At 35.9% G+C, this 288,358-nt stretch overlaps 6 protein-coding genes and 1 non-coding gene across 8 annotated transcripts in view; all 7 read right to left on the bottom strand.

Moving 5' to 3' along the window:
• UBA6 (ubiquitin like modifier activating enzyme 6) overlaps positions 1 to 20,822 on the bottom strand; it is an 81,384-nt gene extending 60,562 nt beyond the window's left edge. The window contains exons 1-2 of the mRNA XM_077750012.1: positions 20,725 to 20,822; positions 17,291 to 17,353 (exon numbers count right to left, since the gene is read on the bottom strand). Coding sequence (XP_077606138.1) covers positions 17,291 to 17,353; positions 20,725 to 20,795 — 134 coding nt within the window. The 5' untranslated portion in view covers positions 20,796 to 20,822. The remainder of the gene's footprint in view (positions 1 to 17,290; positions 17,354 to 20,724) is intronic.
• Positions 20,823 to 37,860: 17,038 nt separating this feature from the next.
• Positions 37,861 to 55,616, bottom strand: GNRHR (gonadotropin releasing hormone receptor). 2 transcript variants are annotated; one of them, XM_077750922.1, is made up of 3 exons: positions 55,098 to 55,616; positions 40,584 to 40,803; positions 37,861 to 38,105 (listed from the first exon to the last, which is right to left on the bottom strand). In XM_077750922.1, the coding sequence occupies exons 1-3, from the start codon at positions 55,614 to 55,616 to the stop codon at positions 37,861 to 37,863; spliced, it is 984 nt and encodes a 327-aa protein (XP_077607048.1). The 2 variants fall into 2 exon arrangements, with proteins under 2 accessions (XP_077607048.1, XP_077607053.1); XM_077750927.1 differs by having other exon boundaries at positions 38,084 to 38,105; positions 40,584 to 40,675.
• A 1,644-nt stretch (positions 55,617 to 57,260) lies between these two features.
• LOC144221082 (U6 spliceosomal RNA) lies at positions 57,261 to 57,367 on the bottom strand. Its single transcript, XR_013331956.1, has one exon. It is a non-coding gene; the product is annotated as a U6 spliceosomal RNA (small nuclear RNA).
• Positions 57,368 to 68,385: 11,018 nt separating this feature from the next.
• LOC144220424 (transmembrane protease serine 11C-like) lies at positions 68,386 to 121,457 on the bottom strand. The gene is made up of 10 exons (XM_077750641.1): positions 121,402 to 121,457; positions 115,541 to 115,659; positions 108,425 to 108,543; positions 99,869 to 99,936; positions 96,258 to 96,421; positions 80,365 to 80,403; positions 76,874 to 77,045; positions 75,689 to 75,948; positions 74,156 to 74,298; positions 68,386 to 68,547 (listed from the first exon to the last, which is right to left on the bottom strand). Exons 1-10 carry the CDS (start codon positions 121,455 to 121,457, stop codon positions 68,386 to 68,388), a joined length of 1,302 nt encoding a protein of 433 aa, XP_077606767.1.
• A 13,444-nt stretch (positions 121,458 to 134,901) lies between these two features.
• On the bottom strand, positions 134,902 to 167,030 carry LOC144220435 (transmembrane protease serine 11D-like; the record flags this gene model as incomplete). Its single annotated transcript, XM_077750651.1, has 9 exons — positions 134,902 to 135,063; positions 138,442 to 138,584; positions 139,695 to 139,954; positions 144,664 to 144,841; positions 147,274 to 147,312; positions 150,530 to 150,687; positions 157,656 to 157,723; positions 164,906 to 165,024; positions 166,904 to 167,030. Coding segments are annotated over 9 exons (1,254 nt in total), but the record flags the coding sequence as incomplete, so codon positions are not given.
• Positions 167,031 to 199,389: 32,359 nt separating this feature from the next.
• TMPRSS11A (transmembrane serine protease 11A) lies at positions 199,390 to 249,327 on the bottom strand. Its single transcript, XM_077750933.1, has 10 exons — positions 249,243 to 249,327; positions 235,680 to 235,801; positions 233,065 to 233,183; positions 218,940 to 219,007; positions 216,833 to 216,993; positions 213,715 to 213,753; positions 211,183 to 211,354; positions 203,116 to 203,375; positions 200,026 to 200,168; positions 199,390 to 199,551 (listed from the first exon to the last, which is right to left on the bottom strand). The coding sequence occupies exons 1-10, from the start codon at positions 249,251 to 249,253 to the stop codon at positions 199,390 to 199,392; spliced, it is 1,257 nt and encodes a 418-aa protein (XP_077607059.1). The 5' UTR covers positions 249,254 to 249,327.
• A 15,517-nt stretch (positions 249,328 to 264,844) lies between these two features.
• LOC144220443 (transmembrane protease serine 11G-like) overlaps positions 264,845 to 288,358 on the bottom strand; it is a 31,771-nt gene continuing 8,257 nt past the window's right edge. The window contains exons 5-11 of the mRNA XM_077750665.1: positions 287,268 to 287,335; positions 286,465 to 286,625; positions 274,143 to 274,181; positions 272,766 to 272,937; positions 271,514 to 271,773; positions 267,775 to 267,917; positions 264,845 to 265,003 (exon numbers count right to left, since the gene is read on the bottom strand). Of these exons, the coding sequence (XP_077606791.1) occupies positions 264,845 to 265,003; positions 267,775 to 267,917; positions 271,514 to 271,773; positions 272,766 to 272,937; positions 274,143 to 274,181; positions 286,465 to 286,625; positions 287,268 to 287,335 (1,002 nt within the window). The remainder of the gene's footprint in view (positions 265,004 to 267,774; positions 267,918 to 271,513; positions 271,774 to 272,765; positions 272,938 to 274,142; positions 274,182 to 286,464; positions 286,626 to 287,267; positions 287,336 to 288,358) is intronic.

Consider the following 288,358-nt stretch of genomic DNA (forward strand, 5'->3'; position numbering starts at 1 on the left):
TAAAAATAATATCTATACCCATTGTAGGGTTCGAACTCCTGACCCCGAGATCAAGAGTCACATGCTTTATCAGCTGAGCCAGCCAGGTGCCCCAGAACAGTATTTTAAGTATAAATGCTGATAAAGTATGCAAGCGATCTTGTTAATCCATCCATCCTAATAGCCACAAGGCAGCATTACAATGGGAATTTCAAAAAATACACATTGCCTATTTAAAAAAATCAGATACAGTAATAAAGCCAACAGAAAGTTTATCTGAAAAACAGTGATAAACTTGATGCTATATCAAGTTTTTGAAGATAATGGACATTCTAGCAGATTTTGACAAAAATATTTGAAAGATGAGTTCAGTATAAATAACTGAACCCCTTGGTTTACAAATACTTTTTTTGGGGCGCCTGGGTGGCTCAGTCGGTTAAGCGTCTGACTTCGGCTCAGGTCATGATCTCACAGTTCATGGGTTTGAGCCCCGCATCGGGCTCTGTGCTGACAGCTAGCTCAGAGCCTGGAGCCTGTTTCAGATTCTGTACCTCCCTCTCTCTAACCCTTTCCTGCTCAAGCTGTCTCTCTCTCTCTCAAAAATTAAAAAAAAAAAAAAATACAAATACTTCTTTTGGAATTCACAACACACACGCTGGTTTAATGTATGTTTATTAGGCATATAAATGTTTAATTAATTTTCATATGTCAGCTATTTATATTCAATATATAAGCCTGAAAAGGGGTTTCTTGTCTAGTAGGAAGAAACTTTATAAACACAAGCTGTCATTTCCTTCTGTATTCCTACAAAATATAATAAAACCTAGACTTTTCTTTTTAAATCAGTACTTACCATTTCTGTTTCAAAGATCAAAACTATCCATTTATCCATCAAATATTCGCTAAACACCTACTATAGTATGTAAGTAATAGTGTATTATACAGTCTTGCCACCCTTATTTGTGTACCCCCAAACAATATACTTAAGTTTTGTCTGTTTTGGAAATTCACATAAATGGGACCATTTTGAATTGTCTCTTCTGTGTCATCCCTCTTTTGAATGAAATTGTATTTATGAGATTTATTTATTTTCAATGCATGTAGCTATTCATGCTATTCATTAATTTTCAGTTGTTTTATTCTATTGTATTATACTATTCTACTGTAATAAATTTATTTTATAGCTTTGCAGCATGACTTTTATTTTTTTAGTAATCTCCACACCTAACGTGGGGCTCAAACTCACAAGCCCAAGATCAAGAGTTGCATGCTCTTCTGACTGAGCCACCCAAGCACCCCTGCTATTCTACAGTTTTGGACAGTTATAGTGAGCTACGAGCAATCTTTTTTTTTCCCCCAGTTTATTTATTTATTTATTTTTGAGAGAGATGGACAGAGCAAGTGGCAGAAGGGTGGGGGAGTGGATCAGAATGGGCTCTGCACTGACAACAGAGAGCCCAATGTGGGGCTCAAACTCATGAATCGTCAGATCATGACCTCAGCCAAAGCTGGATGCTTAATTGACGAAGCCACCCAGGTGCCCAAGACTATGAAAATTCTTAGATATGTCTCATGAAACACATATGTATATAGCAGCTTCTATAGATATATACAGCTAAATAAACCTAGGAGAGGAAATGCAGGGATAACTTTATTATCTAATGCCAAACTTTTTCCAAAGTTTACCAAACAACTGTCCTGTAGTATTTCAAAGGTCCTGTAGGTTCACATCCTTAATGTGTAGGAAAAAGTTAACATGAATAGGGCTAGCGCTTGGCTGGTGTCTTCTATTTTCTTTTTTCCTAATTTCGTGCAATAATAACTCATCCGTTTTCAAGTTTTCTTTTCTAAAATACACATGTAAAACTTTACCCAATCTTAAACAGCATTCCAAGTTTTAATACATAGTACTTCATTATTATTTTCAGTTTTAATTATGATTCTTTTTTTGACTTACAGGTTAATCTGAAGTATATTTTAACATTTCTAGTTACATGGGGAATATTCTAGTTATCTCTTATTGTTAACTTCAAGCCTGACTGCATTGTGAATAGAAATCACAATCTATATGATTTCATTTTTTAATATTTGAGAATTTCTTTGTCACTTACATACAACATCCAAGTTCTTATCACAAGTGCTCTCCTTAATACCCATCACCCATCTAGCCTATCTCCCACCCACTTCCCTTCATCAACTTTGTTTGTTCTCTATTGTTGAGTCTCTTGTGGTTTGTTACCTTGGAAATGACTCTGGTTGTTGTTTTACAGTCGGCTAGACACAACATTCTTTACATGTGCATTATAGTAATTTTAATAACCATGTTGAAGACCTCTATACTCATTCTGATTTTTTGTCTGATTTGTCTGCTTGTTCTCTTGATAAGTAAAAGCAACATTTAAATCCCTCCACCAATATGATAGTAAATTTCTCTATTCTTGTATATCAGTAACTGAACAGTGCTGACATGTAATAAAAACTGCTAACATTGAGTGTTTACTATGCACCACACATTGCTTTAATGTTTTACTTGTATTAACTAATTTAATCCTCGCAAAAATTCTGTAAGTTCTATTATTATTCCCATTTTTACAGAGAGGAAAAGTTAAGCACAGAGAAATTAAGTAATTTAATTTAAGCAATTTAAAAATAGTGGCGGTAAGATACAGTCTGGCCTTGGCATTCATACTTTTTTTAAATGTTCATTTATTTTTGAGAGAGATCGCAAGTAGGAGAGGGGTAGAGTGAGGAGGACAGACTATATGAAGTGCGTTCTGGGAGCCCAATGTGGGGCCTGAACTCATGAACCATGAGATCATGACTTGAGCCAAAGTCAGACGCTCAACCTACTGAGCTACCCAGGCACGCAAGCATTTATACTCTTAACCGCTATGCCACACTGCATGCTGATTAAGAAAGTCAAATGTTTCTGGGAGACCTGGGTGGCTCAGTTTGTTAAGTGTTCAACTTTGGCTCAGGTCATGATCTTGCGATATGTGAGTTCAAGCCTGGTGTCTGACTCTGTGCTGACAGCTCAGAGCCTCTATAGAGCCTGCTTAGGAGTCTAGGTCTCCCTTTCTCTCTGCCAGTCCCCCACTCACACTCTTTCTCAAAAAAAAAAAAAAAAAAAATTCAGTTCCCTGACCTAACTCTTCCTTATGCATAATTCTATACACCTAAGGCAATCACTCTCAATTTTTTTTCTTCTAATGTTTACTCTCCTTTAAAAAAAAATAACGTTTATGATACTCTACATAGAAAACCCGACAGACTCCTATGAGAACTGATCCATGAACTCAGCAAAGTTGCAGGGTATAAAATCAATGTACAGAAATCGGTTGCATTTTTATACACTAATAATGAAGCAACAGAAAGAGAAATCAAGAAAATAATCCTATTCACAACTGCAAAAAAAACATAAAATACCTAGGAATAAACCTAACCAAAGATATAGGAGATCTGTATGATGAAAACTATAGAAAACTTATGAAGGAAATTGAAGAAGACACAAAGAAATGGAAAAACATTCCATGCTCATGGGTCGGAAAAATACTGTTAAAATGTCATTACTACCCAAAGCAATCTACACATTCAATGCAATCGCAATCAAAATTGCACCAGCATTCTTCTCAAAGCTACAATAAACTATCCTAAAATTTGTATGGAACCACAAAAGACCCCAAATAGCCAAAGTAATACTGAAGAAGAAAACCAAAACGGGAGGCATCACCATCCCAGACTTTAGCCTCTACTACAAAGCTGTCAACATCAAGACAGTACGGGCACAAAAACAGACACATATACCAATGGAATAGAAGAAAGAACTCAGAATTGGACCCACAAATATATGGCCAACTAACCTTTGACAAAGTGGGAAAGAGTATTGAATGGACAAAAGACAGCCTCTTTAACAGATGGTGCTGGGAAAACTGTATGGCAAGGTGCAGAAGAATGAAACTAGACCATTTTCTCACACCATACACAAAAATAAACTCAAAATGGATAAAGGACCTGCATGTGAGACAGGAAACCATCAAAACCCTTGAGGAGAAAGCAGTGAAAAACCTCCTTGGTCAACTGCAGCAATTTCTTACTTGACACATCCCCAAAGGCAAGGGCATCAAGAGCAAAAATGAACTATTGGGACCTCATCAAGATAAAAAGCTTCTGCACAGCAAAGGAAACAATCAGTAAAACTAGTGGGCAACTGAAGGAATGGGAAAAGATAATTGCAAATGACATATCAGATAAAGGGCTAGTATCCAAAATCTATNAAGATCAAAAATCACACTGATATACCACCCAAAGCCAGTCAGAGTGGCTAAAATGAGCAAATCAGAGAACACGAGATGCTCGCGAGGATGTGGAGAAACGAGCATCCTCCTACACTGCTGGTGGGCATGTAAACTGGTACAGCCCCTCTGGGAAACAGTGTGGAGGTTCCTCAAAAAACTAACACTAGAACTCCCCTATGACCTAGCAATAGCACTGCTGGGAATTTACCCAAGGGATACAGAAATGCTGATGCATAGGGGCACAAGTACCCCAATGTACACAGCAGCACTCTCAACAAGAGCCTACACATGGAAAGAACCTAAGTGCCCATCAACTGATGAATGGATCAAGAAGATGTGGTTTATCTATACAATGGAATACTACATGGCAATGAGAAAGAATGAAATCTGGCCATGTGTAGCAACATGGATGGACCTTGAGGGTGTTATGCTGAACGAAATTAGTCAGGCAGAGAAGGACAGATACCATATGCTTGCATGTATAGGTGGATTAGGAGGAACTTAACAGAGGACCATGGGGGAGGAGAAGGGGAAAAATGGTTGGGGAGAGGGAGGGAGGCAAACCATGAAAGACTCTTGAATACTGAGAATAAACTGAGGGCTGAATGGGGTGGGGGAGAGGAGAAGGGGGGTGATGGGCATGGAGGAGGGCACTTGTGGGGATGAGCACTGGGTGTTATATGGAAACCAACTTGACAATAAACTAAGGAAAATAATTAAAAAAAATAAAAATAATGTGTTTATACTTTCTTATTTTTTCAGTTTTACATATAACCTATTAACTTCCTACTAACATGAATAATTTTTCTGAAATACAAATCTGATCAAATCGTTCCTCTGATTTAAAAACTCCAATGGTTTCCTACTTCCCTATGATTAAGACAAGACATTAATGTTAGTCACAAGGCCATTCATAATCTAGTCTCTGCTTGGCTCTCTAGTCTTATCTTTTGTTACTCCTCCATCAAACTCCATGTGGAACTTTTCAGTTTCACAAATGTGGTATGCTGTCTTTGGCCATTAGACATTTTTCTGGAGTATATCTCTTCCTCAAAATTTTATGCCTGAAAAACTACTACTCATCCTCCGGTCTCAGCTTATACATTATTTTCCACTATGTGTCCCACAACACTGTTAAACTTCCTCTAGACGGTGTTGGGTCATCTTTTATGTGCATCCATGACATCCTACATTCAATCTATTACAACATTTATCACAATCTATTTTCACTACTATTTTTCCCTGGAGACTGCAGATTCCTTAAGGCAGGGACTTTGCTTTATTTACTATTGTTATCTTCAGTGATCAACAGGGTCTGACATACTACAGAAACAAAAAGCAACTTGCTAACTTAAATGATAAATTGGCACATCAGAACAAGAACAACACATTTATGCTCTACCTAACAGAGGACCTGAATTCTTTTTTCTATATTCAGAGTCACAGGGACTACATTTAAAAATGTTTTTCATCTCAGACTTGTTCTCATGAACTATTTTTAAAATTACCTAATGAATAGCCATGACACCAATGTGGTTATAAATGACAAAGAACTTACAGACAAAAGGATAAAACAAAGATATATAAACTAGGGTTTTCCAAAGAATCATAAATTCTCAGACAGATTCTCAGCAGTCACCTAAATCACCTACCTTTTCAATGTTTGGCCACTATTAGGAAGGGTACTAATAAAATACCTATTTTGTGCTAGGCAATGCCAGGTACTCTGTAACTGACAGTTAAATCCTATGAAGTTCATATTGTTAGTAAGTGTACTGATGGGATTTAAAGAGCCTAGAGTGTAACCTCAAATCCAGCACTGTTAAATTACAGCTTACTCTAGTAAGTGGATACCTAACATATCAGTGAAAGTATCCAGTAGAAAGAAATTACCAAGGCTATCTACTCTACTTTTCGAAAGCTTTATTCATTAAAGATGCTACTTTTTAGAAGGTATGATATCTTCCTACAGTTTTCACCCACTAGTCCTAATTTTACCTCCTTTAGAACTACTCTAATCCTTCCTCAATGTGACAGCCCTCCAAACATTTCAAGATGGTATTCAGGTTCCACAGTCTTCTTTCTCTAGGCTAAACATCTCCAGTTCCTTAAACAATTCCAAACATGACATCATTTTGACTACCCCCTCAACACTCTAATCAATTTCTTCTGGATGTTATTTCAATTATCTTTGTCATGCATTCATAAATTTATTAAAACATCTATCTCAAGCCAGGCACTGGCACTGTGTAGGGACCATAATAATAACAACCTCATATGGATACTATGAGGGTTAAATTAAGTAAGATAAAATATATGAAATAGTTATCAGAATGCTTGTGACATGTTATTGAGGGAGAAAGGTAAGTAATCAAATAATTCATTACTAAGCACTATATACAGAAGTGCCAGAAACTAAGGGAACCTGAAATATGGAAGAGGAAGTAATTATTTCTATCAACCTAAGTCTTGGAAATCTTCCCAAATGGGTTGAATCCACAGAATTCTGAAGACTTAACAGGAGTTAAAAAATAATTAAAATAGGAAAAGCATTCTATAACAAGAAAAAGAAAAGCATGAAAAAGAATGGCATGAGATACAGAATAAATACATTAAGACTTTCACTTCTAGCCATGAAGTAACAGGACCAGTTTATCCTCTGCTTGCCTCAAACAACTGAAAACCAGACAATATCAGTGAAACAACAGATTTCAGACACTAAACAGACAACTCGGGACAATAATCTCAGAGGAAAAAAACAAATAAGGTGAGCTTTATGAATGTCCTATCTACTACCCCGAGAGTTTCCCAGCTGCAGTGCGGGGAAGAGGAACCCAAGCTGAGCTTGGCAATCTCCCTGAATTGAAGAGACAGGACTGTGAATTCAAGAACGGTAAAATTTGAAAGCACAGAGATGCACAAAGAGAACAAGAGAGATCTGTAGAGATCTTGAGTCTTCAGCTGAACAAGATCAGCAAATGTATATGAGAAACAGCCTCAAACTAAAGAAATAACCACCTGAAAAGAGTTGCTGAAACACTGACGGTTTTTAAACAGGCCCAGAAATAGTTTGTGTTCTCCAGCCAAGTGGAAAATTTGGACAGAATGCTCAGAAGGACATTATATTAACCGGGGGGAAAATTAGCCTCAGCAGTAAGTCTCCTCATCTCACCTGACAAGGCTTAAAAGGAAGCTTTGGAAAAATAAAACTGTTTTCAAGTAATTTAACTACGTCTCTCAACAAAGCTCAAGAATATTTAAAGGAATTCAAAATAATGCAGCACCCAAAAAGGTAAAATTCAGTATGTCTGGCATTCATTAGAAAATTACCAGGTAATTCAAGAACTAGAGAAATAAAACTCATAATGAATAGAAAAACTGACAATAAAACAGACTTAGGAATGACATAGATGATAGATTTTAGAGACAAATACATTGAAATAATTATAAATATAATCCATATGCTCAATTAAAAGACAAAGATTGGCAGACTGAATAAAAACAAAAACCCAACTATATTCTATCTACAAGGAGCCAAATTTAAATACATAAACAAGAGTAAAAGAGTGTAAAAAGACAGCCCATGCTACCTATAATCAAAAGAAAACCAGATCAGCTGTACTGACAAATACATTTTGGAGCAAAAAAACTAACAGGATAAACAAGGCCATTTCAAAATGATAAAAGGGTCAAGACATTAAGAGGAGATAACAATTCTAAGGTTTATGCACTAATAATAAAGGTTCAAACTATTCAAAGCAAAAACTGAAATGAGAAATGTTCAAACACAAAATGACAAGACCACACCCCTTTCTCAATAATTGGTATAAAGACTAGACAGATAATCAGTAATGATATAGAATACTTGAAAAACACTATCATTTGGGGCGTCTGGGCGGCTCAGTCGGTTAAGCCTCTGACTTCGGCTCAAGTCATGATTTCATGGTTCGTGGGTTCGAGCCCTGAGTCAGGCTCTGTGCTGACTGCCAGCTCAGAGCCTTGAGCCTGTTTCAGATTCTGTATCTCCCTCTCTTTCTGACCCTCCCCTGCTCACGCTGTCTATCTGTCTGTCTGTCTCTCTCTCTCTCAAAAATAAATAAAACATTTAAAAAGAAATTAACAAAAAGCACTATCAGTCAATTTAATTGACATGGATAAAATAATCCAACCATAACAGAACACACTTTCTTTTCAAATGCACATAGAACAATGACAAGATAGATCAATCTTTGTAGCAAAACACTAAAGTAAATGAAGTAAAGTCATAAAAAGTTTTATCCACTGATACCAATGGAACTAAATTAGATATCAACAACAGAAAGATCTCTGAAAAATCTCTCAGTATCTGGAAGCCAAATAATACACTTCTAAATGACCTATGAGTCAAAAAAAAATTGGAAAAAAAGTCATAAAGTTTTTTGAACTGAATGTAAATGAAGACATATCTGTGAGATACATAAACTGTAGTGTTTAGAAGGGCATTTTAAGCCTGAAACAGACATATTACTAAAGAATAAAGGTCTCAAAAATCAATGATCTCAACTTCTACTCTAAGAAAAAGAACATCCCATCAACAATAGACACGATAACAAAACACATGATCATTTCAATAGATGCAGAAAAAGCATTTAACAAAGTACAACACCCATTCATGATAAAACAAAGTACATTTGGAAGCAACTTACTTAACATATTAAACATACCGGACTTATCATACTAAAGGCCTTATATGCAAAACCCACAGTGTTTGATGGCGGGGGAGAGGGACTCAGTTTTTCTCCTAAGGTCAGGAATAAGATAAGGATATCCACTCGGACCACTTTTATTCAAAAAGTGTACTAAAAGTCCTAGCACAGTAATCAGATAACAAAAAGAAATAAAAGGCATTCAAGCTGGTAAGAAGTAAAACTTTCATTATTTGCAGATGACACGACACTATACATAGAAAACCCTAAAGACTCCACCAAAAAACTACTAGAACTCATAAAATGAGTTCTATAAAATCTCAGGATGCAAAAGTGTCGTACAAAAATCTGTTGCATTTCTATACACCAATCATGAAGCACTAGAAAGAAAAATTAAGAAAAATAATCCATTTACATCTGCACCAAAAATAAAATACCTAGGAATAAACTTTACCAAAGAGATAAGAGACCTGTACTCTGACAAGTGTAAAATACTGATGAAAGAAATTAAAATTAATAAAAGACATCCCATACTCATAGATTGAAAGAACAAATATTGTTAAAATGTCTATACTCCCAAAAGCAATCTACAAATTTAGATTTCCTACAAAATACCAATAGCATTTTTTACAGAACTAGAACAATCAATCATAAAATTTGTATGGAACCACAAAAGACCCTGAAAAGCCAAAGCAATCCTGAAATAGGAAAAAAAAAAAAAAAAAAACTTATATATATATCCAGACTTCAAGTTGTTTTACAAAGCTACAGTACTCAAACTGTATGGTACCGGCACAAAAATAAACACACAGATTAAAGGACCAGAATAGAAAACCCAGAAATGAACTTACAATTATTTTGACAGTTAATCTTCAACAAAAGAGGAAAGAATATGCAATGGGAAAAAGATAGTCTCTTCAATAAAATGTGTTGGGAAAACGGGACAGCAACATGCAAAAGAATGAAACTGGACCGCTTTCTTATACCATACACAGAAATAAATTAAAAATGGATTAAAGAACTAAATGTGAGACCTGAAACCATAAAAATCCTACAAGAGAGTACAGGCAGTAATGTTTCAGACATCAGCTGTAGGAACATTTTTCTAGATCTGTCTCCTGAGGCAAGGGAAATAAAAGCAAATATAAACTACCAGAACTACAACAAAATAAAAAGTTTTTGGACAGTAAAAGAAATAATCAACAAAACTAAAAAGCAACCTACTGAGTGGGACAAGATATGCAAATGACATCTATGACAAAGGGCTAATATCCAAAATATATGAATAACTGATACAACCCAACACTCAAAAAACAATCCAACTAAAAAATGGGCAGAGGGCATGAACAGACATTTCTCCAAAGACAACATACAGATGGTTAATAGACACATGAAAAGATGCTCAACATCACTTATCATCAGCAAAATGCAAATCAAAACCACAATGAGATATCACCTCACACATCAGCTAAAATCAACAACACAAAAAATAAAAAGGGTTGGTGAGGATGTGGAGATAAAGAAACCCTTGTGCACTGTTTGTGTGAATGTAAACTGGTGCAACTATTATGGAAAACAGTATGGTGATTCCTCAAAAAGTAAAAGATACAACTACCCTATGATCCAGTAATCACATTACCAGATATTTACCCATAAAATACAAAAACACTAATTCAAAGGGATTCATGCACCTCTATGTTTCTTGCAGCATTATTTACAATAGCCAAATTACAGAAGCACCCCAAATGTCCACGGATAGATGAATGGATAAAGAAGATGTGGTACATATACAATGTATCCCTATACAATGGGATATTATTCAACTATGAAGAATGAAATCATGCCATTTCCTACAACATGGAGAGTATAGATGGATGGAGCTAGGGAGCATAATGTGAAGCAGAATAAGATGGTCAGAGAAAGACAAATACCATATACTTTCACTCATGTGGAATTTAGGAAACAAAACAAAGGAGAAAAGGAAAAAAAGAGACAAACCAAGAAACAGACTATGGAGAACAAACTGATGGTTACCAGAGGGCAGGCAGGATGGGAAGATGGGTAAAATAAGTGATAGTGATTAAAGAATACACTTATCCTGATGAGCACTGAGTAATGTATAAAATTGTTGACTACTACACTGTACACTTGAAACTAATATAACACTGTATGTTAACTGTACTGGAATTTAAATAAAAAATTCAATAAAAAAAGAAATTAGAAAAAGAAAAGCAAATTAATATCAAAGTAAGCAGAAGAAAAATCCCAAAAAGAACAGAAATCACTGAGATACAAAACAGAAAACATAATATGGAAAATCAATTAAACTAAAAGCTGATTCTTTGAGAATTTAATAAAATCGATAAACCTCTAGCCAGAATGATCAGGAAAACAGGAAAGATAGAAAAATTACCAATAAGAGTAATGGGTGAAGGAATATCATTTCAGATTCTATGGACATTAGGGAAGGTATTCAGGGAAATTACAAACAATTTTATGCAACTAAATTAAACCATTAGGTTAGAAACATATATTTCAAAAGAGACAAACTATCAAAGCTCAATCAAAAAGAAATGCAGTTGACCCTTAAGAAATGTTAGGTTAGGGGCACTAACTTTCTACACAGTAAAAAAATATGTGTATAACTTTGGCTCAAAAGAAAAAAAAAACAAACCCTCAACTAATAATAGCCTACTCTTGATCGGAAGCATTACCAATAACATAAACAGTCATTTAACATGTTTTGTATGTTCTATGTATTATATACTGTATTCTTACAATAAAGTGAGATACAGAAAATATTAAGAAAATCACAAGGAAAATACATTTACAGTACTGCACTGTATTTGATTCTGTAAACTGCCATCAGCTGTTTACAAGATGAATCATCTGTCAGTATCTATATCAATATTGTCTAACACGATACAAAACACTGTAGATGTTATATGTATTACCAACACTATACATTAAAAATGAAAAGAAAATGTGAAAAAGAATCCGTATTTATCTGTAGGTTTAACAGTCCATGTACTGAAAACAAAGCAGCAGCAACAGGATTTTGGTAGCCTAGGGTACCTGATTCAATTGCTTCTTGGTAGCCTAGATTATACATTAATGAATAAATCTTTACAAAATTTTTATGGCATACATTACTATAGTCATGCACCTATACAGTATTGGAAACATTGTTATATTTTCTAAAAAACCCATTTACTGGTAATGAGAAGCTGATAAACAGTTTCTCCAATGATGGGGGGGCATACTGTACAGTAATGCATTTCTTTGAAGGCAAAAATATATACAACAGTAAGAAAACACATTGATTTTACATTACATATTCACATCATACCTATGTAAGGATAGGCTATCCACTTCCATGAATCTTGCACATGATGTTCTACACAATCAGTACAATGAGTATAAGACGACAAATGATGACTATGATGACAAAAAATGTCTCATACAGTTCTTGCTGTACACTCATTTTTCATAGGAAGACACATTCATATACAACAAATCATTTTATTACCTATACAGTATGATGATCATTTACTATTTTTTAAATGGAAGCAGATCATAAGGGTCTTCATCACTGTCATCTTCACAATGAATAAGAAAGAGAGGAGGAGGAAGAGGGGTGGTCTTAGTGCAGCAGAGGTGGAGGAGGGGAAAGGGTATGCAAGAGATAAAACCACACTCAATGTAACTTTATGGAAATACATCATGGTTTGTCTGAATTTTTTGCTTTTTCATTTCTCTAAATACGTTTTTACATGACACCAATCCTTCCACAATTTACTTTAATTTCAGTGCCCACATCACAGAAGGGTCCATTTCATAAAAGAAGTCAAAAGCAGTCCTGAATAATCAGATCCTTTCTGCCAGATTGCCTAATGTCAAATTTATCTTCTGTCTGTGCTTCTTCTACATATTCTTCCACATCATCTTGCACTGCTCTGGAAGCACTCACCTCCATCAAATCATTTTCTGTTAATTCCTCTTGTGTAGTGTCTATTACCTCTTGAATTTCTCCAAAATCTGTACCCTGAAACTTATTTACACTCCTCCACCCCTGTCTTTTTCAACCATATCTACAATCACTTTCTTTTTTTAAAAAAATATTTATTTTGAGAGAGAGAGCACATGTGTGTGTGAGTACACAAGTGGGGGAAGGGGCAGAGAGAGACAGGGAGAGAGTCCCAAGCAGGCTCTGTGCTGTCAGCGTAGAGCCCCAACCTGGGCTTGATCTCACAGACCGTGAGACCATGACCCAAGCTGAAATCAAGAGTCACATACTTAAGTAACTGAGACCCCCAGGTGCCCTTACAATCACTTTCTTAATTTCCTTTATTGGCTCCGTCATAAATCCTGTGAAGTCATGTACTATATCTACACACACTTTTCTCCAGTAGGAATTTACTGTGTAGGTTTGATGGCTTTCATGGCTGTTTCTATAACAACAATATCTTCACCTATAAACCTTCCAGACTTTCATGATGTTCTATCAAGGTTCTCTTCCACAGGATTAATAATCCTTTCATTAGAGTACCAAGTGTAATGAGCCTTAAGGTCCTTGTGACCCCCTCATCTAGAGGCTGAATTAGAGATGTTGTGGAGCACCTGGGTGGCTCAGTCGGTTGGGCATCCAACTTTGGCTCAGATCATGATCTCATGGCTTGTGGGTTTGAGCCCTGTATCAGGCTCTGTGCTGACAGCTCAGAGCCTGGAGCTTGATTCAGATTCTGTGTCTCCCTCTCTCTGCCCCTTCCCCAGCTAACACTCTGTCTTTGCCTCTCTCAAAAATAAATAAGCATTACAAAAAAATCTTGACATAATAGAGATGTCGTGTTCGGGGGCAAGCAGCCCACTTTGATGCCTTTCCTACTGAATTCATAGGGCTCTGGGTAGCCAAGGACATTGTCCAATATCAAAAGAACTTTAAAAGATAGTCCCTTACTGGCAAGGTACTTCCTGACTTCAGAGACAAAGCATCAATGAAACCATTCCAGAGTAAGGGGTTTCACTGTCCAGGCCTTCTTGTTTTACAACCAAAAGATTAGCAGCTGATGCTTTATTTTCTCCCATCAAGGCTCAAAGGGCTTAGTAGCTTCATAGGTAAGGGCAGTCCTGATCATTAACCCAGTTGCCTTTGCACAAAACAGTAGAGTTAGCCTATTTCTTCCTGGTGCCTGTTTCTCTTCCTTGCTAATAAATGTTCTTTGTGGCACTTTTCTTCCAGAATAGGACATTTTAATCTGCACTGGAATCCTGTTCAGGTAGATATTCTTTCTCCACAATGATCTTCTTAATTAAAGGCATCTGGGAACTCAACTGCTACCTCTTCTTCAGCAAGTGCTTCTCCTGTTATCTTGACATTTTTTAAGCCAAGTCTCTTTCTAAATTATGAAACTACTCCTTGCTGCATTAAATTCTCCAGCTTTATATCCTTTAACTTCGTTTTGCTTTAAGTTGTCTTTATAATGACTTTGCTTTTTCTTGAATCACATTAGAGTACACAGGCATGCTTTTCTTAGAGCAACTCCTACCCACATAGAAGTTGCATTTTCAGTATGAGATAAAAAAGTACTTTGCAAAAAGTGCAAGGTTTTTGTGTCTGCTGGTATAGCTGCAACTTCAAAAATTTCCTCCTTTTTTTTTTTTACAGTGGTCCTTCTGCTGCATTTATGTATCTTGAAATAGCAGGCAGCCACAGTTGCAGACCTCAATTTACGGTATATATCAAGTAATTCAACTTTCAACAATTCATCAAGTATTGTCATGACTTTTCTATACTTCTAGGGAGCACTTCCCACATCATTAGTGGCACTCTGTAGGAGTCCCATAGTGTTACTCAAGGTTTACAGTATTCCACGAAACATGCTGAAAAATACGTGAGAACCTCAAGATCATTTTTTTTTTTCTGAGAGAGAGAGACGCAGCGTGAGCAGGAGAGGGTTAGAGAGAGAGGGAGACACAGAATCTGAAGCAGGCTCCAGGCTCCGAGCTAGCTGTCAGCACAGAGCCCGATGTGGGGCCCAATCCCACAAACCGTGTGATCATGACCTGAGACGAAGTCGGACGCTTAACCGACTGAGCCACCCAGGTGCCCCTCAAGATAAGAGGTTAATATCCAAATTATATATGGAACTATAATTCAATAGCAAAAAAACTCTCAAGGAATCTGATTTAAAAATGAGCAAGAATTAGAACAGACACTTCTCTAAAGATACACAAATGGCCAACAGGATGTGAAAAGGTGTCAACATCACTAATTGTCAAGGAAATGCAAAACCATAATGAGATATCACCTCACACCTGTTTGGATGGCCATTGCACAAGAACAAAATGCCAGGAAATAACAAGTGTCGGTTAGAATGTGGACAAATTGGAATCCTTGTGCACTATTGGTAGAAATGTAAAATGGTCTAGCTGCTATAAAAAACAGTATGGAAGTTCCCCACAAAATTAAAATTGAACTATTTTATGATCCAAAAATACCTGATCATAAATAAACTGCTATATTCTGTCATTTTCAGTCAAGCAAACTGTAGCCTCCTTATACAATGCTGCAAATGGAAAATTTAATTTCTGGTTTACCAAAAATTATGTTCATTAATCAGCCATTACAGGGTTGGAGGGATATAAAAAAGTTTCACAAGGTTGTAGCTAAATAATGGATAAAATTAACCATTGCTTTCTTAAGAAGCTGCCATTTGTTATCCCAAGAATGTGATCAAAAGGACATTAAGAATATCATAACTACAGATTAAGATTATAAACGTAAGGTGATTTCTAAACTACTGTATATTTATATTCAGGAAACTGTATGGTAAAATAATTTTCACATAAGCAAAATTAAGTTTTGTCTTCTCTCATTTTCCAATTCCAAAATATTAATTGAAATTAACATACTACGATGTACACATCAGCTCCTCCCAAAATGCTCAAAACTGACTCAGCATCCCATATAAAAACAATATAAAAAAAGAATTCAAAATATACAACAGCTTTATTGTACCAAATTCTACCTATAAAAAATCTTTTTTTCATAATTATACACAGAAGAAATCTAAAACCTTTTAAATTACCTTCCATATAAGGGGATTATACTATCTGCCATTCAAACAACTTGAAGTATTATTTTAAAAAAAGTCTTAGAAGTGATAGTAATGTAGGGGCATCTGGCTGGTGCAGTCAGAAGACCATGTGACTCTTCATCTCTGGATCCAGAGTTCAAGTCCTAGGTTAGGTGTAGATATTACTTAAATAAGTAAATAAAAAACTTTAAAAAAAAAAAGTGATAGCAATGTATATAAATTTTCTCTTTAATTCTGATAAAAGTATTTTGATTTCATGAAAAGGAATAGTAAAAAAGAATCTCACTAAATTCCATTCAAATCATAGTTCTTCAGCCACATAGTACTTCTTTGCTGTCTATATAGTGCAAACATACAATGTTGTTAATGAGATTACACTGAAGTAAAAATAATCTCTAGATATACCGGATAATTTACGCAGAATGGATTGTTTTTCATGAGACTCCTGCACTACCAAAAAACATAATATGTACTACTGTCCAAAAACAAGAAGTATATTTTATAGTGGATAACAAAATCTTTTTCTTTTTTTTTTTTTTAATATGTATTTTTGAGACAGAGAGAGCCAGAATGTGAGTAGGGTAGGGGCAGAGAGAGAGGGAGAATCTGAAGCAGGCTCCAGGCTATCAGCACAGAGCCCAATGCCGGGTTCCAACCCACAGATGGTGAGATCTTGACCTAACCTGAAGTCAGGCCCTTAACTGACTGAGCTACCCAGGCAACCCTCTTTTTTTCTTTTTTTTTAAAATGTTTATTTTTGAGAGAGACATAAAGCATGAGCAGGGGAAGGGCAGAGAGAGAGAGAGAGAAGAGAGAGAGAGAGAGAGACAGAGAGAGAGAGGGACAGAGAGAGAGAGAGGCGCACAGGCAGAATCTGAAGTAGGCTCCAGGCTCTGAGCTGTCAGCACAGAGCCCAATGCAGGGCTCAAACTCACAGACCGCAAGATCGTGACCTGAGCTGAAGTTCAGAGACTTAACAGACTGAATCACCTAGGGGTATCCAATATCATTCTTAGTCGTATCACCTAAACCTAAAGCAACTGAGATTTAAATATTATTCAAGCTTTCAGACTACAGAAAAGAAAAATCAGACAAAACCCTAATTTTAACTTCAAGAACTCTTAGGATATTTATAAAACTCTGCATAGGTCTAATGGTATTTTCAAATAGAGTATTCCATTACTTTAGAACAATAAATGAGGAAAATAAGTTTTAGTTTCCATAAAGCTCTCACCTGTACAATGCATCATCAATCTCCACAGATTCTGCTGACATGATGGGCAAATTTGTATTGGTACTGAAAAAATAAAACACAACTTATAAGAGCAAGTATGGCTATTTAATATTCACGTTCTGTAATTTAACAGTCAATTATACATGGCAGTTACTAAAGAGGATTTTACAAACCAGATATATATTTTATTTCCATTCCTTTATTTCCATTTTAAAAATAGGTCAAAATTCAATTCACTCACTGTCTATTCTGTGTATTTTAAAATTATGGCCTATAGGTTTATTCTCAGGTGTTCAGATATTGATTTACATATATTCTGATGAATCCGTATTTTCACAAGTTTGTTGGGAGTGCCCCATAAACCTTGTCTAACATACACACTCTCTTTAGATAATCTCATTCATTCCATATATAGAATTTACCAGATACTGAGGATATCTAAACTCAATTCTCCACGTTTGATCTCTCATCTGTCGTGTACATTTTCCACACCTGCTAGAACAATCTCTCTTCAGATGTTTAACTGGTTTCATGAACATAACAAGCCCCAAACAGAATTCAATTTCCCTGCTTAACCTATTTTTCCCCAATTTCTGCCAATTCAGTGTCTGGTATCACCATTTACTCATTTGCTCAGGCCCAGACTCTAGAGATCTTCTTAACTTGTTCCCTCATTTTCTCCATCTGTGTCCTAGTATAATCTCAGGCCAAACCATCATCATATTTCATCTGAACGACTTCAAAGGCCTCCTAACTAGTCTCTCGAGTGATACCACTGCCATCCCACTTCAGTTTATTCTCCATATAACAACCTAAATTTTTTAGAATGTAGTCAGATGTTACTCCTTGACTTAGAACTATTCTTAAGTAACTCTCTTTTACTTTTTGAATAAAACTGAAACACCTTACCATGTTCAAAAGGGTTTGGTGTTCTGCCTCCCAATTACCTCTTCAATTACAACTCCCACTACTTTCCCACATTGGTCAACTTGCTGTTCCTCAAAAAGCCAAGCATGCTAACACTTCAGAGTTTTTATACTGCTTATCCCTCTGCTTGGATATTCCCCCTTTAGATCTCTGAATGGCTGACTCTTATCAAGTAAGCCTCAACTAAAATAATGTCTCACAAATATTACATAGACCAGTCCTGATCACCCTTTCAATGAGATGCCTCTCCTCCTCCTTAGGTCACTCCCTAACTCACTAACCTGCTGTACGTCCTTCAAATTACTAATTGTTCACTGTCTGCCTTCCCCAAGAAAGTGTATGATCTGTTAAGAATTCACTAATGTATTCCAAATACCTAAAACTGTACCTGGCATGTAATAATAATTCAAGAGGAAACACTGTGCCACACATCATTTTAAGTGCTGTAGATGTACTCAGTTAACCCTTACAACAACTTTTTAAGATAGGCACTATTACCACCTCCACTGAACAGAGGAAAAAAACTGAGGCTCACAGAAGTTTATTTAACCAACTTGAGGTTCCAGAGCAGGTAAAGGACAGACCCAGAATCTTAACCTACACTGTCTAGCTCTTGACCACCATGCTATACTGCCTATTGCATCTCAAAGTAGGCATTAAGAAAGCACTCAAATCTATCTGTTGAATGAACTTTAAAAATTAAAAAAAAGGGGGCGCCTGGTTGGCTCAGTTGGTAGAGCTTGCAACTCTTGATCTCAGAGTTGTGAATTCAGGTCCCACGCTGGGTGTAGAGATTACTTAAGGAAATTTAAAAACAAAAAAATTTTTAAGCATACTATCATGATAAGCCATACTTATGCATCATTTACTGCAGCTCATCCCAATTTTTCACAGCATGGCATACCAAGAAAGATGAAAACAGGATGAACACTGGGAAATAGGAATGGCTCCCAAGCAAGGAAACCAGCCTGTGGCATTTTGGCCTGAGCCACAGTGACAGATAAGATCAATATCATCTTGGCAAAAAGTGAATCCTCTCCAGGTTCTGGGAAACTCTATCAATTACAGGATTCTAAAAATAATGTGAAAACCCAAAATTAAGGTTTTGGAATCCAATTTCCTAAGCCTGGTACTGATATATAGGCCAAAGGATTTTTAAATATAGTTAATCAAAATGTTATTATTTATCTTATCAAACACTGATTGGTATTATCAAATGATATCAGCCTCTAGCTAAGTTATACATGAGTAACTATTAGAAATTTTCCTGATTGCAATTATGCACACAGACCAGGAGACAGCTGTGTTTAAGAGATCACCTATCTAATAAAAACACAACACATACACAATATGTTCTTCTGGCATAGTGATAAAATAAGAAAATAAACAAAATTTCTTACTTCAGTTTTCTTATCCCTAGCTGCCTTCCCTGCCTGGAGGACAATGGTCTAGTGGGTACAACTCTTAAGTAAACATGAACTCCATTCTAACCAGCTTTGTCACTTAATGATATGACTGGCACTGATTTTTCAGAAAATTCTGTCTTACTGGAATGTTTCAAAAATCATTTTTGAAATAAGATCTATATGGCAATCAAAACTCCTTTTAAATAAGGGGAGGCTTTGATTGTATTACATAATTTCCCTCAAGTAAATGTGGCAATGTTGGCAACGGCAGGTAATATCATGGAACCGAAAATATCCCTTCAATGTGAACTGGCGAAAAAGCTACAGGTTTATAGACAGGTTCATATCAGCTCAAAGTCACATATCCATCACTTCTCTCTTTGGAATATTGTATTCTAGTAGTAGGCAGTATGTAAGTAACGGCTTTATTAATTATGAGATGACTGATAACAGGAACTACACGAACACTTCCCCCAATTTTGCAGGAATGAAAAAGAAGTTGAAAAAAAAAACCCCACCAAACCCAACACCAACTAGGGAATAAGTAACTCGTAGGTTTTTCCCTGGATTTTTTTTTAAACTGTAGTCAACAGAGGCCGCAGGATGTCCTGATTGGCACGGATTCATCATTACCAAGTTCCCTCTGGTAACAGTTTTCAAAGGAGGGTCTCAGTGCAGGATCGCTCACAGGGGGCTCTTAGCTTTCATTTCACCGAAAGGAGGTGGAAAGGTGTTTGGCACCAGGACTGGGAAGCTCACACCAAGCGACCGGGACCAGAACTCTCCGCGGGGCCTTCTCCACCCCCGCTACACCCCCCGCCCCACGTCCGGTGCCTGGGAGGACGGCAGACCCCAACTGGACCTGAGGGCCGAAAGGACCGAGAGGTGGCCTTTCTCTTCAGAGGAGCTGGGAGCCGCAGAGGTCTAAACCCAAGGCGCCACACCCACTCCGCGCGCTCCCCTCGCCTCCCAGGGCCGGTTCTGCCCGGCTCCGCGGCCTCGCGCGCGCTCCCTGGCCGCCCGAGCGGGAGCAGCAGAAAGCCGGCGCCCGGGTCCCGCCTGCCATCCCTCGCTGCTTCGCGCTCTCACTCATCTTCTCACCTGCCGGCCCCCCAGGAAGAGCAGGACGCCTCTTCCCCCTGAGCTGCGGCTACCGGCTGGGACACCTCCATCTCCTCCAAGAGTCGCCGCCGCGGCTGGCTATGGGTAGGCAGGGAAGGGGGCGGGACCGCGAGGTCAAGGGGCGGACGGTGACATCACCGGAGGGGGCGGGGCTGGGAAGCGTGCCGCCGGGCTGAGCCTTCCCGTCAACCCCAGGGACGTCCTGGTTTCCGGTTTGGGTGTGGCCGCCAGGGGAGGGGGATAGCCTTGCCGCCGGGCAGGTGGGAGTTGTGAATGGATCCGCTGCGAGCAAGGATCCTGCCGCTCTAAATGAGCTAAAACACTGAATTTACGCGGAACCTTTGGCTCTCTAGCAAGGCGGAGAGGTTCCAGTTGCTAGCTAAGTAATGGAATTGCGCAGCAAAAATCCTTGAGTTTTATACCAGGAATAGGAAGCCACTTAATTTAATAAATAAAAAATCGAAACTTTGTAGTAATAAGTAGTTCCAGATTTTCAGGATTTCCGGGATTCCATTTTGAGATGTTATACTTTTAACAAATAATTTTGGGCGTCTACTACAAGCCAGGCACTGTCACTGATTTAATAGAGTCGTGATTTTTAGAGCTATGAATGACATTGTCATCCAGTTTGCCTCCACTTTATGGGTGAGGGAAAGGAACTTGCAAACAGCATGAGTGATTTGGTCAAGGTCACAGACTGTCAAGATTAAGTACTAAAACACACGCCTAAGGACTTCTAATTCTTTTTCATTTGGTTCCCCTTTCACCTTTCTTAAGAAACAAAAATTAATAGTACTCAACATTAGGTAGGATTTGTCTTTCATTCTAAATAAACGGAATATTTGAAGAAATGGCTGCAGAATTTAAAAACTTAATATATAGTTTGACTATGTTATATCAGTTCTGTGATGTATGATATTTTTACTTCATTAGAATTTCTTCCTCTCTGGTGTGGGCAGAGGCACACACAATCCAGGCAAAACTACATTATCCTTCGTGCCTCTTCAGTCTCATTTCAAAATTGAACATTTCCTGATTTCTGGAAACTTCATACTGCTGACCTGTGGCATCACTCGTTTCTTAATCCAGTTGTGTACCTATTCTACATAATCATTAAAAGGAACTTAGAAGTTCTAACTCTCATTCTTTCAAGGTTCTACTCTAGTACTAAGTTTAGTACCATGTTTATGGTAAATTGTTATACAGCAATAGAAAATGAATAGCCAGAGTTTCATCTGCAACCACATTTCTTTACATTTTAATATCCCTTAAAATTAGAATGTTGGATATCAAATAGCTATGTCCTGGTTAAGGAGATTATAGGGAATGCATTACACTGCTTTCTGGCCCTCCTGAAACAGTGGGCCAATATCTAGTTAATGCATATTTAGGGGTTGGGTCCTGCCTGTGCTCAAGAATTCCTTAGATCTTGTTAATTATGGAATAGCTTGTCATGTTCTCCACCTGCTTTCAGCATCTGCTCTTTTGTAGTCTTGGGAACACCTTTTGTTTTTTGTTTTTTGTTTTTTGGGGTTTTTTTTTGCATGCTTTCTATAGTTCTTAATGACATGTAGCCACTGGCATATTGCACGATGTTTGCCCTAAAATGTATGCCTAATAAATACAGGAGTTTGAGAGCAGCTCGGGGAGACTTTCCTTAGCCTCCCTCTCATCTCTCTTGAATTGCATGGAGTCTCGAGCAATCCTTTCTGCCACCTTTGGCTTTGCTGGACAAAGCCAAAAGCTGAAACCACAGTGGAATGTAATTTTTCCTTTTTCATCAATACAGAAAATTATGGTATTCAAATTTGAGATCATCTTAGATTTGGCAAAATATAGTGTGAATTGTTTCAAACATATAACAAATACACTATTTAACAGAATTTAATATATTGTTACATTTGCAAAATAGGAGAAACTGGAATATTACTAGATTTTTGACAGTGAACCTTCTTGCCAAAAGAAAGTGGAACAATGTATTTTGGATACTCAAGGGGAAAATATAGGCTAAAGATTTTATATCCAGCAAAAGCAACTCTCATGTACAAAGTGTATAAATGATCATATCAAGTGTTGATATCGTATCAATATTTGATGAGACCTATCATTGTCATAAGCCCTTCCTTCCTGAAGAATTACTAGAAAATGAGCATCAGACAACTAAAATTAGTAGGGAAACATCAACTTAAGAATTGGCTCATGTTCGTTATGGGGCATAATAATCTGTTATATGCCTTAGTTTTTGTGTTCCTTCTAGTTTATTCTGTTTTTCTTTTATAATGTTAATACACTATTACTGACTATATTCGATATGCTGTACTTTTCATCTCTGTGACAAATTTATTTTATAACCGGAAGTTTGTACCTCTTAATCCCTTCACCTATTCTGTGCATTCCACCCACCACACTTCTAGTTTAATCTTTATTATTTCTCCTGAGGTCTGTCACCCCATTTGTGATTTTTTTTTCCGATTTTTGTTGAGGTAATTGACAAAAGTGTAAGATACTTAAAGTGTCCAATGTGATGATTTGATATAAATAAAAATTGTGACAGAATGCCTGCCAGGGAGTTGAGGTTTTCTAATTCTGAATCATATTGTTCTTTACTACTTTGTATCTTTGTTGTTTAGCTAGTTTAAAAATAGTAACTTACAGGGGCATCTGCAGGTCATGGTCTCAAAGTCACAATCCCAGGGTCATGAGATGGAGCCCCATAGGGGCTATGTGCTGGGCGTGGAACCTGCTTGGGATATTCTCCCTCTCCCTTACCTCTCCCTCAAAAACATTAAAAATAGTAACTTACAAGTTTTGATCTATTTTTGTGGCACACCTTTCACGTATGTTTTTCATTATATATAATGAAACAGTTCTTAAAAAATTACTCCTTTTCCCTTTCAGAGGAATTGAAAATGTACTAGGCTGATGAAAAGTGGAATTTCCACACAGAGTGGTTATACAGATGGGGGCTCAGCACTGCTTTATTAAAATGACAGTTTTTTTATCATTGTCATTAATTTTTTTATTAAATTTGCATCCAAGTTAGTTAGCATACAATGTAATAATGATTTCAGAAATAGAATCCAGTGATTCACTCCCTACATATAACACTCAGTGCTCATCCCAAAAAGTATCCTCCTTAATGCTCCTTGCCCATTTAGCCGATCCCTCCCACCCACAGTGCCCTCAGTTTTCTCTATACTGAAGAGTCTCTTATGTTTTGACCCCTCCATGTTTTTATATATATTTTTGCTTCCCTTCCCTTATGTTTATCTGTTTTGTATCTTAAATTCCACACGAGTGAAATCATATGATATTTGTCTTTCTCTGACTGATTTATTTCGCGTAGCATAATACCCTCTAGTTCCATCCACATTGTTGCAAATGGCAAGATTTCATTCTTTTTGATCACTGAGTAATACTCCATTGTATAAATATACCACATCTTCTTTATCCATTCATCTGTCGATGAACATTTGAGCTTTTTACATACTTTGGCTATTGTCAATAGCACTGCTATAAACATTGGGGTGCATGTGCCCTTTCGAAACAGCACACCTGCATCCTTTGGATAAATACCTAGTAGTGCAATTGCTGGGCCATAGGGTAGTTCTATTTTTAATTTTTTTGAGGAACCTCAATACTGGTTTCCAGAGTGGCTGCACCAGTTTGCATTCCCATCTGCAGTGCAAAAGGGATCCTCTTTCTTTGCATCCCTGTCAACATCTGTTGTTGCCTGAGTTGTGGGGTGTTTTTTTTTTGTTGTTATTTTTTTTTGTTATTTTTTTTGTTATTTTTTTTTAGCCAGTCTGACTGGTATGAGGTGGTATCTTATTGTGGTTTTGATTACTATTTCCCTGATGATGAGTGATGTTGAGCATTTCTTCATATGTCTATTAGCCATCTGGATGTCTTCTTTAAAAAAGATTTTTTTTAATGTTTTATTTATTTCTGGGGGGGGGGAGGCAGCGTGAGCAAGGGAGGGTGAGAGAGAGAGAGAGAGAGAGAGAGGGAGATACAGATTCTGAAGTAGGCTCCAGGCTCTAAGCTGGCTGTCAGCACAGAGCCCAATGCAGGGCTGGAACCGACGAACCGTGGAATCATGACCTGAGCCGAAGTCAGACGCTTAACCGACTGAGCCACCCAGGTGCCCAGATCTGGATGTCTTCTTTGGAAAAGTGTCTATTTATGTCTTTTGCCCATTTCTTCACTGGAGTAATCATTTTTTTTTTGGTTGTTAAGTTTGATAAGTTCCTTATAAATTGTGTTACTAACCTTTTATCTGATATGTCATTGCAAATATCTTCTCCCATTCTGTTGGCTGCCTTTTAGTTTTCCTGATTGTTTTCTTTGCCATGCAGAAGCTTTTTATCTTATTGAGGTCACAGTAATTCATTTTTGCTTTTGTTTCCCTTGCCTCCAGAGACATGTTGAGTAAGAAGTTGCTGTGGCCAAGGTCAAAGAGGTTTTTGCCTGCTTTCTCCTCTAGGATTTTGATGGCTTCCTGTCTTAGGAAGGCCTTTCATTCATTTTGAGTTTATTTTTGTGTATAGTGTAAGAAAGTGGTCCAAGTTCATTTTTCTGCATGTCGCTGGCCAGTTTTCCCAGCACTATTTGCTGAAGAGACTGTCTTTATTCCATTGGATATTCTTTCCTGCTTTGTCAGAGATTAGTTGGCCATATGTTTGTGGGTCTGTCCTGGGTTCTCTATTCTGTTCCATTGATATGTCTGTTTTTGTGCCAGTACCATACTGTCTTGAGGATTACAGCTTTGTAATACAGCTTGAAGTCCAGAATTGTGATGCCTTCAGCTTTGGTTTTCTTTTTCAGAATTGCTTCGGATATTTGGGGTCTTTTGTGGTTCCATGCACATTTTATGATTGTAGTAGCTCTGTGAAGAATGCTGGTTTTATTTTGATAGGGATTGCATTAATTATGTAGATTGCTTTGTTAGTATCGACATTTTAACATTATTTGTTCTTCCAGTCCATGAGCATAGGGTATTTTTCCATTTTTTGTGTCTTCTTCAATTTCTTCCATAAGCTTTCTATAGTTTCCAGTGTATAGATTTTTCACCTCTCTGGTTAAGTTTATTTGTAGATATTTGATGGGATCGAGTCTTTGATTTCTCTTTCTGCTGCTTCATTATAGGTATATAGAAATGCAACTGATTTCTGTGCATTGATTTTATATCCCGAGACTTTGCTGAATTCCTGGATCAGTTCTAGCAGTTTTTTGGTGGATTCTTTTGGGTTTTCCATAAGAGTATCATGTCGCCTGTGAAGAGTAAAAATTTGACTTCCTCCTTGCCAATTTGGATACGTTTTATTACTTTGTGTTGTCTGCTGAGGCTAGGACTTCCAATACTATGTTGAATAACAGTGGTGAGAGCGGACATCCCTGTCTTGTTCCTGACCTTAGGGAGAAAGCTCTCAGTTCTTCCCCATTGAAGATGATATTAGAGGCGGATCTTTCATATATGGCTTTTATGACCTTGAGGTATGATCCTTCTATCCTTACTTTCCTGAGGGTTTTTATCAAGAAAGGATGCTGTATTTTGTCAAATGCTTTTTCTGCATCTATTAAGAGGATCATGTGGTTCTTGTCCTTTCTTTTATTAATGTGGTTTATGACATTGATTGATTTGTGGATATTGAACAAGCCCTGCATCCCAGGTATGATTCCCAGTTGGTCATGGTGAATAATTCTTTTAATGTATTGTTGGACCCAGTTGGTTAGTATCTTGTTGAGAAGTTTTGTATCCATGTCCATCAGGTAAATTGGTCTACAATTCTCCTTTTTAGTGGAATCTTTTGTTTTGGAATCAAGGTAATGCTGGCCTCATAGAATGAGTTTGGAAGTTTTCCTTCCATTTCTATTTTTTTGGAACAGCTTCAAATGAACAGGTGTTAACTCTTCTTTAAATGTTTGGTAGAATTTCCCTGAAATTTCCCTGGCCCTGGGGTCCTATTTTTTGTGAGATTTTTTATTACTAATTCAATTTCTCTATTGATTATGGGTCTGTTCAAATTATCCACTTCTTGTTTCATTTCGGTTGTTTATATGTTTCTAGAAATTTGTCCATTTCTTCCAGATTCTCCAATTTTTTAGCATATAATTGTTTATAATACTCTCATTATTGTGTATTTTTGTAGTGTTGGTTTTGATCTCTCCTCTTTCATTCTTGATTTTATTTATTTGGGTCCTTTCCTTTCCTTTTTGATTAAACTGGCTAGTTTGATCAATTTTGTTAATTATTTCAAAGAACCAGCTCCTGGTTTCATTGATACTATTTTTCTATTTCTATAACATTGATTTCTGCTTTAATCTTTATTATTTCCTGTCTTATGCTGATTTTATCTTCCCTTTCTCATCTCGCTTACAGTCTTTATTTTAAAATCTATATTGTCCGATAGAAATATGGCCACTCCAGTTTTCTTTTGGTGACCATTAGCAATGGATCGTTATCCATCCCCTTACTTTCAATCTGAAGGTGTCTTTGGGTCTAAAATGGGTCTCTTATAAAGAGCATATAGATTGATCTCAGTTTTTTTATCCACTCTGATACCCTATGTCTTTTGATTGGAGTGTTTAGTCCACTGACATTTAGAGTGACTACTGGAAGATATGAATTTAGTGCTATTGTGTTGCCTGTAGAGTTGGAGTTTCTTGCGGTGTTCTCTGGTCCTTCCTAGTCTTTCTTGCCTTTGTCTTGTTTGTTTTTTTTTCATCTTTTCTTCCCTCTGAGAGTCCCCCTTAAAATTTCTTGCAGGGCTGGCTTAGTGGTCATGAACTCCTTTAGCTTTGGCTTGTCTGGGAAGCCCTTTATCTCTCCTTCTATTTTGAATGACAGCCCTGCTGGTTAAAGAGTTCTTGGCTGCATGTTTTTCCAATTTAGCACGTTGAATATATCCTGTCACTCCTTTCTGGCTTGCCAAGTTTCGGTGAATAGGTCTGCTGCAAACCTAATTTGTGTTCCTGACAGGTTAAGGAACTCACTGCTTTCATAATTTTTTCTTTGTCTGTGTATTTTATGAATTTGACTATGATATGCCTTGTTGATCGTCGAGTTTTGTTGAATCTAATGGGAGTTCTCTGTGCTCCTTGGATTTTGATGTCTGTGTCTTTCTCCAGGTTAGGAAAGTTTTATGCTATGATTTCCTTACATAAACGTTCTACCCCTTTCTCTCTTTCTTTATATTCCAAGACCCCTATGATTCAGAGGCTACTCCTTTTTTAATGAGTCACTGAGTTCTCCAATTCTTATATCATGCTCTTTTGCCTTAATTTTCCTCCTTTTTTCTGCTTCATTATTCTCTATAAGTTTGTCCTCTATATCACTGATTCACTGTTCTCCTTCACACATTCTTGCCGCCATGGTATCCATTTGAGAATGCAGTTCAGTTATAGCATTTTTAATTTCGTCCTGACTAGATTTTACTTCTTTTATCTCTGAAGAAAGGGATTCAATGTTTCTTTCAGCCACAGCTAGTGTTCTTATTATTCTTATTATCATGATTGTTAATTCTAGTTCAGACATCTTGCTTATATCTGTGTTGATTAGGTCCCTGGCTGTCATTTCTTCCTGTTCTTTCTTTTGGGGGGAATGCCTTCATTTTGTCATTTTGGAGGAAGAAAAATAATAAAATAAAAAACTAAAATTAAAAAATTAAAAACAACACAAAAAAATCAAGTAAAGAAAGCTAGATTCTAGGTGCGTTTTGGTCTGATTGTTGAAAGAAACTTGATATAATAGAAATAAAAAAGGGAAAGAAAAGAAAAAAAGTAAGAGAATGCTTAAAAGTTAAAGCAAATGATAAAATAAAATAGAATAAAATAAAATGAAGAAAATAAAACAGAATAAAAAATTACAAAAAAAGGGCCAATATAGTAAAAGAAGTTAAAATCTTTTTTTTGTTTTGTTTCTGTTTTTTTAGCTTTATTTTTTAATTTTTATTTTTTTACAAATAGTTTATTGTCAGATTGGTTTCCATATAACACCCAGTGCTCATCCCCACAAGTGCCCTCCTCCATGTCTATCTCCCTCCTCCCCCCCAGAAGTTAAAATCTTTTTATATAAAAATGGAAAATAAAAATAATTTTTTTCTCTTTCTGTATTCAAGATTAAGAAAATAAAAGGGGGGAAACCCCTGAATAGATGGATCAGTGAACAGATCAAAATCCGAATGAAACTACATCCAGTTTCCCCTAGAAGTCAAACCATGAAGCACTTTATAGTCTGTGTACTAAGCAGGTGGAGAGTCTTGTGGTGGTTCTCTAGGGCTTGGTTGGCACAGTCGGATGGGTCTTGGTGTAATGGCTCTGTTCACCACTAGGCAGCACTGCTTAGCTTCTGGGGGTAGAAAAGTGTGGCACTCATGCACATAAGCGTGTATTAGCATGCTTAGGAGACGTGAAAATGGCTTCACCCAGCTTCCCAGTCTCTGGCATAGGAACACTGCACTCTCACGGGCTGGCAATCAAGCACCCCTCCTTTGTCTCCAGCTTCTGTCCACTTCCTGCTTATACACTGTCCATGTCCAAGTCATCAGCCTGCCTCCCTCCTGAATTTTATCTTAGATGACTCTGTGTTTTCAAACCCCTACTTCTGAAGCTTGGACCTGCTCTGACACTCTTGGGGAAGATTGTGCCAAGCAATGCAAGCTGGAAGGTTGCCCCTGGGGAATGTTCGTGAGATGGCACTGCTGCAAAAGCTCAAATATTGTGTCTGGGTGCTGGCTTGCCCCAGATAAATTTTGTGCAACCACACAGCAGCAGATGTTCAGGGATTATGGTAAATCATAACACAAAACTGACACCAGGTTTCACGTCACCCTACCATCTTTGTTCCAATACCAGCAAACACCGCTGTGTCTGCTGGAACCTTTGCCTGTGAGGTGGCTTAAATCCTCTACCAAATGCTCTTCTAGTAGGGGAACTGCTTCTCCCCATGTTACCCGTGGACCCTCTTGGATGTTGCTGCCTGCTCCTGGGGATTCGCCCTTCCCACCAGAGAACCACCAGGTATTAAGCTATGTACTCAGTACTGACTACTCTCCCCTGTTTATAGAATCTGAATTGAAACCCTCTCCTTTCTCCTTCCTCCTTTCTCCTTTTCTTGTTCAGTCACTTGTGAGTGTTTCCACTATTTCTCTTTCTCTCCAGTTACTTTCAGGGGGAGTACTTTTCCTGTATTCACCCCTCTTTCTCTGACCTCTCGCCACAAAAACATCTACCTACCCTCCGTGGCTTCTATCTCCCCCAGTTCACCTCTCTTCACTGCATACCTGTCAAGTTCCATGGCTCAAGTTATGCAGATTGTTGTGTTAGTCCTCAGATCAGTTTTCTAGGTGTGCAAAATTGTTGGTGCTAATCTAGTTGAATTTCAGGGATGAGAGAAGCAGAGAATGTACATGCTACTCTGCCATCTTGGCCACTCCAGTGACAGTTTTCATGAATGACCAAGGGATGATGTGCAGCCATCCAGATATGGAAGGACACCACTTGATAATAATAAGAAAAATGGGGGCACCTGGGTGGCTCAATCGGTTGAGTGTCTGACTTTGGCTCAGGTCATGATCTCACAGTTTGTGCATTTGAGCCCCCACATTAGGCTCTGTTTTGACATTTTGTGGCCTGGAGCCTGCTTCACATTCTCTGTCTCTCTCTCTCTTTGCCCCTCATTCTCTCTCTCTCAAAAATAAATAAACATTAGAAAAATGATAAGAAAAACATCCATAGGTTTCCTCCATGAGGGCAATATGATGTACTGGGTAGGAGGACGAAGGATGTCCTTCAGACATCAATTTAGCTTTAAAGAGTAATCTCTTGTCATGTGGTCTCTCTCAAGTGAAGCCTCTTTTTCCATCTTTTCCTACTCCAGTATTTTACCAGATATGGTGAAGTCCTCCTCTACCTAAGCTCCTTACAGAGAGAGTAGACAATTGTTTGAATATTGATGAGCATTACAGCAAGAAGAGTGAAATCACTATTAGCTTTGATAGTAGGGTGATCTTTGGTGACCTTGACAAGAGTTTCAATGGAGTAGAACGAGCAGAATCCAACTTAATGTATTGAGGATTAATAGAGAAAAGAAGAAGAATGATCTGGTGTGGAAAACTCTTGAGTAATTTTGTGTGAATAATAGAAAAATAGATTGTGGGTGGTGAAGCTTAAAACAAATATATAGGGACTTTAAGAATGGTTAGTGGTTATTCTGGGGGACATGCCAAGTGGGAGAGGGCCTGGGGAACCAACTCGGTAGCTGGAGGGGTCCGGAGCCTCTTGATGTGGTAGGTGGTTCCACAGATGAATGCACATATACAGATTTCATTGAGCTATTTTACGATACATGTGGAAATTAAATTGTGTATTTTATAAACTCAATTAAAATATTTTAAAACAATTTTGATAAGAAGGAAGAGTACTTAAAAGTAAGTGTATCTAGCAGTGATGGTTGTAGAACCTTAGGAATATACTAAAATCCACCTTGATAAATTTCGTGGTGTGCAAATATCTTTTTCTTTTCTTTTTTAAAAACTTTTACCTGAAGTGTAAAATATCTACATAAAAGTGCTCAATGAATTATCCCACGTGTGTAAATACCTTAATTAAAATATTCACCCCAGGGTTTGCCTCCCTCCCTCTCCCCCACTATTTCCCTCTCCCCCACGGTTCTCTAAGTTCCTCCTAATCCTCCTATACGTGCAAACATATGGTAGCTGTCCTTCTCTGCCTGACTTATTTTGCTCAGCATAACACCCTCAAGTTCCATCNCCAATTCAGATGCCTTTTATTTCCTTTTGCTGTCTGATGGCTGATGGTAGGACTTCCAGCACTATGTTAAACAATAGTGGAGAGAGTGGACATCCCTGTCGTGTTCCTGATCTCTGGGGGAAATGTCTCAGTTTTTCCCCATTGAGGAGAATGTTAGATGAGGGCTTCTCATAGATGGCTTTTATGATGTTTAAGTACATTCCTTCTATCCTGACTTTCTCGAGGGTCTTTATTAAGAAAGGATGCTGTATCTTGTCAAACGCTTTTTCTGCATCTATCGACAGGATCATACGGCTTTTATCTCCTCTTTTGTTAATATGATGTATCACCTTGANGTGTTCATCAAGGATATTGGCCTGTAGTTCTCTTTTTTTTGCTGGGTCTCTGTCTGGCTTGAGAATCAAAGTGATGCTGGTTTCATAAAATGAGTCCGGAAGTTTTCCTTCGCTTTCTATTTTTTTGGAATAGTTTGAATAGAATCAGTATTAATTCTGTTTTAAATGTCTGGTAGAGTTCCCCAGGGAAGCCATGTGGCCCAGGGCTCTTATTTGCTGGGAGATTTTTGATAACTGATTCGATTTCCTCACAAATTATGGGTCTGTTCAGATTTTCTATCTCTTCCTATGTGAATTTTGGTGGTGTGTGTTTAGGAATTTGTCCATTTCTTCTATGTTGTCTTGTTTGTTGGCATTTAGTTTTTCATAGTATTTCCTGGTGATTGCTTGTATTTCTGAGGGGTTGGTTGCAATCAGTCCATTTTCATTCATGATTTTGTCTATTTGAGCGCTCCCTATTTTCTTTTTGAGAAGCCTGGCTAGAGGTTTGTCAATTTTGTTTATTTTTTCAAAAAACCAACTGTTGATTTCATTGATCTGTTCAACTGTTGTGGTTTTTGTTTTTGGTTTCTATATTGTTTATTTCTGTCCTGATTTTTATTATTTCTCTTCTCCTACTGGGTTTGAGGTGCTCTTGTTGCTCTCCCTCTAGTTCCTTTAGGTGAGCTGTTAGATTTTGTACTTGCGCTTTTTCTAATTTCTTGACTTAGGCCTGGTGTGCAATGTACTTTCCTCTTAGGACTCTCTTTGCTGTATCCCATAGAGTTTGGATTGTTGTATTTTCATTTTCATTTGTTTCCATGTATTTTTTTAATTTCTTCTCTAATTGCCTGATTGTCCCATTCATTCTTTAGTAGGGTGTTATTTAACCTCCATGTTTTTGGAGGTTTTCCAGACTTCTTCCTGTGGTTGATTTCAAGTTTCATACCACTGTGATCTGAAAGTGAACATGGCATGATCTCAATTCTTTTATATTTATTGAGGGCTGCATTATATCCCAGTGTGTGATCTATCTTGGAGAATGTGCCATGCGCACTTGAGAAGAAAGTGAATTCCATGGCCTCAGGATATAGAGATCTAAGTATATCTGTCAAATCCATCAGATCCAATGTGTCATTCAAGTCCATTGTTTCTTTAGTGATTTTCTGTTTAGTTGATCTATCCATTGCTGTAAGTGGAATATTAAAGTCCCCTGCTATTAGTATTAGATTGTTTCTGTTTGTGATTAATTGTTTTATGTATTTGGGTGCTTCTGAATTTGGTGCATAGACATTTATAATTGTTAGCTATCCCTGATGAATAGACCCTGTAATTAATATATAATGTCCTTCTTCATAACTTGTTACTGCCTTTACTTTAAAGTCCAGTTTGTCTGATAGAAGTATGGCTACTCTGGCTTTCTTTTGACTTCCAGTAGCATATAGATATTTCTCCATCCCCTTACTTTCAATCTGAAAGTGTCCTCAAGTTTAAAACGAGTCTTTGGTCAGGGAGCCTGGGTGGCTCAGTCAGTTAAACGTCCAACTTCAGCTCAGGTCATGATCTGATGGTCTGTGGGTTTGAGCCCTGCATCAGGCTCTGTGTTGACAGCTAGCTCAGAGCCTGGAGCCTGCTTCAGATTCTGTGTCTCCTTCTCTGTCTGAACCCTCCCCCCCACTGCCACTGGCTCACGCTCTCTCTCTCTCTCTCTCTCTCAGAAATAAATAAAACATTAAACAAAATTTTAATGAGTCTCTTGTAGACAGCAAATAGATGGATTTTTTTTTTTTATCCATTCTGATACCCTATGTCTTTTGATTGGAGCATTCAGTCCATTTACATTCAGTGTTATTATTGAAAAATATGAGTTTAGAGTCGTTGTATTCTATGTAGGAGTCTTGCTTTTAGTGGTGTCTCTGGTACCTTGTGTCCTTGCAACATTTCCTTCATAGATTCCCCTTTAGGATATTTTTGTTTTTTATTTTTACTTTTTAAATATTTATTCACATGTGCAAGAGGGGCAGAGAGAGGGGGAAAGAAGATCTGAAGCCACTTGGCACTGATAGCAGGGAGCCCAGTGTGGGACTCAAACTCACAAACCATGAAATCATGACCTGAGCTGAAGTCGGATGCTTTAATCAACTGAGCCTTCCAGGCACCCCTAAATAAATTAATTTTAATTAAAGATTAAAGTCAACTTTTTTCTATTATTTAGTTTTCTATGGACACAATTTATACTAATTAGACAAGCTCAAGGAATTGGTTCAACATTTGAAAGTAGGCTAAAGGTAAAAAAGATGAAATTCTAAATATATTTTAACTGCCCATAAATATTATCTCTTTGTGACTATAAAGTAAGTTCTGAGACCAGGTCACTTTAAGGAAATTCCTAACTCATTTACACTGATATATGCTCCTTGGAAGGTAATAATTGTGTACCCACTCCTCTCCTAGTATTTTTTTTCTTTCTTAGCTGTTGTAGCTCTGTTTCTTAGGCTGAAATTGAATTGGAGCAGTCTTTTTTTTTTTCCAATTCATTGTCATTCATTTATATCATTTCTTTACTAAATTGAATTACAATAGGAAACCCAAGTTGTAGCCAGGAAGAGACAACCAAGATAAAATCTTAATTATCTGGTATGGTGGATTTAGTCTACGGAATATATCCTGTTTTTATAAGGACTCCTCATCTTTTATTATGATTGGAGATAGAGTAAATAACTAAAATATCAAATATTGTATATTCTCTGTTGAATAGTGTGTCTTTAATTTAACATCCCATTTACCTTTTGAACTATAATTTTTCTTTAATGTTTGTTAATTTTAGAGAGAGAGTGTGTGGACAGGGGAGGGACAGAGAGAGAGGGAGACACAGAATCTGAAGCAGTCTCCAGGCTCTGAGCTGTCAGCACAGAGCCGGACGTGGGGCGTGGACCCATAAACCACAAGATCATGACCTGAGCCAAAGTTGGACATTTAAATGACTAAGCTACCGAGGCACCTGGTGCTATAAATTTTAATTTAAATCCATATCCATATAATAATTTATGGGCCACAAATTTATATAATATACTTATTTCTGCATAGTTTCTCATTACAAATTGAGCCTTGAGAGAATTTCTAAGTCTTAAGTGATGAGTAACCAAACTGAAACAATCCAGTTCACTATTAATATTATTATGAATGCAGATAAACAAAGGAATATGTTCTTTTTTAAAAAAATTTTAACGTTTATATATATTTGAGAGACAGAGACAGAGCATGAACAGGGAAGGGGCAGAGAGACAGGGAGACACAGAATCCAAAGCAGGCCCCAGGCTCTGAGCTGTCAGCACAGAGCCCGAAGAAGGACTCTATCCCACCGACTGTGAGATCATGACCTGAGCCAAAGTTGGATGCTCAGCTGACTGAGCCACCCAGGCGCCCCACAAATGAATGTGTTCTGATACACTTTTATCATAAATTTTCTTATACAAAATCGATGAGGGATTCTTAATCTTTTTGTCACATGAACTCCTTTGGCAGTCTGGTTTGGCTTACATAGCCCTTTCGGGATAATGTTTTTAAATTCATAAAATATAAGCAGAAATAAAAGAAAAGCAGTTGCACTGAAATACAGTTCTGTGCATGTACCATAGGTTAAAGACCCCTGCACCAAATTTTGAATAGCCCTTTAGCTAATGTATCAAAAAGTGCCAGAGAACATATCTAACTAGAACAGTTTTTTTTTTTAAATGTTTTATTTATTTCTAGGAGAGAGAGAGAGAGAGAGACAGCGTGACAGGGGAGGGTCAGAGAGAGAGGGAGTCACAGACTGAAACAGGCCCCAGGCTCTGAGCTGGCAGTCAGCACAGATCCCGACGCGGGGCTCGAACCCACGAACCGCGAGATCATGACCTAAGCGAAAGTCGGACGCTTAACCGACTAAGCCACTCAGGCGCCCCTAACTAGAACAGTTTCTTAAACATCTAAGGTCAAAGCTGACATATGTGTTCATTAAGCACATATCTAATAAAGCCCTTAAATTATATCGTGTATATGTGTTGTTTTTGCCTTTAAATCTGGAAGTAAGAATGGTTATCAATTTAGGAATAAGTATATGATAAAAATTAAAGGAGAAGGTTGGTTTTATTGTAACATATAGATATTATTGTGTCATTTGGTAGAACCATAAAATCTTAGTATCAACATACATGCCTTAAAAGTTAACTTTGAGCACTTTAGCACGTTACAAATTTTGAGCCTTGCCCAGTTCCACTGTGGAGTTGGTGCATGGATTGATTAATTAAAGGTATGGGCTTAGTAAAACAGAAGATATGAATGGAAGAATAAGAGGATGGTAACAAACAGGATCAGTTGAAGTGGAATTAGAAAATAATGTGGGATGTGGAAACACACACACACACACACATAACAACAACAACAACTACACTGCAAAGTATGTATGAGAAGAGAAAAATAAGGAAAGACTATCATTAGCCTAATTAGTAATTTACTTTTCACACTTCCACATGCCCTGGGAATTTTGAAATTACGTTTCATCTTTGAGTGGCACTACGTATCTCATATTAAAATAATGATATTTTATCTATTTTCTTTAAAAGTATCTATTTTGACAGAGAGAGAGAAAGTTAGAGAGAGAGCATTAACCAGGGAAAGTTAAGAGAGAGGGGGAGAGAATCCCAAATAGTCTCTGTACTGTTTGTGTGAAGCCCGCTGTGGGGCTTCAGCCCACAAACCATGAGATAATAACCTGAGCCAAGATCAAGAGTTGGGTGTTTAACCAACCGAGCAACCCAGGTGCCCCTATTTTACCTATTTTTTAAAAAGGAGTTAAATGATGACTGAATTACATTAAAGTCCCTTGTAAGCTTTTCTCATAATGTATATTATAGCCTCATAAATTTTATCCTTTTCCTTTTTCAATGGAACAGTATAAACAGGCCTGAATTAAAGAGGTATTGTGCCCACATGTTTTGAAAACAATACCACTTAATGTGAATATCAGTAGGTGTTAGTTACACATTTATAGTTTTTCTCAATTTGTTTTCAATACTTTGTTGGCTTCTTTGACTTGTATATTTTTGTAACTACTTTTCAGTGTTCCTCTTAGGTATCAAATATCTTCACTTGTGCATTTGTTTGATTTATTATTTTTTCTCAGTGACTTGTGGATTATGGATTCAGTAAAATCAGAAGATAGAAAAAAACTCTCCTATTAAAACAGAGGCCATAATATGTATAAAACATAATCAGTATAGGACTTTTCTTGATTGTATTTAAAAACAATGTTATGTTAGTACAATTAATTACCACAAACACCACTGACTATACAGCCTACAATAATGTTCTAACCCCTGTCCAAATGTGAATCCGTCTACATTTCCCGTTTCTATCAAGGAACTTCACGCTGTCCCAAGTAAAGCCTGGGATGAAGGAAAGCTACGTGTAAATCTTGTCAGGTGAGTGGAATGGATGGTGGGTTGGTTGCTGAATACTTCAAACTTCGGAATGCTTTTGGAATCAAAGAAAAAATTAGATGCATTTCTNAATACTCTCTGTGCTTTACATATTATTGTAGCATAAGATATAATTGGTGCTAAGCCCTTGGAAAAAAACTCTCAAAAGCATGGCTAGGTTAAGACTGTGTTATGGTTTCTCAGTCTTACTTTTTGGAATCTCTTTGCCTTAGGCCATGGCTATGTTAAGTATTTATACATTACTAGACATGGAGAAAGTGGTGAGAAACCTATATAATATATTATAGGATCTCAGAAAGGGCAGAAATTAGTTCAGTTTATGATTATGAGTGATATTTTGTTATTTTTCTTGAATTTTCTTCTTTGTATTTTTTCTTTATATTTGAATTTCTGACAGTGTGATTTCTCAAAGAATAAGAATGTTAACATAACATTAAACTCTGCTTTGTTTACATATAAAAATGCTGTAGCCTTTGTGTTTATTATTCTCATTTGATGAAATTCACTACCTTGCTCTTCTTTACATGATTTCCTACATATTCTACTGATTACAGAGAGAAATATCCATATATAAGTGGATCAAAGCATGGATTTAAAAGAGCAAAAAGAAAGAAGAAGTGATTTACTGGCTCAGACACCCTATTTAACATTTCAGGATCAAACCAGTACCAAATTCCCAGGACATAGTAGGGAGTCCAGCAGACAGTAAAGGAGGTAGCAAATGCAACTGTCATCTTTAGGGTCCTCAGCCGAGCTCTTGGTATATTGTTCTTAGACTGATTCAGTTGTAATTCTGTTAGATAGAGAAAAAAGTAGGTGTTTAAAGGCCAATTTTATTACAAAACTAAAATGGACAATAAAGGAAGAGAGAATTACTAATTCAAACTAATTATTGGAATAAGAACAATTTCCCAATATTTTTAATAATGATAATTTGTTTGAAAGGGATGTTAATGCTCCAGGTTTTCCACTGTGTTATGTCACATAATGAAGAGAAACGGTTAAAGATGACAGTGCTTTTAAAGATAAGTTTCCACCAAACTAATTTGGATTTGAAATGTGGAGGTACTCAAACTCTTAAAATATAAATTAACAAAAAAACTATAGTAAAGTTGAGCTGAATTGAATTATCTGTTAACACAGAACGATACTTACTGAGTTTCTCTGACGGTAAGGATGCTGAGGATCATGCATGGGTGAAAGAGTATTGTCCAAAATTGTCTTTCTCAACCATGCTCTATGATATTCAGAATAGTTTCACTTTTCATACCAATAGATTGCTTAAAGTTCACAGATGTGTGTGTGTCTGTGTGTCTGTGTCTGTGTCTGTGTGCGTGCATAGTGTATGTGTGGTGTGCATGTGTGTGTGTGGTGTGTATGGTGTCTGTGTGTGTGGTATACGTGTGCTTACTGTGTGGCGTATGTGTGGTGTGTGTATGTTTTGTGTGGTGTGTGTGTGATGTGTGTGGTGTCTGTCTGTGTATGTGTATCATGTGTGTAGTGTACGTGTGGAGTTTGAGTGTGGAAATTCACTAGAGTTTAAGGGAAGTGCTGACTCTAACAGGCTGCTCGCATGAATTTTAGCACTTAACTAACTGCAGTTGTAAAGTACTCAAAATCTTTTCTTCTACTTCATAATCCAGAACTGCTATTTTAAAGTAAAAATTACCCTCTAGGTGCTATGTTATTTTTAGAGAAATAGATCATACTATTAAGCAGTAGCCATTTTGCAACTTCTTGTTCATTAATCACAAAACAGTGGAAATTGGAAGAAAACATTTATATGTGTGATGTTTTAATTATAAAATCAATTTTTAACTAGAAATGTTAAAATCAGGAATTTATTGAGTACAGATTGGTTATAGATTTTTGTCATACAAATGTAATTACCATTTACTCTGTACCTTGCTATGGACCTTGTTCTTTCATACATTATTTCACTTAGTCTTCAATATATGTAAACTTAATGCCATTAAGTCCTAAAGCAATCAATAGGAATAAACACTTTTAAAAAAGCATCTTGGCTTAGCACAGGGGCTGAATTTGAAAAAAAATATTGAACCTCCTATAACATACTGTATTTCTACCTCTTTTGAAATACCATCGCATTTCATTATTGGTTTACTGTTTTACTGTCTTTTCTGCTAGACGGTAGCCTCCAGGAAAGTGGAATTGTTTACTGGGCTGTTTTATTCATCATGGTATCCACATCTATCACCATTTCTAGCAATATTAAGTAGTTAAGACATATTGGTTGAATAAATAAAAGATTAAATAGCTAAATCTATGTTATAATATTTAACTATTATTCTTTGCCTCTGCTGTTGTGTTTTTCTGCTTCTGCCTAGCTCACATTGCTTCAGATTCAGCCTTATTTAGGATTTATCTTCTTAGTCCCCATGTGCCCTTCTTAGATATCCTGTATAGAACTTAATTTCTCTAGGATAAGATTTTGAGGGCAAATTGCTTTTGCAGTATACTTTTTAAGAAGTATCAGATACAATTTTTTGATGGGAACTGTCCAAGTTTCTATTACAGAGCATCACCATAATTATTTCCCTTAGAAAACACCTGCTGAGAGTAATCACGCTACAGTAACTAAGATGATTTTCCAGTTAAGTTGTACCAGGTATAACTTATTTATCTTGATACTGATAACATGTCTTTTGGATGTTATGATGACATAGCCATGTTTACTTTGCAAATTCATAAATTTTAGTTTTTGTGAATGCACCAGATTACTGAAGCAAAAAAGGCACAACCACAGCTGTGATGATTCCGATAAAAGAGTCAATTACAACAGTATTTCACACACCAACACACGCACACATGCATATAAGCCCAGTTATGCTGTGTGGAATAGAGGATTTGAGTATGAAACAGAACAGCTGAATTTTAACGAGTCTCCTGGCTACCATTTAACGAGGTATACTTTGCAATATTCTAGAAATCAGGTGTTTGGTACAGTGTTGTAACGGCCCAGCAGGAGCAATTTGCCAATGCTTATACTGGTAAAATGAAGTAATTGTTCTTTCGTTCTTAATTTCATGGTACAAATTTAGAGCTTTGGGAGATACCAAATTACCTCATCTGTAAATTAAGAATAGTAACAGTATAATAAAAGTATTACCTCAGTGTGAATAGTAACTGAGTTAATGTATGCAAACTGCTTAGAATAGTGTCTGGCACATAGTGCATGTCACTCTGCTTTGAATATGGCTGTTTGAAACCTGATTGCCCACAATTAACACCAAGTCTAAGGAATACATACTGTGGGGATCTTGATGAAGGACCTGTGTCAGAGTGAAGATGATTTTTGCATTGCAGATTAACATGATGAGAAGAGGGATGATGAAGAGGCAGCTGAAGGTGAAAAAGTTATAAAAGGCCTGATGCCACCATTGTAGAAAACTGCAGTGTGTTACACATTGAGAAAAACCCTCTGTCTGTCCAGAGCTGTCTGCTAAGTGGATCATCCGGAAGATATATAACTGTGTGAGAAAAAGAAAACAATTAAAAGATGGTGTTACTTTCTTTCAAACAGTATTTGCATGTTTTCTTGAAAGTTTCTTCCTTCTGTATTCTCCAGGTCTTCTAACATGTTGTTGCCCAAAGCAATGGCTAATATTATCCCTGATATTATCCTTTTGGTGCTTCAGTGAGAAGTTGTATGTGGATCTTTACCTAAAAAATGTTTGGGTAATGTGAATAGATCTATAGGATTTTGGATTTTTTGGAAACTCTTTCAACCTAGCAGAATGATCACCAACCAAGGATTTAAACATTGTTTGTATTTCAATTTCAGATACAATTATACTGAGTAAACTTTTTGCAAGTGATTTTGTCTATCATAATTGAAGCACCTAAAACTGTATCTAACAGTTAGAATGTGCTCCCAAAATACGTATTTAAATTTCAGTTTTGAAACAGAAAACCCCATTCAAATGGTCAAAGACACGAATAGACCACTCTCAAAAGATAAAACAGTGGCCCTTAAGCATGTGAAAAGATGTTCAACCTCACTTGTGGTAAGAAAAATGACTATTAAGGCTAGAGTGAAACGGCATTTTTCACTATCAAGATTGGCAAAAATTAAAAATAGCAACATAGTCTCATGGCTAAGTTGTAAGAAAATAGAGAATCTCTCACATTGCTAGTAGGAATGCAAATTGGCACAACCACTAGGGAGAAGGATTTGGCAATAGCTAGCATAACTACTTCTGCATTTACCTTTGACCCAGCAATTTGACATCCAAGAATTTATCCTGAAGATACACTCCCACCTCTTTTATATGAAAATACTTAGGCAGAAAATTATTCACTGATGCATTGTTTGTAATTGAAAAAACACCAAAAATAATGGAAATACCAATTCATGGAACAGTAGCTGAAGGAACTGTGGTGGACCACACAACAGAGTACTATACAGCTGCCAAAAAAAAGTAAGGAAAATCTCTATGTATATTTATATGCATGTGCATGTGCATTTATCTTCTAGCTCTGTCTTCAGGGAGCCTAGGAACAATGAAATCCCAGAGGCAATAAGCACATCCCACACTCTCGTACCCAGAACTTGTTTTCTAAATACCATTCTCTACCAAAGGGAACCAGAGGTCATTGGAGAGGTGGGTGAGCCCATGGCTGACAGGCAAACTGCAATATACGCTTGGAACAGTTTGGGCTAAAAAGCCAGGAACTACTAGAGGAATAGCAAAGCATGTCAAAAGGAGCTCTGGAGCCAGCTTTAAAGTACTCCCATTAGTCAAATATGGGACAGTTGAAGCATTGAAAACCAAAACCAAAAATTAAGGGAAAAAAACCCAGTTAAAGGAATAATTAGCTATTGAACAAAGGAAGAATCCATGACTTCAGGCTGATAGAAATTACAAAAGAATGACATCAAATAAATGGGGAGGTGACAAAAGCTCTTTGTTACTGTAGAGAGCCAACTAATAAATGTGTAAAGAATAATGAGAGTAGTGATTACCAAATGGTAATAATAAGTGATTCAGGCAAGAATCATCAATGGATAGGAAAAACATGAATGAAGTTTGAAGAAAGCAAAATATTAACATCATCTTGAAGTATCTACCTGTAAGATAGTTTTTCACCATAAAGAGTGAAAAAACTTTACAGTAGATAATAACCAAATAATTAAATTAACAGTGCCAATAATAGGACCAGTTGATAGCATCTGCTTCCTTATATAATGCATTGAGAGGTACTCACCATCAGTTCTTTGCTATCTTGGATTATAACCTTGGATTTTCTTTTGTTTTTTAATTAGCAATACTTGCACCCCTGATAAACCTCATTGGCTACGATACTGCCGCTGTGCAAAGCTGGATTTTCTTTTGTTAAGAAGAACATTTTGGGACAGTTGCTGAGATATGAATAAGTTATATAGATTAAAATAGCATTTTGTCAGTGTTAATTTCATGATTTTTGATACTTGTACTGTGGGTATGTGCCAGAAAAAAAAGTATTAAAAGAGACATCATATCTGAATTTACTTTTAAATGATTTAGAATAAATGGTTATAGGAGACAAAGCAGATAAGCAAATCTAGTAAAATGTTAATATTTGGAGAAGCTGAGGGAAAGGTATTCCAGAAATCTTTGTATCATTCTTGCAATCTTTCTCTAAGTGTGAAGCTTTTGTTGTTGTTTTTGTTTTTTAAACACAAATTGAATCAACTATTAAAGAAATGTTGCAAAGATAACAGAGCAGTAGGGGGACCCTATGCTTGCCTCATCCATTAAACACAGCCAGATAAGGGGTGCCTGGGTGGCTAAGTTGGTTAAGTGTCTGACTTTGGCTCAGGTCATGATCTCGCAGTTTGTGAGTTCGAGCCCCACATCAGGCTCAGCACTGATGGCTGAGAGCCTGGAGCCTGCTTCGGAATATGTCTCCCTCTCTGTCTGCCCCTACCCCGTTCACACTGTCTCTATCTCTCAAATATAGATAAATATTTAAAAATTAAAAAAAAAACACAGCCAGATAAATATCAAATCATTCTGAACACCCAGGAAATTGGTCTGAGGATTGAAAGACAAGCTGCACATCTGGAGGGAGGAAAATGACCACATAGTGGAAGGTAGGAGCTGCAGAGAGTTGATTTGGGGGAGAAATGAATTATAGGTGCTGTGGAAGGGAGAGAGCCCTGATCACAGAGGGAGGAGAGAGAGAGAAAGCAGCACACAGGGGATCACGCATGCGTGCACACACATACACATACCCACCACTTCCCCCAAACCATTCACTGTGAAAAGGACAGTGGCTGATTATCATAAGATTTTACAAGCAGCGGAGCTCAAAGTCTGAAGTTTTAGAGTCTACACCATTGCTGAGATCATGCCTGGCAGGCTTAGCAATGCTCTTGTGCAGAAGAAGGGTAGGGCTTGGGAGCAGACAGTGTGTTCTGAGGATCCTTTGGGGTGCACTGGGAAAGACATTTCCCCTTATTGGAGTGCATTTGGGAGAGGTGACCTGCCTCTCAGGGCACAAAAGAAACAGTGGGCACCATTGAGAGGTCCCATTAATTAGCATAGCAGCAAGAGGCACCTGCTGAGAGCAGCTAACCTGGAAGCCAGCTTTTGGCTGTGTTTTACCATAAACTCTGAGCCCCTGTGTGGTTGTGTGACTGCTTTTCTGGGACAAACCAGCACCAGCTACAGTGCAATGAGAACTTCCCCTAGAAGATCAGTGCAGGTCCCTAAAATTTGGAGTTTGGAAACCCAGCCGCATTCCTGAGCTAAAACGCAGGAGCACTGTACCAGATAGCTCAGACATAGACAACATAAAGGCAAGATTCTGATGGAAGCCTGGGATACAAGAGTGGAGACTGTCACTCTTCTGTGAGGGCAGAAATGAGGGCAGTTCTTCAGTGAGGAACACAGCACCCCCCAGGGGAGGCTGGAGCTGCTTACATCAAGCACTGCCCCACTGTGCTCTGCAGGTGCATCTCTACTAGGGCAAGTCAGCCTGAGAACCAGTGCAGCAGGCCCCTCTCCCAGAAGAATGGCACAAGCCCCTCACCGCAACTCCCCCCACTGTATGCACCAAGTCTACCGATCATAGGGAAACAGGATCTTGGCTTTTCTAACAAGTAGACCAAAACCAACTAGTTAAAAGTTGCCACAACAGGATAAGTTCCAAACACTCCCCACTGAGGGCAAGAAGAAACTCTGCAAAGGACTGATCTGAGGGAAAGAGCAGACAAAACACCACAGCAGAGTGCACACAGCATACACCAAAAAACTTTCTGAAGCACCAGGCCCTGGACAGTATATGACCTCTTCTTAATATTGCCATTATACCCAGAAGCAGGAAACATAGCAGTGTTTCCTAACAACAGAAGACAGAGAATTAGGCAAATGCCAAAATGGAAAAATTCATCCCAAAAGAAAGAACAAGAAGGGGTCACAGCCAGGGATCTAACCAAAACAGGCTTGAAAAAAGCATAGAAGACCCGAGGGATTCCCCTATTGCAGAGATAAAAGAATTAAAAATCAGTCAAGCCAAAATAAAAGATGTTATGCAGAACTGAGTGGTGTGATGACGACAAGGATGGAAGAAGCTAAGGAAACAATAAGTGCTCATAGAAGATAAAATTATGGAAAATAATGACGTTGAAAAGAAGCAGGGAAAGAAAAATATTGGATTACAAATATAGACTTAAGGAACTCAGTAACTCCAGAAAGCATAATAACATTTGTATCATAGGAGTTCTAGAAGAAGAGAGGGAAAAAGGGGGCAGAAGTTTATTTAGTACATTATAGCTGAAAATTTCCCTAATCTGGGGAAGGAAACAGACGTTGAAATCCAGGAGGCATAGAGGACCCCCATCAAAATCAGCAAAAGGAGGCCAACACTGAAACATACTAGTACACTTTGCAAAATATACAGAAAAGCAAAGAATCCTGAAAGCAGGAAGGGAATAAAGTCCTTAACCTACAAAGGAAAACAAATAAGTTTTACAGCAGATCTTTCCACAGAAACTTGCCAGGCCAGAAGGGAATGGTATGATATCTTCAATGTGCTGAATGGGAAAAATATTTAGCCATGAATGCTTTATCCTACAATACTGTCATTCAGAATAGGAGTGATAAAGAATTCCCCAGATAAACAAAAAATAAGAGTTTGTGACCACTACACCAGCCCTGCGAGAAATATTAAAGGGGACTTTTAAAGTGGGAAAGAAATACCAAAAGCAACAAACATTAGAAAGGAACAGAGAAAATCTCCAGAAACAGTGAATTTACAGGTTACTAAATTCATATCTATCAATGATTACTCTGTAAAATTGACTAAATGCTCCAAAGACATATGGTAACAGAATGGATTAAAAATAAGACCCATCTCTGTGCTGCCTACAAGAGATTCATTTTAGACCTAAAGACACCTGCAGGTTGAAAGTGAATGGATGGAGAACAATTTATCATGCTAATGGACATCAAAAGAAAGCCGGAGTAGCCATACTTATATCAGACAAACTAAATTTTAGAACAAAGAGTGTAACAAGTGATGAATAAGGACACTGTATCATAAGTAAAGAATCTATTCAACAAGATCTAAGAATAAGATCTAAGAATAGATCTATTAAGATCTAAATATTTATGCCCCCAATTTGAAAGCACCAAAAGATATAAATCAATTAATAACAAACATAAAGAAATTCATTGATAATAATACAATAATAGTAGGGGAATTAAACACCCACTGACAGCATGGACAGATCATCTAAGCAGATCAACAAAGAACATTGGCTTTGAATGACATGCTGGACTGTAGGATTACATAGACTTAACAGATATATTCAGAACATTTCACCCTAATGCAGCAGAATATACATCCTTTTGAGTTACATGGAATATTTTACAGAAGAGATCACATACTGGGTCACAAATCAGGTCTTAACAAGTACAAAAAGATGGAGATCACACCAAGCACATTTTAAGACCACAACGCTATGAAACTTGAAGTCAACCACAAGAAAAAATCTGGAAAGACCACAAATACATGGAGATTAAAGAACATCCTACTAAAGAATGAATCGATTAACTAGGAAATTAAAGAAGAAATAAAATAAATATATGGAGAAAAATGAAAATGAAAATATGACAGTCTGAAATTTTTGGGATATAAGTAAAGGTCGTCAAAAGAAAGAAGTATATACCAATACAGGCCTACCTTAAGAAGCAAGAAGAGTCTCAAATACATAAGCTAACCTTACATCTAAAGGAACTAGAAAAGGAACAGCAAATAAAGTCTAAAGCTAGCAGAGGGAGGGACATAATAAAGGTTAGAGCAGAAATAAATGATATGGAAACAAACAAAACAGCAGAACAGATCAATGAAACTAAGAGCTGGTTCTTGGAATAAATTAATAAAATTGATACACCTTCAGCTAGACTTATCAAAAAGAAAAGAGAAAGGACCTAAATAAATAAAATCACAAATGAAAGAGAAAAAAATCACAACCAACACTACAAAAATCAAACAATTATAAGAGAATATTAGGAAAAATGATATGTCAATGAACTGGGCAATCTGAAGAAATGGATAAATTCCCAGAAATATGCAAACTACCAAAACTGAAACAGGAAGGAGGAATAAAAAAATTGAAAAGATTCATAACCAATAAGGAAATTAAATCAGTAATCAAAAAATCTCCCAACAAACAAAAATCCAGGGCCAGAATTCCTAGGAGAAGTCTACAAAAACATTTAAAGAAGAGTTAATACCTATTCTTCTCAAACTGTTCCAAAAAGAGAAGAAGAAATAGAAAGAAACTTACAAGCTCATTCTACAAGGCAAGTATTACATTAATTCCAAAATCAAAGACCCCACCAAACGCCGGTATCTCTGATGAACATGGATGCAAAATTTCTCAACAAGATACTAGCAAATCAAATCCAACAGTACATTAAAGGAATTATTCACTACAATCAAGTGGGATTCATTCCTGAGCTGCAGACGTGATTTAATATTTGCACATCAATCAATGTGATACACACCACATTAATAAAAGAAAGGACAAGAACCATATGATCCTCTCAATAGATGCAGAAAAAGCATTTGACAAAAGACAGCATCCATTCTTCATGAAAACCCTCAACAAAGTAGGAATAAATGAACATATGTCAACATCATAAAAGCCATGTATGAAAAACCCATAGCTATTTTTCCCATCCTCAATGGGAAAAAACAGTGCTTTTCCCTCTACAGATTAATAAGACAGAGATGTCTACTCTCACCAATGTTATTTACGATAGTGCTGTTGTCCTAGCCTCATCAATCAGAAAGAAAAAGACAGTAAAATGAAATAAAAGGTATTCAAATTGGCAAGGAAGAAACCAAACTTTTACTATTCATAGACAACATGCTACTCTATGTAGAAAAACCAGTTTCAGGTATTTTTTTCAAGGCCAAAATAGTATTTTCAAATTAATCCACTAGAGGGCGCACAATGATCATATCATCAAATTTAAAGCTCAGAAACTCAATTCAGCTAATTCTATTTTATAATCCAGATCTTTTTCCACATCACAAAGTAACCATTTAAGTTTTCCATACTTATTTGCAGTTTGACTTTTAAATTTAAAGTTTAGTTTTGAATTTGACCGAACAGATGTTGTGAATCTTTGGAAGGGTTACTTTACAAACAATTTGAGAATCTAGTATTTCCTTAAAGCCTTGGGTACTTCTCTCTTCTCTTCCCAATTATACTTGGACCCACTTGACCTGAGTTTGACTTTCTCTTCTGCACTAGGCGACATTTTCACTGTAATATTTAATCTTTTTTAAGTTAATACGATAAAGCTTTCAATAAAATGACTTTTTTTTTTCTGGTACAAAAAGGTGATTTTATTAAGGCACTGGAACAGGACCTGTGGGCAGAAGAGCTGCTCTGGACCCTGAGGAGAGACTGATTATGACCTTGGGAGTTGGGGGAGGTAAAGTCAAAGGGAAGTTTCCCAAGTGATTTTCATAGGCTAAAGAAGATTCACAGGATCCTGGGGGTCTAGCCACTGTCAGGCTAAGGTTGTTTTTCTCTCTAGCAAAACATTAACTTTAAGACAGTAGGGAGTTCCTGGAGAAAATGTATACTATGCCTGCCTCAAGTATTTGTCAATGGGATGCAGGTTTTACGGAAATTTAATTTGACTTTGAAATAAAGTACTATGATTTGAGCTTCTGGTTATCATCTTCATTTAATAAGTGCTTATTTTTAAAGCAACTCCGTGTTCAAAAACTACACTAGGTGATCTCTGACATAAAAGATGAACCAGATATATCCTGTTATCAGAGAATTTAAAATTTGATAGGGGAGATATAGCATGGTTGTGACACCTGTTATACACACTAGGTAGACCGTGATAAGTGATTAAAGAGTGATATGGTAAAGTTTATGGCAATTCAGAACCTTACTTGCCCATTAATAGTTTAGGCTAAATTCAGTTTATTTTGTGCTCCAAGGTCATGTTCATCTGAATGATTAATATAGGGATCAACTTTACTTTGTGGGTCTTTTTTATTTTTGGGGGGTCTTTGGATTATATTTCTTTAATTTCTTTGTTTCTCCTTTCTTATCCCTGACCTCAGTTCTCACCAGTGTTTGCTTTTTGCCATAACTAAGAGAAGTATGTTTTCCTTCTTTACAGTCATTTGCAGATGCTTCTTGGAGTATTATTTTTAACCCTGAATATACCCCAGACTAATTTCATTATTGCCTAATCTTTTCCAGAGGTAATTATCTTTAATATTATTTTTAAATGTTTATGTATTTTGAGAGAAAAAGAGCATGAGCAAGCAAAGGAGGTGCAGAGAGATGGAGAGAGAGAGAATCCTAAGTAGGCTCCACTGTGTCAGTATAGAGCGCGATGCCAGGCTTGAACCCATGAACAGTGAGATCATGACCTGAGCCAAAACCAAGTGTCAGACACTTAGCCAACTGAGCCATCCAGACATCCCTAAGAGGGAATTATCTTTAGGTGATGTACTTCAGTTTCCTCATCTATAAAAGGGACATGTTAATAGTTTTTACCTCTAGGAGCTGTGAAGACAATTAAATGAGTTAATACTTGCAAAGTATTTCTAATAATGCTCGGCACACAGCACTGTATGAGTTATGNAAATTCAAGGCATACAATTTATAAATGAATATTCATATATATATATTTATTTATATATTTGTAAATGTATACCATATGTTTTTTTCCTTACAGCTCTTAGCATACATTCTGAACTTAAGACTTTCCTACCATTTCTTTCTACATCATCCTACAAGAAAAAACGAAATCAACAACATTGCATAGTGTGATATAGTGTAGTATTTAAAAGCTGTGGGTGTGGAGTTAACTGGATGTAATGACACCCACACTTACTAGAAAGTAATCTTGGGCATTTTATATAACATTCTTAACCTTAGTTTCTTTATGAATAAAAAAAAGATAATAATTGTGTCCAATACATAGGGTTGTTGGGAGCCTTACATGAAATAACGCATGCAAAAGGATTTAGCATATTTCCCCAGCACATATTTTTATGTCTTCAATAACTAACATTTATAATCATCATCGTTACTGTTGTTATTTATGTATTTAGTATGCTATTACTATGTTCCAGTATAGTTCTTGGCATATTGTACATGTGTGATAAGTATTTATTGAACTTAAGCTGCTTGTCAAGTTCAGAAACACATTCCAGACTGTCAAGTGCATTCTGTGTGTCAAGGCAAGCCTCTGCACATCTTCAGGACACATACCTTTTTTTTGTTTTAATGTTTATTTTTGAAGACTCTTTTTTTAATGTTTTATTTATTTCTGAGAGAGAGGGAGACAGCGTGAGCAGGGGAGGGTCAGAGAGAGAGGGAGACACAGAATCTGAAGTAGGCTCCAGGCTCTGAGCTAGCTGTCAGCAGCACAGAGCCCGACTAGGGGCTCAAACCCACAAACCATGATATCATGACCTGAGCCGAAGTCAGATGCTTAACCAACTGAGCCACCCAGGCACCCCTTAAGTGTTTGTTTATTTTTGAGAGAGTGCAGACAGGTGAGGTACAGAGAGGGGAGAACAGAGGATCTTTAGCGGTTCTGTCCCCCCAATGTGGGGCCCACACTCAATGAACTACAAGATCATGACCTGAACTGAACCAGATGCTTAAGGGACTGAGCCCCTCGGGTGCCCCCAGGCCACATATATTTACACCAAAGACTGAAAGGATATCTCATGTATCATGCCTTCTGACCTGAGTTAATGATAGAATTTAAAAGATGTCAGAATGTAATGCTCCATATTAACACAAATAAGCTAGAGTTATGAACTTCTGCAAACAGTCTGCTACTCTAGAGCTCTTGTGGTGGTAGATGGCTGTCATTGGAAACCATGTGATTTGTATTAGATATGGACACATCTAATCCAGGAAATATTTTCTCCTCAACACGCACTTACCAGCCTCACAACACATAGTCTTAAAGCAGATTGCCTTTCAGGTCATGTTTATTCCTTCTCTTTCTTTCCCCTTCCCTTCTTTTTTCTTTTCTCCTTCTTCCCTCCTTGCCTCCCTCATTGTCTTCCTCCTTCCCTCCTTGCCTCCCTCTTCCTTCCTTCCTTCGTTCCTTCGTTCCTTCCTTATTTTACTGTTACAAACGATATATTTAAGACTAGAATTATATGCATTAGCATATGAGCAGGATAACCTGGTGACTAGGGGGTAGATTGGCTGAACTTACTTATTAGTCAGAATGAATGTTATAATTTTGAAAAATAGGAAATAATCTTTATATAAGCAATTCTCTTTACTGTCTCTTAAAGCATCATTTAATTTTCATACTCATATTTCCCTACTATTTTATCTCCTGACTTTTTAAAAATTTTTTATTTAAAAAATTATTTTAAAAAACTTTTAAATTTATTTCAGAGAGACAGAGAGACAGCATGAGCAGGGGAGGGTCAGAGAGAGAGGAAGGTACAGAATCTGAAACAGGCTCCAGGCTCTGAGGTAGCTGTCAGCACAGAGCCCAATGTGGGGCTTGAACCCATGAACCGTGAGATCACGACCTGAGCTGAAGTCGGACGCTTAACCAACTGAGCCATCCAGGAGCCCCTCTCCTGACTTCAAAAATGTTATTATGAACAAGGGAATGAAAACAGGAGGAGAGGGAAAAATGAACATTAACAGTGTCTAAAACACTGCTTATGTTCTCTCTCTCTCAAAATAAATAAACTTAAAAAAATGAAGTGGAATGGAATTGAATATTTTATGAAAAATTTTCCCAGTTATTGGTGTGTGAGGAACAGACAAAGTCCCAATGTAGTATGCATTTCTTTTTTTTTTAATGTTTATTTATTTTTGAGAGAGAGAAAGACAGCGTGAGCAGGTGAGGGACAGAGGGAGAAAGAGAGAGAGAGAGAGAGAGAGAATTGGAAGCAGGCTCCAGGCTCTGAGCTGTCTGTCAGCAGATGTGGGGCTTGAACTCCTGAACTGTAAGATCATGACCTGAGCTGAAGTCAGACACTTAACTGAGCCACCCAGGTGCCCCTGTAGTATCCATTTCTTACTGCCAGAAAGGTTGGCATTACTTTCAAAGGTTTTCTTTGTATGTTCTCTGATACGCAGGGTGGGGGTAGTAACATGGCTGTTACATGCTACACAGAGTAAGGTTTTTCAGGAAACTTTGGCAAAGTGTTTTACAAATGTAATCTGCTACTGAAAGTAAGGATGAATCATGTGTTTTACCAAATAAAATAATACCATCATTTTCTGTGGCCCATATTGACATAAATCTCTTAGGAAGAGTGATGTATTTGAGGTCAGGCTATTGCATCAAAATCCTAAACAATTCAAATTTGATTTCATAATTTCTTTTTACTACATCAAGATAGATAATTATTTGACACTATCTTTCTATTATTGCTGTGACATACTTAGATGATGATAATTGAATTAATAAATCAATATTTTTATTATAGCCTCTGGGACTGTGCTTTAGAGAAGACTGAAGTTGTTCATTTGCATTCAGTTATTATCACAAATTGACCTATTTCTACTTCTTCAGACTTTCATCAGTATCCTAACTTACCAACTACTTTCCAAATGACTATACTTATACAAAGACCTTATATTGGTATTATTATGGCCTAAAGCAAATGTTATCAGCTCTTTTCACAGCCTGCCTTCCCTCCCCATTCAAACAGAGAAACAAACAGCCACTCTTTTTCTCAACCTACCTGTCTATTTCAGTGGTTTTACTGTTAAAACTCCTTGGCTAAAAACATTAGAGCTTTAGTTTATACCTCTCTCTTTATCAACTCCCTAAATCCAATTTGTTGCCAAGCTTTGTTTTTTGTTTGAAATGTCCCTCTTAAAATCAGTGCTCTCTGTGGCGCCTGGGTAGCTCAGTTGGTTAAGCATCCAACTTCGACCCAGGTCACGATCTCACAGATCAGAGCCCAGAGCCTGCTTCAGATTCTGTGTGTATCTCTCTCTCCCTCTGCCCCTCCCCTGCTTCCACTCTGTCTCTGTCTCTCTCAAACATAAATAAAACATTAAAAAAAAAATCAGTGCTCTCTGAGGCCACCATAGCCACCAATGTAATCATTTCATTGCCAGAAAATCCTGAAAAGGTTTCTCTGTTTCTTGCAATTATTTGGCTCTATGGAAATTTTCTTAAAATATTTTTGTTAAAAAATCATTTTATTTCTTGCATTGGACTCACAAAGGATGGATGGCTCCCACATTAATTTCAGAATTCCCCCTCGCTCTCTATGTCTTCTATAATATAGGTCCATTATAGCCTTCACTCATTGATTTATTTAGCCAAATTTTTTTTTTAAGGAAAAGGTGAAAGATTTCTTTGCTCTGAAGAGAAATTAGATCATCTGAACACTTACAATCTATGTTTTTGCTAGTTGTCCTATTATGTACAGTGAATGTTAGTGAAAGTTGAACACAACATAGTCTCCACCATTTAAGAGTGTATTCCTTAATGACAAAGACAAGCAAATGCATAATCGTGATGTTTTATGACAGAGTGCACTGGGCAGTGGAAGACAAGGGAGCAACCACCAAATGTGAGATCCTGGTGGTGTCACCTCTCAATCTGTCACTTCAGCTAGACAAGTCTTCTCTGAAAATTAATCACACATTTCAACCTTTGCTGAAAAATACATGTGATCCCTGACTGATTTTTCCCTCCAAATACCATTCACTTGAAAAAACTCAGCTTATCCTACTTTTTTCTTAAATACTTCCTTCACCATTTCAACTCTTACTCATCTCTGCTCCCTATAATTGTACTAGGTTTTTAAAAATGCTTAGTATATAGTTGTATTAGTTTTATAAAAGTTTTGTCACCACAACCGAATTGTATTTTATTGGAGAGCTGTTTCTTTCAAACCATCAGTATCATGCTCCGTGTGAAGAATCTAACTTGTTTATTTTTCCCAAGAAAAACAGTAAATAGGCAACATAATCTTACTTTAAAGAAACAAAATGGAAAACTTCAGCCATAAGACTTAGCTAAATAATCTCATTTCGGGAGGCATATCTACTAAACCTATTCTTGTGTATTCAGTCACTGTGAGAATTGTCATATGCTTTTCTCCAGCAAAGTCAAAGCATTGTAATTTTTCCCATTTCTCCTGCCATAAAACACACCCTAATTAAATTGATCTAATATCCAAGAAATATTAGTTAAGTGAGGAATTGGTGAGAACATTTGGTGACCCAACTTTCTAGTGGTTTACTGTATTTAGTGAGTTCTGCATGGCAGGATTTCTCTTGTTGTTGTTGTTGTTTGTCTCTTCTTTTTGTTTTTTAAATCACCTGGCCTGTTTAGAATGTCTAGATAAATTCCCTTTGGAGTAGCAAAGTTTTGGAACATCCTGGTTAACCTTGATGCCACTTCTTAACACATCCTTGTACCCTGGGTTCGTCATCATACGATACATTTACAGCATAGAGACAACTTATTCATCTGTTATTAGAGGATCTTTGCTATTTGTAAGACTGGGTCCTTTTCTTCAGAGATATGACTGCTGAAAAAAGGCAGATTCCACAGGCCACTTAACCAGTTTGCTTCTGATGAGGGCAATCTGGTGCGATATCTGCCTGTACTTCATTTTGCTAACAGCCTCTTATAGTCTAAACTTCTAGAAAAGCTCAAGTCAATCTCAGAGAAATAATTCAAATTTCAGAAGTTCGGGTTTTCCCACTTTTCCTCTTTTTTCAGTGCCACCCAGCTGCAAACTCCAGAACGACATACTAGTTGAGAATAGTTTTAAGTTGCGACAGAAACAGATTAGTTTCCACTTAAGAAATCCCAAGTAAGACCATTATAAATACTTTCTACCTATGTAAATGTCATAGTTCCTAAATATTCTCTCCATTTACCGTATCAACCAGAGCAAAAAGAGAACTAGAGGAAAGAATAAGATGGGGACGAGGTCAAATTGGACAATAGCCACATTTTTTGAGGAGCATTTACCATGTACCAGAGATGATGCTAGACACCTTAATACATTGTTCTTTTTATTTTCACAAAAGTTCCATAACACAGGCATTACCTCCACTTTATAAATGAAGGAACTGAACCCCAGAGAAGCTACAAAAAATTGCCCAAGGTAACAGAGCCAGGATTAAACTGCACTCTCAAAATTCCAGAGTCCAAACTCCTAAAGATAATACAATATTGCTTTTGACATACAATCATACATTACCCAAGGTTAGACAGGAAATCTGTGATTGCCATATCCTAACAGGTTCATGATAATGGTTTACCTGTGGTCCAGCAAGGATGCTACTGAGGAGCCAGGCCAAGCCAATCATGGACTGCCCGAGCTTGCCATTGGTCTTCACAGCTAGAGGCCTCGTGATGGCCAGGAAGCGGTCCAGGCTGATCACTACCATCATGAAGGCTGGGGCATACATGGAGAAAAGCTTCAGATAGCTGAGGACTTTGCAGAGGAGCTCTCCAGCGTACCACTGGACTGTAATGTTCCACATCCCATCTAGTGGCATGACAATCAGAGTCTCCAACAGGTTGGCTAAGGTGAGATGTTTTAAAAGCATCTTCATTCTTGAGAGCTTTTTTCCTTTCTCTTTCTTCTGAGTCCACTTCTGAAGTTTCAACAAGAAAGAAGCATTAAAAGTTGTAGATAGTAGAAAAAGGAAGAAGGTAACTGTCACTCGGATCTTTCCAGATAAGGTCAGGGTGGGGAGGTTGCCCTGCATCAGTGGGATACTGTTGTTTATGGCTGAGCAGTGATTCTGATTCTGTTCAGGAGAGGCACTTGCCATACCTCCTGACTGATAGAGCTTCAAGCCCTGTGTTTCTGGCACTTCTGACGTTTTATCGTAACCTAGTCCAAAGCCCCGTTTTATTTCTGCCTCCTTTAGATGGAAATGTCACAGGTGTAGATTTATGTCAAATTTTGTCCCTGAGCTGCCTTATATTGAATGTAAAAGATCAAGGTGAACTTGTTTTGTGGGCTAGTAATCCAACAGAGTGCTAAAACAGAACATGTCAAACACATTGTGAGGGCCAAATGTAACCGTAGTACCTCAGCAGATGGCCTGGTTTTCACAACATTTTTCCTAAGTAGAGAAGGACACTTGAAGCTTAATTTTGAATTTAAAATCCACTCATGCTATTATGCACACAACTTTAATAAGGAGATTCCCTTAAAACTATTAAGTGTTATTATTCTGTCCAAGAGATATAAAATTAAAATGAAAAATACTCCAAAAGAACTAGGCCCAGTTGAAATCTGTTGTTTTAAGAAATTAATTCATTTCTCAAAAGCATTGGTTTTCTTTTCAATCACATGCTGCTGTACATTGAAACACTAGACAACATATTTATGTTCATTTAAAACCATCCTCCACAAAATGTCAACTTAATATGTTAACAGAATTAATTTGATCTAATAGAAATTAGCCTGCATTCAAATTTATCTATCAGTCTTAATGGTCAGACTGTCCATACTTAGGTTGGAGTAAAAGTGATTAATTTTTAAAATTATTGCCTTGATTTTATTATTGTTTAAATACTATACTTTCCATTATTGCATATTATTCATAGGGTAGCTAATATTGGAGAGAGTACTATATAAATGCTGTAATCACATTTATATATTTATATACAATATGAATATTCACTTAAATTCCTTTATATGTTATCTGATCATTTCAAATTGGGGCCACTTCAAAACTTTCTCTGTGTTGCTGCTTTACCTTTCATGGTGAGTGCTTGATGATGTTATTTACCAATACTGATATAACTTACACTAGAATTATTAAATCACTAGGTTGATTCAACTTATATCAACCAGTTTGCTTTTGTGGCAGCTAAAGCAGGAATGTTAAGCGTGCAGGTGAGTCTTTTGACTTAGACGGTCCATTCTTGTAGGTTCATTTATTTGTTTTTTTCTGTCTTATATTTGTTTATTTAATAAGTAGTAGCTATATATGCTCTTAGCCTTTGCTGGTGATAAAACATGCACGTGGCAGCATCCGGGCCCTGAAGGAGCATGTTTGCTACTACAGAAGAATAGATAAGAGTATTGGATATGTCTTAGGTGCCTCCTCCAACTCCCTTTGCGCTGTCTGCCTTCAGGATCTGGACGGACTTCAAACAGTTGTGTACCTGGGCTCCCTCTTGGCTGTCACCACATGGCCAAATTACTGGCTTTCTCTCACTATTTCTAACCTTAAATGAAATATTATAGTGCAGGGCATGGAATCTGGCTTCCTAAGTGGTTTTCTGAAGGGACTGGAAATATTTTCTGATGGAGTATTTTGGTTCTGAAATGGACCCTTTCAGAATAATTAGTGAGAGTAATAGATGAGTCAGGAGTTATGAGAAGTACACCTTTTAGAAAAACATGCCACATGTATTTTTTTTTTTAATAGTTTATTGTCAAATTAGTTTCCACATAACACAAAAATATGGAACGCTTCACGAATTTGCGTGTCATCCTTGCGCAGGGGCCATGCTAATCTTCTCTGTATCGTTCCAATTTTAGTATATGTGCTGCCGAAGCGAGCACCACATGTATTTTTAAACACAAAAGGAGCATAAATATAGACTTGACTCTCATTGTCTGTGGTAGTTCTATCAAGTTGCCACAAGAACGGTCATACCCGCAAGGTTAACGCTTTTCACACCAGGTAGCCTTTTGAACTGTGCAAGTCAGTTACCGTAAGTTTTTTGGCTTTCACTGTCACAGCAATGCTGTCTCGCATATTTTTAATGCCTTTTTAAAGTTTATTTATTTTGAAAAAGAGAGAGCATGAGTGGAGTAGGTGCAGAGAGAGAGGGAGAAAGAATTCTAAGCAGGCTCTGCATTGTCAGTGCAGAGCCTGACATAGGGCTTGAACTCAAGAACAGTGATTTGTGATTGCCTATAAATAAAAATCAATAAATAAAACCAAAAAGTTAAAGAAAAACAAAAATTCCCACTAGAACTTCCAAACGAATTAAACTGTACTACAAACATAAATGTATATAACATTAAAAGAATAGTATTTTAACCCAGAACTTCACAATAGATTGAAAGAAATACTATTTGTTGAGTCTTGAGCTGTTGAGAGTTTAAGGGAGATACTGAAATTATATTTATATAGAATATTAAAGAAAAGGATTTTTTTTACACCTGAGATTTATGACCATAAAGGTTGTACCTATTATATTAGCTATATTAGGTTCATTATAAGAGTTTAGTTACCTGAAGAACTCAAAAGGCTTTGCATATACATCATGTCAGTTAATCTGAGCAGGGTCATATGTTTGAAACAAAACAAAACAAGGTAATCACTGGACAGATTTTACAAACCGGAAAAGCTATTATATGTGGGCCAGAAACAAAAAGAAGAAAGGAAAAATGTTCATGGTAAAAGCTGATTACACTGACGCATATCTTGCCCTTTGTGTCTCATTTAGGGAAAGAAAAACTGGAGCATGAATGCTTTATTATTAATTTCTTCCTTTCCTTTCCTTTCCTTTCCTTTCCTTTCCTTTCCTTTCCTGTCTCTTTCTTTTCCCACATTCATCTTGGTTGTAACTTCTTCCAAACTGTATCTATTCATTAAAGTAAGAAAGAGAGCAAAGAAAAACAACAAAGGATAGGAGTAAGGAAGGGAAAGGGAATTTAAGAGACAGGCAAAAAAGTGATTGTGGGATGGGGAGGACGTTCTCGGCAGCTGGAGCAGTCAGGCTTAAATACAACGTTAGAAGCATCACTGTGCCTGCACAAGTGTGTGTGAGTGTGACGAAAGATGAGGCAGCTGTCAGATCAGGACAGTAGTTTCTCTTATCTACAAGGAATATGTTCTAAGACCCCCCCAGGGACCTCCTGAAACTGAGGATAGTACCAAACCCTCTATATTACTCTGTTGTACCTATACACACATACTTATGATAAAGTATAATTTATAAATTAGGCACAGTAAGAAATTCACAACAATAACTAGTAAAATAGGGCAACTATAATAATATACTGTATTAAAAGTTATGTGAAGGTGGTCTATCAAAATACCTTATTGTACTGTACTCAGCTTTCTTCTAGTGATGATATGAGATGATAAAATGCTTATGTTATGAGATGAAATGAGTGAATGACTAGGGATCATGACGTCGTGTTAGGCTACAATTGACCTTCTGTTATCTGTGTCCAGACTATATTTGATCTGGGGTAACTGGAGCCATGGAAAGTAAAATTACGGATAAGGGGGCACTACCATACATGCTAAAGACTTTGGGCTTTCCCTATAAATAGTGCCTTGAACGATGGAGTGGTATGGTATAGATATGGCAGATTCATACTTAGAAAAGTCATTGTGTCACATACAGATAGTGCTTTGAAGGCATTTGGGAATTGTGGGTGGATCAAATTTGAGGCAGTTCATCTATTTAGAAAGTCTTTGTTACCAACACAACATGCAAAATATGGTGTTAGCATAAAATGGAGAGAGATAAATTTTAAATTTTATGTGTATAGAAAGTACAGTTAATAGGACTTGATTGGTTAGTTCTTATTTTTGAGAGACTGGATGGAATAAAGAATTAGTCCTTAATTTCCAACTTTGAAAAAATGAGTTGAATGGGCTGTTTATTAAAACTAGGAATAGTGGAAGGAGAGCAGTTTTAGATGTATGGAGTTTGAGATGCCTGTAAATTAGCCCAAAGGAAATTTTTAGTAGGGTACTTGGCTATTCAGGTGGGAAGCTCAAGACATACATCCTGGCTAAAGATATAAATTAGCAGGATATATTTGTATGTTGCTTATGGATGAAGCCATGGGAATGAATGAGATTACCTAGAGAGAGTGTGAACAATGAGAAGTGCCAGGAGAGAACTCTGTGAACACAGTCATTTAAGGAGCACACAGGAGGTTGGGAACATTGTAAAATAATGAGGAGACCAGAAGAGAGTAATGTAATTGAAGTAATAGGAGGAGAGAATTCCAGGAGAGAGGGAGTGACCCATACATTAAATATCTCAGTGATAGGATAAGCCCCGAAGGGAATTAGTGGGATGAAGTAATTAGGAAGTCACTGATGACTTGCATAGAGTAGCTTTGGTGTTTTGGTGAGAATGGTCATTATAAAGCACATGAAATTTGAGGAAGTGGACATAAAGAAAAAAAGATTTAAAAAAACAGATATGTGAGACTTGAGGATGTTTAGAGATTTAGAGATGGAACTAGTAGAAAGAACAGGTCAAGGGACTAGGGCAGATGTAGGAGAAAGACAAGGGAGCAGATCCCTTAGGGGAGCTGATTATGTAGTAAGGCACTAAAGCGTTAGGCTTGATAGGGAACGAAGTGGATCTATGAATGGGGTAGAGTTAGGGTAGACTCAAATAAAAGAGAGGGCTTAAGTAAAGAGGATCCTGGTGGAAAGAAAATAAATGATAATGGAGTAAGGGGGTCTTACACAAAGGAGGATGTAGAAATTTGAATTTAAGATTCTAGATATGAAGTTGTTCTGATTAACCAGAAAGTTCAGGGTGTGGCCATGAAAGCAGATAGGTGAAGTGGAGGGTCAATGGATTTTGATGTCATGTTAATTAGGTCCTTTTGGTTGCAATAATAGAGGCCTCTTTCATAATACACAAGGCCTAGAGAACCAATAGTAACCCAGGCAGTTCCAAGGATGAGCAAATCTGTTTCATGACCTCAGCTGGTCCTCAAGCAAGATATCTTTGTTTCTCTTTGTATTATCTTCATCATCTTCCTGTACCTAACGGCTACGCTCTTTTTCAGAAATGATAGTTTGGAAGTGACCCAAAGGAACAAGGAATAAATTTTTAACACCTCTTTACCAAGAAGACTGACAGAATAGAAGAAGGCAGGTCTTTTAAAGGGGAAGTGTGTAAATGAAAAGTATTTGGGAGAAGATTTTGCTAGAAAAGTTAGAGGCAGCACACTATCAGAGAAGAGAAATATAAAATTTTTTCCTCTGTTTTTCAAAACATGGTTTACTTCATTTAGCCAAGAATGATAATGACTGTGACAACTATGATGGGAAAAAAAGGGGAGATTTTTATTCAAGTTTAAATTGGGAGGATTTGAGGAAAGAATATGTATTATTAATTATGAGGAAGTGTTTCCACAAAGTTGCTATGGAAATGAGGAACAAATTATAAAAGCTATTAATTTTTTAGTAAGTCATAGTAAATTACTTGTAGCATTTAAACTGGATCTTATTTAGGGAATCATGCCGCAAGACGTTATTATAGTTCTCATTTCAGTATAGCTGAGTCAGAGGTAAATGGTAGGATTAGGGTTGAAAATCTATGTAAGATACTGGAGATCAGATTAACAAAAAATATATAACAAATCATTGATATTATGAAATGAATGAAAAAGGAGAAGCATAATGATCATGTTTATTTGTCAAAATTGATATATTCACTAAATATTGAAAGTATTATTATTAAAAATATTTTATTTTTGTTTTAATTATGATTATAATATGTAACTAAATATAACTAATAAAACAAGAATATTTTATTATTTCAATAATTCAGTTAATTGAATATTTATTGAACATTATGTCCTAGGCACTGTACTTGTAGTTACTAAAGAAAGGCTAGCCAAAGCTCATTATACCTGGTATTTCCAAACATTTAATAATTATATTATGTTGAGATATTTTTATTCATCTAAACTTCATGTGGGCTGCTGGATATTGAAAATAGCATAGTTTTAATTTTATTTTTTTGCTGCTAATCTTCTGTTGACCCCATTACATATCCATTTCATAAAGAATGTTTTTCCATTTCTTTGTATCTTCTTCAAATACAATATATCTTAATCTCATCTTTTTCAGAATTGAATATTTGAAAGCTACATCTCCAATAATCAAGTTGAGAATTTGTTAAAAATTTTAAAGTTTATTTATTTATATATTCAGAGAGAGCAAGCAGGGGAGGGGCAGAGAGAGGGGAGAGAATCCTAAGCAGGCTCCACGCTATCAGCACAGAGCCTGATGTGGGGATTGAACTCCTGAACTGCAGATCGCTCTCTGAGGTCCCACCTTGGTGGTTGTCGGGAGCAAAATGGCGGCGCCTCAGTCCCTGCTGGAACCAAGCACCGCAAATTGCTCCCTTGGGTCTGATCTCCCTGTGCCATGGGTGCAGTCAAGTTGGGCCATGCTCTAGAGAGCTGGATTATGAAAACTATAGAAAACTTATGAAGGAAATTGAAGAAGACACAAAGAAATGGAAAAACATTCCATGCTCATGGGTCGGAAGAATAAATATTGTTAAAATGTTATTACTACCCAAAGCAATCTACACATTCAATGCAATCCCAATCAAAATTGTACCAGCATTCTTCTCAAAGCTAGAAAAAAATTATCCTAAAATTTGTATGGAACCACAAAAGACTCTGAATAGCCAAAGTAATACTGAACAAGAAAACCAAAATGAGAGGCATCACCATCCCAGACTTTAGCCTCTACTACAAAGCTGTCATCATCAAGACAGTATGGTATTGGCACAAAAACAGACACATAGACCAGTGGAACAGAATGGAGAACTCAGAATTGGACCCGCAAATGTATGGCCAACTAATCTTTGACAAAGCAGGAAAGAATATCCAATGGAAAAAAGACAGCCTTTTTAACAGATGGTGTTGCATGGGCAGCAACATGCAGAAGAATGAAACTGGATCATTGTCTCACACCATACACAAAAATAAATTCAAAATGGATAAAGGATCTGAATGTGAGATGGGAAACTATCAAAACCCTAGAGGAGAAAGTAAGAAACAACCTCTTTGACCTCAACCGCAGAAATTTCTTACTTGACACATCCCCAAAGGCAAGAGTTTCAAGAGCAAAAATGAACTATTGGGACCTCATCAAGATAAAAAGCTTCTGCACAGCAAAGGAAACAATAACAAAACTAATAGGCAACCAACGGAATGGGGTAAGATAGTTGCCAATGACATATCAGATAAAGGGCTAATATCCAAAATCTATAAGGAATTCACCAAACTCCACACTCGAAAAACAAATAATCCAGTAAAGAAATGGACAAAAATTGGACATGAACAGAAAAAATGGACAAGAACAGAAATTTCTCCAAAGAGGACATTCAGATGGCCAACAGACACATGAAATGATGCTCAACATCACTTATCATCAAGGAAATAAAGATCAAAACCACACTGAGATACCACCTCACGCCAGTCAGAATGGCTAAAATGAACAAATCAGGAGACTCTAGATGCTGGCGAGGATGTGGAGAAATGGGCACCCTACTGCACTGTTGGTGGGAATGTAAACTGGTGCAGCCCCTGTGGAAAACAGTGTGGCGGTTCCTCAAAAGATTATCTACAGAACTCCCCTATGACCCAGCAATAGTACTGCTAGGAATTTACCCAAGAGATACAGGAGTGCTGATGCAAAGGGGCACATGTACCCCAATGTTCATAGCAGCACTCTCAACAATAGCCAAAACATGGAAACAGCCTAAGTGTCCATCAACTGACAAATGGATCAAGAAGATATGATTCATATATACAATGGAATGCTACGTGGCAATGAGAAAGAATGAAATCTGGCCATTTGTAGCAACATGGATGGGTGTTATGATGAGTGAAATAAGTCACGCAGAGAAGAACAGATACCACATGTTTGCATGTATGTGATTAGGAGGAACCTAATGGAGTACCATGAGGGTAAGGAATGGGAAAAATAGTTAGGGAGAGGGAGGGAGGCAAACCATGAGAGACTTGAATACTGAGAACAAACAGAGGGCTGATGGGGGTCGGGAAGAAGGGAAGGGGGTGATGGGCATGGAGGAGGGCACTTGGGATGAGCACTGGGTGTTATATAGAATCCACCTTGACAATAAACTATGAAAGAAAAAAAAAACCAAAAAAAACCCCCACAAAGTTTTCAAAGGATATACTTGACAATAGTGCAGTAACCTAGAACCAGATTGAAACCATGTGAACTGGAAAACATGACTTATTGTTGACTGTTCCCCAGATCTTCCGTAACTCTTCTCCTTCAGTCATGTGCTTTAATTGCCAATTCTCTTCTCTGTTTCTCTCTCCTTCTACCTCTTTCTCTTCTTGTCTGTGTCTCTCCCATACACCTGCTCATACATACAGATATCTATTAGACATTAGCTATTTAATAGACTTTATTTCTATTCTCAATTTAATGGTTTATCTTACTAATGAATCTGCTTGTGTTAAAGGCTATTGGGACATTGATATTAAAGCAGCATTATTTGAGCCAAAAAAAAAAGAATTTATGATGCAAATGTGTAAGAACAAGTTAAATTAAAAAATACAAGTATATGTGGTTGTTGGCATTATCTATTAAAATTGTTTTTAAATGTTTATTTATTTTTGAGAGAAAGAGAGAGCATGAGCATGGGAGGAGCAGAGAGAGAGAGGGAGACACAGAATCTGAAGCAGGATCCAGGCCCTGAGCTGTCAACACAGCGCTTGACTCAGAGCTCAAACGCATGAACTGCGAGATCATGACCTGAGCTGAAGTCGGAGGCTCAACCGACTGAGCCACCCAAGCGCCCCTATTAAAATTTTTTTTAATGTTTAGTTATTTATTTTGAGAGAAAAAGAGAACATGAGCGTGGGGGGGGGGGCAGGAAGAGAGGGAAAGAGAGAGAGTCCCGCACAGGTGCTGTGTTGTCAGCAGAACCCAATGTGGGGCTGAACTCATGAACAGTGAGATTATGACCTCATCCAAAATCAAGAGTCTGATGCTTAACCAACCAGGCAACCCTGGTATTATCCATTTTTATTCAAATTACATTTTAGTAAGACTGAGTTCCCATAAAATTGATTGACATTCTATTAATTCCTATATAACATACTCATTATTATTTTATTCAAATTCCTTCACTTTTAAAAAAGGCTTCTATAAAGTTTCTGATGTTTCTAAGAGTGGTTTATTCACTTTTATAATTCCTTGATGCTCCTTTCATTAGGCATTTATAAAAAGCATCAGTATTGCTTGCTTTTAATTTTGTTATGTGCCCAATACAGTTGAGTATGCTAAAATTTAGTAATTTTCTTAGCTGAATTAAATACATTTCCAACCTTTAATTCCATACTATATCAGAGGGAGGTATAACAACACGGCAGAAGTACCTTTGAGTGTCACTAAAGTTAGTTTAGAAACGATTAGTATAATGTGATTTTTAAATACATAGTATATTTTTCTGGGAAAATAGTAAAGAAATGCTTTTAAAACTTATTTTACTACCTATGCTACTTCTAGAGAGAGCATAGGAAATTTCTCTGTATTTATAAGACTGAACTATTGCCTAATTCATAAATTAGACTAAAATAGTGAGAATAATATCACAAATCTATATGTAATATTCCATCAGAATAAGAATATACTGACTTAAACAATTCTCATCTTACCTCAGTAAGCAAATATATGCTAGGGATAGGTGTCTTAGTTCATACAGAAGGCTATTTTTAAAAAAAGAATTTCGCAGTCATTTGTGGTCCTCAGTCTAGCTTTTCTAGTTTCCATTCATTATATTCCCATTGTCTTACTCACCTAGTCATTATATCTTAAAGTTAATTTTGACCCTTCTTTTCCATTATCTAATCATTCACCACTATTTTATTTTATGTTTTAGAGAGAGAGTGCATGTGTGAATGGGGAATAGGGACAGAGGGAGAGAGAGACAGAGAGAGACAGAGAGAGATTGAGAGAGAGAACCTTAAGCAGGCTCCATGCTCAGTGCAGACCTGATGTGGTGCTCAATCCCATGATCCTGGGGTCATGACCTGAGCCAAAATCAATAGTGCGTTGCTCAACCAACTGAGCCACTCAGGCACCCCAATCATCTTGCCTTTAAAAACTAAGATACTAGAATATACATAGCGTGACATTGCTTTATGCAAAATCTGTAGTTAAGACAATAAACACGTGAAAATATAGAAAATAAAGAATGAGATGATATAATTTGAAATAACATTGTATTGATTCAGAAAATAGCACATTTTGCACTGGGTAATAGATAACCATTATTTTTTTTGTCTGCCAGAATTCTTTTCTTCCTTGAAATACCCCCCCTATCCTGCTTGGGGGTGGAGGTGTGTGTGTGGCTATCAATCAAGTCCCCTCCCACCTTCACCTAAACCCATTATAAGAATCCTCAGGATTTTTAAAAATTGGAGCCAGAGGGCAGGAGGCTCTATTTTTGTGGCACTGTTAGCACTAAAAGAAACCTAATTGTAGAGCCAGTGAACAGGTCGTTACTTACCTCAGTGGGCAGTATCTGACTATGAATGAAGACAGAGGAAAGAAAAGTTAAGATGTGGCTAGAGATCAAAACACTGTTGAGGCCCTGGATACAGCTTCGGCTCTATCAGATTCATGTAGATCTCTAGATTTTTAGTTAGATGAGTTGAAAATTTCTTCTTCTCACTTCAGGTAGTGTTAATTGAGTTTCCCTCACTTGTGACCAATGAATCCTGACCAATATCCATATAGTTTTTTGTAAATAATTTCTAAAAAATTGAAAAGTAGAAATATCAACTTTTGTAAATGTGTAACTTGAGATCTGTCAAAATATTTTTTTAAATGTTTACTTATTTTGAAAGAGAGAGAGGGAGTTCATGGGAACGTGGCAGGGACAGAGAGAGAGAGGAAGAGAGAATCCCAAGAAGACTCCACACTGTCAGTGCAGAGCCCAATTTGGGGCTTGGTCTCATGAGCCATGAGATCATGACCTGAGCCAAAATCAAGAGTTGGACACTTAACAGACTGAGCTACACACAAGCCCCGAGAGATGTCACAATATTTTAAAAATCCATCAAATAATAAGGCTACTGTATTAACTAATCTATAAAATTTATGACAAATATTACATTTTAGAATACTATGCTAGGTAGACCCTTTGTTATAATCATATCACATAACAGGGCATAGTTGTTTCCAGTGTGGGCTCTGAAATCCAATCGTCTGATTTTGAATCCCAGCTCAGCCAATTATAAACTTTCTGAGCTCCACTTCTCTCTCAGTTTCCTTACCTATAAAATTAAGATTACAAGGGAACCATCCTTACAAGGTTGTTGAGAGGATTCAGTGTAATAATACACATAAAGTGTACCTGGCTCATAATAAGTAGTCTATAAATGTTAGCTACTATTATTAATGCAATTATTTTTTCGGCCCATGAACAAAATTTATATCATAATGAATGCTATTAGTGGTAGCTGTAGGGATGTCAGTGATGACAAAAGACAAAGGTAAACTGCTTTAGAGACACTGGTGGACTGCAGTCTGGAAAAGCACCGTCATGAGATCATATTCATCATAAAATCCAACTGATCTGTTTATGTGGCAAGTGGGCATGAGCTCTAACAGCGCATTCACAGACATCTGTACCCTCAGCTAGAATGTTTCTGTATGGGCAAAAGGAAAGTATGTGAAAGCAAAATTTCCATATTATTTAATCTGGCTGATAATTTATATTGTTGAGGAATTTTAAGAGATTGGAGATATGTAATACAGTGTTATCTGTTCAAGCTTATGTAGTGAAACATAGCCCATGTGTCTGAGGATAATTTTACTGTTATGTGTGTACATGTGAGAAACGTCTTCTGGCCTCACTTACATATGAAAGAGAAATAGGGACAGATCAAAAAGCATTGGGATCTATCTATTCAATGCACCCCATGGCATTATCATGCTGTTTTGTGTCAGTCCAAGTGAAGAAGCCATAAATGGAGACGAGATTAGCATTGGTACAAAGACTAGAAAGAAAACAGGTAGACTGTTTTTCTTTGGAATTTTTTATAGGTGATATTACTGTAATTCATTAGGCTACAACCTATGACTATATAGATTTTGTAGCAGTGATGTGATTCAGCTGGGGATTATTTATATCCTAAGAAAGGAGTTTATTGCTAACATCTATTCTATGATTTCCTAAGGGACCTAGATCTACAAATCAGCAGAAAAGAACTTATTAGCACGTCGTAATCTATATTTACTCATATAATTACCTTCAGTCTAGAGAGAAGTATAGGGGAGATAATATGTTCTGGTTCATTACTGTCACTAACCTCTTTTCTTTTTTTTTTTTTAATAGTTTATTGTCAAATTAGTTTCCACATAACACTCAGTGCTCATCCCCACAAGTGTCCTCCTCCATGCCCATCCCCCCCTCCCCCCACNCACTAACCTCTTTTCAAAGTCTAATATACAAAAAATTTTCAGTTTTAGAATTTTATATCTTTATGTTTGCAACATTAAATGTGCATAAAGAGAAGTGGTTCTAAGTTAAGTGTAGCTACAAATATTTAACAGGGGATCATTTTCAAGCTTCTTTTTTTTTTTAGATGTTTATTTTTGAGAGACAGTGAGCACAAGCAGAGTAAAGGCAGACAGAGAGGGACACAGAGGATCTGAAGTGGGCTCTGCACTGATAGCAGAGAGCCCAATGTGAGGCTTGAACCCATGAACTGTGAGATCATGAGCTGAGCTGGAGTTGGATGCTCAGGCAACTGAGCCACCCGGGTGCCCTTCAAGGTTTAATCTATAAAGAACTTCTGCACTAGAGACCAGTTTTGGACAAGATCCAGTCTCGGTAATATGTTACGCGAGTGTAGACACCAGGCTTGTTTGGAAGAGCACATTCATCTCCCCAGCTTACAATACCAGCAAGGAACCAAGTGCCTTTATAATCTGCACCAACCAGAGGTCCACCAGAGTCACCCTAGAGAGAAGGATACATACAATTACTATAGTTTAAAGGTACATACTGCTTATTTTTCTCTTTGTAATAAAGACAGGGAGACACAGAAAAAGGAAAATAAAACCCTAGATATTTCAATATTAAAATGATTCTAGTATAGAATATTTTTGTTATCATTTATTTAAATCAAAGATGTCAGTATATGTCTCTGGATATAACACTACCATAATAGAAAATATATATGAAAAATTTCAATTCAATTATCACCCAAAAGAGATATTGAAGGTATTGTTGCTTATGAACTCAACAGTGTGCTGAAGAATTTTCTTATTATCTTTCCAAACTTCCTTATTTTCAGGCAGATATTGAGAAAAAAACAAGATTTATATTTACCCATTTACAGTACTGTACTGTATTTATTGAAAAAAATTTGTGTAAAAGTGGGCCCCTGCAGGTTAAGCCTGTATTGTTCAAGGGTCAACTGTATTTATTAAGCATTTCTATGTCACTTTTTATCATCACTGGAATTTTTCCACGTGTATAATATTATTCAGCACTGTGATTGCCTGTACCTATTCCTTCAGTTTTCTCACTTCACTACCTTCCCATCTACATCTGTAATTCTTCAACCTCATGAAGAATGCCAGTTCTTGACTCCTCCCTTTTTTTGTACTGTATTAGCTTACTTCTTACTTCCCATCTTTCTTTATGTGACTTTATTTCATAATATTCCCATACCACTATGCTTTCGCTAGGGCTCTTTACCTTTTTTTCCAAATGTAATTTTATTTTATTTTATTATTATTTTTTATCATAGTTTATCATCAAGTTGGTTTCCGTATAACATCCAGTGCTCATCCTAGCAAGTGTCCTCCTCCATGCCCATCACCCATTTTCCCCTCTCCCCCAACCTCCATCAACCCTCAGTTCTCAGTATTTAAGAATCTCATGGTTTGCCTTTCTCCCTCTCCTTAACTATTTTTTTCCCCTTTCCTTCCCCTATGGTCCTCTGTTAAATTTCGCCTGTTCCACATATAAGTGAAAACATATGGTACTTGTCTTTCTCTGCCTGACTTATTTCACCTAGCATAATACCCTCAAGTTCCATCCACGTTGCTACAAATGGCCAGATTTCATTCTTTCTCATTGCCATGTAGCATTCCATTGTATATATAAACCACATCTTCTTGATCCATTTGTCAGTTGTGGACATTTAGGCTCTTTCCATGACTTGGCAATTGTTGAGAGTGCTGCTATGAACATTGGGGTACCTGTGCCCCTATGCATCAGCACTCCTGTATCCCTTGGGTAAATTCCTAGCAGTACTATTGCTGGGTCATAGGGGAGTTCTATTGATAATCTTTTGACGAACTTCCACACTGTTTTCCAGAGGAGCTTCACCAGTTTACATTCCCACCAACAGTGTACGAGGGTGTAGGGCTTTCTACTTCTTACTTTCCACCCCATCATAACCTGGTCCAAACCATACTGTGAAAGAAAACCATGTTATAAATTTACATCCTCAAACTAACACTCCTCCCCTATGTGTCTTCCACCATATTCCTTTCTCATGTGTAAGAGCAGCCAATCCAAACTTTTCTCATTTCACATTAAAAAATCATTATTTATTTTTAAATTGTATAAAATATATATAACATAAATTTACCTTTTTAACCATTTTAAATATATACCTCAATGGCATTAACTACATTCATATTGTTGTGCAATCAACACCATCCACTTCCACACCTTTTTTCATTCTGCAGAACTAATACTTTATACCGATTAAATAATAAGTCCCAATTGCCCTGTTCTCCCAGCTCCTGGCAACCACCATTTTATTTTCTGTCTCTATGAGCTTGACGACTCTAAGTACCTCATAGGAATGGAGTCATATAGTATTTATCCTTTTGTGACTGGCTCATTTCACTTAACACAGTGTCTTCAAGTTTTGTTCATGTTGTAGCATATGTCAGCATTCACTTCCTTTTTAAGACTGAGTAATACTCTATTTTATATATATGCTACATTTTGTTTATCCACTTTTCCAACAATGAGCACTTGGGTTGCTTCCATCTTTTGGCTATTGTAAATAATGCTGCTAGGAATTAAATGTACAAATCTCTATGTCCTTGCTTTCAATTCTTTTGAGTATATACACAGAAATGGAATTAATGGATCATATAGTAATCTATTTTTAATTTTTTGAGGACCTACCATGTTGTTTTCCATAGAGGCTGCACCATTCTACATTCCTACCAACAGTACATAAGGCTTATTTTACAATTTTTAAAAATCAGGTTCCCGCACTCTGAACCTAATCTGTTGGTTTCAAATTCATAAAGTGGAGAATAATAGATTGCAATCTCTCCATTTCTTGTCCTTGTCTCTTTTGACTTCCTAGCTCACCTGCAGCAGTCCACATCTGTATTTACTATCATTGTGTGATAAATGGGGATATTTAGTTCTTTCTCAGGCTAATCCCTCCATCTGTTCTCTGGATCAAGGACACTGTTCTATCAATAATCTTCTCTTTTCTTGTTTGTTTTTCCTAATAACATCTTCCTTTCCTCCAGTCTTTCCCCACCAGGTATATACACTTTATTTTTTCAGTTTTGCCCAACTGAAAAAAATGACAGCCTTTCTGGATCTTAAGATCTCTTCCATTGCCCTAATTATCTTCCTTTCATAGCTAAGTGGCTTGAAGTAGTAGTCTATACGGAAATTTCCATTTTCTTGTCTTATTTTCAACTTTCCTTTAAATGGTTTTTCTTTCCACAAATGAACCTTCTAAATTTTGCCAATAAACAACTGTTAAAGTTGATACACTATTTCCAGCATTTATCTTACTCTATGGAACTTGTCACTATTGACTATTCCCTTTTGTTCTGTTCCCTGGACTCCTGTGACACCAATTTTTATTGTTTTTGTTTTTCCCCTGGTTTTCCTTATCTCTTACTGTTAGCTTCTTAGGAGCATTTATGCCTAAATTCTAAATCTTAGGTGCTTCTTATTTTATATACATTACTTGAGCAATTGTATCTGTGCTCATGAATTTAATTGCCACCATGATGACAATAACTTTCAGGTATATATGTACAGCCAGAACTCTTTCTTGAGCCCAGGGTTTTTATTTCTAATGGCACATTGGACATATATGTCTGGTTATTCCACAGGCACCTCAAATTTAGCATTCCCCAAATTCTCATCCTCCACAAACCTGCTTTTTCTCCTGTATCTTCTCTCCCTTTGCTCAAGGAGAAGTATGGAATTTAGTATGTATTCCTTCTTTTCCCTATTCTTCCCTGTTTTTTTTTTTTTTTTTACACACAAACAACAAACTTTTCATACAGAGCCTTTGTATAGCAGATTTTACAGAAAGTTCAGAGAAACTAAGAAATAGATGGGGTTGCACTGCTGACCCATAAGCAAATAGAATTGAATAGCAGTCATCCTGTAGTTTGTTTTTGTTGATGATGATGTTTTAAGTAGGCTCCATGCCCGGTGTGGAGCCCAATGCAGAATTCAAACTCACGATCCTGAGATCAGACCCGAACTGAGATCAAGAGTCAGACCCTTACCCGACTGAGCCACCCATGTTCCCTCATTCTTCCTCACTTCTAATCAGGCCCACAGTCTTGTCCATCTAACTGTCTTAGTGCCTCTTCATTCTTACTGTGTCTTAGTTGAAGCTCTCTTTACCTTTCTCAGGCAAAATATTTTAATAGATCATACTATCTCTTGGTCACTTGCTTCTAGCCCATCGTCCACTATGCATGCATTGAATGTAGCAATTAGACCATCATTAGTAATCTTGGCTACTGGACTGTTAAGTCAAAAGCCTGCAAGCAGTGGCTCCGAGAATGATTAAATTGAGAATATGGAACAATGATGGTAGACTATTCTTTAGAGGTTTGACCAAGAACAGAAAAAGAAAGAGTAGGATGTATTAAAGGAGAGATATGATAATATTTGTAGAATATTGTTGGAGTGGGATAGTTTGGAAAACATGGAAGAAAGTTCAAATTAATGTAAAGTATGAATACCTGTGTAGATAGAGAGTGGATGAAGAATATAGGCAAAAGATTAGCTTTGAAGAGTAGAAGAAATTTATTCATACTGAGCCTAGGAGGAGAGGATAGGAACAAATATAAATTTATCATATAGAAAAGAAATTAAAGGAGTTCTCATGATTTATTCTTTTTTTTTCTAGTTAGTATGAGGAAATGTCATATGTTAAGGAATACAAGAGCATATATGGACACATTCAAACAATGTAATAAAATATTGCTTATATAGGATATGTATATATATATATATATATATATATATGAAGGATGCATTCAATAGTTCTATAATGTGGTAAGGACTAAGCTGTGATTATATGACACCAGTTTACAAGGTTGCAAGATTTCTTCTAGTTGTGCTCAGGAGCTCACATATAGGAGCCAATAAAATAGTCATATTGCTCTGTGGCTGGAGATTATTAGCATGGGTGTGGGGAAGTAGGAGACGGTGAAGTCACTGAGGGTGGACAATGGAGAGGTTGAAATAATAAAACCTCTAGGCTGCATAAGATTATAAGAGAGTCATCGGTGATGGACTGAGAGAAAATGGAGAGAATCCAAGATTTAAGCTTGTCATAACTTTGAAGAATAGAGTTAATGTGAGAGTAGGAAATATGGGAATCTCTGTACTGAGAGATGACAATTATGTATTGCAAGTACTTGTTTGTATATCTTGTAGCTCCTAGAGTGCATGAATAATGCTTTATTCACATTTAACTATCTTGCACCTAGCACAGAGTATGGGACAGTGTAGTCCATAGAAATGAATGAATGAAATAAGGGTTTTCCTGGATTTACACCTGATTCTGCCCACCTAGATAACTAGAGTAGTACTTTTGTTAACTCTGGTACTATTGCTTATAAACAGCATTAGAGGTGTTTGAAGCATATTAAACATAAGGAAAGGCAGCTTAGTGTAGCATTCAGAATATAGGCTGTGTAGCCCAATCTCCTTTGTTTAAATCTGGGTTCTACCCCTTGATGCCTGTGTGAATTTAGACAAATTACTTGGTTTCTTTGTCTCAGTCCCTTCACCTGAGAAATAGAGCTTATAATAGCATAAGCATACACCACAGAATTGTCATAACTTGAAGAAATTTACATTTATAAAGAGCTTTAACCATTGTAAAGAGTGGCTAACACATGCAGATGCTATATAAACATTGTTAAATCAATAAAATATTTAGGGTGTTGGAGCCACCCTAAATTAAGAAAGCTCCATGATTATTAGGTTTGGTGTTGGACTCAGTTGAGTGTTTCCTCAGTGAAAGAGGGTCAATCCAGCTAAAGTTACCAATATTCCCTTCACCTCTTTCCTGCTTATTCCAAATTTAGTATCTTCCCCACACTTATTCCTAGCTTCTTATAACCATAAGAGAGACTTAACTCTTTAGTATTTTAATAAGGCCTGTCAGATGGCAATATAATTCTAATTAATTACTCCGGCTACAAAACAAACTTAAACCTTTAAAAATTGTCAATCTTTTGAGAAAATTGAACAAATCAATTGGAATTAAAATACACAGGAAAAAAAATCCTGAAAATGGAATAGGGAGATTTACCTGACAGGCATCCACTCTTCCTTCCAGGAACCCAGCACACAACATTCCAGGTGTGATCACACCACCATATACCTCTTCACTGTTGCAGGTTTTGTTATCTATGATCTTCACTAGTCCTTTTTGGAGTATATTAGGACTTGTTCCTAAAGGAAGAAAAGTGTATAATTTTTGCTAACCACAATATTAATGTCTCTGGCTAGATTTATTTATAACTACCACCATGTACAATTTCCAAATCAATGTAAAACATGTTTTAATTAAGCTTTTGTCTCTTTTCACAGTGTAATGCTATGAACATACCAAGCTATTGTTAAAAATGACCACATTTGGGGGGGCCTGGGTGGCTTAGTTGGTTGAGCATCTGACTTTAGCTCAGGTCATGATCTCATGGTTTGTTTATGGGTTTGAGCCCCGCGTGAGGCTCTGTGCTGACAACTTAGAGCCTAGAGCTTGCTTCGGATTCTGTGTCTCCCTCTTCTCTCTGCCCCACCCCTGCTTGCACTCTCTTTCTTTCTCTCTCAAAAATAAATAAACATTTAAAAAAGACCATGTTTAGAAATACTTGTGTATGGGATCCCACGTGTGATGGGATTTTTTCCCTTTGAATTGTTTTGGAATTTTATATTTATTATTTCTATGTCTCAGAAAACAAAATAAAACTTCATATTCCAAAAACTTATATTTTATAATCATTTTAAGATTTTCTGCTGTTACTGTAATTCTGAGCCTCAGAATTATTATTTTTTTCTTCTTTCCAATGCATTTATGAACATTAATAGCCACTAAATCTTTACATAACTAAGGTCATGGGGATGCATATATTTAAATGATTTTTGCTCAAGTATTGCCCTGTCACATAGGGCTATTCATTTCTCCCATGAAAAATGCCTAAACCTCTGTAGTCTTGTTTGTTTGTTTGTTTGTTTTGCTTTGGTACTTACCTGTATAAAACATGCTGTGTAATCTACTTATTTTTTGTATTTTGTGATTATTGTCTTCTTTTACTAAAAATGTAAGCCTTATGAGGGCAGAAATATTTGTCTATTTTATAGGTTAATATTTCCAAACCACTTAGACAGTATTTGCCATAAAGGTGGTAATCAAGATAAATATTTATTGAATGAATGAATGAATGAATAAAATGGAAGAAAATGAATTACTTATTCAATAATGCATTTCTGTATTGTTAAGGGAAATTATGGCAAAAGCTCTAGGAAATTGTAGTTTCTATATGAATGTGGTTGACGATAATTTTCAAGCATATTAAGTCTAAAGAAAGGTAGCTTAGTGTAGCATTCGGAATATAGGCTGTGCAGCCCAATCTCCTCTGTTTAAATCTGAGTTCTACCACTTAATGCCTATGTGAGTTTAGACAAATTACTTGATTTCTTTAATCCTTTACATTATCCTTCTTTACATTATCCTCTTTAAAATGATCCAGAGAAAATATATCTCAGATTTAGTTGTGATTCAGAGTATTTTTTTTAATTCCTAAAACTTAAACCATGTAATGGAGGAAGGTTAGGAACTCACCATCAGACTTGAATGTTCCCCATCCAGTAACCACCACATCTGAATTGGGTGGGAATGTATAAGTAGCTTCTGGAAGACATGCTCTTCGGATGTTGCTTGTATATAATACTGGTGAGGACAGATGCACAACAGCAATGTCATTATCATGTGCGGGGTAATGGTAGTTTTCATGAATTATAATATCCTTGATACTTCGCTGTGTTTGTGGATCACTTAAAAGAAGACCAAAACTAACATTCCATTCTTTGGGATCCCTGGCCCTAAAAAAAAAACAGATTTATTTATTAAGTGTCCTGAATTTCAGAGTTGTGGGAATTAATATCTTACATGTTTTAAAACAATTAGATATGTATTGAATACCCATAATGCATATAAACATACAAAAGTAAAGCTATGTGTTGGAGAATCACAAAAATAATAACATGAATGACTTTGAGTAATTCAATAAACTTCTCAAGTTTGTTCAAATAAATTCAATAAAGTCTCAAGTTTAAGAGGGATTTTTATTTAAAAATAAAACCAATTAGTGCTACATAAAGCCAATAGAAATTAGTAAAATTAAACATCAAACAAAAGAGAAAAAACAAAGCAAATTTTTGGTGCGATAAAATATCCTTTAAAGAAATAATAATTTCAGATAGGCCTATAATATATATGGGAAGATGCAGGATGAATTCAAATACTTATGATTAAATAAATAAGACCAAAGGAAATAATGAAGAGAAATAAATATAAGAACAATGTTCGGTTTAGGATTTATAGTTTCTTTACAAAATTGATTAAGTGTAGCTTAGTCATTCTCAATCTAGGGCTATTTTGTCCTTCAGGAGACATTTAGTAATAACTGAAGACATTTTTGGTTTTCAATCCTGGGGTTATGCTACAGGCATTTGGTGCGTGGGAGCCAGGGATGCTGCTAAATATTCTACAATGCACAGGATAGCCCCCTCCCCAAAACTAAGAATCATTTGGACCAAATATAATAGTGCCACTCTTGACAATTCCTGCTTTAGCCTGAATATATCTTTTTTTAAAAACTGATAATTCATTGCGTAATTTTGAGAGCATACTTCACAATATTGAATAGCTGGAGGCATAATTGTGTGACCATATTCTTGAAAGATATGTATCTCAGACTTTCAGGTGCGTGAGGTGCTTTGAGCCTTTATGTCGTCCAGAACTTACTTTAAAAAACAGTGAGCAGCAGTGACAAGCCAGCTGTTACTAATCAGAGTGGCTCCACATCGGTGGACACTGTTCTGTTGAAGGCTAGCTTGCCAGGGCCATTCCCCTTCTTGGGCATCCTTGCCCCCTGCTATCTTGTTGCCAGAAGGAGTTATTGTTCGTTGTCCACAACCTGCTCAAAATGGAGTTAGTTAGCAAATAATGATACTGATATTGCTTTTGTATGCATTGCTATAGTAAACAAACTCTCATAATACATGTCACTATTAACTGTTAACTGAGGAAAAGCCCATAGTCTTGGAGAGGTTAGGACTAACTGCTGATATGAGATTTTCTGAGAATTCAGTCAAAATAGATTGACATCTTCCTCCCCCATCCTCATTACTCACACAACTCTCTGTGTGTCTGCATGACCTTGGTATGCTCTGTTACAAGAAGCAGGCAAAATGAAGTGTTTGAATTTGGAAGATAATAATAAAAAACCAGTTACTAAGTTGTATAGGAAATATGTGCCTTGTAATTTTGTGAGCAGTTGTTTAACGCAGTGATTGCTCCGAAACTTTATAAGAAAAGAGTGAATGGCTATGAATGCCAATGGGTGATTGACAAGAGACAGAGTAGACAGAAATGTGTTAGCATTCAAGTTACAATACACAATATCTGGCTTAAAGGAATAACACATGAAGATATCCAACTCCTTCTCAAAGCGATATGCTTCTCTGAAGCAGAACTATGCTCTAGTGTCAATTTAGATCCAGAGAAATAGCTAGACTCTTCAACTGTTTAAAGCAAATCTGCAGTAATAGTACAACTTCACTATTGTTCTGTCTCTCTCTCTGATTCTCTTGACTAAGTCATGTTACTCCCACTAAAGCACTGAGATTTTTCCTTAACAATTTATTGTATCTTTTACTAGAGATTGTCAGTCTTATTAACATATGTTTTAGAGGGCAGGAACCATATATTTAAANGTATATGGAAATGAAGTGTACGTCATGTAACCCATAGGACATCTTGAAATAAAAATATTTGACTGCAAAATCCTTTTTTGTAATGGGTGTGTTCCTAACACTTAGAGTGTGAGAAAAACTTGTCATAGTCAGTGCAGTGCGCATAGATGAAAGCAGTGGTTCTCAATCAGGGACACTTTTGCATTCCACTCCTAACGCCAGGAGAAATTTGGCAATATCTGGAGATATTTTTGGTTGTCTTAATTGGGGTGGGGGGTGCACTACTGGTATCTATCGGTAGAGGCTGCTAAGAATTCTAGAATGCACAGGGCTGTTCTTGAAAAAAAATTCTTGCCCAAAATGTTAATAGTGTTAAGATTCAGCAACTCTGAGTTAGAGAATGGTAATTTTATCAAGAATGAGAACATTTAAATTAATTGGAAAGGTTAGATGATCAATCGCTTCCTTAAATTTGTATATTGTTTCTGATTCTAGATTGTTTCCTTTGATGCAGTCGAAACCTCAAGTTGTTAAGGCATCCTCTTCATAAAAAACCACTTAGCTGAAGCAGAGCCTTTGTGTTTATTTTTTAATGAGCTCTCATGTTGACCCATTGACTGTAACTCCCTTTTCTTTTCCTTTCTTTCCACTCCCTTATCATGGAATCTACAGAGGACAAAACAAATAACCCAGAACTGAAAGGTATAATAGTTCTTCCCTATCCTCCCTTCTGTTTGGACAACTCCTAAAGGAAGTTGGCTTTTACTGAACTTCCTTCAGAGGAATATAAAAACAAAAATGCTCCTCTGTGGGGTTGGAGAACCTCCCCGGTGTGACTCTACTTTCCTGTTTGTGCATTTGTTCAGAATTGCAGTCTAATTGATAATTGTCCACTAATTTCTATTCTGAATTCCTATTTACTCATGGTTGTGTCTGTTAAGCTTCCGGCTGTCACCTCTGCAGCATTACCTTGTTATTACCTCTGCTGAAATCTTACATGGCACCTTGGAGCTTTTGTTATATCAAAAGGTCATAGGGTAAACTTCAAGAATTTAAAGAATATAATGAAGACTTGATGGCTGATACTTTCAGAAACATCAAAGAACCTACCCAGCTCTTACAGCCTCCCTACTTGCATCCCATTTGTTACTGTACTTTAATATACTTTGTCACGTACCAAACCATATTCTTTCTTCAACCCTGTTTTACTTTTCTCACCACCCTTTCCCCATCTCACTATTTATTTAAAATACAATTAAAACCTCAGATAGACCAAGTAAAATTCAGAATACTGATCTGGATCATTGCTTAATGTTCTGGCTAGAGGGAATACAAATTGGCCAATCTCTTGCCTACTACTGATTTTATTCCTGTCTTGTATACCTCTTTACTATCAACCCGACAACTTTTTCATTGTGGATTTTGATTGTATCAGTACTAAAATTTTTAACTGGAAATATTGACTTAAAAACGTCTTCAAAAAATTTTTTTTAGTTTAGAAATAGAGAGAGAGTGGGACTGGAGGCAGAGGAGAGAGGGAGAGGAGAGAAAGAGAGAATCTTAAACAGGCTCCATGCTTAGTGCAGAGCCCAACATGGGGTTTGATGTGGGGTTCAATCCTACAACCCTGAGATCACGACTTGAGCCAAAATTGAGTTGGGTGTTCAACTGAGCCACCCAGGGACTCCTAAAATGTTTTATTAAGTTCCTTGAGGGTTGTCCAGTTAAATATGTATCAGAAAGAAAAATAATCTAATAAAGTTTTATGTTTAAGTTTTGTCCAGGTTGCTCAGAAATAACTATGCTGTGACTGAAACGTAGTAAGGGCCAATGATGTTGGTGTTGCTTGGCTCCGGAAGGCAATTTGCAGGTGTCCAAATTCGTCTCAGTGCCCAGATAAGAGCAGTGCTCCTCTGACAGCCTGCTACTTGTTCCGGCAACCCTGAGGATTAGATTTCCCTGGGGAGTTGTTGGGAGAATGCCTTGGCGGGCAGGGAGCTGCTTGCTTGTACGTTTCAGCACACTAAATAAACTTGGCTTGTGTCATCAGAATTCCAGTGAGTTCCTAGGCCTACAGTTTTTATAGGCAGAATAAAAAAATACAGATAGCTGAAATCTACTGAGTGCTTATTATGAACTGTATACTTTTGTAAGTACTTGTGTTGCCTTCTTTTATCATTGCAACAACTTAGAACTGAAGGTTTGAGAAATTAAATAGTCTGTGTAAATTCCTCCAGCTGGGAAGTGTTAGATCTGGGGCTCAACACTGATGTGTAGCTGGTTTTAGGTCCTAAGTTCTTAATCATGACTGCTTGTCCCTAGATCCCCTCTGCCATTATGGCATGTAATAATGTCTTCCTCATTTAAAATCCATAATATCAGTCAATTTAAGGCCAACCACAGTCATCTTTTTACAAGTTTCTAAAAGCAGGCTTCCCATTACATCTTTATGGACACTGTATTGACCGTTAAATGGAGGTCTTTTTTGTCATCCATGGAATTAAATTTCACTAGAAAATAATTCTTTGTCAGTGAACTTACAGGTATTGAGAAGATTTTCTGCTGTTGGCATTGCAATGTCTAAAAGTCAAAGAAAAAGAAGAAATATTCATGTTTATGAACATTAAAAATGTTAATTAATACTAATTATGTTTGGGGGAACACATTCTGTAAACAATCATTTTATTCAGTTTTGACTATATAATTTCTGTGTTCATGGATTAGCATAGAGAGAAATAAAATCTTAGTATTCATTCTTCTGTTTCTAAAGACTCTCACTTCCCCATTATAAGTTGAAAAAGAGGTCTGGGTCCTAGAAAGTACTAAAAAATATTTTTAAAAATGGTGATCTTTCACTGTATCTTGAATCCAAATCACCAGATAACTGAATGTATTCGACATCAATCTTTGTATCACTTTAAATACTCTTGGCCATATCCAAAATGTGGTGACTGATTTCATACAGATTCGGATCTGCCTTACTCAGGAGTAATTTGGCACATGCCCCTCTCAAGTTAGCACCTTTGCTTCTCACTTTCTGCCAGAAGGGCTCCACTAGACATTCCCAGATGGACAGTAGGAAATGTAGGAGTTAACTCTGTAGGAGCTGGTATAAGATGGGAGTTGAGGGACAAATTCTTCCCCTGTTAATCATAGAGGAGCACAGCTCTGGTATATAATTCAGAAGAACCTATGGAATGGAGCTAGACTTGCCCTTAATCTTGGAAACTCTCCCTCCTTATTTTATGCTTTTTGCCCTTTGCTCTTTCTCAGATCGAATACCACAGGTGATTCTGTCTCAGACTCTGCTTTTTGGGAACCCAAAAGATACTGAAATAACTATATAGCATAACAAATAATGTTAATAACCAGAGACTGTACACATTATTATATGCACTGCATATTTTTTGGTGTTGAGTGCATTTTGGTATATTTTGATCGTTTTAAAATTAACACCCTTTGTGTGGTTTCGATTATTCAGAACACTCAATTAAGTATGCCATTCCATTTCCCATCTGTTTTGGATTAAAAAAATACGTTAGTAATAAAACAGACTTTAATATTGTCTACTCATTCCTAGATATCTAAGGAGTATTTTAGGATGAGATTTACAATAGATGATTTTGTTGCGGGGAACTGCAAACCTATTTAATTCATGATGAATGTGCACGGGGAGAGGGTGAACAAGTGAATTACAATTATGCCCCAAATTTCAGATGTAGAGAACTGTAAATATACTAGCCATTTCTACTCAAGAGTTTCTCTTCAAAAAAAAAAAAAGAATCATCAATTGCTTTATAGATTAAATAGTATAAATGCCAATGTAAGTTCATTTTTATTATGCTATTACATTTGTATAAATCCAGGAAGGAGTATCCATTTATATATGACAATTATAGTTACACACTCTTACATTAGATTGCACAACAAATCAAGGAGACAAAAGAATTCTTTACCAGAAAGTTAACTTGTTTGTACAAAAAGGAAGGACCAATTCAACTGTCAGATGGACTGAGTAGGTATGAGCCACACCCACTTAAATGGAAAGGTGGCTCATTTCCACCTAATCCTTAATAGCTGCCTTCCAGAGCTAATTTTTATTGGACATGATACTTTTAGAGTTTGATTCTGAGCTTTGTGTGGTTAGTAAAATATAAAAAAACATATTAAAAGTTTGGGAAATGATTAAACTCCAGTAACTCAACCGGAAAAATGTTAAATCCTACACCCTATGAACTGATTATTTAGAGAACTCAATTTCACAGAACTTTCTTTTTTTGAGGTTTCTTTATTGATGTATGTCCTGCTAAAGGGGAGAAATGTTTTTGACTTATATTTGCTTTTATGTATTATTCCAGAGCTTAATAGAATAACTATCGCTTGGGTAGGTGAAAGACAGACAGATAAAATAAATGGGGAAGTGATTTAAGCTGTCACTCCTTGGATTGAGTCAGTGCTGTGGCTATTTGTGTTTCCTTTCTTTTAAGTCCTTTGGCTCACACTCAAAGGCTGGAACTCCTATGGATTTATGCTTGAATCAAGGAGTCACCACTGTAATTTAAGGTACTCTGTTTACAATGTAACATTTAAAGGAAGTGACAAAAAACAATGGCACTGCCCCTGCCTAGAAGGAGATTCCATCAAAGGATAGATAGTAAGACAAAGCAGTTTTAAAAAGCAACTAAGGAACTGTGCACTGATCTTCTCCTATAGTCCAGGAATCAAAGACAATAGACATGGACCCTGTCCTCAATTAACTTGCAGTGTAGTGGAAGAGATGAACAACTAAGTACTTCCTAGCAGAGGAACTAGGAACATCTGATGACAAACATTTTTGGAAAGGAGTCAAACTATTAAAAATACCAGCATCAAACATAGCCATAATTCCCTTATTATTGAACATTAATTAGAAAAGATGCTTACATACTTTCTAAATGGGCTTTGGATCTATAATTATTTAATATTTGCTTGTCTTTCTGGAGTTAGAAAGAAAGAAATGAAAATTTGGATGTGCTAGTAAAAGTCTGATATCCAGTCAATATTTTCTTCCTTAAAAATCTCTGAAACTTAATAATAATGAAAACTAAGCTATATGATTCTAAAGTATAAGGAAGAATTTTACAGTAGCAGTAGATACATTTATAATATAAATTGTACATAGATCCTGGGCTTTGACTCTACTCAGGTGAGTTTATTACTTTACCTGAGTCCAAATGCTAAATACATTGACTAATCCTACTTTTAAGATAGTTTACCTAGGGTTCTAGCATTAAAGATTTAGAGATTAATTGAATTCTCTTATGGAATGTATTTTATGGGATGTTTAGAAATTTTCATGTGTTAGCTCTGTGAAAACTTTAAAATTATAAATGTGTATGGACTTGCTGAGCTAGGTAACTACTGGAATTGTTTTATTACAGGAATTATCATCTTCCACCTTGGAAGGCCATTCATAATATTTTCACCTCTTGACCCCTAGCCCCCCCTCCCCCAAAGGAGCATGAATACTACTGGTCTGAATTAAAAGGCAAAGGAACAAAGGGGAGTTGGAGTGTGGTTGAATAAAAGCTGAATTCTTCACTCACTGTAGGTTTTGATTAGTCACCTAGTTGCATATTTAACCTCAGTAAATGCTTTTCTTTGTGCTTCTGATTAGACTGAAAATTATCTCTGTGGTTAGACATTATATATTTGTCATTGCTCAGAGTGATGTGGATTAGTCTTTTTATAGTACCTGTCTTCAATATGTTTGCCATTTTGACTCTGAAGATAAAATTTGAAAAATATCTTATTAAGAGTTAATTATTTATAATAAATACATCTTTTAAAATCCTTTAATAAAATTAACAAACCTTTTAAAATTAATTAAATATTTAAAATTAATTAAGCCTAATAACTAATTATATATGCAGGTGGTAGTTTTTCTTTTTTTTCTTAATTATGAAAAATACAAACTTATTTGGATCTTATATTTCTTCTATACTTAGCCATTGTTGATTTTAAGTTTTGAAAGCTGTGCAAAAGACTACTGTAAAGAAGAGAGGACAAGACATATACTGGGGAGTATATTTAGACAGTTATGTTGATAGAATGAGCAATGGACAATGTGAGTGAGAACATCTATCTTATGCTTTTGACATGACATGCTTGTGTTTCTAAGGGACCCTTTTGAGGACATGCATTGGACAGAAAGTTAATATTTAGGATAGCACTTTCACTTTGACAAGTATCTAGCTTGGTTGTCCCTGGTACCGAGACATTTTATGAAGGTCTGCATTTTGATGGCTTAGCTCTGGTATAACACCAAGCAGAGAATACTTCATGGATTTCTTTTAGTTCATGCCCGTAGCTTTTTTGAAGACCTATCTTGAGACATGGCTTCTCCAAGAAGCTTTCCTTCTTTTTTCTTTGTTTACTTATTTATTTTTGAGAGCGGGTGAGAGAGAGAGAGAGAGAGAGAGGTCATGAGTGGGGGAGAGGCAGAGAGATGGAGTCAGAATCCCAAGCCAGCTCTGCACTGTCAGTACAGAGTTTGACTCGGGGAGCAATGTGAGATCATGACCTGAGGTGAAATCAAGAGTTGGACACTTAACCGACTGAGCCACCCAGATGTCCCAAGGAGTTTTCCTTTTTAACTCCTTCTTCTCAGATAATTTCTTAGCTTTTGCTCTTGCCAATTTGCATATATTACTTTTTGTTTCAAAATAACTGTCACCTAGTAATATTTTATTCATGCTGAAAGAATTAAATGTTTTTCTCTGGAATTTATTTAAGTTGCTTAAATTTTTTAAAATGTTTTATTTATTTTTGAGAAAGAGAAAGAAACAGAGACAGAGCATGAGTGGGGAAGAGCAGAGAAAGAGACACAGAATCTGAAACAGGCTCCAGGGTCTGAGCTGTCAGCACAGAGTTGGAGGGCGGGGTTTGAACTTGGGAACAATGAGGCTGAATTGGACGCTTTCTCAACTGAACCACCCAGATACCCCTTAAGTTGTTTGTTTTATGTGTATTTTTCTACAGCAAAATAAATTCTTCTGGGAAATATATATTTGAAAAAACCTAGAAAAATAAAAATATTCAGGCATTGGTTGGTTGACCCAATGACCACTTTAAGAGAATTTACAGACTTATTTTATGCAATACTGTTGAGTAAATCCATGACAATTATATGGTTTTTGAAGTTGCACAAATAACCTGTCATTAAGCACAAACCACAACTATTCTGTTCTTACTCAGAACATAAAGGATTCTTATGTGTTTCTTCAGAAATTCTATATAAGAGACAAGAACGTAGAAGGTACAAAGAATGGAAAAGCTGGTTAGGAAAATATTTCTGAAATCTTTAAGTTTAAATTTCTTTCTGATCTGAGTTGACAGACTAAGTAAAGACAGTTCTTTCTTTCTTTTTTTTTTTTAAAAAGAGGTATTCGTATTTTGAATGCCTTTTCTTGTACTTTATTGATATTATTCCACATCATGAGCTTTGCTAAAAGCTCTTGGATGTACAACTTATCAGTAATAGAAACCACTTTAAGGGGAAAAACATTAAAACTGGTATCTAGTATATGATACTTACAGCTATTTAATGTATATTGCACTAAGGGAAGCAGGAAAGAGTCATATGTAATTCATCAGTATATGAAAGAAGAATCAAAGTGGTTTGGCCTCATAGTTTTAGTACCTTTACAATTTTATATTAGGGTGAAGGTCAAAAGATTTCAACATCAAGAAAAAAATCTCAATTAACCTAATTTTGCATCTCAAGGGACTAGAAGAATAGTAAAGTTACCAGGAGGAAAGAAATAACAAATATCAGAGAAGAAATTAGTGAAATAGAGACTATAGAAAGAATATAGAAAAAATCGATAAGGTGCCTGGGTGGTGCCCAGGTGGTTAAGCATCCAAATTCAGCTCAGGTCATGAACTTACAGTTTGTGAGTTTGAGCCTTGCATTGGGCTCTGTGCTGACAGCTCAGAGCCTAGAGCCTGCTTCCGATTCTTTGTCTTCTCTCTCTGTTCCTCCCTGCTCCCATGGTGTCTCTCTCTCAAAAATAAATAAGATTAAAAAAATTTAGAAAAAATTGATGAATCTAAGAGCTAGTTCTTTGAAAAGATAAACAAAATTGACAAATCTTTAATTAAACTCACAAGAAAAAAAAGATAAGATTCAAATAAATAAAAGCAGAAATAAAAGAGGAGACATTACAACTGATACCCCAGAAATAGAGAATCATAAGAAGCTACTATGAATAATTATAATGCCAACAAATTTGACAACTTAGAAAGAATAGATAAATTCCTGGAAATGTACAACCTACCAAGACTGAACCATGAAGAAATAGAAAATCTGAACAGACTGATTACTGCTAAGGGGATTGAATCAGTAATCAAAAAGCTCTCCAAAAAGGCCAGGACCAGATGGTTTCACTGGTGAATTCTATCAAACATTCACAGAGGAATTAATACTAATTATTTTCAGACTTTTCAAAAAATAGAATAAGAGGGAACACTCCCAAACTCATGTCATGAAGCCAGTGTTACCCTGATACTAAAATCAAAGGTGTCATATTAAAAAAAAAACCTTATGAACAAAGATGCAAAAATCTTCACTAAAATATTAGCAAACTGAATTCACCAATGCATTAAAAGATCAAGTGGAATTTATTCCAAGAATGCAAGGATCTGCTATTTGATCACTGTGGGGTGTGGAGAGGTGAGCTAAATGGATGAAGAGAGTCAAAAAGGGATTATTTCCAGTTATAAAAAATAAATAAGTCATGGGGATATAATGTACACCCTGGTAACTATAGTTAAAAATACTGTATTGCATATTTGAAACTTGCTAAGAGAATAGAACTTAAAAGTTCTCATCACAAGAAATTTTTTTCTAAATATGTACAGTGATAGATGTTAACTAGACTTACTGTTGTGTTCATTTGGCAATATATATAAATATTAAATCATTCTGTTGTACACCTGAAATGAATGTAATATGTCAATTATACCTCAATAAGGAAAGATTTTAGGTTGCTAGAATAGAAGATAAAATATCATTATCATATTTTGATAGGAGTTAGTCCACAGTGCTAGTTTTTCAGAGTCTTAAAAGATTGCCAAACTTCTCAAAGATATTTGAAAACAGTCATGCTATGGCTCATCTAAATCATATCAAATTTGTTTCAATAGTGATGCAGAGATCTAGGCATATGAGAGATAAAGATCCAAAGTCATCAGATCATCTGAGGTCTTATCCCAAGAAATGTGTATGTTTTTTAAATGTAATTTTAAAAAATCCAACATTTTATTATGATATAATAGCAGATTTAGATACAGTAATAAATAATGTTTAAATACTCTTTCCCCAATTTCCCCCAATATCTTGCAAGATGTTGTAAAGACAATATCTTCAAAGCTTAGTACAGTATCGTAACCAGAATATTGACCTTGATGCTGTTGAAATACAGCACATTTCCACCAGCACAAGAATTTGTCATGTTGCCTTTTTATAGTCATATCTATTTACTTCCATCCTACTCCCTGCTTAATCCCTGGTAACTATTTAATCTGTTCCCTCCTTCTATAGTTTTATCATTTCAGGAATGTCCCATATATTCATATTAAACAATCATACAGCATGTACTTTTCTGGGTTGGCTTCTTTTACTCAATGTAACTGTCTAGAGATCCATCCAAGTTCTTACTGCTAAGTAGTATTCTATGGTATGATGTACCCAAGTTTGTTTAACCTTTAACTTCTTGAAGGATATCTGGATTGTTTTAAGTTTTTGGCATTTAGGAATAAAGCTATTATAAACATCATGTATAAGTTTTATGAGAACACAGTCATCATCTGTCTGGGATAATAATACCTAGGAGTGCCGTTAATGAGTTGTATGGCTGTTGTATGTTTAATTAAAAAAATACCAGATTATTTTCCAGAATGGATGTACATTTTACATTCCCATGAATGCTATATGAGTGATTCATTTTCTCCACATCCTTGCCAGCATTTGGTTTTGACATCATTTAAAAAAAATTAGTCATTTCACAAATGTGTAGTAATATTTCATTGTAATTTTAAAAAAAGTTTTATTTATTTTGAGAAAGAGAGAGAGAGAGCACGCACACACAAGCAGGGGAGCAGCAGAGAAAGAGGGAGAGAGAGAATCCCAAACAGGCTCTGTGCTGTCAGGGTTCCATGCTGGGCTCGAACCCACAAACTGTGATATCATGATCTGAGCCAAAATTAAGAGTCAAATGCTTAACTGTCTGAGCCACCCAGGAACCCTTCATTGTAGTTTTAAGTTGTATTTCTCTAATTGCTAATGATGGTGAACACCTATACATGTGCTTATTTCCCATGTGTATATTCTTTTTAGTTAAACATCTCTTTGCACTTTTTGCTAGTTTTCTAAATTGATTGTTTTTTCATTGAGTTTTAAGAGTTCTTTATATATTCTAGATACTAGTCCTTTGATAAGCGATTTGAATTTTTTTTCTGTCTGTAGCTTGATTTTTCATCCTCTTAATAGACTTCTGCAGATCAAAACTTTTAACTTTGATGAAGTTTACTAATTTTCCTTTTTTTGTATTATGCTTTTGATGTCAAGTCAATGAACTCTACCTAGCCCTAGATGCAAAAGATTTTTCCTACTTTTTAAAAAAAAAAAAAAATACTGTATATCAATTTGGGGACAATTGACATCTTTCAATTGTCAGTTCATCTTCAATTTCAATTTCGTCTTGACAATTGAGTCTTTCAATCCATGAAGATGATTTTTCTCTTCATTTATTTACATCTTTGATTTATTTCATTAAAATGCTGTGTAGCTTTCAGCATATAAATCCTATACATATTAATTAGAGCCCAGAAGTGGTAGAAATAGAGGATCACCACTTAGCTTTTGCTGCCATGCGTTGGGCTAAAGCCAGAGTTTTTCCTATGGTATTTTGGCTGCAGCAGAGCAGTTATTATTTAAAAACATTTTATCTTGCTATACTGATGCTTTCCTGGTCTTCTGATTAAAGAAAGCAAGCCTTTCCCCACCACCTCCCTGCATTCTTGAGCATTTTTGGATCACTGGCTTCTTCAGCTCCCATTTTAGAATATATGAAGTAAACTGGTGGGACTCATTAGCATGTTGCTGGGCACTGAGTCACCTCTCAGTTATTATGTTTGTTTTATATATAATATCCAGAAATCTTAGGTATATTTAGTGGGGGGAATAGGGAAAAGTACATCTATTCTATCTTCCTGGATGGTAAAGTCATGTATTCCTTATTGCATATTTATAAAACCTTTTCTCATACCTTTTTATCTATTTTTTTTATCATCTCAAATCCCTACTCCTCTTTTTTTCTTCTTAATAAATGAAAATATTCTCCAAAACTCTACCTTTGACTCTTCTTCTTCTCATCTTCTTGTAGTCTTTGAAATCTTATTCTTTTTTAGGACTTCATTATTATAGGAATGACCATCATATATATGGTTTTAGACCCAAGCTTCCTCCAGAGGACCAATCTTTTATTTCCAAATGCCTGATAAACAACTTTATCTGGAGATGTTTATTCTATCTAATACTCAAATGTAAGCTAATCACCTATATTCTACTCCTTCTCTATTGTCTGCTATTTCTATATGAAGTTACCATTCCACTAATTACTCAGACTTAAAAGTTGGATGTGGTATTCAATTTCTCTCACTGTTTTGCCTCACATCAGCTATGTCAATTCCATAAATATAATCTCTTTGATATATGTCCATTATTTCTAATGTTATTTTAACTATGACAGTTCTGGTTTTCAGTTCTTCACACTTACACCATTTTAATTATTTTCTAACCAATCTCTCTGCTTAACGACTCTCCCTTCTAGCTCATTTTACACAGTATTATCAAACAAAATTTTAGAAAGCAAAGCTTTGAGCCTATGTTTTTCATAAATTAATGTATCTTAATGGGCCCCACCAAAATTAAACTCTTTTTTTCTTTTTTTAAGTGGGCTTCACACCAAGTGTAGAGCCCAATGTGGGGCTTAAACTCATAACCCTGAGATTAAGACATGAGCTGAGATCAAGAGTCAGACGCTTAACCAATTGAGCCACCCTGGTGCCCCCCAAGTGGAACTCTATTTCTCTCTCTCTCTTTTTTTTCCAAAATGGAATTATTTAACCTAAAACTCATCACTCTTAATTGTGATTATGTTATAACTCACTCAAGCTGGGCGTGAGTGCAGTGACTTCAAAGGCTTAGGTTCTTGGGAAATGAAAGAAAGCTAAAACAAACTTGAAGGGAGACAAGGTCATTAGTCTAGCTATATGAACAATTGGCCTCTTGGGATTTTGTGAGGCAAGGAGGCTGTCTGAAAGCCCATTTCAAACTTGAGATTATTTGGGCTTGATGGTGATTGGCAGTGTATTCTGGGAAGTCATATTCGAGCTCTCTAGAGAAATAGAAGTATTTGTTCATTCATTCATTTATTCATGTATTAGGAGGAATTAGCTCCCAGGCAGTTATGGAGGCTGAGAAGTCCTGTGATCTTCCATCTGCAAAGATGGACACCCACAAAAGCAGTGGTGTAATTCCAGTTCAAAGAATGATTGGTTAGTTCAGTTCCTAAAATATAAAGGCCTGAGAAATAGACTGCCAATGGTGTAAATCCCAATACAAGGACAGGAGAAAACCTGTTCTAGCTCAACAGTCAGGCAGAGAGGGAGAATTTACCCTTTATCTTTTTCTCCTAGTCAGGCCTTTAATAGGTTGGATTATGCTCACTTACATTGGGGAAGGCAATAAGCTTTACTTAGTTCACTAATTCAAATGCTAATATTGTCCAGAAACATCCTCACAGATGTGCCCAGAAATACTGTATAACCAGATAACTAAGCATCTTGTGGCTCGGTAATCCTGCCACATAAAATTAATCATCACACACATCTATCCCAGCCTCAAATGGATGATGTTGGACATCAGTTAGGAAGTGTCTGTTTTCCAGGTGTGTCTAATACATAGTGGTGTTATTCAATATTGTGTATTTCAAACTCTAAGCTCAAGGTTACCTTTTAAAATTACTTAAAGAAATAGTATTTTAATTAAATATCTCAGTTTATTGGAAGAACTTTTGAAATACCCGCAGAAATAATGCACCACATTCCTCAGGAGACTTAGCAACATTTTCTCTGGAATAAAGTCAAGAATCAGGAAATGATGGTGTCTGAGGAGCCGAAAGTCACAGAAAAAGAATAACTCACAAGAGCTTATATAATTAATTAAGGAGGCCCCAAATACCCTCATTCAAAGGCTATTTGCTTTTCTTGGGTCATAATCTTACAGTACATGAGATGGAACCCTGTTCCGGGTTCCATGCTGACAGCGTAGAGACTGCTTGGGATTCTTTCTCTCCCTCTCTCTCTGCCCCTCCCCTGCTCTCTCTCAAAAAACACCAAACAAATAAACAAACAAAGGCTATTTGCTTTCCTAATTTTTGTGTATAAGTTACTGTGAAATATTTAAAATAAATTTGGAGAAGGTAGAAGAAAGAACATAGAGAACGCAGAAGTGATGGCAGGAACTCCGCTTGATATCGAAGTATGAAAAAGAAATGAAATATAAAGAACAAATATGAGAGCTGAAAACTTGGGATAATTTGTTGAAGGCATCAATAACCCTACATTTCCCTAAATGCTTTGAGGGCACTACAATATCTATAATATATACAATTAAAACTATATATATATGTATTTAATGTTTCTTTTTTTAACATTTAGTCATTTTTGAAAGAGAGAGAGAGAGAGCACAAGTGAGGAAGAGGCGAGGGAGAGGGAGACACAGAATCCCAGGTAGGTTCCAGGCTCTGAGCTGTCAGCATAGAGTCTGATGTGGGGCTTGAACCCACAAAATGTGAGATCATGACCTGAGCCACCCAGGTGCCCCAATATCCACTGTATACTAACGAATGTCCATAGTGATGTCAGAAAAGTAGGTGGAAAGTTTGAGAAAGATTTTTGAAAAAATTAATTTTAAGGATACTTTTTGTAATTTATTAAAAAGATAAAATATGAACTCTTCAGAAGGTTTGCCTTTTTAGAAGACTTACTTCCAAGGAATTTTGAATAGTAATCTTACACTAGTTAGAATCTTTTAAGGAACGTTTTGCTCATAAAGTATGTTTATAGAGCTTAAAATTGTCTCTTAGTTAAGAAAGGACATGCTGGGCAATAGTATGCTTTTAAAAAAGTTCTCTAGGATTCATCAAACAATGATTGGTTAGTTCAGTTCCTTAAAGCATGGTACGAATGAAGCTATTCATTGTCTCAGGATCAAGTCACATGAAAGAAGTGTGTTTTACGAACATCATCATCCATATCTCAGTGTTATCCAGCTGCTCACAGAGTGGTAGAGGCCAAAGCTTCGCTCCTCTTCTTGTAAAACTCCTAATAGTGAGCCAGGACTGTCATCCTATTATATGAAGTTCTGTTATTATTCTTTCTCTTACTTCCACATAATTTGAGTTCTTACTTTAGCCAATTATGATTTAGTATAAGTATTTAAAATATTTTTCATACTTATTCAATAGATAATTAAGGGTACCAGTATATACAGGGCATTTTTTGTAGAAATGATTATTATTTTTAAATATGCTCATTAAAGTTACGAGCATTTAACTTTATAAGGCATTTCATTTAAAATGCTTATGAGGCATCTCTTCACATTTATGAGGAATGACTTTGAATTTTTCCTTCTTGGGCTTTCAGGAGAGAGCCACCATGTGGTCATTCTTGCAATTATGTAGTTGGTACATCTAGTCTAGTGTTACATTTTTTTCTTAGCTCTTGGTGTGATAGTTTATGACAGTGATAGTCAAGTGCATCATAGTAAAATATCATTTGCATTGTTTTACTTGTTTTCTTTTTTCCATTTTTTGTGCATTAAAATTTAAATTATATAAACATTAAGTATCATGTGTACTTTTTTGATTTTTAAACTATAAAATAACAAAATCACGGAAGTAGTCTTATTATAAAATAAGTAATAAAAGAAAATTGGCTGTGTTAACCAATTTTAACTATTGAAGTTATCATCTCTATTTTAATAGTGTTTAAGCATAAGTGAATATAAATTCAGAGATTTGGGAATGCATATAAATTTTTCCCATTGAAGTCAATGGTATTAGGTCAAGGAATTTGCCTTATAATAGATTTTTTAAGGAATCTATTCTTTCATGGGCAGGGGAAAACTATGCCATTAATTGTTTTTCTAGGTTTTATACTAACCAATCAACTTGAAAATCTTTGACTCCTTGAGTTTAGAATTGATGGAGAAAACATTCTCTCTCACTGAAGAATATAGTCCATAAATACTGATTGTTAGTACCTTGGAAGGCAGTACAGTGTCTTTTTTCATGGAATTCAAGAATGACTGGAATATTAAATTAAACATAGTGTTCATGGATCTCAATAATTGAAGCATTTATTCCATCCTAAATCTGGGAGTGGCAGTGTCTACTGGTAGCCTACATGGGCCACAGTTGCTGTCAGCTCTCCTAAATTGGGATTCTAGAAGAGAATTAAACTTTAACACCATGGGGAGCTTTCATTTTTATGAAATGAATGAACTCCCCCTTTTATTACTGAAATATAATTAACATGCATTGTTATATTACTTTCAGATGTACAGTGTAATGATTCAACAATTCTATACATTACTCAGGGTCCATCAAGATAAGTGTACTCTTAATCCTCTTTATCTGAAATTCTCTTTTATGAATCTGGAAACATACTATGTATCATCCTTAAAAGAACTGAAAACAGGCACTCACATCATTTTTGTTAGGGCTTAACTCTTTGTGGGAACCTTAGATAAGGAAGGCTATATATATTCTCTCCTACTCTGGTTTTCAATTGCAGCTTTTATATTGCAGCTTTGTTCACCCAACAACCACTTGCTGCCATATGCCAGCCCCTGCATAGGCTTGAAGATGTGATGGTGAGCAAACAAGCACATGACCTCTTCTCTCGTGGAGATTATCTGTCGGAAGAGATGGTCAGTAATCAAATCATCATTTTAGTGAATACATAATCAGAACCTGGAAAGTGCTCTGAAGGAAAGGAATCGGCTTCTCTGAGACCTGTGTTAAAGGAATCTGTCCTCTGCTGGGATCGCTGCCCAAAAGTCATGATAAGGGTTTACAGACCAGTGAACTGAGAAACCTGGGGCCTGAAGCATATTGTCGACAAAACCAGTTTTCACCTGTTCTTATTTAGCAACTTGCAATCACTGATTTTACCAGCTGATGACAGCATTAGGTCAAGCCACATCACACTGTTTATACTGAACAAACTTAAAATATTTGTGTCATAACGATACCAATTATACCTTTCATGTACACGAGATCAGTGTGAGCTTAAATGTATATACCTGTATGTGTATTTATTTATTTTATGAGCATTTTGCTGAGAGGAACAATACTCTTTTCCTTTTTGAAGTTCCCACATTGCCTAGCAAAGTATTTGTACAAGTACTTCATAATTGTCTATTGGAACTAATATCTTATAATATTTGACGTTAGCCTCTCTCAGTGATTCTTTAAGTATGGACTTGCATGCTTTCTTTGTTGATGTTAAAACGGAGGGTAGAGGTTAAGAGGTTTTGATTTTAGGATAATTGACTTCAGACTTAGAAAAAGAAAGCCAGATTGCTTTTTCACTAAATTGCAGATCTGCTTTATTTCTCTTTGTTCTTTTGAGGTCACCACACATAAGATAAACTGTGTGAGAAGGAAGGTTCTAAGAGAAAGCATCTAATAACCCGAGGAGAGTCACATTTCAATCACACAATGACTTCTTATCCAGAAGAAGCATGTTTAGGTTTTGCTTTTTGATCCTTTTGATGTTCTATGCAAATGAACACTTGGCCTAGATTTATTGTTTCACAAACATTTCATCCTTTTAGTCCTTCCTGTAGGGGCAGGGATGTTTTTCTGCCCTTGGTCAAATTTGTTGTAGCTGAGATCTGATAGCTGAGCTTAACTGTGCTGAGCGTTGGTTGTCCTTTTATTAAGACCAGAGAGGCACCCATTATCCTGGGAATGAAGGGACATTTGCCCCTGCCCTTTAGAAGCTGTCTTTCACAGTACTGTTAGGTGACCAAGAATAAGAATTAGGTTGTGCAGTTGTACACCTGAAGCTAATATAACACTGTATGTTAACTACACTGGAATTAAAACAAATAAAAAATAGAATTAGATTGTATATAAGAGTGAGAGAGACAAACTCCATTAAAGGCCTATCAGGAAGTAGGCTTGATGTTAAAGAGATGCAAACTCATTTCTGGAATGTAGGAGTCTAGATTCTTGAGATATCCAGAAGAACTGAGGGAGAAATCACAACCCACAGAACAAGCCATTAAGAGTTTAAGGCTGCCTTGTTTTGTAAGGAAATGTTATTTGAGGCCCTGACTACTTTTTTTTTTTTTTAACTCTATCATTGTGGGGAATAGTTAGGATTTCCCTCAGCTTGCACTGATGGGTTAACAAGGCATAAAGAAATAGAATGCCACAGGATGAATGTATCCAAGATTAGGTAAACAAGATTAGGTAAACAGGGCAAAGGCCCCCAGTACAGGATAAAAGTATAGGAATAGGAAATCTCAGGGTGAAAACATCCAGGATTAGGTAAACAAGATTAGTTATTCAGGGCGGAAATGAGCCCCAATTTAGTACAATAGCAGAAAGCTGCTTTCGCAAGAAGGAAGGACCAAAATAGGTAAGCAGGTAAACAGGGCTATGGACTGCAGCAGGGTGAAGTTGTGCTGAGTGGAGCTAATTAGCAAAAGAACAGTGCCTTGTTAACCCTGAGGTAGCATGCTCTGTCTTTCTTGTCCCTTAGGTCAGTTTACGTAAACAGAAGTGGGCGTCCTGCTTGCTGTAAGCAAGCATCTGCCCAGTGCCAGGATTTTATTTTGTATTGACCCAAACCCCTAACACCACGTATCTTCAAAACCCCCTTTCCCTTAAGCCCATGAGTTAATGTTCACGTGTTCATTGTCTCTTTGTGCACATCCATCACGCAAGTAAGCCTTCTGATCCTAATATAAATGGAGCGAGAACCCTTTCTTGCGGCTCTTGTCTCCTCCTGGACATTAGCCTCTCTTTTATTTCAATCCTGTGTCCTGCTCTCTTGCTGGACAAGAGAGAACTCCAGATCCAGAGTCTACAACTTATCATCAAGTAAAGTTTAAGTCTAAGAGTACAAGAATGATATTATATCAAGAAATTGATTAACATGGACCCTGATTACTTTAACAGTGGTTAAAAGCAATAATCATTGTATATGAAATTATGTTTAAGGAGGGAAGTGTTGTTTTCATTTTTATAACAAAACACCATATTAAAATTAAAAGATGAAAATGATTCTATACCATATATAAAAAGGCTTACCTGAAAATTTAAATGAAGAAGAATCTATACATAAAGAGCCAGTTTTGCCCTTTAGCTTCTGATATAAAATGGTTTCAATCCTATCCCGAAATTTTGCTGCATTATTTTTAAAACAGGATTTAAATTTCAGCACAGCATGTATTATCACTTTCCCTTGGGCTCGGCTGCAGAACAGAAACAGACAAATAAATTATGCTTTTATTACTGAGTCTCAATCATTCTTAGAGGAGTCATTTTATAATTTTGTTAAGCAGAACTCCTGGAAGCTATTCCACTCTCAAGGGAGTAGAAATGGCACTTTATGGACATGGTGAACAGTAAAGAGAGTATAATTTAGACTCAGAGAACTGAGTTTGTATTCTAGATTCACCATCTGCCAATTCCAACTACAGCAAGCTATTGGCATTCTCTGCACTTACAAATTTCTTCATCTCTGTAATGGGGATAATAGTATTTACTGGGCTGTTGTATACACCATATAAATTAATGTATATGGAGGTATTTTTTAAAATCTCAGTACTGTGCAAAAGATATGTATTAATATAAATATATCTTTATATCAGAAATCCACCATGGACTTGGTATGTAGGGCTGTTAGCAAATAACGAAATGAAACATAATAGGCAGGATGAGAGAATCATTTATTATCTTGAGTGTTTTTTGTTTGTTCATTTGGTTTTTGGTGGAGGCACAATTTGCAAGGGTGGGCCAGGACTCTCTCATCTGTTCGAAATCATGACTGAGCAAACACCCATTAGACTGGATTTGTTTTATTTGTAATTCTGACTTGAAGATGCAAATGTGTAAATCAGAAGTTTTAAAAGAGGGGTGTTATTACTGACTTGATGGGATGTCTGTTCTGCTGTATTCTCTGTTTCTGTGCCTCCTCTCCTCTTCCCAGGCATTTCTCTATATTTATGTATTTCAAAATCCACAACTTTGAAATATGTGACTCAAGAGAGATCTTGAAAACATCCACTTGCAAACATTCATAATATCCATGAACAAAACAGAAACCATGACTAAGATCCAAGATATTCTGAGTAATTATAACGCTTTATTATTTCAATAATATTTTTGCAGCATAATTCTAAATAATAGATTTGCTAACTTCTATATCACTCCTTATTACTTTATGTTTTAGGATATAAGTATACCAAATACTCTTCCATTGAGCACTGTACATGTATTCTTTTAATTTCCTTTTGTACAGTATTAAGCATTTAATAGTTGTATGTTAATTTATTAAGTATTCTCAGTTCTTTTGCTTTTAATGCAGGTGCAATGCTAATTTTTCTTGTGTGATTTGTAGAGACAATCCCTTTATTTCTCATGGAATAGACAAGGACATATTATATTGCTTTGTTTATTTTAAAAATATTGTCAAACCATGCATGTCACTGTGAACTTTTCTCCTGGGTCAAATAATAATCTAAAACTAAACTAAATAGAGACATGGATTCTTAATCTGACATCATCAAGAGTCATATGATCCTATTTTCTACCAAAATCATGAACTAAAAGTTACTTTGATGTTACCTTCTCTTGACTAATAAAATAATCTTTAGTTTTATATGACAAATGCCTTTAATTCTTTGCCACAGTATTTTCCTTTCCATTCCTGAAGTTTCAGTTCATTCATTCATTCAACAAATGTATATTGTCCAAGCAATAGATCAGTTTTAGGGATCAGAGCTACATCAGCTTTGAACATATAAGGCCACAGGTGCCTGCTCTCATGCTACTGAGACAGATAAACAGGAAAATGAAGAAATAAAATAATCTTCAAAATGAGTTCTATGAAGGAGACAGAGCAATGACTTGAAGGTTAGAGATGAGAACATTTTGGACAACTTTAGGGAAGGCCTCTTTGAGATGAGAGTCTAATGACAAGAAGGAGTGAGTCATGAGACAAAAGGGGGAGGAATGTTCCAGAAAGAAGAAACATCAAGTACAAAGGCCCTGACCAAGAAAAACTTAATACTTCCCTCAGTTTTCTGAGGGAAGTCTTCTTTCTGACTCTGGACCCCAATAGCCATTTCCTTATAGAGCATTTACTTTAGAAAAGTCATAAATTCTTTCTCTGCCTCTTTGAACTGTATGCAAATCTTTTAAAAGCTTCTTGCAGTTTAACAGCCCCAGAAATGTCTTTCTCAAGGACCTGAAAGCCATCTCTTTGAAATGTAACCATCCAAAGAGATAGAGATTCTATCTCTCAGTTTCTGTGAGACAGGTGGAGGCCTAACTCTGGTAGGCCACTTTACTTACTGCAAGTTGTAAAACTATCTCCTGTCATGACAAATGAGAACTTTACTTTTCCTTGGGCAAAGCCAATTAGCAAACAGAGATGATCTAAGATATCCCCATCACCCCAGCCTTTAAAAATGTTATGGTCCTTTATTTCATGGGAGTTATGAAATGAAGTCAGAGAGAGGCAAGACCAGATCAGGGAGGATCATGTGGACTCTATAAGGAATTTGGAATTTATGAGAGGCTGTCAGAGAATATGAAGTAGGAGGATGTTGTGCCCTTCAAATTCACTTTGATTGCTGCATGGAGAATGGATTGTCATGGAGCAGGAATGAAAGGTGAAGTTGGTGCAGTAATCTAGATATGACTACTAGATATGACTACAGCTTTATTATTTATTAAATGTGTGACCTTGGCAAGTCACTTAAACTACCTTTGCTTCAGTATCCTTATCTATAAAATAAGAAACTAATCTGTACATATTAAATGATTTAATACCAAGAAAGTCTTGGGGAGCTACTGGTTAAGAGCATGGATTATTTAAAAATAACCTAGGAAAATTAAACAGAAAAAGTTCTCTCTAGGAAGAGGTAGATTCCAAAGCATATGAACTTTTTAATTTGCGCTTGTAGTCACTATTTTTTCATATCTATTGTAGATTATCTGTTCCTAGGTTATCTGTGCCTCACCAGTGTTTGGATAAACATCACTGCTAGACAACAGTTGTAGAATTGGATTTCTAGAGGGGTCAGTAGGTAAAGGAGAGGAGTGAAGCTGATTGGGTGCAAGTATATATGCACACATCATGGAAGCATTGGGAGTTGCCAGTGTGTGGTCTCAGTTTCAGTGCATGATTACCACATGGGGATGTGGGCCCTGTAATCTGAGATTACAGATTTTGTTTTTCCACACATTCCGAAAATTATGTCTTTTATATGATTTTTCTCAACTTTTATACTTAATCCATGACTCTAAACTAGATTTATCTCATATCTACTAGTTTCCCCCTCCTGGGTCAAATATTCTATGGCTCTCTTATCTTACCCATTCTTTTCCTCTGCTGAAATCATCTCCTGATGTTAGATTTGCTTTTTGACCTTGTGCCTTCAAATAAAAGACAAATCCATTCAGCCTTTACCTGAGACTCATAATCGGTTGGAATTCTTGGTTCTGGTTGACTAATTTTCCAACAGATCTTGAATACATTTTTCACATTTGAAAATGCTGGTAGTTTTGAAGCCTCAAACTAAAACATATTTCAACCTTCCAATTTATACCAAAAAGTTTATTCTGGTGAGTATGAGGCATGAAGGTAAAGGACAGAATTTTCTGCTCTGTGCCTCTTGGGCTATTTTACATACCTTACTTGGACAACGTGAGATTTGACATACTGTCTTCTCAGTTTAGATCCACGAAATGTTTCATTTATCTGTTAAAAAGTAAAATGAATAAAGACTCACTTTTTCTTTTTAAAAAAAATTTAAATTTTTTATTGTGGAGAACTCCAAACATCTATAATAGCAAATAAAAGAATGTAATGAACCCTGTGTACCCATCATTCAACTTCACCATTAAATGGCTAAATTTGTTTTATTTTATTACTACCTGCATGCCAATAATTAATAAATCCTTAATATATTGAATACATAATGTTAAAATTTCCCTAGACCATGACCCATGTAAGAAAAAGATGCAATGTATGCTAAACATATCTTTTTGAAAATTTTCTTTATATTAGCTAGGTTTATTCACAAATGTCTTCAAATCAATAAATTATGTGGTAAGGTAAGGCAAGAATATTTGTTTCCTAGCAGTAGCATGATAGGGCAGAATATAGTACTTTTTTTGAAGAGGTGAATTCAAAGAACCAACTGATAGAGACTGCTTTCCATGTTCAGATTTAAAAAATATTTTTAAAAATGTTTATTTTTGAGAGACAGAGAGAGACAGAGCATGAACAGGGGAAGGGCAGAGGGGGAGAAACAGAAAGCAGGCTCCAGGTTCTGAGTGGTCAGCACAGAGCCAGATGCAGGGCTCGAACCCACAAACTGCGAGATCATGACCTGAGCTGAAGTCGGATGCTTAACTGACTGAACCACACAGGCGCCCCCCATATTCAGCTTCTTATTGAACATCAATGCCATAAAACTTAACAGAGATGTCCTCAAAGATGAAATATTTCTTTTCTTTTTTTTTTTTTTTTTACTATGGGCCCCCTTTCATGGCTGGGCTACACATCATTTTCCTTGCTCTTTCAGGTATATGCCACTGATGGGTTTGAAGCAGGATATGTAAAAATGTCTCAAATTTTATGTAAGAATCATTTTCTTAATTGTTCCTGATTTTAACCTAATGAGTGATTTCCCACAGCAGGACCTTCACAAGGCACCCAACAACAAATTTCGCTGTTCGTGGCTTTTACTTTGGCAAGGACAGGCCTTCAATATCAGTGACTTATTATTGACATTGCAAAGATTTAATTTATACTTTTCCTTTTGTTCCAAAGCAATTGGAATGTATTCATTTATTCAATAGATATCTATTGAAATAAAACTATAAACAGAGTAGATTCATACTTGGAAATTCAGTGGAGAAAACAGATAATAAGTAGACTAAGAATAAATATATAAATATGATAATTTGAGATAGTGTTAGGTAATAAAAAGAATGTAAAATAAGGTAATGCAACAGAGTGATCCAGGGGACAATATTTGAATGATCCGATAAGTCCTTTCAGAAGAGGTGACATTTGGTTGAGACTTGGAAGATGAAAAGTTGAAAATCCAGGGGAGATGATTATTTTAGATGGAGAGAAAACCAGGTACTATAGTCCTAGTAAGAATGAGATTGGTATGTTTGAGGGGTAGAAAAAATTCTTGTGACTTAAGTAAAGTGAACAAAGGAGAGTGTATAAGTTGAGGTTGTTCAGGTAGGTGGGACAGCCTTGTTAGCCATGGTAAGGAGTTTAGATGTTATTTCTAAATATAATTAATGAAGGAATCCTGGCAAGATGGTAACTAAACAATACCACATTTCTCTTCTATTCCTAATTCCATTACATCTGTCTCTCCTGGACCAAATGGAGTGGGGTTTTATGGGGGACCTGGAAGCAGGGAGGTGATGAGGAACTTTCTCTTCCAGGGGTCAAGGAAGGACCTAGAAAGCAGTCTGAGAGCCCTGTGTAAGATGAGAATTGCAACAGCCCCTGGGAAGAGCGTGGCCAACAGAGGTTTATAGATAGCCAGGGATAAAGCTGACACTGGACCATGTGAGTAGATTTTCATGGCCCCACAGAGGCCAAGAAGGATTTATAAGCCTTATAGAATTTGTAGGACTGCCTGAAATAAAAAGACAGTGGCCCCAGTGGGCCAACAAAGAAAAATGATAATGCAAATAAAGGAGCCTAGCATTCAAAGAAGGGAAATAAAACAGATTAGATACTCATCAAAATAGAACTTCTGGAGGAAACAGCATCCTAAACAATGGTGGGGTGAAAAAAAGCCCGTGTAAGAGTAGAGTACACCCAAGCACAGCAAAAAAGACTATGTGGTACTAAAACATAATTTTCAAGTTAAAAAATTTAGTAGGTCAATTTAAAAAGATGTTTCAGGGTGCCTGGGTGGCTCAGGCGGTTAAGCATTTGACCATTGATTTTGGCTCAGGTCATGGTCTCATGGGTCAAGGCCCTCATTGGGCCACTTTACAAAACTCTTATTCCTTCCAGTAATTTTTCAATTGAGTCTCTTGAATATTTTAAGTATATAGTAATGTTATCTGTAAATAGTGACTTTTTCCCACCATTCTTTTCAATATACTAAATCACTTCTATTTCTTTTTTTCTAATTGAATTAGTATGGACTTCTAGCAGAATGCTCGATCCAGTCCTTTAATTAATTGACAGCATCTTATTCCCTTAAATTAATTAATTAATTACCCACTCAGCTTCCTTTTATAATCTTTACTATTTCTGATCTTAGATTAGTTCCAAGCTTTTGTTGGGAAGACATGCTTTTTGGAGGCCCATATTTTATCTCCAGGGGGTTGTGATTTGTCAACAACTATACTGCCGAACTTAGATTTTACTCTTAAAGAGAGCTCTAATTTTTATCTTCCAGAAACTTTTCACTCTTTCAGTGCATGATGGGACTATTCCTGCCATTGTAAGACACATTAGGATGTTTTCATTTTTCTTCTGTCATTCCAGTGAGATTTGAGGAGGGAATAAGGGATAAATACTTGTTTTTAATCAGTTGTCTTGGAAGTCAAGCCAGGCCACTTTAAAGGAATAATTAATAAAATGTGATGAGGGGAACCTGATTGATTCAGTTGGTTGGGCATCTGAATCTTGATTTTGACTCACATAATGATCCCAGGGGTATGGGATTAAGACTGTGTCTGGCTTCCTGCCAAGCGTGGAGTATGCTTAAGATTCTCTCTCTCTTTCTCTCTCCCTTGCTCTCTCACTCTTTCTCTCCATTTCTGCCCTTTTCCCCTCCTCATGCTCTCTCTCTCTAATAAAAAAATATAAAATAAAATAAAAAGTGGTGAATGATTAGATAATGGAAAAGAAGGGTTAAAATTGACTTTAGGATATAGTGACTAGGTGAGTTATAATGAAAGTAAAATAGGGAGACTAGATCGAAGACCACAGTTGATGACTGCTAAATTATTTTTTTTTAAATGTTTATTTATTTATTTTGAGAGAGAGACAAAGAGCAGAGGAAGGGCAGAGAGAGAGAGAGGGAGACACAGATCTGAAGAGGGCTCAAGGCTCTGAGCCGTCAACACAGAGACTGAGGAGGGGCTCTAACTCACAAACTGCGAGATCATGATCTGAGCCCACCTCGGACGCTTAACCGACTGAGCCACCCAGGAGCCTGACTGGTAAATTATTTTTTTTTTAAATATTTTTTTTATATATATTTCTGAGAGACAGAGACACAGCATGAGCAGGGGAGGGTCAGAGAGAGAGGGAGACACAGAATCCGAAACAAGCTCAAGGCTCTGAGCTGTCAGCACAGAGCCCGACACCGGGCTCGAACCCACGAACCGCGAGATCATGACCTGAGCCGAAGTCGGCCGCCCAACCGATTGAGCCACCCAGGCGCCCTTGGTAAATTATTTTTAAAATAAACTTTCAGTATGAACAGAGACACGTGGCCCTAGCATATATTTGCCTACTAAACTAAGATGGATAAGTGGACGATACAGAACCATTTTTTGATATGGCACTGTCTCCAAATCAAAATGTAACTGAACTTGCAATGCTTTTAGTTTTCGTTCTTTTTTCCAAAGACTGGCTATTCATAGTTTGTTCTAACATCCTTAATTCCTCATCCCTTTTCTAATTACATTCATCTTCCCAAAACTTACAATAGCTCAGAAGATCAACACATATCTTAACTAATACCAAAACATGTTTAGGGTGTTTTAAGAAGCTGTATGGTGAAGTTATGGAGATTTCTCCAGTAATATCCATGAAATTCCTATTTTTCAGAAGCCCAGTCTCTGTAGAAAAGAGTTATCAGATATTTAACTTGAAATTAAATGGAAAATTTCAGAAACTTGATTAGGGTTATTGGACAGGGCCTTGAGCAGGAATTGCTGAACTAATCTTCCCAGAAATAAGGAAAGACAAGACTGGAAATTCAAATGGAGCTTAAAAGACACACATACTAAAAACCCTAAATCTTTCTCTTTCATACCAGGTAAACTAACTTTTTACTTTTCTCAGATTCTTCATCTGTCCATCCCCCTCCCTCCCTTCTTCCTAAAGAAAAATGTACAAAATTCTTCCCAAGTCACCAGTTCGACAAGCACATGGAAGGAGATTCTGAACTATGTTGATACGAAGATCTTGACAATGATGGAGCCAAGGATGAGTTTATTAACTGCAAATCATGATCATTTATGATGTTCAAATCATCTTTACAGTTGAATTGGTCATCACAATACTTATCAAATACATGCAGCTTAAAAGTACCAATCAATACATGCTTTTAATAAATAGAGGAGCTAGATCAAAGTCTAACTGTATAGTTTACATATGGGATTGTCTATGAAAAATTTCAGCCCAAAGTTTTCTGAAGATCAACAAAAATAACTATATCACATGAGGGAGCAGAAAAAATTTCCAGAAAATAATTGGAGCCACTTTTCTGAAGAATTTCTGGTTTCTAACATCATATTTTAGTGTTGTAACAGTTTAGTATTGTTTAACATATTCATTTGCAATCAATTTTTATACAAACCATCTAGGTATTTAAAATTCTCTTTCATATAAGTTCACAAATATGTAGGAAAACATTTTGTTTATGATATTGTTATATTGTTAAATTTTACTGTTGAATGTTTGACAGGATTATAAGGTGATGCATTATTATAGAGGCAGGAAAATACAACTCCCACATGATACCCCCCAAAGTGGATGCAAGAGAGATTGTACATATTTGCTAATTAGGTGCTCTCAGATGTGGAGTGAAAGTTGGGTCTATGGTTCTTTCTGTATTTTTACAGTAATCACCCTCCCCCCATGTCTATAGACATCTTGAACATATAGTATTTATTTCTTCTATTCTTATTTTCCAACTGTAGAAAACTAGCACATTAGTAATTTTGTTAGTTATCTTTATATCATTTGAAATATGAAGAATAGCTCTGTAATGTGGTTATATTTTTTGATAAACCTTGGATCTTCTTTAATTCTTCAGGGCTGAAAACTTAATGTACAATGATTTCCATTTAATACATCAGATAAGTATTTTGCTTTAAAAATAGCCTAGATTAAGGAGTATAGTAATAAGAAATTTAGGACCACTTCTGGCACTTTAGATTTCTAATATGTTTTGAGGGGTGTAAAACTGAATGAACTAAAATGATTTTTACTCCAACTAAATATTGTTAACCATGTTAGATGGAATAGGAATCCTGAGTATTGTCCTTCATTTTATTACTTTAAAAAATTATGTATTTCGAATCCTGATGAATTCTATAGTGAATCCTGTCATTTGATAGGTTGCCCCTAAGAGAGGCATATGCATAAAGGTACATTTGCCCATGCCAGATTTACATTAACTCAGTGGAAAATACATTTGACAAATGCCCTGATTTATAGTGACCAAAGATGCCCCCTGATCTTGGACAAGTGGTTTGATATATGAACATGACTGCCCTGTTTTGTAGGGATAATTTTGGTACCTCACATATATCAGATATTTTGGTAATCTATAATCTGATTCATTATATATGAAAACCACATAGAATTTGTTTAAACATTTTTGAACATTTGACCGGCCGTGTGAAATAGATATAATCTGAAATTTGCTCAAGATTTTATATATGTATGCTCTTCAATTACAGCACAGAAAAATCATAAAGAAGGTGGGAAGCATACTTTCCCTGAGTATGTTAGCCTTTTAGTGCCTCAGTTTCCTCATATAGAAAATGGGAACGTATGAGGAGTAAAGAAATTAATGTGTAAAGTCCTGAGGCCCGTACTGATGGTTAATAAAGCTAATTATTATTGTTAAGGTACTACCTCACTCTAATTTTTAGAATTTCTATGTGCTGTAGTAGGGCATCATATCTGTTGGAGAGCTACAAAAAATAGGAAATGACATAGAGATTTTTTCTTGAGTTGTCTGCTAGAAAACGACATATTTAAAACATGAGAATATTCCCTATGGAGGCCTAGTCTCTGTAGGTAAAAGACTACCATTCATAGTAAAGCACCATCTCTCTTTATCAAATTTCTTCTTTTTACAGTCTATCATCACAAGAATTATTTAATGAAAATCACAAGAAGATGAACAGGTTGTAGGTATTATAATAAGGACTAAAAGGTGAGTTTGATGGATGATTCACAGCTCCATTTTGTGCTCTTATCACCAGTGTTGTGTTTATGAATGCCATGTACAGTAATAATTATAATACACAGAGCATCATTGTATTAAGTGAAAACAGAATGGTGTGAAAAAGCAGGCACTTTAACACATGTAGAAGAAAAAGTATGAGAACTATCTGGTGATTGTTTTATTTATTTATTTACTTACTTATTTTTAAAATAAAGTTTATTTATTTGTTTTGAGAAAGGGAGTGAGCAGAGGATGGGGAAAGGGCAGAAAGAGAGGGAGAGAGAGAATCCCAAGTAGGCTCTGCTCTGTCAGCACAGAGCTGGATGCGGGCTCGATTTCATGAACGGTGAGGTCATGAGCTAAACTGAAACCAAGAGTCAGAAGCTCAACTAACTGAGACACCGAGGAGCCCCTGATGATTGTTTTAACACAGATGAGTTGGGGTTCCTGGTTGACTCAGTTGGTTAAATGTCTGACTTCAGCTCAGGTCATGATCTCATGGTTCCTGGGTTTGAGACCCATGTCAGGCTCTGTGTTGACAGGTTGGAGACTGGAGCCTGTTTCAGATTCTGTGTCTCCCTCTCTCTCTGCTCTTCCCCTGCTTGTGTTCTTTGTCTCTCTCTCTCTCAAAAACAAATAAACATTTAAAAAAATACAAATGAGTTAAAAACTGAGAATGAGGATTGCTAAAGGGGTCTGAAGCAATGTGTCAGGATTGGTGGTTGATTGACTAACATGATATGATAATTAATTAAAACCAACAATTTTAGAATATTCATTTTGATATAAACACAGGTTAATTGATTTAAATGAATTGGTCTTCTAAATTTATAGCAGAAAAGATGATTTTCTTAGTTTGGGTATATTTGGAATTTTTTTAAGTTATATATTAACTTTGTTATGTTTATAACTTATTACAAATATTAACGATGCTCTGTTTTAGGTATATTTTTAGGTTATCTTTTTTAAAGGGCTTACAGAATAATAGGACTTTTGCTAAGATGATGATGTGTTTCATCTTATATGATGCCTACAACAATTCTATGATATAGGTATTTGTCTTATCATTTTTAGTTGAAGAAACTGAGATGTGAAGAGATTAAGTGATTTGTTTAAGTTTATGTAGCTGGTAAATGCCTAAATTTAGACTTGAATAAGACTCCGAGTCCCAGGCCTGTTCTTAACCATTTTATATCGCTCCTTTGTTATTTCCTTTTTATCATAAAGCTACAGTACAAGTGGGAATTTTCTTTCTCCATTTTCTATATACTAACTCATAGTATAATGGTAAAAACATACCAAGACTTTTAAAGACTGAATTTTTTAGAAACTTGGAGGTAGAGGGATGTTATGGAAAGACTGCAAGCTTCAGTCAGATCGAAGATGTCCTGCCAGGAACGCATGTGGAGAAATGGGAGGCGAATGATGCCACCACTGCTCTTGGCAATATTTGGTTTGTTTGGTAGAATTACTTGAGCTAATCAGAGTGTATATATGATAAAGGAAGCTTATGTCCAAGGAGTAGTCAAGAGTTTTCATTAGGTTTTTACTCAGCTAAAGGTTAACTTAGAGCACACTCTTAAGTAGGCATTTAAAATTTTTTACCACACTGAGGAGATATGAGATCTTTATTTTGGGCTATATGTTCGCTTCTACACTGGCCATTCTTCCTTGAAGGACTCCTTAGTTTAGGATCAGAAACAACAATTTTTTGTTCAGATATCTTGAAGATAGGATGTATTTTATTCATTTTTTAATACATTAGAAATGTTCATTGTCTCTCACATGTCAGGCATTTATTAAGTGTTCTCTAAATTTGTCCCTCTTACATTTTTCTTCCTGAACATGTTGTCTGATTCTCTTTCTAAAAGGACTATCTTAAAAAATAATAATAATAAAATAAAATAAAATAAAAGGACTATCTTAATCAGGAACTAAGATAGTGGTAAGAAATAATAAGAAATTATAAATCATTTCTAACTTGGAAGGTTATTATTAGGATTCTGGCACTTCTAGGAACATAACATTTAAAAGGGCAATAAACAGAAAAAAATGTCAACTTACCAAAGATACTATCTTTTTATTTAGGTCCATATATTCTTGTGAATATGGTTTTTCAAACTTGCTGTCATAATCAATATTATTGACTTTAAAGCTGATATGATAGTAGAAAGGTGTCTTTGCTGGAAAGGAGAGAGAAAAAAAGTAGTTCTCACTTCATTCATTGTGTAACTACTTTCATTCTTAAGAGAATCACGTGAAATTTAATATTCTGATTAAATTGCAGGTAACTCAACATTTAAATAGTTTTCATTCCTAATGATTGTTAAAATAACTTTGACAGAGCAATGTTTATTGACATTATCTAGCTCTATAACCTTACCCAAAGATGTATTCAGAATTTTTAATGTAAAATTTTAATGTACCAGCTTTCAAGTTTCAGTCATCTGAGAGAGATATGTTACTATGAGAAATGATATTTAAGCATAGACATTATCTTAGTTTTTGTGCTCTTCATGGATTACAATTTAGGAAGATCAACGGAGTCCTATGTTTTATCATTTGTGAAGCACCTAGAATATGAAAATGAATAAAGGAGAAAGTAAAATGAAGCATGACTTGTACGCACTGCAAATTAGGTAAATAGAAGAAAGAAGTCAAACTTAAAATTATAGAAAAGTAAAGCAAAGAGTTGAGTGTTAAACTGGACTATACTATTTTAATACATCAAATACAGTATAAATTAATTTTTTTCTTTCAGCTTTTCTCAGGCCCTGTTGTACCTCTCCATTCCATAGACTAGGAGTTCACANTCTTCCAAAAACTGAAGAAGAGGGAATACTTCCAAACTTATTTTATGAGGCCAACATTACTCCAATACTAAAGCCAGATAAGGACATACAAGAAAAGAAAACTACACACTAACATCCCTGATGAATATAAGTGCAAATATCCTCAACAAAATACTAGTTAACTGAATTTAACAACACATTTAGAATATCATACACCATAATCAAACGGGATTTATCCTTGGGATGCTAGGATGGTTTAATATACACAAATCAATAAATGTGATACAATACATTAATAGAAGAAAAATAAATATCATGATAATCTCAATAAGTGAGGAAAAATCATTTGACAAAATGTAGTATGACATTCTTTCACGTTGTAAAAACATTCACACATAGAGTCTAGAAGAAACATACCTCAACATAATAAAAGCCATATATGAAAAACCATAGTCAACATCATAACTAATGGTGAAAGGTTAAAAGCTTTTCCTGTAAGGTCAGGAATAAGGCAAGGATACTCACTCTCTTCGCTCTTATTCAACATAGTATTAGTAGTTATAGCCAGAGCAATCAGGCAAGAGAAAGAAATAAAAGGCATCCAAATTGGAAAGGAAAATGTAAAACTGTCATTATTTGCAGATGATGTGATATAGAAAATCCTATAGAGCCCAGAAAAAATTATTAGCACTAATTGAGTTTTGTAAATTTGCAAGATATAAAATCAACATACAGAAACCAGTTGTGTTTCTATACACTAACAATGAAACGTCTGAAATAATATATGTGTATGATGGTAATCATTTCAATTCAATATGGTATATCAAATCATTTCATTGTACACCTTCAGCTACACAATGTTATGTGTCAACTATATCTCAATAAATCTGGAAAAGAAAATTCCGAAGACCATGGCATTTTTATTGTTATATATTTTTATTCATAAATACTCTATGACTTCTTATTTCTCTATTAGAATATCAAGGTTGAGAATCTGTGGCATTGTGGCAATGTTAGGTTATATTAACTTCTTGAACTATGAGATAAATTTCAAACACTAAAGAGAAAAGCCATTGTCTAGTTCGGGTATCATGTAAGACACCAAACAATTAGAAGATAGAGTGGTAAACTGAGTGTTAAGTCTTGGCATTCAGAAGAACTAGCAGACTATCATAATAAAAAATTAGCTCTTCTCCTTCAAATGTAACCTAGAACTTGAGCAACAAGACATTTATGACCTAGAATATCTTCTAAGTGTTATTTTCTTGTTCTTTTCCTTCCTAGAAGAGTCATATTTTTCAAATAATCCAGGACACACTCTGAGCTAGGATTAAGGGCTCCAGGGAGGACTAGATCCTGACTGATTCACCTCTTTGTATTTTCATTAAAACATGTTTTAAATTTCCTAGTGATTTTTAAAAACTCAGATATAATTGACATATAACATTATATTAGTTTCAGGTATACAATGTAATGATTTGATATATGTATATCAATTATAAATATATACATGTATATAAAGATATATATATAATGTATATATGTATGTATTTATATCAGCACAGTAAGTCTGGTTAACATCCATTCAAGTGATTTTTATGCACTTTAAAGGTTGAGAAGCAAGGCTTGGGTGAGTGGCTCTCAGCCTGGGTTTCCAATGAGGATCACAGGTGGAGTTTTAAGAACTCTCATCACTTGTGCCCTCTCACAGTCTGTCTATTCTGGGTGGGAGCATCAATGTTGTAATTAAGTACTCCAGGTGATCTTAAGGTGAGGTCAGGGTTAAGCATGAGGGCTGTGGAGTGTATTTCTGAGAGTTGAGTAGCCTTTGGTTCAAGAGGAGGTAATAGGATCTCTTTTACCTGGATTTGGTGGGGGCAGGTCAGTGTAGCCTGTATTATCCATGCTGTAGGAGAATTTTGGAGCATCTGTGGGAAGGGAAGTTCCCATAAGATAGGCAAGGTGAGACTCCATGTAGGAACTTATTATTTCTGAAACTCTCCTGAGAGAAAAGACCCAAAAGAGGCCTTTCTTGTATTTCAAGGCCCTTCTGTCTGGCTGCAGTGGTAGCAGGTGAAGGGCCTGTGCTGAAGCCTTTAAAGGAATGGTCTCAAGATGCGATGTAACTTCTCTACATAATCTCACCTAAGGAAGAAACACAGTGAAGGAAGAGGAAAGGACAGAAATGGAAGGTTCTCAGGTAAGTGTTATTTCCTGGGTCAGGGCCTGTGTCTACTTTTCCTCCTGCAAGGCCATTGTTTTAGAACATGTAGACATTTACTTCTATACCTCTGGTGTTCCTGCCCAACAAGTTTGTTTCAACTACTTTTTTTCCTATGTCTTCCTATGACAGTCAAGTTTAGCTCCTTCTCCCCTATAGCCCAGAGCCCTCTCTCAATGTAGACTTCCCCTTTCTGCATTCAGACTTTTGATATTCCTTAAGCAATTCCTAACATGAATTAGTGACCTGCAACTACTGAAAATATTCCCTTTGTGATAAATCAACTTGGGAAGGTGTGGATATCCGTGAATCCTATGGGGGAGGAGGTAGGTCCTGGGATATCGGTGACAAAGGAGAGTAGTGTTTAGGTCTCCTCGGCATGTTCTGTCAGCTCTTTGTGGACCAGGATTAAGAAAATGCATATCTCATCAGGATGGTATTAATTGCTCAGGATAACTGAGAAATTTCTGATGAAGAGTAATTGGAAGATACATGCTCTCCAAAATGCTGAAGAAAGCTTACTTAACTACACTATTAGAGATTATAGAGAATGGATGCTTTATATGGCTTGATGTTTGAATAAAACTGATATCTTCATGAGTAGATCTAAATTATAACTTACTTGTTTTTCTGGCCAGTAAGTAAATAGCAGTTATTATGTGTCCTTTGGCAAATATTGGGCACCTGATATCAATTTGCCCCATTACAGCTGATGTTAACTTCATTCACTTGGTTCAATTGCTCTCTGCCAGATTCCTTCTAATATGATTCTTACATGCAGGCAGGGTTAAAATTCATTGTTCTGGATTAGGGGTCAGCAAACTAGCTGACTAGTTAGTCAGCTATGAAATCTAGCCTACTACCTGTTTCTGTAGAGCCTGTGACCAAAGAAAGGCTTTTACTTTTTTAAAAGTTGAAAAGTCAAAAGAATAATATTTTGTCATGTGAAAGTTATATGAAATTCAAATTTTAGTGTTTATGAATAAAGTTTTATTGAGAAACACTACAATTATTTATTTATGTATTGTCTACTCTAGCGCAGCAGAGACTCAAGTCATTGTAATAGAGACTATCATGGCTCATCAGAAGGAAAATATTTACCTTCTGGCCCTTTGTTAGACAATTGTGCTGACCCTGCTGAATGCTTTTAGTTCAAGACTAGTATGATGCTCTATCAGCTCTCTTTCATTACAGCGATTCCTCCATTATAGCACCTAGCTAGGGTTTGCCAGTAAGTACATAGTAGTCATCCAATGAATGCTTGTTGAATTGAATCTGGGTAGTTTCAGATGCCTTTTTTCTTTTCTCTTTTCTTTTCTTATCTATTTATCTCTTAAAAAGCTAACCAAATAGAAGACACAACATTATCATTATATAGAGTCATGGGAAGCAGAAAAAGATAGGTATCCTGGAGTGAACATTTGTGTGGGGCTTTGGTTTTTCCAGCCATCTTTCCAGTTTTTGTGAGGAGATGGCTCATCACTTTCAGGTTTGGAGTCTGGCGTAGTGAACTAGAAAATATTCAAATGGTACTGAAAGCTTCATCTAAAAGACGAGCATCGTAAGGCTGCCTCTGTATGATGCCATGACACAGCATCTGGGTATAAAGTATAAAATTTGGTTCATCAGATTGAGATTTGGTTTATTTAGTGACAAATATGTAGATTTCTTAAAAGGATCATTCTGATTCATTTAATGTTTTAGTTCATACAAGATATTGTGGCATCAGGTATGTAAACTTAAGGTGAAAAGCCAATGATTTTTAGAAAGATATGCCCTATCAAAGTATTTTACACAGTCTCAGGAGGTTCTCTTCTTGTTCCCACAGGTCTACTATGACTTGAGAAAACTTACATTGTTAACAAAACTTACCTATTCTGATGCAGAAGTATTTAATTAGGATTTTTTTTCCTTTTCAGAAGATTGTATAAGTCACTAAGGTTTATAATTTCTGGGAAATAGGTATCACTAACTCTAAGAGTGAGATCTTAAATATATTAGAACTCATATTCATTTTCACATGGGTAGTTTCTTCTAGGCCTACTGAACATATCTGTATAGAATATTGCTTTAAAATAAATTGCAAATCGTGTGTACACACACGCACACACACATACACACACACACAAATATATACACTGGCACTACAAACAAGTATAATTTGTAGTATGTAACCATAAAAACAATTTTGTTTTTAAACTCGTTAGTAACAAATAGTATTACGGTCACTATAAACCACAAAACATGGTCCCAATTCAGAAGTTAAAATACCCAGGTCTATTTTTTTCAAATTTTTAATGTTTTATTTATTTCTAAGAGAGAGAGAGACAGACAGACAGACAGTATGAGCAGGGGAGGGTCAGAGAGACAGGGAGATACAGAATCTGAAACAGGCTCCAGGCCCTGAGCTGTCAGCACAAAGCCAACCCGGGGCTTGAACTCATGAACCATGAGATCATAACCTTAGCTGAAGTTAAATGCTTAACCGACTGAGCCACCCAGGTGCCCCAACCCAGGTCTATTTTTAAATCAAAGTTTGAACTTGATTTAAAGTTGTTGTTTTTGTTTCCTCTCTTACCAAGAGCTTTACTTACCCAGTTCGGCTATTCCTTTCCCACTTCATTAACTGGATATGGACCCCTCTAGCTCCCTGAATGGTTAAGAATTTGTCATCTAGCTTTAATGCTCTAGGAACGTAGTATATACTTAAAACTAATTTCCTTTTAGGTTTTTCTGAACTTTTCTGAAATTGGTTTCTCTTTCAAAACTCAGCTTGACGTAAGGGGGAGAACATCTGTTATTCATATATTGGGGAGATTTTAGTAGTATAAAAACTTTATGGCATACCCCAAAGATAACCTCTTTAAATATCTTTTCTTCTTTCTAGTTTCTGGCACTTTTATACTTTTGATGAAAGGATTCAGGTTCTGTGTCCATCCCTTGAGTGAGCAACTCTTATTCAAGGATTTATGGGCATATGCCATGATTAAGACTCTTGGCCTGGAAGTGGTAGTCGCTTACAATCTATTAAGGATCGTGTTCACACAGTCTGTGTCTAGGAAGGGTGTGTGTGGAAGATGAAACATTGCAGTATAAACAGTTTTGGGAGAGATGGCCTCCTTACTCCACTGTATACAACTCTATTTATCTCTATGGAAATTATTTTCACCTTATAAACTGAAATGGTTGTTTACTTACCTAGACAGCTTTTTTCCTAAATGTGTTTTTTTCAGAAAATACTACTCTATTCTAAAGCAGTGGTACCCAATTTATGAGCCATGAATTAGATAGGATAGTGGCATGGGGGTAGCAGAAGATGATTCTAGGGAAAAATATTTATGTATACACCAGGCATTGTTCTAGACCTAAAAAATGATGATTCTTGTGCATATATATGTATTACGGATTTTCAGACATAAGTAGACGTAGTTAATTAAATACAAGTTAATTTTAAAAGAATTGCTAAATTTATAGTTGTCATTATTATCTTATTCAACAAAGTAATTATTCTCTTGTGGGAATGTAGAAAAAAATTATTTTCCTATAAAAGGGTCCTCATTCTTGAAGAGGTCAGGAAATAGTGGGTTAAAGAAAGTAATAAGAACAGCACAAGACAAATTTGGCACAAAGTGCTGTGTTTGAGAAAGATTGATCTTGAGGATCCCATAATTTTTTTTCTTATTTTATACAAAATATATAAAAATTTGTATTTGTATTGTCCTTTTAAAGTTTCATCCCTCAAAGGTAGGGAATGTTCTACTTTTTAGGAAGAATTTTATGGGAAGAAAATATTATAGGCTTTGAAACAAAATAGTTTACAATCCCATAGTGTAGGGCTTTTATGTTTGTTAACTCATTAATTATCTCTTCAGAAAGTCGTAAGTTCAACAGAGGTAGGAACTGTGGCTTATTCATCAACATATTACCAGAACCCAAATCTTTAACAGGAATTAAGAAAAGAGTACACCAAATCTCTGCATTTAGAATACCCTAAGCCAAAGGTCACTAAAGAACAGATTGTAGTAAATGCTATTAAACTTAAGAAATTCTCTGCTACATAATCTTGTCTGATTTCTTTGTTTCCTCCATTCTCAAAATTCATATTTTTCCCAACAAGGGAATCAATAATTCTGTGTGATTAGCCAGTTAGACACAGGGACTACTTACCATAAGTGACAAAGTAAATGATGAGTCCGATGATTACAGCAGCAATAACCAGCATTAAGATACCCAGGGAAATCTTTCCACACATTGTAAGTTTCATTTTTGTGTTTGGCTCTGTTCTTCTGAGCAGAAAGGTATGGGAAAAGCAAGTGTTAATATTAGCAAGATATAGGACACTCTCAGAAATTGTATGGATTTGATATTAAGAATAAAAATGGATTCTTTTACATTACCTATGGATTCAATGATCTGCTGAGCTTGAAAAATAACATGTAAAAGTAGTAAATATAATATTTGGCTTGCTTATTTTTCAGCACATATGAATAGTGTAATACTAAAATATTAATTTAGCAAATATTTATAGATGTTCTATAGACTATGCATGGTAGCAGGAATAAAGTTATCTTTCCTTATGGAGATTACATTTTACTGAGAGATAACAAAGAGTATGATTAATAAATAAGATATATAACTGGTAGAAAGATCTTAAGTGCTATAGGAAAAGTAGAGCTAGGTAAAGGTCAGAAATGTGGGAGTGTACGTGAGATGGTAGTGGCAGGATGTGGGATTAGGGTGGTCAGGTTAGGCCTACTGAGAAGGTAAAATCTGAGTAGACTTGAAACCTATGATGTTGTTGGCGATACAAGTTTCTGGAATGTCCCATGCAAATGGAACAACTCTGCAAAGGCTATGAGAAAAAGAGATGCCTGGCAGGGCATGTTAGGAGAACACTGTGGCCAACTCAGTGAATGAGGATAATAGTAGGAAGAGAATAATTTTGAAAAGTTCCAAGGCCCAGGTCATTTAGGGCTCTGTGGGTCATTGTAATAATTTTGGCTTTTTCTCTGAGTGAAATGTGAGCTTTGGGGGCTTTGGGCATAATAGTATAATGATCTGATTTAGTTTCTTTAAAAAATGTTTATTTATTTTTGAGAGAGAGAGCACACAAGTGGGGAAGGGACGGAGGGAGAGGGAGACGCAGAATCCGAAACAGGCTCCAGGCTCTGAACTGTCAGCTCAGAGCCTGGTGCGAGGCTCGTACCCATGAACTGTGTGATCATGATCTGAGCCAAAGTTGGATATTTAACCAACCAAGCCATTCAGGTGCCCCGATCTCATTTATTTTCTTAATGGGATCTCTCTGACTGCTTTTTAGAAAGTAAATTATAGAGGGCAAAGATGGTAGCAGAATGACAAGATAGGACATGATTATAATAATTCAAGCACAATTTGATGTTGGTTTGGACCAGAGTGGTACAGGTGGAGGAAATGAAAAGAGTTTGAACTTGGATATGTTTTGAGTATAGAGTTGGTAGGAGTTATGGTTGGATTGGTGTGGAGTATGAGTAGAAAAGAGATGTCAGATGGTTTTCAGTGTTTTAGCTTGATGAGGGAGTTATCCTCAACTAAGGTGGGAAGCCTGTTAATCTATCAAGTTTTGAGGGAATAACTATGAGTTCACTTTTGTTTTTTGTGTGTTTTAGATGTTCCCTAGTCAACCAAATGGAGATGTAGATTGGACATACAAGTCTGGAGTTTGAGATAGAGATTGGGGCTAGTAATATAAATGTAGAATTCTTTAACATATAGATTAGGATCTGAGGCTAGAAGAGATTACCAAGCGAGTAAGTATAGATAGAGAAGACCAAGACATGGTCACTTGAGCACTCTCATATTAAGAGATTAGGGAGAAGAGAAAGACCAAGCAAAGGAGACTGACTATAAGGGTAGGAGGAAAAGCAAGAGACAGTGGTGTCCTGGAAGCCAAAAGAAGTGTATCAGGGATAAGGAAGGAGATGAACTGTGTCAAATGTTTCTAACAGCTCAAGATGAGCAAATGAGCACTAAAAATGGACCATTGGATTAGCATTATAGAGGTAATTGATGACCCTGATGCAAGAAGTTTTAGAGGTGGAAGGGGAAGAGAATGGTTAGAGGTGGTTTCAAAGAGAACGGAAGTAGAGTGACTGGAGACAATGACCACTGACCATTCTTTAAAAGATCACTGAAGAAGGTAATAAACAAATGGGACTATAATGGTGAAGGTAATGGAATCAAGAGAAATTGTATTTTATCTTGGAAAACTTTGAATATGCCTAAAAACAGAACAGTGTGATAAACCTACATCTATCCCTCACATAGATTTAAGAGCTGTGAACATTTTACAGTATTTCATTTGTTTTTGAAAACATTTTAAAGTAGTTATAGAAAAATAATTACATCATCATGACATTTACTCTTAAATACTTTCTTTTCTTTATTTTGTTTTCTTTCTTTATTTTTTTCCTGGCTTAAACAGAAAAATTTATTTCCTCACAGTTCTAGAGGCCAGAAGGCTGAGATCAAGGTGTTGCAGAATTGGTTTCTCCTGAGGTTCCCCGCCTAGACTGGTAGATGGCCACGGTTTTCACATGGTCTTTTGTCTGCCTATGTCTGTGTCCAAATTTACTTTTCTTATAAGGACACCAGCCACATTGGATTGAGGCCCATCTTAATGACTTCCTTATAACTTAATTACCACTCCAGAGACCCTATCTCCAAATACAGTCAGATTCTGATCCTAGGGGTTAGGATTTTGAGACATGAAATTTGAGGGGACACAATTCAGTCAATAACATTTTGGTTTATATTATATACTTTATATATTTATATTGTGTATTTAATATTTTATATACTTTTTACCCTATGTACAGTATTCCATGTATACTTATGTTTGTGTGTATGTGTTTCATATATTTATGTCAACATACATTGAAATGATCATATTAATCCTGATTAATTTAAAATACCTACATTTATTTTATTTTTGTTTGAAAACAGAATCAAATACCTATCAAAAATTTATTTTTTTCAGTTAGTTAATATTCATTTCCGGAATAGGTAATACTTCCTGAAGAGATAATATTAGCTAGATATCCAATGCAGATGAAATTTCCAAGTCTCATGTTTCTAGAAGTTTCATCTTACTTAAAAATTACTTTGACCATTTAAATATATTCTGTCTAAATTAGGTTTTCACTTTGTACATAAAAATTAATATTTTAATATTTCTATGAAAGTATAATGCCCATGAATAGTTTTGGCTCATATTAAATAAAATAAAAATTCCTAAAAGACACTTAACTATGAAAAATGTTTTCCTCTAAATATCTACAATCCAACCAACTCACTGAAGCTAGAATAGTGTTTAAAATTTGGGGGAAATGTAAATGACTAAATTATATGGTAAAACCCTGGAAACTTAATTCCCATAGATGAGTATGTTATCTTAAAGCATCCTCCTTCATATCTGCATTTATGTCTGCATATCTTACTCAACACAGCCTGCCATGGAATAAGCCTCAATGAAAATGTATTAATTGTAGCATGAAATTGGTAGCAAAAACTTGAAGTATATTTTCTATTTATCTCAACTGTCCCCTTCTAATAGATTGAAGTATATAAAAACTGCTGCTTTTGTACATTAAAAAAATTGAATACTGGCAAATGTACAATAATTGAACCTATAGATACACAGATACACTTTATTTGTTGTTTCCTCTTATTAGTCTACAAGCTGATATAAAAAGTGATTCTTGTCAATAAGAATTTGTTTACTAGGGAGATTGACTTCAAATTTCTCTCCAGTGTAAAGTTCCTAAACTGAGAGACACATAGTCTTTTAGAACTGGAAGCGACTTTGGAAATCACCCATACTGGTTTCCTAATTTTAAAGAGGACATGTAGGGCAGTATTTTCTCTTCAGGACCCTTCAAACTTGGGGAAGATAAGCACTCCAGGTAGATATTTGTCCTTTGATTGTCAGCATATTTAGCATTAGAATTAAGACTAGGGTTCTTTTCTGATATCTAGAAGGAAAATTAAACTGTTTTTAGCCCACTCTAACATGAAACTCTCACTTCTCTTACACCTAAAATCTGAGATCACTACAGTAAGTTCACTGTCTTGATTTATAAATGTAAAATTTTGGTTAATGAATAAAAATTAATTTTAAAGGCAAATGAACTAAATTCATTCTTGAGTTTTCTTTAAGTTTATTAATTTTGAGAGAGAGAGTGTGTGAGAGAGATCATGAGAGTATGAGTAGGGGAGAGGCATTGAGAGGGAGAGAGAGAATCCCAAGTGGGCTCTGTGCTGTCATCATGGAACCCACTATGGGGCTCCATCCCAGGAACCATGAGATCAAGACCTAAGCTGATATTAGGAGTCGGACACTTAACTGACTGAACCACCCAGGCATCCCACTAACTGAGTTTTTTAAGATACAGACATTCTTCCTACTTGCAAAAGGTTTTATTGATTTAGAAGGTAGAGTCCCCTGTGTTTGTGTGTGCGTGTGTGTGTGTGCGCACACGCATGCATGTATGTGTGCATGTGCATGTATTCCTGAATTCAAAAGGAAAATTAAGCTTTATAAATATCCAATTATTTTAAGTATTCCTCTAGAAAACAATGCCAGACATATGAATTCCATTTTTTCTAAGTGTTATTATTATTTGGAATGTTGGTTGAAAATAGACTATTTGACAGAAATTAGATCTTGGGTAGAGTTGAAAACAATAGAAAAACTTGTTTTGATTTTAGCAACATGTGTTAAGTTTTTCAAAGTATTTTATTTATTCACCAAGTGTATCCTGAAGTTATTTAGGTGTAATGACAACATGGTAATGACACTGAGGATTATTTAATGATTTCAGAAAAAGTGGCTTTCTGGTGAGTTGTACTTTAAAAATTATTAATTCTTTGAATGGCTGAAACAAGAGTATATCTACACATTATTTCTCATGTACTGATAATGGAGCATAAAGAGTTGAGTGAGTTAACATGGACATAAGACACATTACAGCCAAGATTAAACATTTTTACTAGACTTTTTGTTAACTCGTGAGGATAAACAAAAACAATTTGGAAAACATTTCAGGGATTCTCTTATAGCTAATTAAGCTAAATATGAACGTGAATATGTAAGTGACTGATTACTAAAGCTGTTTATTGTGAAGTTACATCCTGCACAATCTTAAACTGCTCACCTAGAATCTAGATGTTGGCAAGATAGTGCAACCAGAAAATTTGCCCAAAGATTTTATCAAACATATGGGCAAGACTCAAGGGGTTTATCAAAGCCTTCGTTTTGTTAGAGGATAGACTAATGTGGATGTGAACATTTATCTTTGTGTTAATCTGATTAGCTTAAGAACCAAAACACAAAAACTGTTTGTTCATCTGTGTGTACTATGGAACCAGTCAGCCCATTTGTTTGATTTTCAGGCCAATTGCTATCTGAGCATATGGCATAGCTAATGGAAAAAACTGAAATTCCCTGTTCGTGTTTCCAGCTAAAATTTTAAATCACACCACCAAAAAATGTCTAGCCATGAAGCATTATGATGTTTCAATAATTAAAAATTAATACTTAGAACTTTTGTCTGCCACATCCTGAAAGTAAAATAGAATATTGTGAACATTAATATCGATGTCTCTATTATTGACACACATCATTAGAAATAGATACCTGTAACTATCTTGTATTCTTTCCATTTTCAAGATGAAATTCTTTTTAGAAGTAAAATGCCTCTATTTGACTTCATCAGTTTCAGCATACTTTTCATGAATGCTTTAATTTTGCTGGGAAGCTGTCTCACAAAAATTAACAAGCCAAACGGATTCTAATGATGAAAATTTATCCATCTTAGTCATTCTTATTTTTCTTTCATTTGGGGTATATATTGCTCCTATTGTTATAAAATGGTTATTTTTAAAAAGAATTTTAGGATACAAATGAAACTAACTAATTTGGCCCCTTCAGAGAATTTCCCTGAGGAGAAATGACAAACCATCCTGCCTCCCACCTGCCTTCAGCCTACCTGGGCTGCAGCGGTGTCCATGCCTGCTGTCTCTTAGGAGAGTGTTCCTGCAGCATCTCGTCCTCGAGTGCTGTGTGGCGCGGTCATTCTCTACTATTTAGCTTATGAAATCCCATGACTTTTATGTGTTTTATGATAATGATCATATTTAGCACTCCTACAAATGCCTCATCTTCAAAGCGCTTTCTGATTAATTTTATATTAGTAAAACATGAGCCCTGTATATGCTGCTCCATAAAAAATCCTATGACCCAACTGTAGGCAAAATTTAAAACTCATCTGTTGTGACTCAGGAACAATAGAGTCACCTGGTTTGAGGAGGACAGTGAGCCTTTACTCAGTGTTGCGTCTTGTGAATTTGGAGACAAGTGGCTGCTCTTCTCACTAGAATCCACTTCCAAAGGTTGTGGGAATTTCTTTATTGCTTTTTGGAGGAAGGTTAATAGCTCTTCAAGTTCTAACCCTCCATTAGGATCTGAATGCTCTCCAGTTTATAATTGTCTTGCCTCCTTCAACCCATATATCATCCTTTTGTGAATTCCTCCATGAAATTTTAGTGTTGTCCTAATACTAGCACATGTTAAAACACTTTCATTCCCTGAAAATCCAAAGGGTGTTGATTTTTTAAATTAAAAATAGATATGGATTTAACCAGTAATCTTCCCAGTTTTGGATAGCACTCTGGTTCTTAGCAGCCAATTTAGATCTTGGTGTGGAGACTAGCTAGGACACATCCTAATGTTCAGCCATTTGGAAGAGAAAGAATTTGCCAGAGGTCAGGGACCCACAGTAAGGGAGAATCTAGTTATTCTGGGGAAAATGTCTTCCTTGGGTTAACAGGTTTTTGTTAAAGAGACTTAACCTTATTCTATGATCAAGTAGAATCATTGTTCTACCTATGCTATCTCCTTTCTTCCCAAATATGTAAAGAGAAAGATAATCAGAAAAGTCATATTTGCATTAGAATGAAAAAGAACAATAATGGCATTTCTTGTTATCAGTTATTAATAGGAACTTGATCAGATATATTTACTTAAAAATTTTCCATTGTAATTGTATTTGAGTATTTCATACTCTGTGCCTTTGCCTACATCCTCAAAATTTCCACTATGTTCTTCTCATTCACATTTGTCTTTGTAAATCCTACTCATTCTTTAAGGTTAGCTCAAGCCATACTTTTTCCATGTGGACTTCTCAAAATACATGGCTTTATCATATGAAGCTCACAATCTGCTGAGATCTCACATCTGGCTGAGTTAACATGGTGGTCAGGCACTTAAGTAGGGAGATTTCACAGTGTATTGAGGCGGAGAGACCCTGAGATAGTTTTGCTGAGTTTGGTAGTGACTGAGAGTGGTGGCGGACAGTGGTCCACTTATTCTGCACCTCTAAGAAGTGTGCAGAAAATGTGTGCGAAACCTGGTTGACCCACCTTTTGGAAACTGTGTCAGCAGTTAGTAGCATGATTCGTTGAGTCTGACTCAGAGACAAAATGGGAACCCAGACCTCTGAGAGGACAGGTGTGGAGGGTTGATGATGCTCGCAGACCAGATGGGGGAAAGTGTCTCTGGAAAGGACAGTCGAGACAATGACTGTAAATCGGCCCCTCAGCCCCTGTTCTTTGACACTACATAAGCTAGGATACCTAAAACTTAGATAGAAAGAATATGGTAACTTGCCAGAGAAAACCCCAAGCTATCTAGGAAAACCATGGATTGATAAAATCTACTAAGAATAGAGCTTATAGTTACCACCATTAGGCAGAGATGTGATAAAGGAAATTACTTTTGGTGGGACACATACTTCAGTTTATTGCAAGAAAATATATCAGCTAGAGTAGCAAGTGTTAGTGTGAGCTTTAAAGTTGAGGCAACTTTTAAGCTATACAGAAAAGAAGTTTTTAGAAAAGTTTTAGTTTTTAAGCACTGGGATGTTTAGAAGTATCAAGGAGAGACAGGATATAGCTTTAAAAAATTAAATGGAACAAAGATGCCTTAGAAAGACATTATAGTGAAGTAGAGTATAGCTCTAAGTTTCTTTTTAAATTCCACAATTTTATGTGTTTGGAAGTATCTTCCCTATATACCTAACATTTGTGATCGTGTATTCTAGAACACTTAAAAAAAAACCTAAAAGTATTTTTTCTTGTTACAACTCTAAGTGTCCACTTTAAATATTTTTTAAAATGTTTTATTATTTTGAGAGGGAGAGAGAAAGCGAGAGGGTGAGGAAGAGAACGAGAGAGAGAGAGAGAGAGAGAGAGGGAATCCAAACCAGGCTTCACACTGTCAGCATAGAGTCCAATGCTCCATAACACAAACCTTGAGATCATGACCGGAGCCGAAATTGAAAGCCAGACGCTCAACCGGCTGAGCCACCCAGGCTAAGTGTCCACTTTAAACGCTATTGTTAAAAATTAACCAACTACAGGATTGAAATGAGAAAGGTTTAAAAACGAATTTTTTTCTTTATTTTTGAGAGACAACACTAGTGGGGGAGGGGCAGAGGGAAGAGAGAGAGAATCTTAATTAAGCAAGTTCCATGCCCAGCGCAGAGCCAGATTGGGGGTGTTTCCATCCCATGAACCTCGAGATCATGACTTGAGCTGATACCGAGATTAGATGCTTAATGAACTGAGCCACCCAGGTGCCCCTAAACACTAATTTTAAAACAAGCATTAACTGATACATTGATATATAAACTAAATGAAAATTTAGAATCTTTTGATAAGGTAAGCAGCACATAATGATGTTAAAGATAAACTGTAAGTGAATAAGGTAGGATACAAAGTAGTTTGATATTATTGTTAGAGGAGGTCATGGAAAGGACATGACTGCCACTTGACCTGGGAGAAGAGCAAGCAATCAGGGGCTCCTCACCCCTTCTGCATTCTTGGAATATAACTTCTGTCCACTGTTCCCACAGTTGGAGCAATTTTTGACACCATGGCCTTGAGAGAATAATGTGTTGAGAATTTCTGGACAGAATATGTGGCTGAAGCAGGCTAATGCATCTGTATAAACTGTTGCGATCTACTTATGGACCTGGCATTTTACACAAGCCTGGTATGTAAGTTCCCTTGCTTCTTAAAACTGCTATCGGGTCAGTCTCGAGTGGTCTGCCTCTTCCTTCCGTCTTTCCGTGACCTCTGTGTATAGGGGCCAGTTTGCAAATCAGTAATCATGATTACAAACCAAGTAAAATTATACATATGTTTAGAAGAAAACTAGAAGATGAGAAAGAGAAAATTGATATTATTGGCAGTGTCACTTATTTTAAGCTTTTAATTCCTTCACGTTATTATATCATCGCTTACATGGTAGCATTCTTTGGAAATGAAGGAATGTTTAAAATGTTTTTTTTGGCCTGTTCATTTATAACCACTTAACACTTCAGGTGACTTTTTTTTAAATGAATCTATTTAATTTAAAAAAATTTAATGTTTATTTTTGAGAAAGAGACAGAGATAGAGCATGAGCAGGGGGAGGGGCAGAGAAAGGAGACATAGAAACTGAAGCAGGCTTCAGGCTCTGAGCTGTCAGTACAGAGTCGGATGCAATGGGCTGCAATCCACAAACAAACCAGACCTGAGCCAAGGTCGGACACATAACGACTGAGCCACCCAGGTGGCCCTAAATGAAATGAAGGAAAAAAATAAGGTTACTTTCCTATCCAGTTTTCAGATGGAATACATTTAATGGAAGGAAGGTTGGGAAAACCACAAAGGATAAAGTTTACCATAAAGATACTTAAATGTTTAAAAGGCACTTAGGAAAGAGGAAATATTAGTGTTTAAACATAATAAACCACTTTAGAAGACATTGTTCTATGCAAATTTTCATTTACAATATGAAGAAAACCAGTTTAAGAGATAATACTGAAGTGCATGCAATTCCTAACTTGAGAATTAATATTTATGGTTTTTATTATATATTAATAATAATGTGCTAATTGGTAATTTATATTTTAAACTATTTTTGTAAAAATTGTCTAACTCTTAAAAACAAATATTAGTCAAATTCTCTATTCTTACCTCAAAATACTTTTGGGTATTTTTTTTTGTTAATGTGCATATGATTGTGTTTCTATAGATATATATAATTCCTTTAAGTTCTATAATTGTATATATTTGAAAGTGCTTATATCTGTGTCCATGTCTCTGTATGTACCTAGCTGATTCAGTAGCACTCGAGCCTTTTCTAACTCAACCTGTATACTAGGAAAATTTTCTGAATGAATTTTACTAAAGTTTGAAACAAGTGCATTTTTTTTTATAATGTATTTTGATTTTAGAAACCATAATAAAAAATAGCTGCATATAAGGTAAAATTTCCTGTGGCTACAATCTCCATCTCCTATGAGAGGAAATTTAATTTTCCTTTTAATGTCATTGAATTTTAACTTTCATTCATTCATTCCTTTGGCAAATATTTATTAAATATCTGTTATCTGTTATGCATCATGATGGGAATTCTGAGATCAAAGTCAAATACATTTAAATTTATTGAAAATTTAGGGGTACCTGGGTGGCTCAGCCAATGAAGCGTCTGACTTTGGCTTGGGTCATGGTCACATGGTTTGTGGGTTTGAGCCCCCGTGTCAGTCTCTGTGCTGACAGCTCAGAGCCTGGAGCCTGCTTCAGATACTATGTNTAAACCACATCTTCTTGATCCATTCGGCCATTGATGGACACGTAGGCTCTTTCCATGTTTTGGCTATTGTTGAGAGTGCTGCTATAAACATTGGGATACATGTGCCCCTATGCATCAGCACTCCTTTATCCCTTGGGTAAATTCCTAGCAGTGCTATTGCTGGGTCATAGGGGAGTTCTATTGTTAATATTTGGAGGAACCTCCACACTGTTTTCCAGAGGGGCTGCACCAGTTTCCATTCCCACCAACAGTGTAGAAGGGTGCCCATTTCTCCACATCCTCGCCAACATCTAGAGTTCTCTGATTTGCTCATTTTAGCCACTCTGACTGGCGTGAGGTGGTATCTCAGTGTGATTTTGATTTGTATTTCCCTGATGAGGAGGGAGGCTGAGCACCGTTTCATGTGTCTGTTGGCCATCTGGATGTCCTCTTTGGAGAAGTGTCTGTTCATATCTTCTGCCCATTTCTTTACTGGGTTGTTTGTTTTTTAGATGTGGTGTTTGGTGAGTTCCTTATAGATTTTGGATATTAACCCTTTATCTGATATGTCATTTGCAACTATCTTTTCCCATTCCATTGGTCTGAGCCTTAGTTTCTTACACATAGTTGTAGTAATAATACCTCTTTTGGGTTTATTATATGGAAGGCCTGCTGGTTAGCAGATGCAAGTAGCTACCAACCGCTATATCAGTAATGGAAGCAATATCATCTATTATAACTATCTTATTTCAGCCATTTTTTCAGTGAATAGAGTATCAGTCATTTTTGCTTCCAATGTCATACATTATTTTCCAAAATATTTGTGGGAAAAATAAATTTTTGCTCCTATGGTTTCTACTTATCACAGACGAATGCCCCTAATGAAATAGAACAGCTAATGAGAAATATGTTTAAATTCTAGAAGAAGATAAATTTTCTTAGCTGAAGTGTAACTTTGAAATTGGTCAAGTGAAGAGACTGTGACACTGTGAATAATGTGTTAAACTGGGGTAACCCAGCAAATCTGCTTATGTGGGAGTATCTTAAAAAAACTACTGCCAATAAAAACAGACATCCTTATAAAACTTTTGTCTGGAGCGAGTTTTAACAGAATTGAGGACCTTTGGGATCAACTGTGGTAGGGTAGGCCTAAAATATTATTGACCACATTTCCAATATATTTATGTTAGAATTCAGAGAAATTGTATTTATTTCAGGAATTCTACCCAAATGAGTATTGTAATCATGTAACAAAAACTCATTTCATAATATTGTAGGCTTTCTTTCTTTTTTTAAATGTTTTTTATTTATTTCTGAGAGAGAGAGAGAGGCAGCATGAGCAGGGGAGGGTCAGAGAGAGAGGGAGATACAGAATCTGAAGCAGGCTCCAGGCTCTGAGCTGACGGTCAGCACAGATCCTGATGCAGGGCTCAAACCCACAAACCATGAGATCATGACCTGAGCCAAAGTCAGCCGCTTAACCGACTGAGCCACTGAGGCACCCCTATTTCTTTCATAAAAGAAAGCAATCCAGAAGGTATTTTTATGAGAACTTAGTTTCTCCCACACTAACTTAAGGAAACCACTTTTCCTGATCTGTGTGTATCAAAGGAGAGGTTTAATGTTAATTTCACTTAATGGGAAAATGTACATGGTTGGTAACAATAGAGTGTGAACTTTGAAGCTTTCACACTTTAACTTTTCCTGATCAGGTTTTGTCTGGCATGAATTCTGAAAAGGAGCTCAGTGCAATCTGATTAAAAAAGAGATAGCCTTTATTTAATTACCCAGCTCTACTGGAGGGAACTGAAATCTTTCACCTAATAGGATTGGAAAATGCAACACTAAGAGGATTTTGCACTTTCTGCTAAAGATGGGCATTTTAAAAGTGTGATTAAATCTTTAGAAAAAGATGTTTTGCTTGAAATTAAAATCAAGGATTAATATAAAATAGGTTTTTAAAATGTATAGCTGGTTGTGAAATATATTACTTGATTGTATCACTTCAGAGCAAAAATTCCCACTTAAAAATTTCTTTTTGGCTCAGAGTTATTCTATTTTTTAATCTTTCTAATTAGTAAGTTTTATATGGTCTGTTTCATACAGTTTATTAAAATACTCACTTTACCCAAAGTAAAGCGCTATGAAGTAGGGAAAATTATTGTTGAAGCTTTACAGATAAGGAAGTGGAAACACTGCCTATGACCTACCATGGTCCTTCAATAGACCAATGTTGAGTAGAAGAATAGCGTAAGTGGCTGGTGAGAGGTGGTGCACCCAGATGGAGAGCTTTGGTCTGAGTCACAGAACCAGCATTTGAGCTGTCTTCTGCCATTTCCTACTGTGTGGCCATGGTCACTTCAATTAACTTCTAACATTTTATCTGGAGTTAGAACAACTTTTTTAAGGAACAGCTTTGCTTCTTCAACTTAATGTAACCATTAGATCATCTGATGGGTTGAATTTATTTTCTTTTATTTTTCTAAAAACAGCAAAAATGTCTGAAAATGTGAAAATACTATCCAATGCTCATCATAATACTTAGACCAATAGTATCACTGCTGTATATCAAATTTATCTTATATTGTTGTCATTTAAAAATGTATCTAAAAGGCTCTGACATAATAAAGCTTCTCTTTAGTTTGGATTCCTGCAATGAAAACTACTGTTAAAAATTATAAGTTTATGATAGTTTAGAAAGCTAGATAAAATAGGTTTTAGCAAAATTCTGACATTTTCCCTGCTATGAATCCAAACATCTAAATATCTAGTTATATCCAAGGGGCTTACTGAATTTATGTCTTCTGAGCATATACTAGTGTCTTAAAGTCATAGACTCTATTACTACATTTGATAGTTTTCTTTCCCTGTTGCAAATCAAGTAAAGAAATACCTGATAGGAAACCCTGACTAGTAGAACCAAAACAGAAAAATAAATTGATGTGGCCATTAAAATGGAAATGGTTACAATATGAAAGAATGCTTATCTCAAGACTTTTTCTATGAAAAAGCCCTGAAAATGATAAAGGCTGTAAAATGCTAGTTCTGATTTTGTAACGTTTTTTAGAGAAGCACTAAAAATGGTAAGGTAGAAAATTACGATCAAGGAAAACTTGGGGTCACTGAATCACTAAGTACTTTTCTAAGGACTTTTACAAGTATCCTATTTATAAACACATAGAAAAAAAATGCAGCCTTTTTTTAACTTAAAACATTTTTACTTTTTTAATTATTGCAAATGCAATTATTTAACAACCTCTGAATCATTTGAGCATGTCTCTTGTTAAAATATGAGATTATATATTAATATTATCCCCAAATTTATAGTTTAGGAAAATGCCTAGCATTAGAAATAGTACCATGCACACTAGAAATGTTTCTCAACAATGTTAACATTGATAGACAATCCTGCTAGATCTATAAAAATTCAAATGAAAACAATTATCAAAATATTAATGTGGATCATGAATAGGAAGAATGCTTTTTCTGCTATCTACAATAATACAAACTTTTTAAAAAGTTTCATATATTTCCTTCAGGGGCTCTTTTCTGAATGACCTGAGAATTATCGTTTTACCTTAATATGCTGATAATTGTTCTTTATCAGAGATGTGAAAAATAATAAAACATAAGTGTACATCTTAATGACTTACCATATCAAATATTCATAGAGGTTTGCTAACAAACCAGCAGCTCTCTGCTGTTCCTTTCTTAAGCATAGTTTTACCCTGTCCCCTAAAGGTAAATACTGTTTTATATTTGTTGGTAATAGATGCCTTGCTTTTTTGAAAAGTTTTTCATGAGTAAAATGAGTTCTTAAACAATACAGTTTAAAAACCTATACATGGAATAGTAAATGTTTTTTAATGGCTGGTTTCTTTTGTTTAACTTTGTGTTCTTAAGGTCCACATTGTTAAATGTGGCTATAGTTTATTCATATTTGTGGCTGCATGATAATCCATTTTATGAATATAACAGAATTTGCTTATCCATTCTACTGTTGATGGTCATTTTGTTGTCACTATTTTGGCCATTATGAATAATGCTGGTCTATATATTCCTGCTCATGTGTGTCCATTTCTAGTGTATTCACTTTGGAGTGGAATTGCTAGTTCCTCATGTTTATTATAGCAATTTACACCACTCGCTCATTGCCAGTTCTTGATATTGTCAGACTTTCAATTTTTATCTATTGGTGTGTAGTTGTGGTTTAATATACTGCTTTTATTTTTTATTTTCTTTGTTTCTAATGAGGTTGAGCCCCTTTTATTGCATTTATTAGCCATTCAGATTTCTTTATTCTGATATACCTGTTTTAATCTTTTGTCCATTTTTTTAACCAAATTACCTGTCTTTTCCTTATTGAGTTATAGCAATTCCCCATACATTTTAGGTATGGGCCACTTTAGTTACACATATGGTAAGTATCTTCCATCATTCTGTCATTTCCCCTTTTTATTTAATAGTATCTTTTTAATAATAAAAAGCTTTTAATTTAAAAAATCAAATTGAACACATTTTTTTCTTTAATTTTTTTGTGATACTAAAACAACCTTTTTCATCTTTGAGCATCAGTATATTTCTAGACGTCATCAAGACATTTCCTTATTTTCTAAAATTCTCTCTTCCAGTCATCCAAAAAGGCTTTTGTCCCCTACTTGCCTGAAAGTGTAATGCTATCAAATTCATATTTGCAGTTCTATCCCTTCTCTGAGCTGCAGATATGAATTTACAGTTGTTTACCTGACCTGATTGCTTGTACATTTCTAATGTAACAGATTCAGAAAGAAACTCTTAATTCCCCGCCCTCAAACTGGGTCCCCCTCCCAAATTTTCCTTTCAATTGTTCAGGCTCAAAATTTGAGTCAACCTTGATTACTTCCTTACCCTCAGTCCCCAAATCTGGTTTATCAGAAATTTCTGCTGTTTCTTTCTACAAATATTTCCTGAATTCAAGTACTTTTCACCAACTTCCCTGCTAGCTCCTCATTCCAAGTCAGTCCCATCATTTTCCGAGGTTTCTGCAGTAGTCTTCTGACTCATCTCCCTTCTACCTTTGTTCTATTGTAGCTGTTTCTCTTAGAGTGGTCATATTAATCTTTAGAAAATGGAGAATTGGTCACATAAGGCAGCAAGAAGTGCCAAGCCTTTAGAGTCTACTTAGCAGTTCTCTTGTGGAGAACCAATTACATAAACTGTTTTAGATTGTTTTTTTTTATGAATCATAATGTTAATAAATACTCATGCAGGGAAATTATTTTAAAAGAGTTTATTTGTTATAAGGTATACCAACAATCTGTGTACATATTTCACCAAGTTAGTTAAATTTGCCACTTCTTTTCCTTGAAGTAAATGACTTCAGTGTAGGTCGTTTCATAGTTTACATGAGGAGATACAAGATTTCATCACAATGCATGGAGCTGTCCTGATACCCAGGTGTTGTGATTCTCCTCCAAAATCTTGCCTTCAAATTGAGAATAAAATCAAAACTTCTTTGTATGGCCCATGTGGCTATTTCTTCAACGTCTTCTAACACTAGTTTCTCTTCAGTAGTTTTACTCCAACCACATTGACTTCTTACTGTTCCTCAAACTCACAAACTTGTCACCTCAGGACATTTATACTTGCTTATTTCTCTGCCTGGCCTGCTATTTCCTAGAAGATGGCTTGACTAGCTCAGAATAATGTTTGGCTCAAAAGCTACTGATAAATGGATGGGTGGAAGAATGAATGGACTGGTTAGATGGATGAATTTTGTAGGGAAAAACCCTTTTATTAATGTATTACCTGATTTTTATTGCATTAGTAATTTCAGTCTAATTTGTAAGATTGGAGGGTAAAGATAGAGGTTGCCCTGGAAAATGCCCTGTGAGTTTTGTTTGCTTTTTGAATTCCTCATTTTTTTCCCCTCCAAAATGGATTTCTAGTTTATTTGAATTTTGGTTGATTTTATTTCTTTACTCTAGAAGATTTATGTTTTATGGCTGCATACCAGCTTAAACAATGTCCAAATACTCTGAAATTTCTCTTTCTCTCAGAGATCTTATGCTCCTCCCAAACTATTTCCTTATCATGAGTAGAATCTTAGCCTGGAGGGGACCATGAAAATGATCTGCTTTTAAGCCTGACTTTTTGCAGAAGTCCTCTAAAACATTTTGCAGATGATCATCCAGCTTCTGCCTAAGGACTTCCCTTGATAAAGGACCTGTCCTTAAAAAGACAAGAAGTATGTGGGGGAAAGATCTATTTTCCCCATAGGAGATTAATTAACTGATTGATTAGAAAAGAAAAGGACTGTGTTTTGATATTTGGATTACATAAACATATGAAAAATATAAAGAAAAAACTCATTTTGGATCTATTTGAACCATTTAATATTTAACAAATTGGAAAATAGGAATTGAATTGTGTAAATTACATCCTGTGACAGATTTAGATAAACAATCTAAGAAGTTCTCTGTTCGATTCTCATATAAACTACAGAGTAATTATTATTCATGGCAAAGTGATGCTCTGAAAAACTCACTTTTGATATTATAAAATATTTCCCCTGAATCTTTTAGGACCTCCCATAAATATTAAAATTGCTTTCATGGAGTTACTTAGGTCTCAGGAAAATGGAGCCCTTCAGTATATTAAAAATAAATAAGGGGCTCCTGAGTGGCTCAGTTGGTTAAGCATCCAACATAGGCTCAGGTCATGATCTTGCGGTTCGTGAGTTCAAGCCCCACGTCAGGCTCTGTGCTGACAGCTCAGAGCCTGGAACTTGGTTTGGATTCTGTGTCTCCCTCTCATTCTGCCCCTCCCCTGTTTGCATTCTGTCTCCCTCTCTCAAAAATAAATAAACATTTAAAATAAATAAATGAAAGAAAGAATGAAAGATGGTCCTCAGATATCCCTTCTCTTCATAAAAATAAACGTATTTGTTAAATAATTTATCTTCAATAAGCTGAATTTGTTCTATTTTCTGTTAAATAAGTACTTTATATAGCTTTCAATACATAGGAATAAATAAAAATGTTTGTGACTATGTGAGGGCATGTACACACACACAAACACACACACGTAGACACCAACACATGTATACACAAAAACCCATTCAAATTTTTGAGGCTTACTTGAAATTACCAGTTTAATGTTGTCCTCACAGGGTGAAACCAGGGAGTGTCAAGTTGGATGCTTGCCTCAGTTATAGAGCTTGATTAAAAGGCAGCAGAAAGTACCAAGCCTTTAGAGTCTGCTTGGCAATTCTCTTGTTGGAGAACCAATTAAATAAATTGTTTTGGATTGTCTTTCATAAATCATAACTTCCATAAATTCTTAGGTGGGGGAATCATTTTAAAAGAGTTCATTTGAAATGAGGCGTACCAATAATTTGCACATTTCACCAAGTTGGTTAAATTTTCAACTTGTTTTCCTTAAAAGTAAATGACTTCACTGTAGGTGTCTTTACAATTTATGTGAGGAAATGCAAGTTTTCATCACAATGCATGTTGTAGTTCTGATACCCATGTGTTGTGAGTTAGCTTTTAGAAGGAGGAAGCACTGACACATAGGTGGTCAGGCATAACCAAGCTTTAATTAATGTCAGGATCCCATAAAAATTCAGTCACATTCATGATTCAGACTATATAAATTACCGTGCCATTAAATTTTAATGGATTTTATTTACATTCATTGGTAATGTGTAAGGGAGAGAAAGGGAGAAAAAAAGGAGAGAGAAACATTCCTTTCCTAAGAGTTTTATTGAAATTAAACAGTTTAACCTTTCTATTTGCAAAACAACTCTTCACATATGACTTAAAATTCATTACTTGGATTTAGCTATTGAGGGTCCTTACGTTCTCAAAAATAACTGCCACTGGGTGATCTTTAGTTCTTAAGATTACTCCTGTTTAGTTATTTAAAAGCACCGTATAGTTGGAAGTTACCTAAGAAGGTTGCATAGGTGCATTTCATCAGTTTATGAAAGAAGTAAATTCTCTCTTTCATATAGGTGAGAGATGTTTTATAAAGTTTATCTATTTTAAGAGAGAGAGCAAGTGGGGGAGGGGCAGAGAGAGCGAGAGCGAGAGAGAGAGAGAGAGAGAGAGAATACCAAGCAGGCTCCACACTGTCAGTTTAGAGCCTGACTCAAGGCTTGATCTCACGAAGTGTGAGATCATGACCTGAGCTGAAACCAAGAGTCAGATGCTTAACTGACTGAGCCACCCAGGTGCCCCAAGATATACTTAATAAAAGTCATCATAAAAATTATAATTCTTTGGGTCTCAGTTGAGGAGTGACTATTTTAGCTTTGATCTTAAATGTCTGAAATTCATCAGTTTCTATGGGAGTGTGCTCTTACAGGGTAATTAAGATTGTTGTACAGTGACTTCACATACTTAATTTTCAGAAATTTCAAATATTTTTATTTCTTCATGCTATTCTTTCTGTCTTGAATATTATTCTACCACTCCTTCCTTTGCAACTTTTTATGCTTTGCTAACTTGTCAGCTTCAGTGAGACGTTTCAGAGAAGGCAACTTTGACATTGCAGACTTGTCCAGATTCCTCTAGTATCAACTCTCAGGATACCCATTTTTCTAAATATGAGCTCTTATCACAACTGTAATAAAATTGTTACCTCTGTAACTCATTTCCATGTTTCCTCTGGCACACAGCCACAATACTATGCAACATTCATATAGCTTTCTTGAGAAAACAAAATCCATAGTTATAAAGAACAAATCGTGTTTATGAAATGATATTTATGTGACAGGATGTTAAAATAGGGCAACTTCAGTTTCTTTTGCAGCTGAAAGGCAAGGTTTTGGAATTTTAGACATACACCTGCATACAGACTTTGCCGCAGAGATGCCTTTATTGTTCTAGACCCCAGTTTTCTCGGTTATCCAATCACGGTAGGCTGTCACTCGCGTGTATACTCCTGGCTTATCTGGCAGACCACATTGATCCCCCCAGCTTACTATCCCCACAAGGAACCAAATCCGACGTGAGTCCTCTTGAACAAGTGGGCCACCAGAGTCACCCTAAAGGAAACACAATGATTGGTTATTTAACTGTGAGGCAACCCTGAAGTATTAAGGAGTTTATTTCTGTCAGTAGAAGTCACACCCTTTATGACAGTAGCTATAATCTGACATTTCCTGTTGAAATGTTACACCAAGTTGAAATATTATACCATTCTCATGTGAAAATTACCAAAACCCTTTAAGAACACACGTTGTTCCTTCCACAGGTGTGAGAAGATGAGGAGCATGTTTCCCAGACTGTCCTCAGTCACCTGGCTGACTGCTTCCCATCCCACACTTTGCCTCCTCCAGGAAGCCTTCCCTGGGCTGTGCCTTCTTCCCCACCATCACCCCTTCTAGCTTTGGGCTGGATCAGTTTTTCACTGCCTGTGTCCCCCATCTTGTGTGTATCTCTTTCACTGCTTCTATAGTATTTTATATAAACACATTGTATGCCTATTTAAACTTACTCCTTGAACCCTTTTCCCCTTGTGACAGCCTCACATTGCTGCAAAACTCACAGCATTTAGGATACTTTTTCAGTGTCTGTTTTTCTGGTTATTCTGTAAGGTCTACCAGGGAAGGCATACCTATTCTGGACACTGCTATATCCTAAGCTTCTAGCTCACAGGAGATGCTAAGAAAATATTTGTTGAATGGATGAATTTTCAGACATTTTGCTTATCTTCCTATTCATAGTACCCTGCATGGTGTCTGTTACATAACAACATCTTATCAAAAAGTATTCTTTGGTGAATAATCAAAAAGTTTATAAGGCAATGAGTAAAACCCTCCTTATGACATACTGGCCAATTATGATTAACCAATGAACAAATATTTGTACATGCAATAATCTAGTTGGGGAGACAAATTTAGTCCATTTTACATGCTGCATGTTAAATTGAGTCTGTGGGTTCTGAAGTTAGATAGCCTGGGTTGGAATCCTCCACTTTTCAGCCATATGACGTTCAGTAAACTGATAGCTTTCTGTGGTCTCAGGTTCCTCATCTGTGAATAATGTTTCTATATGTTTAAATGAGTTTTATATACGTAACACTTTCAGTACAGCCTGCCATATAGTCTGTACTACTAATAAAAGTCAGCTATTACCGAGGGTGCTTTTAGAATAGTTTGCTATTCATTTGACTACTCTTAGTAGCTAGCTCTTTTAATTACTGATCTAGATGGGGAAAAGGGCCAATGCGTGAATCACTGATTGCATGGCAAGCGCTGCTTGACCTGATTGGCACCTGCCTCCTTTGGGTTGTGTGTTTGTGCTCCATTTGCCCAGGTCTTTTCGTCATTGTGCTTTTGCTGCTATTCTTTCTAGTAAGAAATTTCTCTGCATAATGTCTTATTAAGAATGGGCAAGAAGATGTTGAACTAAGAGGGAGTTGTAACTTATCCTGTATCTGGACAGCTTCACTGCCTGTTGGGCAGGCATTTCAGCTTGTGTTTCCCCTTCTAGACTATAGCTTGGTTAAGTGCAGGGAACATGTTGCTGTGCTAGCACTGTATCTGGTACACAGAAAATAATTCATACAGTTTGTATGAATAAATGAACTGAAGCAAGTATGATCTCTAAAGCTCTTTTGTAAAGTGCTAGTTCTTTTTGATACACAAACTCTATGTATTGTAGTATTTCAGTTGAAAATTAGTGAGGTCTGGAGTGAAACACATAGGGGAAGATTCATGATGATTTATGGCTTGATCTGGGCTTGAGAGGAAGAGTAGAAATTGTGTATGCAGGAGGTAAGGGACATCTTGGGTAAAGCATGAGTAACGCCCTTTTATATTTCATATGTTTCCCTAAGTTGATTCTAATTAATGCTCTAGGTACAGCTAGCATTGTCAATGTAGATATGTATTACTTATTTGGTGTATTTTTTTGAAAACTATGAAGTTTAGAATTTGTTGTTACAGAACTAGCAATAAAATGAAATAGGAACAAGAAGTGTTCCCTGTCACAAAGATGTCTCCACTTAAAAGGAACAAAGGGCTAATGGCTAATTAATGGTTTCTTGAAAATTGATAAACAGTGCCTCTCCATTTACACACAACTGTAGTCAATAAAAAATGTTTCATTTTGGGTAAAAATGCCAAATAGTAAAAAAAAAAAAAAACTATGGAAGAGCTACTTCTTATCCACTTTTCAAGAATGCAAAAAACCTATAAAACTACAGTTATAAAACTATAAAAGTCAGTACTGTTTGCCAACCATAAGAAACTCTCAAAGATAGAGAACAAACTGAGGGTTGGTGGAGGGAGACGAGTATGGGGATGGGCCAGATGGGTGATGGGCATTAAGGGGAGCACTTGCTGTGATGAGTACTGGGTGTTGTATGTAAGTGATAAATCACTAAATTCTACACCTGAAACTAATTTTACCGTATATGTCAACTAGAATTTAAATAAAAAATTGAAATTAAAAAATGTCAGTTGTGTTTCAGGAAAGAATAAACCTGATTTTTCTGCAAACTATTTTCCCCTACCCCCAAAACAGCAGCAGATTCCACAAGAAAAGATTAATTTCTCTTAATTCCAGAAATGTAATTTCTAATACTAAGTAGTTATTGTTGTTACTATATGGGGTTGGATATCAGACATGGGATCAAAACCTATTAAAGGACACAACCACATTAATTGCTTAGATAATTTAATTAAAATGTTAGTATTAAAATCCTATTCTAATTACTTTAATATAAGAATTTCATAGTTATTTGCATTTTTATGTTTGGTTAAAAATGACAGACCTCATCTAAATAGTTCCCCCCTCCCTCATTTGTGCTGTTTTACAATTATAGAAACTGTTATGACTGAAATAACTAAGCTTTTGCATACATATATTTTTATCTTCAAGGTACTGATATTCAGGTGTTATTTATATTAAAAAATCAGTTGTTGTCTATGACTTTTAGATGAGCAATTATTTACACTTTTATAGTAATTAAAAGTTTGAGATTGAAGTTATTAATATCAGTGGTCGCAGTCTAGGTTAACAGCAAAAATAGCCAAGATACATAAGATTTCTTTGTTGCTTAGCATATATAAGACATATTTAAGATTCAGATAATCTTGAGTGTTATCTAAAAAGCTAGGTACTATTATTACCCTCTTTGTATAAATAAAAGGATTGGTTATAGAGGTTAGGGGGTTCAAACAGAGTTCTGAGTTGTTCTTGATCATAGATGGTTTACCGCTCAGGAATTAGGTTTCTCAACATTTATGTTGGATCAGCTTCCTAAGAGAATTTTAGCTGTAAAATCTAGGTAACAAATTTTTGGAGGATCAGGGATGTATATTATAATTATGTTATTTCTGTGCTTATCACAGTATCACGTGCCAGTAAGTGCTTATGAACTTGATGGTGACATGATAACCTTGTTTTGAACTTACTCGGCATGCATCCACTCCACCTTCCGGTAGTCCAGCACATAGCATTCCAGACGTGACAGCTCCATTATAACTTCTTGGTGCATTACATACGTCATTACTTATTATTCTGACCCTTGCTTGCTCTAGATCTGGAACTGTGCTACCTGTGAAGTATAAAGCAGAAATAAGATGGGTAAATTAATGATTCTATGTCAAATACGGAAGGAATAAATGTTCTCAAAAATGCTATATCTTATTTAGCAAAGCAGGCTATTGAAAGTGTACTGGGAGTTTCTTTTCTGCAGAATGCCCATAGTAGAGAAGAAAAACCCTTTTACACAGATCAATTTTATTTTTTTGCCTTACTTTGTGATGCAGTACCTCTTGGATCTTAAGAGCAAAACAAATCTGATTTTTTTTTTTTTTAGATTGACTAGTAGCATTTAAATTATTCACTGACTGACTTTGAATTGGACAATTACATATTGCATAACCTTTAATCTAACAATGAAAGAGAAACCAGTCTGGTTTCAAGAATAAAGAAATAATTTATTTTATTTATAGAGATGTTCCTTCAAAATGGCACTGCCATTTTTGTGATTGGCACATATTTCATCTATTACATCAAATTACTTCGGGTGGTGAAAACACAAGGAGATATTTTCTAGGACAATTAAGACTTCATACTATTTCCTGGAGACTAATCTATAGCATGAGTTGAAGCATGTGGAATTGTTAATACTATGTCCTTCCACACCCTGGTTGATATTCTCTTCACCAGGGCCCTATTCATTCTTTTACATTGCTCTCATTTTTATTTCTATTTTATTCATTAAATAAATAAGAGTGAGTAATGTTTATGTATGTGGAGTTTCTTGCTCTAGAGACAGAATTTGTTTCATCTCAGAATACCTTCATGATTGTTAATACTTTAAAGGGTGGTAAAACCCTTAGAGAATACCTATCCAAATCATTTCAAATTTTAAAATTTTCTTTACACGAGAGACATTGAGACCTATAATTTATTGAAGAACTCATGTTTCTTCATTACTTTTATTTTATGTTTCCCTATTACTATAGTATTCCCCATATTTTCTAGGGACACTGCTTTGCTTTGCTGAGGAAACTTCGTAGTAACTAGAGGTTGGGCTTCTTAGAATATGGGATAGTTCCTTCCATAGAACATGTCCTTCAGGTGTTCTCTAATTTAAAAAATTTACATAACAGCAAGTCCCAGGAGATTTTGTTGTTGTTATTTTCCCAGAGACACTTACCACCATATTCTCGAGATCCCCATCCTGTTACATAAGCAATAGAACCAGATGGAATATTCAGGGTAGCCTCTGGGAGACACACCTTATGGATATTTTTGGTAAAAGTGATGCCTCTGTCAAGTTGTATAGCTGCAATATCATTTTCATGAGTTGCAGAGTTATAATTGCTATGGATTATAATAGTCCTTACTCCTCTTCTCTGTTTAGGAAATGTTGTTGAAACACCAAAAGTGACAGTCCATTGACGAGGATTAGAGTAGCTAAAAAAAAATATGAAAATGTGTTTTGAATAGTGAATTTATGATCATTTCAAATATTTGAATTTTGTGTTTGCCATCCCTTCCCCAGCTAGCAACTATTTGTTTTGTGTTCCCCAGCTAGCAACTATTTGATCAATATCTCTTTGGTATATGTTTTCTGGATTACATAGCTAGTAAATGAATGATAATTTGTCTAAAGGGTCTGTGGATTGAAGAGTTGACTAACTCAGTGTGGCTCCTAAGCTTGAATAAAAATAAAATGTATCACACAACAATTTAAGAGTTTTGTGGAGTTTAGGTATAGATGATACAGAAATAAAAATTATATGTCCAGGAGACATAGGGCTCAAACTCATGAACCACGGGATCATGACCTGAACTGAAGCAGGATGCTTAACCAACTAAACCATCCAGGTACCCCAGGGCATTCCTATTTTTAACTTTTTGAAGAAACCAGAGTGGCTGTACCAGTTTGTATTCCCATCAACATTCAAGAAGGTTTCCCTTTCTCCATAGCCTCACCAACACCTGTTGTTTCTTGTGTTATTGATTTTAGCCATTCTAACAAGTGTGAGGTGATATCTTATTGTAATTTTGATTTGTATTTCTCTGATGATCAGTGATGTTGAACATCTTTTCACATGTCTGCTGGCCATCTGTATGTCTTCTTTGGAAAAGTGTTCATGTCTTCTGCTCAATTTTCAATTGGGTTATTTGTTTTTTGGGTGTTGACATTTATAAGTTCTTTATATGTTTTGGATACTAACCCTTTAGCGAATACATCATTTGCAGATGTCTTCTCCCATTATGAAGGTTGCCTTTTAGTTTTCATTCACTGTGCAGAAGCCTTTTATTTCAATGTAATCCCAATAGTTTATTTTTGCTTTTGTTTCCCTTGCGCTTCCCTTTTCTCATATCTAGAAAGAAGCTGCTATAGCTGATGTCAAAGAATTTTCCACCTGTGTTCTCGTCTAGGATGTTTATGGTTTCAGGTCTCACATTAAGGTCTTTCATCCATTTACAATTTATTTTTGTGCATGGTGTAAGAAATTGGTCCAGGTTCATTCTTCTGCATGTTGCTGTCCAGTTTTTCCAACAGCAACCATTGAAGAGATAGTCTTTTTCACATTGGGCATTCTTTCCTGCTTTGTTGAAGATTAGTTGGCCATACATTTGTGGGTCCAATTCTGGGTTCTCTCTTCTGTTCCATTGATCTAGATGTCTTGTTTTTGTTCCAGTACAATTCTGTCTTGATGATTCTAGCTTTGTAATACAGCTTGAAATCCAGAATTGTGATGCCTCCAGTTTTGTTTTTCATTTCCAACATTACTTTGGCTGTTTGGGGTCTTTCCTGGTTCCATAAAAATTTTAGAATTGCTTGTTCTAGCTCTGTGAAGAATGCTGGTATTATTTCAATAGAGAGAGAATTGAATACAGAGATTGCTTTGGGTAATATAGACACATTAACAATATTTGTTCTTCCAATACATGAGCATGGACTGTTTCTCCATTTCTTTCTGTCTTCTTCAATTTCTTTCATAAGCTTTCTATAGTTTTCAGTGTACAGATCTCTTACCTCTTTGGTTACGATTATTCCTAGGTATTTTACTATTTTTGGTGCAATTGGAAAAGAGATTGGTTCCTAATTTCTCTTTTTCCTGCTTCATTACTGGTGTACAGAAATGCAACAAATGTCTGTATGTTGATTTTGTATCTTGAGACTTTATTGAATTTGTTTATTACTTCCAGCAATTTTTTGTGGAGTCTTTAAGGTTTTTCTACATATAGTAAGTATCATGTCATCTGCAAATAGGGAAAGTTGTACTTCCTCCTTGCCAATCTGGATTGTTGTTTTATTCCTGTAGCACAGTTATTTATATTTTTATTCCCAGAGACTCATACTGATTCTTATACAAAGTAAACATTTAGTAATGACTTGTTCAATGATATCTAATGCAAATAATAGTTATTTCCATTGAGTGCTTACCTTGTATGCCAAGGTATGACACACTTGTTTCAATACTTAGAACTGTGTGAGAGCATATAATCAATTGCATTTTGTACAAAAACAAACTGAGAATTAGAGATATCAAATAAGTTGCCCTATATAATACAGTTAATATATGGCATAGCCAAGATTTAAATCTAATTATGACTGGTTCCAAAATCATTCTCTTATTCATTGCTGGAAGAAAGAAAAGGAAGAGAGGACTAAATGAAATAAGTCAATCAGAGAAAGACAAATACTATATGATTTCACTCATATGTGGAATTTAAGAAACAAAACAAATGAGCAAAGGGAGAAAGAGGAGAGAAAAAGAGGCAATCTTAGAAATGGACTCTTAACTCTAGAGAACAAATTGATGGCTACCAGAGGGGAAGGGGATGGGGGATGGGTTAAATAGATGATGAGGATTAAAGAGTGCACTTGTGTTGAGCACCGGGGGGTTGTATGGAAGTGTTGAATCACTGATACTAGAATTACACTGTATGCTAACTTACTGGGCTCTAAAAACCTAAAAAAATAGAAGTAACTATGATCTCTTTTTGTGAGCAGCTTCACATGCTAATGGAGACTACGAGAGACAATTAATTATCCTAAATCAGAGGGACTACTGCTAAAGAAAATTGAGCAGATTTCTGTGGGAGTACCATGGGGGAGAGAAGAAAGCATCAGGGAAGGCTTCATAGAGGAGGTGATAACAATCTTCTCTTGGACTCTTTGGAGGGCCTCATCACATCTATGTATCTTGGTGTAAGGTTGGCCATGTCCCCTAAAATCCTTGTTGACAGGCTCTCAGTAACAATCAGGCCTACTGGAAGGGTGCCAATATAAGGTTCACATAGTTTGTTAGTTCTCCTGGGTCAACTTAGTAGTGAATAGAAGGATTGGGGGAGGTAAAATTCAAAGATGTTCCAAGCATTTAAAATCATAAATTATGGAGTGCCTCAGTGGCTCAGTTGGGTAAATGTCTGGCTCTTGATCTTAGCTCAGGTCGTGATCTCACGGTCTGTGAGATCTGTGCTGACAGTGCAGAGCCTACTTTGGATTCTCTATTTCCCCTCTCTCTGCCCCTTCCCCACTCACTCTTTGTCTCAAAATAAACAAATTTAAAAAATAGTTAAAATCATGAATTACTTTGGTAATTGATGATTTTTACAATGGTGGTTTTCATTATAGTGATATCCTTTAGTTAGCTTTTGATAGTTGGGTTTGCATAGGGCTTAGAATCCAGACGTTTACCTATTACATCCTTGATTATGCTAAGTGCCTCCTAAGTCCAAGTATCTGCATTTCTGGTTCCCACTCTCAGAAGTGATTAAAATCAATTAGTTCCACAGTTGTTCTTTGGCCTTCAAGTGGTAATAAAGATTGAAACTTGAGCTCCAGCCAGATTGCTTTATTCTCTTCCTACTTTTTCAGGTTTAAGAACATTTTCTTAATCTGCTGCTTCTCCCTAAAATGTTAATATCTCTTCCTCTATTTCTTTTTATTGGAATTCTGAAAAATCTTCGCTATTTCTAAGAAGTTCTTTGCAGATTTGAGAGTACTGATGTATAATGTAGTGCCTGTTACAAAACTATTAAGAGGAAGTAAAGTTTGACAAGACAAGAGTGCGCAATGCTCTTAAACCTGAAAAAGTAGACAGAATCCAGGAGGAGAGAATAAAGCAGTCTAGGAGCTTAATGTTCATGCTTTGTGAAAGAAATATGGATTAATTGGATAGGAAGGCTCTGGGTGTATAGTAAGTTGGATTTTAGACTGTGAATATTGAGTCTGAGAAGAGAATAGATATGGTCAGAGGCACATTTGAGTTTAGACAGCTTCACTTTTCTGAGTGAATGTTTGAGATTAATTTCCAGCAACTGTTGAAGTCTAGGATGGTCCAGTAATAAGGTGTGTCAGAGCCTCACAGATTTTAGTCATCTAGGTCTAAAGTTCTTCTATCCTACTTTCCACTGGCGTTTATTACCCTCACGTTAACAATATCCTTTAGTGACATCTGTGAAGAATTTTCTAGAAGTTTAAATTTATTTTATTTATGTTACTGTTATTGATCATTATTTTTGTGCATGTCTATCTCCAACATTAGAGTGTAAGTTCCCTTAAAGTATAGGCAGTGTTTAATTAACTTCTGTGATAATACTATGCTCATAGTAGATACTCAATAATTGTTTTGAAAGAATTAATTAATGGCATAAGGGGGTCTCAGATCAGCCATGAGCCTGCTGATAAGCTTGTATGACGTATTGTGAAAATTTCCTACCTTAATTCATTTTGCTAACACCTAACTGTATGTTTGCATTAGTGTATTTAATCCTATCAATAACACTAAGGCACAGATAATAGTATTTCCCTAATTTTGAAAAAAAAAAAAAAAAAAAAAAGAGGCTTATAAAGGTTCAGTAAATTTCTCAAGTTTTCATGGCTAGGATTTAAATTAAACAATCTGACATATAAATCATTGTTTGTTTGTTTTTTTACCATGATGGCACACTATTATCTGAAAGAGAAAAATAGTATTAAATTAGCCAACTGAAGGAGGAAAAAAAAATGTTTTTGCAATCATGAATAGGAAGAAAAACTCATCAATTTTTTTTCACATGCAATTACATCTAGTACAATCCAATCATGTTCAGCCCAGGGTGGAGTCCTGTATCTGTCTCTGCTAGTTGTTCCCAGGTGGGTAGGTAAGCTGTGGCCTTACCTTCTGAAGCAGTGAGCTGCTGTCAGGATCCACACACTGCTGATCAGGACGCCTCCACAGTGGTGAACATTATTCGTCTGTAGACTGACTTGCCATGGCCAGCCTCCTTCCTCAGCCTTAGTGCCTCCTAGGATCCTCTCTGCAGACAGAGTTATTAGGTCTGGACGGGCCCCACATCCTAATAATAAAACAGCGTTAATGTGCTGGAAAGATCATGGTTCATTTACATTTGGGAGATGCTGCCAGAGTCTCTCCATCTTTTACAGCTTTTCTGTCTTTTGTGTATTCTTCCATAGAGCCAGCTAGTCTTTCCAAAGCTATGATTAATGTGTTGTTTTTTAGGGTACCTTTGTGACTACTGTTGCCTATAGTGTGCATTTTAGAGAATATTTCTGAACTTAATTGCCATAGAGACTTCAAATTCTGAAGCAACTTTAGAGTTCTTTGGAATTCCTCATGAATGGGGGTTAAGATAGGTTAGTTAGTGCTGGATGTACCAGCTCAGGCCACAATTTCACTAGGAAATTTCCATCAAAAGTCAAATTCCTAGAAAGTAGAAAGTAGTTTCCAGTGGCTGGAGGGTGGGGGAAATACAGATAATTTGGTAAAAGGGGACAAACATTCAGCTATAAGGTGAATAAGGTCTGAGGATCTAGTGCAAAACATGATGATTATAGTTGATAACACTGTTGTATAATTGAAATTTTCTAGGAGTGTGGAACTTAAATGTTCTCACCAAAAAAAAAAAAAAAAGGGTGGGGGTAAATATGTGAGGTGCTAAATATGTTAACTAGGTGAAGGAGTCTTTTCATAATCTAAATGTGTAACAAGTCATAATGTTGTATACCTCAAAGCTGGAAAAAAATGGACTCTAAGAACCAAACTAGGAAAAACAATCAGAAGCTGCATTCCCCTCCTCTCCAAGTTTATTGTGGAATAATTGACAAATATAATTCTATATATTTAGAGTGTATAGTGTGATGAGTTGATATCCATATACATTGTTGATTACCACCATCAAGACAACCAACACCTCCATCACATTACATAGTTAACTCTGTGTGTGTGTGTGTGTGTGTGTGTGTGGTGAAACTGCTTGAGGTCTACTCAGCAACTTTCAAGTATACAATACCATATTATTAGCCATAGTCACCATGCTGTATGTTAGAAGCTACATTCTTATGAGTGATTCATGTCTACATTGAAGTTGGAAGAAAACTGCTCCCATCAAGAAATCACCATAGTGGTAATCCAGCTCATCAAGGAAGTTCTAGTCTGCCTCCATAACTGACTCTATATTACCAAATGTGCCCTTTTTCAAAGGCATATTTCACAGAATATTCTTGAAGGTAACTGAGGGTTTCTAAGTATCTAGATGAAGTTTATCTAAATGTCTTAAGAGAGACAGCCCATGCACACTCCAATGGCCAAAGTTTGAAATGATCATTCAACTCCTCTTAATCCTCATTCCCATGATTTATTTTTTTTTTCATTTAGTCTATTACTTAGAAATTAGAAGTAAGTCACCACCACCAACTTCTATTGTTCTAAAATGGTGACACTACTTCAATAGGACATCCATCCAAAGGAAGTTTATTTTTTTTTTCTAACAGACCTCCAGACTTCCATTAAGAATATAAAAACAACAGGGGTGCCTGGCTGGTTCAGTCGATTAAGCGTCCAATTCTAGATTTTGGCTCAGGTCATGATCTCAGGGTTCTGAGGTCAAGCCCCAGGTCCAGCTGGGCACTGGCAGTGTGGAGCCTGCTTGGGATTCTCTCCCTCCCCTTTCTCTGTCCCTCCCCAGCTTGCACTCTCTCTCTCTCTCAAAGTAAATAAATAAGCTTAGGGAAAAAAAGAATATACATAGAACATAAGTTCCTCTGCTGTATCCTTCAACCAAATTCCCTAGTAAATTACTTAAGCACATTTTCATTAAAGAAGCATGAATTAAATATAAAATGAAGTTGAAAAAGGTACTATTACCTTGTAACATCACTTAAATATCTGAGATAGGTCAGCTATTGAGGCACATTGAACAACTTTCTAACTATGTTTCATCAGTCTGAGAAGTAAACAGCTGTTTTCTAAGGATTATATTTCTGGTATCCCAGCCTGAGAGTATACAGGATTATATTAAGATTTGAAACATAAAACTAACAGCATTTTTTATAATTATTTTTTACTGTACTTTTTGATTAACCTAAATCCACAACAAAGCAAGCTATTCTTGTGGTTAGGAGAAGCCATATAAATGGTGTTACCAAACAATTTATAAGTCTAAGGGAGTGCCACTATAGAACTAGGGCAGGAAAAGCTTCCCAAAGCTGCCAAAAAAATTCTCCTGAGGTCAAACTCGACACAGAATGCCATTGCTGGCAGCTCCTTCCTCTAAAAGGAGGGCAAAACCTAAACATCTCTCCACGGTCCAGTGGAATCAGCAATGTCTTAGCTCAACAACAGCCCACAGGTGTGAACTAAGAATAAAGACAATATCTCAATAGAAACTGCCTTAGCAAATAATGTAAATACTTGAATGTATTTATTATATATTTGGAATGTACTTTCCAAAAATGGAAACCATTTTTATAAGGCAGTTTTGAAACTTACCTTGAGTGAGCATAACCACTGTATCCTGGTCAGTAATTGCTGGTGTTAAAAAAAAGTGAGAGTAAGATCAATACAATAAGGATTTTATATTATTTCATCCTAATTTCTTAAATGCAATCTTCAGACAACCATCATCAGGATCACTTAGGGCCTGATAAGATACAGATTTCTAGGCTTCATCTCAGATCTGCTGAAAGAATCTCTGAGTCGTAAGTCCTAGATATCTCCATGTTTACAATCTTCCCCCAATTTATTGTTATCTATACTTAAGTTTGTGCTTTAATTTCTCATCAAACACTGAAAGATACTTAAAAGATATTTAAAAGATATTCTTGCTCTCAAGTCACTCAGTTTAGTTTGGAAAACAGAAACATAAGAAAGTTGTTGAGATATGGTGTGATAAGTCATATAAGAGAAGTTAAATTTTCATTTACCTGAATACATATGTAGGTATATATCGATATATCTGTATTACTCTACTGATACTATTCTTCGTTTCTGAAGATGTAGCAGTGAGAAAAATATAGGAGGTCAGCCCTCACATAACTGACAGCTTAGAAATTAATTAAAAAATCATTCAAATAAATTTAAGTATGAAGTAGAGAGGGGAAAGGAGAGGGTGGTCATGCTGAGATATTCACCAAGTTATTATGGTGAGAAAAACATTTGAGCTGTATTTTAAAGACTTAAAAGGGATTTTCTAGGCAGACAAGCAGTGAAAATGTATTCCAGCTGGAAAGTGTAGTGGGCACAGGTACATGGAGATGTGTGATGTTCGTGGAGCAATAAAGTCAGTAGAGCCAGGAGTGCAAGTGTGGCAAAAGAGGAGGATGGTGCAGACAGAAAACTATGTTGGTAACAGATAGCGAAGGCCCTCTCAAACTCCGTGCCACCAAATTTCACTCCAGATTTGCTACTTTTGTTATATTTCCTCTTTCAGGAAATGATTCCACTTCTACCAATGGCTAGTATTCTGAAACAGTCTCTAATTCCTCCCTTTCTGTCATCTTCACATTTTATTGGCTTTCAGATTTTATACCTTCTAGCCCCTAACTATCCTTTTTATTAGGCCCATCCTCCTTATCCCTTTGGCTACTACTTTAGTTCATGCTTTCATCATTTAACATCTGTACTATTACAATAACCTTTAGTCTGGGTTACCTGCCTCCAGGTTTGCACTTTTCAATGTGTCCATCTATACATTACCAGGCTTCTTTTCCCGCCTAAAAATGAATGTCAGATCATATTCTTCCTTGGTTGAAGGCTTTTAAAGAGAAACCAGTTTCTTATTTCCTATAAAAGATATCTAAATTTATCAGGTTTTCATGCTTTCTAAAACCAGTTTTTGCAAACTTACTTACTGCCAGAACTTTCACAGAGTTTGGTAAGTGTCAGAGCCCAAATATCCTTTTGGAGACAAAGAATAAAAAGATCTGACCACTCTTTTTCATTCTTTGAGTGAGAGAGACTTGATTTCAAATCCTGCCTCCCTACATGCAGATTGAATGACTCTGGGCAATTCTCCAACATTTCTGAGTGGGAACAATAAAAGTAGAGTCTATGGGTGTTTTGGGGATTAAGCAAACTATAATGGATGAGCATCAGCCAGTCATAGCCATGGAACTAGAGTGGTGTCTTGGAAGTCCCTAGGCATTAACTCCTCAGTTGCGAGGGGACAAGCCAGGAGTCCAGGGTAGGGATGGGAGGATTTTGAGAAGCCAAGGAGATACCTTTGTGGGCCTGGTGCAGTGGTAGTTTACCAATAGATAACAAAGCTTTTCAATGTCTTAACACTTAATACAGCTATAACAGGCATACACTGATCGTATACAAGTCCAGTGTGGGATCTACCAAAATCTTTTAATCTTGAGCTTATTATGAGGGAATCATGGTTTATTAATGGCAAATGACAAAGTTGGGGGAGTGTCCTTAAATTCTATGCACATATTAAGTCTTTTTAGTCATGCAAGAAATTATTTAATAGAGTATCTATTATGAACTAGATAGTGGGTAGTAGAAGGACACTGGGATGAACAAGACTGGTTCTTGCCTTTAGGAAGCTTACGGAGTAGGATGAAGACAAACAATAGAAATATCACACAAATAATTTTGTAGATTTGATTGTGATAAATGTTATGAAGGAAAATGGAGTCCATGACACAGGTAATAGAAGTTAGAAAAGGCTTAAATTAGAAAACAGTGACCCAGACGAGATGTGATGGGTGCAAAGGGATAATCTAGAGAGTATTATAAGAAACTGAAGCAATGTATGCAAAGGCCCTGAGGGAGGAGGAGAGGAGTTTGACAGGTGGAGGAAATGAAAGTATGACCGGATTATGGTGAATAAGGAAGAATGGATTAATAAGTAGCTGAAGGGGTAAGTTTGAACTAGATCATGCAGTGCTTTAAATGAGATGGTCATATCATTTATTGTCCAAACCAAGATACTTAAGGATCAATATTAATAATGGTTCTTGGACAATTGGCATGAACTGGGACTGTCCTGGGTAAGCCTGGGTATCCCAGTTACAGGTATTTGTTTGCTTGTTTTTTATTTTTGTGGAAAGTCATGGGAGGCTTTTAAATAATGTTCAAATTATGTTTTTAAAAATATTTCCTTGATCAGTATGTGGACAATAGTTTGGAAGGGGACAAGAGTATGTAAAAAGAGTAGTATGGAGGCTAGTGCAATAGTTCAAGACAGAAATGATGCTGACTTGGACCAAAGTGGTAGCAACTGGGATGGAAAAAAAAGTGGAAATAGATTCAAGACAAGCAGAGGTACAGATATTTTCAGAGATGAGTTAGGGGTACTGCTATATCTTCTAATTTTCTTCTTTATTCTGTAAGTATTAATCAGACACCTTCTGATTGCATGCTGTGTTCTGGGTGAGGTAGAGTGTTAATTCAATTGTCCTCTGACCTTGAGCAGCTATTTACCATTCCTACAGAATACCTGCAGACTGAAGATCTGACAATAACGTCTCTCCTGTTGAGATATATATAAGGAGTGTCCAGAGGGAAATTAATAAAGTGTTTTTAGCAAATAAAATTTCCTATCTCAATGCTAAATGATTCTTTAAACTTTAGAATGTTTTATATTAGAGAACTATGTATTATGTCTAGCTTTATAATATATTGTTTTCATGAAGTTTAATTCCAAGGAAAGAAAAGTCAGTTTCATTAAATTAAAATATGGATTTACACTGGTTTAGTTGATATATTGGGATAAATGATATATAAAAATGGTACTTGCGTGTTATTTCAGTCGAAGGGTTTATTTCCAAGTTTCCAGAGTTATTCAACATTTGGTGTAAAACAGACTCAATTCTTCTTTTTATTGATGCTCCATTGTTATTTCTAGTGAATTTAAATTTCATGACAACATCTGCTATCACACCATCACCCTCTTTCCTGAAAGCCATAAATATATTAAAAATAGATAATTATAGTTTTCTGTTTTCTGTTATATAGTTTTATTTATTAAACTTTAAAAAGCTTCATTTATGGAATTTAACTTTAGAACAGATTCACATAACAGTGTTTGCATACTTAATGATATATCACACAATGATGTTCCACAAATATTTGATTTCAATGAGTAGTCTGCTGTAACCACCATTTGGTATAGCTTGCTTTGAAGTCAGAATGCCAGAATTTGGATACTGTTTGCCATTTACTGTTTGACCTTGGTAAGTTATTTGTTTCTTATCTTTCTGTATCTAAGTCTCATCACATTAAAATAGGTTGTTCAGAAGATTATGTCAATTAATATATGCAAAACTTTTGGGAAAAGTAAATAGCATATAGTTAGTGCATTATATATATTAGCTTTTATTAGACCTCACAAATCTTAAAAAAAAAAAAAAAAAAAGCACCCTTATCTCATTAAACAAACTTGTAAGGAGAGAGGTTCCAAATTTATGTGACTTAAAGCCTCAGGTTAATTTTCTGTTACCTAAACCCTTTGATCTGGCTACAAAAGCAAATTTTAACTTTTGTAGTTATATATTAAAATTTTACCTCTATATCAGTTAACTACAGATATTTCTCACAGTACAGAACCTTAATAATTAGACTAAGGGCTATAATTATCAATATTGATATGATTTCCACTTCTTTCCATGTAAATTACCATGTAAATCATTTCTTCCATCTAACATTGGCCATCTTCTTTCCTGAAAATATGCTTTAGACAAATTTGTCTCTCGTATTCATTCCAGGCCTCCTCTTCTCCTCTCCATAGCCAGTTCTGCCATAATATTTATTCCAGATATTAATATTTACTTAGCAATATTAAATAGGCACCTTCTTGCGCTAGGCACTGTTTTTTATTTCAGAAATTAGTTGCAACCAGGATTCACATATGCTATTCTTATGGATTTTGCAGTTTAAATGGAGGAGCAGACACTGAATATAGTTTAGTGAATATGAATATAAAATAGGTATAGCTATTGAATATGAAATAGGTATAGCTTCCATTTCTATCATCTTGACTGCCTAAATGATTAAAAAAAACTTTTCTATAAAATAACCGGAAGGGCTTGATAAAATATAATACATTCATTTGGAATACAAAGCTAAAGTCATGTTAAAGGAAGGGAAATCTTGGTAAACCAAAAGTAAAGAACATGAGTGTTATGTGGTAAGCACTAGAATATTCAGCAGACTTGACTTTCAGCATTTACATAGGTTCTGGAGAGGATGCTTTGGACAGTGCTAAACAGATGAATATGAGTTTTCTAAATAAGACCAGGATTCTCAGAGAACTAAACCCTTAGTGAAAGCATGGGCTGTAAAGAAAAAAATGTGTTCATCATGTCATAAAAAAAAGGACTATGAGTCTTAGGATTCCAGATCTAGACAGAAAAAAGAAGATTCTCCTCATAATTCATGATCATGAGCTAAGCTACCTGAAAGTTTTGGATTTGTATTACTACTACCTGCATGGATCCAGAAATTTTAAGAAATTAACAAACAAACAAACAATGATCCATGTGCTGCTGATCCTCCTAGAGTGTCTGATAGAAGCAAATGCTCTGTAAGATTGAATGTTAAATCCAGGATACATAGTATCTCACTTAAGAAGTGGGATTAAATACAGGCATACAATCCCAATGGCAAACAACATATCATGAGCTAGAATCAGCAGAATAAGGAGAGCATCCTCAAAAACTTCACATAATAAAATTAACAGATAGATAACTATACTTGTAATGACTAGTGACGTAAAAGGAGGAATCATATATATGAGAAAAGTATAGGACTTTATCAAAACAGACCAGACAGGTTCACAAAAGAAACAAATAGAGCTTGCAGACAGGCGTACATAATCATAGCTTTTCATTGAAATTGAAAACTCAATGGGTGAGTTACAAAGAATATGACAGAGCTGAAGAGAAATTAGTGAACTGAAAGATAAACATAAAGAAATGTCACACAAAATGTAACAAAGAGATGAAGCATATCAAATAGAGGCTAAGAGACTAGAAAAGACTCAATGTTTACTTAATGAAAGCATAAGAAGAGCACTGAAAAACAAAGGAAAAGCAATATTGCAAGAGATGATGAGAATTATCCAGAATTGATGAAAACATGAAGCCTTAGATCACAATGAGTCTGAAGCATACTAAATAAAAGAAAATCCACACATACAAATACATCATTAAAAAATTCTGAGCTCCAAAGACAAATGAAAGATATTCAAACAATAGAGAAAAGATTCGCTACCAAAGAACATTTTGACTGAAGGACAGTTTCTTTAATAGCAATGAAAAAGGTGGTATATAATTGTATCTTCAAAGCAACCAGAGACCAGAGCTATTAATTTAGAATTTTATGTCCATACTAAAGTATTATTCAATTATGAAAATAAAAATAGGACATTTTTTAGACCAAAGCAAAATAAAAAAGGATACCTTATAGATCATTTACCCTTGTGAAAATTTACTTATTTTATTTTAAATGTTTATTTTTTAAATGTTTTGTTCATTTCTGAGAGAGAGAAGAGAGTCAGCATGGACAGGGGAGGATCAGAGAGAGAGGGAGATATAGAATCCAAAACAGGCTCCAGTCTCTGAGCTAGCTGTCAGCACAAAGCCCGACGTGGGGCTCAAACCCACAAACCTTGAGATCATGACCTGAGCCGAAGTCGGACGCTTAACCAACTGAGCCACCCAGGAACCCCTATTTATTTTATTTTAGAGCAAAATCATGAACAGGGGAGTGGGTCATAGGGAGAGAGAGAATCTTAAGAGGATTCCATGCTTGGCATGGAGTCCGAAGCAGGGCTCAGTCTCACAATGTGGGATCATGACATGAGCCACAATCAAGAGTTGTATGCTTAACCAACTGAGCCACCCAGATGCTCTGACTCTTGTGAAAATATATAAATAAAGTACTTGAGAAAGAAGGAGATTGAACCTTGAAGGAGAGTTGAGGTACAGTAAGAAACAGGGAACAAAGGAAGTGGCAAATTGGTAATCTATCATTACAATGACTGATTTGGTATTATTACAATAAGGTGGAGCTAAAATATCCTTCATAATAACATGGATAAGAGTTCCAAATAGAAGAAAAGTGGTGATTAAGCCAACTCTCCTTATTTAAATTTAAAAAATAATCACTAAAATAAGGCAAAGATGAGAATGTATTGAAAATATGATCTAGCTGTTTTTCTGTTTTAGGAGAAATGTCTAACGCATAAGAATATGTAAATAATGAAAATAAAAGGATAATAAATATACTGAAAAGTGATAGCCACAAGAAAGTCAATGTAGCCATAATAGTATCAGATACAAGAGATTTTAAGACTGGGGTGCCCCTGGGTGGCTCTGTTGGTTGAGTGTCCGAATTCAGCTCAGGTCACGATCTCATGGTTTGCAAGTTCGAGCCCCATGTTAGACTTGCTGCTGTCAGCACCAAATCTGCTTGGATCCCCTGTCCCTCTCTCTCTGCCCCTCCTCTCGTGCACAAACACTCTCTTATTCAAAAATAAATAAACATTAAAAAATTTAAGATTAAAAACCATTAATAAGGGATAAAAAAGATTAATATCTTGATAAAAATGAACAATTCCTGAGGAAGATATGCCATTTCTAAACATATAAGTATTTGACACTGTGTCCTCAAAATATATTGCATAAGGAGAAATAGATAAATGTATAGTGGTAGATTTTATTTGAATGACAAGTATTAAGCTTGATAGGAAGGAGCAGAATTAATGACCAGAAACTAATTCTTTGAAATATGTAAACAGTATATCACAGAAGTGGTATCACAAATCTGAAAGAAAAAGATGGAAAAATTTAAAGAAGATTTAATAAAATTTTAATTTAATGTAGTAAAATTTTTAAATTTAAAAAAATTAAAAAGAATTAATAAAATTAAATCTCTCATATCATATGCAAAGTACCTGAATATGAACAAAAAAATTTTAAGGCTTACAAGAAAATATGAGAGAATGTCTTTATATGCACGAATAGAAAGGATTTCTTAAAAAAGACTATTTGCAATTGACCTTTTACCATAAAAGATGCCATAAAGTTTGAAAATATGCTATGGACAAGGAGAATATATTTGCAACACAGAAAGTGACAAATGATTGCTACCTACTGTAAATACAGAATTCCCACAAATCAATAAGAAGAAGACTAACAAAAATAGAAGAACCAATTCAAAGAAGAGGGATCTTTAGTGAATGACAGACTTTGAATTAGATACTCAAACAGGACCATGTGTTTTACACTAATTTATTTGATCTTCATAACAACTCTACCAAAGAGGTATGTACCCTCCTCTTGGGAACATTGAGTTACAAACTATCTTAAGGGTAATCCTTTCCTGATTTTTTTGACTTACTGTACCTCAAGCTTTCTATTTACAAACTATATTTTATCTTTTTTTAAAATGTTTTATTTATTTCTGCAAGAGAGAGACAGCGTGAGCAGGGAAGAGTCAGAGAGAGAGGGAGACACAGAATCCTAAACAGGCTCCAGGCTCCAAACTGGCTGTCAGCACAGAGCCTGACCCGGGGATCGAACCCACGAATTGTGAGATCGTGACCTGAGCCGAAGTCGGAGGCTCAACCGACTGAGCCACCCAGGCGCCCCTACAAACTATATTTTAAAATTGAAGGGGAAGGGGTAAAGTACTGTGTGTACATTTCCAGCAGAGAAGCTTATATGATGGTCTTGAGGTTAGGGTTAGTGAGGAACTGAAAGAAATCTAGTTGGATGGTAGTGAAAGATAATTCCAGAGATGGAGATGGTAAAAGGAAGTCAGGTAAAGGAAGGTTTAGTATACTTTGTTACATATATATGTATAAAAATGTCTCTATATATCTCTATACACATGTATGTACACACAAATATATATATCAAGAATATATGTATCTTTGATATGCATATGTTATATTTATATATAATATATGTCATATTGCAAGGGTAAGGAGAGACCGATGGGAGGATTTTACCAGGGGAATAATATGTTTAGAATTTTGTTTCAAAAAGTCTTTCTGACTGCTTTGTAGATTGTGGAGTGGAACAAGACTGGAGGGAAGGAAACTCATTAGGAGACGCTCATAGTCCAGGAGAGAGATGGTTAAGAGCACTATTTGAAGAAAAGTTATGGATTTTAGGAATATTTAGGAAATAGGATTGAAAGATTAGACAATTGAATGTGTGGGTTGAGAGAGAGAAGTAATTAAAGATGACTTGCATATTTCTTGAGCAACGAGGTTAAAGGTGATGCCATTGATTGAGGTAGGCCACAGTAGAAGAGTGACATTCGGTGGGGGAGAGATGATAGGTTCAGGTCTGGATATGGTAAATTGAGTTGTCTGTGAGATACCTGTATGATTACATTAAGTAGAAGGCTGTGTACAGTCATGTCTAGAGGTGAGAAGAGGGAACTGGCCCAGAAATACAACCTTGAGAATAATGAACATATAGGGGGGCAATGAAGCCACTGAAAAGAGAGAATGTGAACTGAGAAGAGGAGAGGCTGATAGCACAGCCTAACATCCAACATTTGAAGGATGTGCAGAGAAGGAATAAGAGCTGGCAAAGATTGAGGAGTGAATGGAGAGGTAAAAGGAAAATAGGGGTGTGTTGGGTCATAGAAACTACAGAATGGTACTATTTCAAGAAGGATTGAAAATACAACAGTATCAAATATCATTAAGAGATCCAAACCGAAGATTGATATAATTTGCTTGGAGCTTGTGATTTGGTTGTCCTTGTTAAATCTGGCAAAGGCAATTAGCATTTTCTGCTGGTATCAGTAGCAAGATTACAGGGGATTGAGCAGGAAGTGGGAAGTGAACAAACACAGATGACTCATCTAATCCTACAAGTTTTGAGAGCCGGTGGCTAGAACAAAGATTTTCACAGGACAGTGCTAAGGCAAATGTGCACTGAACTGATTGAAATTCATTTTGGTCAATACTCTTCCCATGGATTCTTCCTTCCCTTCTCATTTCTCAACAAAACTTACCTGACCAGATGTTCATACTCTGGACTTACTAAGTGATTCTACAGAAAATAAGAACTATTAATTTTCTTGTGGTGGTGGTATTTGAGAAACATCTCCCTTCCAAAGGACTTTTGCATATTATTTGAAGGATCAGGTAATGTGGGCATTTGAGGCATTTGTGGGAAGGCCAGTATTTTAGCTGGGAGGGTCTGTCTCATCACATCACACAGATAGGTACATATTCAACTAAGGCAGGAATGTCAAATAACTAGAATGCTTGCTGCTATTTCCCTTATTATTCATTCATGCCAGACATGCTTGGATTTGGTCACAATGTACTTTGTGTTATAGCATTTCAGGTAGATACAAACAAAAAGCTTGATGTTGGTCATAGTGTGCTGATCTTGGCTGAATATACCCAGGACTACAGAAGTGCACAGCCCCAGGAGGCACTCTTTACATAGACTGTATTGTGAATGGTATCCACTGGGTTTATACAGTAGGATGGCCTTGTTACCGTACCCTCACCCAACTCTCTTTAACCTTTCTTCTTTTCCTACCATGCATTCCCATGATATACTTACTTACATTAGTAATAGATCAAAATGTGGCATGTGTTGGTTTTGTTTATTTGCATCGTTTTTTTAAGCTGCCCATGATACTACTTTCATAGCATTGCAACAAATTACGTGTATGTCTCATTATCTATGCTGTGAACAGAAGTCAAATGGGCCAAATTGCATCTAAGCTTATAANCAGGATCCAGGCTCTGAGTTGTCTACACAGAGCCCAATCTGGGGCTCAAACCCATGAACCATGAGATCATGACCCGAGCTGAAGTCTGACACTTAACCGACTGAGCCACCCAGGCACCCCTATGCTTATATATTTTATATAGTTCCACTTACCTCAGTTTGACAACATGAGCTCTGATGAATTGATTTTTTAAATTTGATTGTTGGAATGTTTTAGTAATCTGTAAAACAAAAGAGGAAAATCATTTTTTATACTTCCAGCTGTTCTTCTCCCTCCTCCCAAACTTGCAACATAGGACTTAAGTTAATGAGGAATAGTGACTAGTGTTTTCAGTTCAGTCCATTTTAGTTCAAGTTCATCTCAGAACACTTGGGATAGATTTAGACTGGGGAAATGGCCTTTTGGTGCAGTGCCTCTTTCTTCACTTATGATATAAACATGATAATGGACTGGATGCATCTTTACCAGAAGGCATCTAAACATCAGATGTGGTACTCAGTGTGATTTGGTGGCTCTTCCCAAGGGTGTTGGGCAAAAATCAAGTAAACAATGAAAAACAGTACTATTTTACATTTCTTTACTGGTTGAGGGTGTCAGTACTATCTTTGTATTCTAGAAAAGTCTAGAATCCTCATGCCTCAGTATGAGGATCAAGTTATTCATAGTTGATAAGAATTGAATTAAGATGTGGATTATTTAAAGTGTTACAAAGTGAATCATTAAATTTGTTAATATACCAGTCATTAAAGTGTAAAACATTACATATAGAATGTTTGCAATTATCACACATTTTCATTATTAGAGAAAAAAGATCCATGAAAATAAATCACCTTATTTTTAGTGTCTTCTTATTGGATAGGTATGGTTTTGTTCATATTATTCATGAGCCGAATAATAGAAATGATGTTGTTTTTGTGATTTCAACCACCCTCAAGTTACCACTTTCTTTTCTGTTTAACCAGATCTGGAACATTTAGTTTTCAAGAAAAAGAAAATATGTGGTAATATGATCTGTTATTACAGTGGTGTCCAAATGTTTTTGATTATGCATTTCTATGGATGAAATATTTTGGACATGAGGTAGCCAAAACATATATATTTATTTATAAATTATATATATGCAATAACACTGTACTGCTAACAACATATATTATAAAACATTGACAAATTTAGAAATTAAAGAGACTGAGTTAACAGCAAACATTTAGTCATTTTATTCCATTTATATTTAATAATACTATTTTCACTGATAATATGACTGGATAAAATTTGTAATTTTGGAAATACTTTGTGATAAAATGATTCAAAGTTACAATTTTAAATTTAATTTAAACACTTGGTTTGGAATGCTGAAGATGTTTCCATACAATTACGTGACTCCAAATGCATAAAATAAATCATTAGCAGAATTTAATAAATCATGACACAAAGTTGTTAGTTTGTCCCACCAATCGTGCAAAAGTTTTGTTGGAATTTAGCAAGTGGCTTTCCATCTTTCCTGATTTCAGTTGGTTATACTTGCAAAACAAATGGAATGTGTTTCATTTTATATGTTTGTTTTTTTTTAAAGAAGTATGTTTAGGGGCACCTGGCCACGTGGCTCAGTCGGTTAGGCATATGATTTCAGCTCAGGTCATGATCTCAGGGTTCGTGGGTTTGAGCTCACTTTGGGCTCTGTGCTCACAATGCAGAGCCATGTCAAATACTCGGTTCCTCCTCACTCCCCCTTTCCTGCTTGTGTTCTCTCTCTCAAAAATAAACATTGAAAAATTATTAAAAGAAATATGTTCAAAATGAACCAAACATGATGGTTAATCCTTCCCCCTACCCAGCTGTTATGTGTACATGTGTAAACACTTTTATAGATAAGATGCATCACTTTCAGTAAAACAGAAGAAAACCCAAGCACCTCATGATGGACCCATTGCTAAACATATTTTCAAGGTCTCCTCTCCATGGTATGAGTTTTATTTAAAAAGCATCTAATTTCTTTCTCACACCTTGAAGAGACAGGGGTTGTATATATGTTTGTATTTGTGTGTATTAAATATCTTCTAAGAAAGATATTGCTTCACCTGGTAACTTGCTTCAGTCAGAAGCAGTAAAGTGTCAGTTCTGCTATTACCTTACTATTCTTTTACTTGTTCATTACTGTCCTTGCATATTAGATTTATCTCCAAATTGCACATTTAAAATTTTCCAGGATTCTTTTCAGTTCCCTTATTGAGTTCAGTGAGGCTTGTTTAGTTTTAGAACTAGGTAATAAAATCTTTAAATCCAGTTGAAACTGCACATTGCTGAAATCTACTCAGAGCAGGTAAGATAGGCTGAAGACTAGTCAGTTCTGCTGTTTTACTGTCCTTCCCCTCTTCCCTCAAGATACTTTTACAAACATTGTGTGAGACCAGCTGACCTAAAACCAAACAAGGGTGCCAATCTACTTATTAAATAGTAACAAAACACTTCCCTCTAAAAAATATTCTTTATGAGAAGAATACATGTAGAGTGACATCTGAATATTTGAGTATTCATAATTAATTACTGTGAATCCATTCCTGGGAAGCACAACCCCATTTTGGAGACCACTGTGAGCCCCTGACTACAATGATACCTTTATTTTGTATCCCTAAGACTTGGTACAGGAACCAACAGGTAGAATGCATGATTTATTTATTCATTCAAAAAATATTTCATTGTCAGGCACATATCAAATTTTATTTTTGGCATTAAGTAACAATCAATGCTTTTAAAAAATGTTTATTTATTTTGAGAGCCCATGCATAAGCAGGGGAAAGGCAGAGAGAGACGGAGAGAGAATCACAAGCAGACTCTGTGCTGTTAGCATTGAGTCCATCTCAGGGCTCAATCTCATGAACTATGAGATCATGACCTGAGCTGAAATCAAGAGTCAGGTGCTGAACCAACTGAGCCACCCAGGCACCCCAATAATTAATGGTTGTTAAATGGAAATAACTGAAATGAATTTTATCCAGAAGCCCTGATGGTATAAGCGATTTGATAAAATTAATCTCAAATGGATACTGTTTTCTTTCTCTTCCTATGCACTAGTTTATTTACGGGACTATAATTAGGTATATTTTGGAAAAAGTGGCAATTGTTTGCAGAATTTGTTGCATTATCATACCTGATAACAAAGGGGAGTTCCAACAGTTCAGTTGATCCCAGGTATGAATCCTGACTGAAATCTTTTGTTTTATTGAGAAAGATCCATCATTCAGTCGGAATGCACTCATGATTTTGATACATATATTTTGCAAACTGGTGCTTTCAATATTTCTAGATGGCCTTGTTCATTTTTTCACTCATTCATCAACAGTTTTTGAGTAACTTTTTTGCTGCACACCCCTTCTATCAAGAACTGGGATGCAATGGTGAGAGAAATAAATAGTCCTTGCCATTATGGAGCTTACATTTAATGGTGGCAGACAAGCACTAATCAAGTTATCACCCACATTTAAGTAAAATTATAAGTGATAAGTACAGAAATATAGTAAAGGAATTGGATCCAATCAATATTAGAGAGGTTTCTCAGAGGAAATGCTTATGGAGTTGAGATTGTTAGGAGGAATCAAAGTTAGCTAGTTGAAGAGGAGGGAAAAAGCCTCACTGGTGAAGTGAAGGGCACATGCAAAGTCCTGAGGTAGGAACACACAGGTTGTGTTTCAGGAATGAAAGAAGGTCAGTGCAGCTCTAGCATAGAGAGCATGGAGGCTAGGTAGACAGAAAGGCCAGATCATGCAGGTCTTGTTAGTGGTCTTTATCATAAATAATGGAACATTATTATGAGCTGAAATGTTTTAAACAGAAGGATAATATAATTAGAGTTGCAATTTGAGAATTATTTCTTTTGCTGCATATGGATATTCAGATTTAGGGAAGAAATGCAAAGCAGTTAGTGCTGTTTTAGTAGTTCAGAGTAGAGGTGATGGCTTGGATGGACATGGTATTTGTAGGTATGAAGAGAAATGCATGGATTAGAGGGAAATAGAGAAGATAAAACCTGCAGAGATTGGTAATAGATTGCGTGTTTGGAATACTTTGAGGGCTACTAAGGGCAGTAGGTCAAAGATGTATTCTAGGGTTTGGGTTTGGACTTCCAGCACTATGTTAAACAACAGTGGTGAGAGTGGACATCCCTGTCGTGTTCCTGATCTCAGGGGGAAAGCTCTCAATTTTTCCCCATTGAGGATGATGTTAGCTGAGGGCTTGTCATAGATGGCTTTTATGATGTTTAAGTAGGTTCCTTCTATCCCGACTTTCTCGAGGGTCTTTATTAAGAAGGGATGTTGTATTTTGTCAAATGCTTAAAACTGAATAAATGATTTGTTTTTAATGGGGACAGGATTACTGGAAGGAAGCTGGGATGCTCTGAGGAAATCATGAGTTTGATTTGGGGACAGAATAAATTTAAGATAAAAAAAACCCCAGCCAAGTGGAGATACTGGGCTGGCAGCGGGGAGAAAAGATCTGAAGTACAGAAGAGAAGTCTGGACTGGAGACCGAATGAGTCATTAGTGTACAAGTATTGGTTGAACTAACTCTCATTGATGAGATCATCTACAGGTAGAAAACAGTGTGAGAAAAGAGGAGACCATAGGTCAAAGCCTTGGGGGAATTTTAACATTTAACGGCAGTGTAAAGTAGGGTAAGCCTGTAAAGACACAGGAGTGGCCAGAGAGGCAGGATAGGAAAAACAGACGAATAAATATATTGCATGGAAGTCATAAAATCATAGACTTTTTGAGTTAGAATGTACTGTAAAAATTATCTGGTCCAATAACTTTATTTCACTGATAAGTAAACTGAGAGCTAGAAAAGAGGGATGAATTAATTGCCAAATAGACATTTCTGGGACTATTCTTCTGCTAATGAAAGACAATAGTGTTGTCAGTGGGACAAGGATAATGATGACACTCATGTTACCATTGGGAAACGCTATGATACTTGGATTTGTTGTCAGGAGACCTTGGTTTGAATTCTGGTTCTACTACTCTCCAGTTGAAAGGCCTTTGACATGTTTCCCAATTTCACAACCTTTACTTTATGCATCTATAAAAGTGATTTATCAATTTATATGGCTGTTGGGAACTGAAGATTAGATAATACACGTGAAAGTGCTTTGTAAACTATAGATTAGCACCTTATTAGAATATCATTCATGCAATGTTTTAAATGTTCAAAGTGTTTTTATAGAAGGATACATAAATGAGATTATGGAAATCATACATCAGAAGAATTTCAAGGGAAATCTTTTTCTGCCCAGTGTTTAAATATATTATAAAACCATGGTACTCTCAATAGCTTGGCACTAAACACTGAAATTATAAAATTATAAAAAGAAAATGGTTAATATTTTAAAGGGTATTTAGAGTGAATAAAGCCATTTTTAAAATGACACAAAATGAGAAATCATAAAAAGGATTGATAATTTGGCTATACAAATATATAAAATATATGTGAAATATATAAAAATGAAATATTTAGCATTAAAAAAATCCCTACGTCATAAATAAGATTGAGAGTCAAATCACATTATTAGAGGAATATATGCAATGTGAATGACATGCAAACTTTAGTATGCTCATAGGAATAAGGTTTTTTTTTCAAATCCATATAAAATAGAAAAATGTTCCAGTAAGTAAATGGGCAAGCAATTGACAAATGAAGTTATAAAAAAAGACCTATTAATATACGAAGACAGATTAAATCTTAGTAATCAAAGAAATATAAATCAAATCAATAGTGAGATATTATTTCTCACCTACTGGATTAGCAACAATTAAAATGACTTACAACACTGAGTGTTAATGCTGTGAGGAAGTAAGCATACCTGTGCATACTTATGTGCTGCTGGTGAAAATTTAAACTGGAGCACTTCTGGCATCCAGTCCAAAAATTAATCTTAAAAATGCAGAGACCACTATATTGATATAAGCAAGCGGTTGAATAAATACGTTGGGAGAATAGACTGAAGATTTTAAACATTCTTCAAATATTCAAAGCTTAATGCTCTATGCCTCTACTCCTCATGTGTGGCTTGCACACAGTGTCTTTCTTCCAAAGAGAGGGAGTAACTTTACAACCTAGAAACCTGACAAACACTACTTCAGCTGGGTGATCAAGTTGACAGTGATAGGTCATTTTGACAATGTAATGAACCCTTTTCATGTGATGGAATGAAAATGATACTCTTACTCTATGGTCTTCCTCCCCTAAACCTGTAATTCCACCCTAAGCATGAGGAAATATTTTTAGAAAGCTCAGTTATGGCATTTTACAAACTGCCTGCTTAGTACTCTGCAAAACTCTCAAGGTTCTCAAACACAAGGAAAATCTTAGGATCTGTCATAGATTCTCCTCCCAAATCACGGATTCAGCTGCTTATTCTGATCTCATTAAACATTTAAATGATATACTTAACTTTTCTTGCTCTAATCCCATGCTAACAAAGCATTTGTCCCATAACTTGGCATCTAGTGAGGTTTGCCTCTGGGGAAACGTGTTAAACAAGCCAATGATTCAGTCCTCCAGCCGTGAGAGTCCTCATTTAGATTAACTTAGTGGTTCCTAACATGTAGTCCTTGGACCATTAGCATCAGCACCACTTGGGAACTTAGAAATGCAAATTCTTCAGTTCACCCCAGACCTATTGAATCAGGAACTTTCACATCAGGGCCCAGAAATCTGTGTTTTGAAAAGCCTGCCAGGTGATTCTGTTAATGTTTAAGTTTTAGAGCCACTGGATTAATTTATATTCTTAGGACTCTAAAAAGGTAAAGGTAAGTAAACAATCTTGATACTGGTCAACTCTGACTCTGTGGGCAAAAGGCCACACACTGGTCCATGGTCATAAATGAATGCAAAGGATCCACTTCTGAGGTTTCCTGGCAGTCCTCTTCAATTGAAAGCCTGAGCTTACTTTGCATAATTTCTACGTCTATCATTGAGCCAAAGTAGGGTGTTGTCTAACCTATATTATTATGGACATGTAAACATATCTTTTAACACCTTTTAACACCTACTTGTGTGTTTAGTTGGGTATGAAAAAGAAGGCAAAATGGAAAGGTTTTAGAAAGGCAATTACAAGGAGAGCAGTAATTAATGCTCAACTTGCACAAACAATAGACTTCTAGGCTTTGAAGTCATAATCATATAAAATTTTGATTAAGACTCTTCTGACGCTTTTCACTTAGGACTTAAAAAATGTAAAGAAGAACAGTGTACTAGCAAATTAACTTGGAAAAATCATAAACACATCTTTCAGTATTCAGAGAAGAAAATGATGTAGAGCATCTAGCAATTACAAATATATCACAAAATATTATTTATTATCAAATTTGTTTTATGATGGGATAAAGATCAAAGAGAAATATTAACTTACCATAGATTCAATTCTTCCACTTAAATCCCTATATTCCTGGGTAGCTGGTGAATTTAACTGATTACTATATTTGACATTTAGGATTTGAAAGCTGCTATGGTAAAAATAAGACTTTTGATCTGTAAAACAAAGAAAAGACAGAATCAGTCTCTCTGCTAGTATTTTAATCCTTAATTTATTTAGGATTATGGGAGGGTATATTATAAAATTAAAAAATTTGTTTCTCTTAAAATTCTAAACTTACTATAAATGTAATTTTTTTAAATTGACAAAGCTGAAATTGTTAAAGATGTAGGAAAATCAGAGCAGCATCATTTGTAAAATCAAACTGCCCAGAAGTATCATATTTTTATTTTTCCTATATTTTTGGGGGATTTGTGACTGCAGATTTATTAATTCAAGAAATATTAATGAATATCTATAATATGCTATCACAAAGGAATAACCCAAAGTAATTCTGAATCATTTTAAAAATTATTTCAAATAATAATCTTTTTAGAGGTATTAGTGACTTCTCATTAGTTTTTTAGACTAAACTAGAAAATAAGCCTTTGAACAGGATATCTAATTGGTTGTCCAGTGTGAATTGTTTTCATCAAAAATGTCTTCCAGAAGACACATTCAGCTATGTGAAGAAAATAAAGACCCCCAAAACACTGCATACATCTTAGAAACATTATGAACATGGACATAACCTAACCTGTCTCAGGAAAAATGCCTGCTTTCTTTTGATCATTCATATGTAATAACTAATGCAAAGAATACCTCAATCAGGTGAAAAAGTTGGAAATCCTGGTGGAAGGGATGTGTATTCCTTTGTACTGAAGGGACAAGTCTTTCAAGGGCTGTCAGTGGTCACTGGGACACATTCTGAAGGGGATTAACCAGGGCTCTGTTTGTGTGACAATATAGTACCATAAAGAGTGAAAACTCATTAATTTAACTGGAAACTTCAGGTTTCTTTTTCATGCCTCTGTAATTCACCTAAGACATAGTTGACTCTGAGTGATTTGATAGCAAAATGTAGCAACAACTTTATAATTAGATTGGCTGATAAAGATCATTCCTCAGTACTGTTTTTTCTCAATGTTGGTAATTTTATTGTGCCATTGGGAGTTTTTCAACTTTCACACAAATAAGCATTTTTGCCTATTTACAATAGAATATACAATAAGTTATGTACTCTTTCTCTCTACATTCATGGATACCCATATACCTACACCCACACATATGATTTAAATGATTTAACAGAATTATAGCTGAAATAAAATAACCTCAGAGTGGATTTTTTAAGTGATAAAATTAGATTATAGCCTATGTTATCTAGTGAAATTTGACATATTTTATTTATCTACATTAAAACATCTGAAGGAATGTCCACTGAAGTATTAAGGAGTGTTGTTTATGAATGAGTGAGGAATATGTGTTCTTTATACTGTTTCTTGTCATGTGTCCTACAGTTTTGTTATAATAATAAGAGAAAAAATAAAAGGACAGATCTTTTTTAAAATTTGTTTTTACTCCCTATCTTTTATAAGTGTTTTCTTAACTAAGACTGTTTTATCAGGAATAGATCATGAATTAACAAATAATTAGGTACATCCATGTTTTAGATGTTGAAACTTAAAGTTCTTTGTAATATTTCACTTTTACAGTTTTATCAGGTTATTATATGAAGAAGAAAACCATGAGATTAAATGAAAAAACATAGTAGGCAAATTCTAGTGTCAGATAAGAATTTAGGGATCTTTTTCCTTTGGCTAGAGTAATTCTTGCCTGGGTAATAATGTTTATTCCAAAAAAAGAGAGAGAGGGGAGAAAAATACTGATTGAGGGAAAATATAGACACAAACATGTATTTAGAGATGTATAGGACCCTCAATTGTGTTGTATCAGAAAATAAAAGTGTCAATAAAGAGAGAATGCCAGACTTGTCATCTGAAGGTATATTTAGTTATTTGGTCTAAAAAGTGGTACTTTTAGTCTTCTAGTACTTACCAAAGGCTAAAAAGTGGATGAGTAGAGCTATGGTCACCGCCAGGATTACCACCCCTGCCACAACAATGAAGCACACTACATATGGATTCAGGAATCTTGAGGTTGATGGTATCCGTGCTGGCCTTAGAACAAGAGAAAATGATCAGACTAATCCTTTCACTTAGAGAAGCCATGGTTTCAGTGCTCATGATCATTTTCTGCCTCCCCAAGTTTTTTAGCCTACGCATCGTTCTATTTATAGGAAACTGCTGTGATTATTGATCAGAACATAATCCTGGAAATGAACCTGAACTAACATTCTCCTTAATGATTTTTCTTTCAAATTTCTTTCAGCACACAGAACTGTTGACATTTTGTAGGTGATTGAAAATTAAGTAAATCTGACCCATGCTTTGCAGTTATTTTCCCTTCTTCTGCCCATTGATGAAGTTCTCAAAAATGACAACTAATTGTTCTGTTTTGCTGTAAGTCTTTCTAAGACCCTATGTTGGACACTTACTGTAGTAAGTTTCCTTAACTGAGCACTATCCCCAGTAGTTTATAGAAGAGAAATCATTTTAGGTGGGGAGAACAGGAGAGGGAGTCAGAACAGTAGCATTCCTCACTGTCATATTCTCCATATTATTGAAAGTCAGGGTGTGACCAAAGGATGAGTGCTGAGATCTAGGAAGAGTAGCAAGCCCCTGAAATGAATTAGAACTGTACCAACAGAGGAAGATTTGTGTCATTTATCATTCCCCCCACCTCCATGAATTTGTCAACTGCAATGTAAACCATTAGATTTGTACTAATACAGTACATGGTATTATAATGGGTATATAGCACCGGTACTATCTTATTCCCTGGCTCCCTCTCCACAACCATGTACACTTGCACTGGGGAAGTAACCAGAAGGGCTAAGTGTGAATTTCTGTTTTATCACTTGTGTACTTGGAGATCATATTGTCATTGATCTGATACTTTCCTAGTCTGACAAATGGAATTAATAATATCTGCCTCACAGGCTGTCTTAAAGATCAATGAAGTTATGTTAGGAAATATATTTCTAGTTAAATAGGTTACCTACTAGGCTGTGTCCCTTTTGAGGGGAAAGACTGTGTGCATGCTTATGTTTCAGACACTTTACAGGGTATCTGGCACAAATAGGTGATAAATATGTATGATATTTGTAAATATTTGTGGCCTGTGTTAACTTTGAAGCATGTTTCAGATTCAAAAGCCATAGCAGAGCTGAAAAGCAGTTACGTTTGGCAGAATATAATCTTTCATTTTTGCTATTTGTTTTGGCAACATCCTGATATAAGTGTGAAAAGAATGCTCTGAGGGTCAGTGATTCCCAGGCATTGAGGTTTCATTGCCGGGTTGCCTGATCTTGTTTGGGCCTCTACATAACTCACAGACTTAGAGAAGGGCACTTCCTGCTATTTTGCAATGTACCACCTGCACATTGTATTCTGTGGTTCTGGGACTGCTAACATTTCAAAAGATTATTAGAGGCAGACCTAGACTTGCCAACCTTCAATTCTGGTGAATAAACATATTAAAAAAAAAATACCATGCTGAAAATTATCATTTAAAGAAAGAGCACTGAAGTACCTAGAAGTAGGAAGGACATAACCTCAGGCTATCAAAAAATAAATAACTTAGCTCTAACATTATGATACCTTTTTATTCTATTCCTCTTCTATGTTCATTTTGCTAAATCACTACTGTGGTAAATTTCCAATTGGAGAAAATTAGCACAACTTGAAATTTACCACAGTAGTGATTTTCAAATGTCAGACTCTCAACCAGCTTCAGTGAAAGTCAGTTTTCACCGGTTTAGCAACATGAACATAGAAGAGCAATAGAATCCCTATCTCCTTTTGACTGTCACCAGATCTGCTACCTTATGTGGTCACTGTGCCAATGACATGCAATCACAAATGCACAGAGTTTGGCATTTGTGATTTCAGAAAATGTTAGTGGCTGCTGAGTGGTGACAGCCAAAAGAAGATAGATTTGGAGTCCAGGGTAAACCCAAAAGCCTAAGTAAGTTTCCAACGGATTGATCCTTCTCCTCAACCAGAGATGAACCAATGTGTTAAGATTAATGAGTATGGAGAGAGAAGTACTGAAACACTAGGAGTAGGTTGGAGGCTGAAGAGCAAAAGCCAAAGGCTCAAGTTAGCGTATGCTTTAGCTTGGATGAGGCTCCCATGGGAATGACTTTAGCACCAACTTTGCTGCAGTACATGGAAAACACCTTAAACTCAATGACTAAAAAGCACCATGAAATATATGACTCAATAAACAGAGGGTGTGGAGCTCATCTTCTAATCTCACAAGCCATAATTAATTGCATAAGAATGGGTTGTTCCACCCTGTAGAAACAGCTGAAGAAATATCTGCTTTCTTATTGATAGTGAACCTTGTCATTGAACCTCTGTATGTGACTGATTACAAAGCTTATGCCAACACAAAGTAAATTGTGCACAATATTTACTTTGTAAAGTAGAGAAAACATGATTGTAAACACTGAATTTTTGCTCAATGCAATGGAAATCTGTGCAAGAAAATACTTTGCTTTTAAAGCTGGTTCCTGATTAGTGAGATTTTTAGTGCTTACATTTAATCAGCAAAACAGTTTGGTTGTAACATGTTTAACCAGCTCCCTCCTCTCTTTTTTTCTGTTATTGACTTGAAAAAGTTACGTTAATGCTGGAAAACATATTCTATACTTTTATTATGAGAGTCTAAGTGTCAGGCATTATACATGTATACTGCCATTCCTCACAGTTGTAAAGCAGGTAGTATGATCCCTGTTTTGAACATAGGGGAACTGAGGCTCAGAGAGTAAATAACTCAAAATTACTCAGGAGTGACAGAGCTGAAAATTGAGACTAACTTTGTTTGAATCAAAGCACATGCACTTCCTTTCGTATACAGTTCCTCCCACACACTATAGGAGATAGGAAAGCTTTGGGATCTCTATCCTCTGACTTCACTTGGGGAAAGCAAAGGGATCAGCATATATTACTGAGAGCTGGAATTTGTCTTAAACATAGTAAATGTGCAATAAAGTAACTGTTGATTTAATTTTAATTTGAGAGTAAATCTTACGTTAATATATCAAACTTGTATAGGAATACTGTGTTACTTAATCTTTGCCATTGACACACACAACCATTAGAGGGCTGTGGATTAACAGAGCCATTGGCAATAATTTCTGTTATCTGCAAAAATGGAGGAAAACAGAGACAGAGTAACTGCAAATTCAGATGCATATGATACGTATACAAAGGACTTTCTGACAATTTTGTGTCCTTTTAAATAAAATTTCAGCTATCTTAGTAACAATGATTTGGTCCACAGTTGTCTTCTCCTGTGAAGCATTCTTCTCAATAATCACACTTTATGTCATGGTTTCAGGAAGCATTCTATAGGATAATATTTTCTAGGGGCACCTGGGTGGCTCAGTTGGTTAAGTGTCCAAATTTGGCTCAGGTCATGATCTCATGGTTTGTGAGTTCGAGCGCCATGTTGGGCTCTGCTGATGGCTCAGAGCCTAGAGCCCCCTTCAGATTATGTGTCTCCCCCTCTCTCTGCCCCTCCTGCTCATGCTCTGTCTCTCTCTTTCTCTCAATAATAAATAAAAACATGAATTTTTTTTTAGAAAAGGATAATATTTTCTAGGATAGATCTTCAGTCCAGACCTCTGTCTTTGCCATTACTGCCAATTATCACCAGACATCTTATGGATGTTTTACAACCTCCTTAAACATAACAGTTCAGTTCAAAATTAAATTTTCCCTCAGCACTACACTTACTCTGCACTGTTTCTAAAATTGGTGACTGTCACTGCTATCTACCTTGTATCCTTAGGTAGAGACCTAAGAATTAGCTGCATCCGCTCCCTTTTAGTCACTTTCCATATTTAAGAGATCACTAAACAGTGCTTATCTTACACCTAAATCTTTTTTCCCCCTATACTGTCTATTTTGTTCTTAATTTTGACAGTTATCACCTGACTTGTATTACTTGAAATGCCTCTTAACTGGTCTCCCTTCTTTCATTAACTACTCAATCATTAATTAGTTAATGCAACAGAGACATTTGGTGAGTGACTGCAATGTTCTAGATGCTGGGAATACAATGAAAAGAAACAGACAAATATAGCAGTCCTAATGATGAAGGTATGCAGAGATGAATAAGTAAAATAAAGGAAAAAAGCCAAAAGTTGGGAAAGGAAGTGTGTATACGGTACTGAAAATTTAGGTAGAGTGCCCAAGAAAGGCCATATTGAGAAGGGTACATTTGAATAAAGACCAGAAGCAGGTGAGTGAGCCAGCTATGAAGATACTAGGAGAAGAATGATTTTGGTGGAGGGAAAAGCAGGCTCTGAGTCAGGAGCTCACCTGGTAAATCTGGAGAAGAGCAAGAGTGGCAGCTGGACTGGGATGGAATGATCAAGGTAGAAGTAGAGGATGTGAGAGGGAGATAAGGTCAGAACATAGGAGTAGGAGTCAGCAGGTGGAGCAGAGCTTTTAGGGCTTTGCATGTAAGGGCTTTGGTCTGCCTTCTGAGTGAAATAAAAAGTCTTTGAGTGTTTTGAGCAAAGGAGTGATGTCAGATCTATTTAATAGGATCACTCTGGGGGATGGGATGGAGGGCATATAACTTGTCATTCAGTAGTTGAGGTGGGAAATCATGGTAGTTTAGACAAGCGTGGGAGCAGTGGAGGTGGTGAGAGAAATGTCAGAGTCTGGATATATTTTTAATTTAGACCCTAGAGGATTTGCTGATGATTCACTTATGGGATATGGGAAAAAGAAGACTCTAGATTGAAGTCACGATTTTGGCTTCTTTCCAATCAACCCTTTTCAGATTCTTCCAGGGATTTTTTGAATTTAAGTCTTAGGTTCTGACTTTCTCTCCCTCCCTTCCCTCATTTGAAAATTTATCTATAGCTTGTCAAGCTCCTCAAGATGGCATCCAAACCTTCCACATGGCATTGAAAGCCCTTCATAGTCACGTCTGCAGCTGCATCTTTTCCTATATCCTCATGTGCCCACTTAACCCCAGACAGAACAAATGGGACAGCCAGGTCTGTGTGTGTGATGACCCTTTGCCTAGAAAATGTTATACCTCAACTGCCTGGCAGATTCCCATCTTGTTCTGAAGATAGTTTAACCATCTTTATTTTCCCTCCAGGTAGATACCTTCTTTTCCCCCAGCTTCCTGTCATTTGATCTCATAATGTCCAGTGAATTTCCCTCTTCTAGTCCTTATCCCTTCGTGTGGGAAACAATGATCTTCTTGCCTGCACCCACCTCCAGGCTGTATTTCATGAAAAGTAGATCTGCCTCTTATCTGTTAGGACATGCTTCATCCCTAGCATAATACCCATTCCAGAGCCAGCATCAGGCTTCGTTTATGAAAAAATGTTAATGACACTGCAAAGAAGGATTTAAAAATAATTTATAGTTTGGAGGGACTTCATATAAGATTGTATGATGTGCATTTTCATTTTAAATACTGACAAATAAAATGTAGATCAGAGAATAGTCTCTGCCATCTAATGAGTGCTTACCATGTACCTGGCACTGTGTTGACTTTTTCTACATCATTGAATTTAATCCTTATAAATAGCCCTAAGTTTACAGATGATGAAATAGAGGCTTACTTACTCAGCTAGTAAATGACAGAGATGAAATGTGAATCCAGGTCTGTCAAGCTCAAACTGCAAATGTCCACATCAGATGGGAGGAGATTTTTCTGTTAATTATCATGTTGTTGTTATCCATTTCTATCCCCCACCTTATCGCTGATGCTAAGAAATGGAAAGTTCAAAACTATTTCTATAGACTTTGTGTTATAGGATATACAAACACATATATTTGAGTGTGTGTGTGTGTGTGTGTGTGTGTGTGTGTTTACATTATGCATTGGAGTTATAAAGACTCAGAAATGGTTCCAGTAGGCAGGCAGTAGAGATCATCTAAATCAATGTTTTAATTTTTTTAGGTTGAGAAACAGTTTGTTTCAAGGTCTTGCTTGGAAGCTGAATAATGGAAAACAGATTAAATGGTATAGCTTTTCTGTTTGAATTTGGGATGGGAGAAAAAGCTCCCCTCCCCCTATTTCTAGTAAAATTTCCCTGATCTAGTCCAAAATTTTTCTTTTTCTCTTAAATTTTTCTGTTCTGTTAAATTTAGGCACAGGAAAGAGAGACACAAGAGGATTATTTCGATTGCATGACTGGATGGTGACAGAGTCAGTGCCACAGTTTTAAGAGTTCTTGAATATACTTATTTTATTAAGCCAAAGCGCATTCTGAAAACTCTAAGTTAATATGGAAGAATCTTATCCTTGAATCACAAACCCACACCACTCTATGTATGTGTACCTTTGGGATGTACTACCTCACTTTCTTTTAATTCAATCTTTTACTTGCCAATTTATTTTTGTTTTGGGTAGCATTGAAATAAATTTACATTCCTTGGAGATATAAATCACTTTATGCTTCCTGAGGATACAGAGGCTGGGCAAGTGCTGAAGGACTTGAGCTAACTGATGTAATATTTTGGTGAAAATTAGGAAAAGGCAGCTTTTCTGGGACACAGAGACAATCATGAAAGCTGCTCCTTGGGCTGCATGCAGCAACACTCAGGTACAGACAGGTTGGCAGGGAGCATAGGCTCCATCTCAGCTTCCAGTCTTTCTCCCAAGCCATACAATTTAGTGCATTGCACAAACTTCACAACTCTATATAGCCGACCTGAAATGATGTGCTAAAGTTCTGGAATCTGTTACTTGTAGGGAAAGCTAATCCAGGATTCAAATTCTTCTCACCAAATTTGCAAGTTGATACGAACAAATGATTAATAGATGTGTGTGTGCGTGTGTGTGCGTGTGCGTGTGCATGTGTGTGTGTGTGTGTATGAAGTTGTGGAGTTGGGAGTTGATGATGGTTTATGAGACTCTGCTGCCAATGAAGCTAAGAGTGCAGGCTCAATTCCTTCACTGGCTTGTTAAATTTTTTTCTTTCCTAGGACTCAGGCTATCCTCTGGAACTCAGGCTCATAGAATGAGGTCATAGAGTGAACCCCATGAGAAAGTGTGGTCACAATAGGGCAAATAAACCTTTACTGCTGGGGGAAAAATACATGCCTTCATAATGATGCTCTATTCATACTTCGTGTAACTGGTCCTCAACTTGAACGAATCATTTTCATATACTGGAAATCAATGGACATTCTTTTCCATTTTATTACTTTTATTATAGCATTGAAATGCATTTCAAGATAATTTAGCCCAATTCTTATTTTTAAACATTTGTTTATTTTCAAGAGACAGAGTACAAGTAGGGGAAGGGCAGAGAGAGAGAGGGAGACACAGAATCCGAAGCAGCCTCCAGAGTCTGAGCTGTCAGCACAGAGCCTGATGCTGGGCTCGAACTCATGAACTGTGAGATCGTGACCTGAGCCAAAATTGGATGCTTAACTGACTGAACCACCCAGGTGCCCCAAGTTACTGCAATTATTAACTGGTTTAGAGAAATTTCACTGGGTCCTAGTGATTGAAGCTGCATTAAACAACTACTAGAGAAAGAAAATATTGTAAATTGTACTTCATCATAGTGTATTAAATCTTGATTTATTTGGACCCTGCTAAGTTGAAAAATAGTTTCAGTTTTGTAATATTTTCAGTTTTGTTAATAATGTTCACCTTATGTTTCTACAATAAGCAAGTCAGGCATTGAAATTTTTGCAATTACAAATGACTCTTCTTTTATGAGATTTCCTTTGTTCTAATATCAGCCATGTTTTTGAAAGAGAAGATTTGATATATGAAAGGTTCTTTTAATTTTAAACCTCTGAGCATCGTGTTTAATTCTCTCATTATAAAAGATTTCTAAGGGGGATATGGAAAAAGACATGGAGTTAGGAGACTTACATTGTAGAGTCAGTCTTATGTAATTATTAATAGAAGATGTCTGAAGACTACTGACTGACAGAGTCAGTTAAGGACCTGGAGGCGTATTTTGGTTACTCTCCTCCTATACTTAATATACACTTGCTTTTATAAGGAAGGCAATCTTTGCCAGCACTCTACAGCTGCCCGAAGGATGGGTTCTTGCTTCCATAACTGGGATTATACAGCCTTCTCAGTGGGAAAATGGGCACAGTGGCATTATGGTAGACGGTGGCATGGTCTATAAAGGTGAGCTACCTAGGTGATTTGAAAACAACGGAACAGATGGAAATATTTCTACTCAAACTTCATGATGCTAACATTTTAAGTGTGTTTCTCTAGACATCATCAAAGTTATAAGAGCAATCTTTTGTTGACTATCATTGTCAAAAAATGTATGCCTATTGTTTCAATACCAGCAGTGATGACAGAGAAATTCCTGCCACAGGTTACCTATCTTCTTGATAATTAATGTTAGAGAGAACGTAGTGTACTAGAGAGGGCACTGCTATTCAACGTTAGTATTCCCTCTGAGCTCTAGAAAGAGTAGTTATTGACAGAGCCTTTGAACTTAGAGCAGGTTCTAGGCAAGATACAATTATTTAGTTGAAGATTTGCTTCCTTGTCTATTTTCCTCCAGATAGCATTTTTTCCCTATCTGGATTGAGTTTTAATAAGCTAGTTTAGTTTTCTCCCTTTCTTCTCTTCTTTCCCTTCTTTTCCTTTCCTTTTTTGCTTATTTTTAACCGAAGATGATCTGTAAACTTTATTGGCACCAACATTATTTGCCAACTTCCTGAAAATTACAAAGAAATATTCATGGCAGTATAAACATATGACATTTTATTGTCAAAGTGTTCTTTAGGAAATGAGTAAATGAAAAACTTAAATGTATCTGTGGCAGTGATGAAAATGTTGAAATGCCGGGCGCCTGGGTGGTTTAGTCGGTTAAGCACCCGACTTTCGCTTAGGTCATGATCTCGCGGTTCGTGGGTTCGAGCCCCGCGTCGGGCTCTGTGCTGACTGCCAGCTCAGAGCCTGGAGCCTGTTTCAGTCTGTGACTCCCTCTCTCTCTGACCCTCCCCTCCTCACGCTGTCTGTCTCTCTCTCTCCTAGAAATAAATAAAACATTAAAAAAAAAAGAAAGAAAATATTGAAATGCAATTCAAATGAAAATGCAATGATGAAACAGCTCCATAAATATGCTAGTAACCACTGACTCGTACATTTAAACAAGTGAGATTTATGTATGGAATTACACCTCAATAAAGCTGTTAAAATTATATCCATATTTTAATGATTATTAACTTACTGCAATAACGAAATTACCAACCTGTCAGAAAATAATTGACAGTGAGGATGGGCTTGAACTCACAGAAAGAGAAAAGACCTCAATAATCCATTCAGTTCAAGTTTCATTGTCATTGCCATGCAATTCTCCATGAAGTATTGGAATACAGTGATGAATTATTGTTGATAGCAAGCGATTTATTACAAATAATAGTTAAAGCATCAGAGTTTTGAAATAATTTACTTCTTACACAATTTAGAGCAGATAATTCTAACATAACATTTCTCTTTCTGATTTGCATTTTCTTATATTTCTGAGTGGAGTTACGAGTAGTGCATGGCGAATTGCTTATCAGCCTGGTTAGATCCATGGGGGTGTGTCACACATATTCCTATCATACATCAGGGTGGGGGAAAAAAAGGCCATGAGGTCCCAGAAAAATGCTTATATTGAAATTTAAGCTGAGATGTGACAAACCGATTTGTTCTTTGCATAGTCCCTAATTCTGCTGTTTCTTTTTTCCCATTTGCACCCTGAGCTGACTGGATAATGTTTCCCAAGCTTATTTGTGCACAGAAGTATTTATTCCTGAAATACCTAACATTTTGAGGAGCACAGTGTTCCCAGAACTCAGTTAAGAAAATGCTGCTCTGTGAGTTCTAACTTGCCCAGGGCAATAAGTGTTTCTGCAGGAGAGGCATGGGAGCTATTGCACTCCTGGATTACAAGACATGATTATTCATATTTAAATATATAAGGAGGCTTCTTGCTGTTCCTCTCTCTCCACTTTGGATGCTTGAGAGACTACCACATAGCTGTTTCATTGTAATTGGAGCTGTTTAGCACTTCTTAAATTTTTTTAATAATATTTATTTTTGAGAGAGAGAGAGGGAAAGAGAGAGAGAGAGAGAACACAAGTGGGGGAAGGGCAGAGAGAGAGGGAGACACAGAATCCAAAGCAGGCTCCAGGCTCTGAACTGTCAACCCAGAGCCCCATGTGAGGCTTGAACCCATGAACCATGAGATAATGCCCTGAGCTGAAGTTGGACTCCTAACCGACTGAGCCACCCGGAGGCCCCAGTACTTCTTAACTTTTAATGTATATGTGAATTGCCTTTTAAAATGCAAATTTTAATTTAGCAAATCTGGGTTTGGGCCCAAGATTCTGCATTTCCAACAAGCTCCCAAGTGATGTTGATGCTATTGGTCCAAGGAGCACACTATAGAACAAAGGTTTTGGGTATGGTTAGATCAGAGTAGCTCCAAAATAGAAGTGTGATTTTAATGAAGGAGTACTAGTTCTTACTCTGTTTCCTAAAGTTCATGTATATAAAAAGTTCTCTCCTGTCATAAGATCATTATGAAATGTTCAAACCCTTAACACTTCGTCAAAATATACTGACCCTCATGTAGACCTAGGTATTTCTTTCTATAGAAAATAAATGAGTAAAGGATTTAGGGGCCCTTACTTCCAGTTCAATATGACTTGATTTAATATTAAATTGAAAATGTCTAGATGTTTCATTGTTTCTACAAGGTGAGTCCTACTGAAGTGAGTAATTTGGTATATCACACTCCAAAGAAGCACAAGGCAGCATTTTTGGCTCCAAATGTGTTCATTCTCCAATGTTTGATATGATTAATATTTATAGACCCCAATACAAAAAATTCTTACAATTGCCAGGAACAATCCTGCTTTGAATGAAAGAATATATGCCATATTTTTAACATTACTTGGTTTGGGAAGAGAGCAGGGAGGCAAGGAAGGCGGTACCATGGATGATGGGGTAGAAGGAAGAAAAAAAAGAAATATACTTTTAATGCACAAGTTAAGGAAGTAAAAATCCACTAGCAAAGAGTCTAAAGCCAAAAAGACAGTTCAGCACAATCTGGATGACATAGTATAATGGGCATAATAGAGTAGGGAATCCAAAAACTTCCTGGAGGTATTCTCTTAGTTGAGGTTATTACCGAGAACTCACAGAAGAGGACTGGAATCAGAATTCCATGTGTATTCATCATGGTTAGTTATATTTAACTGTAGCTAGTATATGACCATTGTTCTCATAGAAAAAAAAAGGTGGCTTCTAATAAGTCATGGATAAAACCCAAGATTAGCTGTTTCAAATTCTCTTGAGTAATAGTTACATCAGTATGTTTTTAAAAACATCTAGTACTCAACCCCTTCTGAATTCAATTCTAGTGGCTGCTTGTCCAGTTTGTCTACAGAAACAGAGGAAAGAATTGAGATTCTCAGTATTATTTTCCCAGGATGGTTTTGTGTCATAATGAAATGAACAGAATTCCAAGGTTACTGATCCTAATATTTTTGAGTTCTACACAATAGAATATGTCCCTTGGAGCTTGGGAGAAATGCAGACATATCGCTTGTGTTGGGAAACACTATGATAGTGGGGCTAGAACACTGTTGAAGTGGTCAGAAAAAAACTGCTTGATGTGAGGCAAATCACTTCTCTGGACTCCAGTTTTTTCTTTTGTCATTGAACAAAGAATGGGCGAGTTTACTTGTCACCTTCACACTGTTCTTTCCTCCTCTGGAAGAACGACTCCTTCTTATTTCTGTGACCACTCTATTAGTAAGTTCTCTGACCTTTACTGCCCACTCTGTTTTTGCAAACACTATTTCTTAAGAAAGTCTGTCTGCTGACAAGGTCCTTATCCATCTCCCCATCCCCACATCCCTCCTCTCTAGTAGACTGTAAGCCCCACAAGAGGCAGCAGTTGAGAACATAGGCTCTGAAGGTGGACTGACTGGGTTCAAATTCCACTTCTGCCATTTGCTTACTATAAGAACCTAACTTCTCCTTAATTTCCTTATCTGCAAACTGAAGGTACCAATAGTGCCTACTTCCAGACTGTGATGAGGACAAATGAGTTAAACATTTGTTAGCACAGCTAGAATTACATTTGGCATTAGGTCCTCTGTTGGTGCTTGGTCAATCAAATAAACTAGGGTAGGCACTGCTTGTAATTAATTCTCCACTGTATCTCCCAAAGGTTTGAATGGTCTGTGTTTAAGTGGAGTTATTCAGGGATGAGGCTCTGTTTACTTGTGAACATGGCTCCTAACATGGGCATAAAGAGCCACACACATAGGGGTTTTCTGTCTCCTGAACCAATGCATCCATTTACTGGGTTTCTTCTATTTTCATGTAAATATTCAAGGAATATTCTAGCCTAGTCCAGAAGCCTGTGTTTTTAATTGCTACACAAGTAATATAGGAAGATAATATCATACAATAGTGATAATCATGACTTTTGTAATCAGACAGACCTAACTGACAGCTGGCAAGTGATAAAACCTCTCTGAGCCTTAGTTTTTCCTCATTTATAAAAAGAGGACAATCACATGCCTCAGAGTGTTGTGAGATTAAATGGGATACTATTTGTAAAGTATTTAGAACTCTAGCTTGTGTTCAATAAATGGTAAATTCTATATTCTTCTTTTAGGTAGAACCCTGGCTTAGCTGCAAATAATATAATTTTTTCTAATGACATTTTTCAAGAGTGATAACATTCTCTAGAATCACAGAACGTTAGCAATGGAGAAGAACTTCAGTAATGACCACTTCGACTTCCTGTTATGCAGAAGAATAAACTGATCTACAGAGAGTTTACATGATGCTATGAAGCCTTTTGACTTTTTTTTGTCAGTGCCCCGTCTCTGATATTTTATTGTTTTTTGCAACCCAGGACAAGGTGGGCACTCTATTTAAACAATGTTTATTAAATAAATCTTTAAGAAAATCAATAGCTATTGAATACTTTATAACGCCATTCTGCTAGGCATTGGGGGCCTCTTAAAAATGGCCAAAACATTGTCCTTGCCATGAGGCTCTCCTGTCTTTCTGAGGGAGGCCAAGACATATCTGATAGTAGCATTTGGTACTATTGACTCATTCTTTTTTTATTGAAACACTGATCTCCCACCCTCCCCCCTACCCATGATTCTACATTCTATCTTTCTGATTCCTCTTTTTAAATGTCTTTTGCTGGTTGCTTCTCTTCTATTCAACCTAAAGTGTCTGATATTGCTCCATGCTCTGTCTGGGTGTTTTCTTTTCTCTCTAGCTGATCTCATTCAATCAGCTTCAATTACCATGTAAACCAACAGCTCTCAAGTGTTTGTGTACATAAAAATCAACTGAGAAGCTTGGAAAAGCAAAGATACCTGCATCCAACACCCAGGCAGATTGCTTCAGTAGGTCTGGTCTTGCTACTCAGAAATCTTTATTTTTTTTTAATTTTTAAATTTTATTTAAATCCAGGTTAGTTAACATATAGTATAATAATTATTTCAAGAGTAGAATTTAGTGATTCATTTTTAAATATAACACTTAACAAGTGCCTTAGGGGATTCAGAAAGAGATTATGCACTTTGAAATATTATTCACTCTGAAAAACACTGATCTACACATGATTTTAAAGCCAAAGTCTTCAACTACATCCTTTACATATTCTCACTTGGTGTTTAGAACTCAACATTTCTAAAGCTGAATTGTCTTCTCCCTTCTAACACTTAAAACCTGCTTCTGTCCCATCAAACAGACCCATTGTTGGCATTTCTTTTTCAGTAAATGACACCAACATCTCTCAAGTTACTCATGTGGAAAAACTGAAAGTCCTACTCAACACCTCTCTCATCTCTCATACTCAATTAAGTGCCAGTGCCCATCCTTTCTGCTTCTTATGTCTGTCTCCAGTTTTACTGGCACTCTCACCATGTCTGTCCATTCTATCTTCACTTTTTTTTTTTTTTTCTGAAATACTGAACTAAGCTTCAACTGGTCTTCCTTCACCGATGGGTGTCTCTCCTTTCCCCAGGGATTATTCTCTGTAGACAGCTAGAATGGTCTTTTAAAGATCCTAATATAGTAATGTCTCTGCCCTCACCAAACCTTTAATAGTTTTACATTTCTCTCAGGATGTAATCCCAGCTCCTTGTTATGGTGTTTAAAGACTAGCATAATCTGTTTCTTGCCTTTTAAGTTTCTGATTAGATTATATATCCTCAGAGAAACCTTCCATAATTGCCTAGTTTCCTCTATTATAATACTTATTTTAGTATCATCTTATTTAAAAAATCAAACTGAGATCACATATTTACATATCAATCACTGACAAGGTTGTCTCCTGGCCAGAAAGGTTGTGATTTTCAACAAAAACTACGTTTTGCTCTGCTGACATTTTCCACGAAGTAAATATGTTCAATGACAATTGCTTCCATTCATCTTAATTAATAAAAGCCATCCCAAGTTTTTTTCTGTAGTACTTACCAGAACTATAATTAGATAGGTACTTGCTTGTTTAAATATTTTAGTGCCTGTCTTCCCAATCAACAACATGAAAGCAGGGTCAAGTCCATTCTGTTCTGTTCTGTGTATATAGCACCCCACACTGTTTTAGTGCCACTCATGGGCACTGAAAAAGTGGGTATTTTTTAAATGGATGAATAATGAGTGAATGAATGCAGTATCCTTTAAGGAGTGTAAATAGCATAAAAGTTAAAAATAAAGTGCACGGGTATGTAGGATTCAAAATGGCTTATTTTGCCACATTGAGTTAAAAGTTGTTTTTAAGCAAGAAAATTTTGGGTTTTCCAATGAATGATTGAGGACTTGAGGGAACAATGCTTGCCCTTGGAAACCATAGGCCTACATAGTGGTGAAAACCATGGAACCGGTTGGAATCATACAGAAAGTAAGAATAGATACAGAAGAGAAATTGTACCTCAAATAACTCAGAAATTGGGCAATAGGAAAATGAAAAGCAGCAATTCAGAAAGTTTGACCAATAGGATAGGATCAAATTCAGGAGACAATGGTGTTTTGGAAGCTTTATGAAGATTGTGTTTCAAGGAAGGAATGATGTACTCTGAAGCTGTTAAGTAAAAATGAGCGCTGAGACCCAACCATTGGGTTTTACAATGCAAACAAACGCTGAAGATCTGGACAAGAGCCATTTCAGAGCCATAGGGATGAGAAACTTTTTGTAGTGGGAGAAGAGGGAGTAGGTTAAAGATAAACATGCACACACTCTGTGACCCGGAAAATCCATTTTCAGGAGAAACTCTTGCACACTTGTACCACAGGATTCATTTGAAAATGTTCAAAGCTACAGTATTTGTAATGACAAAATACCAGAAGGGTGGATATGTAAGTTAGAATATATTCTTACAATGGAAAATCATATAGTTAGTGAATGAATAAATTATTACTACCCACCTTTTTAAAACATAATTTTGATTCCATTCACATTAATTTCAAATGTAGGTAGAACTAAATGATATGTTATTTGGGGATCCACCTATCAGCAGTAAAATCATAAAGAAAACCAAGGACATTTAGATAATATGCCAGATAACAGTTAGATTGGGCCAGGTAGGGAGAAGGCAGTGAGTAGACAGGATACAATTGGGGAGGGGTCACATAGTCTTCAAATATAATGGTGATGCTCTTTCCTTGAGGTTTATTTTGAAAATTAGTCTTTGTGCAATATATTTCACAATAAAAAATTTAAAGAAAAAGAGTAAATGGAAGAAGAAAATAGAAATGGAGGCAGTGTATCAGACAAACATTTGGTAGAGTTTTGCTGTTGAAGGAGGGAAATGAGAAATAAGACACTAGCTGGAGTGAGAATGTAGGTCTGGGAAGGGCTTTTGTTTTGTTTTTAACTGGAAATAGCATGGGAATATTCCAGCAGAGAAGCAAATGATAAGCTTTAATTCATTCTTTGTAATATAAACTCAGGCAGATATCCTGGCTAAGCAGTAAGATTTTCAGGGTAAAAATTTGTCTAGGCTAAAAAAATATATGTTCAATAGCCCTTTATTAATATACCTCCTTGAAGCTTGAGCTTACCTATCCTTTTATTAATCACTGATACACTTGTTCATATCAATACTGTAAATATTCAATAAAACCTGCCGTTTTCTTTCTGCCGAGTTAGTCATCAGTGTGAAAACTTTTTCAAAGTCAATTTTATTTTCAGTCATTTTAGATAGTTACCCAATGAATGGCTTTAAACTTGGGATGGTGCTTCTATTTTCCATGTCATGAACGTATGATGTATTTAGACTTAAAGCATACTCTGAAAAACTGTGAAGTTTTCTTTGCTCAAGAGAGTGGGATCCTTCTAGTTGGAGCGATTAGATTGATTTTCTTTAAGTTTCCTTACAATAGTAACTGTCGATTCTTATCCTCATGACTTATTTTAGGAGTATCAACCATAGCCATGTTGGGGACTGAAGCAGCATAAAAGTCAGGTAAGTAACAAATTTCTGAGGAAATAACTTGGGAGTGCCTTCCAGAGGACAAATTGACAATGGACATGAGAGAATTAGCTTGAGAATATATGATCCTAGGTGACTAATTGTAACCTATCCTCCTATATATTATAATGCCATGTTCCCACCTCCTAGCATGTACCACCATTAGAAAAACAGTCTGGCCAAGTGTGGCAACTGTTTTGGTATGCAGCTGTGGTTTTCATAGGCAAAAACTTGAGCTTTAAGTTGGCTATTTTTGGGTTCTGTGTCTGTAAAGATAAATTGATACCCACTTGTCTAATTTCTATAAAGATATATTCTTTGCCTAACAATTTACAATTTTAAGCATGGTTTATGAAAGTTAAAATAGCAATTCATAAAGCAGGATTTAAGCAATAGGCAGAGTTTGGAATGTATTTTTGAGAGTTATGGCTTCCCTCCCCCTACCCCCACTTTTGTCTCATGTTGTTTTGGGCTGGTAGAAGGAAGAGCACCTGATTGGCTTTGGGATGTCTGTTTAGTCAGTTCATCATATCATGAGCACAGACAAAAGGGAAGAAAATGGAAATAGGATCTGTTATGGTTTAAGGCTTACTGCAAAGACTTGTCTGTTCCTGAGCTGAGACATTCTCTCTTACCTTTGAGTCTTTCCTTAAACTATATTCTGAATTCCAGCTTGTAAATATTTATCCTGTTTTCCAAACCATATTTCATACTTTTTAGTAATCTAGTGGACATAGACGCTCCCTATATAAACTTGACAAAATCTGGAATACCCAGGGATTTAAAGTGAATAATAATTATATCATTATAACATAGCTGTACAGGTTCCCTGTGGTAGGATTTCCTTCTTTGGAGAAGGGTGAACAAGGTAGACAAAGAAAGGAACACAGCACTTTTGCAACCTTTAGGAAAGGACAACCTGGAGTGGTCTGGGGCATTAATGTATAGGTAAAAGTAATCAAACCATACAAGCGATCCCATTTTCAACCAAAATATTACAGAATTTACCTAGAAATCTACCAAAAATTGCCTACAATTACCTGAAAAACATATTACATACTTTAATTTCTCTTCCCTTGCCCAATTTGGATACCATGCTTTTTTTCAGAGCATATGGAGGATTTGGAAAATCATGGAGTTTGAGATTTAAATTGGAGATAGTATGGCATGCCTTTATGTTGCTGGGAATATTCTAACAGAGAAGGAAACACTATGTTTTAATTCATCCCTTGCAATATTAAACTCAGGCAGATGCCTTGGCTTTAAAGTAAAATTCTCAGAGTGAAAATTTGCCTAATTTTTAACTCCCCTGTCCATTCTAAGGGGAATACCATTTCCTCTTTCCACTGAAAAATCTGCTCTTTATTCAGGTTAACAGGAAACACTATTTTATAGGCATGATTCTTCAAATTGGTGGATGAAGTTCCATAAATTATTTTCAAAATTTAGTCAGTTTGGCATGGTAACTCTGATGATCTTATTCTGATAAAACCCAACAAATGTGGGGTGCCTGGGTGGCTCAGTCAGCTGAACATCTGACTCTTGATTTCAGCTCAGTTCATGATATATGATCCCAATCAATCCGTGAACAAAATTAGTTGATAATTGTATATATTTTGGGTTAAAAAAGGAACACAAATTGATTTTTAGCAGTGCAGGGTATTTAAGAGATAAAAGAGTTCAGACTGTGATCTGTAGAAATCAAGGCTTCAAAGAAGAGTCTTTTGTGATTGGAAAATTTGGTTTTGATTGAGTGTCATATTTCATGTAAGGGTGGATCAATATAGGATTATATCAAGGCTTTCCAAAATTGTACATATCTTTCATTATTTGCATTGTCTTTATATCTTTATTTTGCTTTGAATGATCTTTTGATGCACTCATCATCAAACTTGCAATTTAACTCATTGTAAGGGTCAGTTTTTGCAAAATTAGAGAAATTTCTTTAAAAAGTTAAAAATGTTTCAGCCAAATGCATTTAAAATTGTATTGTGATTATCAAAACAATGTTACATTGTTATAGAAAATTTAAAATAAACGAAAAATATAATTAATAAGCTAGCCACTTTAACGCAACAAATATGATCAGCATTTTATATCTCTCAATAGACTTTCTCACATGTATAGCTTTGTGACATGATAGTTGATGAGTAAATAAAACTCTGTGACTTTTTGTATACAGTGAGGACAGATACAGTATATAAATTCATAGATTTTAAACCCTTTTAATGAAGTCTTCATATCCATGTGAGTATGAAATTATTTTATTATATTATTCTTAATTATTGTTAGAAACTTAGACAGCTACCTTTTTTCATTTGTGTATTTATATATATTCAAATGCACATAATTGTACATATATTTTTTTAAAATGTTTTAAATTTTCATTGAGTATTCTAAAGTTTGGTAAATCTAAAGTAAACTCAATTAGACTTAACATAGCCAACACATTGCTAATGCTTTTATTTAGTACCTTTTTAAAATGACCTAATATCATATTTTTCTGTGTTCATGGAAAAACAAAATGAACAATAGGTGTAATCATAGATACACATACAAACACATCAAACTGTATAGTGATTTTTGAGATTGTACCATCCGAGTTTGGATTATACCATAATTAGTTGCTCTTTTAAGGTAATGTGTATGAAAATAAATATTCATTAACTAAAAAGAAAACTAAACAAGTACTATTTTTTTCTTAACTATTAAACAATTTACTTGAAAATAAGGATGTGGTAAGTATATGAAAAGTAAACAAATACTATCTTATTTTCTTAAAGAATGTTTCAGGTTTCATTACATATTTGATAGCTAGTAACGATACAGAAGTCAAAATACAGAATAATGGAAAAATTCTAAAACAACAGAAGAATTTTTTTACTGATTACATTTTTAAAAATACACTCATCACTTTTTGAAAAGTTAAGTATGAGAAAACAAAAATACTTCCTTATTTAAAGATATGTTTTCATAATCCTAAGCCATCTCTTTAAGTTTACTAATTTGGTAAAAAGAAAAAAAAAATCAGTCACTCAGCCAAACACCTTATTTAAACAACATCAGACGTATTATGTAAACAGAATCTATAAGTTTCAGTGAAGTTTCTGGAAAAGTAACTAGAAAATTGCTAGACACAGCCAAAATTTCTTCAGCTTCTGTATATTTTTCACAGCCTCTAAGATATAATAAAGCTTCTAAAACTACAGAGACCAAAAACAGGACTTACCTATACATTTTAATTCTTAATAATGAAGAGGTCTTTCCTTCTGCCTATCCAACTTCTCTGAGATTTCTACTCAAATGAATGACTCAAATGTATTATGTGTGATCTATGAAGGAGCTGAAAACAAAGGAGGAAATCCCACATAATTAAAATCTAACTTGCTAAACAAGTCTGAAGGAATCATCTGGAACCAATAGTATGACTTGTGGAATGGAATCAGAAAGAGGGAATTTCACAAATTAGTAAGAATTTTATTTATTTTGGTAACTTGTGACTAAACATAACAGGTGATAGGTATTTTGTTTTGCAAAAGCTTGCAACTGTTCCACATGCTCTAGTCACTTTTAATTCAAAAGGATATGACACTCTTGCCTGTGTTATATTGTTGTACACCTCTTTCTTTGTCACAGCAAGCTGAGGATGATCAGAAAATATTTTCCAAGCACTAATGGGTAGTACTACCTCCAAATTCCCCTTCTCTGTGATAAAATGCTGTTTTTTCTCGTGGAATATGAGATAGAGATTCAGAGAAGTAATTGAATAGGTGTATATGTTGTGGGATAGGCAAACAGAACAGTTGGAACTATAATTGACTTTGGCTTTTTCTAAGTATGTCTTTTGAAAAAAATATTCTAACTCGCTATTGCTAGCAGATGAGTGGATAATAGAGCATAGAAAGAGTATGTGTGGGGTGAGGGTGAGGATAAAAAATATCAGCAGTGTTTGCATGCAAGGGAGAGCCCATGAAAATGCAGAGGCAGGAACAGCATGGAAGTAGAAAGGCCATTTCTATCACATGTGTTGGGAACGAATAGGAAATATATCTGGCGGGTTGTGCTGAGGTTACTTTGTGAGAAATACTGCATGCTAAAGAATTGGAATGTGTAATTGAATTAGATCAAGTATTAAAACTTAAATTTTAGTCTTGGCTTTTTCGCCAACTAATTGTGTAGCCTAAGAAGAAAAATCACTTATTCCTTTATGATTATCATCAACCTACTAAGAAAGAAAGCTGAATCAGAAGATTTTAGAGAATTCTTTATCTTGTAAATCTATGCCTTTATCTTGTAAATCACTGATAGCTAATCATTAATGAATTCACTCCAGGACTTCAACTAGACAAGTGTTTAATTTCTTACACATTTTTTTATAAGATGCAAATCAGACAAGAGTGACAGGAAGGAGCAGGCTCCTCTCTACCCTTCACTTACATATTTCTATCAGATCTTATATCTCACGCCTGACATTCTGGTGATTGTTGTTTCTGGTTTTAGTAAAAACAATAAAAAATATTTTTAAAACTTTTGAACAGAGTTATCTAGACAAACCATTTTCATTTTATATGTTAATCTTTAAGTATTTTTAACATGTACAAGTTTTTATCATATAGTTATATTAGTGTATAACTTTGTATTATGCTCATTATACTTAATGTTATTTCTGTAAGCATACCCCTGTCTTATTAAATTTTTATTTCTAGTAGCTGCATATACAATTTTAATAGTTGTATACATACCTAATAGTTGTATAAAATGTACATTATAATTTTTTATTTTGATGTAATTTCAAACTGAAAGAAAACTTACAGATATAGTACATAGATTCATCAGTTATTACCAGTTTTAATGACTCTATTTGAAAGGGTGAATCATCTTATGCTACACAAATTTATCATAAAATACTAAAACCGTCTCCCAATGTATTTAGATGTTTGTTTTACCTGTAGGTGATTCTTTTAATGATCACCTTCACCTATATATGTTTTAGTTTTCACTACATTGCTAAGTTTTTAATTGAAATAAGTAGAAAGGAAAAGTAACTTATTGGACCAAATTATATAAATATTTTAAGGGCTTTAAAAATTTACTTTTTTAAAAAATAATTTTTTCAAGGATATGAAGTAATCTTGTTTTTGTTGACAACACTTTCCCTCATTATACATGCTCTTTCTTCTCCATCTTTGATTGTCTGGAGTACTTAGCAAAGTCTTTTTTAGTGAGTAGGTGCCTAGTCAATATATATTACCTAAATGTCCAGTAACTGAATGTATTAATGCAGATCCTGGCGCCCTGTCATAGATTTACAGCAAAACTTGGGAGTGAGTCAGAGGAGTGGCATAGGGAAAAAAAAAACAACAACTGCATTCAGTCTGAAAGTGACTTCCTGCTTGCCTGTGATGAGCTCAACACAGAAAAAGAAATGAGGCGTGAAATTATGGTTTGTGAGGCAAAGGAATTGCTCTTAACAGGGGCTAGGTCAAAAGATGTTGAATCTTCAAATCCTCAGGGAGTGGTAGTGGGATAGGTCTTGACTCTTCTATTCTTAAGGGGCAGCCATTGCAAGAATAAAGTGTATAGGATGATGTTATAGAAAAAAATATCAGAATCTTCTTCCTCAATGCCATTGGCTTGATTTTATCACTCCAGTTTTGCATTTACAAAACCAAGACAACCTGACTTAGGAGGACTGACCTGGACAGGCTTCAGGGAGATAGAAGAGATCGTGTTTTAGTGGAGAATAAATCATGCAGTGTACGATCTATCAAGATTGGTTCTTTTGCCTGGCTAGCCTGAGGCAGAGAGATCCTGGTAAAAAGATTATCTCCAAATATGCAAATATGTGTTAATCACTCTTGCTTTGACAGATGTATGACTCATTGAATGGAGCCCGTCATAACAATATGAGCAGAGAAAACAACCAAAAAGCAGATGATCTAAGAAGGTGTGGACTATTGGTGTTTCTTTCAATTTAGAGCTTGTTTAGTCTTTAGGTTCAGGGCAGCGCAGTCATATGGCTATGGTTGTTAATGTGTCATGACTCACAGAATTTTAACATAGATAGAAAAAGAAAGATAATGAATTTACCTACTTTTTGAAAGTTGTAAAATGTGATTTATTTTATTATTATTTTTTAAAATGTTTATTTTTGAGAGAGAGAGACAGAATGTGAGCTGGGGATGGGCAGACACACACACACACACACACACACACACACACACACAGAATGCGAAGCAGGCTCCAGGCTCTGAGCTGTCAGCACAGAGCCTGATGTGGGGCTTGAATCCACGAACTGTGAGACCATGACCTGAGCCAAAGTCAGATGCTCAACTGACTGAGCCACCCAGGCACCCCATGTAAAATGTGATTTAAATATGCACATTAACATTTACTATAAATGTAAATTTTAGAATAAGCAGAAGAACCTAGATTTGATCCAGGTATATTCTAACCTCAAGGAGTATATGTTTCCACTATTAAGTGCCATCTGAATAGCCAAAGCCTTTGAAACATAGTGGGATATACTTATTCCCTTACTTCAAACTACCTACAAGTGACAATGTGTAAAATTAAACTTGGCCACACACACAAAATCCAATTATTACCTGATTTTTTTAGACCTCGGAAAAAGAGGTGGTTAGGTTATGAGCTCTGGATTGGTTGGTTTGCATATGAAGGACTCCATATTGTTTACTTCTGGGTTATACTATCCACTATTCAGCAAATGTGTGATTTGGTAGTGTAATCTTTTACAAATATTTTCAATGTTTGTTTATTTATTTTTGAGAGAGAAAGAACACATGAGCACATGAGCAGAGGAGGGGGGAACAGCAGAGAGAGAGGGAGACAGAGAATCTGAACTGGCTCCACACTGTCAGTGCAGAAACCGACACAGGACTTGAACTCAGGAAGTGTGAGATTTTGACCCAAGTGGAAGTCTGAGGCTTACCCAACTGAACCACCCAGGTGCCCCTACAACTATTTTAAGAGTATTTGAACCTCTATTCAATAGTCCAGTTTATTCAAATGAGCATCAATGGGCAGGTTTTATATTGGTGTTTTACTCTTTCACCAAACTGAAATATATGACTGTAGAGAGGTACTTAAACAGGGCTTGAGGTCATTTGGAACCATGAAAGTGCAGAGTAACACCCTCTCACACAAGGTAACAATTCTAAATTACTGTCAGAAGAAGATGTACTTAAGTTCCTCTCTCTTGTTTTTGTTTTCAGTAATACTGATGCAATTCCACTGATTCATCCTCATTTATTTCTCAAGGCTTTTAGACCTTTAATACTATGATTAATACTTTTAATACTATGATAGTTGTCTGGGATTAGGAATAGTCTATAGTTATGGAACAGGGAGAAGCTATCCAGCTCACCCTGGAATCTAGTCTGTGTTTTCATGTCTGTGTATTTTTTGTCCTATGTCCTGTTGATCTGATCTTTTCAGAGATATCTAAAAAAGGATTTTGGATTAAATAGGTGATGGCATAATCAGAGTATGTTGTTAAGTTCTTTTTAAAATGGCCCAGTGAAAGGTTGTGTGAGGGAAAAACTGTTTCTAGAGTGCTTTTCATGAAAAGGCAGATGTAATGTTTGTGTTTTGCACCAAAGGCAATATTCATTGCATCAGACACAGTGGGAGAAAGGAGACAGAGCGGTTCTAGGCTGTGGGCATGACTCCTGACCTGGAAGGGGCTCCTCAGTGCCCGCCCAGACTCCTGGGAAAGCATGAGGGGCTTTGAGAGTTGGAGGCTCAGCCAGAAGCTTGTGCTGGACCACCATCATGTGTACGTGATGAAGCCAGACTCTTACTACTGAGGAACTACAAATGATCTCTCCATCTAGACATAATCCCCGCAAGATAAATGACACAACAGTTTTGTATGTGAGAATCATTTAGGTTAGTGACAAACATTCAAGGTTCCCCAGAGATTCCTTTCATACTTTAATGCCTTGGTCACTTAAACAAAGTAAAACAAATCTTCACGTGGGAGGGAGGTTCTGGAACCCCAGGGTAACTGTGTAGTTTCTATAGATAATGACAGAAATTCCTCCAATCTCCTCCTGTAAGCCAACCCTGCCCTTTATCACTGAAACAGAAATCGTCTTTCCTCAGGGATCTCCATTCATATCCAATTCTCCAGGAAACAATTCCACAAAGATCAAATACCTTGAAGAAATATTATTTCTTCAACATTAAGCATAGTTCTAAGATTTATCAATATTCCTTTGATGGGAACTAGTGTTGTGGAGCCATGTGCCTAGACTTCCATGCTGCCCACTACCATAGTTACTGTCTCCGTTTTCTTTGAATGTGCTTTTGCTGAAGTAAACAGAGGATTTTGAGAATTCTTAAGTCCTCTAGCTGGAACCTAGAGGTTCCAGCTAAAGCAGATGATCCCTCAAAGTATACCAGGAGAATTCCTGTGGATAATAGTGTAACTGGATGCCAGGGCCTTCTGAGATGGCCCTGGGAGGCCCACCATACAGATGTGGTCCACTCTATGAGGGCCGTATAACTTGGTCAGGGAGGTGCTCCACCTAGTGCTTTTTCTGTACCATGATATCACCCTAGTTGATCATTATAGCCCATGCAAAATATTCAACAGGTTATGCAGGGATGCATACCACATAGCATCATCTAGTGTGTCTAAAACCCATAACACCTATTTTAAGGCTGAGGACAGATTAGGGTAATCTGAGGAACGGTTGTTTGTTTCTTTGTCTCATTCCTGTAACCTGCATTTTATCTCTGATTTTCCCAGTCAACAGTAGTAACACTACCCTGGAAGTCTCCAGTACCCTCATGAGGCTGTCAGTCCTGTGCTGGGCCTCACTCCACACTATTGCCATCACTTTCGACAGAATTTTAACCTACATGATATTCAGCTATTCATTTAAGAAAAATACTTTTAGTTTTTGTTCTCTGCTTAAATCTACTGATAAAGAGTTTCAGCTTGATCATTAGAAAAATATGTTTTATGTTTTCTGCCAACAACACAATTTAGCTCCAGAAGAATTCCCTTATACTAACTACATTGTGAGTCAGAACTCAGCATGCCTCTGTACTATTCAACCACATCTCCAAGGGCCTCTAATAGCTTTTAAAAAAATTGATTTTACATTTAGAGAAATTTTAGGTTTACAGCTAAATTGAGCAGAAAATACAGAGTTTCCATACACCCACTGCCCCTGACACACAGAGCCACCCCCACACTTACCACCCTGAGCCAGAGAAGTATATCTGTAACAACTAGTGAGCCAACAGTAAAACATCTTTATAACTCAAAGTCCAAAGTTTACATTTGGAATCACTCTTGACATTGATGTGCTGAAGGTTTTGACAAACATTATAGTTTGTACAGAATAGTTGTACTACTCTAAAAATCCTCTGTGCTCTACCTGTTCATCCCTCCCTCCCTTTAATCCCTGGAAATCACTGATATTTTTACTGTTTCCATAGTTTTACCTTTTCAGAATGTCATATATTTGGAAATATATAGTAGTTAGCATTCTCAGACTGGCTCCTTTCACTTAGTAATATGCATTGAAGTTTCCTCTAACTCTTTTCATGGCTTGATAGCTTCTTTCTTTATATGACTGAGTAATATTCCATGATATGGACCTACCACAGTTTATTTACCCATTCACTTACTGAAGGATGCCTTGGTTGCTTACAAATTTTGGCAACTATGAATAAAGCTGCCATAAACATCCATGTGCATGTTTTAGTATTGATGTAAGTTTTCAATTCACTTGTGTAAAAATACTAAGGATCACAACTGCTAGATTGTGTGGTAAAAATATGATTAGTTTGTAAAAATCTGCCAAACTTTCTTCCAAAGTGGTTGTACCATTCTGCATTCCTTTGGCAGTTCTTTTTAGCACTTAGGAAATGTACAGACAGAAGTATCACTAACATTGTCTCTGGGGTATCAAGATCAGGTGCCAACAGTATGTCAACTGTGTGGCATCCTTAGGGATGCTGAATTTCCAACCATTTGGAAGACTACTATGTAGAATATACTCTCTGACTGTCCATATGGCTAGTGCCAGGGTCTAGAGGTCTGGTGAGCCCTTTTGAGGTCATAGTAACTATTAATATTTAGTTCCTAACTTTCAGCTTGAATTTCCCATTCATTCCCATTACTCCTTTCTTCCTCAGTTCTGCCCTATGCCTATTAATCAAGACCCCATTCTAGCTTAATCTACATCTCCCAATTATATTAACCTGAGACAGAAAACCCAAGTATATGAAGAGGTTACCAGTTAACTCCTATTGTTGTCTACTGAGAAGTGTACAGGCTGAAGATGCTACTGTATGTAGCAACCCACTGCCCAGCTTAGAAATGTAGCAAGCAATTTGGATCTTTCAATGAATAAAACTGAGATAGTACCTTTAATTCATCTACCATTAATTTTACAAATAATGTTAATGTTACTCTATTAAAATCTGCCTCATTTTGCCATTAGTTCTTCTAAGAATTAGATTCTGAATTTTCAAACTCTCCTTTGAACTTACTCTTTCAGACTTTTCTTGTTTCCATTTAAGTGGCTTTGTATCTCGATTACCCTGTCCACTGGCTTTAATCTTCAGTTTTAAAAATCTTGTAAGATGGCTTTTGATATAGCCTTCTCTCTAAAATTGTACCTCAGCAATTCTAACTTTAGCTAAAAATACCACAGTTGCAGACAAGTGGTTTTTCAGTTACTGAGTCTAAAATGTGGCATTTTTCTTCCAACTTGGATATTCCTAATATATACTTATAAATCAAAGGTCTTAATACTCTTGCTACACTGAGTTTCTCAGTTCTTCATTAGCCTATGAGCCCCAGAATCATTTCCATTAAGCATATTTTTGTATTTCCGTGTTGCATTTTGAGTACCCCCACTCTATTTAATTTAGAGACTACTGGTGTAGGAGAAGTCTTCTGAACTTTGAAAACAACAAAAATAGTTTTAAAAAGGTAATCAATTAAATGTTGATTACTAATGGAAATGAAAAAGACAATCTTATATGGCTAATTAAAATCAATAAACCAAACATCATTTTTTAAAACTTTATTTTATTTCTGTCAACTTAAAAAAGTAGATACTGTGTATGTTTTGGTTTTATCTCTATTGTTTCCTATTAGGCAAATTCAACAGAGAAGGACCTCAATCAGAAGAATATAATCATGGATATCTAACAGGGCCATTGGAAGTATTCAGATTTGTGAGGTCCATGGGAGAAAGAGGAAGAAAAGACAGTCCCTGGTAGATATAAAAATGATAAAAGAGAATGGGAGATTTTTAGCCTCATTTCCAAATATTCCTATGAGTTTGGACTGTACGCATTTAAGGGAATATAGAGAACAGGTTTTGATTTAGGAGACTACCTGAAAGGCCACTATCATGCATGCTTCACTGTATTTTGATTACTTCTGGTGTAGGCAGGAAGCGGAAAGTCTTTAGGAATGCTCAGGAATATGCAAAGCAGGACCAGTATGGGTTGGAAGGCCACGTAAAGGAAAGTGATGTGTGGGAAGCAGTTAACAACTGAGAACTGGGGTCTCTTACCTTCATAGGAATCATAATTTGTCTCTGTTAATTTATTCTTTCATGAAACATAATATATACTGAATATTGTTCTAAAATCCTGTGAGTGATATAAAAATGAATAAATCAGCCTATAGCCTTATGGAATTTAAAGTACATTTTAGAGGTAATACATGTACATTAAAACTACAATGCAGAGTAAAGTATGAGAAATGCTTTAGAGGGAGAACAAAAAAAATCCCAAAAGCTTTTGAATGGAGAGTAATTTTATCTGGATTGATAAATGTATTCTTGGTAGAGGTGATATTTGGGCTAGACCTTATAGAGCGAAGAGAACATTGCATGACCAGAGAGGAGAATGTATTCAGTAAATAAAGTGTAACATTCAGTGTTAAGGACACTGAGCACAAGCAAAACAAGAAGTCTATTATTGTTAGCAGATTATAAAAGGTATCTAAATCCATGATGACATAGATTTAGACTCTCTTTGTCACGGAAAGAGGAAATCAGTGATGATTTGAGTGAGTGGGAATAATGTTATTGAATAGTATCATAACTGAGCTGCAATCTGCTAAATGGATAGAGTAGGGAGAAGCTGAAGGTGGGCGAGCAGTGAGGGTAGGGGAGAAAATAATAATATGTTAATAATTGTGGATTATTATTCTAGAATGTGGTATAGGCACTGCAGGTCATGGCCTGCTAGGTTTTGAAATTAACTTACTTTGTGGGGTGAGCATAAAAAAATATTGAAATAGAGGACAGCCTGGGTTGCTCAGTCAGTTAGATCTGACTCTTGGTTTTGGCTCAGGTCATCATCTCATGGTTTCATGAGTTCAAGCTCTGTACTGGGCTCTGCACTGTCAGTGTGGAGGCTGCTTAGGATTCTCTGTTTCCTCTCTCTACCCCTCTCCCACTTGCACCGTCTCTGTCTCTCTCAAAATAAATAAACTTTAAACTAAAGTAAAATAAAATGTTGGGCACTTGGGTGGCTCAGTTGGTTGAACATCCAACTTTGACTCAGGTCATGATCTCACGGTTTGTGAATTCGAGCCCCACACGGGCTTGCTGCGCTCAGCCTGTCAGTGCAGAGCCACTTCAGATCATCTGTCCCCCTCCCTCTGCACCTTGCCCACTTGTGGAGTCTCAAAAATAAATACATATTTAAAAAATAAAAATAAAAGTTAAATATTCATTCCCTTTAAAAATTGAATTAGAATAAAAAATATTGGATTTTATTGCACTAAGTAACTATTGTTTTATGAAATTTCTATATCAATTTTTAATATATATGTAATTAGTTATGTATTTATGGAGCCGTGATATGAAATATATTTTCTACTGTGGATTGTGGTCAAGATAGAGAGACTATACTAGAGGCTGTATTTATAAAAGTCCATCTTTGTAGTAATGGTTAAGGGGGCTCCACAAATATACTCTAGTCTAGGGAAGAATATGAGAGAAATCCTTCAAGCACATTGTGTATTTCAGTCTGTATTTGAAATAGCCACTGACTTGTTCTGCTATTTCTTTTAGAAACACGATAGTGAATGTTCAGTTTGATCAGGAAACCATAACTTTTGAATACTCAATATTATAATTTTGAGATATCTCTTACATTTCTAACAATGACCAAATGCCTTCAGAGCAGCAATTCTCAACAGGGAATAGTTTGCTCCTTCAGGGACATTTGTCAATGTGTGGAGATGTTTTTGATTATCACAATTTGGGAGGAGAAGTGTGTTGTAGACATCTAGTTGGCAGAGGCCAGTGGGGCTGCTAAATATTCTATCGTACACAGGACAGCCCCTCACAGTAAGGAATTATCTGGACCAAAATGTCAAAAGTGCCAAGGTTGAGAAATCTTACTTCAGAATCAAACTAGTTATTTAAAAGAAATGCAATTATTAAGAACAGTTGAAAGATTCATGCTAAGATTTGGCCCAACACAAATTCAGTGATATTATTTATAAAATGCTTTAATCATCATTTATTATTAGATTTAAAATGATATAACAATATTTACTTATTTGGGAGCCAGAATTATATGCTGCACAAAACAGTTTAACAATGCAAAGTTTATAACTCTAAGATCATTTCTTGAATCTTAACATTGAAAGTCAGAATTATGTATTACCACCCTAATATTAACTAATGTATAAGCCTATACATGTTTTTATATATGAAGAAGCAACTTTATCTTGAAGTGAGTTCAGAGAATTGGCAGCCAGCTGCCCAATGAATCATATCATTTAAAATTTTTACATTTAGGTCTATGACCATTTTGAGTTAATTTTGTGAAGGGTATAAGGTCTGCATCTAGATTCATTTATTGGTATGTGGATGTCCTGTGTTTCTAGCATCATTAGTTGAAAAGACTGTTCTTTCTCCACTGAACTGCCTTTGCTCTTGTCAAAGATCAATTGGTTATGTTTATGTGACTGTACTTCTGGGCTCTCTATTCTGTCAAATTGATTTGTCTATTCTTTCACCAAAAATCGGCACACAATGTTTAGAGCAGCTTTAGTCATAATTGCCAAAACGTGGAAGCAACAAAGATGTCCTTTGATGAATGGATGAGTGGTGAATGGATAAACAAATTGTGTGGTTCATCCATACAATGATATATTACTCAGCAATAATGAGCTATCAAGCCATGAAAAAACACATAGGAACATTAAATGTATAATGCTGAGTGAAAGATAAGAGTTCTAATTTAAAATAGATTCAGTAGAAGTCACTGAAATTCTTATAGATCTGATTATTCCAATAAATATAGGTGATCATAAAGAAACTTTGTAAGAAAAGGGGCATGTGAAATTGGTAGCTCAGTTCTAGGCCCACTTGGGATACAAACTACCTACAGGTTTACCATGTCATTGACATTTCCTGGCTTCAGTTATCTGAACCATAGGCGTATTGGCCTGAATGACTTCCAGCCTTCTCTAAGCCTTAAAATTCTCTGAGTCTAGTTTATGGACACTAGTCTAGTGTGTGTGTGTGTGTGTGTGTGTGTGTATGTGTGTGTGTGTATAAATTATTAGTCTCTTTTAGATTATTGTAGGTTTAGTTTCATGCCTTATTAAAAGCCCGTGGGGAGACATTATTATAAAGTAACTCAATTTTTCTATGGTTTGGCTTATCGGACTAGCTGAATAAATGATACCCTCTGCCCACAAACCTGATATTTCACTGACATTGTCAGGGAATCAGTTTCCACAAAGTTTTCATTTAATTGTTTCATAGAATACCCAAGCCTGACTTTCCTAATGTCTTCATTAGACACTTAGGGGCTTTTTCAGGTCACTTTGTTCATGTGTTCTGTGTGGTAGGTCCTTGAAATTTGCATTTAATTTTTTTTTAAAGCTAGTGTTTCATGGTTGCAATAGTTAGGCTACCATCACAAGCCTTAGGAGATAATTGGCTACAGCAATTCAAAGATATAAATGTTTCTTTCTATGTAGGAAGACAAAGCTCATTGATTCTTCAACATATTAGGAAATTCTCAAGTTCTTCTAGGCATTTAACCTTACAATAATGTAAAGAACTACCTCCTGGTTGTTCAAACATGTAAATGTATCTATGAAATGTCAAATTTTTGTGCCATTGTTTTGGAATGACTCATGAAGTTACCATCACCTTCTGCCCAGCTTTTGTAACAAAGGTACCTTTGTGACTAGCTGATATTATGTGCATTCGTTTATTATTCAGGCTTTCTCTGTATATAGCTGAGGGTAGGGATATTTCTGTGTGTATGTGTGTGTGTATGTGTGTGTATGTGTGTATATTTAAAAAAATCACCAAAAATAGGGAGGTTTCACAATAGAAAAAGGTTAGAAGATCTCTGGCCTGATTTACCACTATATTTTGTTTCCTAGATATAACTTTCTTTTTTTTCAAGGATCCTTCCAATGTGTTTATAAGTAGAAAATGTATTATAGTAAAAAAAAAATCTCTTTGGAAAATTTGTAATAAAAAAGAAAAAGAAAAAAGTATTTGTGAGCTCAGCAGAAATGATTAGAAATTATATAAATTTTCCCTGAATTCTTTAAGAGATTTTAAAGTATCTCAGACATGCCTGACAAAGATGTTCCAAAAATCTCACAGATTATTTTCAAAAATTTGCATTACACCGCTTTTATACTCTACTTTGCATGCTGTAAAGAGTTGAGTATCTCTGATGTATTCTTCCAGCCAGGATAAAGTGACCCACTACTTTACAAATTTATAAGGATTTAAATCCCTTATAAATTGACTATGGGTTATTGGTTGATTAAAGTGATTCTAAAATAAGTCACATCATTTAATCTCACTTCATTGTATATATTCATTGAATATTTAAATTCTCATACATGTGTAGCTTGCTTACAGCTCTCAATATTTATTTAACTTTTATAGAGAATTAGAGGCCTGTTTTTGAAGTAATCCAGTTTCGGTAATAAACAACTTTTGTGTAAACTCCAGGTTTGTTCTTTTGACCACAGTTATCTCCCCAGCTCACGATTCCAATGAGATACCAGGTGTCTTTAAAATCCTTTATAACTAAGGGACCCCCAGAATCACCCTGAAAATAAAAGAGAGAAAGAAAATTGCTAAATATTAAGCTTATTACTTAAAATATTCTGATGAACCACATATTTTATTTGATATTTGCTGCAAAAATGTTCCCTTCACACTAAAAACATTTGATCTCCATTATATCATTTAAAACATCTCATCATAGCTCATTGTTCATGATGATTTCCTTTTTAGGTGGGAGCTCTTTAAGAAAAGGGACTCTGCTCTATGAACCTTTAGACTTCTGGTATTAAGAAAATTTAATTTTGTTGGCTAGTTTGTCTGATACCTTTAAAGAAACTCTGTTTATAGCATTTTGCTTAATAAAACATCCAAAAATGTTTGTGTTGTGAAATATGCTTTTAGAAATTACTGAACTGACAAGATATCTATATTGGTACAAACATAAAGAACACTGAATATTTCTTGAAAGAGATAAAAAATGTTTTGAGTTAATGATATCAAAATAATCTCTACCTACCCTGCAGGCATCATAAATTCCTTCCAGATATCCAGCACAGAACATTCCAAATTTTATATCATGGCCATATACATGTGGTTGTTTGCACACGTCATCACTTATGATTTTCAGTCTGGCTTCTCGAAGATTATTTTGGGATTCCCCTTAAGGGAAAACAAAATAATTTTAGTGTTTACAATCAACGTCCTTAGCTAGAATGGAGTGGACTTTTTTTTTCTAATCTAACCTATTTCATATTAAAACTGTCGATACAGAATGAAGTTAATATAAGCAGTGTCTAGAATAAATTTTTCTTTAAAATCTGGCATATTTAAATGATAATTATTGTCCTTATCACATTTTTGTAAATACCTATGCTTGTAAGAAAAACATTTTGTGTCTTTTTCTGGAAAACCCTTGTACATTTACTTTATTTTTATTATTTTATTTTATCTTAATTCTAGTATATTTAACACAGTGTTATATTAGTTTTAGGTGTACAATTTAGTAATTCACCTCTTCCATACATCACTCGGTGCTCATCACAAGTGCACTTCTTAATCCCCATTGCCTATTTTACCTATCCCCTCTCCCACCTCCCTCTGGTAACCATTCGTTGTTCTCTATAGTTAAGAGTCTATTTCTTTGTTTCTCTCTCTCTCTTTTTTCCTTTGCTCTTTTGTTTGTGTCTTAGTTAAATCCCACATGTGAGTGAAATCATATGGTGTTTATCTTTCTCTGACAGAATTATTTTGCTTAGCATCATACCTTTTCTTTAAAACCTATCCATTTATATATAGAAAGATAGGAAAGTACACATTTTTTTTTGGAAAGCACTAATTTTTAAAAATACAGTTTAGGCATTAATATTTTGAACCTTGCAGAAGATCTAAAAACTAGACATAATTTTAGTTGAACAAATGACACCAATTATCTGCTTGTCAACAGCTGACAAATCATTTATTTTCATGGTTCAGTGTGATAGTAAAAAATAAATATGTCTGTTGCTTTAAAAAAATAAATAAGTAAATAAAAAAATAAAAATACAGTTTGTATTTGTGGATTCCAAATTGTTTCTAGAAAATTGTCAGGTTTAGATCGTTTTCTCCCTTGACTTGATAAAATAACTATATAACTATGTTATATAAAGCATGTTATATAACATATACACAATATATGTATAATATATAACTATATAACAACTATATATATATACAGTAACCATATAACATATATAGCTATATATAACTATGTTATATAAAGTAACTATGTATTGTGTACATTTATTTTATCCTTTACATTTTATGAAGAGCTTTTATACATATAATGACATTTAAAATTAATGATTTAATTTCTAATGCATTATAAATTTGGGGCTCCAGATTATAAACTAGATCCTGAGTTGTAGAAACCAATGTTATGACAGGAAGATAACTGCCTCTGGTGGAAACAAAGAATATCACAAGCATTAGGGGATTCTTTATATCAAATCACATACTGGTCAGGAAGCTGAAAAGAAAGCCACACATATCTCAGCTTCTATAATAGGAATAAAACCACATGGGACACCTGGAAAAAAATCTAGAGACCATCAAGCCTATAGTGAAAGATATTCCTAGTTCCTTAGTGGAGACTAAGAATGGAAGGTTTATTCTTTAGGGTTTATTATATATAAATGAATTGTACAGAGCTCTGTGAATGGGTTTTGTCATTCCCAGAAAGGCTTTTCTTACCTAATTATGTCCAGAGTTAAGGAAACTCTCTTGCTGTTGTTACACTTAAGTACCTAGACCAGATTTTACAGTCCAGAGTGTATCTAAGTATGCCGAAAAAGCATTTAAAAGCAAAATCATTCCTATTTGTTAGAAGTTTGAGGAGGCATATCAAGTTAAATCACTTTAGAGAGAGCTATGGAAGCTTTGTTATCAGAGACTCTCTCTAAATTAGCCTCTGTAGTTCTGGAGCAGATTTTGCTGTAATTGGACATTGTAGCTGAGAAACAGAAAAACTTGTGAAGTGACCCAGGAAAGTAAAAATGAGTGTGGAGCAAACCAAGAGGAGGAGTCAGTTAAAAGGGGAGAGGAGGCCTCATAAACATGAGGCATATGGGGCATCTGGGTGGCTCAGTCAGTTAAGCATCCGACATTGACTAGGTCATGATCTCACGATTTGTGGGTTCGAGCCCCATGTCGGGCTCTGTGGTGAGAGCTCAGAGTCTGGAGTCTACTTCAGATTTTGTGTCTCCCTCTCTCTGACCCTCCCCTGCTCACGCTCTCTCTCTCTCTCTCTCTCTCTCTCAGAAATAAATAAACATTAAAAATTTTTTTAAAAAGATGAGGCATAAAGGGAAGGAGGCTTGGAGTGGGTATGAGGATGACAACACATCCGATGTATACCTGGCATTGCATAGACAACCAGCACGTAGAAATTGACTCCAGTGTTGCTGAGGGAACATTTATTTCTTTTATGTCTTCCTTGAAGCCCACCCCTTTGGAGCTTCCTCTCCCTTATTCCATGTGATTCTGACCAAGATGCCTATCACACACCTGTCTTTCTTGGTATAGGCACAGGAGTGAGTATTTGAGTTAGCCAGTCAGTCCAAGTATGTTGGACACAAATGGGGCCAAAGGAAACCTTTTCAGGAATTAATGTAGATTCTGGGAAAGAGAACATGTTCTTCCCTCCACATTTACTAGGGGAACATGATGTAAACCCTGATGCTATTGGCCACCTTTGATGCTATGTGGAACTAGAATCCCTCCATATGAAGGCAATCTAGAGGGAAAAAGCCAGGAATAGGAAGATTCAGAGATTCGGCACCTAATGACATCATACAAACTCCTGAATCCAGCTATGTCTGAAACCAGACTCATCTCATCTCTCTTGATGTCCAAATTACAAGAGCTAAATTTTCTATTTTATTATTATTTTTGCTTTAGTAAGCTTGAGTTGAGTTTCTATCACTTACAAAATTAGAGCTCTAACTAATCTAACCATGCTGTATGGGAGTGGGGGGCAGGAAAATATTGATGGAGATTGGATTAAATCATACTGTTTTGCTAAATTGGACTTAGAGCTCTGTGGTCCTACTTAGAGCTCTGAGATACCTACCCCCATAGAAAAGTGCTCCAAATCCTGTGATATAAACAGTTGAATTTGGTTGGAAGAATGCAGAGGCTTCTGGCAAACAAACCCGGCGGATGTTGTCAGTAAAGGTGACCTTGGGAGAGAACTGTACAACAGCGATGTCGTACTCTCTTGCTGGGGCATGATATCTCTCATGGACAATAATTCTCCTGATATTTCTTTTCATTAACGGAGGGTTGATTGTTGTTCCAAAGCTAACAGTCCATTGACGTGGATTTGCATTACTAGAAGAGGTTACAAATGAACAGTACATATAAACTACAGCACTATAATAATTGCATGAGGGTTAACAAAAAAACTCCATATTAAAAATACTTGGTTGTAGTGAGAGTTTCCTTTCACCTTTAAATATAGTCTATTGCTATTTTGAAAGATAAAGTGTATACAAACAATATCTTAGAGCTAAAATAAGAATTGTTGAATTCTAGAACTGTAAAGCACATAAACTATCATTCATTTATCTCTTCAGCAAATATTTATTGAAACTCTGTATGCTGAGCCTTACTTGAAGTGCTGGTATTGAAGTGGTGAGCCAGACAGAAAAGGTCCCTGCTGGTGGCAATATTCAATTCCGGTGAAGGAAACAGAGCAAAATGAATTAGCAGATAAATAAATCCAAGCAGTGATAAGGGCTATGAATAACATAAAATAGGACAATGGAATAGAGTACAGGGGGGTAGTTAGATAATTCTCTTTTAAGATCTGAGACATGGTGTATGAGGAGTCAGCTGTAAGAAGGCAAGGAGACAAGTTTCCAGACAAACTTCCCCAGGCTTACACCAGATGGACTGCAGTTCAAGACCCAAGGGAAAAGAGGGGGGGCATGAGGCTGGGAAGGTAGACAGAAACCACATTTTTGAGTGTCTTATATGTCATGAATAAAGTGTTTAGATTTTATTCAAGTGATATTGGAATTCACTGGATGATTTTAAGACAAGAGTAATGTAGTTTCATTTACATTTAAAAGATTCCATAGATTCTTTCTGGGGAATAGATTGTTGGAGGCAAGAATTAATGAAGTAATTGTTGTCAGAAGTAGGAGCTCCTGGGTGGGTCAGTCAGTTAACCTTCTGACTTTGGCTTAGGTCTTGATCTCATGGTTCATGATTTCAAGCCCCATATTGGGCTCTGTGCTGACAGCTCAGAGCCTGGATGGAGCCTACTTCAGATCCTCTGTCTCCCTCTCTGTCCCTCCCCCACAGCCCTCCTCCTCTCTCTCTCTTTTTTTCTCTAAAATAAAAAAAAAAAAAAAAAAGTTGTCAGAAATCTTGTGAAAGATGACCAAGTGTGGGTGACTTGTAGCTTCTGCACAACTTTTAGCTTATGGGCTTGCACAACTGGTAGATCATGGTATGAATAGAGATTGGAAAGGTCATTTAGTAATAAAAGATCATCTAGTAAAGCTTTTGTTTTATACATAAGGAAAATAAAGCCTAGATAGGTTAAACTATTTGCCAAGTATCATGTCTGCTTGCCTCTCTCTGCTCTTCTCTTTATTGGACATGGTCTCTCACCAAACTATATTTATTAGTAGCAAGTTTAGTGTTCTTAACTAAGTACTAACACCGTCTATGAGGGATAAGCAGAAGCAGATACTGCCCGTATAGATACTTGTTCCTCAACCTAATTATTTCTTAATAGGTAGCTTTAGTCATAGAAAGAAGCATATAAACATATCATGGGGTTTAAGTCCAATTTGACAGCTCTAATTGTGTTGGGATTAGTATTATTTTTCTCTCTAAGGGAACTTCAATTTAAAGTTTAAATCTTGTTTTTATACACAGTTTTGATGTAAAAAATATTCTAATGAGAAAAGCTAAATAAAAATTGGTGTTGGAACACAATTGTTCATTTGCATAAACATATTGACATTTTTGTTTATAAATCAGTCTTTTGTGAATTTTATTGGTACAAATATGCTTCCTTACCTTAATCATGCCTAGATAAACTTAACATAAATCAAGTATTTTGAACTTGGAAATGCAAAAGACAAACCTTGAATTGTATTTACTCAAATGGAAGTGGTCATTTCAGAACTTTCAAACAATACCCTGATACTATTTAATACAACTTGTATTTGTTACGTTTGTAGGTAGCAAACCTGAAAGAAACACCTGACAAGAAAGACACTAAGTGAAGATTCCAAATAAACTTAAACATTTTTTAAACTGGGCCCAAATCAAAAAGATGCAATTTAATGATAATAAGTATAAAACAGTAATTCAGATCCCCAACTAAACTGTAAAAATTCAAAGTGTGATTCCTGGTTTGGAAACCATCCCTATAAAAAGGATCTGGGAATTTTGTTGATTATTAGCTTGAAAATCAATCCACGTGATAAGAGTTTTTAAAGCATTAACTCAGTATAAGACTGCAGTGATATCAAACAGCCTCAGAGTAGGGAAGGCCATAAACAGTCATTTAGTCCTCTCACTGATCCAATGCTTGAAAGATGGAACTTTGCATGAGGCAGACATACATGCCTGTGTTCAATTCCACCATCCCCTAACATTGTGACCTTGGGCAAGTTACTTAACTTTTCTTATTTCACTCAGTGAAAAAAAGCTTACCAATCATGGTTTACTTAATGAGGTGAGTGTGAGTGTAAGAATTATATAAAATCAATTTTTAAACAATTTTTTAAATGTTTATTTACTTTTGAGAGGGAAAGAGAGCACAAGCAAAGGGAGGGGCAGAAAGGGATGGAGACACAGAATCGGAAGTAGGGTTCAGGCTCTGAGCTGTCAGCACAGAGTCTGACGCAATGTGGGGCTCAAACTCGCCAACCGTAAGATCATGACCTGAGCCGAAGTCGGATGCTTAACCAACTGAGCCACCCAGGTGCGCCTATATAAAACCAATCTTAATCATCTAACCAAAAATTTGTAGCACAGTGGAGCTTAATAAATGGTAATAGTTGTTGCAAGAACACAGTCTCAGGTAGCAATTGTCTATGCTTGAACCCTTCTGCAAATGAGTTTATCACCTTTCCCTTAGACTCTCTTTCTTCACCTTGGAATCACTTGCATGTTTGAGTAGCTCTAACTATTGAAAGTTCTTACTTGATTCCCTAATTCTCTTACACAGTAAAGTGTCTCAGATGTAGGCTTTGAATGGCAAAGTAGACCATACAGTTACACTGTCACCTACCTTTACCATCCAACTCTCTATAGTCTGAGAACATTTCATTTTCTCAAGTTTTCTTTGATTGTATTTCCAGGACAGAACTCAATATCCCAGTCAGGATTTGACCAACAAAGAGTCTAATGTCTTCTATTCTGAAATCTGTGTTTCTTTTAATTCAGTTTAAATCACAATATAATTTTGTGAATAACTGAACAATTTTCTGACAAAACTTTTAAGCAATTTGCACATATTAAAGCACAAATATGCTTTTGGTACTGATATACTTGGATTTTTTTTTTTTTAACTCAAGTTAGAGCCTTATATTTATACTTAGCAAAATTGTTCTGGGTTATCACTCTAACATAATTAAATCCTTTTGAAATTTGTTTTTCTTAACCACACATTTGTTAACCCTTCCAGCATGTGTCATCAGCTACTTTGTTGATTATAACTTCCACATCATCTGCCAAACCTAGAAAATACATTGTCTAGGACATGGTGCTGGATAAAGATCTTTGGTGGGCTATTAAAAACATCTTAAGTCTTTCAGTAGCAATTCTACTGAATTAGACATCATCCTTTAGACAGAGTTTTTAGTAATTGAGCTACCGATTACCTTCACATTCAATTTATATTGTTTTAGGGTTTTTTAAAATGATTTTTATTTATTTCTGAGAGAGAGAGCCAGTGTGAGCAGGGGAAGGTCAGAGAGAGAGGGAGACACAGAATTCCAAAACGGGCTTCAGGCTCTGAGCTAGCTGTCAGCACAGAGCCCGATGCGGGCCTGGAACCCACAAACCATGAGATCATGACCTGAGCCGAAGTCGGATGCTTAACTGACTGAGCCACCCGGGTGCCCCAGAATCCCAAGCATATTTTGTTTTTGCTTTTAAGAAGCCCTCCCATTTTAGTTTGTCATTATGACCCTGGTCATACTATCCAGGTTTTTTAAAAATATGTTTATATTTATTTTAGGGTGGGGAGCAGTAGAGACAGAGAGGAGAGAATCCTAAGCAGGCTCTGCACTGTCAGCACAGAGCCTGATGTGGGGCTCCATCACATGAACCATGAAATCATGATCTGAGCCAAAATCAAGAGTTGGAAACATAACTGAGTGAGCCACCCAGGCGACCCAATCATACTATCTATTTTGAGAAGTGTTTTTAGTTCTTGGAAGCATGATTTAAAGGAGACATTGACAAAATCAAGGACATTTAGAGGAGAAGAACTAAGATTGTAGGACATCTGAAGCTGATGCTATGAAATAAAGTAGTGATATTTATTTTCACATATGGTTTCAAGGATTTACATTCATTTTATATTATTTGGCCTCTAAAAGAGAGAATAAGGAGCTGGTTCTTTCCAAGGTTCTATGGCGAAAGAAATAAATTTGATCCCTGCTGTTCCAGATGAAAAAAAATATATCAGTGGGTAAAAGTTATTAGGTTGCAGATTTGGTGTTCAGTGTTATAAGGATATTTGCAATAGTAGATCCATCTACCACAAAATTGGCTAACTTTGGAGCTAATAAGCTCTCCTTACTTTGAGATATTCAATGCCCAACTAGGTTCCTATATAAGGGATTTCGATGTGTTCTAACATATTGGCCTGTTGAGCTCTGATGTCTTTCAAACTTTAAGAATCTATGTTTCTATTCAGATTTAGAATCAGGTAGACAGAATTACTATGGTATCAAAAGTCAGAATTTTATTTGCAAGTATCTTCTCCCATTTGGTGGTTGTCTTTTTGTTTTATTTTGTTGATGGTTTCTTTTACTGTGAAAAAGCTTTTAATTTTGGTGTAGTCCCCAAATAGTATAGTTTTGGTGTAGTTTAATTTTGCTTTTTTCCCATTACCTGAGGAGACCTGTCTAGAAAAATGTTTCTACAGCTAATGTCAAAGAGATTGCTGTCTATGTTTTCTTCTAGGAATTTTATGGTTTCAGGTGTCACCTTTAGGTCTTTAATCCATTCTGAGTTTATTTTTGTGTATGGTTTAAGATGGTGGTCCAGTTTCATTCTTTTGTATGTAGTTGTCACATTTTCCCAATACCATTTGCTGTCTTTTTTCCCATCGTATATTCTTGCCTCCTTTGTTGTGGATTAATTGGCCATATAATTGTGGCTTTATTTCTGGGATCTTTGTTCTATTGATTTGTGTGTCTATTTTTGTGTCAGTATCATACTGTCTTGATTACCACAACTTTGTAGTGTATCTTGAAATCTGGGATTGTGATTTCTTAAGCCCCATTCTTTCTCAAGTTGCTTTGGCCCTTTGGGGTCTTCTGCACAGTGAATGAACCATCAACAAAACAAAAAGGCAACCTACTGAATGGAAGAATATATTTGCAAATAGTATATCTGATAAGGGGTTAATAAATAAAGCACTTACTCAACTCAATACCAAAAACAACAGCAACAACAACAAATGATCCTATTGAAAAATGAGCAGTGTGCCCAAATAGACATTTTCCAAAGGAGATCTACAGATGGCCAATAGACACATGAAAAAATTCTCAACATCACTGGTCATCAGGGTAATGCAAATCAAAACCAATGAGACATCACCTTATACCTGTCAGAATGGCTAAAATTAAAAAGATAAGAAACAGCAAATGTTGGCCAGGTTGTAGAGTAAAAGGAACCCTTAGGCACTATTGGCGAGAATGTAAATTGGTATAGCCACTGTGAAAAATCATATTAGGGTTCCTCAAAAAATTAAAAATAGAATTACCGGGATGCCTGGGGGGCTCAGTCAGTTAAGCGTTTGACTCTTGATTTTGTTTCAGGGCATGATCTCAAAGTTCGTGAGGTTGAGCCCTATGGCAGGCTCAGTGCTGATGGTGGGGAGCTTGCTTGGAATTCTCATTATCCCTCTCTCTCTGTCCTTCCCCTGCTCCCATGTGTGGGCTCTCTCTCTCAAAATAAATAAACTTTTAAAAAAATTAAAAAAAACAGAATTACCATATGACCCTGTAATTCCACTACTGGCTATTTATCTAAAGAAAACAAAAATACTAATTCAAAAAGATATATGCACTCCAAATTAAAACTAGAATGAGATATCACTCACACCTGTTAGTATGGCTAAATCAACAACACAAGAAACAGCAGGTGTTGGTGAGCTTGCCAAGAAAGAGGAACCCTCTTACACTGTTGGTGGGCATGCAAACTGGAAAACAGTATGAAATTTCCTCAAAAATTTAAAAATAGAACTACTTTATGATCCAGGAATCATACTACTAGATATTTACCAAAGGATATAAAAACATGAATTCAAAAGGACACTTGTACCCTGATGTTTATACAAGCAGCATTATTTACAACAGCCAAATTATGGAAACGCCCAGATGTTCATTGGCTGATGAATGGACAAAGAAAATATAGTATATATCTATCTATATCTATCTACATCTATATCTAAACTATATCTATATATAATGGGATATTACTTAGTCATAAAAAAATCAAATATTGTCATTTGCAACAATGTGGATGAAGCTAAAGATTATTTTTTTTTAAGTAGGCTTCATGCCAGTGCAGAGCCCAAGGCTGGGCTTGAACTCATGACAATGATCTCAAGACACAGTCTTGAGCTGAGATCAAGAATCCAGTGCTTAACCAACTGAGCCACCTAGGCACCCCAGAGCTGGAAAATATGCTAAGTTAAATAAGTCAGAGAAGGACAAATACCATACGATTTCACGCATATGTCGGTTTTAAGAAACAAAACAAATGAGCAAAGGAAAAAAAAGAGGCAAACCAAGAAGCAGACTCTTAACTATAGAGAGCAAACTGAATGTTATCAAAGGTGGGGTGGGTGGAGGGATGGGTTTAAAAGGTGATGGAGATTAAAGAGTACACTTATTGTGATGAGCTCTGGGTGTGGTATATAAGTGCTGAATCATTAAATTCTGCAGTTGAAACTAATATTACACTGTATGTTAACCAACTGGAATTAAATAAAAACTTAAAAAAAGAAACTAAAACAAAAAAGATATATACACCCCTGTGTTTTATTGCAGCATTATTTACAATAGCCGGGATATGGAAGTAACCTAAATGTCCACTGATAAATGGATAGATAAGAAAGATTTGATATATATAGATATATACATATGTATAGATATCTATATATACACATATAGATATACATATATGTGTTTACATGTATATGTGTGCTTGCATATATACTTGTGTGTGTGTATATGTGGATATGTATATATGTGTGTGTGTATGCACATACACACAATGGAATGTTATACAACCTCGAAAAAGATGAGATCATGCCATTCACAATAGCATGGTTGGACCTAGAGAGTATTATGTTAAGTGAAATAAGTCAGACTGAGAAGAACAAATAACACATGATTTCACTCATATCTGGAATCTAAAAAGACCAAATGAATAAAAAAGCAATATCAGATCTATAAATACAGAGAACAAACTGGTAGTTGCCAGAGGAGTGGGTGGTTGAGGAATGGGGAAAATATGGAAAAAATAAGTCACAGAATAAAAGCCACAGCATAGGGAAAATAGTCAATAATATTGTAATAGTGTTGTATGGTGACAGATGGTAGCTACATTTGTGGTGAACATAGCATAACATATAGAGAAGTTGAATCACCATGTTTACACCTGAAACTAATGTGACATTTGTGTCAACTATACTTCAAAAAAGCCCTCAAAACCTGTGAGGACATGACCAATGAATCCTAGGATAAGGACTACTACTCTCTCACTAACTTTGCAAATACATATGCAACTATAACACATTAGAAAAAAGCTTGAAAGAAAATTTTCTCATTTACCTCAGTAATATTTGGAGGCATTGATTATTGATCAGGACATAATAAATCTCAGCTTTTTAGCAGTAGTGAGGGCCAACTTACAGTCAATAACTTACTTCTTAAAGCAATGTGCTGCGGTGATGAGCCACGTATTACTAATCAAGGTGGCCCCACACTGATGTATGTTATTTCGCTGAAGGGAAGCTTGCCATGGCCAGGCAGCCTTGGCTGCAATGTCTCCAGACATTATTCTGTTGACAATTAATGGAACCTCTCGTTTACCACAACCTGTAAGAGATAAGATCATTAAGTTATAAGAAATGTCTCTATAGTCTTTGATTCAGAGTACCTAACAGAGTACTATAATGCAATATTTGCATCTATTGTTATGCAAAACATTAACACCTATCCTCTGTATTTCCTGATATGTTGATGTTTTGCTCATCCCTGCATTTATAGATGTGGTTATATATTGCCTACTAAAACTACCTTAAACTACAAAGGATTGACATATCACAAAGTTATGTTTCCTGAAGACTTGTGGCATCAATTATCTAGATATCCTGGAAGCTCCTGCTATGATTGTTGCTTCCCAGTTTCAGATGATTCAGTGTGTCACTTTGACATGATGTTTTTACTGGTAGAACTCACCAGACTAGTAATTGCCCATTTGCTAGAACTCCTTCTCCCATATATTTTCTGTATGACTAATTCCTAAGGCGTGCATGGGTTAACATATAATGACTAGTTTCTTACTTTGCAGGATGGAGAGTTCCAGGTTTCCACATAAACATCCCATTCACTTTTGGTGGGAATAAATATGTACTCTATTATGTGTGTCAGATCAGAGATTATTTTGCTGCTTATGTTCCTAAGGCACACATTTAGAACATGGTGCTAATAAGGAAAATATGGTAGATTCAATTCTTGTTCCAACTAATTGGGCATCACAAAAGAAAACTCATTTTACTGATATTGACTATCCTCCACTGTGTCCAGTCATTGTAGAAATCTCCACCATTCTGCCATTACTTCAGTTTAGACTACTATTTTTCTCATCTGTAGGATTGCAACAGCTCTCTAGATCATCACCCTGCCTCCAGTCCTGCTCTTCTAATCTATTCTCTATACTGAAATCTGACTGAGTGACTTCCTATTGCCCTCTAAATGAGGTTGAAATGTTTGAGCATCATTCTGGTCCTTGATCACTATTAATCATATCCATTTCCCATATTCCCCAACCCCCATTCTATGTTCCAGTTACACTGACATTTTTCAATTACAATAAGTGACCATGTTCATGCTTTTCTTTTTTCTTTTTTTTTTTTGAGCTATACTTTAAAAAATATATATAGTTTATTGTCAAGTTGGTTTCCATATAACACCAGTGCTCATCCCAACAAGTGCCCTCCTCCATGCCCACCACCCATTTTCCCCTCTCACCCATCCCCCATCAACCCTCAGGTTGTCTCAGTATTTAAGAGTCTCTTACAGTTTGCCTCCCTCTCTCTCCCTGTTTTTCCCCTTCTCCTCCCCCATGGTCCTCTGTTAAATTTCTCCTGATCCACATATGAGTGAAAATATATGTTATCTGTCCTTCTCTGCCTGACTTATTTCACTTAGCATAGTACCCTCAAGTTCCATCCACATTTAACAAAGTCGCAGGGTACAAAATCAACGTACAGAAACCAGTTGCATTTTTATACACCAATAATGAAGCAACAGAAAGAGAAATCAAGTAACTGAGCCCATTCACAATTGCACCAAAACCCATAAAATACCTAGGAATAAACCTAACCAAAGACGTTCTTGCTTTTCTAAAGACATTTTTACATAGTGCTCCCCCTGGCAAGCACATCATCCCACTTGTCACTTGACTCCTGGTCTCTCTCCTCTCTCTTGTCTCAGGGATCACTTTCCGACCCTCCAAGACCAGGTTAAGCTGACTCTGTGATTGGCTTTCATAGCACTGTGCACTTTCTCTGTTGTAGCACTTATCACGTTATTTTAACATTTCCTGATTTATTTATATTTTCCCCTACCTTTGAACTCTCAATTTTAGACAAGGGATCATGTCTTATTCATAGTTGTATTCACTTTCTGAATGAACGAATGAATAGATAAGTATAGTTTGCAAGACACAGAGGCAAATGCATGAATACTTTTGCTCAAATTCATCACCACTTTGATTAAAATCTTTCAAAATTTAAGCCACAGTGATATGAAAGGAGTGGGTGAAGCTGATGTCAGCCATGAAAATGAATGTAGTAAACAAATTTTATAGCTCAGTCACAGATAGTAGGGTCTATTTCTTCCCCATTTATCATTTTCTCATATTTTATTTCTCAGCAGAAAGAACATTTCATATCATTTTTAAAAATTAGAAGAGCAAGCCCATTTATTCCAAGCCATAAATACATGATTTCTTCAAATTGCCCCCAAATTCCCATCATGTGAAATGTTTTTCTTGAACATGATGTAAAGATCAGGTTCAGAGTTAGAAAAAAATATTTCTGTTTATGGTCCACTTGTTACCCTCTTCCACAGAAAATGTATGACATGGATGGGAAATTATGAGCTAATATTTGAAGATATTGTCCTTTCTGATGTGGAAATTGAACTTGTTTTTATAAGCTAACTAGACTTACATGCTTGGACAGTTAGCTCTCCTGTTGCTGAACTCATTGCTGAAAAACAAAATGGAACATAGAACGATAATGTGACATCCTCCCAGTTGGTTTCAATGACCAGAAATTATCAGAGAATATTGACTATGTATGGATTCTAGACAGTTGAACAAATATTCAGGAGAATTCCTACCCAACAGGATATGCATACAATTTTTATAGAGATTTATAGGCCACCTCTAATTAGGTGTATAAATCCTCAAGCAATGAGTGATTAAGTGATTGTGGATGATTAAAATCCACAAATAGTTTGTATTAATACAGAACCATGGTTCTCTAATGGTGCAGAATAAAGCCTCTTTGGCTTTCATTTCAGGGGTGAAGTGAAATGGGGAAGGAGGCAGCAAGTAGATTGGACCTCCAGGCTCAAATCCAGCCTCAATCAGAACAGCTCTGTTTTTATTTCTTCTATTTAAGATTTCACATAAGCATTTCTTTGGTCAAAGTGTTTAGGAATGAAAAGATAAAGCACCCAAATAACTATATTGAAAATACTTCTAAAACAGAGTTTCTAAATTATCAAAATGATTTTTTTCTGTAGAATAAACTTGTGTATTCTTATCCTATATCTGCTAAGTATTGGTAAAGACCAATTATTGGACAGAATCCAAAGTTAAATTCTGTCAATTTCCAACAGGATTCTTACAAAGAAACATGAACATTTAAACTGAAGTTGGTGGAAGGTTATATGAAAACTGATGATTTTCAAGATGAAGAGGCTTACTGAGCAGAATGAGGATAAACTGTTTTATTTATTTCAACCAGTGAACATACCTAATTTTTACCAAATGATTTTACTTTTCATGTGTAGGAGTTGAATAAACATTAACACTTTAGTCATGAGAGTGACCCTCTAACATACTTCTGAGGTTAGAGTAATCTAGTTAGTAATCAGGGCTCTGCACACTACAAGTAGAATCTGGGAACTGGAGCACACGCACGAACCAAACTTGGGCAGGGAGCTGCTCTTTCATAACCATGGTGTTTGCAATGCAAAAAAGTTGATTTTAGCTTTGCTTTGACATATTGCATCCCATAAAGGACTCACACCACATAGTTTTGTTTTTTCCTGAAAAACAACAAAGCAAAACAAAACAAACAACAACAAAACAAAACAAAAACAAAAAACAAACAAAAAATACCCTCCCTCCACAGATTCTTGACAAATGACAGGGAATCTTGGGCTGCAGGGTATTTCTAGACTTGTTCTAGAAATTTGGCAGTTTTCCATTTATTGGGAGCCCCCGGATTGAGTGTTCCTAGAGAGTGATGATTTTGCCTGTAAAAATTGCCTTGAGGATAATACTGAGCTTTTCACTAAATGGGTTTTCCAAAGAGCTAGTAAACACTGCTCTTTTTGTATTTAGAAATTTTGAAAGCTTCAATGTTCTGACTTTTTCTACTACCAATCACATGCATTGTGTACAAAGCATTTGTACAACAACTTACTAGCTTTCTAAGTGTTAATGGCCTATATGTTGCACGTTTTCTATTTTCTTGTATATCCACATGTTATTTCTATGATTATAGGAAGAACAAACATTATCATTGCAATTTTACAGATGAGAGGATGGAGGTAAAGTCATGGGCCAATTACTTGGGTGGTCTTGCAGTGACTCAGTGGGATTAGAATAGGTTCTCCATCAGCACACCCTGCCTTTTAATGATTTCTTAGTCATTAAAATAAGCTATAGCACACAAACTGAGCTGTGAAAAAAAAAACAAAAAGGCTAGGTAACTCATGACCATTTCATGCTTCATTTCTGGTTTCAGATAGGCTTTTAAATTTATGGCAAATTAACTGGTCATTGGAAATTATAATTGTAACATATTATATAATTTATCAGAATTGCCACTATTTCACAACCTTGATTCATTTGTTTTCCTACATAACAAAGAAAGTGGATTAAGCCCTTGATAGGCCCTTCCCTCCTGGGTTGGGAGAGGTCCCCATCTTTATTCCTGGAGTAGCTGACTCTTTGTCACATCAGCAAACTCCTGCCCATCCCATTCCCTCAGATTTTTACTTCCTGGTCAGGTTTCCTCTTGAAGAGTCAACCAGACCCTTACAAGGGCAGGGCATCCTGTTTCACCTCTGATATTAATCACTTCCTTTGTGATTCTCTTAAGTCTGGTGCCCATTGGAATTTGTAGGGGAAATCTGCACTTGTCTGCCAGAAGCAGTTGCTTGTGGAAACAGCTTAATGTACAAGGGTAAACAGGTTTCTGTCTAGATGGACTCCTCAGAGCCTTTAATATGCTAATATAAGAGATGAATATCATAGACAGAATTTCTAAGATGTGTTTGACCACAGAACCCTTTTTTATACAGAGCCTATCAAGAAATTAGAGATCTAGACTTGAATCTTATATCATTTTAATTTCTAGAGTCCTTACTTTTTTATCTCTCTTTTGTATCTATAAAAGGTAAATTTACCTACTTCATAAGAATATAGAAATTAGATGCTGCATGTGAAGGGCTAGAGAAGGCCTTGATAAAGACTCTTTTTCCTTTTTAGAGAAGTGATAATGGTATAGTATAATGGTTCCAATGATTTTTTTTTCGAGCTCAGTGATTTTTTTAAGCATCACTTCTAGGATGGCTTTAGTGGCTCCAAAGCTGGTTTACCATTTTCCCAAATGCCCACAGGAAAAAGTAGAAACTTCATAACTTCACTATATACAGAAACTATCCATATTTTAGAAGGCAACAAATGACCTCATGTTTTAGGAAGGTCCCACCTAGAAAAGTAGTTGTTGCTAAATGCTTAGTATTTTCACTTGCTTAGTCATGAAGGCAGTGGCTGAGTCAGATTAATCTCTGTTAGTGGTAAAGTTTCCGTATTTTAGGATGAGTACCAGTGAATACCTACAGGATAAACCACTTAACAGCTAACTTCAGACATGCTTTCATCAGAGAAAAATAAAACCTTGAGGTGTTACTTTTTAACTTGAAATTTTTTCCATCTATATTCTAGCTGTTATTTGGAATGGAAATAATGGCAAGCAAGGTTAAGGTTAGACATAAAATGAACCTAATCAAAAACTTCACATCCCATAAAAAAGTGCACCTACTTACCATTAACTTGAACTGGGGAGGCATTTATTGACAAGGCTCTTGTGTTCCTTATCTTCTGATTTAAGATGCTATGGATTTTTTCCTTTATCAAGGCCTTTTGCTCAGAAGAAGGGAACTGGAATACCATAATGATATCTACTTTCACACCATCTTCCTTTGGTCTACGATATACAAGAGAAAGGTATTTATTCCAAAAATACATTGGGTATCATACTCTTTCCTATATTTAATGCTCCTGAATTATATCTCAATTGCTACAAATGTCAGGGACTAATCCTCTCACATTGACATTCATCTGCATGTCACTCTCTGACCCAAGGGCATTTCATATGTTCTCTCTTCAAGTTTCCATTATGTTTTTTGGTAAAAAACAACAGCAACATGTTTTTTTCCACTAATTTGAAGGTTTGTTATAGCAGTTGGGTAAGATGCAGATATCAAAAACTATTTCCTCAAACTCATAAAGTCTGAGGATTGGAAGAAACTTTAGCAGTCTCTTTGGCCAATTGCTCATGTATCTGATACCTAAATCACCTCTGCATCATTCGTGATAAGCAGCCCTCTAATCCCAGTACAGTAATATAAATGATGGGAAATTTACTTCCCTCTAGAGGCTTTTTCTCTTTGGTCTGCTCTGGTTTTAAGAGAGTTCTTGATTTTGAGTTGAAATATGTCTTCCTATATCTTCTATTACATTAGGCTTAGGTCTAGTTGGGACATATATAGAACATTAATTTCCTCCCCCACATAAAATATTTGAAGACAACAGCATTCTTGGTTTTGAGTCTTCTCCAGATTAAACATGTCCAGTTCCTTGAACTTTTCTTCATATGAACAAGTTCAAGTCCCTTTACCTATAATATTCAGTTTTCCTCTAAAATTAGGAAAACCAAACTATTAAAGGTCTTTAAAAAATGTAAATCTATGTATTGATCTGTTATATCTCTTATTTTTATACCTTAAAAGACCCAAACTCTGAAAAGCACTATAGGCCTACTTGTCTCAAATCTCTTGACTAAAAACAGAGGAAATCATATTGATTTGGAGGCTTTTATATATTGTGGTGCATTTAGGCTCTAGAATGTGAAGATGTAAATAATCAGAATTTTATGTCAAATTGTCAAATATATTCTCTGTTTAATTAAGGGAAAACATTGTTTACAAGATGGAATTTCTCTGGACACACCCAAAAACTTACATAATGATAATGACTGTAAGTTCAAAGGAGTTCACAAGACTATAATAATGTTGCTAGAATGGTATGGCAAATCAGAATTTGAAAACAGAGGATGTGAAATCTAGAAAATTTCAACAAATATGTGTATTTCCTAATTTTTATAGAATTTATCCAATTTATATTATAAAATTCTTCTGGGGGTCACTAGCTATTTAGTAAAGGTATAAGGAACTTGGAATAAGTCTTCTAATAAGGCATTAGTCTATTGGTGAGAAAAGTGATTATTTCCTTAATATATATCTGTCTGAATGTATTCATTTTTAAGAAGATGAGTCATACAGGCCCATAGATTTTCACTTATTATATATATGTTCTGCTACATGCTTTCCAAATAACACAATTGAAACCTCTGAGCAATTTCAGCAATTGATATGAGCTTTCTCCCTCTACCATAACAAACAGAAAACTTACTAAAACAGGAACATTTTTCTGTTTGGGCATGCCTCCTGTTACTGGGACTTTATTACAAGTAAAACTTATGATCCCATTATATAGCCAACTTTGCCTTCTTATCTTTGAAATGACATATCTAAAGGAAAGAACTTGGCGCATGCAGTGACATGATGCTGGGTTTTCCCAAGGCCACATGTTCTGGTAGTCCCACACCTTACAATCAGTTGATGGGGTTTGAATCCTTGTTCTGTCATTTGGGGAGCATTGAATGTATCACTTAACCTCCCTGCATCTTAGTTTTTACATTTTAAAAATGGTGGTCAGCCCCGTTATCTCGAAACTGCTGTAGAGATGCTATTCATGAGAAATCCTAGGCAAGCACCAAGCTCACAGAGGCAACAATATGTAATGAGTTCTCATCTCCTTTGCCCTCTATCCCTCCAGGCCGTGACTTCACCTTTGCCCAAACATACATACGTCAGTCTGACTACTCGGTTCTTGATATAATGCTTGTTCAAGGCCGAATCTATAAATATCTCATCCACCTGTTATTACAAGACAGAAACTCTGTATTAATAAGATATTTTATAGTAAGAATATCCCCCTAACTAAATGCTAAAACAATAGAAAGAAGTTTTAACATGAGTAATATTATTTAAAACCGTGGTTCTCAACTCTCACAGTGCAACAGAATCATTGGCAGATTTTTCTTAAAATCATAGGTGCTGGAGCCCCTCTCTCAGAGTCTTGGTTATAACTGATCTGGAGGGAACCTAGGCATTCATATTTTTAAAAATCTCCCCAGGTGACTCAAATGTGCTGATATAGATATCTGGAGTAGAAGATTTCTTACTAAAATTCTACAGAAGGTAAAGCTAAAAGATATAGAGCCAAGATGGGACATGCAGGGAGGCCCTGAAAGATGGGTGGAGAGCCTTGGTTGAGTACTGGGTTTGAAGCGTATCCTGCTGCTCATCAACTGGGCAACCTTGGAAGTTACTGAATGCAATCTGAGCCTTAGTTTCCAAACTTGTAAATCGAAGATATTGGTATACTATTCATGGGGTTATAAAGATTAAACACAAAAAATGCTGGGTATATTTTGGTAGTGAACTGCTGGTGGTTCCCTAGCCCCCATCCTGACATTTCAGTCTCAGATGTCTTTGTAGATCTTTGGCGATAAGTTGAGGGAAAAGGCATTAGGGATGTGGGAGAGCCAACGATTTTTCAATTGTTGTTGATTGTGAGCCCTTGGGTAAATCAAAGAGGAATAAAGAGTAAGATGGTGTTGCAGATTTAGATTAGTTTTATTACTCATTTTATATCACCAAGGAATAAGAAGATATGCTACTGTTTTTGGTTCCTTTGCATAGAATTTTAATTGATGAGCATCATGTGGCTGTGGCTTATTACACCTGGATATTAGACTGCAGTATCTCCTAGTGACCACTTGATGGCAAAAGTGTCATCTAAACTTGAGCATTGCATTTTGCATTTGATGAATGTGATGAGCCAAATGTGCAAAAACAATGTCCTAAATCCCCAAGGAGCAAGAAAACCAACTCTCATTTTGAAAAACACAAAACCAAAAATAAATTGAAAGCTGTTTCAGGGATCAAGGAACAAGTCATGACTTCCTTAGCACTATCAGGCATTCACAAGTGCGGAACTGGGAAACAAAATATTTCTGATCTCCTTTAACCCTTATAGTAGCGGTATGAAATAAAAATTATTTTGATTCTTAGTTTATTTGAAGAGGAAGCTGACACTCGAAGACATTACTAAAATTTCCCTGGCATCATGTGGATAATAAACCGGGACTTAAATTTATATCTTCTCTTTGCAGGTCCATCTCTTCTTATCAATCACACATGCTTGTCAAGTATGACGTACATTTTACTTCAAGTTCTTTCACAGAACACATAACTATAAGTTATAAAATAAACAGTTGGTTGATTTAAAGTATAACATTTATCAAGCTATAATTGGTAATATATTTATAAACTTGAAGATCAAAGGCAGTATTTAGAAAATTAAAAAAATTGCCAGTATCCAAAATATACATTTATTTGTAATTACGTAAGAAAAGCTTAAATGGGCTGAGGAAGTGTGGGGTTCATATGCAAGAAATGGAATTGTTTTGGAAGGTATGTTTTTGCAAGAGTGATATTGTTGTAATCATTTCTTTTTTTGTAACACAACACATAGCTAGTCTTATTATTCAGTATCTGGGGAAGATCCAAAAGGAAGGAAGAGGTAAAAACAAAACAAAACAAAATAACAACAACAAAAAAATTTAAACAGGGAGAGGAGTGCCAAACAGTAAAAGGAAGAAAGGTAAATAGCAGTTGAGTATTTCTAGAAGTTTGGTTTATAATTATCCTCTGAAATTCCACCCACAGATGTTCTGCTGGCTGTTCATAACTTGTTGGTCAAGATAGTATATTAAGTTTTTGACTTTAGATGACATCATTCATCTGGCCACATGCCTGCTGGGAAGAATATCTGCACCCAGCATCAATTCCATCTTTGGTTTAATTGGTTTCAGTAATCATAGAAATAAAGAAGTTTTCTTCTTTCTAATACAAAATCCAGGACCTTGCCCCAATAAAGCCTCTTTGATTAGCCTGGGGTGAGCCCCAGGATCTTCAGGTGATCCTGGTAGCCTAAGCAAAACACTCTGAGAAATGCTGGGTAACAAGGACTGGCTAAATGGGTGTCTACAAAAAAGGAATTTTTCAACAGGAGGAAATCAGAGAAAACATGAACATAAACTTTTTTTAACATTTATTTATTTTTGAGAGACAGAGACAGTTCATGAGCAGGGTAGGGGCAGAGAGAGGGACACGCAGAATCGGAAGTAGGCTCCAGTCTCTGAGCTGTCAGCACAGAGCCCAAGATGAACTGTGAGATTATGACCTGAGCCAAAGTCGGACGCTTAACCGACTGAGCTACCCAGGCGCCCCAGAACATAAACTTTATTGCTGAATGGATTTTATGTATGAACTAACTTTCTTAGAGACCCTAAAATAATCATTGATGTTTCCTAGAAAATAAGGCTTACCTCATAAGAAACATTCTGCCAATAATTTGGCATTCTATATTTGTAGAAGTTTCGAAGGATGCTTTTTTTTTTAACCGTGTGCCAGTTTGCTATAAATGTATTATTTACACAAGCTGATAGAGATCGTGATTTATAAATCTATCCCACCTCCCATTCTAGGACATTGGCAGGGCTAGGAAGTTGGAATTAATTAGTCTTTTAACATTTAACAGAGACCCTCCCCCTTTCAGGGTAGTACCTTGTTATGCTTGATGATTTTGTAATGCTGGAGGTTGCACTGAGATTAAGTTCTAAAAGGGCAATTGAAGGTTAGTTGAGTGTTTAATAAAAGAGTTAGGGAGAGGCTGTTAACTCCATACATAGCCTCGCCCAACCATTCAGCTCTCATTCCGGAACGAACCCTGTTTTCACATGTCGCCAGCCTTTCACTGTCAGATGCTCCCCAACTGGGCTCCTCAGCAGTCATAGTATTTATGTAGGAGGTGTTTCAGAGCTGAGGCTGTAAATTTCAGATAGATATGCCACTGAAGGTTGGCCAAGGGAATATAAAAGTAGTTTCTTCCAATGTCACAGTAGATGAGTACTGAGAATTAAAGGACCCACGAAGGTGCCATGAAGAAAACTTCAGATCCTGTTGCTTTCTCCTGATTACAATAAGAGTAACACACAAAGAGGGGTGCCTGGGTGGCTCAGTTGGTTAAGCGTCAGACTTCAGCTCAGGTCACAATCTCACAGTTCATGGGTTTGAGCCCCACGTCGGGCTCTGTGCTGACTGCCAGCTCAGAGCCTGGAGCCTGTCTTCGGATTCTGTGTCTCCCTCTCTCTCTGACCCTCCCCTGCTCCTGCTGTCTCTATCTGTCTCTCAAAAATAAATTTAAAAAAAAAGAGTAACACACAAAGAACAGTATACAGATGCTTTAAAAAACCCCACATGCTTTGCCTTAAGTAAGACTTAATTGAAATTGCCTTGCTACAAGGGCTGAACTCTATGTACAAAGAGAGAGTAAAGCACAATTCATTTGGGCCTCTGGTCACAGAGTCAGATATTCAAGGGCCTCCCCTTCTGTTGTTCATCTGTCTAGTCTTCAACCACCTGTACCTGTCAGCCCTGGCCCTTGTACTTGCCCTTCTCAGGCTATTCATTGAATCTACAGCACCCTCCTCCATTCTGCTGGCTCTGCTTGTCTGAATCACAACTCTCCTTCAATGTCTATTTCAGATAATACCTTCTTTGTGGTTATTCCTTGAACCTCAGAGTAATCTTTCCTCTTTCTGTGATAATTTTTCTTATCCATCTTATACCTTTTACTATTCCCTTAATATAGCTATCTATGCAAGTATATTATCTCCTTTATTAAACTGCAAACCCTTTATGGAGAAGTGTGGTGATTCATCTTTTCTAACTCCATATTATGTAGAAATGTAGCATGTTTTTGTTGAATGAATGAATGAAAGAAAGTGAGAATTTATCAGAAAGCCTTACAATTAAAAGGAAACTTCCAAGAGTTTTCAGTGAGCTTTTCATCAGATTTAGATCAATGCTTCTGGAAAAAAATGCAAATTGACTATGTATTACTGATGGGAATTCTTTCGTGTTATGGACATTTTCAGGTAATTTCATTGCTTGGGGAAAGCCCCTCCCTGGTGAGACTACAATAGATACAGTAGGAGGAATAGTCATCACTGTTGTGGATCGCTTGTACAACCAGCACAAACTCCACTGTATTTATGAGCTCCTTTGCTTTTTTCCTCAACCCTCTGAGGCGAATACTGTATTATCTGCATTACAAAGATGAGGAGGTAACTTGCCCAAGGTGAAAAGCAATGAGCCAGTTGAACTTGGGATGAGCACACAAGTGTGTTTTTACTAAAAGCCCCTGCTTGGGCACTTGGGCGGCTCAGTCCATTAAGCATCTGAGGTCATGATCGCGAGGTTCATAGGTTGGAGCCTTGCATTGGGGTCTGCATTGACAATGTGGAGCCTGCTTGGGATTCTCTCTCTCCCTTTCTCTCTGCCCCTCCCCCACTTTCACATGCTCTCTTACTCTCTCAAAATAAATAGAAACTTTAAAAAATAAATAAAAAACAAATTTAAAAAAAGCCCCTATTCACTGGTGTGTAGTAGGGAGCATGTACGAGATCAGGAAACTGTTTATAGCTCTCTCCAAAGGCAGTCTGTTGATAGTTCTTACTGCAATTTTTAAAAGTTGTATCTATTTAAAATTCTAGATCTTGGGTACAACCCAAGAATAAGAAAATAAGCTATGAATAATTTTTATAAACCTACGTAGGGCACGGCCAACATGAGCAGGCATGGTATCTACAGGATTCTGAAGGTTGGTGGCTTTTGGGGTATCACATCACTTTGTGTTCACAAAAATCTTTAAAAAAAAAAAAAAAACTCCCACACATGTGCACCCAGTGCTGTGTCTATTAGAGACGGCAGTTGGATCCAGTGTCATAAATGGTCTGTGGTTGTGCGGCTGGAGTGCCATGGAAGTATGACTTTCTGATTACTCCAAACCAGAGGGTAATAATATCAGCAAATAGGTTGTGACATTATATGATATTATCAAAGTTATTTCTTTGACTATACCAGTCCTTCCTCAGTGTTTCCTTGTAGAATGTGAGAAAGAAACAGATGGACATCTGTGACTGTCTAATCACACATAGGAAGTAGCAATATATTGGATAACCTTATTCCAAATTGGTTTATATTCCTGAGATCGAGAGGCAAGTTCAATAAATTAAAATGGTTGCAATTAAGGGTGATAAAGGATAAATTATTAACTTTCAGTATACCATAAGAGAAAAATACATAATTTGTGTCTACTTAAAGTTGTACTAAAGATATTTAAACCAGAATGCCTGAGGCAAGGAAAGATCAGTTCTTTAGGAGGTTCCTGTCCTCTCCAGGTGTGTTGTCCTTGAAATCTCTAAATCTGATTATTCTGTGAGAAAGAGAGAGAGAGAAGATATGAATCATTACTCTTAGACTCTCTTACAGTTCTTGAATGATGAACAATAATCTAAATAGATTTTCCAGTAGAGTGAAGATGGTGCTATATTCACAACTTTATCAAGAAGTTTAGAGATGGTTCGTATTGCTTCCTTTCTCAAAAAACTCATCTCAGAAAACAACCATCCATATTTCCCCTCCAATTATAGGCTGTTTACACTAAATACACATATGCAGATATTTCCATCAACCTCTTTCCTCTATTGTAGTTGTTTTTCTGTTGTCTTCCTCCTCAAAAACTGATACAGGCAAGTAAACAAGCTAAAACTGGTAACGAGACAAAGAAGGTCATTATATAATGATAAAATAGTCAACTCATTCAGAAGATAGAACCATTATAAATATTGTACCTAACATCAGAGTACCTTAATAAATTAAGCAAATACTGACATATCTGAAGAGAGAAATAGACAATAATATAATAATAGTAGAGGACCTTAATACTGTATTTTTAGCAGTGGATAGATCATCCAGACAGAAAATCAACAAATAAACCTTAGACCTTTCCATTTTTTAGAGCAAATGGACTTAACAGACATATATAGAACATTCCACCCAACAACAAGAGGATACACAATTTTCTCAAGCACACACAGAACATTCTTTAGGGTAGATCTTTATAGGTTACAAAACAAGTCTTAGCAAATATTTAAGATTACTGAAATCATACTATCTTCTGTGACTACAATGGTATAAAACTAGAAGTTGATAACTGAAGGAAAGCTAGAAAATTCAAAAATATGTGGAAATTAAGCAACATACTTTTCAATAGCCAATGAGTTAGAGGAAAATCAAAAGGGAAATTAAAAAAAATCTTGAAGCAAATGAAAATGAAAATGCATGTGAAAAGTATGGGATGCTGCAAAAGAGCTGTACGATGGATGCTCACAGTGATAAATGCCTACATTAGGATAAAAGATCTTAAATAAACAATCTAACTTCATATCTCAAGGAACTAGAAAAAGAAGGAAAAACTGTGCACCTGAAACTAATATAACACTATGTTAACTATACTGGAATTAAAATTTAAGAAAAGAAGTAGAGGAAAAAACTAAGCTCAGCATTAGCAGAAGGAAGGAAATAACAAAGATCAGAGTGGAAATAAATGAGATAGAGACTAAAAGACAGTAGAAAATATTTTTTAAAAAACCTTAAGAGTTGTTTTTTTTGAAAAGGTAAACAAAATTGACAAAACCTTTGGCTAAACTAAGGGGAAAAAAAGAAGACTCAAATAAAATCAGAAAATGAAAGAAAAAATATTACAACTGATACTACAAAAAGACAAAGGATCATAAGGGACTACTGTGAACATTCGTATACTAACAAATTGGATAACCTAGAATAAATGGATAAATTCCTGGAAATATACAACCTACCAAGACTACATCATGAAGAAATAAAAAATGTGAACAGATCAATAAAGGGTAAGGAGGTTGAATCAGGAATCAAAACTCTCCAATACATAAAAATCCAGGACCAGATGCTTTCACTAATGAATTCTACCAAACATTTAAGGAAGAATTAATGCCAATTCTTCCCAAAATCTTCCAAAAAAAATGGAAGAGGAAGGAACACTCCCACATTCATTTTACAGGGTAAGCATTATTCTCATACAAAGCCAGATAAGGACACTATAGGAAAAGAGAACTACAGGCTAAAATCACTGATGAACATAGATCCAAAAATCTCAACAAAATTAGTGAATCAAGTTCAACAATAGATTAAAAGGATCACACACTATGGTCAAGCAATATTTATTCCTGTTGTATAAGGATGCTTCAACATACACAAATCAATAAATGTAATACACACATTAATAGAATGAAAGATAAAAATCATTATGATTATCTCAATAGATGCAGAAAGATCATTTGACAAATACCACACCCTTTCATGATAAAAACACTCAGCAAGTTGTATATAGAAAGAACATACCTCAATATAATAAAAGCCATCTATGGCAAGCCCACAGACTATACAATATACCACAAGAAAAGGTTGAAATCTTCCACTCTAAGGTCAGAAACAAAATACCTACGATGCCCACTCTCACCACTCCTATTCAACACTGTACTGAAGTTCTAGCCAGAGCAATCAAGCAGGAAACAGAAATAAAAGGTATCCAAATTAGAAAGGAATAAATTGTCTTTATTTGCAGATATATGATCTGATATGGAGAAAATCCTAAAGATTCCACCAAAAAAACTTATAAATAATCAATGAATTCAGTAAAGTTGCAGGATACAAAATCAACATACAGAAAATGGCTGCATTTCTATATATTAACAATGAAATATCTGAAAAAGAAATAAAGTAAATAATCCCATTAACAATAGCATCAAAAATAATAAAATACTTAGGAATAAATTTAACCAAGGAAGTGAAAGATCCCTACACTGAAAACTATAACACTTTGATGAATGAAGATAAAAATAAGTGAGAGACATTCTATGTTCACGGACTGGAAAAATTAATGTTGTTAAAATGCAAAAGCATCTATAGAACAATGCAATCTGTATTAAAATTCTAGTGGCATTTCTCACAGAAATAGAAAAAAATCCTAAAATTTGTGTGGAACCACAAAAGATGCTGAATAGCCAGATAGTCTTGAGTAAGAAGAACAAAGCCACTTCCTGATTTCACTTCTTGATTTCAAATTCTAATACAAAGTTATAATAATCAAAAGAGCTGGTACTGATTTAATAACAGGAACATAAACAAATGGAAAAGAATCAGGAGCCCAGACGTAAACCCTTACATATATGACCAGCTAATATTTAACAAGGCAGCCAAGAATACTCAATTGGGAAAGGATATCTTCAATATATAGTGTTGGAAAACTGGATAACCACATGCAGAAGAATGAAATAGGACCTCTTTACACATTTTCAAAAATAATTCAAAATTAAAGATTAAAGATTTAAACATAAGACTTGAAACCATAAAACTTCTAGAAGAAAATAGAGCAAAAAGTTTCTTGGCATTGATTGGGGCAACAACTATTTGAATATGATACCAAAAGCATAAGCAACAAAAGCAAAAATTAGTAAGTGGGACTCCATCAAACTAAAAAGCTCCTGCACATCAAAGGAAGTCATCAACACAATGAAAAAGCAACCTATAGAATGTGAGAAAATATTTGCAGTCATATATCTGATAAAGGGTTAACATCCACAATATAGAAAGAACTTATACAACTCAAAAATATCTGATTAAAAATGTGTATAAGATCTGAATAGACATTTCTCCACAGAAGGCATAGCAAAAATGGTCAACAAGTACATGAATAGGGACTTAGCATAATTAATAATCAGGGAAATGCAAATCAAAATCCAATGAGAGATCATCTTACATCTTTTAGAATGGCTATCATCAAAAAGACAAGAGATAACAAGTGTTGGAGAGGACGCAGTCCCTTCTGTACTTTTTGAAGAATGTAAATTGGTACAACCACTATCATAATCACTCTACAAATATCTCAAAAAATTAAAAATAGAACTACAGTATGCCCCAGTAATCATACTTCTGGGTATATATCTAAAGTAAATGAAAGCAAAGATACAGAAGAAATATCTGCACTCCCATGTTCATTGTAGCATTATTCACAATAGTTAAGAGTCTTAACTGAGTGTCTTTCAGTGGATAAACGGATAAAGAAATTGTGGTACACACACACACACACACACACACACAGGATGTATATACATACGATGGAATATTATTCAACCACAAGAAAGAAGGAAATACTGCTATTTAGGACAATATGGATGGACCTTGAGGGCATGATGCTAAATGAAATAAGTCAGGCAAAGGCAAATACTATATCACTTATATATGAGTCTAAAAAGGTGATTTCATAGAAACAGAGTGGAATTGTGGTTACCAAGGCTGAGGGGGAAGGGTGGGAGAAGCAGGGTGATGTTGATTAAATTAGGGTATAAACTTCCAGTTATAAGATGAATAAATTATAGGATCTAATGTACAGCATGGATATTATAACTAATAATACTGAATGCCGCTTGAATGTTGCTAAGAGAATAAGATGTGAAATGTTCTCACCACAAAAAAAAAATAGTAATTATGTGACATGATGAAGTGTTACAGTGATAATCATTTTGCAATATATCAAATCAACATGCTTTACACTGTAAACTGACACAATGTTATCTGTAAATTGTGTTTCAATAAAGCTGGACAAAAACTGAACAGGGAAGTGAGGAGACTATGGAAGAAGAGGGTTTGTTATATAACAAGTAAACCCAATGTGTTGCGTAAGTTATCTAGCACAGCATCTGGGGTTTATAATCTTTACAAATTTAAATATTAAATGGGAGTATTGACATAGAATTGAGCTTCCTACCTTAGCTGAGTTTCTTCCTGACAAGTCAATCGAACAATTTAGCGGGAAGAGCACATATTCAAATTATCTATATGGCTTTAAATCTCCCCTCTGTCATTTACTGATTGTGGACCTGAACTCAGAGCCTTAGTTCCCTTATCCCTAAAGTGTGGATAATAATGCCTCCTTTGCAGTGTTACATTGCAGATTAGACATGAAATATACAACAATTATCTTTTTCTTCCAGGATTCAAGTTAAGGTAGAGATATCACACATCTTCCTCTTTTAAATATGCCTAACCTTTAATTTCAAAATAAATTTAAGTCTGTGTTCTCAGGAAAGGACTTGGCCATACTGTCCATTCAGTTTTTCTAAACTCTGAACATGAAGCTTCTTGATAATGTCTGCTTAGTTTTCTTAAATTTTCCAAATCCAATTTTCTCTCTCTAGGCACAGGGCCACAACCCTACACCAAGCACGGAGCATCTTTTACTTTTTTTACCTTCTGTGACTCCAAACTTTAGGACTGATATCTTTGCTAAGTTTAAATTTATCTCAACTAATTTTTCTCAGTAGAAGCATTTCCTGCTTCAATGTTGATCAGAGCCCAATCTCTCACTTTTGTTTTCTAATTCCTTCAGAGAGTGTTTCTAACTTGTTTATCTCTTTTTATCTCTTTCTGTTTCCAAGTTCCTTTTTTCTACAATTCTAGACACATAGCATTAAGGATATTTTGAGGATCATTTTAGACCCTTTTCTAGTGTCCCTGGGTGTTCCTTGGGCACAGGGGCAGTGTTTTTTAATGGGGAGACATCCCTAAGAAACTTCCCAACTGTTGCCATTTTAAATGAGATGATGGTCACTGGCCCATGATGACAGTGTAATTGAAATAGACTAATGTACCAGGGATAATTACTTGATTTCTGGAATTTTGTCTGATAGTAAAGGGAAGTAAAATCACACAGATGATTCTTATGGATGACGGAAGTTTATTAAGAACATGTAATCATTTACTAGCTACATTTACTAGCTGTATGATATTGATTTTCTCATCTGTAAAATTGATATAGTAATTGGACTTACCTCACAAAGTTGTTTTTGAGGATTAACTAAAATACAGATAAGGTGTTTTAGTGGAGTGCTTAGCATTCAATACATGTTAGCTATTGTTATGGTATTACAAGCCTATGACTTTCACATCTGTAATGAGCCTGTAGTTTAAAAATACTTCTTGATATTTCTGAAATATTTTTCTTCAAATGAATTACTACATCAACCAGTGATCCTAACCAAACTTATAATAATAAAGAAAGTGACCTACCTATTTGGGAGTGTCATGAATTAGTGGTGTCTGGTTACTGAAGTCTTTTTAGCAGTGTCTGAGCATGAACTCATTTTACTTTTGCATCTCCGTTTGCATTCAAATCAGTAAATCCCAAATTATGAGGAAGAACAGGACCTGTAACCTGTCTTTCTTGGCTGTCTAAGTAGCACCCAGATAGGGCAGAGAGAAAAATCTGGTTTCATTCATTGGGATTTAGCACCAATTAACAGGAGTGGCTCAGGATGAGGCATGAATCACTCACACAATTCTTCTAAAGGTTAACTTAGTGGTGAGTGGAGGAAAAAGGACACTTGTTTCATTTAAACAGGGCTAAATAATACAAAGCCTTTCCTGACCATGGGAAATTAGGTTGAATTTCCTTTTCTTTGAAGTTCTTCTGCCCTTTCGGTCCACAACATACAATTTAGTCTTTAATTGTGTCATGCTGTTCAGTTTCATGTGTGTTACTCTCATCTCTCCAAAGAGATTAGAAGCAATTTGAGGAGAAAGATCATGTTTCCTTTTCTACAAGATTCAGGTGCAAAGAAATGTAGACCTGAACAACCATACCATTGGGAAAAAAGGTTGTTTAGTTAAATTGGGAAAACTTTATGGAGAGTAGATCCTGGGTTCCTACCTAACATCACACAGAAAGGTGGCCTTTAGATACATTGAGGACTTAGTGTAAAAGGTAAAATTATAAACTTAAATGAAGAAAATATAGTAAAATATTTTTATGACTTAGAAAGAGGGAATGTCTAACCATGAGAGACTCTTGAATACTGAGAACAAACTGAAGGGGTCAGGGAGAAGGGAAGGGGAGTGATGGGCACAGAGAAGGGCACTTGCTTGGATGAGCACTGGGTGTTATATGGAAACCAACTTGACAATAAACTATGAAAGGAAAAAAAAGAAAGAGGGAATGCCTTCTTTTAAAAAAACCTTTAAAAACAGAAACATAAGACAAAGAAAATAGATGAAGATGATTATTTCAATATTATGGATTTCTATTTCATGAAGAACAACATGGTCCAAATTAATAGAAGAGAGAATGGATAATTATAATTTCCTCAACCAGCAAACTGTTCATATCTAGGAAATATAAGGAACTCCTGGAAAATAACACTAACAAAACAAAATAATAGAAAAACACATAAAGAATAGCTACAAGCAATTTATAAAAATGAAAATTCAAAAAGCTAACAAGCATATTTAATAATGTACAAACTCATTAATAATTAGAAAAATGTAAATTAAATCACAAAATATATAACTTATTGCCTGTTAGGCTGGCAGAAATCAGCAAACCAAATAATACCAAGTGTTGGCAAAGATATAGGGACATAGGAATCCTTATGCACTGCAGATGGGCGTGGACACTGGGTCAGCTATTCTGAAGAGCAATCCAAACCAATTAATCAAATTAAGTGTATACACACCCAGTGACCCAGTAATTCTGCTCGTAGAGCTTGCACAGATCCATAGGGGGGACAAGTAGGAGGTTATTTAGTGCAGCATTTCTTGGGATGATAGGCAGAAGATAAAATATAGCAGAAACACACTATAAACCATTATGTAGTAGCCAATAGCAATGAATTAGGTGTACATTTAGCAACATGGATAGAGCTTTAAAAAATTTCTGAGTAAAAAGGTATAAACAAAAAGTGATGCCATGGACTGTTTATTTCCCACCCCCAAATTTATATGTTTAAATGCTGACCCTCAATGTAATGGTATAGGAAGTGGGGCCTTTGAGAAGTGATTAGGTCATGAGTGGGGTTGGTGCCCTTATCATGAGACCCAGAGAGCTTTTTATGTCTGTTCTCCACTATGTGGGGATACACCGAGAAATCTGCAGTCTGCAACCTGAGAGAGGGTCCTTACCAGAACCTGAGGAGGCTGTTCCCTGATCTCAGACCTCCAGCCTCCAGAACTTTGAGAAATCAGTTTCTGATAAGCCACTCATTGTTTGGTACTTTGTAATAGTAGCCCAAACTGACTAAGACAAATGATTTGTAACACAAAGAATAAATTAAAAGCATGTTCACACAGAACAACAAAAAGCATTTTTACAGGAATGAATACAAACAAAAGAATACATATGAAACAAAGAAGGGCTACCTGCAGAGGAAGGTGGGTGGGGGTGTGTTGTGTGAAAAAATGAGAGTAATAAATAATGACAGCCCTGGAAGGGCCTTGCATGTGCTCTGACTGTAATGTGTCATTACCTAACTCAGCCTTTGCACCTGAGGCTCCTTCACTGCTAGAAATGCATGATTTACTGAAACTTAAAAGTCCACTTTCAAACACAGTTACTATCATAAATGTACCTCTGCATTTGTTCACTTCCATTTATTTATTTGTTTATTTATTTATCTATCTATCTATCTATCTATCATCTATCTATCTATCTATCTATTGCAAGTAGGAGAGAAGAGCAGAGGGAGAAAGAGAGAAAATCTTAAGCAGGCTCCAGGTTCAGTGTAGAGCCTGACATGGGACTTCATACTATGACCTTGGGATCATGACTTGAGCTGAAATCAAGAGTTGGACACTTAACCAACTAAGCCACCCAGATGCCCCAATTCTCTCACCTTTAGATGAGATGGTTGAGTTACAAAGAGTGGTTTATTATAATCACTGTTTATTAGAGTGGAGATGGCCTTCTCTCCCCATCGCTGCCTACCTATCCCAGTAGACACCGATTCAGTGGGTCTGAAGTGGGGCCTAGGAATCTTCAAAGTGATTTTGATGCAAGTGTTCTGAAAATAGTCTTGAGAAATATTGAGGGAAATGATCCACAAATCCTTTTCTTCAGCATTATTTTACAACAGAAAGAATATCATCTGACTTACCAAATTCTCACTCATCTCCCTTAAGTCCTTAAGGTGGTATATGTTGTTTTGTCCAGAATTACTATTGACTTGTAGATCTGAAATTTTAAATGTGCCATGATAATACTCCATTTTCTGTCCTGTGATAAAAAGGAAAAGTAGGAAATTACAAATTAGATTTCAGGATCTAAGACACAAATATAATGGGGCTAGTATAGAGTCTTGAATTATTGTTGAGATTTTTTTCTAATTTATCTTCTTAATAAATATAATGAAAATAATAATTTTTATGTTAATAATAGCTGGTATTTATTGAGTGTGTACTATGTTGCCAAACACTATTCTGGTCACTTTGTATATATTAATTCTTTTGGTTCTTACTCTACCTTCCTAAGATTGGTGTCACCTACATTTCACAGGTGAAGAAAGTGAGGTACAGAGGTGTATGTAACTTGCTGTGTGATATACAACTGGTAAGTGGCCTGAGGTAAAGCCTAGACAGCCCAGCTCTAGAGCTGAAACATTCAATTCCTATATTGTCCCTTGCTGAGGTGAAATGTATACCACCTCATACTCTGCTAGAAGTAGATGTAAATGAATTACCTTGTGAGTTTTGATTTGTAATGGGAGAGCCAGGCAAAGTAAGAAAGACAGGAAAAGAAACGGAAAAACTGTCAGAGGTAGGAGATAAGAACAGTGTAACTGGGGTGAATCAAGCCGATCTCTACTTGGCTGCTGGGAAAGGTAAGAAAACAGAGAGCAGTGGAGACTCCTAAGAAATCTGGTAATCTTAGGGGCGCCTGGGTGGCTTAGTCGGTTAAGCATCCGACTTTCGCTTAGGTCATGATCTCGCGGTTCGTGGGTTCGTGGGTTCGAGCCCCGCGTCGGGCTCTGTGCTGACTGCCAGCTCAGAGCCTGGAGCCTATTTCAGAGTCTGTGTCTCCCTCTCTCTCTGACCCTCCCCTGCTCACGCTGTCTCTCTCTCTCCTAGAAATAAATAAAAAATATATATATATAAAAAAAGAAATCTGTTAATCTTAGGAGTATGACCTTCTGGGGGTGGGGAGCAAGAAATTTACAAAGAGTTAAAGACAGAGAATGGAGCAACCTCAGAATAGCATCTCTCCTTAGGGAGCCAGGCTTAGGAAGGACACAGTGGGCACATTGGGTTTCCCAGCTACGGACCTAGGAAAGACTCAGAATGATACATTTTCTAGGTGTGAAATTGCTGGGCTCTGTAGTGCTTTTTATTTTGGTCCCCTTAATACTTATCTATATAATCCATACCATTATCAAACATTATAGTCATAATAAAGGGTCTTTTGTGTGGTCAAATTTAATGACCTGAGAATCTTTTGCCATTAGCATAAACTACAGGTGGGGTTGTCATAGAAAGCCCAGAACTGTGCTCTTAAAACCTTTAAAGATCATAATAGATTTTCTCCTTCCCACTTTCCCCACCTCAAGTCTGAGGAAGATGACAATAGGTGAGACCATTCAAGTAAGAGGCTTGAGCTAGTTGTTTTATCATACACATCTGTGTGAGTGACACTTTGGAGATTTGTCAAAAAATGTTAACACCTTGCAGTCTATGCAGAGAAAGATACAATTTAAAAAGAGTTCTCAAATGCATTGTTTGTGTGATTATAAATATATCAGGCAATTAAAAAATACCTGAATATCATTTAGGAAAGAATAAAATTTTCTCCAAAAATAAGTAATATTTATAGCTTACCAGTTATTTCAAAATTCATTATTTCATTGAACATGTGTTTTTCTTTGGCCTTTGAAATGTTGGTGGACAGAATGATGAATAAATGAGCCAATTTTAATAATTAATTGAATAAATAATTTATCATAGTTTTCCACTTGAATGATTAGAGTTGCTTATGATTACCAGTAGATTTGTTACTGCTTTTTAATTTTTTAAAAATCTTTTTAGAGAGAATGAGAAAAGAGTGTGTGAGTAGGGGAGAGGGGCAGAAAGAGAAGGAGAATCTTAAAAGTTTTTTTAATATTTATTTATTTTTGAGAGAGACAGAGAGACAGAGCATGAACAAGGGAGGGGCAGAGAGAGAAGGAGACACAGAATCGGAAGCAGGCTCTAGGGTCTGAGCTCTCAGAACAGAGCCTGATGTGGAGCTTGAATCCATGAACCACGAGATCATGACTTGAGCGAAGTCTGACACATAACCAACTGAGTCACCCAGGTGCCCTGAGGGAGACTCTTAAGCAGGCTCCATGCTCAGCACAGAGCTCAGTGTGGGGGTTGATCCCATGACCCTGGGAAATCAGGAGTCAGCTGCTCAACTGGCTGAGCCACCCAGGCACTTCTTTCAGTTGTCAGTTTTGATCTTTTGTGTACTCTTAAAATAATAGCAGATTGTGAGCTTCAAGGAGATAGGAAACTGGTCTGTTTTACTTAATGCTGTATCTTGAGTCAGCCAGAAAAGTACTCATATATAATAGACATTCAATAATTATTTCTAGATAAAATGAGTGAAAAAAAATTTTAAATTCTAAATGCTAGTGCAAGTACAAAAATGCTTTTGCATAAAATTACATTTTCATATATACGAATGAAAGTTTGCAGAAAAATGAAATCAAGCTGAGTGAAATTCATCATTTTTACCTACCAGAGGCTAACAAGTGAGCCAGGAAACCGATGGTCACTGCCACCACTGTCAGTAATAACACAATGAGAAGGGCAATCATCCATGGTTTCAAACTTCTGCTCCGGGTGCCAAATCCTACTGCTCTGTGAACAGGAAAACTCTGCAGTTACTCTTACACTGTAGCAGTTACAGGGTAACTGGTTCTCTGGCTCTCCTTTGGATAACAGCGAGTTGCTTTGGTCTCCCTTTTCCAGCAAGAAGACACTTGTTTCCGATTTTCATCAAGGTCATCTTGGTGTGAAGGGAGGTGTTAAAAAGATCAGGGTCTGGGAATGTACAGTATTGCTCTTGGTTTTATTTCTAGAGGCACTGGCTCTCTGTGGTGGCAGTCCTGACTTATCTGAGCAACAATAGTGCTAATGACACAAGAATAGTGCTAATTAGCACAATAGTGCTAATTGTGTCAAGTATTTGTTTGCCTGTATGTTAATCTAAACTAAACTTAATTGTGAACTCCTGAATGGGCTGGACTGGTACTGTGCATCTTTTTATTATTAAGATTTAATAAGGTGCCTGGTAAAGAGTAGGAATTTTATAAATCCATGAGAGGAAGATATTAGGCCAGCTTTATATATGAAATAACAGAGACTGAGAGAGAGGACACTTGATTAAAGTCAAATGGTTTAAAACAGTCCTGGTCTTCCAACTCATTTTGTAGTCTCCTTCTCTACAGCTTTCTATTATAATCAACTTTATTTACCTCTTTCATTAGAACTTAGCTTTGGGTGGGTATGTGTTGATAAACCAAACTCTTTGGGGGCAGAATGTATTTTTCCTTTACAAGATTTAGTACAATGCTTTGCACTGAGTGCAGTTTTATTTTTTATATTATTTATTTCATAAAAAATTTTTTTATGTTAAAAAAAAGTTTTTTTATGTTTATTTATTTATTTTGAGAGATACAGAGAGTGTGAATGAGAGAGAAAATAGAGAATCCCAAGCAGGCTCCACACTATCAGCGTAGAGCCTGATGCAAGGCTTGATCTCACAAACCATGAGATCATGGCCTGAACTGAAATCAAGAGTCAGATGCTTAACCAACTGAGTCAACCAGGAGCCCCTGCACTGAGTGTAATTTTAATAAATATTGGTTGATTTCTAGGAAAGTTTTTGAATATTGACACACATATATAAATATGAGCATAAAAGTACATTGATCTAAATAATTAAGAAGGTAATAGTTTTGGCATAAGCAATACATTTACCTAATAAACCTAGTGGAGCTTGAGAGGCTTGAATTCTGTTGGGTATAGAAAATATTGACAATGTGTACATTGACTGATTAAAAAGAATCTAGACAGCTGGCTGTAGAGAGGCAGTATGTCTTCCAATGGACAAGAGCTAAGGCGCCAGAATATAATAACAAGCAGCTCTATGGATTGTAACATTGCTGAGCCTATTAAATGGCTTAAAACCTAAATTCAGAAGTTAAGGATAACTTAGAAACTATGTGGTAAAATGTAACACATTTTCCAGGTGAGAACACTGAGGCCCAGAGATGATTAAATGACCTCTGATGTAATAGAACTAGCGGTCATCTCAAAGTCATGCCTTCTAACCCCCAGGGCACCATTTTTTTTTCCTGCAGTGCCAGACTTCCACTCCACTGAGTGCCTTCTCTTAAACTGATTCTTTATTTATATATTCATCTATTCACTCACTCATTCACTCATTAAGGGCTTTCAAATCTGTCTTCTTATCACAGCAGAGTTTCTCTGAATAGGACAAAGTGATGACAGGAAGATTACATCACTGTTATAGACTGAATGGTAGAACTCTGAGCAGAGGACTTGTTCAACAACCAATGGTCCACTGCTTTCAGTGCCGTGGCAGTCATATCTACAAATCCCATACAAAGAACTGTGAACATCTGGGCAGGGGGAATGGTGATCAACAAATAGGGCTGTTAGGTTCTCCTTTTGAGAGAACCGCTGGGGAATAACAGGTATACAATGCTACATTACAAAAGCTGTAGGAGCTATAGTTTAAAGTCACAGCTATTTAATCCTGTATGAATACACTGTCAAGTCAGCATCAACTTTTATGAATAATATGAACAAGAGATGCATGAAAGCCAATATGCATCATTGACTTTCCATTCTGGAGAGGTCCTGCTACTTATTTGCATAATATCACCTCAGATTTGGAAAGAAATAGGCTTAGTAAAGCCTTGGGAATCTAGCCTGATTGCAAGTAGAGCTGCACTGCACCATGGGGCCCATGCATTTTTTTCCTGCTTCACTTGCACCATAAAACAAACACTGATGTATTAATTTTCTATTGCTGGGTAGCAAATTACCACAAAGTTAGCAACTTAAAGCAATACTAACTTATTAGCTCACACTTCTGTACACGTCATGGCTGAGTTTTCTGCTCAGGATCTCACAAGGCTGAAATCAAGGTGTTGGTTAGATAGCTATCTCATTTGACAGTTGTGATCATTTTCTAAACTCACTTAGGTTCGAGGTATAGCTCAGTTCTTTGAAGTTGAACTGGGGTCCCTATTCTCTTGCTGTCTATCACAGGCCTCTCTCTCTCTCTCTGTCTCTCTCTCTCTCTCTCTCAGCTCCTAGATTCCACCCACATTCTTTACATGTGGCCCATTCCATCTCTACAGCCAACAGTGAAGGATCAGCCTCCCAGCAAATCTCTCACATCCTGAATCTCTCTCCACGGAGAGCCCAGTCCTTTTCAAAGATGTCACCTGATCACAGTAGAGCCACTAAGGACCATCTCCCCATCTTAAAGCCAACTGACTTGAGACCTCAATTATATCAATTTGCAGATATACATATCTGCAAAATTCCCTCATAGTAGCACCTAGATTAGTACTTGAATGTCTGGGAGAAGGAATGTGTATAGTGGGGGATGGGAATCTTAGAGGTCATCTAAAACAATTTATCATAGATGGAAATAAAACTTTCAGGAAAATGGACAGAAATCTCTATAGCCTTCAGAGAAAGCATGTGATATTTAATTTCTAATTTTTGTGGTGGTGGTAGAGAACTATTTCATTAAAAGGGAATTCTATATTGAATGTACAATTAGAAGAAGACTAAGGGATATTTTATTCAATTGAAAATTTGGGAGAATACAAAATAACCTCTTGGAACTTGAAATGGAAAGGAAGCTGAAAGTAATCCCTGTTTAAGACCTAATCGGCATTCTGCATTCCTTTAAGAAAAGGGGCAAGCACAGATGATACTTAATTCAGAGTAACACAATTTATAATATGTATGAAATCCAATTGATCATATTCATGAAACCTTCACTAAATTTGATTATTCAGTGTTTAAAAGGGCTTATGCATGACATCATTTTTCCAATGATGTCGATGAAAATGTGATAATTTGAATAAGTTTGTGACTTTGCTTTCTGCAGTTTGTAGATTGAAAAATACACACCGAAAAATACACACCTTGAGGAATATATAGGGCAGTTTGAACTGTTAATGATCTGAGTTGGGATATTCTTCAGTAACCAAACTCTAAGCTGAGGACTTTTGAGTCAGCAGAAGACATCATAGACCTCTTTATCCACATGGATTTTCCTTTTTCTAGAAAGGCCTTCCCTGAAGGCAGCAACTTAGGCTCACTCTACAGTCAACTACATGCCCATTATCATTTTATCTCTAAGCTCTAAGTCTTTCCATTTTCAGGATCAGTCTTCTGCCTTCTTGTAGATACATGTTATCATTATACAAATGTAAATGCATGTGGTATCATTATTCAAATGCCAACTTGCTGACAGGTTATGTTCCCATAAATCTTCATAATGACAGTTTCTTGAAGTTTAAAATATACTATCTGATTTTAAAAGAAATTATTGGTTAACTTCCCAGGCCACCTACTAGTCTACTAAACTTCTAATGTAACTGGAAAAAAAGGTGCTAAGTGCACTAAATTCAGCATTTGGTGCAGAAAACTTTGCTGCTCTTTTCCTAGCATGGTGAGCATCACTGGAGGAAAGTTGTTCTAGAGCCAACGTGCCAAATTCTCTTTCTGGCAATGAAAATCGCCATTCTCTTTATCCCACTAAAGTCAGATGTTTGCTACAGAAGGGCAACATTTGTGATGAACTAATATATTCTGACCTGTGAATATCTGAGTACTCTGGGACTATTTTGTTTAATTTAATTTAATATTTTTTGTTAAGTGTTTTATTTTAATTCCAGTATAATTTAAAAAAAATTTTTAACATTTATTTATTTTTTTGAGAGACAGAGAGTGAGCAGGGAGGGCCAGAGAGAGACGGAGACACAGAATCCAAAGCAGGCTACAGGCTCCGAACTGTCAGCACAGAGCCCAGTGCAGGGCTCAGACTCATGAACCATGCAATTATGACCAGAGCTGAAGTTGGCCACTTAACCAACTGAGCCATCCAGGCACCCCTAATTCCAGTATAATTAACATATAGTGGTATATTAGTTTCAGGCATCTGATACAGTAATTCAACACTTCCATACATTACTAAGTACTTAATCATAGTATGTGTACTCAATCCCCTTCACCTGTTTCACCCATCTTCCACCCCCCTCCCCTCTGGTAACCATCAGTTTGTTCTCCATAGTTAAAAGTCTGTTTCTTGGTTTGTCTGTCTGTCTGTCTCTCTTTTTCCTCTTTTGTTTTCTAAATTTCACATATGAATGAAATTGTATGGTATTTTGCTTAGTATGATACTCTCTAGCTTCATCCTTGTTGTTGCAAATGCTAAGATTTCATTCTTTTCTATGGCTGAATAATATTCCACTGTGTGTGTGTGTGTATGTGTGTGTGTGTGACTTTTCTTTATTTTTAAAGATTATTTATTTATTTATTTTTTAAATGTTTTATTTATTTCTAGGAGAGAGAGAGAGACAGCGTGAGCAGGGGAGGGTCAGAGAGAGAGGGAGTCACAGACTGAAACAGGCTCCAGGCTCTGAGCTGGCAGTCAGCACAGAGCCCGACGCGGGGCCCGAACCCACGAACCGCGAGATCATGACCTAAGCGAAAGTCGGACGCTTAACCGACTAAGCCACCCAGGCACCCCAAGATTATTTATTTATTTTGAGAGAGAGAGAGAGAGAGCAAGGGAGGGGCAGAGAGAGAGGGAGTCAGAATCCTAAGCAAGCTCTGGGCTGTCAGTGTGGAGCCTGACATAGGGCTCGATCTCACTAACTGTGAGATCATGACCTGAGCCAAAATCAATAGTTGGATGCTTAACTGACTGAGCCATTCAGGCACCCCTGCCTCCTCTTTATCTATTCATCTATCAGTCGACACTTAGGCCACTTCCATAATTTGTCTATTGTAAATAATGCTGCAGTAAACATAGAGGTGCATGTATCCCTTTGAATTTAGTGTTTTTGTATTTTGGGGGTAAATACCCCAGAGTGGAATTATTGGATTATAGGATGCTTCTATTTTTAACTATTTTTAACTTTTTGAGGAACCTCCATACTCTCTTCTACAGTGGCTATTTAAGGATGATCATTTACTACTAACAGTGATAACAAGAGCTACTATGTAGCTGACTTAGTATGAGCTGTTGGTATATTGTCACACTTTATCCTCCAAACATGCTTCTCAGTAGAACTATGTATCATTGCTTTACAAGTAACTAACTTGCTCCGTTTATGAAGCCAGTATGCAGAACTGGAACCTAACTTTGGCTCCTGTGACTCAAAAACCCATTTTTCTTTGTCACATCAAACTCCTTTCTGAGAGTGATTCATATGTTTTTTTTGGGTGTTTTTTTTTTTTTTTTTTTTTTTTTGGAACAGGCTTCCTATGAACTCAAATGAATAATGTGTAGTATTTTCAAGCAGTGTGAAAGGCAAATGAAGAGTTTTAGGAAGTGAAAGTAGAGGATCGAGCAGAGAGACCACCCACCCTCATTGTGGTTAAGTCTGAAATTTATTTTGCTTTCACATCTTCCTTTTATTGGCTTTACACTTTGATGAATTCTCAAAAAGTTAGAATTCCTTTCTCTCCCTTCCCATAGAATCTCCTATAAAAGTGGCAGAAGTCATCTGGAGGAGGCATAGGGGAGGTAGGGCTGATAGAATGATAACCATATTTGGGGTTGTCTGTAAACTTTGAAGGCTTTTATCTAATTTGACACTTTTTTCATACTGCTACAAGTTCTCTATATATTTTATTTCTGGAAATGTTATGTGTATAAATATCCTCTTACCCCAAAGTGTGTAAAATATTGAAGATAGTGGAGAAAGGCATATGTAGCATTGAGGCACTTCTCCAAAAATGTTCCCAGGTGGTGGGGGAAAGGGGGTTTCCCATATTCAGATAGGTTTGGAAAAGTGGGTTAAATAAAATTATAGAGCATCCTCACTTCTAGAAGTCTCAGAATCTGGTTTTAAATGGAGGTAAATATGAACAATATTTCTGTCTTAGTTTTGTATATATATTCTGTTCACTAATACAATGCCAGTGCCTCATACATTTTCTGACCTTTAGCAGAATCTTCAATACTATTTATCAGATTGAACTGAAATGTTTTTCAAATTACATTTTTTTATTTATTTATTTTTCAGTGTTTGTTTATTTTTGAGAGAGTACAAGTGGGAGAAGGGCAGAGAGAGGGGGACAGAGGATCCTAAGTGGGCTCTGAGCTGACAGGCTGAGAGCAGTGAGCCTGATGTGAAGCTTGAACTCACAAACCAGGATACCATGACCTGAGCTGAAGTCGGCCACTCAACCGACTGAGCCACCTAGGTGCTCCTCAAATATATGTTTTTTAAAAAAACCCCATCATATCTACTGATACCCTGTGAAATTCTAATATTCTACAGAACACAAGTTTGAGAATGTAGCTCTAGATATATTTATGCCACTGTGATGCTCCATGGAATGCTTGTCTGGAGGTTAAAAAAAAAAAAGAAATGAAGAAAACTTTTGATATTTCCTTCTGTGTTTAACTCCCAGATATGGGAGGGACAATGGGGGGAGGAGCAAAATTGAATAAAACACCATTGTGAGTCCAGAGCAAAGAAAATTTTCTCTGGAAAATGTTGAAATTATTCAAGCTGAACTGAATTCAGGGGTGGCAGGGAAGGAAAATTAGATCCCAGAAAAGAGAAAACTACTTCTTCACCTACCTAAGGAAATGTCTTCACTCTGGTCCCAGGGATGGAAATTGGGCACACTGGCAAAAAATGAGCATGACTAAGAATTTTAAGGCTGGAAAAGGAGAGCATACACTAAAGGGGATTGAGAACACCTTTCCTGGGTTCCCCATGGATACTTCATCCCCGTGGAGGGAAACTCCCACCTCCTGCCACTTCCCTGCACAGTCACTCACGCTTAATCCTGTCTGGCTTGCTAAACTGGATTCAGTCTAACGTCTTTTAGCTCTGTCTTTTCTCTAGCAACTACCGAACCCTAATGAGTGAAATTAATTTCAGATTCTTGTCCCTTCTAGATCTTCCTGTCTTGATTTAGTAAGAGGGCTTTCCTTGGCCATATTCTGAGAGGTTAGGCATTGAACTCTCTTCCATCTTCAGATATAGGCAAAAATGAAGGTTCATGGTCCTAGCTTATAGCTGCAAAGCCTTTCTTAAATATTTTTGAACTTGGACTTCGGGTTCAAGGGGTAAAGCACAGTCACATGTTAGTTTAAATTAATGCACTATCATTGAACTAACTTCTCATTGGAAATGGTATAGCATTAATGATAAGAAACTCGCTTCTGGAGCCAGACTACCTGAGTTCACATCCTAGTCTTGCCATTTGAAGCAAAAGTATTTGACCTTTTTGTGTTGTAGTCTTCCCATTTGTAAAATGGAAATGAAATTAACACCTACCTCATTGGATTTATAAAGCAGTAAGTATATTAATTCATGTAAAGTGACCAGCCCATAGTAAATACTATATAAATGTGAATTACCATCACTATTTTTATTATGATTATTATTATTACACACTGGATAGAAATCAGCCATGCTGAGACAATGGGCATTTTACTATGAAAATTGTATGCATAGGTAATTTTGAGACCAGTAGCATTTTAGATTTTAGGATCATCTTGGAATGGCCCTGCAGGAAAGAGCTTAGATAGGAGGGGTATTAGAAAATATGCCACAAATGTTTAATGCAGTATTAATTAAAAAATGTGTTCCACTGTGGCCAAGAGTGACAATAAAACAGAGATGCTATTTTATAAGTACAATATTAAAGTGGGAATAAGGGATTGATTAACAAAACAGAAACTTGTTATGGAATATTATGCTTTACTAGAAAAGATAGCACCAAACGTTATGTGGTGTGTGTGCATGGGTGTTTGTGTGTGTTATGTGTGTGTGCTTGGTACAGTCCTGACATGTTTTTGGCACAGGATGCAGTCCCACCTGTTAAAGTTTGTAAAATGTGTTAGCAGGTTAGAGGTGAAGATCTAGGCTGGCTGCTATGCATGTGTGAAAAATAAATTGTATTCAGATGCCTTGGTCAGAGCATTGTATACCATAAATATGTCCTAAGAAACTACTTCTAAGAATTGATCAGTTATTACTGTGTTATTCCTCTTTTGTCCTTTTGTTTGTCTGTCTATTCAACTATCTGTCCTTCTGTCCATCTATCCATCCAACTTTCTTTTTTCACATTATTTTATTGAGCCTCTATTTTGTTTTAAGGCATCATGCAAGGCTTAGAAAAGCATGGATGAATAAGACATGGATTCTACCCTTATGTAGCTCATGTACAACCCATAATGTTTTTGTTTCACTCTGTGCCATGTGATTGAAAATAACAAAGTAGTATAAACTTCTTTTCTATAAATATTTAAAATTGCACAAATAATAAATTTCCATTAAGATAACAAAAATGAGTACTAAAAATTTTGATATAAAAGAAAAAATATATTGATTTTTAGTCCCAATTCTTGGCATAGAGTTCCTAAATCCTTTGGAATTTCCTAAGTGATATGAGCACCAGGATAATCATTTGTTCTGTTTGATCTTTAACCTTGGTTCCTGACACAGAGCTCTTAGATCCCTTGGAATTTCTTAGGTGATAGCAATGTCCTTTGTTCCAATGGGGTAACTGGGTGGGCTCCTACATAGCTTCAGGATGGGGACTAGTCACCAGAAAGATCAAACTATGGTTACAAGCTTGGAATTTCACTTGGACAAAAACCCACACAGCTGGTATCAGAAGTGTTGTGACTGTGGTAGTGATATAGGAAAGGAGTTTAGTAGTTTAGTAAAGCAAAACACAGGGAGTTTTTCTGAGATAAAGATTTAAAAGTTTTCCTTTAAGTCTTCACCTGCCCAGACAAATCCTCTGCAGCCATCCTCTCCCTTTTAGCATCACAAGACTTTGGCTTCGGTCCTTGCATTTAATTTTTGACATGTATCTTGAGAGGTTTATGAAACTTCTCTGAATTTCGGTTTTCCCACTTGTAAAGTGGTGTTAATAAATACTATCCAGAGACATGAGGCAATAGAGTGAGTAAATGAAGGACTCTAGCACATATCAAATTCCTACCCTGGGTCAGGAATTTTCATGTGAGGTATGTCATATAATTCTTGACACAGCTTTGTGGAGTAGGCTTTCTTATCTTATCACAGACTCACTAATGAGGAAAGTAAAGATCAGAAGGCAAACAACACAGGTACCAGAGCTAAGGGAAAGGAAGTCCTTAACTGTCTGACTTCAAGGCTGTCTGTCCCATTTGTAATCAGACCACTGTGATCATGAATGTGAAAGCCTTTAATAGTATATTATTCCAATGTTGCTTATCTTATTTCCATATCCCCACTGGGTCAGTTTCTTGTCATTGCCCAAGATGTTTCACAGGCCCAGCTGTGAATGTACTGGGGATATAGGATGGTGTGTACAGCTTGAGTTTAAAGTCACTAAGATCTTGGGTAACTTTCCTTTTCTTTAAAATAGGGTGATAATAGTTAACTTGTATGAGGATTATAGATAATGAATGAGATAATGTATGCAAAATGATTCACATTTTGAAAATAGATAGTAAATAGCAGATATTATAATAATTACAAATAAACTACCACCCAGTAAGGATTCATATACTTATCTGATTATAAATTCTTAACATCTTGGTTTCCTTTATGTACATATCTGCCAGAATGCCTATTTTTATCCATAAGTAAATTATTCCCTATATGCCACATAAGTGGAAAAGTAGGAAAGTAAAACAAAGAAGATACTAGCCTTTAAATTTCGATGATATGAATACATATTTCAGTTTATTGACTATAGAAAAAACCCAACTCAGTGAATCATTTTTAGCACTAAGAATTTCTTAGTTTTTTAAAAGTTTTTTTAATGTTTATTTATTTTTGAGAGAGAGAGATAGAGTGCAAGTGGGGGAGAGACAGAGAAAGCGGGAGATAGAGAAACTGAAGCAAGTCCCACGCTCTGAGCTGTCAGCACAGAGGCTAACGTGGGGCTCGAACCCACAAACCATGAGATCATGACCTGAGCTGAAGTCGGTAACTTAACTGAGCCACCCAGGCACCCCTCTTACTCAGTTTTTATATGAAAAAACAAAGTTATTTTCTCTTGAAACTTATCAAAAAGAAGGAAAAGCAGGATATCCTAGTAGTTAAGCTCAGATTCTGGCTCCCTTGGCCTATAATGTAGGGTCAGTTAACTTTTCATCTATACAGTGGAGATAATAATGACATCTAATCATAGGATTGTGAGAATAAGTTAACTAATATGATATAGTATGCATATGGCACTATGAGTTGTTGAAAACTAACGAAAAAGTAAAATTTAGTTGCTAATTAACACACAATTTAGTGATCAGTAAGTAACATGAATGTTTTAGTTTGTTATCTTGGTTTTAACTCTGAAGATATAGTTTTTGAATAAATTAGAGAGTAAAGTTGGCAAATTAACAAGTTGATTTACATGAGTATTCAAAATGAAATTAAACTTTAAATCATCAATATTTATAAAGATTTGCCCAGGACTATCTTTTTCTCTAACGGATGATAATGAAGGGACACCTGGCTCAGTCAGTTAAACATCTTTGGCTCAGGTCATGACCTTGTAGTTTGTGAGAGTTCGAGCCCCACGTTGGGTTCTGTTCTGACAGCTCAGAGCCTGGAGCCTGCTACGATTCTGTGTCTCTCTCTCACTCTGCACCTTCCCCTCTTTTTCTCTCTCTCTGTCTCTCCCTCTCTGTCTCTCTCAAAAATAAATAAGCATTTAAAAAATTTTTAAAGGATGATAATGAAGAGGAGGAACCTAATTTTTACATTTATTAATAAGTAATATTGAAAATAATGAGCTGTAAGAGAAGAACAATGCCAGATTTCTGGGAACAGGACAGTAACCTCAGATGAGTCATTTGGTATTTTATCTTTTATACAAGAAATAATTGACATTTTTAAGTGAATGAATCACCCAGTTAATAAATTTATAGGAAGGAGTAGAGGTATGGATACTGCTAAAGGCAAATGCAAATGCGTATTCACAGCAAAATCCGAGCACTAAGCACTATCTCTGAAATGCAGAGAAGATGGTCATGAAACAGAGAAGTAGCCAAGGTTCAATATAGGAGAAACAGCAAAGATATGAATCAAATATATTTTAAGAGGGTGTCCACATTATATTTCTTGTTAATAGGGAATCGTGAGCATGGCTATAAAACATATTATAGAAATACTGTAGGTGAAACAGAGGGTGTCATAGTAATTATTAAGCATTTGCTTTTCTTTAATCCTTGAGCTTGCCTATTAGTGTGACCTGCCATCTCCTGAGAATCTTCCAAGTCCTGGATGAGTGTTCCATGAAGTTACCTTAAAGAAACCATACACATTCACTTTCCCACCCTCTCTTTTCTTTACCAAATGTCATGGATATCCAGAACAATAGCACTGACCCTCAATATTACTCCTAAAAATTTTCCCCTTAAACCAAAAACATTTCTGTAAACACACAAATATTCATAAGAAAAGAGGACTTTTGCTATCTATAATCATGATATTTTTAAAAGAATAATTTTGGGAGTGTGCAATATGAAAGTTTGGAACTACTGCTTTAAAATATCATGACTTCCAGGGCGCCTGGGTAGCTCAGTCAGTTAAGCGTCTGACTTCGGCTCAGGTCATGATCTCACAGTTTATGGGTTTGAGCCCCACATCGGGCTCTGTGCTGACAGCTCAGAGCCTGGAGCCTGCTTCAGATTCTGTGTCTCCTCTTCTTTCTGCCCCTCCCCTGCTCATGCTCTGTCCCTCTCTGTTTCTCAATAATAAATAAATGTTAAAAAATAAAATATAAAATATCATGACTTCCATAAATATGAAATATGCATTTTCAAATTCAATGAATTTTAGTGAATAAGCAAAATATTATGCTAGACATTTACATTTGTGTACTCATTCATTTTCTCAACAAATATTTATGGAGTGCTGCTCATGTGTGAAGCTTTGTAGACCCTATCTAAGGATCTCAGTGACCCTTTATCAATTCACTACAGGACTGGTACAGATATATATTTTATTAGTGGGGAAGGAAGCCCCATGGAGTTCACTAACTTAGTGGCTGATCTCTTAAATTTCCTGATTTCCTTAATGGCTGATCCCATCTCTGAAATTTCCAAGTAAAATCCTTGCCACCTAGACAGGCTGTGAGAGTGTGGGAATATTGGACTTACAGGTTGTGGACGGCAGCTCTTATACTCCATCATCATACAGCTCCATAGATCCAAAAAAACCACTTAACTTCTGTTCCCCTCAGATTCCTCACTTTAAAATGGGAGTTGACAAAACCTATTCTGATCTCACAAGGGTGTCCCACTAAATGAAATGACATATGTAAAAATGATTTGAAAATGGCATAAATTGAAGCAATGGTGAAGTATTATTGTCATCATGGATGTTTACAATCACTGCTTTAAATCCATATGAAGTTATTCCAAGGAATATTATATTTTCCTCTCCTTTTGCTCTTTTGTAAAACAAAATGAAATAATTCAGGGTTTTTGTTTTTTGTTTTTGTTTTAGTATTTAATAGGGGAGTTTTAGGGAATAGACAGGTTTGGGTCTCCCGTCTCCCTTCTTCACACAGAATTCCTAGGATTTCTATGAAGGCATGTGTCTCTGCAACTATGAACCTCCCAATCCATATTAACTCCCAGGACTGACTATAAGGTATAAGGAAATGCAACAAAGCAGAAAATGCTATAGTAGGTAACTTTAGTCAGATTACTTAAAGGGAGCTTTCCTTAAAACAAAGGAACACCTTCCTCACCTCCCCAAACCAGATTCAATCAGAACATAATGTAATACAGTTTTTCATTAACTTCTAAAATCCCAACCATTGAACCTCGCAACATGAAATAATGCTAAGAATGATTTTTAATATAAAAATATTGATTTCAACTACCAAGATTAATTAATCCAGCTGTTATAATAGTTCCAGAAATCTCATAAATCCATGCAGATTGAACTCACTGAGAACATCTTACAGGCAGTGCTCTGACATTCAGGGAAGCTAGATACTGACAGACGGTAAAGCAAATAAGTCATTTGCTAAACAAAACTAAACTTACCGATACATCATCTGCAGGAGGAAGAATATGGTCTTGAAGGTCTGCACCCACTGAACTTGACTTTCTAATCAACTGCATGTCATCTCTAGATGTATTAGAGGTCTACGGCTGGAAGAAATTAAAACAAATTACAAATAGTTGAAATGAAACTAGTTAGACAAGTCTGAACAGAGAAGCCTCAACCCATAGGAGTGCTTGAAGAAAACAGCCCCAGAGATAGCATAGTCCCAACAAGAAAGCAACATATTTTCTTTTGGTATTGACTAATTTTGTTAAAGGAAGAGAAACTGGTTAAGAGGATTTGAATGAGAAGTACCTTAGGAATGCGCAAGGATTAAGAATTTAAAGAAGATTATTGGTAGGTATACAAATACCTTAAGGAAACCTTCGCATAAAAGCTCTTTATAAAAACAATCAAGTATCCTTAAAACCTAGATTCATAATATAATTTAAGAAATAGTGTTTAATTTTTTAACAGCTATCTCCATGTATGAGGGGGTATAGTGAATCATTAATAAATAATTGTTTTTCTTTTAAAAAATACCTACCTCTGACAGTACATAATAAATTCATATCAAACCAGATTTTTTTCCCTAAAATGACTTAATGTAATATATGCACATGCTTTAATTTTTATTTATGTAATATGAATTACAAATATGTTTTCTATATATATATACATAGAGTAAGAGAGACACATTTATCAGAATGAAGAAAACAAAAAAGATCAGTAAACAATATTTTAAATAAACTTTTAATCAGACATGAATACCTACCTGCTTTTTGTGAATACTGAAACGTCAGAAATTAAGCTGAAGCTGTTTGATCACATTGTGATCATGGCTCCTTTCCCTCTCCTCAGAAGCAATCAATGTTATTAAGATCCATCTTCTTATAAAGCATAATAAGCATTTACACACAAACAGATACACACAGATATACCCATAGAAAAACATATATGAATGTTGATTAAACAGTATCATATTATATACATCCTTGTGCACTTTGGTTTTTCTTCCCTTAATATTCTATGTTGAGAGAAATAAATTTACCTTATCTTTTTTAACAGCTACATGCAGTATGAATATTCTTAGTGTTTAGCTTTGAGTATAATCTTACAACCAAATGATACTCATTTAAAGGGAAACACTACTTTAAATGAAAATTTAGTGATCACTGCTTCTAACACTTAGGGAAAGTACCATTCAAAAGAATATTAGTACTGTAGAATGCTTTAAGTGCATAGACTCAAGAATCAGAAGCAGGGTTCAAATCTTAGCAGTTTCTATCTGTAAAATAGAGGTAATACTAGTGACTACCTTGTAAGGGTTTTTTTTAAATATAAATATGTCAACATATATAAAATACTTACAATAATACCTTGTGCAATGGAAGCACTATATAAATATTAACTTTTAATATTAAGATCTTAGTTTATTTGCGTATATTTTCTGACTATTTAACAGAGAAACACTTTGTGAAGCTCATTCTACTGAACTATACAAGGAGCACACATAGTTACATTCTTCCTTTCCATCTTTTCCCTGCTTTTTCTCTGACATAGTGCTCCATGGAATAGTCAACAGTGGCATGGACTTAGAATGGAAATCTGTTTTTTTTTAACTTTTTAAATGCATATTTATTTATTTGGGGGAGGGGTGTGCAGAGAGAGAGACAGAGAATCTGAGGCAGGCTCTGTGCTATCAGTGCAGAGCCTGATGTGGGGCTCAAACTTATGAATGGTGAGATCATGACCTGAATTGAAGTTGGGCACTTGAAGGACTAAGCCACCCAGGCACCCCTAGAATGGAATTCTTACTCCTTGGTAGTTATGTGACCTTGGACAGACTACTTTAACCCTTTGAGCATCAATTTCCTCCTATATGGAATGAGCTGATACTATTTATGTGCAGGGCTTTCATCAGAATTAAAATGACATGGTGTATATGAAACTGCCAAGCACAGAGTCTGGTAATAAATGTCAGCTTCCTATATTGTGTGGCAGAGAGCCTGGTAAACAAAGCCCAGACACTGGAGGGAGATGCACCTGCCTGTAAATCCAGGCTCCCCTAACACAGCTGCTGCTTGACCGTTCTGCATCTTAGCTTCCTCATCTGTGCACAGAATTAACAACAGCTTCGCAGACTATTGTAGGAATTAAATGAGAGAGTACATGTAAAATGCTCCCCATACTGTGTGCTATATACACTTAACAACTGAACGGTGAACTGTGTTAAGATAAAATGGTGACGTCTCTGAATGTCAGCACAGCAGAACCTGGCAAGCCGTTTGCTCAGAACTCCTCTTTTGGCCCTGACTCCTCATCTGACTCCTCAGCTTTCCAGGTCTTTGTTTATGAGAAGGTGGAGGAATAATGGCTGAATATGAAGATAAATTCCATAATTGGTAGTGGGAGTTCACTAAGCTGTAGGCTAACAGAAGACAATATGGCATAGCAAACAAGAAGCAAACAAGGAGTACACAGCTTGAAACAAATAAAGCGAGGACCAAATTTCTGTCTCACAAACTACAGCTTTGAGTAAGTCGTTTAACTTTCTGAATGTAATTTTCCTACTCTGAGATTAATAATATATGTGCAAATTAAATGAGGTTACCTCAAGGACATTGTGTTGAGTAAAAGGATCCAGACTCAAAAGACGACATGTTGTGTGATTCCGTTCATAGGCTGTTCTAGAAAATGCCCAGCTTCTAAAGATAAAATCAGAGTTTCCAGCACCTGGTAGTGACAGGGAAGCATTCACAAAAAGGAAGTTTAGGAGGTGGGGGAAAATGCTTTATGTTTTGTGGTGGTGGTTATAAGTTCAAAGAACTTATTTGTCAAAGTTCATAGAATTAGTCACTAAAAAGGATGAATTTTACTGAATGTAAATTATACCTCAATACAAATATATAATCAATATAGAAAAACAATTCAATGAGACTTAATAATTGTAAATAAACAGTATTTATCAAGGGCCAGGCATTACAATCAGTGCTTAATACTTCATAACAAATCTTTGGGATAAAAATTAACCTTATTTTACAGAAATAGAAACTGGAACTCACACATGTTAAATAATTTGCCTAATCTCACATCTGAAAGTGGTAAAGATGGCATTTCCCCTCTCAGGTATCTCTGACTCTAAAAGGCCCTGACCTTTATCAGTTAGATCTACTTTATGAATGACACTTGATACAAATCTGGCCCTTAAAAATAGTTTTATTATTTTCCCATCACTAGCTGATTACAGAAGCTGGAGTAAGAGGTAGCTGTCCTTGGCCACTATTCTGCTCTATCTTTTACATCCAAGCCTAATTCCTCTAATGTGACAGGAAAGAAGATGTAAACTGTTAGGATTGTCAGTAATCACATTTTTGTATGGATGAAATTATCTTTTGTTTCATTTTAGGCATCTACATAAGTAGATCTCAATAATTGACTATATCAAAAGACTGTATACAGTCAGTCATTCATGTCCAAACCGTTACTGTTAAAGTTGGAGGGGTGCCTGGCTAGTTAAGAGTTTGACTCTTGACCTCAACTCAGTTCCTGATCTCACAGTTTCGTGAGTTCAATCCCCACATTGGGCTCTGTGCGGTCAGTGCAGAGCCTGCTTGGGATTCTCTTCCTCCTCTCACTCTCCCCTTCCCGACTTGAACTGTCTCTCTCAAAATAAATAAACATTAAAAAAAAATTTTAGGTTGCAATTTGTCACAAAAGTACTCTAAGTACTAAACAAAGTTTGTCAGTGTAACTTAAATTGCCATGCCACTGCTTTGCTATTGTCTTCTATTGTGGTAGTAAATGATAAAAACCTTATAGTGCATAAGGATTATTCATGAGGCAATAGGAATATAACTTCTGTGAGTGAATATTTTTCTTCAACTGCTAAGAAGTTTTCTTTCTGCTAAGAAGAAATTGCAAAACTAATGCCAACTGACAAACAAGGGTTGTCATGTAGAGAATGAACAGGAGGAAAACACCCAATAGTTTAGGAGTCATTGCACCTAGGAGCTCAGCCTCTATGTGTTGTGGTTATTTCAGAGAAGCTTAGTGTGTTAAACATCATGGCATTCAGTAATTCAATCAATAGGTATTTTCTCCATTCCTACAATGCTCCAGGATATATTTTCGGTACTTGGAGATTAGAGAAGTTAAAAAAAAAGATAATCATTGAAATCATTTCTTTGCATACATCATCAACTCCTTTACTCTGTTTGCACTTTGTGCTGTCTTGATGAAAAGATAATCTTGGATAAACCCAAGTTTCCATGATTCTTTAGCTGTTCTCTTGTGCAGATAAACAGGCCAACCAGAGAAACACAAACTGATCTAGTTTTAAATTCTTGTGCATGATCCTAAAGTGTGCTCCTGATGCTGGAGGGAGTCATTTTACAAGCCATTCACTTTCCTACACTTCTGGACAATTTCTTACCTCTATTTTCCCTCAAACCCCTTCACTGATGCTTCCATTCTCAATTTTAGCAGATGGCCTTGCTCCCTACATCACTGTTTTGGGTTTTTGAGGTTGCTGCAACAAATTACCACAAATCTGGTGGCTTAAAATACAGAAATTTATTCTTTCACAGTTCTAGAGACCAGAAGTCAGAAATTAAGGTGTCAGTAGAACCACACTCCCTCCAAAGGCGCTAGAGAGAATTGCTCCTTACCTCTTCTAGTTCTGGTAGCTCCAGGAGTTCCTTAGCCTGTATCTGGAAACTCCAGTTTCTGCCTCAGTCTCGACACGTTGTCTTTTCTGTTCTGTGTTCCCTCTTTTGCTGTCTCTCTCCTGGTCTTTATTGTGATAAAATACACATTTCACACAAAAATAGAAGATGGCAGAAAACTTCCAAATTCCTTCTATGAGGCTAGCGTTACCCCAATTCCAAAACCAGATAAGGACACAACAAAAAAAGAACTACAGGCCAATATCTCTCATGAACGTAGATGCAAAAATCCTCAACAAAATATTAGCAAACTGAGTCCAACAATACATTAAAAAAATTCATTCATCATAACCAAGTGGGATTTTATTTCTGGGATTCAAGAGTAGTTCAATATTCACAAATCAATCAATGTGATGCATCACATCAATAAGAGAAAGGATAAAAACCATATAATCACTTAATAGATGCAGAAAAAGCATTTGACAAAGTACAACATCCATTCATGATAAAAACTTTCAACAAAGTAGGTTTAAAGGGAACCTACCTAAACACAGTAAAGTCCTCATATGAAAAACCCACAGCTAACATCTTCCTCAATGGGCAAAAACTGAGAGCTTTTCTGCTAATGTCAGGAATAAGACAAGGATGTCTACTCTTCCCACTTCTATTCAACATAGTACTGGAACTCCTAGCCACAGCAATCAGATAAGAGAAAGGAAAAAAATGCTTCCACATTAGTAAAGAAGAAGACAAATTTTCACCATTTGCAGATGACATGGTATTATATATAGAAAACCCTAACGATGCCACAAAAAACTGCTAGAACCAGTAAAATAATTCAGTAAGGTTGCAGGATACAAAATGAATGTACGGAAATCTGTTGCTAATAATGAAGCAGCAGAAAGAGAAATTAAGAAATCAATCCTATTTATAATTGAAACAAAAACAATAAAATACCTAGGAATAAACAACCAAAGAGGTAAAAAGATCTGTACTTTGAAAGCTTTAACACATTGATGAAAGAAATTGACGATGATGCAAAGAAATGGAAAGGCATTCCATGCTAATGGATCGGAAGAACAAATATTGTTAAAATGTGTGTACTACACAAAGTAATCTATTGGTTTAAGGCAATCCCTATCAAAATGTCAACAGCATATTTCACAAAACTAGAACAAATCATTTTAGCCACTTGTAAGTGTTCAGTTCTTTGGCATTAAGTACATTCACAATGTATGCTGTTGCAACAACCACCATTATCCATCTTTAGAATTTTTTCTTTTAAAACTGAAACACTGTCAAGGAAACAACCCAGAAAATTAATAGGCAACCAACGGAATGGGAAAAGATAGTTGCAAATGACATATCAGNAACACTGTGCCTGTTAACATACTGACTTCCTATTTCCCCCTTCCCTGGTTCCTGGAAACCACCATTCTACTTTTTGTTTCTATTAATTTGACTACCCTATGTACTTTATAAACCTCATATGAGTGTACTCATTCAGTATGTCTTTTAACAACTGGATTATTTCACTTAGCATAATGTTCTCAAAATTCATCTATGTGGTAGCATGTGTCAGAATTTTCTTTTTTTTTTTAGCATAGAATAATATTCCATCGTATGTATATACCACTTTTGGTTTATCCATTCGTCTATCAATGGACTCTTGAGTTGCTTCTGCCTTTGGCTGTTGAGAATAATGCTGCTATGAATATGGATGTACAAATATCTGCTTTCACCCCTTCTGGAAAGATACCCAGAAGTAGAATTGTCATTTCATATGGTAACTCTGTGTTTAATTTTTTGAGAAATCATCTGTTAGGGACTGAATTTGTCTCCTTAACATTTCTATGCTGAAATCCTAACCCCCAATGTGATGGTTTTAGGAAGCAGAGCCTTTGGTTAGGTCATTAGACTAGAACCCTCATGGATGGGATGCATACCCTACTAAAAGAGACCCCATAGAGCTCTCTTGCCTCTTCTACCAGGTGAGAGAACACAGTGAAAAGTTAAAACAGGAAGCCTGCTTTCACCAGATATGAATCTGCTAGCACATTGATCTTGGATTTCTCAGATTCTGAAACTGTGACAAATAAATGCTTGTTGTTTAAGTCAGCTCGTTCGTGGTAATTTTGTTATAGCAGTCAGAATCGACTAAGATATTGCCATACCATTTTCCATGGCAGTTTTGCTGTTTTACATTCTCACCAGTAACACACAGTTAGTGTATATCTTTACCAACGCTTATTTTCTGTTTGTTTTTCTTATCCTACTACCCATTATTATGTGAAGTGGTATCTCCTTGCGGTTTTGATTTGCATTTATCTATAATTAGTGATGCAGAGAGTTTTATCATGTACATATTACCATTTGTATATCTTCTTTGGGGAAATATCTATTCAAGAATTTTGCCCCTTTTAAAATTTGGTTGTTAATTTTTTAGCTGTTGAGTTGTAGAAGTTCTGTATACATTCTGGATATTAATCCCTTACTAGATATATGATTTGCAAATATTTTTGCAAATATTAGAAATATTTCATTTCATGGGTTGCCTTTTCACTCTGTTGATAGCATCCTCTGATGTACAAAATTTTTAAATTGTGATGTAGTCCAGTTTGTCGGTTTTTTCTTTTGTTGCTTATTTTTTTTAGTGTAACATCTAAGAAATCATTGCCAAATTCAATATCATGAAGCTTTTCACTTATGTTTTTTAATCCATTGCCACAGATTCAAATAACACCTGTATGCATTTGACCCACAAATTTCTAAATATTTGTTACAGTTCTTCTGCATTAAGTTTCTATCTTGTGGAATAGTGCGAAATCTGTTTTGGAAATCTAAACTTGATATAACCAAACAATGTATTGAACTCTGATTCCTTTCCATCCATTCCTGGTTTTTATCCCACATCAACTGAATTGTCAGGACCTGCACTTATTCTTTAAAATCTTCCTCTCAATTACACAAGGATCTACACCCCACCTTTCTTCCTGTTCCTATTGAACTGGGTCACAAAATCTAACAAATATTTTCCTACAACAATGAATTCCAACAGTTATTTGGGATGGGTGGGGATAAAGCAGTGGAACCATTTATTTTAAATGAATTTTATGCTGAAGCTAATACGAGAAACAAATCACTGTGAAGCAGTTCTGATTGATGTGAGCAGGGCATACCTGAACTCCAATTACTCAGCATCTCTGTAACTCCTGAGAGGTAGTCCTCCTCCAAGAGGAGACTATTTGTCCTGCATGGAGCAGGACATGCTGAAGTAAGGGCATGGGTTGGATAGTGATCCAGGAATATTATAGCACAGCTATCATATTGTGAGAATGTGCTAACATTTCAATCAAAGTTACCAGCTAGTGAAGTTAGGTGCAAATATGAGTTATAAATATGAGAATCTGTTTAAACTAGAAGATTAATACATAAAACTTTTCTTTTCCTATTGCCTATTACTCTCAGAGATGAAATCAATGTTGGTTATTTTGCATAGATGCTAGAGTAATCCATGACTGCTTATCTAACAATCTCTGGCAATTTATTCAAATGGAGAAAAACTCTCCTCCCTTTGACAATTAAGTAGAGATAGGTCATTGATTCTGCAGACTGTGAGGATGGGCAGCATTACTTAATAACATGTTGTTGTTGTTTCCTTCTGCCATAATTTTCCTATTCTCTTAGCTGAACTCTTATCAAATGAAAAATTCTTGTGTTCTTGATTTTTGGTTTGCACTTGAAATTATATGAAAAACTAAAACTTTTCCAATGGATCTAATCTGAAGAAAATGTACCGGATATAATTTAAAAGTGAATTTATGCATGATGTGAAATATCAGAATTGGGAGTCATCAGACATGTATACGTAATTTAATTAAAATTGGTGGTGAATACCAGCAATCCAAGTTCACATCCTTGCCTACATCTGTTATTATTCCACTTGTCTGTTTGGTGTACAGTGATGATTTACTTTATTTTAATTGTGTTTCTCTCAGTACTAGTTATTTGAACATTTGTCTTACATGCTTATTAACTTTTTGGTTTTCTTTTCTGTAAATTGCTTTTACATATCCTTCCTCATATTGTTTCTGAGATTGTTCTTTTTTTGTTGAACTGTAGGACTATTTTGTATATTCTAGTATCTTTTCAGTTTATACATCTTAAATATTTTTTCCATTATATCCCATTGTATCATATACTTAACAGAAGCAGTGAACAATTGTATTTATTAATTTTTGCCTTATAGTTAATACTCTCTATGCTTTAACAATCTATTTATTATCCTGACTCACAAAGACAATCTCCTTTTTTTGTATTAACATCACTTTTTCCCCTTTTGACTCACTTCTCTATCCATTTTTGGAGTCAATTTTTGTGCATATCTTTATTTATTTATTTTAAAGTTTATTTATTTATTTAGAGAAAGAGAGAGCAGGGGAGAGCCATAGAGAGGGAGAGAGAGAATCCCAAGCAGTCTCTGCACTGTCAGTGCAGAGCCTGACATGGGGCTCAAACTCACAAGCTGTGAGATCATGACCTGAGCCAAAGTCAGATAATTAACTGACCAAGCCAGCCAAGCACCCCTATGCATATTGTTAGGCAAAGGTCTAGGATGGTGATGATAATGGAAATGTTTTAGGATCCCCTGCTTTGCAGGATATAATTGACAGATGGCCCCAGCTGCTGTGCTCAGAGCCATCCATTGCACTCATGGAGGCCTTGCTTCGTCTAAGCCTCTCCCAGCCTATAACCGCACACAGCAGAGTTGTTAGGTCAAGCTCACTCCTGAGAGATGTGGGACTTTTCTGATGAGAAGTCAGATTGATTTGAGGACTCCCCATAGGCTTGGTCAAATTTTCTTGGAACTGCACTGCCATCTGATGAGATTCTTCCTATTCAACTCTTCTTCCTTCCTTCCCTGCTGCATAAGAGGCAGACCTGAACCATATGCTCTAGGATCTCTTTGCCTCTTCCAGGAATTATCTCATTTTCTTCACAGAAATTTTCCCCAATCTCTCAAATCCCACCTTGAAGTTTGATTGAATGATCTGAGAAAATTTAGGACTGGCTAACTCACTCATTGCCAGTTGTGTAAAGAGGACACCACCGTTAGAAGGATGCACGGCATAGATAATTCCTGGCATTAGGTGAGACTTGAATTGCTGAAGATATCACCAGCAATGACCTGGGAAAACTTCCTGGTAGGGGCACCATTGCAAAGATGATGGCTCAGATAATTGATGAGGCAAGATGAGAAGGAGGAGCGCTACAAAGACAGTGGAGTTGGCTCGTTACTGCTAAACTGCATGTTGCCTTGCAGAAGGATAAAGAGAAACTGGGAGTCATTTGTTATCAGTTAAAAGCTGTGTGAGATCAGTTACAAAGAGGCCCTTATCTTCTACAGAGAAATAGTAGACATGGCTCAGCATCAGGCTGAAGACCGAATGGTTAGTTTCTCAGAATTTGAATGCTTGGTCAAAGTAGGTCTGCTGTGCTTCTTAAGGTCATAGCCCTGGTTTGGAAAACCTAGGACATTGAAATTCAATTTGAAGTCAAGTGAATGGATTTCCTTGAGAATATTGTTCTACAGATCCTCTGAATCTTGAGAATTTGCATAAGTAGTCCCTCATTCCTTAGTAAGAGCCAGCCCTTCCCCCATGCTGAAAAATACAAGCCCTTTCCCCTTCCTCAATTGAAAACCTGCCAGGAACTCCACTAGAATGTGCTGGGTCTGATAAGGGAAGAAGGAGACTGTGCACTTGAGGGTTTATGAGAATTAGTGAGAAGAGTGCTCCTGTTCCTGGCATTGGGTTTTGAGTATGCTTGATGAAGGAGGACTGAATGTAATACTGGAAAATAATTCATTGATCTTCTCAAAATATCGAATTAACACCCTGGCAAGGGCCCAAGGAGGCTGGGAAGACTTGCTTCCCGGGTGGCTCTTAACCCCTTGTGGAAAGAAATAGCCAAGGCTAAAGGGAAACAAAAATGTCCCAATTGTCCTGGAAGACAGTGGAGGAAGAAATAAAGAGGCTAAGGGAAGTGGCCATGCTGGAATGGTCATGTGAAGCCAGAAGACCCTGCAAGAGATGTGATTTATGGGAAGGCCAAGAGGACACCCCATTTACAAAGCCCTAGAAATGAGCTGGTGAGAGGGGCTCCAGCATAGCTATGAAGTTCAGCGATGGCTCTCCCCTGCAGGCGAAGGCTGACCACACATGAAGCAGCTACAGAGCTGGCCTGGGAGGGAAGCAGAACTGGAGAAAACCAGCTACTTAAGTTTAAATGCACTGGTCCCCGGGGTTTGGAGGAATGAGGGTGAGGAATACCTGAAAGCATCCAATCAGTGACCACTTTTTCTAGAGCCTCCTCCCCTTTGTAGGTATTTGCCCTGATGCTTCCAAAGTTAGTAGTCTGGATTGCTGTGATTAGTTTCTGGTCTGAAAGGCTGGTGAATGTTTTGTTAAGGCAATATAGGGCAAGAAGGGTGTTGGGGGCCACAAGAGTAAAACGTAACAAGTGTTTCTTTGACCTGTTATTCTACTTAGGGCATCAGCCATCTATTCTCCCTACATAATTCAGTTCAAGAGAGCTTAGTCTCTTATCCTTTCACTTTTATTATCATTTGCTGGCCTACAACCCATGTTTGCTTCTTTCATCTATAGTTTATCTGATTTGTTTGGTTTGGAGGAAATATATATCTTATGTTAGTGCACTATTTTGGTAGAAACAAAAGCCAGATACATATATTGCATATACACGTATACCTATATGAATATGTACATATAAAATGTTGCTATGTTTTTAAAAAGTGGGTAAGCTCTTTATAAGTGAATAAACATAATGTTTTTATTTGTATACACAGAACAATTTGAAAGGATGTATACAATTTTTTAGAATTCATTTATTTTGAGAAAGAGAGAGAGTGCCAGAGATAGAGAGAGAGGGAGAAATATAGAATCTCAAGCAGGCTCCCCAGGCTCTCAGCACAGAAGCCGATGTGGAGCTTGACCCCAGGAGCCATGAGATCATGACCTGAGCTGAAATCAAGAGTCAAATGTTCAACCAACTGAGCCACCCAGGTGCCCTAAGGATATACGGTTTTAAACTTTGATTACCTCAGGAGAAAACTGGGGAGAGATTGCCAAATTTTTCTGTCTATTACTCTATGTTGGAAAATAGCTTAAGCAACTTCAGAGCTTGAAATGCAATTACAATAAAAGTATATTTTAAAAAATTATATAGACCAGGAGATGGCAGCATAGTAACACATTTGTTCTGTTTCCTACCAGATTTTTAATGAAGACACGTTTGGATTATAGTGATCTGTTATTTCTACATTTCTTGGATTCATCTATAATAAAACAATATTAACATAGTGCACAATCCAGCCCCTGTTTCACTTGGGTTGGCTTCTTGGTTAAAATATTATTTGATATTTTAAATTTTTGTGACTAAGTCACTCTGATGCTCCTATATTATTTGCTACTCTTGTTTGGTTGCCATTAATCTTTCTGGGTTATAAGAAATTATCTGTCGATTTAAAAAGCAACCTAAAATTATTTTTTATTCTTTAATATACTATTTATTGAGGAAGTTTTGGGATCTTTGTCTAAAGAAGGTTGAAAATCCTATTTGTGATTCATGAATTGGGCAGTCTCCCATCTGGCAGATAGAAAGGAGCTCTGAAGAGCTGTATAAAATGTAAAAATGAAAGCCTTCTGTATGCAGAAGGAGGGGAATGAAGCAAGGAAGTTATTCTAACAAAGAGTGGATTGTTTCAGGGCTACCTCAAGAAACAAGCCTAAGTACACAAGGTGGAGAGTCNACGGAGTAGCTATACTTATATCAGACAAGCTGGACTTTAAATGAAAGACAATCACAAGAGATGAAGAAGGGCACTACATAATAATTACAGGGTCCATCCATCAGGAATAACTATCATAAATGTCTATGCACCGAATTTGGAAGCACCTAAATATCTAAAACCATTAATCACAAACAGAAACAAGCTTATAGATAAGATTGTGCTAAAAGCAGGGGACTTTAATACTCCGCTTACAGCAATGGNGCATGGAGGAGGTCACTGTGGGGAGGGGCACTGGGTGTTATATGGAAACCAATTTGACAATAAACTCTTTGTAAAAAAAATAATAATAAAAAAGAAAATTCTATTTGTGACCATTTCAATCTCCAATGGGTCTCTGGGCCTGATATACCTTATACAGAGAAACTTCTCTGCTAGTGGGTCAATGACACTAGCGGAAGAGTCTGGAAGTCACCATGCTATACGTGGCCAAACATACTACACAAAGGCTCTGTTACTTTTAACAGCAATTATCAAAAATACTTTTATGTCTTTATGTTGTCTTGAGAACAGGACTTGGTTTTATGTACAGTAGTATACCCAATATCTAGAATATCCAATGTGTGACACATAGTGTTTCAAGAAATGTTTGTTACATGAATGACTAAGTGATTTATGTAAGTAGTTGCATACAATGCTATAGGCCAGTGATGTCTATAGAACTTTCATGATGTTGGAAATGATGTATATCTTTGCTGCCCTATATGGTTGCCATTAGCCTTATTTGACTCTTTTATATTAGAAGTGATATTAGTATAACTGATACTATTATAAATTTCAATTAAATGAATTTTAATTTGCTTAATTTTAATTAATTTAAATGTAAATAGTACCATCTGACTGTGGCTACCATATCAGATAATGCAGCCTTTAGTGCAGAGGGGTGCTGTGCAACTTCCTATTCTCCACTCTACAGGGCTAGTGAGTGATAGACTGAGCCATTCTGCCTCAGCTGAATATGTAAATTTCTTTTTAGTCAGTATACATTTATTCGTTCTGAGAATATTAAATAGAACATATACATGGTATGATTATGTAGGATATAAGCATTTGACAAATCTCTTTCTAGAGAGATTTCTGTAGATTATATAGACCAGTTGACATCTATCTATAGATAGTCATCTATCTCAATAAATCTATATAGATAGCCTCCTTCACTCAAACAGGTTCACTTTTCAAATGATCTTAATTTGGTTAGGATTGTTTAGATAGGAGTGTGATCATCATAGATGTTCTTTTAGCATTCTCAATACATTTGCATTGTAAGAAAAGGGAAAAGAAAGATATTCTCAGACCCATGTAAGGAATTTGTGGTTGTAAGATTTTCAACAGTGACTTTTACTCTGAGTGTTGATCCCATGGCAGTGGTCCCCAGATGGGGGTGATTTAGCCCCATGGGTGACATTTGGCAATATCTGAATATATTTGTGGTCATGATAGCTTGGTAGGGGTTACCACCAGTATCTAGTAGAGGTAGGGAATGTTGTAAACATTCTACAATTCACAGGATAGCTGCCACCTTCCCCCAACAGAGAATTATCTCTGACTAATGTCAGCAGGGCAAAAGCTGAGATGTGTAGTGAAATATACAGATGACTCAAAGGAAATGAGTTTGAGTTTGTTATTATAAATATTTTAATGTATACAATATAACATTATGTATGTGGACCAAGAGAGACTCTCTGCTGATATAAAACTCAGAAGAAAATCTTAGCACAGCAGTTATTTCATTAGCCAAATTAAAAATAATGGGGGTGGGGGTGGTGAATAAAGATTTAGAAGTCTAGAAAAAGTTTGAGTTTTGTTGAACACTAGTCCATAGTCATGTATAGAGTCAGGAAATATACATTTAAATACATATGAAAATGACTATTGTATCGTATAAATTAAATCTCTCCAAAGATACTTTCTGGATTATTTGAATATTCTTCAAAAATACTATACTTAAAAGAATTCCAGCCATTTTAACGGTAAATTTAAATATTAGATAATAAAATCTTTTCCAAAATCGTATATCAAATTGGTTATGAATATCTAATTTTATACTGGCTTCTCATGTAAGTGACTTATGAATATCTAATTTATATTGGTTTCTTATTCTGTGGGCCCCTTACTTGTTCTGAAGTTGATTGAAAATAAAGCTATTTAGAAAAAAATAGAATTAGATATAGTAAAACAGAAGTGAAAAGTTAATTTACACCAGGTTTGGAACATCTCTCATTTTTAGAGATGGAAAGTAGCTCCTTCCCAGTGTCCTTTTCTCTTCTCACTTCACCTAATAGAAAGACCAAGAAACTTTCTTTTTATTTTATAAATACATAAAAAAAGCATTTTTAGGTAGGTAGTGTAGAACAGAATCTGTGCTTGGCAGTGTTTTCGGTTTTCCTGTCTATTACACAGATTTATTCATTATTCCAAAGCAAATACTAGGTAGTTGTTTTGAGTTTAAAATCTGCGCTATCTTGTCCATGTTTTTCAAGTCTCAGAGAGAGGTAACTGTGTCTCTGAGGGCAAAGGAGAAAAAACTGATTAGAGGGCCATTTCTCAAGTCTCAGTTTCACACTTAGTGCCTCTCCATCATTTGTGTTCGCATTGGCCAAAACTAATTACTTTGACTTGTCTAGCACAGTGAATCTACAGATTCTTAATGAGGATTATTTGGTGAGGAATAACTGTGGAGTCAGGGAAGGGCAGTGTGCCCTGTCGGGGAAAAAAAATAGAGAATGCTTATCCAGTTGGTACTTGTCTGATTAAACCAATTGTTCTAAAATGAGAACTCTCATTTTAGATGAGCAGGAACAGAAAGATGATCAAGGAGATCATGGGAGACACTTAGCACCAACGGCAGATCATTGTGGAGTTGACATATCTTATATGTTCATGGTTAGCAAAACACTTCAGATGATGTGAAAGAAAGCCTGCTTTCCTCATGTTTAAGGGGAATGTTGTCCATTCATGCTTATTTGCATCTTGAACTCGATGACAATATAGATAGCAACACATCCTAGCAACACAATTTGCTAGTGACCACATTTACATTTTGGATGTAGAGGTGATTGTGGCATTAGATGTTGGTTTTAGATTTAATCCAGTCCCGATAACAAGTCACTTTGGTATAAAGTCCAGGCTTGTTTTCTTTTCCACAGTCTATTCCCCAGCTTACTATCCCAGTAAGGTACCAGTTCCTATCATGTGCTATAACCAGAGGTCCTCCAGAATCACCCTGTGAAAGAAGAAACAGACATTGTCAATGCAATAAATAAAAGGGAGTAAAAAATGAAAGTAAATGAGCCTGCGAATGTCTGTTAGTTAATATTTTAAATAAAAAAATGTAGGGGCACCTGGGTGGCTCAGTCAGTTAAGTGTCTGACTTCAGCTCAGGTCATGATCTCATGATTTGTGGGTTTGAGCCCTACGTCATGTTATGTGCTGACAACTTAGAACCTAGAGCCTGCTTCGGATTCTGTGTGTGTGTGTCTCTCTCTGCCCCTCCCCTGCTCATGCTCTCTCTCTCTCAGTATAAAATAAAAACATTAATCATTTATTTTTATTAAACATGAAAACATTTATTTTTATTAAACATAAAAACATTTAAACATTAAAAAATGAAATAAATAAAAATATGTAAAATGAACTGTTTTTACTTACCATCGGTATTAATATAACAATTGAATTTATTGCTTATCTCTTACTACTTCTGCTTATCTGTGTTAATATCTTCATCTGGAATAGTGTGCATAAAGCTAAGGTTTCAATTTTACCCTTGCATAGTCTTTAGGTTTGCTCTTTCTAAACAGGGAGCACAAATTGAACCCGAGTCCAGGCATATAATAGTTACATAAGTGATGACCTCAAGGCTCAACTATATGTCACCTCCATGAAGTGTCTTCTGTTAGCTAGATATAGTCACTTGCTATTAATTTGGTGTTTTAAATTTTTTTAATGTTTATTTTTGAGAGAGAGAGAGAGAGAGCTTGAGCAGCAGAGAGACAGTGAGAGGAGACACAGAATCTGAAGCAGGCTCCAGCTCTGAGCTGTCAGCACAGAGCCCAACGCAGGGCTCGAAATCAGGAACTGTGAGATGATGACCTGAGCCAAAGGCAGACACTTAACCAATTGAGACACCCAGGCAGCCCATATTTGAATTGCACCTTGTTCTATTTACACCAGTTGATAGGAAGGTGTCCTGAATGGTATATTCTTATGCAGCAATATGTGTGTAAGGAGAAGGGTATGCAAAAGGCACTCCAGGCAAATGTGCACTATTTATTACTGACAGGCTTTTGTTTCCAAACTAAAATTTAATCCCTAGCCCTAGCGAACTGGTTTGAAGTGTGTGAATCCTGAGGACTTCCCTGATACCTTTAACCGAGGGTTTAGACAGGTGATTTTTAAACTTCTCTTTTAGCAATGAACCTATATGGAATCCCCTTATAGACTTATTTTATAAGACAAATGATCCTATTTGAAGCAGGCCTGGGATCCTAGAGCTTTGGCTCTTAGCTCCCTTCCCTTCTCTTTCCATGTACCCTTTAGGGCTCAGTGGACAGAGTGTGAAAACTCTGGTTACTAAAAGCAGTGCTCCTTTCCTGTAGGACCACATGGTAATTTAGATCCTCAGTATTTTACTTTGTTACTGGTGAAGGAAACATGAGAGCATGGACCAAGAGAAAGAGAACATCTGCTTTTATATAGATTTATGTTTCTGCTCAAAAGTCATGTGATCTGATTGTACTGTACACCACCTTGTTTCTTCTTCTCCTCAGGAAGGAAAGTGAGTAGGAGATCCTATATTCCAGAATATGTAGCCAAATCCTAAGTTTTTGCTCTTTTTGTTAGTTGTTTGCTATATTACTAGATTGTAAATTCATTATGGATTCAGTGTAGGCTTTTTAAAAAATGTTTATGTTTCCTTCAGTAATTTCCACATTACCTTGCAATTTACAAAAGTATGAATGAATAAGTGAATGAATATTTATTATATCACATTACAGCCAGCCAATGGCAGATCAATAGTGGCACCTTTGCCTTTAAGTAAAGCATTCATATGTGTCAAGTTCTCAAAGCATTTCCTAATCTTTTAAGAACTGCTAAAACTTTGGACCCAAGTTAAAATCTTCATCATTTTAGTTACTTATTTTTAGTCTTCTAAGTAGCCTGATATTAATTAAAACTGATATTCTCCTTAAATGCTTAATAGTAAAGTGTTGTATGCTTTGGGGAAATGCTATTTATTTAGTTTTTAGATATAATTGGTGAGGCAACACTGTAATATGAATAAGTATTGATAAATATAGTCTTTTCCTAAAGAGTGTAATTCTATCTGAATGTAGACTGCTAAAGGTCAAAAGTGTTAAGCACTGGTGGGATTATGGCTCTGGCTATGGAGGGATCTGCAGACCCCATTCCATAGGACCTTACAAGTAGTAGGGATCAGATAGCTACTTGGTTGTCATTGTGACTTGAAGCAATGATTGTGTGGCTTGCTGGCTTGGTGTCTACTATCTGCTTCCTGTCCTTTTCTCAAATAAAAGTCCTAATTTGCAACTGATGGTCATTTTTTTACATATGGTTCTGGACAATACTAGGGTTTTAAACAAGGAGTATTTCTGGGGCGCCTGGGTGGCTTAGTCGGTTAAGCGGCCGACTTTCACTTAGGTCATGATCTCACGGTTTGTGGGTTCGAGCCCCGCGTCGGGCTCTGTGCTGACTGCCAGCTCAGAGCCTGGAGCCTGTTTCAGAGTCTGTGACTCCCTCTCTCTCTGACCCTCCCCTGCTCACGCTGTCTCTCTCTCTCTCTCCTAGAAATAAATAAAAATATTAAAAAAAAAAAAACAAGGAGTATTTCTTAAGGTTGTCCCATTCCCTCTTTTTACTCTCTTCCCTCCTCCACAACTTAATTTTATGGAGTCTTATGAAGTGACATTGGTCTATGGTCAGTGAGTCCTCCTCCGTTCAACACACTCATTTTTGTGGATTTGAGTCTATTCTTACCTCACAGGCATCTCGTTTTCCTGTTAAGAATCCAGCACATATCATTCCTGATGATACAGCACCACCATATACATTAACTTGATTACATACATCATTACTTATGATCTCTACTTCAACTTGCCGCAGAGTATTGGGAAAGGGACCTAAAGAAGAAAATAATTAATAGATGAAGAATTTTTACATTGTTGCTTATGATAATTAATTGTTGTGTCTTATAAAGGATGTGTTGGTGATAAAACATATGTCTTGAAGTTGTAGAACTCTGAGCTTGATGACACTGCTCAGGTTCAAGTTACATTTCTTGTGTGCCTTCTATGTGCTAGATGCCATTCTTTGCACTTTTACTTCCACTATCTTATTTAGTCCTTGTAACAACTAATTAAGATAAATACGAATATTCTCTTTTTCAGATGAGAAAACCAAAGCTTACCTGGTTATGAGTCCTGCTCTGATCACATAGCTAAATGGAGGCAACACTAGATTTAAACCCAGGGCATTTCTCACCACCTCCACCTGGGATAACCTGTCATAGTTTACTTTACCTTACCTGGAAATCTGCCACATCACTTTACAAAGGACACAGCTATAATGGGAATGGAAAATCCTTTAGGAACACCAGTATAGAGTGAGGTTGTATTATTAGAAAGTAGTTTTAGTGCTGAATAAATGGAATCCTACTGCTTCACCAGAAAGACCATATCTACTTTGATAAGAGCTCAAATGACTGTCCAAAACTAATTCCAGGGTAAGTAACCAATACCATGATAAGATATAGATTATGGTTTACTAATGATGCACACACTGATTGATTTGTTGTTATATGAAAAATACTATTTAATTGTGTATTGTACCATTTTAGTCATTGTATTCTCATTACCCCTGAGCAGGTTTTATTTTAAAAACTGTATTAGTCCTTCATATAAAGATGGATGCTCTGTTTACAGAAGGTTCAAAGACAATTGAGATGAGGAAGGAGGGCAGTGCTGTCAATCTGACCAACAAATCAGGGTAATTCTGTGCTAAAGACTCTAGGCCTAGAGGCAGCACATGTAAGTTTGAACATTGCACAATTTATGTGCTCTTTAGTCTTGGGCATGTTATTTAATCTTACTAAACATCATTTTACTCAGCTGTACAAGGAGAAAATGATACCTATCTCATATGTCTGTTGTGAGGGTTAAAAAATAATTAATGTTGGGGTGCCTGGATGGCTCAGTTGGTTAAGCGTTTGACTCTTGATCATGGCTCAGGTCATGATCTCACGGTTCATGAGTTTGAACCCTACATCTGACTAGCACTGTCAGTGCAGAGCCTGCTTGGGATTATCTCTCTCTCTCCCTCTTTCTCTGTTCTCCCCCCACTTGTGCTCCATCTCTCTCTCTCAAAATAAATAAACAAACCTAAAAAGTAATTAATGTAATCAATTATGATAGTGCTCTGTCTCATATTCAGATTTCAGCCGGTAGGAGCTAATGGAGTGGATTGTAGAGTACAAGGTTACATGTTTATAGCCTTCTTGGTACAAAGCTGCACTTCAATATCTAAGATGGCTGGTGAGTGCTAGAGCTTTTATAAGAGAAGACCTAGGTTTCCAGGGAATTTTGTCACTAACTTTAAGTAAATCTAATTCTCTGTATTAATCCTAGTAAATTCACTTACCTAGAATTGACCATCTTGCTGAAAAACTAAGCCTAAATCCTCTACAGTCATTAAAGATTATCTAAGGTCTAGTGCATTTCTTCACCGTTAGTTAAGCATTAGAGGGGCATTATATGGCCATTTTCTTTTCATTTCTGATTCTCTTTGAAATGGCCCTAGTGAAAGAATCTGCTCACCATCTATTCTTTACACAGATTTTCAGAAAAGGCTACACTCTTTGTGTAGATGCTGCAGTAATATTCAATACGATCTCTTTTTTTCTCTCTAATTGGCATTTAAAATTTATAGGTATTCCTAGGTTTTAATCAACAGTATTTAAACTATTTATAATTTCTGTATGTGTACTTTTATGTGTTATGTTAATTGTCCTAGGATGCCTAGTTTTAACTTTCAAATGGTTATAATTCTTTAATCTCAACTTTTAAAAAGTCAGTTCAAATATTTAACAGCATAACAAGCTATTTTACATGATCAACTATTCAAGGAACAAACTATCCAGAATAGGAAGTTTCTATTTTACAAGCTGTCTGGTGATGATTTCTAATTAGATATGACTGGATAAATTTGGGGAGGTAGGAGAAGAAAACCTTAGTCCTTGTCTCAATTTCAAAATACAGAGAAAACCATGATCAAATATTTAATACTTAACTTTAGATTGACATCTTATAAATTCATAATGTTATTTCTGGAAAGTATGCGACTTATTAGAGAAGATAGATCAATGCTTAGTAATCTGCACACTATTGGGCATTGAATGATTCATGATGAAGTCCCAAATCACTCTCAGACTACTACTCTGGGAGGAGGTGGTGTTAAGTTTCATTAGGGTCTAGAGGAGGTATAGTGGTAGCCCTGGTGGTAGATGCTTTCCATTTCTACTCCAATCAGTAAGTGGCCTTCTGATCCCAAAGGATTTGATTCCCCTTTGTTCTCCTCACCATTACCTGTAGAACAAGGTAGATCCCCCAGATGAGGAAAAAAACTCTCAGATTATAATGACAGCATAACAACCTGGACTCAATGTCAGAATTTTGGAGTTCATATTGAAGGGAAGCAGATTTCTATAAGAAATGAAGTGACAGAGACTTAGTAGATAAAAACTATCCTTGGAGCAAGTACATAAATAAAACTACAACTTTTTAGCAAGAGTCTGGAACAAGAATCAGAAATTCAAACTCTGCTTAAACTCTATGTAAATTGCTCACCTAAGAAAGGTAGAAACTGGAGAGTCCTTTCAAGATCTGAATATCTATCTTTGCAGTTTATTGTGTATCATTAAATGTAGTAAATGTCAAAGTAGTGGACTTTATAAATCCTTAGGCTTAAAAACTGCTCCATAGATACATGGAACCGAGGGGTCCCATTTAATATTTAGCATCAGGCATGACATTTAAATTGTTTGCTTAAGAAAAAAAAATTGCTTAAGGCTGTTTTTGTTTAGTTGTATGACATTACAGAAATTTGTTATTATTGCTCACAAATCAGATACTTTAAGATTCATGCAGCCATAGCAGAGTCTCTACATATAAAAGACAGCAATATAGGGTAGATGGGTGGCTCAGTTGGTGAAGCATCCCACTTGAACTCAGGTCATGATCTCACAGCTTTTGGGTTCAAGCCCTATGTTGAGCTCTATGGTGACAGCTCAGAGCCTGGAGCCTGTCTGGGATTCTGTGTCTCCCTCTCTCTCTGCCCCTTCCCTGCTCATGCTCTCTCTCTCTCTCTCTCAAAAATAAATAAACATTAAATGTTTTTAATAAAAAGAAAGACAGCAACAGAAAGAAGTGATATGAAAAATGTATGGCTTAATAATCTTTGAAAAGAAATTTATAACTAGCTGTAAAGTTATAACCAAAATAGCCCATAAGGAAAGCATTAAACATAGATACTGCATAATAGTAATAGACGAAGTTTCCATCAATCACCATATCTGGCTTTTTGTTGTTGTTTTGTGATATTTTGCATGGGACATTTTGATTTCACCTCTTTTTTCAATATTTTGATTTTGTATCTTCTATCTACATTCAAATGGAAGATAGGTTTGCATTTTTTGCTTAGTTCTTTTTACTGAGATACTCACCATTAGCTTTTAATGCTCCCCATCCAGTGACAAACACTAGACTCTGAGGCAAGACTTCAAAAGAAGCATTTGGGAGACAGACTCTGCCCACATCGTTGGAAAATAGGACAGGGGTGGAAAGTTTCACCACAGCGATGTCGTCGTCGTGCTTATGGGGAGCGTAGTTTTGATGAATGATGATTGATTGTATCTTTCTTCTCATCAGAGGAGGGCTGAGGGTTGTTCCAAAACTAGCCATCCAGAGTTTGGGGTTTTTGTAACTGATCACAGATTAAAAGTATTATAGTTGATTCATTTCTGATCTAAAATTGCCCAGGATTCTGAATCAGCATGGGACATAGAGGTGGTAGAAGGGCCAGTTGTTTAAGGTGATAGTTGATTGGGGTATTCCCACCCTACTTGAGACATCTCCACTAGGACTGCTCTGCTTCATTTAGGTGATACGACCCCACCCCCACCCCCAGTCTAAGGTAGCTTAAATTACTCCCTTTGAGGGAGAGTTTGTATTTTCTAAAGGGAACAAAATATTATTGCTACTTTTGATTATAAAAAAATACAGAGTAGTTGAAAAGACTATAAACAAATAAAAATTAGACATATGTGCCCACATATATACACATCCACGCATAAATACCCTCATATGCATGCAGTTATATACATATATGTATAGCTATGGAGAGAGAAAGACAGGGAGGGGTAAGGAGGAGAGGGAGAGGTATCAAATTGAAGCCACACTTTATATACTGTTTTGTCATCTTTTATTTTTAGTTAACATTTTACCCAGAATATTTTCCCACTTTGTATGAACTTCACTAGAGTTACTGTATCTCATTATTATCTCCATGTATCCCATATGTTACATCTTCAAAAAAGATACAATAATTAAAGTGCAGCACTAAAGACATTCACATGGGATAATCTGATGTAAATTTGTGCCTCAGGATACTATTAGCAGAGTCTAAAAATCCACAATGTATCTTAGGAAAACTGGTGAGTGTGCTTAACTTTTGACAGTGTTGTCTTGCTCTCAGTTAAATTAGATTGATGGAGAACCTATTTTCAGTTGCAGCTGAAGATTCTCTAATTTTTCTACTATTCTTTAATAACTGTCATTTCTTCCTAAGCCTGCTTCACAATCATGAGTTCCAGAGGGAGGCCTAAGATGCTCATAAACGAATGAAAAAGGGGTAAGAATTATGAGAAATGAAAGTGAGAAAAGGTGAAATTGCTCATCCTGCTGGTATAGACTTACATGTCAAAGCAGTGAGCAGCAGTCAGGAGCCACTCCTCACTGATCAAAGATGCACCACAGAAATGGATGCCGTCCATTTGCAGGCTGGCTTGCCATGGCCAATCAGCTCTTTTTGCAGGATAACCTCCAGCAATTCTTTCCATGGATGGGAACTCTCTCCCTCTACCACAACCTGTCAGAAGGAAGTAAGATAGTTTTATTTATTTTATTTTATTATTTTATCTTATTTTATTTTATTTTTTTTGACAAGCATATATACACATCCACACATATATAACCCTCATCCATGCACATATATAACCCTCATATGCATGCAGCTATATAAATATTTTTTATTTTACTGGGCACACAATGTTACATTAGTATTAGCTCTACAATATATTCAACTTCTCTATCATTATGCTATTCTTACAAGAGTGTAGCTTTAAGATGGTTATTTATAAACAAAATTTTAGACATATCAAGGCATGTTTAGCACATAATTAAAGATGGAAGCAGCTGTAGGTTTGCCTTGCCTTCAAAAATAATCAAAATTATGTATAGAATGATGATTTTTCACATTGGAAAAAGATTAGCTTAAAAAACAAACTATTTAATATCCTCCCTGTTTCATTTAAAACAATTCTAGTTTAAAATTTATTTTTTCATATCTTTCTAGGTCATTTTCCTATGTACAGCAGTTTACTTCAGTGATAATTGACAATTCTGAGTACAAAATATATACTACTTATTGCAGAAAAATACCATGGGTACACTTAAAACACTTGTCTAATATTATAACCATTACCCTACTGTATCAAAGTTTACATATTAGAATTAATGAGTGTTATTTAATTCTAAGCAAAATTTTCTACTTTAACAAAGTGAGCCAAATAAAAATAAATATAATAAAATAATAGGGAATTATTAAAAGAAGTTATCAGAGAAACTTTCTATGAGGAATAATAAATTACTTCCAAGGAGCCCATATAGGCATTACCAATTATTATTCAGAATTTTTTCCGGGACATCTGCGTGGCTCAGTCGGTTAAGCGGCCGATTTCGGCTCAGGTCATGATCTTGCAGTTCGTGGGTTCGAGCCCTGCATCGGGTTCTGTGCTGGCAGCTTAGAGCCTGGAACCTGTTTCAGATTCTGTGTAGCCCTCTCTCTATGCCCCTCCCCCACTCATGTTCTGTCTCTCTCTGTCTCAAAAATAAATAAACTATAAAAAAATTAAAAGGAAGAATTTTACCGCCTACAGAGTGTTAAGTCATGTGTTGATTCAGAGATATTATATACTTTTGGGAAATAATAAACCTGGAGATAGAGAAACTCTAGAAGTATTTTGAGTTTTATCATTTGATTTACAAACATTGCAGTGATAGTCTCAAACTTACAGCTGTTCAGAATGTGGTCTGCTTGTGCTTCATTTGTATCTGGAAAAAGTCAAGATGATTTCTCAGTAGTAGAACAATTATAATTTTGAAATACTGTGTCTGTATGACATGAATGTTTCTGGTTGGGATGAACTGAATTAGTCAGGACATTCTTAATTGTAATGCAATAAAATAAAATATAATTTAATACAAATAAAACCCTTCTTCTGACTATTTATGGACTCTGGGAAAATCCTGAACTCAGATTGAGTTCATCGGCAGGGAACTAAGCTTATGTTTATTACTATGTTTATTAGAAAAAATACCTTCAAATTAGTTTTGCTAATAATTCTCTAGTGGCTTCCCTGATCTTTATAATAACTGAAACTTCCTACCTGGGTCTGTATGACATGGTCCCTATTTGTGTCTTTGTTGCCATGTTGAACTGTTCTTGCTTTTAACCACTGGCCTTTCTGTTTCTTGACTGCCAAGTTGTTCATACAGTCTTTATTCTAGTTGTCCCTTCTGTAGAAATGCTCTTCCCTTGGCCATTTTTATGGTTGGTTCCCCACTGTCATTCAGAAATTAGCTTAAAAGTCTTCTCCTCAGACAGGCTTTCCATGACAAATCAAAGTAAACTCCCATTCTCTATTCTCTTAATGGAAATTTAAATTTTTGATATAACTTTTGTTTACTTACTTTTTAGTGGGCCATTGTCTTTCTTATTCCAATTAGAATGTTCTATGAGGACAGGTAATTTAGTTCCTGGCATGAAAAGGTTCTTAATAAATACTTGCTGAATGAATAGTGAGCAGTAATGATAACTAGTAATTTACTGATTCCTATGTACCAGGGACTATGGAGAACATTGCTTATATCCTCCCAATAGTAATATGAGGCAAAACCATTAAGGACATAATTTAAATACTTTTTCAGGTAAAAACCTTGTTCTACAATGATTTCACTGTAAGGTCAATTACAATCTAGTGTCATCTTCTGTAGGAATGGATCAATGAGAGGAGTGGAATTATGGTCAATTCACGGGTAACTCTAGCCTAGGCTCATTTCTATCTGTGGCAACTACTGATGGACTTCAGAGAGGACACAAAATCTCCTATATGAAGATTACCCAGCAGATGTGCTCTACCTGCAGGACAAAAGTTGAATAGCTCCAGTTCTGGAACAAGACTATAGACTCACTTTCCTCTGTTCTTCTCCAATAACTAACTACAACTAAATATCCTGAAAAATCATCTAGCAGATAATGGTAAAAGAGCTCTTAAAGCTGGAAGGAGGAAGGCAAAATGGCTACAGCCTACATTATTTGAAGGACAATGTGATGAGCTTCCTAGTTTTCTTTTCATCTCACAATCTGAAACCATCCATAGGCATAGACAAAAAAATTCCAAGGAAAGTTTGCTCTCTCCAGCCAAATGCTGGGAAAGAAGAAGCACAACAGAGGCCTAGTGAGGAGCCCAAATCTCCTGCTTCACAACACAGGGCTGACTATCCATTTTACTAGCAGCAGTGACATCAAGAAGCCCTTGACCATCCCACAACCCACTTCCCAATCTGGGCACCAGCTTGCAACTGACACCCACAGGGACAGCATCAGCCTTTACCTCCCCAGTGACATAAGTAGGTTCAAGTCCACTGTACCGCTACACAGAGGATGGCCCAGGGATACAAGAAGCTGACGGAAACCTGTTCTACTCCCACATATATTGCAGGCAGCAGGAATTGAAAGGATGTTCCAGAAGACTAGAATAAGTACTGCAAGACTCTGAAAACTAGATTCTTATTGAAACAAAAGTTGGTGAGAATCTACACTCTGAGTCTAAGTAAGTTGACTACCTGCTAAAATAAAAGAGTTAAATAGGATCAAGAGTCTCCTAACATAAAAACAGAAATGTTCAGAATACAAACAAATTATTTGCCATACTGGAACCAGAAAACTACACTCTGCATGAGAAAAGAATATCAACCAATACTGACATGAATGAGAAGTTGGAAGTATCTGATGTGGACTTTAAAGCAGATGCCAGAAAAATAATTCAGCAATCAATTACAAATTCTTTTGAAACAAGTGAAGAAATAGAAAATCTAAGCAAAGAAATAGAAGTTACAAAAACCAACTATAAAGTTATAGGACTGAAAAATACAATTAATAATAATAATTATTATTCTTATAAACCTTGATGGATGGTCTTAATAATAGAGACTGGACATGGAGGATTGAGTCAGTAAGCTTAAATAGTGTTTGCTCAGAAGAACAGAGAGAAAAGAGACAAAAAAATTAACAAAGCATCTGAGATTTGTGGGATAATAACAAAAGATTTAATATTCATATTATCAGAGTTCTAGAAAGAGAAGAAAGAGTATGAGACTGAAAAAGTATTCAAGGAAATAAAGGTTGAAAACTTCTCAAATTTGGCTAAAGACAGAGATCTGCAGATTAAAGAAGCTGAGAAAATCTCAAATAGGGAAGATTCAAGTCCACACCAAGATTCATTATAATTAAGTCACTAAAAACTAAAGACAATGAAACAAATCTTAAAAACAGAAAAATGATACATTACCTATAAAGTAACACCAATTCAAATAACAGCAGTTTTCTCATCTGAAACCGTGGAGGACAAAAGGAAGTGGCATAGCATTTTTCAAGTTCTGAAAGAAAAAGCTATCAACCATGAATCCTATATTCATTGAAACTGTATTTAGAAATGAGGAAATAAAAGTATTCTAGGATGAAGAGAAACTAAAAGAATTTGTTTCTAATAGACCTACTCTTGGAAAATGGCTAAAGGAAGCTCTCCAAACAAAAAGCAAATGATAATCGAAGGTGGCTAGCACCTTCAGAAAGAAAAGGAAGAGACAGAATGTGTAAAAACAGAAATAAACATAATAGACTATTTTTGAACTTATGGGTTTCTTTAAACATATTTTGTGGTCAAAACAGAAGATGTAACACCATCTCATGTGCTGAATGTAAACAGACAGAAGAAATACTTAAGGAAAATAAATCTAAAAAAAAGGGAGGACAAAGACCAAAATGAAAGTAAAGTTTTTGTACTTCATTTGAAGTGTTGACATCAGTAGACTGTGGCTAGTTACATGTGTGTATACTAATACATAAAGCAACCACTAGGACAATTACACATAGTGATAAGCTCAAAAATATTACAAATAATCGAAATGGAACTCTAAAAAATGTTGCTATTACTCACAGGGAGGGAGAAAACAAGGAACAGAGGAATAAGACACAGCACAAATAGAAACCAAATAATAAAATGAAAGACTTAAGCTCTAACATATCAATAATTACTTTAATGTGTGGATAGTTTAAATACATCAATTAAAAGAGAATGGTAGAGTATAATTAAGAATACATGGCCCAACTATTTGCTTTTTACACTGAAATTTCTAACTTGAAAATAAAGGGTTGGCAAAAGATATACAAATATGAATCTAAAAAAACAGTAGTGACTATATTAATTTCAGATAAAGTGGACTTCAGAGAAAAGAAAAATTACTGGGGAGGTAGAGAGACATTACATAATGATAAAAGGATCAATTTACTAAGAATATGTAGCAGCTTTTAATGTGTGTTTACAAATAGCAGAGCTTCAAAATACATCAAGCAAAACCAAGAGAGCTGAAAGAAGGAATAGACAAATTCACAATTATAGTTGGGACTTCAACATCCTCTAATATCAACAATTAATAGGATTACTAGACAGAAAATCAGCAAGGATATAGAATTAAACAACACCATCAACAACAAGATCTAACTGGCATTTATAAAACACTCTATTCAGCAATAACAGAAAGCACATTCCTTGCAAGCAGCCACAGAACATTCATTAAACTGGACCATATCCAGTGTTATAGTCTTCTGCACATTAAAAGAATTGAAATCAGAGTATGTTCTCTGTTCATAGTGGGGTCAAATAGAAATCAATAACAGACAGGCAATGAGAAAAGCTCCAAATACGAGGATTAAACAGCAGACTACTAAATAATACATGGGACCAAGAAGAAGTCCCAAAGAAAATAAAAACATTGTATAGAACTAAGGGAATATGAAAATATAGCATACCAGTATTGTTGGATGCAGATAAAGCATTACAGAGAGGGAAGTTATAGTACTAAACTCTTACATTAAAAAAGAGACACAATCTCAAATCAACACCCTGAGTTCCTAACTCAAAATAATTAGAAAAAAAAGAAACTAGAAAAAGAAGAGCAAAGTAGGCCTAAAGCAAGGAAGAGGAAGGAAATAGTGAAGAAAAAAAATCAATCAAGATCAGAATTTCAATGAAGATTTAAAGCAGAAGAATACAGAAAAATCACTGAAGCAAAAAAAAAAACCACTGGTTGTAAGAAAAAAATCAATAGAATTGATAAACTTCTGGAAGACTGATAAAGATAAAAATAGAGAAGATATAAATCACCAATATTGGGAATTAAATGAGAGGATATGCACAAAATAGCCTGCAGCCCGTAAAAGTTAATTAAGGAATACTTTGAACAACCTTACATTCATAAGTTTGACAATTTAAAAGAAAAGGATGAATTCCTTGAAAACTATAAACCACCAAAACTCAACAAAGATGGCATAGATAACTTGAAAAGAAATTGAATTTATAATAAAAGATTTTTAAAAATCCTTAGGCCCAAATGGCTTCAGTGAAGAATTTGGCAAAACATTCAAAGAATTCACACTGCTTTTACATATTCCCTTCTAGAAATTATAAGAAAAGAGAACATATTCTAATTCATTTGATATAGCTAGTATTCATTTGATATACCTAATACTGAAATTAGATAAGAAAACAGACAAATAATCTGTAATGAATTTAGATGAAAAATTCTCAACAAAATTTTAACCAATTGAATCCAACAATGTATATAAAGAGTAATACAGAGTGATGAAGTAGGTTTATTCCAGGTATGTAAGGAGAGTTGAATATTTGCAAATCAGTTAATGTAATCTACCATATCAATAGGCTACAGAATAAAATTATATGATGTCATTTGATACAGAAAATATATTCAAAAAAATTTGGCACCTGTCGCATACCACACTCACCTATCATAGCCACAATAAAAACATTGGGAAATAACAAGTGTTGATGAAGATTGGGAAATATTAGAACCTTATACATTGCTGGTGAGAATGGAAAATGATGCAGCTAGTGTGGAAAACAGTTTACATTCCTTAACAAGTCAAACATAGAGTTACCACATTGCCCAGCAATTCTACTCCTAGGTATACCCAACCTAACAGTATTGAAAATGTATTCAAATACTATACACCAATATTTATAGCAGTACTATTCACATTAGCCAAACAATGGAAACAGCACAAGTGTCCATCCGCTGATGAATAGGCAAACAAAATGTAATAATCTATGAAGTAAACTATTATTTAGCCATAAAAAGGAATGAAGTGTTGATACAACCTAAAGCATGGATGAACTCTGAAAATATTATGCTAAGTGAACTAAGCCAGACACAAAAGTCACATTTTATATGGTCTCATCTAAATGAAACATCCTGAATAAGTAAATCCATAAGGACAGAAAGTTAATTAGTGGTTGTCAGGGGCTCAGGGAAGGGAGAATGAAGTCTGCTTAATTGGTATAGGATTTCCTTTGAGGTCAGGAAAATGTCTTGAAACTAAGTAAAGGTGATGGTTTCACAATATTATCAATTTAATGCCACTAAATTGTACACTTTAAAATGGTTAATGGTTAATTTTATATGAATTTTACCTCAAAAAAAAAAAAAACCACCCAACACTCATTTATGATAAAAACCCTTGGTCCATTAACAGGTATTTTCTCAACTTCTTTGATGAGAATTTACAAAAAACCTATTCCTAACATCACACTTAAAGGTGAAAGATTGAATGCTTTCCCTCTGTGATAGGAAATAAAGCAAGAATGTCCACTATCATGACTCTTATGTAGCATAGTACTGGAAAGTCTAGCCATTGAATAAGATAAGAAAAACACATAAAAGGCATACAGATTGGATAGAAAGAAATAACTCTGTCTCTATTTGGAGATTACATAACTGTGTACATAGGCAATTCCAAGGAATCCACCAAAAAACCCACAACAGCCTAGAATTAACAAGTGAATTTAGTAATGTTACAAGATACTGTATAAATACACAAAAATCAATTCTATTTTTATATATTGACAATAAACAAGTAGAAATCAAAATAGAAAAACATGCTTACAGTTTCTCCAAAGAAAATGAAATATTCAGTTGTAAATGTAACAAAAATGTACAGGATTTGTATACTGAAAGTTGGAAAATGCTGATACTCAACATAGTAAAAGAGGTCAATTCTCCCATAACTGATCTATAGATCTAGCAAAATTTCTGTCAAAATCTGTTAGGGTTTTTTTTTTTTTGTAGATATAGATAAGATTATTCTAAAATTTATTTAGAGAGGAACTAGAATATTTAAAATAATTTTGATAAAGGAGAATAAAGCAGAAGAATCATCCTTCCCAACATTAAGCTTGCTACAAAGCTGCAGTAATCGAGAGAGTATGATCCTGTTGGAAAGATAGACACATAAATCAATGGAATAGAATGGGGAACCAAAAAATAGATCCCCACAAAAATGCCCAATTTATTTTTGATAAAGGAGCAAAAGTAATTCAGTAGAAGGTGGACAGCCTTTCCAGTAAGGAACAAAAAACCTCACAGCTTATACAAAAATGAGCTCAAAATGGATCATAGACTTTAATGTAAGATATAATGTAATATAAAGCCATCAAATTTATAGAAGTATAAAATGTTAAAGATTGTAAGTATAAAATTAAAAAATTTAAGAAAAAAAAAACATAGGAGATAATTGTCAGGGACCCAGGACGAGGAGAAGAGTTAGATTTCTTACAAATAACATTATCCATAAAATGTAAGTTTGGTTGGCTGAATCTCCTCAAATGTAAAACATTTCCTATGAGATGAAAAGGCAAATGTCAGACTAGTCAGAATTATTTACAAATTACATATCTGACAAAGCCCTTACATCTAGAATATATTAAGACCCCTCAAAATTTGATAGTTAAAAAATAAAAATCAGCTCAATTAGAAAAAGTTTGCACAGGTATTTTGCCAAAATGGGTGTACAGATGACAAGCACTTAAAAGGATTTATTGCTATTATTGGCTATAGGAGAATATAAATTAAAGCCATAATAAGATATCACTATACACCCTCAAGGGAGGCCAACATGAAAAAAAGTGATAACACCAAATGCTGGCAAAAATTCAGACAAACTGGGTCACCTATACATTGCCAATGGGAATGCAAAATGTACAGCCACTCTGGAAAGTAGTTTGGTAGTTCCTTCAAAACCCAAAATGTTTTTATGAGCCCAACCATCATACTCTTGGATATATCCCAGAAAAATGGAGACTTATTTTCTTATAGGAACATATATACCCATGTTCATAGCAGCTTCATTGTAATAGCCAAAATCTTGAAACTCAATGGATGAGTGGTTAAACAAACTGTAGAATATTACGGAATACTACTCAGCAATGAAGAAACAAACAATTGATACATACATCAACATGGATGAACCTTAAGGAAATTATGCTGAGTGCAAAAGGTCAAGTTCAAAAGGATATAAAGTGTATGATTTATGTGACATTCATGAAATAATATAATTACAGAGATGGAGAATAGATTAGTGGTTGCCAGAGGCTAGGGATGGGTAGAAGAGATGGGTATAGTTATAAAGAGGTAAAACAAGGACAATTTGATAAAGTACAGTTGAATATATTGATGGTAGTAGTAGTCATGCAAAGCTACATATGTGATAAACTGGCATAGAGCTACACCTACACACACACACACACACACGAGCTCATATATAACTATGAAATCTGAATAAGCTCTATGGATTATATCTATGCCAATTTCTTGGCTTTGATGTTGCGCTATAGTTGGATAAGATGTTAACATTACCAAAAACTGAAGGAAGGGTGCAAGTGCATGAGATTTTTCTATAAATTTCTTTGCAACCTCCTATTACTATATACTTATCTCAAAATATTTTTAAAAGTCAAGTATCCTAATAGAAAACCTGAATTATTTTTCTATTGTTTTTATAGAACATTATAAAACGTTGTCATCTGAAGAAGCAATCAGAGAGTATGCAGTCAAAACAATATAAAGGGAAAATAGTAAGGTATTACAGAGGCATTTCAAGAAACTAGTTAATAAAAATAATGTTCTTTTTTCTGGATTCTATATGTAGCTTTTTAAATTTTGTGAATTGTTGTGATATGTTTCTTATTCTGACTAAATATTCACTTTCCTACCTAAAATAAATTTTTTTTCAATAGTGGATGAGATATTGGATCTGGTTAAAAAAGATAATATAGTTTTTGATTAGAAACAAGACACAAAATGGGTTAAATGATATATTACTGATAAATCTTTCTGGTTAACTTATTCTAAATAAAACTGTTGTGAAATATATTAAATAGTAAATTTAGAAGGTAAAAGCACTACTGGCTGAAAACTTTAAGACCAGCAAAATGATTTTAAAATGTTTAAAACTTTTTAAATTACATTAGTATTAATGAATAAAAGTGATATCACATGCTATTTGGCTTTGATCTCGGATAATTCACAAAGAGTTATAGTCAAAGTTTACATATTTTAAAAATATTGTGAAGCAAAAAAAACCCCCATAATTGACCTAAATTATTTTTAAAAAAGAGACTATCATTCACATTCTCTCCTAGAGTGTAAAAGGTTTCAGATTACACTAGTCCAAAATATGTCATGTTGGCATATGAAGTTATTTTGAATCAAAGGCGAGTGAGAAAAAACAGGTACAAGAAATTCCTCTTGCCCTTCCTCTATTTGCCTAAAGGCAGGACATAAGTTCACAAGTGTCCCTCCTCTTCTCTCTACCAAGGAGAAAGGTTAATCCCTAGCGACAATTTTAGACCCTATCACCTTAGAGATGGCACCAGAAGAATCCTTATAACACTTTACTGACTAGCCCTTATCTCTGTCTTTGAAAGCCTAAAATTGCTCTCCTTTGTCCTCTCATTTCTGCACAAGTTTGTTCTTTGATGAAGATGCTATAAAAGCCATATTCTAAGCCACCTCTTTGAGTTACTCATTTTCTCCTACTTATCTTCCATGTATACATCATGTTAATAAACTTCTGTTTCTTTTTTTCTTGATAATCATATCTTATTACAGGGGTCTTTTATTACAATCAAGAACTCAGAAGGGTAGAGGGAAAATTATTTTTCCTCCCTACAAGTAAATTTCATGCATTTTTCTTTATATTGTATATATTTACATGATGAAAAGAAACAGAAATAGAGACATAATTGGGGATCATAAAAGAATTAATATTTTCATGAAAGGCTTAATAGAGTAAAATCAATGACGTAAAGTACACTTTCTTGAGACACTGGCAATATTAGCTGATTTGCTCTTCCGATTGTTTTCCTTCTCCCTTTCTCCCTCTCTCTTTTGCTTACTTCCTTGCTTCTTTCCTTCCTTCCTCCCTCCCTCCCTTCATTCCTTCCTTCCATTCCCTCCTCCTTTCTCTTTCCCTTCCCTTCCCTTCCCTTCCTTCTTTCCTTCCTTCCTTCCTTCCTTCCTTCCTTCCTTCCTTTATTCTTTCCTTTTTTTCCCCAAAACCTAGTCACTTGGAATCACTGGAGAGTAATCTGACTTGTATAAAATGAGAAGAGATTTTCACAAGGATATAAATCTTAGAAAAAAATTCACCAAATTATGCATGAGCATTTTAAATTCTGCAATTTTTAAAAATAATATATACATAGATAACTATCAAACTTGTACTTAATTAACTCTGAAAGCTAATCTCAAAGCTTCCCCTTGAGCTTTATTGTGATCCTGTATAAATTACTTTTATAAGGTTAAACCTAACACACTTCTGCATTGTTTCTTCTGTGTTGGACTTAAGACATTAGCCAACTAACCTTCTGATATTTGTGTTTTGGGGCCATATGTGTGTTTTAGCTTTCCAGATATCTTTTTCAAGAGATAAGTTAATCAAGTAACCAACTTCCTAGGGTCACTGTTGCTAAAGATATCTGAGAAAGTCCATTAAAATAATACATTACGTTAATATGTTTATATTTGTACTTTTCAAAGCATTTTAAAGTTTTACCAAAGGATAAATTTCACAGTTGCTACTGTTTTCATTTTGCAAAACAGGAAGTGAGACCATTTCAGCAACTTATCTAAGGCTGCACTACCATGGTTATTGCTGGAACATGGGTTTCCTGACTTCTAGTCTAAGGTTCTTTCCACCACTACCTGCAGTCTCTCCTAGAATGCCTTCCATGCATTTTTCTTTTTATTGTATATACTGAAATGATTTCTCTTACCCTATGAAACTCAGCATTTGTCTTTATTATTTTTTTTAAATGTTTTATTTATTTCTAGGAGAGAGAGAGAGACAGCGTGAGCAGGAGAGGGTCAGAGAGAGAGGGAGTCACAGACTGAAACAGGCCCCAGGCTCTGAGCTGGCAGTCAGCACAGAGCCCGACGCGGGGCTCAAACCCACGAACCGCGAGATCATGACCTAAGCGAAAGTCAGACCCTTAACCGACTAAGCCACCCAGGCGCCCCTCAGCATTTGTCTTTAAAATTGTTGTGTATTTTTGTGCAGTTCTAAAACTCTTTATGGAAAGAGAAATGATTCCAGTTTCCTCAGTGTTCTGTGGTGTTTGTTGATTCTAACACTGCTTTTGTTTTGTGCCCACTTTCAAGAGGTTGAGTTAGTTCACTGAGTTAAAGACAGAGCATTTTACAAATTCCAGGTTCCTGCCCTATGCTGAGTTCTGTGCTAATCTTGGGGATGTGATTGTAATTACAGAAGACACATTTCCTATATTCAAAGAATTGGCAGTCTTTTGAAAACAGAGATGAAATAAAATACATACAACTTAAAGTAATTTCCAAGTACCCTTGGTAAGCACAGAAGTCTCAGGACGAATGATGACTCTGAGATGAGTTTTCCATGGGAATGAGGATTGTTTTAAGAGTAACTTGCTTTTATAGGCAACTGAAGAGCTGGTGATGGATGGTTCACCAGCAGATCCCGGAATAGACCAATCCTCCATCTTGATCCAGCAACACTGTGAAGGACTTAAGTGCCTTAACCCCACAAAATGGGGTTGGGGTGGGCAGATCCAGAAATGATGGAGGTTAAAATTCTAACATTTGGCTTCATGGGAGCTCAAGATTAAGCTACCTTTTTTAAAAAGTCAAAATCTCACATATACTTATATGCTTCAACAAAATGTTTTCTTTAGGAAGTCTTACCTCTATTATCTAAAGCCCAGTACATGGGATTCAATCTACTCTGTTCTATGTGCATGATAAACAGAACTGAATGTTGGACATTATTCACAGAGACTCCAAGTTTTCAAGCTATTTTTTTCTTTCTGACCTTTGCCAAGTCAAATGTAGTTTTCTCTTGTGTTAGTATATTATTATAATGTATCTGCTCTACTGCTCTGGAACAGTTTGGGAACGAAAAATACCAAGGGAAAACTTATTTGTAACTTATAATTATCTGTCAGTCTTAGACTCTTGTTTCTTAGCTTACATATGTTCTTGTAAATATGACAACTTCAAAGTTAATATATATGAGGCTAACAATGGCCTTGGAATTATAATGAGCTTTGTTTAGTCTCATACCCCAAACATTTATCACCTAGTTCCTTATGCCTGTGTTGCTAACGACATGGTGCCTTTATGACAGAGACAGGTATCACCTGGGTCTGACATTTTTCTTCTGTTCTTTCTGTACCTAGGCCAGTCCTATCCTACATGCTGTAGGAGGGCTTATTGCAGTGTCAGATAAAGAGCCAGGTGTGCTTTCACAGGAGCCCAAATCATGTTTGTGCTCCACATATCATGATTTCTGTGTTCATACCACTCTTACATTCTGGATTCAGATTGGAGAAAATATTGCAACAGGAAGAGCCAGGCACTATAGATCACTGTATCAGTAGCAGAGTGTAGGTCTTTATCTCATACATGTTTAGTTAATTCAAACAATTCCACCAAGATCTTTAAAAAATTATATTTGGGTTATAATTTATGTTTCATAATTATTTCTATACTAATCAAAGGAAGATAATATTTGATGCCGTTGTGTGGGGACTTGTTTATTATCAAATAAAGGAGAGATTTAAAAATGAAAAGCGGCTTCATTTTATGGTGAAATAAAGCTTTCTCTGTAGCTGAGAATTTGGCTAAAATGATAAAACTCTAACAAGGGAAGGAAAATGGTATATCTTGCCTCTAAGATGAGGTAATGAAGTATCTATCTTCAAGAAACTTTCATTTAATTTCAGCTTCTGATGCAAAATGTTGTCAGCTTGCCTTTTTAATGTGTCTGCATTGCTAGAAGCAAACTGAAATTTAAGCAATACATCTGTATTCAAACCGTCATTACTTGACCTGAAAAAGAAAAACATCACAATAAACGAGTGAGGTTATAGCCATAGTTATAATTATTTTATACCTTAGTATTTAAATATTAGTTATGTCTTCAAGAAAATACAACATAAATATTTTATGTATTTTATTGTTGTGGATTTTTCCTCTTTCCTGTATCATATAGATGTTAATACCTGAATTATTCCCTCCTTGTGCAACATGATTATATTCAGAGAAAGCTGAGTATGTGAGAGTTCTATAACTTTTTTTTCTGGAAAAATACATCAAAAGACACTTGTTAAATCCATCAACTTTGTGTATGTTTCCTTGATTTTTAAAAATTCACAATATCTATTTATTGTTGAAAAATAAAGCAAGCAAAACTGAGAAGAGTATTTAAGGATTGTAAGAATCTTTAACTGAAATGCAAAAGTTTTAAGAAGACAACTGGTAGAATATATTGTATCACCACCCAAACTAAGAAATTCTCTCCCTGTAGGTCCTCTGGGCAGAAGGAATAATTATTAAATGTAATAATATTAAAATATATTTGCTTTTGTTAAATCTAAGATTTTTAGATCCTGTCCACAAATGAAACAATTGAAAAATAACTAAATAATACAAAGTGTCCTTTCATCATAAAAAATAATTAGTTGTGATTACCTAAGGTTGAAAACATGAGACTTGATGTAATAATGATTTAAACTGGATCTTCGAAATATCTGATCTATCTGAAAAAAAGAAAAAAACAATAAAGAACTTTTCAAAATATGAATTCACACATTTCAATCTATCACAAAAACACCTGTATGAAGTCTGCAGTAATTGCATTTACATCTAAGTTTGCAACTATCCTCAGAAAGCTTATGTGGGCACAATCCTGTTGTCATAAAGTTCATTCTTAAAATTGGATGCTGATATTTGAACAATTTGTCACATGATCAAGGATGGCTGATATAAAGAGTTGAATTAAGCTAGATATTTCAGTAGCCAATATAAAATATACATGGGGATGGAGGTGCTGAGACTGAATTTCTTTGAAAATTTGACCTGTATGATCATTATCATTCAAGCTTAGCTATCATCATTGATTAAAGAATCAGTTTTGTAGGTTTTATTGAAATTTTTAGACCATGTTTTGATCCTGTGGTAAATGGAGGAGATGTGCAGGATGTATATATTTATCAAGAAAAAAAAACGCATGAAAAACATATATTTAAGTAATCATGAAATGATTACTTAGAAAAGACAAGACTATATATGCCATTAGTATGTCATTTTAGACTTTCTGTATGGGATAATTTTTCTGTAATATAAATTCCTAGAAGAAATTATTTCTTACTAAAACCACAGCTTATTAAAGAATCTATGGCTTTACAAGCCTGTTTATTATCATTGACTCATCAAGTTGGCTTCCTGAAAAAAAAGACTGACCATATGCCAAACCTTAAGTGAACCCAAGTCTCAATAATTAGTTTCACAAATCAAAAGTAAAGAGCTTCAAAAATTGAAACTGGGTAAGTGTTGGACAAATACTTTCCATGCAGCTAATCGGATTGATCAATTATTTTCTGGTCAAGTGCCATGCCATATCATATTGGATAGGTTAGTGAGCATGTTTATTGAGAAATCAATAGTTAACAAAAAATGAATGACCATGTGCTTTCCTTCTAACTGATTATAAAGGGAAATTTGATTTTTAAGGAAACAGTTTTAAAGCATACATACATTTATTTGACAAAACAAATACATGT

This window comes from Crocuta crocuta, unplaced genomic scaffold (assembly GCF_008692635.1).
Source record: "Crocuta crocuta isolate KB4526 unplaced genomic scaffold, BGI_CrCroc_1.0 scaffold1, whole genome shotgun sequence".
NCBI classification, from domain to species: Eukaryota; Metazoa; Chordata; class Mammalia; order Carnivora; family Hyaenidae; genus Crocuta; species Crocuta crocuta.

What these genes read in the sequence shown, in the direction of transcription:
- GNRHR (XM_077750922.1), bottom strand. Translation starts at nt 55,616, where the DNA reads ATGGCAAGTGCCTCTCCTGAACAGAATCAGAATCACTGCTCAGCCATA. An exon ending in GCATCCTTGCTGGACCACAG is followed by an intron (nt 40,804 to 55,097) that starts GTAAACCATTAT and finishes TTTCTCACACAG; the next exon opens with TTATATATCTTCCGGATGAT. An exon ending in CCTTCATCAAGATCCCCACA is followed by an intron (nt 38,106 to 40,583) that starts GTATGTATTCCT and finishes TCTATCTAACAG; the next exon opens with AATTACAACTGAATCAGTCT.
- LOC144220424 (XM_077750641.1), bottom strand. Translation starts at nt 121,457, where the DNA reads ATGCTGCAGGAACACTCTCCTAAGAGACAGCAGGCATGGACACCGCTG. An exon ending in CATTTACTTTGTCACTTATG is followed by an intron (nt 108,544 to 115,540) that starts GTAAGTAGTCCC and finishes TCTCCTTTCCAG; the next exon opens with CAAAGACACCTTTCTACTAT. An exon ending in TCTCACGTTGTCCAAGTAAG is followed by an intron (nt 96,422 to 99,868) that starts GTATGTAAAATA and finishes TCTGTTCTGCAG; the next exon opens with CCGAGCCCAAGGGAAAGTGA.
- TMPRSS11A (XM_077750933.1), bottom strand. An exon ending in GGCTCACTTGTTAGCCTCTG is followed by an intron (nt 233,184 to 235,679) that starts GTAGGTAAAAAT and finishes TTTTTATCACAG; the next exon opens with GACAGAAAATGGAGTATTAT. An exon ending in AGAGCTAACTGTCCAAGCAT is followed by an intron (nt 211,355 to 213,714) that starts GTAAGTCTAGTT and finishes TATCTCTTACAG; the next exon opens with GTTGTGGTAAACGAGAGGTT.